The 288,358-nt window shown below is 37.1% G+C and overlaps 1 protein-coding gene across 7 annotated transcripts; it reads right to left on the reverse strand.

The window, feature by feature from the left end:
• Positions 1-2,091: 2,091 nt before the first annotated feature.
• CDH11 (cadherin 11) lies at positions 2,092-236,438 on the reverse strand. Of its 7 annotated transcripts, none has more exons than XM_051629468.1 (13): positions 236,417-236,438; positions 39,960-40,086; positions 22,375-22,769; positions 20,821-21,115; positions 19,944-20,063; positions 19,316-19,483; positions 15,857-16,044; positions 14,094-14,347; positions 12,970-13,106; positions 12,670-12,791; positions 11,760-11,877; positions 5,826-6,077; positions 2,092-5,020 (listed from the first exon to the last, which is right to left on the reverse strand). In XM_051629468.1, the coding sequence occupies exons 3-13, from the start codon at positions 22,600-22,602 to the stop codon at positions 4,524-4,526; spliced, it is 2,379 nt and encodes a 792-aa protein (XP_051485428.1). In that variant the 5' UTR covers positions 22,603-22,769; positions 39,960-40,086; positions 236,417-236,438; the 3' UTR covers positions 2,092-4,523. The 7 variants fall into 7 exon arrangements, 6 of the variants coding, with proteins under 6 accessions (XP_051485428.1, XP_051485426.1, XP_051485427.1 ...); XM_051629466.1 differs by lacking the exon at positions 236,417-236,438 and adding an exon at positions 78,106-78,408; XM_051629467.1 differs by lacking the exon at positions 236,417-236,438 and adding an exon at positions 77,711-77,747.
• Positions 236,439-288,358: the final 51,920 nt, after the last annotated feature.

Genomic DNA, 288,358 nt, shown 5'->3' on the forward strand with positions numbered 1-288,358 from the left:
TCAGGCTGCAGCAGGGAGAATAGTCTCCTGGAAGGCAGGCCATCTTTGAGAGCAGGGGAACAATGAGACTTCCTAAAGACACGCTGCCAAGTCCAGAGGAGTTTATTACTCCCTGAAAAACTGCCCCTTACCACTCAGGGAACTGAGCACAACATGAGAAGCTGGAAAGCCCGTTTTGTAATTGTGGAAGTGGAAGCATCATAGCTCCAAAACAACAAAAATCCACCCCTCTGCCCCCTTCAGACGACCATATATCACATAGAACAATATAGCAGGGCTTCATATTTATAAAGCTGCTCTGTGGGAGGAGTGGTATGTCTGCAAGGCCTTCTGGGGGCAGGGCTGGAAGAAATTTGCCTTGGCAGCCAAAGCCGTGAGTCATGGATTCATGAAATGATTTAGGTTGGAAAAGTAAACCACAACAACAAAATAAACCACTCACTTGCAGCAGGGCCTGGAGAACAGCATATGGATTTGGTCAATTTAAATAAACATGCTTTTCACTTGTTTAAAAAAACAACAACAACCAACCAAAAAAACACAAACAAAAAAAACCAACCCAAAACAATCAGACACCTCAGGCCAAAGCAGTCACACAGTCTAAGTCTCTGTCATTAACCACCAAAAATGCTAGACGCTTCTTAAATTTCAGGAGCTAGCTTTAAAAAAAAAAAATATTAGGATAAGGATGTTTTTATCTTTCTAGTTTTTAAACTTTTATGTTTTTATTTATTTTAAAAGACCAAGCCTGTAATTGAGAGGCTGAAAAAAACAAAACAAAACAACAACCTAGTCCTAGCAAAGAGAAGTCTCAATAAACCAAAAGAATTCCCAGCTTTTAAGTCCCAGAAAGATAAGGTTGACTCCTTGTGAGCCTGATTTAAAAAAAAAAATAATTTTTTTTTTTTTTTTTTTTTCTTCTCCCTGTAAGCTTATCAGCAACAACATGGTAACATTTAGCATTTTATTTTGTCAGTCAACAATATGGAGCCAAGAAAACATGCAAATAATTTAAAAGGTTTTCTTAGCTGTGGGCATATCAATTTTTTAAGGCGTGATCTCACACAAGGCCACATATATGTTGGTGGCAAGCTGGCAAGCTTATGCCCCTTGACACAGTATCAAGACCTGCCTGACATAATGGCAAGCACATGACAGACAATCTTTAAAAAAAAAAAAAAAAAAAAATCCCAAACCCTCCCCTTCCGTATCAGTGTAAGTTTTGAGAGTTCCCTTAGCAACCAGCACTGAACTTGCATACCTAATTGCTTCTTGCTGGTGATGAGAGAAGTTGTGTACCAATGTGTTGTGGTGCTCATGAGACAGGAGGCATGGTGTTCTTCTGGGGCTAAGCAGCTAGACAAGGAGCTGCATATTTTTTGCTAAGAGAGTGTGTGTCTGTCAGAGTGAGTGAGTGAGTGTGTGTGTGTGTGCGCGCGCACGTGTCCATGTCCGCCCCTCCATGATGTCTCAAGCAGGACTTAAAAAAGGGGGGGAGTGGGAAATCAAACCATTGTCTGGACTTGCTACTGTCCCTTTCCTTCCCTGGCTTAGTCATGGCGCTCCTCCTTTTAATTAGGTTTTGTCTTCAAACCCAACACAGTTATAATTAATCCTTCCATTGCCTTCTATGGCTGTGAGGCTCAGGCCTTCCCTCAGCTCGGCTGGGAAGTATGTGAGAGAGAGAGACTACACTGAAGTAACTACGCAGGTAAATCCCTTCCCAGGTTGTTCAGGTCCTTGAGAGCCCTGTGACCAACCACAGCCCCAGCCCACAGTCTTCTCTGATTCCTGTTGGGGACTAATCCAGTAGTGCTGCATGGGGCTGGTTTTTACATTCTCAGATTATAAACCTGAGACTCCAGCGACTGCTGCTGTGAAGTTTAACACAAATAAATGTCCTGTTGTTATGCCAAAACACACTGTTTGTTGGGGGTGCTGCAGATGATATGTAATGAGTATAATTCCCAGCATTTCAGAGGTAGTGTTGGCTGAGATTAGCAAGACTAACTTAATAAAGCACTACGATAATTGCATATTCACTGGGAAGGGGAAAAATAATCAAATGAAAAAGGACAAAACCAGCAGGGAAAGAAAATTTATTTCCAAGCATCTACGAGAGTGCTACAAACAATAGAGACTAAAACTCAAAGCACTTAAAACTATTAAAAAATGTAGTTGACAATGTCCTTCTAAAAAATTAAACATAAAAATGTAGAAAATGCAGTTAATTCTAAAACTTGCTCAATAGTGAAATAAGTCCAGATAGCATCAATGAGGATGGAGTCCTACAAATGACTTTTTTTAAACTTTATTTCCATTTGTTAATTTGTAAATTGATACTCATTAATTTTTTTTTTTAATGTTTATTTAAATTTATAATGGAGAAATGTGCAAATCTAGCAAAATATTCTTTGGATTATAAACAGAGAAAAATCAACGACCAAAGAAATTTGAACTGAGTTAATAATAAAATATAGAATTATATAGAATGGATACAGCTATAATAAAGTGAAATATTACAATAAACATTGTAGAGCAAATCTGCTTATTTAGCAAACCCTGCCTTATAAAACATAAGGATATCATGGGACAAGTGAATATGTTACGATTATAGAGCTGAAACATCATTCATAATTTCAACGATCTAAATTTTAATCTAACTATATATAGGGAAGTCTTCAGAAAAGCAACACACCAACAAATCAGATTTCCTCTCAGATCAAGCAGTTTGGTACCTGACTGCAAATGAAGGACAGGGTCTGTAAAATGAGCAGTAGAAAAATGTGTAACATTTCTGTTTATTGCCTCTTCCCATATTGCAGCTGCTGATCTCTGCCCCTAAACAGCAAACTATATTAAATTTAGCAGAAGTACAGCTGTACACAGATGCTGAAAATGTTGATGAGTGGAACATCTTCCAATCCCTTGCTCATTCTGAACTAATATAAAGAAAAAGTTATAGATCATTTTTTGATTAAAAATATACATTACAAAGAACAACTCTGAAAGCACTCTGTATTTCTGTCATCATGAATTAAAATGTCTTCCTATCAGCAGACGATGCTATTCTACTGCAGTAAACAGGGAAATAAAAAAAATCAAAAGGAAAAAAAAAAAGAAGAGGAAAAAAAAAAAAAGTAGGAAAAAAAAAAAAAGTGCCAGAATCTTAATTACTACTCAGGTAAGGTAATTGTCAGGTAGAAGAGTCTTCAGGGAACTTACAGCTAAACTGGGTCAGATTTAAGTCTCTAGAACCCGCAGACACTTAGCACAGATATGGAAATTCACAAGCCTGGAGTAAATTGTAAGAACAGAGTACTCCTGTCCACTTATAAAGTAATTTCTGAAACCTCCGGAATTTCTAAGATATATGATAAATGCATATTACATGGGAAATATTGAAAAGTATTACACTTAATTCAGAAAACACAGTAGTATTATATGAAGATTATTACTGTGTTCTGGGAGCAGCCACAAGCTGTTGATAGAGAGGGTACAAAATGTTCACCAGACATTACATTATTTTTTTTTAATCTAAAAAACATTTGTAAAATGTACTTGATTTTTAAATAATCACTTAACAAGGCAACAAACCAACTACAAACACATAATAAATAAGGCTATTAAAAGGTCACAATTGTAGTAAATTAGTCAGAACTATAAATGGGACATTAGAAACACTATGTTTTTCCTTATATGCTTAATAACCAGAACAAGAATTAAAAAAGAATCAGTTTATTTCAAAGTCTGCTTCTTATATTGAAGCACATATTAAAGCAACAGTACAATGTTCATAAAATATAAGTGTGATGCTGTAACATTTCTTACATGTCAGAATACTGATACTTGTATGTATACTAAAATAAGAATTTTAAAATTGTACAAATAGATACATTAAAAATGACATAGAAATAGGGCGCCTCCCACTGCAACAAGACAGAGTTTTTATATCTGGCACGTATTAGTTCAAGATGAAAGTATAAGCAAAAAGATTTACAAGAATCAGCAGTAACAAGTTTGATGCTCAAGAGACATAATAATTGTACATTGTACTGTACATACATCATATGGGTTTAAGCTGGCTGAATATTATATATTTCAAGTTTAAAAATGCACTACCATATAGAGTGTCCATAGTTTAAGGCGAAATTACAGCTCAGAACTGTTATCTTTTCTAATTTGTGGAAGCTTCTTTGACATAAAAGATTTAGATGTTCATAATACATAAAAGTTCTCCCTTATTTTGTAGGTTTGCTTTTAGCATTTTCCTTCATTTAAATATTTTATTAAGTGGGTTTTTTCCTCTAGTGAAGCTGGCAGTCAACTTCTACATATGCCTTTTGTAGGAAAAGGTACATCACAGTATTTACCACTTTTATGTCCTTTTTTATCAAAGGAATCCTCTCTGTCAAACTTAAATGAGATTTTTCTTGATTTTTAAAAAAATACCTGCTTACATTTCTTCTGGTTTCTTCAGAACATTGGGGACAGTTCTTAAGGCCAAATCTTAAACTTTATTGTTAAGAATCATCATCGAAAGTGTCTTTGGAGCCATACAAGTCTGCAAGTTTCTTAAACCGAGGTCCCCAGTTTTGTAGATAGTCGTAGTCCAAATCAGAATCTGTTGTCGCTGACTCTAACGAGCTAAGTGAACCAGCCACTGAGCCTCTTCCTTCGTAGCCATAGATCTGAATAGAGTCATAAGGAGGAGCAGTTGGATCATTATCAGCCTCTTGTATTCTTGTGTTGATGAAATCATCAACGTCAACACTATTAGGAGCTGGCCGCAGCCCTGGCCTTGGCATATACTGATACTCAGGTTTTATGTCTTTACGAGGAATAAATCCATTGATGCCATCAGGGTTCTGCAAAGTAGCTATGTCAAAAGCTTCAGTGTCTTCCTCTCCTCCACCTTCATCATCGTAAGTAATAATGTTCTCTCGGACATCTTCCTCTTCAAAGACAATCAGAGGTTCTTTTTTCTGTCTTTTCAGTGTTACAAACAACACTACAATGACTAGAGAAAAAAAAGCAAGTTAGACTGCACTCTTGAACAGCAGCTGCCTTATAAATGGATTATTGCATTCACTGAAACTCCAGCTTCAGTTCCTCGTGTATATTTGCTGACATCTGCACTTTTAGCATACCTAGCTAGGACAGGATTGAACATACTGATTTGAGGTTTTCTGTTTGGGCTGAATGCCATTGCTCTTTCTAATGGCTCACTATTGCAAGACTAATTGAAGAAAATCATTTGTGAGCCTCCAGTGCTGCATGAACACTGTGGCAATCACGTGTGTGTCTGCAACAAAACGAAAATGGAAATGGAAAGAAAAGAAAGACTAAAAAATTACTATGGTCAAATTAAAACATTTTATATAAATATTTTCAAATGATCAGGAAATGCTTTACAGCACTTTCTTAAAAGCAGGTCTTGTGAGCCATTCATTTGTCTTCAACACAAGAGGAGTTAGAAGGAAATAGCTGACAGGAGCCATTAATCCTGGCTGACCTTAATAAGGAACCTGTCATCCAAGGAAGATCACAAAACTTTAAACTGTATGTCACGACCTCCTTTAAACAGTGTCCCTCATTAACTGATATTGGGCTGCAAAAGGACATTCTTTGAGCACACCTAGACTAATTCCCTGGTATTTGCTATTGCAGTCATCATATACTGCATTTCGGCCAGGCCAATTAGTACCTTTTATAAAAATAAAAGCTAAAAGATAAGATTCATTTATCCATCTTGGAGTCGAAATCAAGGTTAATTTTTTAGCACAATCAAGTGTAGATGAGTAACAAGTAAATAACTTTTTTACCTAATAAAATCACAATGCAAGCTAGAATGGCAATTAAAGCTCCAGTGCTTAATCCAGCATTGAGGACGTAGGCTTCGGCATTACAGGACAGTAAGGAGCCGTTGCTGTCACAGCCACAGACCCGGATGGTGAGGGTGTTGGTGCTGCTCAGAGGGGGGAGTCCACCATCACTTATTACAATAGGAAGAAGATACAAATCTTGCTTTTGGCGACTAAATCCTTCACGTCTAACAAGAACACTTGCTGTATTATCTGTTGAAAGAAAAGAGAGAGTCATCATACTGTTTCCACTAAGTCATCATCTTAGTAAGTACTGAAAAAAATGTGCTTGCTACATTGGCTCTGAACTTTCAGATGCCTCAGCATTATTTGTACAACAAATTAGTACAATGTACTGCCTTCCTAATGACCCAAGAGCAATTAAAGAATTATGTGTCATTCAGACAGTACCACACTCAATTTTAATTATTTTAGGGTGATGAGGGTAACACAAAAATATCTCTGCTAGTACCTCTTTTTAGCACCCCACTAACTTTCTGGGAAATTCACAATACTTCGTCAGCTACCAGAATGACTGCACCTTGGCATTGCTGTTTGAGCTGGTTCTAGTCCCCTTCTGGTATTGAAACCTTCAGTGGAGGTGAAAAAACCCAGACACCCTTGATTTATGGTTCTTGATCTCAGATCTATAGGAATAGAAGGCAGAAATCTGTACCAAAATGGCCTGTGGCAATGAGACTCCCACCAAAATGAAAAGCCACCGCTTGCTGTGTACTAGCAGATTTGAGCCTGACATGAAGGCCTGGGATGGGACAGCCAGTGCTTCCTGCTCCCAGCCACACCAGACAAAGGCTAGGGAACACAAACAGCATTTCTTTATTGTGCTCCTACTTCTCAGTTCTCAGACTGAACCAAAGTTTATAAAATTGTAAACATCCTGAAGTAAATAAAATGAAACAATCTTATCTGTGGTTTTCAGACCTTCAAAACTAGTTTAGGATAAGGATTTACTTCACACCACCCTCTTCCGTTTTACTATGATTTTTATTTTTCACGAGATAACAGAAAGAAAAAAAAATACAAAAGAATGGTTCTTTTATCTACTAAGGGAGGGCTATTCACCTCCAACATACCATTTTACTATTACCTCAGGGTCCTGCAGAAGATTAATCATTTTCCTTTTGGAATAGTCAGCATAAATTCCAGAATTTAATAATGCAAATAATAAAACCTCTCCTAATGATCTAATCACTGCTATTTCCATGAAAATTTTGAATAAATTATACCAAAAGAGAAGTATTCTTCCCTTATACTAACTACCCTTGCAGGCAGTACCCCTAATGCAGGACAAGATCTGAGACTGTCCCCAAATTCGGTGGGCACAGGTCGATTTATGGGATGAGAAGGATGTTACGGCCCAGCTTATCTGACTCTCCTACTACTAGTAACTTCTGTAGATCACAGAACAAAGGATGAAATTTGTTTAGGACTGTCCTGGATAGGATCTGTTCGTTACACGTCACACTAATTCACCTCCCCAGGTGTCCACCTCTCCTGTCATGTCCACCACATTTGATGCCCACTGTGGTTACCTCAGCTTGATAAAACAGTGGTGTTTCTGACACTGAAGTCTCACAGAAATAACATCTGGATAGAAAATAGCTTGTTAATGTCTCTTTTACGTGATGGTCATACTTGCTAAGGATAGAGAAGCTCATAAGTATCTGATTATTTATTAGCAGGCTTTTTTCTAAGGTGCCCTTCCTCTATTTCAGTCTTTTTAACCTCCTAGATGTTTACATGCAACATTTGCCCAGCTAGGCTTTGTAGCACATTTATTTTTAAAGGAACTTAGTGATACCAATGTCTGTGTGATAGGTGTCTTATTTTAGAACTTGAAGTTAATGGGCTCGTAAAAATTTGATGTAAATAAAAATGTAACATCTAATACCTATTAACCTATCAACTAATACTTGAACTAATTTATATTGATGTAGAATAAAACTATTCCACAGGGTTCTCTAAAATGCATTTAATAATTCATTTCCTCTATACAAGAACAAAGATCTGTGCTATGAAATGAAAGATCACAACAGGACAGATTATTCTTGTGGCAAAAAAATCTGAAATTTAATAGTTTGTTTCGTCTGCTCACTATGCCTTTTTAAATTATATTATACTGTGTCATATTGTATTTTTCTTGAATTTTGGCAGCTTAAATAATATTCCTAATTACAGTTGAGAAAAGGATGGCAAATTACTCAACTATTACACAGACTGGTCAATTCCACTGCATTCTCTTACATTACACTAAGGCTTAATTTGATCCAAGAGTTGATTTATGTGGTTTAACTTGAAGAGATTTCTAGTTTAATATAATTTTTTTAAAAATAAAAAATCCAATCAACATGTGGCTAAAATTTAAAAAAGACTAACATAGATCAACCCTAAAGGTCATTTTAAAAACTTTTTTTCTGTTTACACTGACTTATCGCATTTAGACAAAATATTATATCCATAAGAGGGACCCCCCCCTTTTACCTAGATAAAAGATAACACATAATCCTAGCTGATATTCTCATCCTTGCTTTTTCATTATTTTCAAGCCTCAGGAGCATAACTATAATCCAGGTATAATGACATTTTTTAAGCCAAGAAACAGAAGTTAAATGTCATCACCAGTTTAAAACTATTACTTAACACATAGGGGAGTTACTTGACTGACAGCCTTAATGAACACTGTGGGGGTTAACACAAGACAGAAGGAAGGAAGAAGAGAGCCATCTCAGCACCATTCAGAAAGACACATGTGCACTCATTTTCCCAGTTACTTTTTGTCTGGGATATCCAATATCCAAAAAGGGTTGCAAGGAACTATTACGTATACTCTGCATGAAATCTTCACAATTAGAAGTTAAAATTGCATTACTTTAAGGTGACCTTTACCATGATCTTCCTGACCTTTGATTTTTGTCTTTTTCTCTGGTGATTTTACCGATGGTTTTCCAATTCCTCCTGTCCACACAGGCAAATGTAGCTTTGTTTTTGGGGGACTTGTTAACATATATTGTGTAAGGAGGCTTCTACATTAAAGAAGGTGACTGCAGTATGAACATTATCACATATCAGAATGTGAGTGCTGATCCAGCAAGAAAGCTAAACAAGTTTAGGGCTCCAGCTGTCTAAAATCTTTACCAGGCAGTGGCAATTTTTGTGGATGATCATATCAAAAATCCCATCATTTTATTGTTCATATGTTTCAAAATGTCTTGATTAAAAGCTCTGAAATCGAGAGCCAGAGGACGTGTTTATATTAAAAAAGTGGATTTTAGTCAGTAACTTTAGTGGGCTCACAAATCTAATTTCAGTCTTTGTAGAGCACTGTCTTGTGTAGTAGAGACCACGAGTTCCCCTCGGTCCTGCCCTGCCCCTGTACACTGCAGTGGCCCCACAGGCCTCCACAAACCGGGGGAGCCCAAGGGAAGGGCATTTTAGCCTAGGACAGGAGTAAAAGCAGAAATCCATCTGCTAAAAACCCATCTCTCTGCTGGGAAGTGTCATGAGCCTCTGCTGTTCTTTAGAAGTTCTGACTTCAATGGGAGTAAAACTGAACACAGCCTGGGCAAACACAGGGCTGACTGTTGATGTGGGATAATGTGAGTAAACAGCGCAAAAGTAATTTGGTGTTTTATCCCAGCATGTGCTGAGCCCCTATCTGGTGTTTGCTATGGAAGACAGTCTCAGCTGAAAAACTTGGTAACACAGTAGGCTATTAATAGGATGTAGAAAGTGATTACGTTTTTTGGATTACTGCAGTATGTGATTACTTTTAGGAGTTAGTATAAAGAAACTCTATTAAACAATAATTATAGGACTGTATTCACTTTAAAGTTCTGTAATAGACCCAAACATTGGAGTTTTCACTAACTATTCTCCACAGTTAGTAAAGCCATTTTTCTTTACAACTAGCAATTCCCTCAAAAAGCAGTGGCATGCTATATAGACTACTCAAATTTACAACTGAAAAGAGAAATTTTAAATGATCGCGTAAATTGTTTGACTTGAAAATGGTAACAGTCTCTCATTAAAGTTTATATATATATGTATATATATATGGAAATACATAGAATTTTAACTTTCTTACTTTGCTCTATACTGTAACTTATTTAAAAAAACAAACAGAAATAGTTCACATCACTGCACTAAGGATTGCACAAAAATGAGGGAAAGACAGAATGGAAATGGATGGATTTCATTACACTATTCATTTCTTAAACATGAAATTATACAGGAAGATTCAATCCTTTAATACCATCTTGTTGAATAACCTTTTGCAGTATTGTCAGGTACAGTCACTACATTAAACTGACATAATAATTTCCATTACAAAACATTTTTATCTGGGTCAAATTTGTCATTAAAAAAAGAATGGATTTGCTGCATATGGAAATGAAGTATTAATGGCATTGGCTGGTGTCAGGAACCATAATACCATTTGCCTGCAGCTGTATCAGAGAATCTAAATTCTGACCTATGCTTCTTCTGTTAGATTATAAAATCTAATCCATTTTCAGTTTGATATGGTGACCGTAAAATATATTCTAAATAGAAACTTAGCCTCAAGGTCTCAAGCAAAGAATACCTTTTTATTTACTTCTCTAAAAATATATTCATATATTTTTCAAAAACTGTGTTTTACTGCTTTAAAGAGAATAAATATATCTGCTCTCCACCGAATCCTTTATTAATTGCTTATGTATGTACAAGTGTCAAGCACCAGGCAACAGTATTACTTTGATCCTTCAAGAATAACAGAAATTTTGTTTGGGAACTCTGACGATAATTACCCTCACTTCAGATGTGACAGAGATACAAAGTATGCCACGACATAACACTTGAGAAAAAGAAGTTGTTACTGAAATAACGGATCTGGAGTACGTTGCCTTTGGTACTTATGGCATCCAGAACAAATACTTTGGATTCATTATTTAGACCAGTTCAACCAAGTTCTAAATTTCAGAAACCAGTCAATTTTCCTTCAAACATTAAAGCTTGCTAAGGTAAACTGGTTTCTTAGAAGCCAAAACAGTTTTTTCCCTGTTCAGGAAAATTAACAAATGAACATTTAATCATATTGATTATAATTAAATAAATAGAATATATAGGATGAATCTGTCTTTATTCTGTTTACTTCCCTCTGGCTTTCTCAAAGTGTGGCAAGTCAGGTTCACCGATGCTATTATATTAGATGATCAAATAAGTTTTGACATTCATTCATTTTGCCTACAACTTTCTTACATCTTAACATCAATCTGAATGCAAGACTATGCTATATTTCAAGAAGATAAAGTTGTCAAGGGGATCAGGATACCCATATCCTGATATACACTCAATCTAGGTACCTTTCACAACAGAAATCTCCATATGTATTTCCTACGAAAGGTTAGAGTGGCAGTGATTTGATTCCATTAGGAATCTAGTCCATGTATCTTGTGATCCGTAATTAAAAAAACTACCAAGCAGGAAAGGTGAGCAAATACAAGCAACCTAACAATTTTCCCACCTCAACTACTAGTTTAGCAAGTAGTTTTCTCTAAATCCAGCAGATCTACCAATTACATTTAGTGAATGTTTCTGTCAGTGTTTTTTACCCTCTTTCTGGGAGGCAAAATAGCAGTGTTTTTTTTCATGTAGGGTATTATTATGTAATTTTAAATATGTATTCAAGAAAATTATAGTGGGTTAAAAAACTATATGATTCCAAGAACATCCTTGTATTTCAACTGCAGTTTTTCTGCTTTTCTCCTCTAAGTCTCTGCAAAACAGGCACTCTATCAAAGTTAATGAAAATGCTGTTGTGTAACATTATGTTGGTCATTAGTCTTCCTTTGTCATTTCTTTGGACACTACTATGGAGGGAATCTTCATACAAACCTCTGTTGTCTCTGAGTGTAAAATTTCGATTTTGAATAATTTCAGGTGGTAAACTGAAGATAAATCTTGGTCCATTGGCCGAGTCATCTTTGTCATCAGCACTAATTGTAATAAATTGCTGTAAAAGAAAAGTACTCTGTAAACAAACAGCTCCATCTCTGGTTACATCACATATAGACAGCATTCTGAGTAATCCCTTGAATTTTGAAATAGCAGAAACCCCCCAGACACCTCAACAAATCTAGGCAATTATAAATACTGAGCAGACTCAAAACTTACCAGACAATCTTTATTTGCGATTACATTTAACTAACTAATTTTAGAAGGAAAAGTATACACTATATATGCATTCTTATATATAAATATGTGTTAATGATAACTTAGTAGACTAAATAAAATTATGCAGAAAATTTGGCAGCTCAGGAGGAGTTAGCAAAACGTCCTTTCCAAAGTGCTACACTAACTCCAAAAGTGCACATACTGTGTAGAGCCATAATCCTGTATGATACTAACTCCTCTTTCTCACATACAGTTTAGGGATAAATCTGTAGGCTGAACCCTCCAAGCACTGTACTGTGATTCTTCCTGTAAGATGCTGAGTGTTTCTCTAACATCCAAAACAGGCTCACATCTGGGAAAGCTGCTCCCAAATAGCTTTGTGGCCCATGTGATGGTGAATACGCACAATCAACAGCAGTCATATTCAATGCACAAAGCCCCACATCTATAACTGTTGATAGAAATAAAAAATAAAAGCACAGGAAAGTGCCTTTCTGTGTGCTCTGGGCATTCTGGCCAAAATTGCCAACTATACATTCATTTACTACCAGTCATTTGAGCTGCCAACACCAAACTGGGCTAACACCCTGAAGAAATCCATGTGCAGGGAAGGTGGTGGGTATGGACATACCTGGTTACTTTGAGCATTCTCACAGACAAATGCTTCATAGGCTGCTGCAAATTTTGGAGCATTGTCATTGACATCAACGACCTTAATTGCAACTGGAACTTTGGCTTCCTGGTGTTGTTTGTCTATGGGTGTAAGCAAAACCAAAATGAAACAGAAGCAGGAAACACCCTCAAAACAAATAAAATCCCAGCTGTATCCAGGTAAAACCAAAATAGGCTATTGCAGCTTATCAAACTGAGACAATTAGAAGACTATAGAATTTATACCATTGATTACAAAATATCTCAGTGAAATACTTACGGACTTCAACTGCAAAGACAGAGATATTATGCCAAGCCATTTCTTCTCTATCCAAAGCTTTTATTGTCTTGATATTGCCATCTTCTGCATTAATAATAAAATATCTTTCAAGGTCAGTGTGACGATCAATTGAATATCTAAAGAAAATTGAAAGTCAGTAATTAGATAAAAGAAGAACTTAGTAGTTTTTTGCATTCACATTTTTTGTGTATTGTTATTATTTTTAAATAATCGTAACAAGTACACTTATTGTTATCCTGAAGATAATTGCCACAGGGATGATATGCAGTTCTTTTAAAAGGAGATTCATGTGGTTGGTTTCTACATTTAGAAAAAAAATTATGTTAGAATGTTTGTAGTAAGTGAAAATTATTGTTCTTTGAAGTCTCTGTGTTAAAGCCCCACATCGTTTTTTATTTTCTTCTAAAAATGATAAAAATATCGACTGAGATATTTATGTTTTCTTCTGTTTCACATTAATTATTAAGATCTTTTAAGTCATCTGATCTTTGGATTACGCAGAATATTAACTGATGATACCAGCTTATTAAATGTTGTCCATTATCTACACATTTGCATAGCTTTATACAGCTGTTTTTACAATCTTTACCTTGCAATTCTTCTGAAATTATAACTATATCCACAAAACAGAGGATTTAATTTACACTGAAACATTACAAACAAAAATAAATTAATGGAAGACTACCCAATATTACTGTAGAGAGTAGGTGTGTGTATGTGCTTGTCGTTAGTAACTGACACTTAACAATTACCCAACATAATCTCTAATCTACTGTGTAGACTTGTATCTTTTGAGAAGAAAATATGCTGTGATAAGAGCATAGGATATTTTACGGAAAATATAACTTAGAGTCTAACAGAGATGACCTTCAGTATATTTTAGGTATACATAGCTGTGATACGCTTTCTTAGTGATACAGGCTTTGAGAAACTAGTAGTTCATGGAATAAGACATAAAACAATGCTGAATGATTAAAGATATTAATATTCTGGCTGAATTTAGAGTATTACTATGCTAGATCTATCACACTATCTTAATAACTTGCATCACAATTCTAAAAGCAAATGCTTAGAAAGAAAGAGCCTGCTCTAGTGAAGTGTACCTTATAGCACTGTTTGCAGCATCAGGGTCTTTGGCATGTACTTTTCCAACCACAGTACCAGATGCTGCATTTTCTTGTACTTCAAAAATATAACTTGGCTTTAAAAATACAGGTGGTTCATCAGCATCTTCCACTGATATCTTCACTGTGACTGTGTCCTTGAATGGCCCATTGCTGATGAACTTAGGATCAATATGTACATTGGCTGCCTCTACCTTCAGACTGTAGGACTTTTTGGTTTCAAAATCTAAGAGCTGTGAGAAACAAGGAGACAAGAATGCATCCCACAGTTAGGAAAGCTAGAGTGTAAAAGCAGTAAGCAGTTCCCTGTTATTCAATGACATAGAACAAATGTGAGCATCTGTCAACAAGCTTGGACTGAAATGTGAGTATTTAAAAACATAGAGACTCAAATGGAAGGAGCTACATTCTATGTATGGAGCAGCATAGGATGGCACTTAAAAAAACACAACAGTCTTTGCTTGCTGTATTACTCAGGAAATAATCTTTAGTGGGAAAATTAACCTTTTCTTCATGCAGCCTTAGAGGCAGCACAAAGCAGCGATGGCTGGGAAGGGGGTTCCCACAAAATGCCAGACTTGATCTATCCCCAAGATGGAGGGTGTTCCTTTAGAGATATGAATGTGGCTTGCATTGCTACTAGGTGCACCATGACATTGGACAAAGAGAAGTTAAAATATTTAAGTAGTGGGGGAAATAGGAAGATGGTTTGCAGTGCTTTCATTTCTGTAGTCCTTTCCATCCAAAGATCTCACAGCACTTTACAAAGGGGAGGTGAAATAATGCCCCATGAGATAAGTCCTCTTGGGAGCCCGACCAAAGTCAAAGCACAGCTGCACTGTCATTGACATGAAATGGCTGCAGTGTTGAAGTAGTGGTAGCCTCACAACAATCAGACTTCTAAACACCTGAGAAGCAGGTGCCAACCACAATTCACAAAATATGCTAACACCATAGACTGAATGGTGTGCCAGTTAACTCACATTCTGAAATACACTCCCACCTCTAGAACAGATAAAGTAATTGAACCACAGCATAGTTTTACCAGAGGAGACCTCTGGGTCTCTTCCTGAGAGACTGCCCCAGTGCACAGGGCAGGGCTAACTTTGAAGTTCAGTTGCTCAGGCCATCTGCTTGGAGTTTTGAGTATCTCCAAGAAAGATGAATAGCTATAAAGACACAAAGGGCAAAATAATAATGCTTAAATAAGGAATATAATTTATAATTTGTAATTTCAATGTCATCCAGTAACACTTTTAAATATCACATTGATGGATTGCATATGAAATCACCTCGGTATTGTGCTGCTTTTCACATAGCCTGTGACTCCTTCAGAACAATATTGTGGACAATGCACAGCTGAATAATTCAAACTATAGGGCGTGAGGCTGTCCAGACCCAACATAAAGCAACAGTGAATGTCTGCTACTTATCAGCACTAGGCAAAACTTCATTACCAATGAAGCTGATGGCATTGATTGTATTTTACCGTGACTTTTTATTATGAATTCATTTAGTTTGTGCAATTAATCCACTGTACAGTATTTATGTAACTCTTCTTGGTTATTTTCTTCCATTCCAATTCAGCTAATGGGGAAATGGAATATTAAGAGTTAATCACAGCTTTAGAAACAAATTAACTGAAATTGCATTTACTGATATTTTAGCTTAGGTGGTAATGCATCATTACCAAATATTCTGTCAGCAACAAATAATACTACACATTAGTAGGTGTTACTCACTTTCTTAAGCTTCACAACACCTTCTTGAGTCTCATAATCTGTTGTAATTTCAAACATATCCATGCCATCTCCATCAATGATGCTGTAAGCTACTAAGCCATTTTCCCCAATGTCTGGATCTTTGGCCTTCACTCTTCCTACTTCTTCTCCTGGGACAGCTGCTTCTGACACTGACATCTGGTACACACCTGGTGGCAGAAAAAAAAGTCATTTGCCTTAAGTATGCAGTCTGCTCTCCAGTTGTATAGTTATTCATTGAACTTGTTCCAAATAAACACAGTAATTTTTTATATTTTTAAAATCCCCTGAAGGACCATTATGTTATAAAAGAGCTCTGAGAACCAAGTCCTCTGTGAAATCTTAAAACACATTGCTAATCTATATAAAATTACTTCCTCACTGATGTTTTACACAACATCTGTGTATCTCTCTGTTCAGGGTGGGGTTAAAAAGACAACCAATCATTTTGAATGCAGAAACTGTTGTAACATCAAGGTTATCACTCGTATCAGAAATGTTGTTACAAAAATGGAAGGAAAATTCTCTTTCATATGACTCATAGCATGGCCTTCAACCATCTAGAATCCAGAAGCATTTCTGCTCATTCATTCAAGAGCCACAAATTATATACAACAAATTGGATAAGACCTCTCTGCTGTACTGGCAGAACAATTAATCTGCTGCTTTCTGTGGCTTAAATTTGGAGTGTGAACATATAGTAGCAATGATTATCAGGATTTAACGCAGCAGAGAATACATGCCAATTTGTACAGGGTTCCACACCATACAAATAATGGCTTTTCCTCATCAAACTCCATCAGGAAGACCACCCCCAAACATCCCACAGCAGTGTTGCCATACAGGTTTTTCCTTGTGCCTTCAGGGACACCAGAGGAGAGCAATATGTTCCTGGATAAATCTTTCTCCAACAGTTGTCCTTTAGGCTGCATTGATTCCAGGACCTTCCCAACCCACTCCAGAGTTCAGATAACATAACTTGATCCTAAATATACAGATCTGTATCAGCATTTTCTGGCACTTCATCAGCATTAATAAACTGGAGGGGAAAAAAAGGCATGAGAAAATAAAATAACCTAATTTATCCTCTCCTTCCGTAATTGTTCTCTGTTGCTACATGAGCACCCTAGGAACATCAGGAGATTTACACCAGGCAGGGACTGGCTCATTACCCATAAAAACAATTGGCACTTGTAATTGAAATAGGTAATTAACTCCAGTCAGAAAGAAGGCAAAATTTAAGCACATAACTCATTAAGGGTCTGAGCAATGAACAAAAAAACCAAACCAGCCAACCAAAAAAAACCACCAACACATAAAGAAAAAACATCAAACAAACAAATGAAAAGAAGTATGAAAAAATCCATTACATAGATATCTATATGAACAGGTCAAATTCTGGATTCGATTTATAAAGTATTCCAAATTAAGGTTAGTTGGGGTGAATGATTACTGAAAGAGGGTAAATTTATATTAGATACTAGAAATAAATTCTTCACTATGAGGGTGGTGAGACACTGGAACAGGTTGCCTGGGGAAGCTGTGGGTGCCCCATCCTTGGAAGTGTTCAAGGCCAGGTTGCATGGGGCTAGGAGCAACCTGGTCTAGTGGGAGGTGTCCCTGCCCATGCAGGGGGTTTGGATCTAGATGATATTTAAGGTCCTTTCCAACCTAAACCATTCTGTGATTCTACAATTAAGTGGAGTAACTGCTGTTTGGCATTTCTGATAATTTTAAATGTTCTCTCAAAACACCCAGTAAGGTGGCCTTTATTTGCAGAAAATAATCCATTATTTGATGAAGTTACTCAACAAAATACCACATACTGGGGTCCAGTGTTATGATTTGGAGTCAAAAGGTATGTTTGTGAGGTATATAAAACCTGAAATTTTTAGGATTTAATACCTTCCTATTAGAATGGTGGAAAGTGCTGACAGATTTTTTACATGTAGGAACTGGCTATCTCATTTAAACTCTTGTGAGACAGTCCAGGAAGTTGTGACACCGGAAGAAGAGCTGTTAGGGAGAGGGTCATGTCCAGCATGTATCAGTGTCATAGTGGTTGCTCAGAGGAGAAACAGCTTGGTTAGGATGGTGCATACACTGCACTCCAAATAACCCCCCACGCAGAGATGCAGAACAGATGTGTAGGTCCATTAATGTACTTCCACCCATCTGTGAAGACTGAATCTGTTAATGTCAGCTCTAATTAATTTTATATGCAAAAAACAAATAGCACAGGTATTAAAAATTACTTTTTGACCATCGACTATATATTTCAACCATCAATTTAACAATGTAACTGTACTAAATTTGGTTTATATTGCAATGGTAAATATTTATACTTGAGGAGTATCCAGTATTAACTTTTATCCTTATGAACATTCACCATTCACTGAGAATGTTTATAGAAGTAAAGGATGAAGTATCAACAATTAAAATGAAAGGCTCTGTGAAATAAATGTTGCTCACTCACTTGAAGGTTTGCCAAAGACCTGAAAGGGCATAATCAGGATCTGATTAGTAGATTATGCAATCCTTTCATCAAGAGACAAGAAAAGCAAGAGACTTGAAACCTGAGAAATACAGCTGTAAGAACATAAGTATTTCTCCTTTCCTTTGCTCAACTTCATCAAAAGAACAAAGTGGATTTTTTAATTGAAAATTACTATCATAATTATGTTTGCAAATAGCTATGGACTTGGAGCACTGAAAGGTGTGACATGAGGCCATTTGGAGACTTCTTTCAAACATTGTAAATGTAACTGGAGAGCTTTCTGCTGCATACACACTATGTGACAACTGCAGATTGCAACTCTCCCACCACAGCAGACTCTGCTCCTACACAATACATGAGGGGATTTTTGTGTTAACCTCCTCCCTACTTCCCTGCAATGACCTCTTAAATGTCTTGTGGTCTGAGCAGAGTAGTAAACACAGCTTGCTTTTTAAAGTGTGTTTTACATCCACACTATAATTATGACAATGGGAAAGGAAGTAAACCAGCTTATTCCAGCACTGGTGCAGGAGACAGCAACATTTTCTAGAATTTTTGACTGATTGGTTTTAACACACAAGAGACCCCCCTGGAAATGGGCCTTCTTTCTCCATTAAAAGAGAAGTCCAGACTGTGTTTTCCTGATGATATCATAGGTAGATTTATAATATAACATGGTTCAGAAGTTTCAAAAATGTAACTGTAGGTTTAGGAATCTTCATAATCCAATCTTGAACTTAAAAAAAAGTCTCCCTTTGCTACACAAAACAAATAATCAGGATACTAAAGCTCTATATGTTACTAGCAAAAAATGTGTAAATAATATGTATTCTCATGTGCTGTAACAATCCAGCAGTTACTGCTTTTTGAAGTTTTGGATATGGCTGATACTACACAAATATGGGTACTGAGTAGTAAATATGACTAAGGATTCCGTTACTTACTCTGTGGGAACTTTGGTGGGTTGTCGTTAACATCTGTGAGTGTAATTGTCACTTTGGTTGTCCCTGAAAGGCCTCCCATGTGTCCTCCCATATCTTTTGCCTGTATTACAACATGATACTCTTCCTTAGCTTCTCTGTCCATATTCGGAAGGGCAGTTCGGATAATTCCTATAAATACAAAGAAAATATGGCACATACAAATTTTCACAGCTTCACATCACCAAAAAAATAGCTACTGCATTTTTAGTTTGCATTAGAATACTGCAATATTTGCAGCGATGGTGCACATTGTTTGTTCTACACTTTGCATTGTGCTACGCAGGAACAGTAGCCTAAATATTCAACATACCTGGACACAGAACAACCCTGGAGAATGGCGGTTCAGCACAGAAACTGCCATTTCTATCATACCATATTATACCACAAAAGAAATAGTATCATCTTTCTGCTGTGCACCCAAGAGACAAACCTGCAAAAGTGCTTAGCTAGAATCGAGAGAATGAAGGAAGCTTTGCTCAAACACATTAGTAGATATACCCAACTGTACTGCCTCGGTCAATATGTTTAGTTCTTCATTGTAATGCATTCTAGTTATGAGGTCCTACTCAAATAAAATGCTCAATAATACCTGTTTGAGCTTCCACTGAGAAGTACGGCTGACCTTCAAGAATACTGTAAACCAATTTGGCACTGTTCCCATAGGTAGGATCATCAGCATCTGAAGCCGTTACCTGAATAACTGATGTACCTAAAAATGGAAAGCAAACACAGAGGGAATACAGTCAGAGCAAACATGTCTGTAAGAAACGTGCAGACATGCTGTCAGTCATACGGCATAACTACTTCTTAACTTTTTTATTACCAGGTTTGGTAAATGAAAAAATTTACTTGGCAATTTATATATGACAAAATAGACCCATACAATCCAAAAGGATTTGTCACCAGCTGTGATGTGGATTAATGTTCTAAACAGTGAAGATATAAAAGTCACTCTGTACCATTGTGGCTTTTTTCCTTAGTAGTTTGTTATATTGCTTTGTCTTTCGATAGCCAAACAACAGTTTTCTTTTTCATTTTTCCTCAGCAAGTTTCAGAGAAATAATTCCTGCAGAAATCTCTAAGCTAGACACAAGCTCAAACAGGACATGAAAAAGGAATAGGCAGTAACTCCTTAGCTTTATTACACAGCTCTGCCAAAGGTATGATCTTGATGTTTACCCCAGAGGATTCACACTCCATAAATTCCAGGGGAACCTCACATTCCTCCTAGGAGGAAATAATCCTGTTCTAGGAGCCGTCTAGAGACATTTCAACCATCAGTTAGTAGCTGTGCAGGGTTTGATTTGGTCAGCAAATTAAATATATTGACTGAGTCACTGGCTGAGCATGAAGTAAGTGTTACTTCCTAAATTTCTAGACGATAAGAATTAAATAAAGCCAACACATACTGACAATGCAACATCTTCTAAAAGGCCAGGAACTTAAGTGCATTTATGAGTACTTACCTACATTTGATCTCTCTGGCACATTGGCATGGTAGTTTTCATGAAGAAACTCAGGTGGGTTGTCATTTATATCTTGAACTTTAACAATGAATTCAGAAGGCGGTTCCAAAGGTCTGTTAGTGTTCCTGTCTACAGCTTGTGCCGTCAGAGTGTACTGAGCTCTCTCCTCCCGGTCCAGTGTCTTTGTTGCATGGATGTTCCCTGATTTGTCATCGATAACAAAAATAATTCCGGCTCCTTCACCTGAGAGAATGTATTTAATATTTCCATCTCCAGAATCAATATCTGAATGAAGCTAAAAAAATGAGAAAAAGACATACCTTAACAAGGTGGTATACATTTCATGTATGTGTTTACAAAACAAAGTAAGTTAATGAAATCACTATCATGTCATAGTTTTCAAAACTCTTGTCTTGTATCAGGCAGTAATCCCTGCTTGGGTCCACGCTGTGAGCAATGTGCCCTGCATTTAGAGAAGCTGCCTTCACAGACTTGAATGTCACCACATGGAGGGTGCTGCTGAGACCCAAGCTTTAAGATTGAAGGAAGAGAGTGCATGAGAAGATAGTTTTAACAGGGTCTTTATTCAAATGAAGTTGGAAGTGTCATTTTTATAAAGATTTTGTACACTTCATACTAATCATATTCTACTAGGTTGCATGAAAAAGCTGTTAAGTGACAAATGAGATGTAACAAATGAGCCAGTCAGTGATTGCCAACTAGTTTTTAATTATGACCTCTTTATTATAAAATAAGTAACAAATGCTTACTACATATTCTTACTTTGACAACCAATAAAACCTTCTGTTTGATGTATGAGGGAAATGTTGAACAAAGTTACAGATTTACTGATTTTATATTGACATCTATGAATTGCACAGTACTAAGCATCTTTTAAACCAGAATAGCTAGAATGGTATTTGCTGTCTTTGATCCTGTTCTCCACTCTTTTGTGCTGGTGTGAAGTCAGCACAGTTCTGCTGACCATTTATAAACTGACAAAAAATACTGTTTTGTTTATGTACTTACATTCTGATAGTATTAGACAGTAAGAATTAAGACATCAGTCCAGGATGTGCACACAGACTCCTTCTATACATCCCCCATATAGTTAATTTTACTGATGGCTTGAAAATGAAAGGATGGAGAGATATTATTGAACAGTACACTTCCTGAGCTGCTGGTTTAGCCACTAAATTTTTAATTACAATTTTAAAGACCCAAGAATGATACTACATATTCTTGAGACATACTGTTGCTCTGGTGGTTGCTCTGGTTCTTTCAGTGGTGTTCAATAACAGCTTGTACACTTTCATTTAAAGACTGCTGAGGTCAGTGGAAAAATTCGTATTCACTTAGGTAGTATTTTGCTTAGTATTTTCTTGAGCTACAATAAAATGGTTAAGTCTAGGTGATTAAGTAGCTGCTGAAGAAGCAGCTAATAAAACAGAAAATTAAGGGCAAGGAAAAAAGCAATAATATACATAATAAATAATATAAATAATATAAATTAATAATTAATAATCAATGGATGAAAAAGAAGTTCTTTCTTACCCTTCCTACTAGTACAGGATCTGGTCCTGTGTACTCTTCTATAACAAAGAACTGATTCCACACCCAGCCTCTTTTTGAGCGATGCAGAACTTGTCCTTCTTTTCCTTTTTCGTGGTGACCATGAAGCGATGGCCTTGCGTGGTTCAGTTTTTCTGTAGTTATGGCATGGCTGTAATACAACATGCCCAGGCAGATAAGGGCAGCATGTAAACAATTGTCCTCCTTCATTTTTGGTTATTTTGTAGGCACAGGAGTATCCAAGAATCTACCCCTTCCACCTTGGAAATCAAAAAGTTTGGGCTGCTAAAAAGTGTCAGATAAAATGTTCTGCACATAGGATGCCACCACACATTAAACTCATCACTTTAATGGTCTGCAGCTTCCCAACTTAATTCCTGAAAGAAAGTAAAATGGAGAACGTTTTCAGTTCCTTTATGTCTTTGAGGTGCAATCATTTCTTTATTAAGCAAAATAAAACTTGGAAAATTTCAAGATACAAAGCTGATTAAAATATATTAATAATAAGAAATACTGAGTAATGATTATATTTGGTGTTTTGTTACATGTAACTGCCACCTTGTAAAATCTCCAGACTCGCTGCTTAGGACACTCATTTGGAAGCTGAAAGATAGAGAATCATATTCCTCATGATCCTTCCAAATGGATTTAGCCCAAGATGCAAGCTAACTGGAGAAACACCTAATTTATATCTAAGCCCTCTTTGGAGCTTAGATATAAGCCTTGGCCATAAGTTAAGCCATAGGATTAGATAGAAGATAGATACCAAGATACTTGCTTATCAACAATGAAATATTTCTAGACATGCCCGGAAAAAGGCTTTTTTATTACCAAAAGATTTTCATGCTGAAAATAACTACCTAGGTTTTTCTAGACAGGAGCTTTGGCTGACAGAACTCTGAGGACATTACATTTTGGGTGCAGACCCTTGAAGAAGTAGCACTTCTACCTCACTCTCAGGGTCAATCATCACAGCAGAGAAGCAGCATTGATTCCCAATCCTGCTGCCTTTGTGCTGCTGTCGATAAAAGTCATAAAGCAATAAAACCATACTCAGATACTTTTGATAATAACAATTGATTTAGCTATTTATTCCTGCTTTCCCTGTGATTAAAATTAGCAGAATTATATAGATTTCTTACTTTCGAATACTTCTTAAAACACTAGGTCAGAATTAATATTTGAATCAGAAATTGCATAATACAGTGAAACTTGCTTAAGATCTGAATCGCCAGCAGCTAACAATCCATCATAAAGGCCACTTTGACGTATCCCTGGGGGTTTCCAATATATTCTTTCCATCTTTACAGAACAGCCAATTTTTACACAAGGTCCCTACAATGTTTATTTCAACTTTAAGTGTCATTCACATTATGCTTCCGCAAGATACTAATAAAACTCTCAATGTTATTTTCATACAGGTATGTGTATAAATTTATGCTACCATCTTCATTAAAAACAGAATGATTGTTTAATGAGAAATAAAGAGATCTTACACATAGTATTTGTAGCAGACAAAATGTGAATATAGGGAAAATGTTCAACCTACATCACATTCTATAACTCCAGCAACAGATACGCTCAGTAGCACCAAACCAACTCATCTTGGGATGATTTTCCTCAAATCTTGAGCAGTCATGTTCACTATCCACATCCCTTTGCACAGTTACATAAAAATAAACACTGTAACATTGACAGAGAAGGCTTATACATAAGCAATTAATAAATAAGGAATTAAATATTTGTTTTTAATTCCTCAAAAAAGGTAAATGTTTATTTTTAATTTATTGAAAACTGAAATTATCTCTATTACAATACCACAATGGCTCCTGCCTAATGAATTAAATGAAGGTCACACATATAGAACCAACCATAAACTGGCTTTCCTGAGCATCCATATTAAATACAACCTTTGGTGTATCTATTTAATTTTTTCTATTATTATATAATGTCACAGTACAGATGACTTGTACTAGCATAGAAGACATTAAAAAGAAAACAATCTATTGTTTTTGTCAGGAAAATGCTTTTATTCTGACACGTGTGTGAAGTGTGGAGCACTTGGTCTGTTTTAGAGCTTACTTTCCATCTCCATTTTGTTGAGGGGTACAAATAAGGCAGGACTTGATGGACCTGAAAACTGAGATTTAACACTAGTTATTATAGTAGCTTTATATGATGATAGTTACCTCTAAAAGTAGACTTCCACCCCCCATTTTGTATAGAAATAATAAAATTTAAGCCTCTAGTATGCAGTATCTATTTACCAAGCTTTCCTATAATTTCACTTTATTAAACCATAGTAAATTTTTTTAAATACAAGCCACCAAATTCAGTACTCATCCCACAAATAGGAAATGAGTTACTCTGTCCTGCTCAGAAAACACCTCTGGATTTACTTCCTTGTGGCAGGCGTAAATTTAATGCCACAGTGAGCAGGCTCTGAGGTTACCCCTTCTGGCTGCTTTGTCAGACACATACTGATGTAACCAAATTCTGTGTATTAAGGCCAGTTCAGTCTGCATCATAATTGCATTCAGTTAATCAGTGATACTGCTGTTACAGATGCAGTTTGCCATGGAGTGTCCTTTGAGGCAAATACTTTTCAATACCATGCCCAGTATAGCTAACGGCTGTAGGGATCTATGGCGTAGTGCTCGTCTGCAGCAGTGAGGGATGCTGGGGCTCCCTCAGCTGTTAAACGGGGCCTGCATGCTCCAAACAGAAATGAAATAGGAAGGCACACCGAGACAGTTTGCATTTTTAAACCCACTGTGAAAAAAAACCACAACAACAAACAAACAAAAAACAAAAACCCAAAACAAAACAAAAAAACCCACCAAAAAAGCCCCAAACAAAACCACTGAACTGCTTACATTAATAGATTTTGGATGCATTTGAAAATTACACTCACTGATAACTATTCTTCATTAACATCACATGATGATCTCAACAATGAAAATAAGTAAACAAATACGACCATTATTCCCAGACTTCTCAATACTGTTATGTAAATCAGTAAACACTTTACAAACATGCTTAACAATAATGGAAGAGCAAAGCTGATACATATGCTGCTTATTATCAGATACTCAAGTGTGAAGTGCTGGAAACGAAACATTAATCACACATCTATGCTTAATTTGCTAATAAGGATTTAAAGCAAAAATAGTTTACTACCTTTTGCTTTATTCTCTGCACATACCTGTACAGAAAGGAAGCAATAAGGCTACAAGTCTTCAAGGTAAAGAAAACTATTATCACTCATCCACTGCTTGAGCTAAAAAAAAAATCACTATGGCTGTTTATGGTAATTGCTTCTGGTGTGAGTTATAATGCCAAAGGACTCCATGCTAGTACTACCAATTTGGCTTTTTAGTAAGTGACCTCCAGCTAGCCAGGCCACAATTAAAGCTCGAGCTGCAGGCAGTACTGTCTCTCTGGCCGTGTTCTGCCTCTCACACCTTCTCCCTTCCTGAAGTTCATACTCTGTTCAGTTACACAGCAGTTGCCACAGCAGTTGGCCCTCTGACTCTTACTGGCATAAGAAAAGAATAAATCAACAGGGTTCTGCTGAAGTCTATGAAATTATATTCAAAACAGCTACACTTTGTTCTTTATAAACTACTTTCTCCTAAAAGGCAAGGTGCAGAAGATGCTCTTAAATTAAAACTAAAATAAATGTCAATAAAAACCTAAGCAGTATTATTAACAAGAAACTAGTCCTTTTTTAAAATCTTTTTTTTCTCTTTTTTTTTTTTTTCGTAACAATCTGCTTAAAACCTTTCAAACTTGTTAATGTTCACTTAGCTGCTGTAAACCTACAGTTTCCAACTTCTTCAAGCCGAATATATGGAAAAAACCAGCTAAACAATTTATAAAGCAATTCATTTTCTCTTGTGGAAAAATACCTCACAATCCCATAACCATGGAATCCAGATATAAGGACAGCAATTGCTGCAGCTGACTGGACTGCTGCTTTGGTGAGTGTCTGCAAATTCTCTGCAGGCAGCACTTTTATTCAGACACTGCTCACTGCCACACAGCCAGGGAACCTTCAGAATCATTTGCTGCAAATGGTTCTAGTCTCTTTTAAAAAGTCACAATCTCACACCCTCAACATTACTGTTATTTCTGCACACAGATTTCATTCCTCATCTACAGCAAAGCAAATCTCAGTGGGCAGTTGACCAAACAGCACCATCCCAATTTTTTCCATTGTTGATTGGAATTGCACAACATATAATTCTAAAATCCTAGATTTTCCTAAGAAATCTGTAAAAAAATATGCTTTCCACTACCTTAAACATAGTGGACGCCAAGTATGAAATAAGATGGGCTTTTTCTCCAAAGTAATAATTGCATTTACATATTTTAACTTCATACAAGCAAATTTCAGTAATTTTGGTATCAAATAATAGCTCTATCAGGGATAAAGAGAAAACAAGAGTTACCCACCCATCACACAAGATCAAATCACATCAGAGAGGCACATGGACACCATGAGATTCCCAAATACCACCCATGAAAGTTGATCAGTTGAGGTATTTAGGACTCAGAAATGTTAAAACGATATCTAGTCCACACTCTGAAAAACAGCATCCACAGTGTGATGCATCCGCAAAGATCTCCCTAACTAGCTGTGAGAACATGCTGTCAGGGCACTTTGAGCTACATAGATAATATGCCTATGTTTGGATTTGCAGTTGCTACTTAATTCTGGAAATGCAAAGCTAATACATTTCAATTTCAACATAAGAAAAGTTTGTTCTCCTACCGTTAGAAAATAAAATCCATCAATATTCCTAATGGAAAGATGCTATTCAACTAATTAAGAACAACCTACCATAAACCTGAAAAATAATACACCCATGTCCACAGACTGTGGCTTGGAGTAGAGCCAGGATCTTGACTGCTCCACAACACCTCAACTCCACTCGTCTTGCTCACCCTCACACTGCAAGACCGCAAAGTGCTGAGCCTCAGTGTGCAGCACAGCAGTGGGGAGGTGTTCTGGGGTGAAGCCTCCCTCTAACAGGCTAACCTGAAAAGTCAAGTCTGCTCTACAAAACTTCACACACAAATCCGACGAGTGTTTATAGATGACTAATAGACAAAAATAAAGATCCATCAAAGATTATTTTAACGACAAGACCAGTCACGGAAGTGAACTCTAGCCAATTTTAAATTTCTTTCATTATATTTATAGCAAAAATAATCCCAAACATTTATGCTGACTTCCTGTGCACTATTAAATGACCATATGCCAAATTATAACAGACTAAACAATTTTTCTGATTTGTCTAGGCTGTAACTTCTGGATGACACATTAAAATCACCATTGTTCTCAGAAATACACTTGGCAGAAAGCAGTCAAGAGCACAGTGTTGCAATATAATAATGGATGATTATGTTCTGAAATGTTTTGCAGAAGTATCAAGTAAATATAGCAAACTCCCAGTCCAAAGGAGATTTTAGCTGTAATTACAATTAGCTGAAAACATGAATGATTTATTTCGCAATAATTTTATCATCAGACAAAGAAATGAATAGTTTTTGAATGACAAAATAAATATATTGCTCCATCCTTATGCCCAAAACTCAGGCCCTCTTTTAATGATCCAATTTTAATGAACTAATATGATCCAGTATTTATAACAAAAGTATTGAGTCCAGAAAAGGATTTTTTTCATATTTAAAGATACTTGGGAAAAAGAATTCTCCTAGTTATTCCACAGAATAATGAGAATTTCACAATCTCCCAGTTCATGTTCTGCTGCTTTGAATGGGAGCACGATGCAATTGTAAAGGGCTATAATCTGAGGTTGCAGTTCTTCAGAGCTAAGTGTGTGTATGTATATATATAATTTCATATATGTGTGCAAACAGTCACAATTCTAGGGGTATCTTACTACAGAGGGACTCTAGGTCATGGCAAGAGTTGTATGTACTGAATACACAGATAAAATCTTTACAGAACTGGTGATTTTCATCTTTAGGAATAGAAGTTATCTTAAAATTCTACAAAATAAATTTTGCAGAATCCTATTCTGAGTTCTGTAGAATTCTATGAAAGGAAATCTTAATCCTTTGCATTTTTAAATTGTGTTTTATAACACTATATTGGATTACTGAAATGTTTAAAGCCAATAATCCTCAGCTTCTGCAAAGAATAGTTTTTGTAAGATAACTATATTTTCCTGTAGCAGCTTTGAGACTTAGTATTAGAAAGCCATAGACAAAACCATAAAATGATGGCTCTTTGAAAATAGAAGTAATTCTGCAAGAAAGAGGAAGAAAAATAATCTCCTGACCAATATAATGTGATACATCCTTCAGTATCTACCTCTGAAACCATCATGGAAGAAACTTATTTTCACCAGGCTTTGATTTAATTTGTACTCATTCAAGAAGAGTGAAATTGCCATTTGGTGTATCTCATACAAAGCAGTAGAAAGTAGGATGACAACTTAGTACGTTATGAAGTGAATGACATAGAAGTAAGTCTGAGAGAGTGATATTAAAAGGCTTGGGAAATGAAAAATGGCTGTAAACACAGTTTTACATTTACTTGTTGCCCTGGGGAGATCCATTTAAGATAAATGTGACAGAGGCTGTCTGGTTTTAAGCATAAACTCCACAGGAAAACAACCAGCATAAGAAAGGTAGTTGTATTAAAGAACATAGTGATTGATAGAGTCGTTTGAAGTAATGACTAAACTCTTGGTAGAGTTTACTTTAATAGTAATTGTGTTCTTGTGCATCTCAGACAAACTGGAATTCTCCTCATTTCCTGAATACTGAAAGGCCAATATAGCTGCCCATGCTAGTTTCAATATAGTCTGTTATTATGTAAGATGCTATAAATGACATCCTGAGGAGGAAATAAATGACAACTAAAAGCAACTTACTTTCAACCACTAATGCTGTACTTGCATGCTAAGGCAACGATAAAAATGTTTCTAAGAATTTATACTTATGAATGGCTAGTAACACTTGTGCTGTGATTGATAGTCTCTTTTGATTTATACAAAAAATTAGACAGTCAAGATTAAAGAGTGATCACTGAAAACCTATAAAAAACTAATGACATGTCTATTCAGCTACCAAATCAGAAGGAATTCTAACAAGCAATCCATTTCTGTTCTGATCCATAATCTCTTGCTGAAGGGCTGACAGCCTCCATGCAATCAAAAATCTAAACTGAATCTGTGGTACTGTACTTACAGCTTCATTTCCAGAGGCAGCTTCAGCAGTAAAATGAAATGCTGAACTATTACAGCATCTTGTGTGGTCTTTAGATGAGCAATGTGTTCCTCTACAAAGCATTATTCCACTTTGAATATAATTCTCCTAGACTACTCAATCTCCTGATCCTCTTCAATTTTTCTCCCTCAAGTAGGAAAGTTTCTGGGAAAAGACTGCCACTTTGGAAGCATATGCAAACCACCCTGACAGCAGTTTTAAGTCTAGCAACCATTGTGACTCTCATTTAGAGAGGTTCACATAATTAGATTCTCTGTAACTCTTATCTTTATAAAACTTGACAAGTTAGTGAATTACTAAGAGTCTCTTTGTTTTTCAAATACATTTACTGGAGAAAGAAAGGTGAGAGCTAAATTTCTAATCAAAGAGCCATATGCTTTTCTCAGCTTTCTTGGAGCTGCGGAGGGAAAAGCTCAGATCCTTCAGCTATGCATATTTAAGGTTCTTTTTGGTAGTTTGCTTAACTGTTCCAGTTTAGTGAAATTTCATCCATAAAGAGAATAAAAGCCACTCTGAGATTTTTCTCAATGAAAAATTAATCAATAATTTTTTCATAGGCAGAGATTGTCTGTGAAGAGCTCTATTTTGGCTCAACAGCATGAGATAGTAACATCGGAATATTCAAACACGTTCCCAATATAACATCAATAGCTCTAATAAGGGAGACCGTCACTGCTAAAGGGAGGGTACAGCTGAAAGGCCCAAAACTGCAAATTTAAATAATTATTTACCATCCATTAAATCACAAGATTTAATTCAAACAATATTTGCATAAGTATCTTCTGAGATGTCTTGTTGTAAGCAATCATCATAGAATATTTCCATTTCACTAAAGAACAAGTACAAAGAAAACATCACCTTCATTAGATACAACCTTCCCTTTGGCTTCCTGGGCAGCCTGAACTGCTTTGAACACAAATCAGAACTATCTGTATTTTCAGTGTTCTGAAGCTGTAAAGACCAAGACATAATTCCTAATATTATGAAACAAATAAAAAAATGCAATAAGAAGTGCTAAGGCGATGCAATCAGATGGTAAGCATATAAATAGCACAAAAAAGACAGGCTTCTCAGCTTGCAATTAAAATTTGTTTTCCATGCAAATGATATATTTGCAAAAAAGGGCAAATGATTCAGCATATTTTGCATGAACACAATTCATTTGGAGTTAAACCTGTTCATTACGTATTTCTAACTGATCATATGAAACACTAATACATCCCAGAGATTATGGCTTGGCATTATTTCTGACATGTAACTACAGATGCCTGTGACAAAACACTTCATTTCTATCCTTCTGATACAAACTTCTGATACAAAGCAATAGTTTTAAGGCAGTGCCTTGTGACAGCTGGAACAATATTTGGTGCCATGATATCAGGCAGAAGAGGCAACTTGAACTTAATAGTTGTTCTTGCATAAAAGCCCTAGTTTCAGAAACTGATGATGCACAGAAGCTGGTCATGGGAAGTTGGCAAAAATGAGATTTTGTTTAATTAGTGTTGTTCATAGCTGAAGCTATAGAATCAGCTGTAACTAGATAGGTTCTGGAAGTGCATTATATGTTTTGGAGACACAAATACCTAGTGCCACCATTTCTCTGCTGTCAAGGGCAAGTCTTGACCTTAAGAGTGCAACAATCAGGACTTCTGGCATGTATATGCATCTGAAACCACTGGACTTAGATTTCTGCACCTTAGATTGCCAATGCGTTTTTTAACCAACAGACAGTATAAAAGTACTTGAGTGCGAATGAACACGTGTCCAGTCAGGTAAAACTTTAGCTTCTAAGTAACAGGTAGCTTTCTCCCTAATGAAGACCAGGAAAGTGTTACTTAATAATGAGCTTGTGAAATAGAGGGGAAAACCTAACACTCTGTAGAACTGCTAGGTTGAGAACTGTATAATTTTTGGATGGAATCACCTTAATATGAGGCAAGCACAGAAGAAAGAATTTATACTCATTGGTGAAAAACAGAGGCCAATCACAATAATATAAAAAAATTAGCCTACTTGTATGTGTGTGTGTATATATATATATACATCGATATATACATATAGATAAAAAAGACTGAAAGCTTTCATCAGAAGAATAGTATTAGGCATTTTTTTCACATTAAACATACCCTTATATTCAGCATATTTTCTACCAAAATACACTTTTCGAAAAGTTGCCAGGGTGATGATACTATTTCAATCCAACCAATTTCCTTTCAAGTCTCCCATAATGGTAATTAAATATATTACTTTTTGACTAATTATGTTTTTTTTCTGGAAAAGGAACTATTAAAGAGAGATGAGAGAGTCTGTTACCAAACAATCTTTCTAAGTACACTGGTACTTGTTAAGTGTATTAGGAGGAGGATGGAATACTAAGAAACTTTGGACCTTTTAAGTTTTTGTAAAGGAAACATGAACTTGACAGTTGAAATGAGAAACAAACTAAAATGACTGCTGACAGTCCTGGGAGCCTATACAGAAAGAAAATGGAAGTTGGGTCAATGGAAAGCTTTTAAAGACCGTATCTGTTAAGCCCAAGAGAGCTAGTGTGAACTAGAAGCTCAAATCACCATGTTAGATGCAAGCAGCTAGTAGCTAAGATGAAGGTGACTGAAAGCTCAAGACTAATGGGCAAGTGAATTGCCTGAAATGGCATTCTCCATGTGAGCACAAATACATCACATGTTTGCAAGAGCATGAAGCTGTGGAGACCAGGTTACTATAGTTCTATGAAGAAGTTTCTGTGTATGACAGTTCAGCAGATCAAATACCTCTGATCTCTGTGAATTTTATCATCTCTGATAGAGAGAAACAAGGTTTTCACAGTTCCAAGTAATTTCCAAATATGTAACTTTAAATGTAATGTTAACTTTTTTTAAATTTCACTACAGATTCCCCTATTATTGGTGGAAATCTGCAATATGCCTCCTAAGCAACGTGTAGCATCCCAGCATCAGAACAGGCTGCTGTAACTCTCTACTTTGTTCTCTGGTCTAGTCCAGCATCCCAGATTCCACAGAATTCAAATACAATACTGATGGTTGCTGGTTTTGTTCATGTTACAAAGCATTTGGAGTTTTTAATTTAAAGGCCTATGCAAAACTGCAGTGGCTATGATTTTCTTTGTGTATAATGCCAAACATTTCCATCTTCCTTTTTCCTTTAAATCACTTTGGTAAATAATACAAGGTTGCATGAGACTAACCCATACGGATTAATATTTTAATTTCTTTGTGATGTGTTTACAAGATCATATCCAAAGATAGTGATATAGTGCTCTTCTACAATGCTAACCCATGGATTTTCTTGCCACTTCAAAGACCAAAAGACAGTGTTTTCAAGTCAAAAAATTGCAAGAGTAAGCAAAAGGAAAAAGGAATTACTTGGTAGCATTTGTACTTCACCTACAATAAAAAATAACTTCATGGAAATGCAGTGGTCAAAGAGAATAAAGCATCAGACAGGCACCAGCTGGAGAAACTGGATCTGGGGATTCATCCAAGAACTGGGAACATCTTTCCTAACACACAGACACATTTCTTGTTCAAATGTAATGGCTGTCAGGGTAAACATTGCCGAAAAAAACGTAACATGATTTATGTTTTTTTTAAACTCTTTGTGCAAATCTTGCAGACCCCTTCTGGCTTAAGCTTCAGTGAGCTTAGAATAAGGCCCACAGAATGATAAATATATATATTCTGAGCAGGAGGAGCTCTGTACGAAGGTGCTAGGCAGGCACTGACACATGCTGTGCTATCTGGAAGCACAGCCGTAACTAAACCCAACTAGGATACGTGACACGAATGACTGTGTAAGATACGACTGCTAATACGAATGTTCACTGAAGGCCTATTGAATACTGGGGTCTCATTAAACACTGTAAAAAATAATTTTCCCTGTAAAACATGAACTTGTCAAAACTTCAGGGCTTTGTAAGCCAGTAAAACAGTGGTACCACTGCTGGCAACATGCCAAAGGCTGTGTGTGAAGCTTGAGAGTGCGGGCCTCACAACCCACCAGGAGCTGCTAGGTGTGGTAGGGACTTGATTTGGCCTAAGGGCCAGGTGACTATTGTCTAATTAGTTTTGGCTTTTTGTTTAGCTTTGGATGACTGTGTTGTAATACAGTTGGCTTATATATAAATATTTGTAATGAATAGATAACAACAGCAATTCACTTATCTGTACAGAACAAACTGGAGACAGGCATGGGATTACATGAGGAGATTTGAAAGTCCAGGTACCAGACAACAGTGGAGGCCTCAGGACTGTAAACTGCTCATCAGGGGCCAGCTACTGGCCCCTGAACACATACAACCTTGGAAGCTGGAAAAAAAACAGTTCTAGAAATGAGAAAAGAGAACAAAGGACAATATATTGAATATATGTAAACCACAACATTCACAGTAAAACTAATTAAGAAACTGCAAAGTGTGGATATGTGGAGCATGTTAGCAAACATAAAAATTACTCCAGGTGGATTCTTAGAGTGAGGAGGAATAAGAAACCATCAATGTATTGCTCTGGGATGCAAAGGCCCTCCATCCCCATTCCCACCCAAAGACATCTGCCTGAAAGGCAACTAGTGTCAGTGTGACACCAGAGAAAAGGTAGATGCTAGAAAGCTTGTGTGCATCACGTAACACAACTTGTATAAAAGCTCAGCATAGGTAAACTAATAATTCTTCGGTTAGACTGTTAAGACTTCAGGTTAACAGTATGTTCTTGTCTCTACATACAAGTTTTGTTCCTTTGGCCTAAATGAGCTCCATAAGCTGTAGCACAATAAACCGATGGAGACTTCAAGCTACCTACTCTGAAAACTGGATGCAATGCACTGGTAACTGTTCACAGGCAAAGTAGTTCAGTGGAACAAAAGACAATGTAGACAACCGTGTGTGAGCTCCTGCTAAAGAGCCTGTGCTGAAAGGAGGAAACAGCATGTGGAGAGCAGAAGTGACCTGGATAATGACTGGGCCAACAGAGCACCAACCTCTGCTTAGGAGAGTTAGTTCTGACAGTTATTTGAAAAGCCATGACCACTCTATTATTTGCTGGGATTTTTTCTCACTAAAACATTTAATTGATCTTTGTTAAATGAAAGCACTTTCTAAGCAAATCATCCCTACAGATCTACAAGGAGAAAAAGCAGCAATCCGTTTTATGTGACGTTTCTGGAATACAGAACTATTGCATTATTCTGCTTATCCTGCAAGCAGCAAAGTAGCAGTAACCACTGGGCTTTACTGTGAACCAGCACAACACAGTCTTTGTTGAGCTTTCCCTGGAGTCAGTCATTGTGATTCACTGAAAGATGTTTCCCTGTGGTGGGGCTGTTTTCTCCTGTCTTACGCAGGACAGAGAAGGAGCAAAGATGGAAGCAGTACCGTTGGACTTGTAAACAGAAGAGCGTAGCAGTGAAGTTTGCAGCTAGTACCAAGTCTTGAAATGAACAGCTCATTGTGAGTGCTAAATGTTTGGGCAAACACATTCCCTTTAGAAATTATGAGAAATATGCTTCTCTCCAACATGCTGCAACTCCTACATGTTGCCTGCAGTGAAAGTATAAAAACAGCTCAGGAGGTCGAGGAAGAGTCTTTTCGTTGGTTGGTTATTTTTGTTTCAGTGCAGCCTTGGTTCACAAAATATAGCTTATAGCATGAAACTGAGCCAAGGTAGCTGGGAGGCCTCTCTGAGTGACCAGACTTTTGAGGTTACATAATCTGTTTTTCTATTCTGGGGAGAGAGAAGGGAGAATGGGAGGCAAAGTACTTTTGTAAAAGTAGGTATAAACCTGTAAAAACACAAGAGGATCAGATCCCAGAACCATGACTTAAAATATTTTCAGTTTTTTAGGCTGTTGTTTCTGAAAGAAGATCATGTTCATAAACAGAACCAGAGAAAACCCTGGAGGGTCAGTCCTTTATTTGACTCCAAATATTATATTGGCTCAGACTGCCCCTTTTCTGGCCTCTCCTGTTATCCTGTTGAATTCATTAGAAGGTTATGGCTACTGGCCAAAATAAATGGTTAAGGCATCTCAGATCTCATATTCTCTAAAATATCTTCTGAGACAGGAATTTATAGCACTACTATAATAAAACTCAGACTTCAACATTAAAGTATAAGTCTGTGTATTTGCCATATATACCAGAATCACACAGAAAATTGGAACCATGAAACCCTGAGGAAATCAGGAAAATATGCAGTAACATCTAGAAAGAGGCCATTAGGACTTGGTTACACCTTTAAGAACAGCCTTAAGCAAGAGATAAATTACATATGATGCCACAAGTTGTGGCAGTGGAACTAAAAGAAATGCCAAATCACAAATATTTCACTTTTGGCACAATGAAGTACAGCAATTTTAGACTGCTCTAGAGCAGTTACTACCTCAGGTAAGAAAAGACAGGACTGAGTCCTGGCTCCACCCTTGCTCTGCCCCTCTGTGCCTCTGCCCATGTCCAAGGTGGTTATTTTTTCCTTTGATGTAGCTATTCAGTGTGTTCTACTCTATTGTCTTTTCTATTACCTTTGCTATGCATTCAAAGCACGATGAAATATGTGCTTTCCATCCCCAAAGAGTACATATCAATAATCTTTTGCAGGAATTACAAATATTGCTTTTAAAGACAAGGAACTGTATAGCTTTTTCCTGTAAAGGAATGGAAGTACAGACTTTGCCTAAAATCTTGGAACAGACTTTCATTTATGAGACAGGGGAATAATTTTTATTCCACTAGATGAATTCAGTGGGCTGCCACAGGCCAGTCATAATCTGTTATTGTTTCCCTGCAACCTTGTACTATTAATTTTTATTTTTAATGAACTGTCCAGTCTAGTCTAGCTATGGGAACTATGATGGAGCTGCAATATAAATGGTTTATGTCGTTCCTTTGTCAAAAGGCTCTCCCCTACAGCACTAGAATGTAATTGAAAAGCCATTTTGAAATAAAGTAACTGAATGGTTGCACATGCATGTTGCCAGGAATAGAGTGGGAAAATCCTTTGCCTTACATTACATTTTACCAATCACACGCTGTATGACCTTCTTAGTGTTTATACAGATTAGTAAAGTCACTTAAATTCCATATGTTTGCATGGCTGTATCAGCAGGTATACCTGAAAGATACTGAAGCCATTTTTAAGAAGCTTTCATTCAACTGTGACTAAAAATGCAGTAATTGGTTTGGTTAAATAACCCAAAAGAATCAAATACACTAGATTTTGTTCTATTTATAGCATACAGAATATGCCCACATTTGAGAGAGCAAACTAGCTTCTGGGTAGAATCCAAGAAAGTTTTTGTTGCATAGGAAATTTTGAATGGCTGAGTACACAGTAATCTTTTTTATATAGAATGTATATGTACAAGATGCAGTTTAGTTTTCTCTTATTTCTTCTAGCCCTGGATGTGTGCATGTCTTAGAGGTATATTTTAATAAATGCTGCTATGTTGTTGTTGTTGTCGTTGTTGTTATTATTATTATTGCCTAAAGGCAACTATAGAGAGCATTTATAGTTAAAGCTGACAACAGTTTTCTCAAAAAATTTCTATCAAAATTGTTTCTGAAAGACTTTGATTTAGCTTTTGGCTCAGACTTCTCACCTTTAAAAGAACTATGGAAATTTTCTCAGAAATTATTTTTTTCAGAACACATATTTCACAATTATTCACCAAATATTTTAAGTTGTATAATTACTCTTCTTCAGTGTGTGTACCAGAATCTATGTCTTATATTTATTCAATAATATTTCCAAAGGTGTTTTATCACGAGCAAGTCTTCAAGAGCACCAACAAAGCAGAGATAATAAAATCAGGCTCCATCTTGTTAAACTGCGATGTGAAATGAGACTGACACAAGCAGATTGCTCTTCTTAACACTTCACTCTCAGGCCTTACTTTAAGAACAACCAAATAATTTAAAGTACGTGGCAGAGAAATCAAAGATACTGCCCTCATCTGTGAGACTATTTTATTTAGCCTACTAATATCCATCCAAAAATATAGGCAATAAGCTAATCCTGCACATATACTTGGTGCTTGTTCTGCAGACTGAAGTTGAGATTTCAAAAATTCAGGTCTTAAAACCTGTATAAATGGCTACTTGTATAGAAGTGAAGTGAGACGTGTAATACAGGTTAAAGTAGGCAATTGGAGATGGAACACTTTCTGTTCAGATATGTAGGCCTCATTAAATGTGCTAGCACTGTAGTAAGACAGGGTGATTCTAGGTAACTGAAAATTAATCTTCTTTCCACGTGGCATTTGTGCAGAAACAAGAAGATCCAGTAATTTCTTTCCAAGATCTGCTTTCTATGTTAGGAATACTGTTTTTTCCCATTATAGTTTAGGCTTACTATGTGATAATTAAAACTAATAATAAAAAGGATGTTATAGATGAAAGAGGCAAAGCATACACTAAACAACACTGATTCATATCATATATCCAGTAAGTGAATCTAAGTTTCTCATCCTATATGAGAGGAATTTTTAAATATAGCAGCATTCTTTTTTAGGATCCCATGTACCCTTTATTCACATACATTTTTCAGAGTAATATAGTTAAGAAGAAATGTATCTGTTCAGCCTACTTGCAAAAAAAGAAATCTCTAGTCAGGATATTCCCTATGAATGAAGCTACTTGGCCATCTTCTGTGAGACTGAGCAGCCAAGCCTATGATATAGCTCCAAATCAGCTCAGGGGTGCCTTTCTGTCTGCCCTGTTGTTCTCTGTTCCATTAACAATAGTTAAACCTGAATATTTACCTTCTCAACTCTTTGATTATCTAGACACTGTAACAGGAAATTTGCATTCCTGAACAGGCACAGCTGGAAAAAAATTAAGAAAAAAAGAACCTTCAAAGGAAGATAAGAGAATTTAAGAAGCATATGGATGCTCAGGTTTACATGATAATCAACAAAAGCAGTGCTTGTTCCTCCTCTTCTGCAGGGAGGCACTTCACACTCCAAGCAGAGGGAGTCCCACAGTCACTCTGCAGGAAGCTTTCTTTCAGAAACGACTTGCTTGAACTTGGAAACGTCAAAAAGTCTATGAAAACAGTTACACAGTTTCTCAGGTAAGACATGAAAAACACTGGAGTAGGGACTCAGTTTGTTAAATTCACTTAGCTTGTACACTAGTGAGAGTGATAGGAGTTTTCCTTTAAGGTTATTCCTCACAGCCCTTTAATTTATAAAAAAATTAAATCTACTTGGAAGTGTAGCTCCAAAGTCAAGAACAACAGTAGAAAGAGGCCTCAACTAAACTTTACAGTGAGATTTAAGAAAACGCCAGAAGATGCAAAGTGAAACAGTGGTGAGAAAATTCACATGACTGTGCATGGAGGGGAGACTCAGAGACACTGAACACAAAACTTAAGGTATTTCTGCTGTATCTTCTTGATAACCATATATGAATTTCACACACAAACACAGAATGTTAGGGTTTGGGAGAAGTCTTCAGTCACACCAAACACTTTAACTTCATGCTACTGAAAAGCTGTATTTGAACAAGAACTGAACGTTGTTTGCAAAATTTGGCCCTTGTGTTTAGTGAATGACAAGAGTCTGAGCTGCAGCTCTTCCTGAAGAGCAAAGGAGCCTACACATTTCCCACCTAAGTTAAACTGTTGAGTTGTGATACTGTTGGTATCACAGTCAAATACACTCTGTTTCAGCCTGACAGTAATTGCTGCAGTCTACCTTAACAAGTGGTGGATACCAAACACACATATCCTATATAGATGCTCACAAGGATGTTTCAGTAGAAAGCTGGGCTGCCAGACGTAAGATTATTATTATTCAAGGACGTTTCCACAGAAATTAAGCATCTGTCAGGCAGGACTTGAGTGCACTGAATATAAAAACTGTGAATGAGTCAGCTAGACAAAGAGCTTTAATATCCTGACTTTGTACTCTTTATCCCAGACAATTCAGATGGGACCATGCCTTTGATTCTGTATAAATTATAGTATTTACATATTTACAAATTTTTATGTATTACATTTAATCTGTTTCTGTGTGAATTTTTAAAAAGGCATGAATACTCCTGTAAGTGAACATTTCTGTCCTCTATGGAATCACTATTTTCAGTAATAGCACAACTGAAAGTCACAGAGAATATGAAAAATTAAAGTCACCAGAGCGAAAGATAGGACTGGTTTTAGGTCTAGGGTTTCCCATACTGCTCTATTTCCACAGCTTCTCTGAAGCTTAAGAGTCACCACTAAATTCCTTCTATAAGCCAAGTCTGACCAGTAAACCACTCAGAAGATCATAGCTTTGGATATACTACTTACCTTCACCCACTGGAAACTTGTTGCCAATTTATGTAGCATATTCCACACATTTGAAATTACAATGAGACAATGAAGACAATGCAGATGTAAGTTTCCTGCTGCCACTTGTCCAGTACTTCAGCTCTGGCTGCAAAGAATGAAAAAGTTCATTTGAAATCCAATGAAATATTGGTACCGTAACAAAGAAAACTAAAATCTAGCCTAAAAAACTGTCACAGTAGCCGAAAAAGAGTTTAATGGCAAGCAATTAAATAATGCTTATAATTCCAAGGAGAAAATTAATAAATAGCTTTTGCCTTAATAAACTTATTATTGCAAGACTGTTCCTATAACTAAAATACTGGAGGCCACATTAAAATTCCTTCACATCTTCTCCGTTATCTCCTGAAAAAACAAAGAGTTCTATGGAAAAATCTGTTCTGGGAATATGATCCATTACAAGACACACTGTAGGGAAAAAAGTAACAGCTGCAGATACCATTAGACAACATGATGTGCTTTGTACATTTTTAAGTGCTCTAAAGGCCTATCAGAAAATCAGTATTTTTACCATTATGACAGAGGAGGGAGTAGATTATTTTAGTAAGTAGAACTACCACTACAGTAGGGAAAAGGTATCTAGGATAAGACATTATAAGGTAGAAAATGAGCAAGGGAGGCCTCTGCCTTTAAGAAGTTGTTTCAGTGGTAATTAATTAATTAAGTAATTAACTGAGATAGTCTGTTTAAAGTGTGCAGAAACAAAAAGAAACCAGCTGAATCATTATGAGGTAAGACTTTTGCTGAATTTAAATTAGTAAATAAAGAATGCTCAGAGTTTCACAGAGCAGTCTCTCATCATCCTGTGCATTTCTGAGATGTTCCCATACAAGTAAAAAATGTAGTTAATATGACTGAATGGAAAATAATACTCAGTGTGATTTATTGTTAAGTACTGATGGAGGCACTGTGTTTCTGATGCTCATTTGACACTATGACAGACTCTTAAGTGGGTACTTAAGTAGGATTCAGCCAAGGCTAGGTTATCAGTATTTTAAAATATATTAATTGAGAATTTTGCAAAACAACATCTGCAAATTGGGTGGTTCTTCTAAATCAGTAATTTAGTGCAGTATTTAACTGTTAAAGCTGTCTCATCTAGATCAATCCTCCATGTTATGCCCACTTTCAGTCCCATTACAGCAATCAAGTTTTATTTGCAAAAAATAGTTCAGCAGCACATGCCAAATTTGAAAGTTGCTGGTAAAAGTGTTGAGGAGAAATGGAAAGGCATTGACTGAATATTATATATTCAATATTGCAATTATACACGGACAATTTTCACACCTACTCCATCAAAGGAAGAAATAAAATCAGGTGGCTTCTATAGCCAGTTGTGACTGCAGATCTGTTGACTCATTATTTTAAAAAATGGTGATACATGTTCAATAAAAAACACATCCCTAGAAAGTGAATTTTGCTAAGGTAGGCACCATGAAATAAGGTAGGTTTTCTGTGATGACTGACTCACTAATATATAAAGCACTTGTTTTATAGAAATACTCTATAGATGCAACATATTGATGCAATTTGCTAGTCAAGTACTTTCAGCATTTTAAAATATGTTCATTTTCCAAGCAATTTTTTTTCATTGAGGACCCTTTTGAACTAATTTACAATATATATGAATGAAGACTGAAACTGAATACATTTCCTCCTTGTGATAATTTGTTCAATATCTTTACAGATGCCAACACCCTTACAGATGACTTTGCAGCTCAAGATTACTTTTTGCCCAAGACATTTGAAGTTTCTTAGATAAGTCTTTCTCAAAATATCCTCTTACATATCCCTATGGTTAATTGTTTTCAAGACCTCCTTCTACTTTTAAAAGCAGCAAGTCGCTGATAATGGATACTACTAATCCTCAACCTGAAATGCTACATTATTAAGCTTTTTTCTGTACATATATCTGACCATGGAACAGTGAAGTGGCCATATACATAATAATTTGTCAAGTAAAGGCTCTTTTTCCAGTTACACTGCATTTAAACAGACATCAGAGGTTACAAATTAATACTTTTTGTAGCACTGATCATTATTTGAAGCAAATAAATCCTCATAATAACATCAAGCAAGGAAAGTCTTCCAGATATCAGTTTTTATGAAAAATATGATTTAACGCTGCTGAATTATTTCCATCACTACTATAGCACAGAAATAGTTTAGCTGATTAATTGATACATAGGTATCAGGTATTACTTTTACCACATAATATGTTTTTATTTTCTTATTTTCTGCTGCAGTTCAGTAAGGCTTCAATAGTGAGGTTCTGCCAACTATAACAACAGGGAGAAAAGCCAAAAGAAAAACAATTGCTGTATTTACAGAAGGATATTTTGAAGTCCAATTACAATTACAAGAAAAATCCAAAAAGCATCCATTAAACAGTTCCAATGATCCAAACAGATCTGACACCGCGGCACTGAAACTGAATCTCCTTACACGATTTTTTTTTTTTTTTATTGTAAAATAAGCCGTGGCTTCAGAGTCGGTTTATACAAAGTGACAAACAATTCTGAAATGTTGCTAGTTAGAGGGGGGAAAGACCCCCTCAAAACCATTGTCACTATGGTAATTATTTCACAATGCCTGATGTTAAATGGGCAGTCCTGTGGCCTAAGAAGCAGCTGAATTCTGCATTGTCCTTGCATGATAAAAAGATTTGAAAGTCTGAAAAGCAGAGGAACGGAATCTCACAGCTTCTTAGACTTCGCTCTGAAAGAGCCATTGTAACATCATCATAAATCCTGAGCTCCCCAGGCACTTGACAACTAAAGCAGTGGACAATAGAATTCTTGTGTTGAACAAAACACGCCTTGTCTGCCAAAGGGCTTATCTGCTTCATTTACAAATGTCTTTCATTGTACCAAAATAATTCCCTATTAGAAGAAGTATTAGGAACAGAACTAAATAAATATTCACAGCTTCGTAGTCTGTTTGGCAAAACAAGTAAACTAATACAATCAAGGAGCATGCAAAATACGAGATTTAAATCAAGGAAACCCAAACAACGCCAAACCTCTATTTTCCTCTCTTCATTTTCCCCTTTCCTGATTGCAGGGAATTACACTAAATACACATATATCTCTATAAAGAAGACCTTCATATATTACACTCACTAAAGAAGATGAAAAATATAAGAATTCTGGAAACATTTCAGATTGGAGCAAAACTGTATCCAATGTGTTTTTAAAGGTAAATATTTTCAGAAGAGCAATTACAGAAATAAACTTGGGAACATATCTGAGAGTTTAATGTAATAGAGACAAAATACTTACAAATCATAAAAAGATTTATACTGTTGATTTATAACTACATATGCTTAGGTCCTTGTTCCTGAGAGATACCAAAGCATTAGGAATCAATTTCTGAAATGAAATGTTCACCAGACTATGGCAACTTTTTCCAAGTCCAAGGAAAATTCTGGCAGCTAGCACAGAAATGAGTGAAACTAAAATATTCCAAATATTATATAAATGTAACTTCAAGAAGTATTTCCAACGTAGTCAGAATTCCACTGCATCAGGTTTTCAAATAAACAGTTGTTTGATTACAATTTACTAGAAAAGTGGAAACACTTTATACCTTAGACTATTGTTAAGGAAAAAGCCTACCAATCTAAAGTATTGCACAATAAAACAATACTACCCTAATCAAAGTGCCAGAAAATCTGTACAGCTGAACTGAAACCTAAAGAAGCTGAAATTCCTTGACTGAATTACTGATCATAAACTACTTATTCAAATCCAATATGGAAATGATGTTTTCACACAGCCCAGGCAAATGGGCTGAGTGACTCAATAGCTTTTTTCCCCCCTAATTATTACAAGGCTATAAAACACACAGGTATTTCTAGTCTGCATATTAAATGGATATTCAAGCAGGAAAATTAAAAATTCAGAATGCATGCAATAAACATCAATTCTGACAATATGCAAAAAAGTGTCTAACAACATTTGAAATAAAAACAACACAGGAGAATGTACTAATCAATATAAAAATCAGAGGAAAGAGGCCTGAATCTAGACCTTCCACATGCCAACTCAGTATCTCTATTGTTTGGGTGCACCATTTTTTCTCTCAACACCTCTCCTCAGTGAATAACAGTTCTAAAGATATAGGTATAAGATGTAACTTAAACTTGACTTCTTGTATGCCATTTTTTGCTGGTTGCTAATCTATGCTATGCTATGCACAGAATAGCAATAGAAACTCCCCTCCCTCTTGAAGCTATATAGATATAAATTTGCATAAAGTTATTATGGTCATTTAGGCAATTTGCAATTTCTATTTAACAAAATCTGTTTTCTGCCAGCTTTCATAGTTTTATTCTAGCTCCTACTACATGACACACAATCACACCATATTTTTACATAGTCAGCAGCCTCTGTTTAGGTATAAAAAAATGGATCTGCACTGAAGTTTAAAATCTTAGTGCAAAATCAGCATTTAACTCTGCTAGAGAATATATATCGGGGTGTCTTGACTAGGAGAATAGTGTCCTTGGCTATATATAAATTGCTCCTGCAAGGTATTATCTTAGCATCTAAATAAGCTTATGCTTGGGATGACCTTCCAGGAGAATCTTTTGTACTACAGGCAGCTAAGTCAAGTAATGTGAATCCCCACATGCAGCAACCAATATAGCATCCTAAAATAATTGAGGTGGAAAGGGTCCTCCAGAGGTCATCTGGTCCAACTCCACCACTGAAAGACGCACCAGTTTCAAAGTCACTTTAGGTTATTAAGGTTGCCAACTCATTCCTGTTAACAGCTGAAATTAGCAGCATGACCAAGGTGTCTCTGTGTGGACACTAAAGCTTTTAGGGCTTACCATCTTATGCTGAAAGATGGTCACATGGAAAGTTACAGAACAAAACAGGCTGTTTCTCTTTCTTATGAACTATTCTGGAAATATTTTCCCTTGGTGTTCCCATCCCTTCACCATGCTTTTGAGTGGTGACCAACATTCAGCAGTTTGCAATGCCACAAGCAGGGAATTGGTGAGCCTGACTGTGTCCAAACACTGCATGGAAAAGTAGTCAGCTGTCCTGAATACTCATCTGTTAGACATGAAGGCCATGGACGGTGTCAGAAATTGACAAATCAAAATGCAGAACTGCTGTATGCTCTCAAGAGAGACAAAAATACTTCTTAATATTTTGCAGAATATTAACAGAGTGCAGACCAAAGCCCAAATCCCATCTGTCCGAGGCCAAATTAAATAGCAGGAAGGAAAAAGGTTCATGTGGGCTCACAAGGAACAAATTACCCCCCCTTAAAAAAAAAACTCCTTACAGACCACATGTGTGCCCAAGCCCTGTGCTCACCCAATGCAATATGACTTTATCAGGTTTTTCTTGCTTTTGGGTCACAAAAGCCTGAAGGTAGATGATAGGCCCTTGAGGATAAAGTCTGTATTAATTAGCTTCATGCTGCTCCAGTCCCATCCTATCCAGGTACTAAGGATAAAAGTGGGTTGGGAGGCCTGAAGGCAGATATGTTCTGTCATTTTAAATATCAGAAATCAAGTCCTCCATTTCAATGTTTCCAACTTCTCAGAGTTTCTTCTAAAAACTGAATTTGGAAGAAGAGGATCCATAGCAAGTAGATACAAACTTTTTATACAGACATGCCTATATAGATACATATGCATATAAATAAATCTTAATTAAAGTATTTTATACATTTTTTTAATGTGTAAACAAATCCTTGTATACCACACTATAGAATTTTAACTCCCTGCATTTGGAAAAAGGCTTTGTTTGTCCTCTAAAAGCTTGACTTTTTATATTTGCTAACAGATAAATGTATTTGAACCAGCACCAGTAATGTTCATACATATTCTCTCATGCACAAACATATTATACATACAAAGCATATAAAAACCATTACTACCATTGCAAGAGCCATAAAGAATTTCTCTAAAGCCTTCTAAGTCCTGCCGGAAGTCAGCAGATAGTCAAGAGACTATTTGAGTGGGATCATGAAAACATTTTTATGGCAAATTTCCCCTGCAGATTTTTTTTTTGTTTGTTCCCTCCCCTTGCCATTTTCATATTCATATTCTTTGGGGCTTTTCTTCCACTAAACACAAATGGCCAGATCCTTCCTCTAAAGCAAAGCTATAGCAAAGACTGTGTTCAATATTTTGGTGGTCTATTTATCTTATCTTTCTCTGCTGCCAATTTCAGTAGGCTGTTCTCTGTTTCTTTCCTCCGGCTTTTTTCTGCTCTGTTTTATCAATCTCCTCTAGTGACCTGAAAAGAAAACCTAAAAATTGAGAGCCACTGAAGTATATGCTGAGTGCTCCCATTAGTCAAGCTGTAGGGGACACAGCACAGAAAAAAAAAAAATGCAACTAACCTTTCAAAAAATCTTTATACAAATGTTCTACAAGATCATCCTGCTGGTTCCAGGTCCACTGGAGACACCCAAGAAAGAATAATTCTGAGACTTCAGAGATACCAGAAAGAAGAATAGCTCAGAATTTGTCCAAGTGAGTCAAGAGAAGTGGAGTTCTTTGGTCTTGGCAACATTTTTTCCTACCTTCTTCCTTTTATCAATAAAGAGGAGTTGTTCAAAGTCACCACAGAGATCTGATGTTTCTGAATTTTTGTGTGCCACATTCAGCTCACTGAATATCTCTGTCATTCCAGGAAGACAGATGATTCATTCCGGGAAGCCTACTGCAAACCCAGCAATGACTCTTCAAACATTCATAAAGTTTTTAAAAAAAGTTTAATTCAGTATTATTTCTGGTCCAAATACACCTCTTTTCCTGTTCCCCTCCACCCTCTTCCCAAACTCCCATGGATCATAGCTTGTCTAGATCTAGGGAAGATAAAAGGAAGCAATGGATAGCATAGTCATTTTAGGTCAACCAAAAGGCATTCAAGCCTCTGTCTTTCCTAGTTGACTTCTCCTCATTTCCTTTTGTGTTTTCTCAAAGGACATTGCACAGTTGGCTTCTGAATCAAGGACAAGGCAATGTCAAACACATTAATTTGTCCATGAAATGTTCTGTATGTGTTGACAAAAGGAAGCTTAGAGAATGAAGACAGGCAAGCTAAACATGACTGATTCCAAAAACAAGTCCCTTTAAAAAATACATCACAGTTTTCAGGACTGTATTATACTGACCAAACTGATGCTTTGATACCATCCTCAACAGTATATAATTTTTAAGAAATGTTAATTAAAGATACAGCAAACTATCAATGACTAAGTACAGAACTTGGAAGATGTGCAAGCATTAAGAGCATTTAATGATGCCTGGTGTGCTGTTTCTACTCATAACTAGCACAGTTTTCTGCAATTTCAGCAATGTTTATAGCAAGGATGATACGATTTCCCACCACCCATCATTGAAGGATATTCCACTCTAGAAATGACAATATACTTCTATTTTTTATGAAGTTATTTTTTTACTTGGTAACATGCCTACCTATCTGTCCTTGAGAGCTGAAACATACAGATCTGTGTTTCAGCTGCATCATGTAAAGTGCTCGTAACATTGAAGTTCACAGCCAAAATTAACCAGAATATTCAATGGTATTAATATTTAACATTTGTCTGCTATTCATTATGCCTTCCAAATACCACAGAGACTTTAATTTTCTGTAGTGTAATTATTATAAGCTATGAGCAAGTGCATTATGAGGTTTCTTCAAAACACAGATTATGAAATAGAAATATGCATAACCAAATAACAACAGAGCAAGTGCTCTGCATATTCAGGAGAAGTGGCATAATCAGGAAGAAATTACTACTGATATCAGTGGGAATTTTGAGTGAGGGAGATAGTCCTAGGTGCTACGAAGGCATTTGCTTTAAATAACAATAAATGAGCTCCAGAGTACTAGAGCACTAGCAATCATCTAGTAAACTCATATTCAACCAATCAAGAAGATATATTTATGAAATAATAAGGATGATAAACAAGTAAAAAAAAAAGCAGCCCAAACAAACAAATACCCCCTAGTTGATTGAAAGCTGAGAACCTATCTTCACTAATTTAAATTCTTTCAGAAATACAGCTACTCTCAGTTTCAGTGGCTTTCTTTTGGGACTCAACCAGGAGCGTCCAGTGTTAATATTTCTAGACAAAGAGAAAGACTGCATATGGAAATAAGCTAATGCCTAATAAAAATCAAAGGTAACTTTATAATAATGAAAGAAGTCACTCTGCCAACTGTGCAGAAATGTGCATGGAAAGGTCTACTTGCCAAAAGCTTACCTAAAAACATGTAAGTGGAATAATTTCCATACAACTTTTTTCCTGTCCAACTGAATTGGACAAGGATGGAAGACTATTCCAGGCCAGAACTTCAATCGCCTGGGTGGCCTTGGGCAGATTTGCTGGGACTATCTACACAGTATATTGCTGGCAGATGTGAGCTTTTTCTGCCCAAGTTCCAAGCTGAGTTGGAGCTGACTAAATGTGGTTAGGGCAGCACACTGTGCCCAACCCACCAAGTCCTACTGCAAACCAAGGCATGTGAGCTTGTGATCAGACCTGCTAATTCAGATTTGGCACCGGGATAAACATGTTTGTGTAGCTCTGGTGGGCTGAGATTCCATCTGCCAACAATAGACACTGTCAACATGCCCTCTGCTTCTCTGTTCTATCACTAAACTGGAGATAAGAATTAACGCCTCTATCTGAAAATCATATTGTGAAGGTGTTACTTTATTCTCACAGTGAACGTTAAGATGCTCTAAAACTAGAATCATATAGCCATGTATTTATTATTTAAGGGAGTAAACCTTTTTCTGTACGTATACTATGGAACTGAGCCAAAATAAGGCCATGTATGTATTTAATGTTCAATTTGGTGAGCTCTCCATTTGGATAACATCAATAGATACGTCTTTGGTATTATCTTCAGGTTCACAAGACTTACAAACATTTGACAACTCAACATATTTAAACAAACCTGTTATTTTACTTTCAGAAAGTGTCGACCTAAGTGAGCTATACAGAAACAAGTCACCTAATAAGTTTGTTAAAGACTGTGGACATCTTTGCTTCAACACTTTGCTGATTCTCCTGTCAGCATTCACAGAAACTGTAATTATAATGTAGTCCTTTTTAACAGGCAGCATTTTGCATAAGTTATGGCTGAACACTTTAGAAAATTCACTTAAGAAGTTTCAAATGACAATAAGCTTCCCCACTCCCTTCTTAAAAGGAAATCTATTTATTCATTCTGTAAATCTCATGCAAAATGTTCATTGTTTTTACATTATTGTTTACTTATTACTGTAACTGCTGGGCACAGAAAGTGAGGATAAGGAATAAGCCACAAAAACTCCACAAAACATTGGATTTTTCCTTTTATATTTTGTATTTTATGCTTTTATTTTTCAGGGCACAAGAGTGTCCCCAACCACATTTAAGAAAATAAACCTCAACCATCCCCCACATCAAGACACTGTAATTTTGTGAGCGGTTACATGAATTATCTTCCAAAATACTTTGTGAAGAAATACCTCGTAGTATTGAGAAATACACAACACAATGCTGTTACTCAGGAGGTCAAGATTTCATGGTTTAAAACACTGCACATCCACAAATATGGTAAAATAGACTGAAACTAAAATGACAAAAAGTTTCAAGTTTTGGAGCAAAATCCTGTGCTGCATCAAACAGATAAACTTAGGTAACAGCAAGGGAAGCCCACACATCTGCACTGCATCAGGGCAAAACGCCCTTTCAAACTGCACTGGAGGGTTTCCCCACACACTGGGTCCAGAGCGCTGTGTCACTGAGTCAAGGCACAGTCACCAGCTCCTCCGTATATGATAATCTGCTTGTTTACCCAAGTTTGCATGGTGCAGGCCTGGCCTTTACACCGCCTGGAAACTCATAAACCTGCAAAGCTGTACTTTATGCTACACAGATGTTAGTAAGTACCTTTGAAACAGGAATTAAAATTGCATATTATCAGAAATATGAAACACAGAGAATTGGAAGTGGAATTGTTGAGCTGTAATTTTCTCTATGGAATTCTTTGTGCCCTGAGTTTACAGAACTAAAGTTGCCTCATTCCAGCACAGAAATATTTAAATCAATTTAAAATAATGATTGCAGGAAAGGATACTTACAGGGAAGAAAAAAATCATTCCAAAGAATTCCACTGAAAGTCTTACATTCTTATACAATTAAATCACACTGACTTTGAAAAAACTTGTGATCCTGTGCATTTGAAGACCTGCCCTCATAACAGCAAACTCAAACCTCAGAGTTAAATGCCATAAACCCACATGTGCAATGAAACTTAAGTGCAACTGTTCAGTGCCTTTCAGCAGAAGTAATTTATTTTAATTTTCAAAATCAGAGCCAGCATTAGGTTTATGCTCTAAAGACTATACTTTCCCAGAAACCATCCAGGTGGGGAGGTGATTGCTATCTGAGCTCTTCCATGTACAGGGTGAATGACTATCTAAAGGTACTTCGGGGATATGCCAAACCCAGGGGCAGTCTGAAGGGACACCATCTTGCACGTACCTGCATCTACCGATCTGCCACCTCTAGCAGCAGACGCCTGCTCTCCCAGGGCAGCTGGAAGGCGGTACAGGACCCCAGGCTTGCTAAACTCAGCTCTGAGTAGAACAGAGCAAGTGAAACAGAAAAGCAAGTTTAGCTGTCTTGGAGGGAAAAATAAGGGAGCCCTAAGAATGAAGCCAGCAAGCTTTGAAGAGCCAGCAGGCTCCCATGTTAGCCATATGCCTTCATATGTCTGTTCTGTGGGAGTGTTACAGCTCCTGCTGTTCCATTTTTCGCTTTTTAAAGAAAATGTTACAAGGCCACAAGGACTCACAAACATTTGTTGACATTTCTTCTGGGTCAGCCTTAGGAGGCCTGCAAGAATTTAAACATATGGCAGTATTTAGTTGCATGAAGGAATGGGTGGTTGCAGAGAAAAGCAGTATTCAGTTGCTAAACAGTTTAATCCACCATAAAGGTTTTCAGTTTTTTGGCCAAAATCCAAACTTGTTTCATTATATTTTTCACATTATATTTTTAAAGCCACATCAGCTTATCGGTTGAACTGGTATTATGAAATATGTTACAATACTTTCTACTATGCCCCACACAAATATTACCTTGATCTGGGCTTCCCGATTCGACAGATTTGATGTGTGTTTACATTTGAAAAGGATGAAAAGAAACCGATGGACTACTGAAATGAAGGTTATTTCCCAAACTGTTTCTTCAAAGCACTCAGGATCATTGCCATTGAACCATAAGATTGCTTGAATCGTGTTCTCAACATGTCTCAGTAGCAGTATATATGCATTTGCAAAGCAGACTAATGGAGTATCCAAGGCTCTATCTTGTTATTCAGATGATTTTGTTCTAAGACAGTTGCTAGTAAACACACAATAACTCACTTGCTGGCATTCTTTTTATCTTACTGTTAAAAAAAATATGTATTGCACACAAGAGATCTAAGCTGAGGTTTGTCTCAAGCCATGAAGAAAGGGTACCACAACGATAAACTTACTCAGAAACACACTGGGAACACGGTTGATACAGCTCTACTGGCTGAGCTGCAGCAGCAGGTGTGGAACACAGGAACCTACCTCACAGTAAAGATAAAAGCCTTGGGCAGAAATCTTTTGTTCAATGCTTATTTCCTGCAATATTAAAGCCCTTCAATATTACAGCATGGTAAGAAAGGAGCTGCTGCTGCTCTTTTCACTTGTATGATACTAAATAGGCAGCAGTCTTGTCTATTAAGTGTGTAGCATAGTATTAAAAATGAATAATTTAAGCAGTTGAAATGGAAGGTCTTGCATGGAAAACAAGGATGCAAGAGTCAATCTCTGTTAAAAAAAAATAATAATTTTTTCAAAACTAGACAGCAGACATGGTTTTTAAAAGCTGGACCTGATCCAGAAATTATGCTTTTCCTAAAAAGTTCTGTGAACTAATAGCTAATCTAAGATATTAACTAATATGAACCAGAAGTTGTCAAACAAGCTACCAGTTCTTGTAGGCAGTCACAGGCCTCAGGAGTGCTCGTATGTGTCCTTGTGTCGCCTCCTCCCCTGCCTGGCCGAGCCCTGCCCTGCAGCAGGCAGGGGCAGGAGGGCAGGGCAGGGCTGCCTGGGGGCACGGCAGCTACTGTGGGGAAGCACATGCCCCAGCAGACACCTCAGTAACAGCTAAACACGAAGACTGAGGCGACCGTGGACTTTGGCAGGATTCTGTGTAAGCAAGCATGTGCAGAACTGTGAAACAACGCTCCTGTTTAGCAGACCCTTCTGGTTTTTGAACAATAATTTTAAGCATAAAATGAAAAGGTGAAAACGATTTTAAGATACTATCCATCTCAGTCATTCACAGATTAAAGATATTTTTAAAAAATTGAAAGGAAAAGCAAAGTTAACTGATTTTAACAAGTATATTGCACACACACACACACAAAATTATCTTGATTAGGAAGTTTAAAAGATGTAGATAGTACACTTGTTGTATGCACTGCCTTGGGAGCTTTCTAGCTGGCAGCAGGCAGGGTTAGGTGCATTATCTTCATTTTAGCCAGCCGATGAGAGCCGCTTATATGTGTTATTTTTACCCAATTATAGACTGGAAAAGCACCAAACATTCCAGAATTTAAAATTACTCGGGGAAATTTTGTCATTACAAATTGTGTGGACATATAAATGATGTGAATAAAATTTCAAGGTCAAGTTACCTTTATCAAACTTCCATTCAACAAAACGATCATGCAAATTTGGTTAGAGAGAGAATTATCCAAAACGTTGCAGACTTTGCAGTCCTTGGGAAACAGAGCACATTACATCTCATAAAGCATTGCCAAAGAAGTTTTTATAATTTTGCTAAAATTAATTTGAAAGTTACCCACCTACATTTAACGTTTATCCAAAATTACCTTTTATTGTAAACTGTTCAGTAATAAAATGCATTAAGCACTCTGCTATGAAGCGAAGGTAAAAACTGAGTTTTGAATTCTAGTTATCAGCAATGAGCACGATCAGACAAACCAAGTTCTATGTGGAAGAACCAGTAACTTCAGAGGAAACAGTAAACCAGACAAATACTCATTGTTAGTCACTGCATGCCAAATCCTGATGGCTTAGGGATAGGAAGATTTGTGCTCAAAACCTGAATTTGGCCATGATGGAAGGTATGGAAGACATGTTGCATGGCATGAAGAAACTAGTGTTCTCGATGGAAATCAGCTGCAAAGTTTTTAGTCAAATTTCCATTTGCTGCAATAAATAAAAATATGTATTTGAAAACAAATAGTCCATCACTGTAGTGCCCAACCTTGAAGCTAAATTCAAAGCTTAAGAATACGTGAGCCTGGCAGAACAAGAGATATATCAGCAGCATGAGAAAAACGACAAAACTATGAATAAAGGGGACTGTATGACTCACTCAAATGTCAGTAGAAAATTGGCATCAGAGAGCTTGTAACTATTGTATTCAGAGAGTGGCAGGAAGACTTAACTGCAAACTTTTTGTTGCCTTCAAGGGCAAAACTGTAAAGCAACTAAGGCTGGGTATTGTAGAGAAATTTTATAATGAAATTTTTATACAAGCACATAGCATTAAATTTCCATTCTTGCCAACAATAAGAAGACAAGACACACAAGTCCATTTTCATCTTTAAGCAAGACAAAAAATGGAAGTATTTATAAATATAAGTACCCCAATGTGTGTGTGGGGGGGAAGGCATGTTAGATTCTTGATTTTACAGATCAATTACATTATTTGAGAAAATGGATCGGTTCTGGATCTGGACAGGATATAAACAAATGTCAAACAGTATGTAGAATGGAACAGCCAGGCTGTATTGAGTGGAGAGATCCTACAGGAGTGAGAGTTTCTTGTAGCATGCCAGTGGTATGCCCAAGGTTTTCCCAAATGTTTAGGTTCAGAGCAGTGTGCAGTGCATTGCCTGGGTGGGGAGGCTGCTGCAGGGAGCCAGGGAAACTGCTCTGCTCTGGCACCAATGTCTGCCTCCTGCTGTGCTGCAGAACCGGGGCTACTCACCGAGAGTTTCACTACTACAGGTCTTGGTCTTACAAAGATGAGCACTTGTGCTTTGGACTCTTAGATACAACTTTAGCTATCAGTTGTATTGAGAAGAACCTAATTCCGATTACCTGTAAGCAGAGATTTTTTCTGTATTAAGCTACTTAGCCCTAGGTAATTAATTCCTCTTTTACATGATAAGAAATAGAAGATACTCTGATACACACATGAGCAATTATAAAAGATATGCTAATATTGTCAATATATCTATAAATATTCATTTTATAGTAAATTATTTTTTTAAAAGCAGATTCACATGCTTTCAGATTCTATTTCTGCAGATTTCAGATTTCTTTTTCTCCCTGTATTCAGATTATCTAGCATGTTTGCTGAAGCAGCAGACTTTCACCTTGCAATTGCTAATATTAATGTCAGAAACTCAACTCAAAGAACTACATTTATCCATTTAGGAAACTGAAGGTTATCATGTTACTTGTACAACCCATCAACACAGTTCAAAATGCATCAAAGAGCTCTCAAAAATTACCAGAATACAATACAATTATGCTAACAATGAATGTAAGTGACCTTGTGCCAAGCTGTCTACTGAGATGAGGAAAGCTGAGGATATACACAAGTGTTTGCTGGATATTTTCGTCAAATTAACTAATTTTCAATTAATATATTAGTATGTAACTACAGCATGAACACACTGCAAATGGAAAAGCAACATGATCTTCGCTTAATGAAATGTTTGCTGCACATTAACTAGTCTATTGAAAAATATTTTTAAACCTCAACTATATATATACACAATGTTTCTATATTAAATTGATTAATAATGCTTTATTAAAAGACACAATTCTAGAATAAACAAATCAAAATTAAGTTGATGAGCTTTAATGTTTTTCTTCATAGACTTGATGTACCTCCAGTTGAAATCAATACAAGCCCGTTAAATAAATGCTCTTGGCAGCTACTCATTTGTGCTTTAACATATTAGCCATTCCTTTGATGAAATAAATATTTAGTAATGACTTTTTTCACTTATAAAACACTGTAACTGTTTCTGAAATTCACCAAATACATAACTGTCTTCTGCAAAAACATGTAGACAAAAAAAATTGACTATCATGTTCATAATTACAACACATCAACATATTTTCCACTCCTACACTTCCATATTATTCTTTGGTCAATACTGGTACTCTTTTGGCTGGCTGGCATGAGACAGTGCTTCAGCACTTGGGAGAGCCTACATCCAGCAAAGCAAAGGCAGCGTTTGCTCTTACTGCTTTGTTTTCTTAACATACCCCATTCAGCTGAACGTGCTTCCATCCTCTGCCATCAATATGACCAGGAGGAAGCCAGACTGACAGACAGAGCTGTACTGTATCTAGTCATCTCGTTCATTTATATGAAGGATTATGAAACATAAAACAACCTGGCTAACATCAGATTGCTGTAAAGGTTCCTTAGCTGTGTGTTTTCATTTCAGTCCTTTGTAATAAACATCCCAAGATTTATTTTTTTAAGACAGACACGGGGGGGCACAATATGTGCTGACTTCTGTTTCAACCTTTAATACCATGGCTGATAGATGTTGTGAGCCAGATACTGTGGAGATATATATTAAGAAATGTCATATTAAAAAAACCCAAACAAACTGTAAAGCTCTGTTGTATCTGAGATTAAATGTTACATCCATTTGTTTAATTTTAACTTGTAGATCCTGAAGAAAGGAAAATACATTACCATAATTTTATGGCAAGTTAGGAGCTTATCTTAGGATAAGCCATAATAATCACAGTAAGAATTCCTCATTATCTGTCTGTCCAGTTGAATGCCCAATATTTCTGTTGTCAAATCTAAACAAACTGCAGCCCAATTTTCAGCAATAATTAGCTAAAATTAACAAACATGGTGGCTACCTCAATCAAAAACATTACAGGTTCTGCAATTCCCATCACTTGGGCTGAAATACAGATTTGGTCAAGGTAATTTCCATCCATATGAAGTCTAATAAAATATACCACCATTTTTTATTTTTTTTATCCAACAATATAAATGGTTTTGCTGCACTGAAACAACAAACATTATGAGAGCTATTCAGACATCTGATTTATATTCAAAATTTAGTCCCACAAAAGTAGGAAAAAGTAGATAAACCAAGCACAAGTTCAAGTCACTACTACAGTTCTAAGAGATCAAGCCATCCTGTTGTATTATGACCAGTACTTCTCTGTAATCCTGGCAAGACACCAGCAGAAGCTCAGTTTGATGCTCTTATTAGGATCATCTCTGCAGTATTTAGCAAGCATTGCATCCTCCTTCCTTCCATTTAGTACAATCCCAAATGAATTGCTTATGGTCCAAAAGTCAATTCTTACTGCTCTTGGGGAGGAAGAACTCTAATTCAGTAAATTGATGCTAACCTTTTTACTGTCTTGCATTAAATACTAGCATGTTCTCAGTAACAGTTTCAGTTCAAATTTTTCTCAATTAGCTTTTGGCTGAAGATAAAATATCTTGTAACTGCTATCTGTTTAACAAGAGCTAAGGATTACCCAGCCTCAGCTGGAATGCAGGCAAGATTAAGTTGATTGTGTCTTTAAGAGAACATTTTTTTATGGATGGCCAAAATGCTATTGCTAGGATCTCACTGGCAGTATGTTACCCTCCTTCCATCCCAAGCAAAGCTAGTTTTATGTGCTTTAAAATTTACATATTCTTTTAAGTTGTCATTTTCACAACCTCAGGTATCTTTTTAGCATCCACATTTGTCATTCTTTCCTTGTTTTGGCCTAACTCACTGTTATTCCTAAATCCCTGTCATGAGCCAATACCAGGGGAGCAATCCAAAAGAAAAGAACATCTTTTTCTTAATTCACAAGATTTTTTGTATATAGAAAAAAATCTAGTGTCAACTGATTCTCTGTGATTTGTACTAAATTCCCATAGTATAAACTCACAGATGCATTGCACACAAACCAATAATGGTGAGGAGGAAATAAACACAAAAGACCTCCATATAAAAAAAATGCTCCTAATATTTGCATCTCACATGACTTGCATCTCTTCTCTACTTGAACATCTTCCTTAACGTCTCATTTCTGCTCAGCAGCTCTAGCACATCTTAACCTAAGACAATGGTAACCCAAGAGGTCTCTGACCTAAAGGGACACTAGCCAGCAGATTTTGAAAGAAAGAGAACTTGGCATTGATAGCTTCTCAGTTATCAGCAATAATGAAGTGCTTTTTGCACAGCAGAAAAATGCTAGAGAGCCACGTGGGCTGCAGTAATATTAGCCTTCTTGGTGGGCAAGAAGAAAAAGAGCTGTACCAATTTAGCAGTTTTATCCTCATGTAACTGCTACTGATGGATCCAAAGACTGATCTGTAACAAAGGCGTGTGAAAATTATTTTACTTGTTTCTTTGTCCTGCCTCTCCTCAAACAATCATATCTTCAGACACAGAACACACCCCAGGTCTGGAGTAAATATGTTTTGAACTTAAAAGCTTATACACAGAAGAATGGAAAACAGTACTTAACTGTAAATATTAAGGATTGTATCGTACTGCATGTGACTGACACATCTGTTCCACCAGCAATCTATTGCTGACATTTCCACGCTAAGAAGTGCTTGATTTTGCTAATATCATGTTGATACATATCGTTGACTATAACCCCTCCTGCAGGTTCTGAACTGAAGGCCACTGTTGGCCATATTCGGTTGCATCCAGGCTATGTTACAGCCATGGGTTTTTAGTCTCCAGAACAAGGCTTTTGTATAAGAAAACTCTTCAGACATTTTGGATTACTTTGATTGGAAATTATTCCTGGTTTGACAGTAGGACCTACTTCCCTAAAGGCTCTTGATTTCTAAAACCATGTGCCAACCTATTTTAAGAGATGGGCAGAGCCACCTGGGAAAGTGCAAGGAGACAAATGACCTGGATAAAGGCCATAAAACTAGTCATTAAAAGAATCCAAAATGGTAGGAGGAGAACTCGCATTTTTTACTAACATCCCTCTAGATTAGAAAATGTGGCATTGATGGCCATGGATCAATCTTTGTTATCGGTTACTACACAACCTAAACCAGCTTTTTCACTGACATCTTTTTCTGTTGGTGATTTCAGTGTTTCTTTAACACTTTAGGTTCTTTCTTTAAAATTGTGACTTCTCCTCACTAGCCAAACACTAATTACAAATACACAAAAGATAAATTATTTCAGACATCTAACCTGTAAAGGCTACCTCTGTATGCGGTAGCTCCGTGAACCAATCTAGAGGATTTTCCCGTTCTCATCATGCTAAACAGAAACAGCTACTACTCATGTTATACAGAAGACTCTCCCACTAACTATACGTACTTTTCCATGTATCCACATGACTTTCAGAATACCCATATATTCTGCCCTATACAGAAACAAGAGGCAGACAAAGAAAGAAATCTGGAAATCAGTTTCAGTTGAATCCAATTGACATGATGTGGAAGCTAGCAATTCACCTTAAGTTCTATCTTCATGTTATCAAAAGAAAGATTTGCTAATGACTTTGAAAACGTAGATGAGTCATTTGCTAAGAATACTAAGGGATGGAATTAATTTTCCTCTGAATTAACAATTCCAGATTTTCTTTTTAATTCTAGGAAATAATTATCTAAAATGATAGCAACTCTGTCACTTCATGATATTTACCTATTTTAGCATCTGAGAAACAGTAACTTCAAGGTAGCAAATGCACTTTCTTTTCTACATAAAGAATTGCAACTATTTGGTCTATGAGTGAAATAGATGCTTGGTAACATTATTCTAAAAGAAGCTGGAGAAAATAACAGTTCAAGAATAAGGGAAAAATTGAGTGAAATTCTATACAATAATATCTGGAGAAAATAGTTGGAAGAAACTTTTTGCCTGTATGGATCTAATGATCTTTCTTTTAAGAACCTTAACAGTACTTTGGGAGTCTATTACAGCCAGACTTAACTCATTCCTCATTAGCTCCTGGAGGACAGTTCACTGCAGAAGTAAAATATTGACATTTCCTCCATTTTAAAATTAAGGAAAAAAAATAATCAGAACTCAATTAGTACTACTGGACTTCTTGAAGGGGGGGGGGGGGGGGGGGGGGGGGGCAGGGGAGAACCATTGGGAAAGATCAAATTAAATCCAGAGAACATCTTGTGATCTGATATACTGTGAAGAATTTTCTCAGAATTTATTTTTCAATGGACTGTGTGTTTCAATAGAGGTCAGTTAATCAAATATATGTCCCTTGGTTTTCTTAAGCTTTGTGAAAATACAACAAATATGAGATATTTAATTTCAAAGAGCACAAGAGTCATTTTATGCAGAAAAAACCTGCAAATAGATATCATGTCTAAGCTGAAAGATGTCAAATAAATCTGAAAAGGATAATTGTAACTAACAATTGCACTCATTTTTTTATTAACAGAATCTTTTAAGAAAAGTCTTGATATTCCCATACTAAAAGATGTATTCCAATACTATTTCTTCCAACTGACTTTAGAAGCAACAACTCACACCAGGATATTATTGGGGGTAAATGATTTGACTATGGCAGTTCTAAAGAACCAAACTGATTTAGTGGGTTCAGTCCAGGTTTAGGTAAATAAAGCTTGTACAGCTGAATGAGTTGGAAGGACTGCAGCAGCTTTATCTTGATCATTCAACAAGAGAAACTAGTCTGACAACCATTTAGGCTCAGTGCCATGTAAATATTCTGGCATAAGTAATTCAATCCTCTTCACTCAGCTTCCTTGCAGCAATCTATGGCCTCTTGAAAAGACTTCTAATGCTGTTTGCTTTTCAAGATGATAAGACACATATGATCTGCCTGTTTTAGTGTTTTGCAGATCGTTTAGTACTCCCAACATTTTTAAGGACATAATTATGCTTGAAATAATTAGAATCACAACTCAAAAAAACCTCAACAACAACAAACCACTAAAAAACCCAAACTGAAACACAGAAATAATCCAAAAGAAAAAAAAAAAAGTGGCGGGAAGAGAGATCCCTGTAGTAACTGTGCTCAGAAATTTGAACTGAGTTTAGTAATCCACTGTATGTGGCACTCTCAATACTTCGACCTGGTGCATTACAGTTTAGCAGTAAAAATCTCGCTGAGTTCAAGAATGTGGAAAGGGAATCTGTGGCATTAGTATATTTTAAAATGGGCAATTGAGAGATGTAAGTCAGAAGAAGGATTCAGGCACTGAAAAGATGAAAGACTAAGCAATATGGGGGTGAAAAGTCAAGAATAAGAATTAATTTTATCTGTCTTCTTTAATGCAAGAGGAACAGAAAGAAATTTTATTTGACAGAGTACATATGGAGCAAAGAAGATCCATGTTCTTCCCAGCCCTGGCACTGCTTACTTTATCTTTTATTTCAGCTCTCATGATGGAGCCCATAAACACAGCTTGCTACAGAAGAAAATGTAATATGAAACAAATTTTAAGTACAACACCTTTGTGATCTTTCCCTTTGCCTACATTTAAGCATATTTATCCATCCTCAAAAGTACCGATGCCTTCTTATAAATGTGTACTAAGATTCTTTGATATCCAAGAATATATGAAGTTGCTTACCATCCCCTATCATAATGTATACCCTGCCCAAAATTCATTGACAAGACCTCAAAAAAGAGAGACCAAGAACCTGATGTTGGTAATACCCCTGGTGTTAGTCATATTTGGAGTCAAGGGTCCCTTTCCCCACAATCACCTAGAAATCATAGTTTTCACAGATGGATTCATTGGAAATTTCTCAGAGGAGCACTGATGCATGTCCTATATTCAGTGACATAAAGCTGAGAGATAATTACCCTGTAAGCTTGGAGTCAGTGCAGTGTAAAAAAGGTGCCAAAAAATCCAATGCTGTCATTAACTGCTGCTGACTGCTTGTCATCTTGGAGTGGAGGACAGCCCATCAGCCTGCACAGGTAGATGGGGAGATGAGAACATACCTATACACAGCAGGATATTTATAAAATCTAATCATGCAGGAAAAAAATACAGGAATAGCCTCACAAAGAGTTGTAGCACTCACTTCAGATACATGACATTTCATTTTCCCCCTAGAGCCAGCAATGTCATGTTGCTGATCTTTCCCCGATTTAAAACTAAATTTCCGAAAACCTATTGAATCCTGAATTCTTGTTACATCCCTGAATTTTGTCTATTTGCAGTTGATCTATTTCCTTTGAAAGATGTGAACAGTCATATTTTTAACTGTTTTAAAGCACCCTGTAAATATGTAGATATAGCCTGTAGATTCAGGTTGGGTGGACTGTCCAGTGGATAAGGACTGGCTGGATGGTTGCATCCAGAGGATAGTGATCGATGTCCAGATGGAAAATAGTGACAAGTGGTGTCCCTCAGTGGTCTGTACTGGGACCAGTGTTGTTTAATATCTTCATTAAAGATATTGACAGTGGCCTTGAGAGCACCTTCAGCAAGTTTGCTGATGACAACAAGCTGGGTGGTGCAGTCGATATGCCAGAGGGACAAGATGCCATCCAGAGGGACTTGGACAAGCTAGAGAAGTGGGCCCAGGTGAACCTCATGAGGTTCACCAAGGCCAAGTGCAGGGTCCTGCACCAGGCCAGGGCAACCAGAGATAAGAATACAGGCTGGGGGAAGAAATGCTAGAGAGCAGCCCTGTGGGAAAAGACCTGGGGGTACTAGTGGATCACAGCTGGACATGAGCCACCAAAGTGCAACTGCAGCCCAGAAGGCCAACCAAGTGCTGGGCTGCATCAAAAGAAGCATGGCCAGCAGATCAAGCCAGGTGATTAAGCCCCTCTACTCTGCCCTGGTGAGACCTCACCTGGAGTACTGCATTCAGCTCTGGAGCCTTTAGAAGTCCCTTCCAACCCAAGGCATTCTATGATTCTATGATATTAGCACTTAAAACAAAGGGTTTCTGCTCTTGCTTCTGTGTTATTATGCAAATAAGCAAAGAAATTGCCTCTATTCAGATGGTGTTGTACTACTAAAGGAGAAGAGCAGCACCAGACGACACCAGCCACCTCAGGCAGGCAAAGCAGAAGTACTTTAGAAAGGTGCACCCACTCAAAAGCACAATAATATATTTGCAGCATAGAGGTTTCAACGCATGCTATAATAAACTTAAGACATGCAATATGAGGCCAAAATCATAAAAGTATAATAAGCCATAAGAAGAGAGCTTGAGAAATGAAAAGGTCCTGGAATAGGAACATGTTTGTTATATAAAAGCCCCAGATGATACTACAAAAATATCGTATGCCATGGCAGAAGAAGAAAAGTACAAGTTCAAAAACAATCCAGGGAGTCTGACCTGAGCCTGCCCAAGTCCTGCCCAAACTGCAACATCTAAGAGAAGGGTGAACCGTTCCCCTGTTTTCCTGCCTGGATGCCAAACTGTCCCTCAGGAAGTTAGAAAGGAAGTGCTGCTGGTGCTATTGTCTTTTCATTACCATAATCTTAGGTATTTCTCTAATTGGACTACCCTTCTCAAACAAAGCTGATAGTGAAAATGTATTTTGGTTGCAGAAAAATGTTCCTGTGTGTTTTCAACATCACAGTATTTCCAATAATTATCTTAATGTTCTATTTCAACTTTAATTACGTTTTATTTTATTTCACTGGCTGGCCAAATTCTGTAATCATTTAAAGAGACAACTTGCTAAACTTCTAAAACATTTTAACTTAACTGATTTCTCTTTCACCTCACATATTGCATTGTAAAACATTTTTCTGATTCATGAAGAGTGCAACAACCACAGATTTCAGCTGAAGTCTGATCTACATGACAGCTGCTGAAGCTATAGGCATGAAAAACTATTTATCAAATTGAATGATGAAGGATATAAACGATAGCACCTTCAGTAGTAGGTGCATTGCTGAACATCGTAGCAGCAGAGCTGGTCAAGATATATTACTTTGACTATTGTATTTTATTCTTGTGGCAACAGCAGATTGAGTGTACTTCTTTTTAGACTGCAGCAGGTCTTACTATCCTCAAAAGCTCAGAGCAGCAGGACTAAGCCAGCTCTGAGGTGCTACTGCAAAAAGTGACATTTCCCAAGCTGAACTAGGTAGTTTAGTTCATCCGTGTTAGATGTAAACTTAAGAACTTCACTTTGTGCAATTAACTTCCAGGTGCAATTTCCCAGGAGGGCACATCCTCAGACAGTATGAACAGGCATCGCACCTAACTCTTGATACATTTCCTCCACCTTTCCCATTTTCTTTTTGGGCTTTCAGGAACATCCATTCTCACCTGCACAGGCAAGCAGGCGGACTCCCCCCAGATGGCCAGGAGGAGCTCTAATAAAGAAGAGCTTTGGTGACACTTCCAACTGGCGATTTTTCAGCTGATGTTACATTATAAAGATGATAAAAAAAAAAATATATATATATTTCTATATTTTAGTCTGAGCATCCTTACTTGGCCAGTAAAAGGGTAAGGGAAATTGTTTGATGTGTGCCACATATAAAACTCAGAAAAGATCTAAATGATCTTATGCTGTCGTAGCTCTGTCACACTCTGTAGAGGACTGAGGTATCTAAACCAATGGATGCATTACATACCTCAATTAGATAATATTTTTAGGTGCTACAAATGTTATAAAAATCCTCTAATTTTTATCAATTTACTAAAATGGAATAATCTGCTGTCAAAAATATCTTTTCAAGCACTTTTATTTTCATAAAACAAAGGCTGGCCTTAGCAGGCAACAACCAATGATGGAGATTAACATTTACAGCATCTTAATTTCTTAATTACTTTTTAGTCCCTTAGTTTTGAAAATTTTCATAGAAGAAACTCTATATAGCAATTGCCACTAAACAAACAAAAAGGTACCCTTCCATTCAATTTGCAAATATTTGCCTTTGGTCTAGAGAAATAGCACTGCAGTGGTTTTAAACCAGCTTTCTCAGAAATCAGGAAACAGAGTCCAGTTTACAATGCCTTCCCTTAGTACTTCTCATCTTTCAGTATCACATTTTATCCACTTACCTATTTTTATAAAGATACTCCTCTCTAATAAATGTTCTGTGGAACTTAAAGGCTTGTATAATTGAATTAACAGGTTTACAGAAAATAAGTTATAGCCAACATTGCAAAAGTGGGGGTGGGGAAAGATGGAATATTTCAGCAAGATGCAGCCTATTATGTAAATTTGTCTCTGCATGCCATACATAATGAATAAACCTTGTGCTCTTAACACTTTGATTATAGCCTATACAGACAATGCAAATTAAAATTCCTGCTGCTCTATAAACGCAATGAGAGGAAATTATGTAAATTTTAACACATTAGATTGATTTGGTTGAAATGAAACCTGTTCCACTTGATGTTTTAGGGCAAGAGCCACAATTACAATGATTGAGAAAGTGCACTGTTAATGAAGTGTGTTATTGCTAATCAATTCCTCCTCCTCTGGTAACAGCACAGGCATGTGCACTGTCACTACATCATTCACTGGCAAACGTAACCACTCACACCACCACATCATTAATATGGCAGAAATTAAGGCCTTCATAAGCTCATGTATATGTTCCTGTTTAACATTAGAGATTTCACATTAAAACTATGACAGACATTCAGGAAGGGCACATGTTCTCATAGGTTTATACACACATGTAAAACTTTCTGGCAATACTGCCTGGCTAGCTATAATACTGCTGCAGATTTGGTGTGATCATATACCCATGAACCAACCATGTAACTTCACTTTGAGCAAAATACTATCTGATTGACTGGCTGATCTCTTGGAAAATATGGAATGAGATTATCAGATGGTATTAATTTGAACATGTTTGGTTAATTAAAATGAAAACCAAGGTCTTTCAAGCTTAGAAGAAAGTTTTCTGTCCAAGTTTAAGAAGCTGAAAAATCGGTCTCAGTCATTTCAAAAGTTTCACACAAACAAAATATTCTTCCAACAACAGAGTCACCTGGGAATTATGGTAGGAATTTGGAATGTCTTTATAACTGAGTATAGCTGATTTCATTCTGTAACCTTATTGTAAGGGACTGCAGTGCACACAGCTGATAGAGCTGTTTTACAGTTAGCTGATGTTTACATGGAATTTAAACAGGAGCGTGTCTCTCCAAGCATCATGTCACCATTTTAAACAAAATACTTTGTGGATCTCTTCACCAGCATTAAATGAATTGCAATAGACTGCATTGTTATCTTGTCTTAATTATGTACCGTATTGGTATATGAGATAATTAATTAGATTATTTATCAGAATTTTGCATTTTGCAGCCCTATTGTTCTGTTAAAATTTCCATGGCCTTTTTTAAAGAAAAAATTTAATTTGCAAAAGAATCTGCAGTATTAGACATTTCTAGCACTTATTACTTCACAGGTAAATATGAGAAGGTGGGATAAGCCAACCCATTTTATTTCGTTTTTACTTAAATAACTTTTATGTTATTCTCAGAAACATTTGTCACCACATGCAGTGACTGCAGTTTTTTCCTGTCTCTACTGACTTGTCTCCCACTAATCTATTTCTGTTCCTGCTAAGATATAAGGAAGCACTCTGCACAGACATCTCACTGGCTGCAACAGCAGTTTGACACTCGGAATTGTTGCAGGTCCTGAACATAACACATACAAAACCAGGACAACACAGACAATGAGAGAGCTTTTATATAGAAATGACATAGCAGATAAACACACCAACACACTAAGACTGGCACTTAACATAAGAAATTCTAGTATGTTATGTTTGGTCCATGAACAGGGAAAGAGGATGGTTGGGCTCCAGCTGTGAAAGGAAATCTGGCAAACCAAACAAAGCAAATACAAAAATAACACAAAAAGAAAATATATTAAAAAAATCCTTAGAAATAAAGTAACACTTATATTTGCAGGCTGAGAGTCTATTCTTGTATCAGCATGCACATCTCTGCTATATTTAGGATTTTAAAAATTACAACCATTTTTTGCTTCATTAATCCTGAACTAACGTGACTGCCACCAATGGTGAGAAGCGAAGTGAGTGCTTGGGGCTGAGCACTGTTCCTTCAGACCATGGGCTTCTCTCACCATCCTAAATTTCTTCTGACTTTTGGCTGGGGCTGGTGGAGGAATCAGCTATGAACTCTCTCCTCTGCATTAGTGTACACAGTCTAACAGCACACTCTGCTAATCACAACATGGTCAAAGAGACACTTGGAGCTTGGTAAACAGAGATTTGCAAAACAAAATATGAAAAACTATGTAAAATGGAGAAACAGGAAAAACAATGTCAACTAAGTGAACTTACAGGAGTAGGAGCTAAGCATTTCAAGTTTTCGAGATTTGGTACAGATGTTTAGTTATATAAAATAAACACAAAGAATTCCAGTGGTAAATATCTCACTCTACAGCAGTCAGCTTAATTTCCAGCTCACAAAGATCCTAGAAAACTGAATCTCTCCACACTAGCTTTTGCTTGAATTCATTGACTTCAGACTGCTTTGTTATAAAGAAAAAACTCTCTTTGATGTTGGAATATTAGAAGGAGTAAAACAATAAATTTTCCATATTCTAATATCCAAGCATCCTGAGCTTGTTCAAGGAGCCCTTGATTCATGATGACAAATAATTAAATTACCTGAGCTTTGATCAAGCAGTTGCTGCAGTACCTTTTTGATGTAGAATGTGGCTGTTTGAAGCTCCAGACAGATAACTAGCCCATATGTTTTTTAACCATTTTGCCACTAGTAGAAGATTCTATGCAATGTTCTGGAATTTCAAAGTGAGCAGCACAATACCATTTGGGGATGCTGCTCCAATAGCATAATAGGTACAATAGCATACTTATACCACAGACTTGGTGGGATGTTTACTGAAAGGCTGAAACTCCCCCTTCTAAACAAGCTTAAATTATTATTCACTCAAGTTAACTTGCCTTGATATGATGCTTTGGAAGCTGCTCTTTAGATGACGTGTCACTGAGACACATAAAAATACTTCTGAGAAGTACACATGGGTTTGCCTTTGCAATACAAGAGTTTTCATGGTGTTCCTTGCTTTCCAGCTATCTCCCTCAAAAGAAACATGAGTGGGCACACACTCATCTAGTCATTTGAAAGAATGCTCTTAAAATAAGAAAAACAGATGGATTTAAGCCTTTCATTCTTCCCCCTCCTCAAATGCAAGAACCCAGATGAAGTCATCTTTGCTATTAACAAGTCAAAGTCCTAGCCATGCAGCTGTCTGCAAAACAGAACAAAACCTAGAAGTCAATATAGATCTTCTCAGCTAATTTGTAATTCTGAATATAATTACTGAAATAATTCCTCTCCATAAATGAGGAATTATGCTTCTCTTCATTTATCCTAGGATTCATTCAGGACATGAGGAGGTTACTAAAAGGGCATAGTTAGAAGGCATAATTAACATACAGGGATCTCTTACTCAGTTCCCTAAACAGCTTCAGCAATATAACCATATATGTGTATATACACTCCTAATTTCAGCAACAGCTCCACAGATTATGGAAATTACCTCACCAGGCTACTGAAAAGTGGAAAAAACAGGTTTGTGACAGGACTTTTTCTGGTATCATTCCTGGTAGAAAGGCACCTGTCCTACAAGGCACAGCTGTGGAAAGGATTTATGTCATTCAGACTGACATCTCAATTCATAAGGATACAGGCTCAAGAATGCATAATGAATATGCCTGGCTCACTACAGATAACAGACAAATTATTTTGGGGCATGAGGATGTAGACAGAAATTAATGTATTTACATTCAAAATGCCTCATATGTTATTAAAAAGTTGGCATGTCTCTAATTTGTTGGAAAATAAAACTTGAGGCCTTTTATAAACCTGAAGGGGAAATGCATATAATCAATCTGTAAGAATGAAAAAAGAAGTGAATGTGTATACAAGCTTATGTTTTCTTTCCTTTAAGTCACAGGAGCTGCATATATAACTAACATGTGAAACAAGAAACCATCATATCTGAGTGACTGAAAATATTCCTTGTAACACTACTGAAAAGCATGAAAAGAGAAGCTGCTGATCTCAAACTCAAGGAGCAATTAGCATTCATTAACTCAAAGTAAGAAACTGCCCAAGGCATTTATGGGTTAAGGATATTCTACTTCTAAGCACGTGGCCACAGTTAAAACACAAGCTTTTCTGCAGTTTATTTTGAAGGATTTCAGTTCTAGTAAAAATGGATTTCATTTCCAGATGGGGTGTACCTCTAGGCAAAAACATTCTTCTTCTCTCCTCCAGTAGGCAAAATTATTGAAACCAATGCAGAGGTCTTTTGTACACATTATTAATTTCATTTACATTACTTTCTTTCTTAATAAAGCATGAGTGAACTTCCGTAACTTTTTTGCAAAAAATAGACGTGAAAAGTCCCATTTTTTTGTTGCTCTTACATGACAGTTTTCATGAAATACTTTCTAGTCATTCATTTTTGAAAGAAAATACCATAAAGGCATACGCAAATTTGTTCCAGACTGCATATGGTGATAGTCAGAAACAGAATTTAACATATATGAGAACAAAATACGGATTTGCACCCAGTTCACTCATAATCTCATACCTGTAGACAATCTGCTTCAAGTCTGTTGCAGAGGATGGCCTACGGAATCTTATGAAGGCAGTAGTTACAGCTAGTATACTTTCTGACCTCTAGCTCATCATAGAAAAAAGCAAGGTCATGACAGCAAGCAACTGTCAAATCCTAGTAAGTATCAGAGCTGGCACTTTCTCCATGTACTTGATTATTGCAGCCAAATGAATTTCTTGTTCAATTTGATGGGATAATTACACAAATATTAGTGTAATTTCTTACATATGATGGCGAATTGATAGCATTCCTAATGTTAGTAGGAATAAAAGCTGGCTTGGCCCTGAAATACACACCTCCATGTAAACTCGGTTTAAAAACATGAGTTAATTTAACTAGTGAAACCATTTACATTTCCATATCAAGGATATTGTTCAACAATACTAATGTCAATTGAATAACACCATGGACTCCAATAGTTTCTCTGTTTTAGATCAAGTTGACCAGACAGAATTTTAACCAATAAGGTGTAAACATCAGATAAATAGTTTAAACTCCTTTGCTCATAGAAACCATTTAAAAAGTCTGCTAACAACAATAACAAAATTTTGAGCATATATTAAATAAGGTGGATATTTCTCTAGCCTTCTACATGTACAGACTGAAAGTCACAATAAGGTGGCATTCAATGTCAACTCAATGCCATTCCAATAATAAAATTAGACCTTTGTAATTTGACTTTTGATTTTCACCATGCTTTGAATATTCCTTTAAAACCCAGGCCAGCAGTCACCAATTGTTGATGCTACATGATTACAGCACATCATGGCAGCATGGAGTACATCTTTGTTTTTCCTTTTTTAATAGAGTTCATTGTGTCCTAGTTACATATAACATTTGTATATTGTACAAAAATATTCTAGTGAGGCAGTAGGGCGGGTTTCCATTTCCTTTTCCATGAGATTGCTTGAGTATTGCTCATTTTATACCAATGTCACCTTCTTTAAATGTTGAGTTTTCTATATATTTACTTCATAACAAAGAAAGTCAATTGAATGTGCTGAGAATTAGTTTGCATCATATCTAACTGCCAGTACTTATTCAAATACAAAGTAAGACTTCTGCTTACGGATCCGAAAAACTAAGTAATGTGCAGCAGGTAACTGGACATGACCACTACAAGACTGTAGGGAGGGGTAGGATTACACTGCAGCCTAGGAATGGGAAGCCTTTGTTTAATCCAGGTAGATGTAATAGCCAAAGTAGAAGGCATGTGTTGGATTAGCCTGACACAACCAAGCAGAGAAGAATGTCTCCACTTTTGAGGATAAGTGGTGATGGCTGAGTAAAGCAGAAATATGAAAATAAAAAAGAGGGCTAGAAGAGTCCACTTTACGTGACAAAACTGAGGTTATGGGAGGACAGAGCAAAGTTTGCACTGAAAAGCGAGAAACTCTTGATGGTGAAAAGTTCACTGAATACTAGATTTTGTGCTGTAGAGGGGGAACAGAAGCTGATAAAATTAGGCACAAGAAAGACCATCTGAACATAAGCAAGTTCAATGAACTCAAGATGGTGATGCAGAAACCTGAGAAAAAGGACTATGACTAGGACAGGTTCAATCTTACCAATGTCATATAGACAGCAACCTTAAATATTGTATGTCTTTTATTTTAACCCAAATCATGCAGATACTCCAATGAGCTCTGAAGTCTCCAAATCAACTTTGTACAAATTGAAATTGGGAATCATTGAAGAAGGGATCAACTTAAACTAGCTTCCCTACAAGGGTATAGCCAAAGACTGCACCATAGAAAACCACATACTAGAGATCTCTAAGAAGATTGTTAAACATGACTAGATATTAATAGTTTAAGAACATAACTTTCATATAAATATTGCAAAATTAACAATTTTAAGGACAGAACTATAATGACCCAGCTAAGTCTGACCTACAGTCACTTGCATTGTTACCTAATCAGCTATTTTGTATGTAAATGAGAAATCGTTTGTATGTAAATGCCAATGTCTGCTATGGTTTCATCTTGCTTTAGAAAAAGACACGTTATGTAAATTGTCACCACGCTAAAAAGAACTGAAATGCACGTTAATCAGCTCTATTCTCTGAGCTATACTAGCTATAACTGGAATGGTAACAAATAAAAAGGCAACAATCAGTGATGGACAAAGTTTTCTATTTGAATCAGAGCCCCAAGTAAAATAATTATTCAACTGCTTTTCAAAATTTTGGAACCACTTATGTCTGGAGAAATTGGGTTTGAAACTGAATGGAGAGTAACTTTCACTAATGTGAAATACTGACAATCTTAACTAGAATTTCAATTGCAAGAAAAACTATGCTGAAGGAGAATGGGAAGGAGACATCTTTAAAAATATCTGTTCACTGTGTGCACTGGATAAATGTTTGAGTGACTCTTCAGTTACATTAGTTTGATAATCTCTGTAGTTAAATAATGATGATTACACGCAATAAGAAACTGGAGGCTGTGATCACTGCACTGTACATAACTGAAGTAACCTGGCAGCATTCGACTGCTTTAATACTGGTCATTCCTTGGAAAAAGCTTAAAATCAATTATTTCTGCCTTGACCAGAGAGTACCCTGTAGTGAAGAAATGCTCTACAATCTAGTCTCGAATGGTGATCTAAAATTAATGGAGTGATACTTAGAAATACCTAACTACAAAGATCATGTGGATCAAAGGGTCATGTGGAAAGGCAGGACTGCCTGTCAAGGGCAGTGCTCTGAAAAGGCCAAGATTTAATCCTAACATTTCAAGAATGTTTTCTAGTAATAAGGAGACCTTTTGCTTATTTATTGTGTAAATGCTGTTAAAAGTCCTGTACTTAACGCAGGATTTCTCTCAGAGAAAATTAAATTATTATTTCAAAAAATTAAACATTTGAAATGTAAATTTTCTCAAAGAATTTAAGGGCTACATTTTTTACCTGTTGCTTCAATTAAAATTTTTCAGTAACAAAAATTTTAACTATATAAATGAAAATACACATAAATGTGATTAAGTACATATAAGATATAGGTAAGTACATTATGTTATGACTCTAAAAAGGTCTTGAGAATCCTTGTATGGGGACTGGCATAGTTACAGGTATTCTGCTCTGGTAATGAAAATATATTTATTTTTGGTTCAAATGCCAGAAACCTTTGCACAAACTATTTCTTTTGTTTGCCTTACAATGTCTACTTACCAAAAAAATAATTTAAAAAAAAAATAGTTTATAGAAGATGAAAGGAATAACGCGGTTATTCATTTGACAGCCAAGATCTTCAAGATAATGACTTTAAATCAAGAAGGGACAGACCATTTAAATTTATTACTTAATGCCGACACACACATATATTAATAAAACACCATTAATAGAAATAGGGTTTAGTCTCCTGATTCAAATAGAGCTATCATTTCTGGTTTATACTGAACTAATGACTTATCCTTGGCAGAATAGTATGTATGCATTTATTTAACTATTTAACTTAACCACTGAGACCAATTAATATGTTTCTGAAGTTTTATTTTATTTAAAAATATATATCAGCAGCCTCACTGGGCTAAAAATTATGTTGAACCAGAGCTTCTATGGCACCAGTTTAACCTTAGATGTAACACTTTCACATGGAGTATCTGTTGATTGCACTGTATAAAATGAAGAGCACTGAAGCGCAGTGCAGAAGCAGCAGCTCTTCACTGGGACTGACATCAAGTTAAGGAACTTTTTAGCTTACCAAGCTAACACAGACTGTGATTAGGAGCTAATATGAAAAGAAACAGTGGCTGCAAGAAGGTACACCATAAATTTAATCTCTATCCCACTTGGTAGTGTGAGCATAGAAGCAAGGAACAAACCTGAGCACATTCATCTAAGTCACTCTGTTTTCAAGCTATGAAACTTTCAAGCTGGTAGGGCAAGAAACCTTGCAGGAGGTTGCACTGTGCAAAGATAAGGAAGCTAAATACTTGTTCCTGTGAAGCTCACAAACATGGAAATGCTGCGAGTTGCCTTTCACAGGATTACTGAATTTAATTACTCCTGCTCATCACTCCAGTCTTTGCTTATGTGGGCCTGTGTCCCCACAGTGTCATTGGGAGTTCATTGAAACAGTGTCAGACTGCACAGTTAAATGAAAGCTTAAGGGTAATTACTGTCTAGATAGATACTTCCTACAGCTTATATTCCTGTATCAAAGTTCTGGTTAATTTTGCCTACTTTATAATACTAGACGATCCACAATTGCACTTCATTAGTTTATCTATTATGTGGCTACAGTCTATCTGTTGATGAACTATTAAATCATCATTATAATAATGAACTGCATTTGGAAACCTATTGCTGCATTCTCCACCAATAACTCTGGAAAAACCTGGCTTCTCTTTTACATTCAGTTTACTTGGTTGTTTTCCTTTAATCCATTTACATTGATTTCTACTACTCCAACTCTGCCTGCCCTTGAGGGATCTTACTCATTGCCAAACTTTGGAGAAAAAAACACAAAAACCCCATAGAATTTGCTTAAACCAGCATTTAAAATTGAAGAGCTAAATTGTGGTTCATGGAACCAGCAAAGCCCAGTGGGACTGGGTTGCCTGAAAGCCACTGCACCACCCAAGCAGTGATGGAAGAAGGCCTCAAGCCTTTGTCAGGCAAAATTAACGATAATGTGACCTTCCCCAAGGGCACTGCTCAGCAGCAGGGCTGCCTGCTCCAGATATTTGTCTCTGAATGCCTGCTGCTTTGCAAGGTACGTGTCCCAGCCATGAGTAATATTCTCTGGAAAGCCTTGAACATGACTGGCTGCTCTAACTTTTCAACCCATCTTGAGTGCATCCGAGAGCTTAAGGGATGTTCCCTCCTTGGACCATGGAGGATGTGGAGTTAATGGGTCTTGGACTGCTGTTTGTAATGCAGTGCTCCTCAGCAAAGCAGGGCTCATTTTCCAGTGCAATAATTATTAACTCTGTCTGCAAGAGTTGTTACTCTAAGGTAATTCTTAATTAATATCCTAAGTCAGGTGATTGACAGAAAACTGTACAGTTATTAGGGCACTGTTTTGTCCATTTTTGGCATCAAAGTTGTAGACAACAATTTCTATTAGACTAACTGGCTTCTCTGGTTGCCTATCTGCCTGAGTGGATACAATACAATATTATAAAATTATGGACTTTGTTACCTATAGTGTATATATATTATACACAGAAATTTGATTGGTCTATGAATCAAATCAAAGATCTGTGCCGCTCAGCATGCTGCCTGTAGCAATACCCCAAAGCAGATGTCTAGGGAAGAATAGAAGAACAGGGCACATGGAAATGAGACTCCTTCCAAGGCTGCAATCATTTAAAATTTATACTGTCATGTACCCTTTTTTGGTCAGCATTTGCAATGACGGGTTGCAACAATTTGTTTTATATTTGAAGGTGCTACAGGGCCTACAGAAACAACTTGGACCAACCTACTTTTCTGGGTTCTTCAGTTGTAAGCTCCACTGACCTAGATGTGTGTAAGTAAAATTAGATCAACTTGGCCTAAAATGTCTTTTTGCAATCAAGGATGTCTTTAAAAGATCTCTCAGGCATGATATTGTTGAAAGAAATACTTTTTGTTTTGCCATATCAGATTTACTGTCTATGAAGTTTTTATCTTGGCAAAGCAGGAACTGACACTGTCCTTATAAAAGGAAAAGATAGCAAACCCCGTAAAAACCGCTGCCGCCGAGAGGAACGAGCTGTTTATTTTACACCTAGACTCCAGCTGTGGCACTCTTCAAACAATCTGAAGTTACACGATTCCAAAACTTTGTAGTGACTGCCAAGGCGGTAATACGACGCCGAAGGTAACGCGATCCACCGACTAGAAAGATGTTAATCCTGACAAACTGCCTGAGCATTAGCCCGAACCACAGCGAGATTGAATCCTGTCTCCCCAGAGAGGGCCAGCAATGCCGGTGGTAACAAAACGGCTTTTCATAGCGCCCTGAAAGCGGCCGGGCTGGCGCGGCGAGCAGGCAGCGAAGAGCATCAGTGCCCTCTAGTGCCCGCCCGCACGGCCTCGGCTGAGCCCGAGACCCCCGGGCTGAGCCCGAGACCCCCGGGCTGAGCCCAGCGCGGCCGCGGAGCCCCGCCGCTACAGCCGTGTCCCCATGGTCATTCCTCGGGCCGCCTTCGACGGACCTGCGGAGCCACAGCAGAGCTCAGCATCGGGAGAATGGCTTCCACAAATTCCGGCTCCTTGAGTAAAATCTATCCTCTGGGAGTATCGTGTGCAAATTTGCTACTCTTCGGTAATATTTAAATGACTTTCAAGTCTTTACTTACGCAGGAAAAGAAAATGAATGGGTTTCATAATTCGGCATACACAGGCTTGCACTTAAATGAATCAATAATTTCACAGCCTAAGAGTATCCTAGTCTTCAGTATCAAAATCCAAACACAGGACTACATTTTCTCCTAAAATACTATAAAAGAGTTTTAGAAGAATATGACTATAATGTTGCTTAACTGATAAGAGATAATTATAAAAAAACCAAAATGACAATACTTAAGTGTAAAGTGCTCTTAATTCATATGGACAAGCTGTCTGATCCAAACCACATTTAAATCAATGGCCATCTTTCCATTTATTTTCCTAAGCTTTGGGTTGGCCCCAACAAAGGGACAATGAAAACAGGAAAAAAAAAAAAAAAGGGAGAGGGGGGGAAGGCATAGCATAGGAAATTATACCCAGATTTTTAGCTTAAAATGCTAGTAAAAAACTCAGACACAAAGTCTAGAAAGTACATTGCTAAACTGTTTCAAATTAATTGATTCCAGATGAGGCATCTGTTTCTCACACACTGAAGATATTTCGCTAAATATCCAGCTTCCAGCTCACAAAACGGATCTAAAAAAACGGTTTAGGGGGTCCACAAAATGAGGAGATGTTAGTTTTAAGTTTGAAATTACTTCAAATTTCTGTGACATCTGAGCTGGAAAAAACTTTTAAGAACACTGCGGAAATCTCAGCAATAAAACGTTTCTCAAGTTATGCTTTGTTTAGTCGCAGCATTTGCAGGAAACAAAAAATGCAGTCCTGGTCTACTGGAACTCTGAACTTCACATATGTTTCTTACACTGCATTAAATTAAATACGTCAAATGTCAGGATAGCTGAATTGAAGCTGAAACATATTTTAAAGCGTTTTATCAGATAAATCACAGAAATAATTCTGTTCTTTATAGTTTTTCCATATTGTTATGCAAAAGAAAAATCAATTTGGCTGTCCTATCTCTCAATCCACTGTTTCCATACATATTTATTTCCTTCTGAAACTGCTGATGATAAATCACAATGACTTATCTCATCTCATGACATTCCCTATTGTAGCAACATTTCTAGTAATGAAGTAATCCAGTTCTTAGTGGTTTTTTTTGGAGAGACAACGCTTAAAATTTTAGCAAAGTTAAAACTGATATAGAAAAGTCTATAAATAGTATTCTCTGATACTCTAGTGCAAGGCTGAGGTGAAAAAAAGACAAAGTATCTTACTCTAGGGCCTAAGAAAAAGAGATCTCAGGAGAAATGTGTCTTTCAGGTATTTTTTCCTAAAGAATTACAAATTCTTATAGTGATCTTGTTCTTATTTCTGTAACTTTGTTTTCTTGCTCTCCTTCAAGAGGAAGAAGAACTGCTTTAGAAGCACAGTCAGAAACTTCTGTTTTCTGGAGTGTAGCAGACTAAGAAATAGGCTAGAAAAAATGTTTTCTCTGTTAAGGTATTAAGCTCAAACCAGACCTTCTGCTCTCAGTTTCCCTACTGTTCTTGCTGCCCATCTCAGCAACATGAACTGCGCCACTCTGCTATGAAAATGCTGTTCATAAGTAAACATCTGCAATTCCACTTCCACATACTTCTATATATCTCTCCATGTCAAATCATCCAAAGCATTGAGCACAATCATCGCTTTGTGTTCCAAATCTCAGTGGGCAGACCTGACTGAGGCAGATGTCAGATTAATTATTGCAGAACTTCTACATGGAAAGCAAATTTATTTATTGGTATGTGTTATCCAGGGCAGAAAAAGAGAACAAAGTATTTACCTGGAGAATCACACAGACTTTGAAAACATTGAAGCAAGCAAGCATAAGAGCAAGGGAGGGGGAAAAGAGATGGACATTCACTAGCGTCTGAGTGCATGCTTCCCTGCTTCTGAATCTGTTAGTGATTTCCTCATTCAACAGTTTAATTATTAAATAAATAAAAACGTTTAATTTCTTAACAGAGGGGTGCAGAGTCTGTGAAATTCTTACTGCATCACCATCACAAATCAACAGGAAGAAAGTCTTTCCCAGTGAGTTACTAGTCATTGGAATGTGAAAAAGAAATGAGCATTCTCCTTATGAAGGGCCAATTTCTGAATAAGTGACCTCATTTGCTAAAGAGGTTCCTTTGTCACAGATATCCTAGTAGGTAAATACTGTGTTACACGGCCACACTGTTCTCTGTAGCAGTGGTACAAAGAAGATCTCCTGGCACACAGTGGTTCTCTCCTCACCAAATGAATATTTAAAAGCATAGACAATAAAGAGGGACTTCTATAGAAGGTAAAGGCATTTATATCATGATGTCAGACTGCTATATGTGCTCCCAAAGGACTGCACAGGAAGCACTTTTATTCTAAAAGTTAATGGTATTTATGGAGATGTGCAGTCTGATCTATTTTACCTTTCTTAGGGATGTGCTTATGCCTGTATCACCCAAGAGCCTAATGCTTTTTGGACTAGCCCGTATTAAAGACAGATACCATTTTGGTACCTTGTGAACAGCAATGCATTTGTAAGCAAGCTTGCTTTTTTTTTTTTTTTTTTCTTTTTTCTTTTTTTTTTTTTTCTTTTTTTTTTAAGAAAGATATACATCAAAGTCTTCCCCTTTTCTATGCCGGATAGAGTATCCTTCATTTCATGCACTCATAATTTCTGCATATCTATTTCATGCCTGGGAGCTACAGCGCAAGTAAAACATTTTCAGTTCGGGGCTTTCCATATCTGCATATCCAGAGGAACATTTTAAAACAGATAAATTCTCGCCCTCCCCCCTCCGCGAGCAAAAGCTGAAGAAAAATAATACCGTTGGCCACAGTGGTTCCCTTCTGCCTTTGGACAGACTGTCTCGCCCCTTCGGGGACCCCGCCGGCCGCCTCCGCGCCGAGCTGCGGCAGAACCGCGCACGTCGCCCGGCGCTGCGCGGCCCCGGCCCCGCTCCCGGCGCCCTCTCCGCCGCACACCTGCCTGTCCCCGCCACACGCCCCAGCCCCGCTGCTGCTGGCAAGTTTCTGCTGCGGCCGCACGCATCCTCTCGCTCGGTGCTACAGCAGACGACCATTCTTCTCCCTTTCCCCTCTGCCAAGCCGCCCCCTCGCCCGGCAGCAGCGCCCTGCTCGCACAAGACAACTCCGGCGGCGCCCGCGGATCCCCCCGGCTTTCCGAGACTCCCCGAGGCAGGCGGCTGCGGCCGCAGCTTACCTGCGGGTCCCGCAGGGCTGGTTGCTTTCCTTGGCCACCTCCGGAGGAGGGAGAGGAGTCAAGTCCCATTCACAACTAGACACTGAGCAGACACGGCAGCATCTTCAGCCTATTACACTCCACTGGCAGCGGCTGCTGAATGAGGCTCCGAGCTAGTGGCAGGAATTAGAAAGAGGGAGGGAGGGGAAAGGGGAGAGGAAAGGGGAGAGGGAGGGAGAGGGAGCAAGGGGGAGTGAAGCAAGATTAGAGGAAGGGAAAAGCTGGAGGCTGTTGCTTCTTCGCTGTTTTCTTCTCCCTTCCCCCCAACCCAAGAGGAAAGCAGACCCCAGAGTCTGCCCTCCTGCAGGGCCCCGCGTCCCGAGTGCCCTCTGATGTCTGTAGGGGAGAAGTTGGGGTTGGAAGGGCAAAGGGAGAGGAGTGAGGTGTCCAGGGCATTCTCTGCTTCTGCCCAGCCAGCCCCGAGGATGGGTAGGGTACACTGTCCCCACCCCGCAGTTCGGCTCTGAACCCCCTCGGCCACACAGGCACCCACATGCACGTCTGCGGGGGGCTCTGGGACACCCATCCTGCTGTGCTGACAGGCTGCCGGGAGGGATCCCTGTCCCTTCCCTGTTGCCACTCCTCTGCAGGCAGCCCAGGACCACCCCACGACATCGCCGCGTGTGGGCTGAAACCCACACCAGAGCCCTGGGCACGGCCAGTCATAGCCACTGCCACTGGAGGTCTCCTGCATGGGGGCTACTCCCTACCTCCTCACACAGATAAATCGTCTGAGCTGGACAAACAGCAGAAGCATTTAAGGCTGAATTCAGTCATGTTTCCTGTCACAATCAGACATTTGTATAGGAAAACAACGAAAAAGCTCCCCAAGCATTTATCCGTGTGGAAAACCTTGGTCTGTTGTAGCTCACAGCCAGAGGCCAAGGCCAGGCCTCTCAGCCCAGGCAGGATGCCCTAACCCTATCCTTCACAAACAGACCAGGGGCTGCCACTTTCTCTATCTCTGTTTCCTTACCTAAAGTGAAAACTTCAAGCACAATTCTGAGCTGAGGATGAGCCCTATGAGCCCTGAGCCAATGTGCCCATCCAAACCCAGAGGCAGCACACAGTGCCCACCTGGCATGCCCACACAGGCACACGTGAGCCCGCAAGTCACTTCTCACCCGTCAGCTTTCCTCATAGTGGCCAAGGCCTGCAAGCTCTGATGTGGCTGTCAGCATTATCAGTGCCATCTGGGTAGCTGCACAGCAGAGCAAGGAAGGATACAACTAACAGCCCCTCAAGAATAAGGATTGCATTCACTGTTGGAAATAGCTAGGTACCTCTTTGTGAAGATAATTTGCCCATTCTTAGGCAACCCATTTCACTGTTCTTCCCCCACACCACACAGCTGCACTCACACTGCTCTGTGACCACACCACTTGGCCTCAAAGAACAAGGCTTTTATATTCTGTGGTTAATTAGCTCTGCCAATAACTCCAGGCAAAGGGAAAAAAAAATTGGCACAAAAGTTGCCACTCTACAAACAAAGAATTTGGAAAGAGGAAGGCTGATAAACAATGCATCCTAAGGAGGCCAAGGGACACTGAAAGTAGCACAGTGAAGCAGCAAGTCCTGTCTGATGTCAGCCCCAGGAAAAGGGCAGGAGCCTCCTGGCCACAAAACTGGGGTCTTGGAGAATTAAGGCTAAAATTTGCCTCAGAGAGCTGTTGAGAGTTCACAATTCAACTCACAAACACACCAGGAAAAGGTCTTCATGTACCCTGAGGCGGGAGAGCTCTGAGGTGAACGCAGGGCAAGGCGGCTTGCAGCGCCGACACAGCAGCGCGGCCCAGGCCACAGCACCAGCTGAGAGAGCACGGAGCAGGTGAGAAAGACAGGGAGCCACCCAGGTGTGGGGAGCCCAGAGCTTGGGACAGACAGGAAAACAGTGAACAAACCCTGAAACACCCTGGGCTGAACTGAAAGCGTGAGGTAACCAGAGAGCTAATTTATTGGTATTGAGGTACTAAGGGCTTCATTTTGATAGGAATAGAGCTGTAGTGCTGAAGAAAGCTAGTTTTAGAACTAGTTTTTCATTACAAAATTCAATGAGTAATAAATTGCCATTGAGAAATAAAACATATAAAGGATTGTTTGAAAATGTTTTTGGGGAGATGTAGGTGAGGAAGGAGGGTGATGCACATTAATTTGTAACAGCTTTGTCAAGAAATAGCTTTTGGACAGGATACGATAGGAAGGGAAATATGTTGCAAAATAGTTCCATATAGTCTCAGTCCAAACCTATTGCCTTTAAAAGACACCATCAGTCTCCTGTGATGATAGTATGAGAATTACCATTTGTTTTCTTTATGGATACACTGTTGTAAGTACTACTTAGTGCAGCTCTGCCAAAATTGCCACTAAATTGAAGCTCAGAGCTGGGCAGTTGGCCGAGGATTTTTTCCCTTTCACCCTTCTCTTACTAGCTTTAGCAGCACAGTGGAGGAGATGACTTCTGTAATTCTCCTTTTAAACTGCTGAGATCAGATTATTATTATTTTAAATATAAAGGAAATGTGAAAGCAATTTCAATCTAATTAAGCATATACAATAGGTACCCATAATACTCTCTAGTCAAAAAGCATATTGATCAATAATGAAAGGTTTCATTAATTCCATTCAAGCAGGGATGTTAACAAATGAGCATACCAACATCTGATCTGGTGAGTGTCTTGTTTCCTCCGTTCCTTCTGCATTGAAATCTTGGTGTAGACTAATCAGATTCTGCTATTATTTTTCTTTCATTTGTTCATCTTTCTAGAGGATCTGTAGATAGATGGTCCTTGTCTGCAAACAAAATTTAAGCAAAACTACTGCAATCCATGTTTGCACCTCTAGCTAAGTCTCAAGTCTGATTACATTAATAACCACCATGGAATTAATTCCACCTAGCTTAAGCCATTCTAAAATTGAGTATCTAATAGGCTACAGTAAAACTTAATTTAATGACAATAAAAATAAATCATTCTAACTGGGAGAGATCACTAGCTGGAGAAGCCTCTCCAAACACCAAAGGGTTCTTAACAACTTGCTTATACTAGAAAGCTACCTACAACCATCTACAAGCCAGATGAGATGAGTCCTACTTTTTATGTTAGATACAGAAAATAAGAACCAAAACCAGTATGACATTCAGTGTGCTTCTTTTAGCCACTACAGTTTACATTCAGCCAGTTGCAAACAGCTCCATCATTTCAGGAGAGCTATTGCACAAGAAATGACAGTGAGTCACATAAAAAAAAGAATCGTGCAGGGAGGAAAGGTACCCCAGAACATCTGCAGAACTGAATTTCAAACAGTGTTCATGTGTGCATTCGCAGTACGTTAGATGAGAGATTTTTGTAGCTTGCCCAAGTCAAACCTTGTTATTCCCACCATACACACAGTCAAGGAAAAGAGAAATTGCTACTGCCAATTTCTTCCTTTGCAGACTTTCTATGGGTTGGTGACTGCATCTACAAAGGCTTAGGCTAGATGGTAACCTTATGTTGAAGGCAATGTAAATTCAATGTGGACAGTATCACATTAATTAGTGGGAAATCTTTCTAAATACAGTTGCCACCTCTCTTCACAAAAAGTTAGATGCAAACCTAAAAAGCAGGCCTTGGCTATCCTGCTGCCATGGAAGTCAGGGCAGAGCAGCAGGGGAGTACAGTGAGGTCTGGAGTTAGCATTTCCAGCTGTTTGAAACCTGGTTTCAGAATGAAATTAGTGTCAGACATAAATAAAGGAAGTTTATACATATTTTAAACAATGCTTGTTTTTGCATATCCATATATTTAGTTTAAGAACATTTGTGATGATAAATCTGTGTGAAAACTAAAAAAAGTTTCTTTATCTACTGTGGGCCAACTGAACCTGAAGTTTGTTAAAATTCTCCTCATTGCTTAGCAAGTTAATCCATTTATCATTTGAAAGTAAGCTGGCTGACTTGTTTTCTAAGCATTCAAAGGGGTACACCACTTCTGTTAATTGAATCATTGTTCTAGGAAACATCACCGCTGAGTTAATGAAATAAACATAAGCAGGTACACTGTAAGTTTAAGCTGGACATTTGCATTAGGGTGTGTGAAAAAACTCAAACTGTGAACTTTAAAAGCTGAACTCCAAAAAGCCTTTTGCAATTAAAAAAAAACTTATCAATGTCTCATTTACTTAATAGCTTGGAGATGCTTACACAGTAAGTAAGAAAGAAGAAACTTCTTTCCATCTTTTGACCCTGTTTTCTCGAGGCCCTTTTCCCACTTTGCTTTCAAAAGACTTTCTTCCTTCTCAGCTACCTTCAACTGACCTACAATTTCCTTCACTTTTCTTCTCACCTGGAAAGTATTAGAGATTTAAGACACATAAACAGCATATTGCTGTCCACAGGAGCTGGGAATTTAGGAAGCACCAAGAGAGATAGTGAAAGAGAAGAAGTGGTTTATAATAAAGAATATTCTACGTAGTCTGAATGAAGTTTTTGTCCAAAACACTCTTCCATTTCAGTGTTCTTCTGCTAATGAAACAAAGGAAATTTTTATATATATATATGAAAATGTGAAGGGTAAGCAGAAAAAAAAAATAATAAAATCTGACTCCAAAGAAAGGAAAACTAAAGCTACAATACCAGCACAGTGAGAAGACAAATGTGCAAAAAGAGTATAACTTAACAAAAGTGAGCATCTTGCCACAAGGAAACAAGGCTTTCATAAATGAAGAACGGACAGCTCAAAGCAGCTGGTATGCAAAGCTGTTTTTTTCCAATAACAAATGTCTTCCATGTAGAAGAGTAAGAATATAATGTGTTTACTTGAGAAAGGTTAAAACAAAGGTAAAAACATTCTGCACAAAGCAACTGATAGAGAAAGTATCTCTACAAAATTAGCAATGCAAAAATGTTCCTTTGGCTGTATCGTTTGGTTTTACTTGAAGCACTGAAACCTGGAGACAAAAGGAAATTTTGAAGCTGGAAGAGGATTGCAATAAAAACCAAACTGAACTATAGAAATACTACAATCTTATCAACAGGGTAATGTAGGGTTGGGGGTGTGTGTGTGGATATTTTTTAAATTTCAGATGTGCACAAAGAGCTGCTTATAAGTGCACTAGATACACTGATAAATCATCAGCTTGAATCACCTCATCTAAGTGGTGCCCAGGGTGGTATTTTCAAACACCTGTGATGTGCCTGGTATATCAAGTAGGAACCCATATTTTGTGCTTGGTTATCTCCTTTCCCTGTTTACTACAAAAAAAAAAAAAGTCTCACTCCTATATCGGAGTGAAGCAAAGCTTTTCTCATTAATCTGGCATTTAACATTTTAACTTGTCTTCCTGATGAAGACAAAAATCCTCATCTTGAGTCAAACCCAAGTGGCCACAGAATAAGCACCTGCCTACCCACAAAAGACAACAAAATTGAGTTCAATTTCATTTGGGCTGCAGGAAAATAGGAGTCTATTTTTTCTCCATTTTTCAGAGACCTTTTAACGCTAGGTCTGTTTTTATTAAGACTTTGATGAGAAGGCTACCTTGTTTTATAGAATCTAAGGAAGTGGTCTGGCATGTACCGAGTACAGACAATTAGACTTTACTATCACTGAGCTCTGAGACCATCTTACCCTGATAAAGACTGCAGATTCTTTTGGGACTATATTATTCGGTTTTAAAAACTGCTGTGATAAATAAGGATTCAGCAGCATTTTGACCATTATCCCATTTTCTCAGTTCTGCTGTGATGTACTGAAGACTAGTCAGGTTTTAATGTTCTGAAGGGTTCTCTCAAGTCTGGGAAATGTCCAGAAGCTCTGAGGCAGCCTTCTGGTTGCCTTGGGTTACAGACTTGACCCAAGCAAGGATCAGACCCTGCCTGTGTGTTTTCTACAATATTGAAATAGAGTATCAGAGAATAGTATTCATACAGACATTAACTGAAAAATGCTGTATGCAAAGGGTTTGCTGACCAATGTAGATTCACAACTATAGACTCTACTCATACTTCCAACCTAGTACCCCAAAATTACAGTGCAGAAGAATTCAGGGGCAAAAAAGGCCTAAATGGCGAGTCAGACCGCCCTCTTAAACTTTTTAACGTATCAATGTCTTTTGCTAATGGGTCTTTAGAATTACACATCAGAAAACTACATTTCTCATTTAGACAAGGTATTCTTCAGTTAAGAGCTAAAGACTAATTTACTTCTGACACTGTGCATTAAACGAAAGAATCGAACTTCTATGTATGTGTGTATGCAACACATCTGTGTGAACAGCACTGTCTGCATATGCTGCATCAAGCAGGATGAGGCCTCCAAATATATTCCTCAAATGTATTCAAATTATATCTTATATAATTTATTTTATTAGAAAACAAGTTTGAAAAAAAAAAACAGTGCTTCTTACTAAAGAGCATGCGTGGCTTGTATGCACATCATTTGATACTAAGATATAGTACAGTTAAATAGCCAATAATAATTGTCTTTTAATTCTGTTTCTGAGTGTCACTTATTTTGCAGTGCACAATTAATGATTATGCTTCTTCCAAAACAGAAGAAAAAATACATTGTTTCACAATTTTGCATTTTTTTCCATTTTCCTGTGTTTTGTTTTAAGAATACACATTTGATTTGTTAGAATGCACTTCTGCTCTGCTATGAATACTCTTTTTTGTATATTGGTTATATCTATCATCAGTTTGCAAATAACCCAAACTGTGCCCAAGAAGATTTAAAGGAGAATGATGTTCCTGTAATCTCAGCTGCTAACCCTTCTGTACTGATGAACACCAGGCAGTCATGCTTATCTAGCACAAAGATCTTTCTTCATTTAATAGCCACAGCTTGAGATAGTCAGTCTTGCCCACCATGCACCTCAAGTATTTCAGATTGTTATTTGTGATTTTTGTGTATGTCTCCATGCTATTGCAGGTACTATGAGTTGGTAGCTACTTATTTATCCATACAAGGCCATAATCAAAGGTATTTTTACATCAGTATATGAATAACCACATTGCACATATCCAGGACATCAATCACTACCACGAATGCAAGAGTTCAGTAAACAATTATAAACTGAGCTGTTGCAGATAGACTAGCAAAATAATGACAAAATTATAAACCTTTAGCCATAAATTCTACTTTAAGCCATACATACTACTGAACCAAGTTACGTGCTATCACTGCATTAACATCTATCTGCTACTGGAAAAAACACCAAGGGACTTCTCTCTAATGAGCTGGAGTAGAAAAGTTATAAAAAGAAATATAGGTTTGCTTGACTATTTAAAGTTCACAAGATTATATGTCTTTAATATTTCTGGCTTGTCAGATGAGTCATAACTAAAAACATTAGATGATTCACACAATAATCCATCACAGAACATGAAAACAATCTCAGTCAATAAACTTGTTGAAAAAATAAACGGTGCTGCTTTACTATAAATCTGCCATGTGGTTTAAAACTTTATTGATCACTAAGTAAAAGGGATTTTTTTAAATCCTATGTATCATAAGGCATAATTTTGTTTGAGTTCAGATAATTATTTAAAGAGTCTGGTGATATTTTTTTCTGTATTTCCCAATAACATAGACCAAATATCACATAGCACTTTGAGTTCCACGTACAAGTAGCTCAAGGGATAGAAACCATACTCAGAGAGGTGATGAGAGGTAGGGTTAAAAATGATAGGTTTTCCTTCAGGAAGCTCAGATATTTATCTTACATTTGTGTCTAGCTAGATAATCCATCAAGCTTCTATGAACAAAAAAAAAAATCTGTCCTTTGTGCATCTATTAGAAAACAGTACAAACATCAAGGTTCTATGTCTGAAGGAATACGAGATGGGAGACTTCAACAGGGCATGTTCAATGAAGACAGAAGTTGGGGAAGGTTTCACAATGACTTCCATGAGCTTCAGATCAGGCCCTGTAGCTTTGCAGCCTCACCCATGGGAAAGGGCTAAATAAGCTCCTTGTATCCTTTGACCAACCAGTAAGTGCTCATGAGAAGACAAATGTTGGACATCCTTCAACTGCACAGCTCAGCACACAGATCCACTGTCAAACAGGCACTACAAATACAGTACCAACATTATAGGAATAATGTCACAGCAACAACCGTGTAAACGAATATAAACAATTCTTACGTGACTTCCATTTTGGATGCCAGTTTAATTTTCTGTATTTCCCTATTTAAAAAGTAAATTTTCCATCCCCACTGTATTTTACAACACCCGTGAGAAATACAGCTTTTTATAATGCATTTATCTTGCTTGGTCATTTGATGCCTTTGGTTATTTCTTCTGCGTATCGGGTGATTTTTTTTGTTTTGTTTTGTTTTTAAGTAAAAACCCCCACAAATCTTCTGTTGATTCAATAGCTGAGACGTTACTGTTTGCCTTCATTTTTCAAAATCAGAAGGTAGATTAACACAGATGCTTAATGCATCAAACAATGTCAGGTTTTTTCCAAGTGAAATATTGTAGTTGCTAACAAATTGTGGAAAACATGCTCAAACTATGCTGCCACACTGTCAAATACAAATATAAGAAAAACATATTCCATCTGAAATTCCAATACACCATCCCCATTAATTTAGCCAACAAAGGAAGCAAACCTGCATATTTAAAAAAGAAACTAATGTGGATTTCCACATGCACTAGGCCTCTCCAGCCTATTTTCAGGTTATACAACACAAAGAAATGCTTCACATAAGCATTTCATACAATTTAACACATCTGAATGGCTCTTTCCTAGGAGTATTGAAGAAAATTACATATGTTCTGGATCTGCAGAGCCCTTAATCCATGGAAAATGCTTTCATTTCCATAAGATCTACTCAGAGGAAGCCTCATCTTTCTCCATTTTCCACTGCTGCCATCTAGGAATGTGCAAGTAGCCCTCACTAAACTGTTCAGCATCTAGATGAACTCATTTCCATGGAAAGCAGCATCCGCAACCCTCTCCTGTATAGTAACCTCTAGGAGGTTCTCTGAAGTTCCTTTCTGCTTTTAGGGGTGTATTGATTACTCTGACTCTCCTTAGCTTTCCTAAGTATCTTCTTGAAAAGAGGTTGTCTTCTGAGGCATTTCAGAAAGAGGTGGTTATTCTCTTCCATTGCTGCCTATTCTGTATTCCACACCAGGCACTGAGACTTGTCCTGCATGGATCAGGATATGGGTCTAAAATGTTAAGTGCATACATGCCAGATGTTAAAGTGAACCAGTTAATAGTTTTCTCAGATTTTGAAACTCAGTCACTTTAATGGAGTCTCACCTAACCTTCTGCAAATAAAGTCATGGACTTGCCTCTTACAACTTAATTTTTATGGTGCAATCCATAAAATACATGGTACTATATTATAGGCCTAGGTCCTTCCCTTTCCAGTTTGATAATGCAGTTTGGCATTGTTTTGAAGTTTTCATTGGATTGCACTGCTTGTGGTAGATCATAGCACTTGTTAATTTTGACCCAGGACTACCAGAAACAGAGAATTTGATAACAGTATTGATAAATAACACCCTTATATCCCCAAAGGTTGTAGACATGCTCATGCATTTAAAAAAAGACTGGATCCATGGCCCTTTTAGCCTTTTAATTGTAATACTAAAATCTATAGTAGCGATGGCTACAAGTGTCCAGCAAAACCAAGATTAATAAGTACACCCAAATGTTTGAAGTTCCTGATCATGCAGAGAAGAGGGATTTTTTTTCTCTTTTATTGGAATGATTTAGACAATTAGTACTGTTCATGTACCATTTCATTATCTGTTCTCTTGAGAAGTTAACAGACAAAGACTATAGGAGAATTGCAAAATAAAGGGGTAAATAGATGAGATAAAGAAGCTAGCGAATATAATTTATTAATTATTAATGTAATTAAGTCTTCAGATCAACCTCAAATAAAGCAAATAAACCTTTTGGCTAGTAAAGATGAAGAAGGAAGAATACACCACTCAGAAACTTTTACACTTGCTATTCAAATGAGTTAAAACCTAAGGATTCTATGCCAGACTTTGTTCAAGTGTCATAAATCCAAAATAACACCATTGGCTTACTTAGATTTACATTAACTTGAGGAGAGTTACTTTGAATTTACATCACTGTAAGATCAGGATCAAACCACTGAGAGGATATTAAAAGGAGATTAAACATGATCTTAAACGGTGATATCCCAGGAGATCCAAGGATTTTCAATTTGCAAGATTTTACAACTGTCTGAGAGTTGGATAAATTTCAAATGCAGTTGCTGATAAGAGCATTTGCAGCTGCCAAAAGAACCTGTTTTAAGGACCTGGAAGTTGGCAGAGAAAGTGAACATCGTGGCATATTGTACCAGAGGAAGCAAAGCTGCAAGCAAGCAGAAGGGAACTCCAAGGGCATTTATGAGAGGACATGTACATTACTGGGGTCATTTTACTGTGGTTTTTGGATAGGTTTGAGCTGTTCTTCTAGCCACTCATTCAGTAAAACTTTGAGTATATGTTTACATCACAGATATATGTATTTCAGTATCAAGGTCCATGTTCAACTACCTAATTCCTGTTCATGATAGGCTCATACTGGAATCAAGTCAGAATACATTTAAATATCTTGGTCTGAGTTACTTTGCTTTTTCCTGGGCACAAGACTAATATTCCGCACTTCCATGTCTGAATACTGATTCCAATGATACTGCCTCATATTGCTTTCCTCTATTCATTAAACAGTATTCTTATAGATTTAATGCAAATAATTCTTTTTGTCTGGAGCTGGGTGCTCTCAGAACTTTGTAGCTGTTATTTGCAGGTTACTCTAGGAGCATCAGTGAGATGAGTGCAACAATCTAATCTGCAATTCTTCAGGAAGAAAATTAACTTCTCATCTGGCATAACAAGACACAATATCCATCTTCTGACATTTTGAAAGTCATAGGCTCAATTGATAAATTTTCCTGAATAAAGGAAAACCTCAGAGAACTGATTAACAGTTAATTCTGTTTTGATGCCGAACTATAGGCAAGAGATTCTGGGAAAAGATTAATGCTGTGTTCCCAAACCATGTGTGCAATTTTGAGTATTACATGTCCTTTCTATTAGCTTATATATGCATGTACAAAGTAACTAGTCATGATGTTGAGCAGATATATGTACTCAGATTTCTTAGTACAACTACAATGATTCTGCACACCACAGTATTGAATAAAACCACAAAAAGTAGACATACACCATTTTCTGCACCTTTAGCCCTCAAAAATCAAGCACCGTAAATCATCCCCTTCAGGGATGTGCTGCAGTAACTGAAATATGCAGATTTTAAAGGGCTAATCTGAAGAAGTCTCCAAATTCTACTGCCCTTAAATTTGGCTGAGAAAAAGCCTTAAAGAAAGCATTCTCCGGAAACAAAGTTGTCACTGGGAAATATAAACTGGTATTTTTCATTCATTGTAATTAAAAAACCAAAACAACAACAACAAAAGTGTATACCATGTACAGAAGCATGTCCCACGTGACATTCCTAAGTAGTTCATTAACTAAAATTATTTCTGTAGCAAAGTATTGCTAGTCTGGGCAGCTTGAAGTTGCATCCATGGCCTCCACGTAGTTCACCTCTCTGTCCTAAATCAAATAGCCCTTGTGGCACTCAGTTTCTCACCTTCCAACCATTTTGTACTTCAGCTTTTGTAAAACTCCAATCAAAATCCCAATTAACAAAAAGAGTATTTTTTTCAGCATAAAATATTCACTGCCTTGTTTAATTTGGGCCCTAATTTGCATGTCTTCTTACCAGCTACAGTTTAGAATGTTCATTTCCATATTAGATTTACTTGAAGTTTCATCTGTTATTAGTCAAAATATTAAACTGAAGTTTTAACAACAAACTATTGGTAAATTGATATTAAATCCAGTGTCCAGGCTTGCATATTTTTTTCATATATTTTAAACAAAATGTATGAAACAGTTGTTTATAAATGTAAAGCAAAATTAAATGTAGGTAAACTTAATTTTTCAAATCTAAATGTTTAAAACCTACTTGCAACATCCTCTTTTAGTGGAATATAGCATTTAGTTCATCTGGGAAAGTATTTTGTGAGTTTCATTGCAATGAGGAAAAAAATGTTTAAATTGTTTCATTCAGCTAACAAAGCAGATAAAATCAGTTCTCTACTCAGTTTAAATAACTTTTATGGGAACACCTATAAGCATTTATGTCAAGTAATATGATAATGATGTGCACAGAAATATTCTGCTGAACTTTCAAATTATGAAGTTCACTGGTTTGATAATAAAGTACTTCTATAACTTTGTTCTCCAGGAGCTTATGGATGGGTTCTCATGATAATGTATCCAATATAAGTATCTTTTTTATAATTTACATACCCCCAGAAAAAACAGCAATAAAAGGTGAAAAGGCAGCAGTTAAAATGTGTAAAAACAAGCATTTATAATGATATCATGAAGTCTGAGCACAAATGTCAATTTATTCATGGTGCAGATTTCATGACATCTGATGATTGATGAAGATAGTTAAGTGAAGTTCTATTAGAAGCAGTGCCATGTTCAAGAGAACGAAGATATCACACATGCATTTTCTGGGTGCAATTAACAGGTTAGCCTCATTGACCATGAAAATAATGTATTGTAATCAAAGTCCTTAAAAACACATCTTTGAAAACCTGTTTATCTAAATAGGAAAGAGAGAGGATTAGTTAATCCATTGTTATTAACTGTTACATAACCAGAAAACCATGGAAATACATAAAAAAAGGAGGAAAATATGTTTATTAAGAGTTGCTCATAATTACGTAATATAGTTGTTACACAGCATTGTATTATCATGCAATTGTATGTAATCTTCATAAGGTGTACTCAGAAAAATAAAATAATAAAAAAATACCCATATGTGAAAAATAGGCCTTTGCCCTGATGACAAGACAGGAATGCAAGAGGCAGGAAAGCCATTAAATACACTGGTGACCTGTGCTTTGTGCTACCAGCTCAAATTGGGGGAAAAAATAAAATGCTTTCTGATGTTGCCTAAGGTCTGTGAAGAGTAAGTTAAAATAAAATGTTGTCTAAAGAATCTCCAGACTTGCCAATATAGTAAAAACATGCATACTGCCTTCTCAACAAAATACCATAACTTCATTAAACAGAAATGCTAAAAATCTGTCTCCATAACAAAGCAATTATAATGAGACTTGTCATTCATCTCCTTGACAAGGCTGTCGTGAGGCATGATTCATTATGTCTGCAAAGCGCTTTGAAATCCTGAGATGAAAGATGCCAAAGACATGCAAAGTATTATCATCACAATACCAAGCAGAATTATCATTGTCATCAAACAAGTTGCCTTAGGAAAGGGCACTTTTACACATGAAATAATTTGTGATTTTAACAGCTCACTTACTCCAACACAAAGCTTCTGTTACTATTAGATCCAAACCTGGATCCAGGGAGTGAAACTATCAAGACAATATTCTTGCATTCCCAGCCCCAAGATGTCATTGCTATACAGAGAATTGCATCTGAATCACATCTTAGCAGAGTGCAGGAACATTTATTCTGTGTCTGTCAATTCAGCACCTACCTTTTTGAGCAGCAACTCAGGAGCACTTCCAGGACACTGTTCATATTGTCTCTTTCAATTTAATGCAAGTGCTGTTCTAAATAATATCGCAGAGAATGTGTGCTAAAGTAAAAATACATGCAGATGCATAACATAAATATGTGAAAATAACACTTTTTTGGTAAAAATGACCCTTTTCCTCTGTATTTTAACATCCTCTCCAATTCTGCAAGTATTTAAACTTCACAAATACACTGAATTCCTCAAAAATATCTTCAGTATTAACTGAAAATTCAGGATTTTTTTGCCATTCTATGGAACAACAAACTCACTTTGAGATTTATCTCATTCCAATAATGGGGCTGTGCTGCTTATGTTGAAGGAGAGATTCTAGTTCCATATATCAACACCAATTCATCCGCTGTGACACAGCAGCAGAATTGCTAGTCAGTGTCTGCATATGCAAATTTGCTCCCCACCAGTGACAGAGCTCTTACAAACCCCTTTGCGAGGCAGACCTGTGCCTGAGTTACGGCTTTTGCCACTGATGTTTCTTAGTGATTAAATATTAATGGTTCTTTACAAAGTTCAGATATACCATGCTGCTAATATGTCACTTTTGCTCACTTATCTAAAAGTAAGCAAATGACATCAAAGTTTAAAAGGTTACATTTTTTTATTGATCTTAAGCCATGATCTGTCAGGTATTACTTGTTTTCCACAGGTGCTGGTTTTGGCAATGCTCCTCAGCTGAACAGCAATGAAATTAAATTCCTGTTTTGGTTCATTAGAATATTCAGTAAGTTAATACATTTATAAATCATAATTAACTACTCCTTTCCGTTTTGCATCTCTCCTGAATTGTTCTGCGTTTGTTACTGTTTTGGGGCAGAGAGAAATTATGTCTAAGATTTTGGGCCTCTCCTGAATAAAAGTAACTTTTCTTGATTGCAGTTGAAATATTTTTTTCTGCCTGGGCAGGACCAAGCTCTCATTGTTCTTCTCCAGTTAAACCTAAACCAGTCTACTGACTTCAGCAGTGCTGTCCAGTCTTCACATATTGGGCCTGTCTCAACTTACACCTACAGCTGTTAAATTCTGGTATTAATTGAAAAAAACTGTTCTGAAGTCAACAGGGTCATGCCAGTTTTCATGAAGAAAATATTCTGCCCATTATTTCTGACATCATACAATTATAGAAAAGCTCTATCAGACTTATTGTTTTTATCAAGAAACAGTTTATTCAAAGCAAGCATATTGTATTGTACGACACTTTAGTAAAGGCTTAAAAAGCCAAGGGAGTATAAAGAGTAGATTACTGTATTACTTACAACATGGGGGTGGAATAGTTTCATTTTAATGTAAATTCCTCTAAGGAATGATGGGTTCATTTTGCCTTGGTAATGTTCAACGTAACAGTAATTCTTTGTGGAAGCATCATATCAGATATACAGAAAAGGCTTCCATTAGAGAGCACAGTGGAAACTAACATGCTTGTTACTTTTAATAGAATAATAGTTCGATTAGTTTGGGAGCAGCTTCTTTTTACTTCTGCTTTTTTTTCTGATGGCTTGGAAAGGAATTATCAGCATTCTCAGCTCAGCATAGAATGGTTTGGGGTAATTGAAGGACACATATGCCATGTACAAAGGGTGAAAAGTAGATGACACTGCTATTCATTCTGACCCTGACCAGACATCAGAGCAAATTGGACATACATGGTCATAATTCAGAGAAATGATTAGCATGGTGCTAATCCTGTCTGCTGAACAGTGATCATGGTGCTAATCCTGCAGACTGAGGAAATCTAGGATTCTGCTGCTGGAGTAGTTTCGTTACATATCTCCACCCCGTAGACATACATCTGTCTACCATAATCTGGCCTCGATCTGTTTGTTTACTAAAGTGTCTTGTTACAGAATAGCATCTGACTAGAGCTTTCTAAAACATGATTACCAAAGACGACACAAAAAGTAAAAAACTTCTAAAATCAACCTATGCTCTCCCTTCCTCATACCAGGACAAGTAAGGGAACAGATAAATCATCAAGCTCTTCAGCCATACAGGCTATATTCCCCATCTACACCAGTGTAGAACAGATAGAACATATTCTATGGCTCAGAAGTCAGAGGAGACCAAACCACCTAAATGTTGGGAAGCTCTGACTGAGGTGCCTACCTGACAACTGCTTATAGTTCCCACCTTCTATAAGCAGGAAAAGGTACAGAAGGAAACTACATATGGCTGCTTCTGTTCAAAGCACAGACTGCCTGAAAGGATCCAGTATGAATATAACATTGAAATGACCTACAAAAATCATAAACACTTGAGGTTTGAATCACTAGACAGAAAAAAACCAACTAGGTAAAGACATCAAATGCAGTAAAAAAACAGTGAGGATAATAGCTACAAGGCAGTGTACAAAGGTGAAAGAAAAGAGATATTGCAAAAATCCTAAAATACAAAGGTGCTAATTGCCATTCATCGTTAAAGTATGCAGTTTTCCAAAGCACTGTAACTAGCCATACTCATCCTGTTAGTACGGAAGAACACCATTTCAGACAGAACACTTCAAACAAAAAGCCAAAAAGCCCCCAATCCATATATGACAAAAACAACCAGAATATTCTAAGTAAACTGAACTAAAACTCACTTGATTTGTTAAAACAGAAGATGAGAACCTAGTAGACTGTCTTTAATCATTACACCATCCTTTGTTCGTAATGTCTTAGCATTTGTTATCATTTAGCTCAACCATCTGGAGATACCAAAAATATCATTTTAGGAGTCCCTGGGCTTATTCCTTTGTAAAGCTTGTCATAGTTTTGCTTAAACTATCACTTAGGGAAAAAAAAAAGAAAAAGAAAAAGAAAAAAGCTTGGTTTTTAACTAACTCTTCTATTTACTGTTAAAGTAAACATAACAGAATGCACTTCTTGATTTTTAGGTATCATGTCCACTTAGTCAACAGAAATTGGCAGGAAAATACAGTCTCAGCTGCAGAAGGTTCAAGTCAAGGAAATATGAAGCAAATGGAAGCCTTGGAGCTCCTTCTGTGCACTTAGATCCCTGAGTGGCTGAAATAACTTCCTAGCCTCAGAAAACACTAGTCAGAGTTCATTGGGGCTCCTTGGGGAACCTTTTCAGAACCAGACTCTGCACTGCAGCCCTGTCACTGTGCAGTAGGAGTGCCTATACCCAACCATGCTTTTGCAAAGCATTCACACAGTTCAGCATTTTCTGATGGCAGAATTAGAGCTGTTTCCCTACACTGACATTTTGAATGTGGTAAAGGTCCGTTAAGATTATGTTTAAAGTAAAACACTCCAAAAGATCAAGAACAGTAGAATTAATGGCCTACAGTAGTAAATCCTAAATCATGTCTATGCTTTTCTTCTAAGTAGATAAAAAAAAAGGATGTGATGCAGAAATAAACATAATTTCTTCTAATGTTTTCGGGTTTTTTTCTCAGTGTTTCAAAGATTTGGAGATAAGTCATTTTTCTTGATTCTTACACAGCCATTACTTTTTTTGCTTCTAAACTTTACTGTGCACTGCACAACAGGTGTGGTACATCTGACTCTGTCTTGTCTTTTGTGACCTGATCTACATGTCTCAGGGATGCTGAAGGAACTTGTGTCCACCTTGAAACATTCATCCCATATCAGCTGAAATATTTATTCCAACTTTAGTTACCTATCCTTGGTTACAAAATTTCATTTTTCTTCAGTTCTTTTGTTAGAGGCCATGGTCAGACCTATGGAACTAGAAAAGCTGCACCATGGCCAGTTTCCCCCTCTCAGTTTTCTTGTATATGATGATTCCTTTATTAGCATGAGGATAAGCAGCACATGCCCCATGAGTCATGATTAAAACTTTCTACATCATCTTAAGGTGTTGTAGTTATAAAAGTCTTGGCATTTACAGATTCCCGAGAAGAAGCCAAAGACATCCTCAAACTTTAACAGCACTAAGGAATTTATATGGACTAAAATATCCACCAGAACATACTAAAACATCCAGTGAAGAAATGTTCAGTGTAGACATTCTTATTAGAACCTCCTGTTAGTCTAATTCCATCTGTGACCTGCCGATATTGACTTGGTCACTACAACAGAGCAATATCTACTAATCTGCTCCAAAACCATCTATATGTTACACGTCTTGGACTACTGCTAGAGTAAACAGTGCTTCCATCTGGGAAAATTCACTGGGGAAAACAGCAATGGAAATTTTATGAAAAAAAATGTAATGCTGCATCTATTTGAAAAGCATTTTGTTATGCCTTGAATGAAGAATACAACATAAAAATAAATTGGATTCTACTTTGCAGATGCACAACTGTCTGGCTGCTACAAGAGAGAAAATACTATTCCAGTACCAGGAGACAATTATGGATGATGATAGGACACCTTGTAAAGTCTCCCGGGGAAAAAATAATTGATCCAGGCTATTGATAATTCTATTATATATTTCTGTCTCTTTCTCTGCTTCTTTTTCTTCTTTATTTCTACTTTACTACTACTCTTATTTAACATTCTGCTAACCATTTAAGTAACCACTGAACAGCAGTAACAATTGTATTAAATCAACAGTGTGGTGTATAATTTTCTTGCTTTTGCTTTAATGTCAGGTTTTCTTCTTTTTAACATCACTTTCTTACTGTTTCCAGTGTAAGAATTTATTTTCTATTCTTTGCAGTCCTTTCAATTGTTACTGCAACTGCACTTATTCCTTTTCAAAACCTAAAAAATGCTTCAGTAACAGCAACTAAGACGATTAGCTTAATTTCATTTTCCTGCCAATTACTTATTTTGGATTGGTGCAGAACACTAGGCCAGGTTGTATGACAACTGTTTGTTCCACTGTAACTTCTAACATTTAAATATGAAGGATTTAAAAGTCCTTGGAATTCTCACTTCTAAGGTGACAGGAAGGTACTAGAATACTGGTGCTGATGTAGCCCTGTCACTAAGGGGAAGAAGTACAAGCTTAAAGAAAAAAAATCGTACCTACTTTTCAGTTTTGTTATAGTGCTACTTATCCCATTGCATTGCCTTTTACCAGGGAGTTTTATTATTTCAGTTCTTCAGAGTATAAACATAATCTTAACAAAATTAATAACTATTAAGTGTTACGGCTTCTAAGAAAGTACTAGCAAAATTGTTGTGAAGCATTAAAAATATTAAAATTAACATTTAAAATATACAGAGCATATAAATTAAACTGTGAAATTAAATAAGAATCTTTCTGCTGACTCTTCATTTTAAGAGTTTCCCTCTCAGAAATACTATTAGAAAATTCATTTAACCTGACTATGCATGCCAAAAATGTTGTGGACACCAGATGATGAGATAGCACAAAGAGATGACTTAGGAAACATTATTCTAACTAGACCCCTTCCATAAGGACACTGAAACATGCAAGCAAGACTAGAATCTAGAGGTTTGATTTGTAGCTAGATCTGCACCAACAAACTGTTACTTTGTCTCAGTAATGTCACAGTGACAATGGAAACTTTCAGTGACAAATGGAGGACCAAGCACTATTTTTTACAGAAAAATAGTATTAAATTCTTCGATACAGACAGCAAACTTAGCTGAGGAATCCAAAACATACCTGACATAAAACACACTCAAGTCAGACAAATCCAAACTGGACATATATTTGTAACAGGTAATTGACCACAGTAATAATTAAGGAAGGATGGTGCCTTCATCTTTTCCCATTTAGATGCTTTTTTTGTTAAAATGCTATTGCCTTATTCACATCATGGGGCCCAGTACGGTAAAGTCAAAGGGCAAGATTTATTGCATACAAAAGGTCAAACTGGATAATCTAATGGTTCCATCCCATCCTGAAATCAAGAACACTTTTTGATTACTTGCTATCCAAGCTCTATAGGCATTCATGTCTTCATAAATGCCTGTGCTACAAAAGGAATTCCCATCATAGTGCTACTTTACTAGTTGATGTCATTCTTCACACTGATTTTTTTTTTTCTTTTAATGCAGATGAAACAGGACAGCATCAGGCAGTCAAAGCCTGTTCACACACACACACAAAAAATGCTGCTCACATGAGAAGTTTAGATTACAAATTTTATGTTTCTGAAAAATACCCCATTTTTACTTTTTCAATCCAAAGAACAAAAAAATGTACCAGCATGCATTCAATATATGTTCTAGAAAGAACAAAACTAGGATTTAAGTGGCATCTACAGAAATATCTAAGACTTGTGACTTGCCAAGATTAGTTAATATGGCACAGAAGGAAGTAGAAGAGGTAAAATACATAATTTTGAGGAAAAAGCAACAAACAAGCCATCACCAAACCAGCAAATCTAACTTTGAAATATCCAGTGAATAGCTTTGTATAGCAGACAAATACATCAAACAATTTATGGGTCCTTCCCTTTGTTTTATGACTGGAAAATGGACAGAAAGGAGTATGAAAAGGGCAGTACTCCCTGCATAAATATATGGGATAGACATTCACCAATACTATCTTTATGGGAAAAAAAAAAAAAAAAAAAAAAAATCTGTGTTTTCACAATATTTTTCAGTCTTTTTATAGATCTCCATCCAAGCACATGCTGAAAGAATGTCAGTTTGAGGGAAATAAAAATGTGTTCTGGATTAGAATTGCACATAATGAAGAAAGAATTCCAGTCAAAATAAAGTCAAGCTCACATTACTTTCTTGGGTTGAAGAACCAGATACCTTGTTTCCCCTATTTTTTAACTTACGAATTTGAAAAATATTTCCTTGTTAGGGTATAATCATGAACATGTGTGAGAAAGATCCAAACTGATGATACTCTTACAAAGCAATGAAAGAAACAGACTTTCAGAGATAGGATACTGATTTTATAACGTACATACATAATTGCGACTATGAAGGTGAAAGCATAAATTGCTATGAACATCTGCATTCAATCCACTTTAAAAAAAGTAAACACGACTGTTCTAAAAATCCATATTCAATCTGAAAAATATTTAAGTCACAATGCTGCAGAAAAAACTCTGCCCTAAAAATATATCTAGAGTGGCTAAATACGTGTATATATATATAATACCTTGCTTTAAAAATACCAACAACCACCAAACAAAAAAAAACAAACAAAAAAAAATCAAACACACCAGAAAATCTCTGTTGGATCTATGGTTTGACAGAAACATAATTTAAAGAACCTATAACTCTTCCACTTTAATAGTTAATTTGCATGTTTTTCACCAATCACATAGTTTGTTGTTCTATCTAAAAGTCAGTAATGAGAAATCTCCCAGAGCACACAGACTCTGCATTTGTGTTGGGTACCAAATCCAAATAACCTCTGATGTTTTTTAGGAAGGTTTCATTTTACAAGTGTTCAGAAGAACCTCTACTGAGAAATATGGATGTCAGGAACAGGTGAGAGAAAGTTTCTTTCCACAAAGTACCTGGCATCCTGAGTAGAGCAGGAGAAATAACATCATGTAAGTGAAACGGAAGACAAGAAACCAGTATCAACTCATTTCTGTTCATGTTCACCTACATCCCCTATATATCACCCTGTATTCTATGGCTCAGTGTCAGCATTCAGAAGCTTCTAGGGGGAGCTGGGGTCACAGCACAAAGATGTGCAAGCACATGCCTTCTAGCAGACATGCTTGCTCCAAAATATTATTCAATTTCTTATCTGCAACAGAAAGAAAGTCCCATACTGGCCCTTCTTCTCTTTCTTTCATGCATTTATTAGCTAATACAAGAAATAATTTTAGTCTCTCTTCTCTTCATTCTTTGAGAACAAACTTGGATGTTTTAAAGAAGTAAAGCAGATGTGATCAACATACAAATATTGAGAAACTTGGATTTAACTTACTACATTGAGGACAGGATTTTCCACTCTTTCGTTTTTTAGGGGATGTGTATGAGATATGGCACAAAACCACAGTCACGCATCAGTTAAAACTAAAAAGAAGAAAAAAGGGGGCTTCAAAACAGTTGATACAAAGAATGCTGATACTTTGCTTCTCTCCTTGGCCCAAATATTTGTGGAAATTTTCTGAACATAGATAAGATTCTGTTATGGTACAATTGGAAGTCATTAAATCTGAGCTAGTTTACTTCAGGCAGAAGATGTGCCCTTATAAGACAAACTTGAAATATCATATAAAAATGAACACAGTATGAAGGATGAACACAATCCCAAATGTAACTATACTGATTTAAAAACAAACAACAGTTCTGTTAGAAATTGGCAGCATTCCCAATAATAATATTTAAACAAGGAAAGACAGAATACAATATGCACAGGCATTCTCCAACTATTTTTAAATGACATATTACTGTATACTTCATAAGAAAAGTTCAAACAGATTTGTCAAATAACTCAAGGTCTAGCTATTCAAATGTTCACTGCAGAGAACAATTGCCTCTTTTTTTGAGAGCTGACTTTCTGTATTATTCTTAAAAATGTGCTTAGAAGCTTCCACCTGAGGGCTACCATCTTGATACCAGCAGGAACATCATGCAAATTTTCATGCACAGTTTCTTGTGACAGAAAGGGCTTTAAATAACCTATTTAATGTACTATTATAACCTGACTTGCACATTCAGCAGGCTGTGGACCAGATGATTCCTGTCTGCCCATCTTCAGATATTTTGCTCTTCAGGGAGCAAATTTTGCTTTCCCTAGAACAAAACGTCTGCTCTGGCGAAAACTCTCTGAAATACTACACAAGGACCTTGAAGCTGTCCTGGGAAGCTGCTAAAGACTGAAAACAGTTTGTCCCAATGAAAACTTCACCAGCACAAGGTCTGTGAGATGTAACTGCTTGACATCATTTGAGCCCTGATTCATGGCATAATTACAAATTTTTAGGCCGACACGTATTTATAGGAGCTGTCTGATACTTAAAGATGTACAAGAGTAACAGCTCTGCACACTGGGCTCTTCAAAGATTTATCAGCAAATAACGATGTGAAACCCATCAGTGCAGACCCATGGATGAGATTAGATATGTTTTTAGGTCGCAAGCTAAAAGCTTGCTAATGCTTATAGGCATTCCTTGTCTAGGAATGTTTGTTAATTTGAACTCCCCTCCCTTGCTGTGTTTCTTTAATCTCCCAACCAGCTGTCTCCCATAAAAAGATATTTCTGTTTTTAGTTACAAATCTGTTTAGAGACAAAACTTGCTCATAAATACACAACTGCATCCATGGTCTTCTTTTTGCTGACAGTAGAAAACCAAGTCCAGATGAAAAATATTAAACTTCATTTAGGAACAGAAAATGCATTCTACTTGCTCAAAGAATGGCACATGTGTTATTGACACTCTGGGTTTTAGTTCTAGCCTGACACTGTGAAAGAACTCACTGCAACAGCTGTTTATGTCACTTTTTCAGATTGAGAGTTCATAAGATGGGATAAATTAAAGCTCTCCCAGTGCCTGGTAGTATTTTTACCTGCAAAACACCCAAACATATGAAATGGACTCAGTGTAAACAACATCCCCAAACCCCACAACTTTTGCTTCTCTAATAACAGCAAAACAGTGGGTAAATTCTAACTTGTTTTCCTTTCCCCTGATTTGTAGATCTGAATTAAATAAACTGCACCTATTTCTTAATCATATGTTACAGTTACATTAATCCAGAGTTCAACGTTACTGGGAACAATGGTTTTGAGTGCAATTAAGAACTGTGAGCCAGAACCTCTAGGTTAAAACACACACACTTTTAGTTTTTTTTATGCATTAAGGGTTTAAGAGTTCTTCAGTTTACTTCTTTCCATACCACATTCCTCTTAGGGTAACTGCTATCTTCTAAAAAGTTATGGTTTCCACTAAAATGATTATCAGATATTTTATTAAAGATGAATTGAAATACTTCACCTTGTAATTCAAGCTAAGTGTAAAAGAGTATTATATTTCAGATGCTGGCTTTTACTGCTGCAGAAAGTAGCACTTCAGTGATACGCATGCAACATTCTGCAAAATGCTTCTACCCATCATCCTTCATACCTATGGGAAAACATATACTGCCCCAAATCTATCCTTCCTCCATTTGTCTTCTGTTAATTGAGGCTGTGGAAACTCATTTTGCCACTGTTCTTCAGAATTTAGCCAAGCATATTTTTGTCTACATAATATTGCTTTATTTCCCAGTATATGTTCATTATTAGAAGATCATGTGGGAAACTGATTAAAATATAGGTGCATGAATTATATTAAAATTAAATTTTACTGGCCTCAAAAAATCAAGATTTTATAGACAATGTGCCAAAGCTCTGTGTTATAGTGTAAAGTATAAATATTTACAACGGAGTTTATATTTTGGTAGTTAAATGCTGTGGGATGTATTCATTTTCCCAAGCAAATTCACATCTGAAGATACTCTGCAGTCTGTCAGTTAGTTATTCCACATTGTTATTTTATCTAAAATGCCTTCTGTAGGAGGCTTGTACCATTTAGATCCTGAAGTGATAGGTGCCATATAAATACCTGAGATAGATAAAAGTGACTGACAGGAGCTAAAAGGAAGCAGCAAACTATTTCAGGATAAAGAAATACTTCCTTGGTCTTCACCTCGGGAATATGCTTTTCAGACACAGAAACTGTCCCTTGCTTCTGCTAGGACTCGATCATCAGATTTTCTACCACAGCTGTGTTTCTACCTGTTTGCTTCTGTGCAACAGGTACAAAGTTGCAAGTGTCAAAGCCAGGAACGATCAAGGAACCTCGGCTCTGAGTAGATGTAAAATTATCTGAACTTGCAAGGTTTGGGACAAACAGCAATCTCCTCACAGTCTAGCTGCATACACAAGCCATGTGATAACCCTGGGATTCCAGCCTCTGAGAAGCCTTTGCAAGTACCTGGAGGCCTACAGAAAGCCAAACTGAAATTCTGTAGCAACAAAAGAAATTACATGGGCTACTACCATCCATCTAGTCATGCTGTGCTCATACTTAAAGCAGAGCAGAACCATATAACTCTCAGTCCCTGCACAATCATAACAGGATTGCTCAGTGCAGAATGCACCATTTAATACTAAAAAAAAAAAAAAAGTCAGAAACCCAACAAAATGAAGACTTGTCCAAAACTTACTTTAAAATAAATTATAACAATAGTAGGTAACAAAATGGAGCTCCTACGTGCCCCATGTATAAATTAATTAATTAACTTGTTATAGGGGGAATAAATATCACATAGCAGCCTTTGTGGCACAGTTGAAAAATGATCTAACAAATATGACGCCTCTAGAGGAATGAGCTAGCAGTTTAACAAGACAGGTTAATACCCTACTTACATCCAAAAGATATTCACAATACTCCCTTGAAACTGCTGTGACTTGAGACCGAAAGCTTTAACCAATAAAAACCATTAAACCTAGGCAATAAAACAATGCCAACCACAACAGATCAGATGACTACAGATCAATACACAGTATTTCCTTTAGAAATCATGTCGTAAGTTTTTCAGTCTGAAAATACTTTTTCCTGCTTTAAAAATGAAGAGGAAAAAACAACAACATTTGATTTGGTCTAAGTTTCAGAATTAAAATCAGAGGGCAACAAATAGAAGAGATTCATGGTGTAATAACTCTCAAAAAGTTAAAAACAAAACATGGATAATTCACAACATTTGTTCTTCTAAGTATATTTTTGTAGGCTCAATGGATCCATCTACTCATCCACAGCTACCCTTAGCTTTTAAGAAGACATATTTTGAGTAACAATCTAACAGATATTCTGTAGAAGTTCTTAAACTTTTATCTAAGATATAGTAAGAAAGATTAATATTAATCTTAATTAATTAGTATTAACAAACACTGGAACAGGCTGCCCAGAGAGGTTGTGGAGTCTCCTTCGCTGGAGACATTCAGAACCCGCCTGGACACGTTCCTGCGTGATGTGCTCTAGGGGATCCTGCTCTGGCAGGGGGGTTGGACTAGATGATCTTCCAAGGTCCCTTCTAACCCCTAAGATTCTGTGATTCTGTGAATAAGAGCTGGTGTCCAGCAACTCCTTTCCAAGATTGAGGCACTATATTAAAAGAATCACCAGACCAGTACTGTGATACCCACGAAGGCAAAAATGCCTTGACAGGAAGTAAAATTTGCCCCAGGAAGGATGGTTTCACATCACTGTGCTCTCCGCACAAGGCAGAGGACCAAGTCAAAACCTTCTCAGCATATGAACTCCTCCGCATCTGTGAGTTGAGGAGAGATGAGATTTTTTTTATCCTTCATCACTGTGGTGACTTTTATGTTTTCCAGTATGTTACTTAACATACTCATAAAGTATTCCTTATATAGATTTATATAATTGGGTTGGAAGGGACCTTAAAGATCTTCCACTTCTAATCCTGCTGCAGTGGGCACAGACACTTTCCACTAGACCAGGCTGCTCAAAGCCACATCCAGCCTGGCCTTGAACACTTCCAAGGGAGTTGAAGCCTTACATTTATATACTTCTTAAGTATCAGGTAATATTCTGCAACACAGGAGACAGAACACAAGACAGAGGTCAAAGAATATCCACAGAAGGTTAACTAAAGACTTCTACTTCTTCCTTGTACATTTTCTTTCAAAACCCCTTCCCCTTCTCACCCTTTTGCAACGCCTCGTATAAAAGCAAAGCCTTCTAACTTGCCTCTCTACATACAAAGAAAATTGAGGATGATGAACTTGCCACACAAATCCTCTGTACCAAACCTCAGGAGGGCTTCTGAGCTGGCTTCCCAACCATGCAGCCTACATCTGCATCTTTAGGTAAAATGCACACACTGCCTTTTACTTCCTGACAATCACTCTGTTGTTCAGTTTTCCCTTCTGTAAAAGGAGGATGATCTGTACTTACCTCTGAAAGCTATTGCAAAGCTTCATGAAGTCTAACAGAGATGGGAAGATAACACAGATCCCTGGACTCTCCAGACCTGTGATTTTCCAGTTCTACAATCCTTCCTGCCCATGTTATTGCTAATGGCATGGGGGTGTTATACCTATACAGTCAGTACATTTATCTTACCCAAACACTTGCGTCCAGCCAGGCAACACCACATTTTATTTCTTTATGAAAAAGAACAAAAAATGATATAAAACCATGAAGAAACCTTAACTCTTAACTGAATGACCCATTTGACATCAAATTACTCTGATACTTCAATTCCTTGTGCCTTAACAGGGTAGCAGCTTTACCTCTTTCAGTGTTAAAGGCCCTGGGAAGTTAGATCGGCAATCAAAGTAATAGAAAAAGCAATACAGAATGTATATAAACTGAGCTCAACATCCTTACATGTTTTCTCAGCATGTTGGCTGTTACAAGATCAGGCACCTGGATAGTAAATTACTGGAGTTTGATTTGTGTAACAGGTATTCTGTGTGCAGTTACCAAATTAGTAGAAACAATCCGAAAATTCCCCATAGTTACTGGCATCCATGTTCTGTTTTTAAATGTCATTGCAAGTTTACTTGGGAAGGAACTTTGAAGGGCAGTTTTCCAGAAACAGCTTAAATACATTTTCATGGGTCAATTTCTGAAGAATATTATAGTTTCTATTCTGAATTGTTTGACCTTCATGTTATGAAAACCAAAGTCATGCAAAGCCTTTTTTATATAAACTGAAATTAGGAAAATGTCACTTCTTACATTGGTAAGAAAGGCTCAGAAGCACGCACATTTGTACATACACACTCCATTTCAACTCCTAGCCAATTTCCTATTTCAGTAAATAGAGAAAAAGGGAAGATTTATGGCAAGAATAGTTTCCATTTCTTTCTCCATTATTTGATTTTTTTTCTCCCTGTTATCCACATATTGGAGAGAACATATTCAAATAGAGTAACCATAAAAAGTTAAAACTTTATCAAACGTAGGAACAAATCTTCTGGACTTCCTACTTGCTTCTTTTCTTTGTAAATAATATATGGATTTTTGTGGTTGATTTTGTTTTTTGGGGGGGAGGGAAGTGAATGTGTGGGTGTGTGTGAGGAGCTTGGAGGGGTATTAGAGTACTCATTTTGGGCAAGCAGGATGAGGAATTTCTCCTGATGAGAAAAAGCATCAGGTTAGGAATAAAACGAGTCACAGGAGCAAACATCCTCCTTCATGCTAAGTTACTTCCTTGAAAAATCTGAACAACTTCTTCCATGATTCAAAGTCAATACATGCATGAACACAATGACGAATTGACCTTAATGAGCAACATAAGGCTTGCACTGCTTTTTCCTGTCACTAACGAGTACCGCAAACTCTTCATGCTTTAACATTCTTCCCCTCCCTCTTTCTCTGCTTATCTTGCACTGTAACTAAAGGTCACCTTTGTTAAAGACTGCTTCTGCCTATTTCTAGACAGAAAATCAGAAGCCAGCTAACACATTAAAAAATGTTACTAGTACCGGTTGTTCTAGAATTACAGTTGTGGGGAGGTCAAACAAAATGGCTTGGAAAGGGAGCGTGAGCCCAGAAACAATATTGCAGGAACCAAAGGCGAAGACAGGAAGCTACTTCCTAAAGGCACAAGTACCCCACAGTGATTGCTTTCCTAGAAAAGCCTGATTTTGCACATATGACATTATCATTACTACATGTCAAATGATGCATAACTACAGCTCCCAGTCTTTTTTTTTTTATTTACATATATATTTTAAATGTTTATTGATTTGTAAAGGCCGCACAACGCAAAACCATACTGACCTTGGAAAGGCTGGGAAGGCAGTAGTTCTAACATTTTTACAAAATGACCTCCAATAGCTATAAAGAGCATTACATCAGTGACATTATACACCTTGGGAGAGCCTGTGCAGCACACAAACACTTTTCCAACTCTTGAGCACTCTTGGGATACAATATCAAACTCACTAAACCAGGATTGCAGTGTTCAGATGCTGAGAGTTTGGAAGGGATGAGAAAATTATACATCTAGGGAGAAGAAAAAAAAGCATTTTGTGGCAAAGAGGAAAAGGGAGGGTGAAGGAAGAACTGTTGCTTCTTATAAGGCAGTTTTTGTTTCAGTTGGCTAGATTAATGGCACAACCTCAGATACGGGTGTTCAAAAGCCCTCAAAATGCACACACAGACACTTTCAAAAATTAGGAGTGAAAAATGCAGAACATTGCAAACAAGTGCTGGTAAGACTTTTGTGTCCTGAATTATCTCATATACTGTCAAAAAAGTATTTATTGAGAGATAAAAGGGAGTTTTAAAATAGATTATTGAAACTACTTTTGCAGCCTGTGCCCATAATCCCAAGTTCCACAGTGAGTGCCAAGACTGAGGGCTCAGAGGGAGAGAAAAAATGGAAACTAATAAATTCAGCTTTCTTTTGTAAGGCTCCCCCCCAGCCTCATGCTGATAAAACCTTTATGCCACTCCATCGTGTATTCTCTCTCTCCCTCAATTTTAATTTGAGTTTTCCCACATCGTATGTAGCATATGCAGAATACATGATGGTGCTTGGTATAAAGGTTTCATTAGCACTCATCTGGGATGCAGCATAACTCCCTTATGATTTCACAACATGGAAGTGAGGGAGCCATTCCAAATACCTCCTGCTGAAACATTTATAATACAACAAGCTATCACCCACTTTCTCTTTCACTCCACACCCACCCTCCACCCCCACACACCGCCTACCCCATTAAACCTCAATTTTTATTTAGTTTCTTAGACCTGAACAAGCAGACCACTGCCATCTGCATGCCCCTCCAGTCCCTGTGTCTAGCTGTACATTAATTATTTTAAATCCTCTCTTTGTGTGGGGTTTTGGTGGTGGATTGTAACAAAATTACTAGCATGAAAAACAAACAAACAAAAAAACCCCCAACTTGATAAAAACCCCACCCTTCTTTAAATGCCCTTTCAAATTTTACTTTTTCCATAGAAATACTGTGGAAAGCTATTTTAAGAATTCAGTTAGCATTATATCTTTAAATACAATATAAACTCTGAGGAATCTCTCTATTAGAAAAAGTTCCAAAAAAAGCTGAAAAACTTCACATTTTAGCAAGATGCCATTATGTGCCTTTATTTTGCTAGCCATGGAAACTAGAAGGAAATGTGTTTTTATTTTAGCTAATTCGTAAGTAAAACTCTCAGCAACATGTCTTTGAATGTATCTGTCATTTTAAAGTTAGGTACTATACATAGTCTCTAATTGTACTGGGGAAAACTGTGTTGGTATGAAAAGCTATTAGGAAGAGTAAGAAACTTTTGGGTGGAATGCAGTGTTAATGAGAGCTCATTACTTTACTGCAATTTTTGACATACTGCATGTTTTTCTTACAGTCCCAGCTCCCCAAGCAAAGTAAGTTTTACTGCTATAAAAAGTTAACATAAAAATATGCCTCCCCTCTGTCTCTAACAACAAAAAAGAGCAGAATAAAAGGAAAAATAATTTAGATAGCTGTTAGTTGAAACTATCCTAATTACTTAGCATAAAGCCATTTACAAATGCCAAATAAGTATGGTTAGCAAAATAAAGAATATTTCATATCTGCCAACAAAGAAAATAGCCAGGAACTGCCCATCGGGGAAGATGAATCTGCCACTCCCTGGGACCATGCTGCAACCCTTCTGTCATCACTTTGCCAACCAAAGCTACACAATCCTTTTTTTCAGTGTTTACTTCTGAGCTTTAACTACTGCAGGAAACAAGACCATTTCTTCTGCTGATTTCAAAACTAACAGTGATTTGAGAATGTAAGGTATTTTTATTAGTTCTAGACAGTTTCTTAATGGCATGATTTATGGAGGTTATTTTCAAATCTTAGAAAAATGTATACAGACTTCTGTGTACAGATACGTGGGCCCTGAGTACCTTTTTAGTTACTGTAAGAAGACAGGCCTTTCATACAGATCCAGTTATAGTTGAAGCATCTTGAAAAGTGTGAGTTTTCCTTATTCTTCTTAATTTTTCCAATATTAAATAGCACTGGAGCAAACCACGTTTCTGTTTCATTCGAATGTCTGACTGAACTTGCCATATAATAATGAGGCAAAATTGTAAACAGAATGAAAATAATTCCAACATGAAATTTCCTAATCTACATTGGTGTCTATTCTGAGCCCTATAGTAAATAAATAAAAAAAACAGTCCCAAACAACAAAGGTAGAGTCCCTTCTAGGACACATGTCCCTTCTAGATTATGCTTCTCTCTTTACTTTCAAATATTCATACCAGTTGCACAGGCAATGATGCATTACCACCACAGATTACAGATAATTAGACTCTTTTTAGAAGGATACACATCCTTTCTGCATCTGCTGGATGACTAAAAGAAATTATCTGATTCTTACAGCAGTAGCATCACAGTGACACAGTCAAGACTGTATCAATCCAATAAAAATTCTATTCTTCTTTGTCTTACAGCTGGACAAGAAATGAGATCAGATCAGAATCCCAGTTTAAAATGGTATTTTTCTGTCTGTATCCTTTAGCATATTTTAGTCCTTTTTCCCCAGAAAGTCCATTTCTTTTTTCTTTCAATACACAATTTAAGGCATTCTTGTGTGCATAATGCCAGCATAAGTTTGTTTTGAAAACTTAAATTCACCACTCTGTACATTCCAAATTTAGTCTCATTACTGTTAGCAGTAATATAGCTGCTGTATACAGACAATGTGCAACACCGATAAATCCCAGCCCAGATACATATCCACTTCTCTGCTGTACAGAAGTAAAGACGGTGACAGAAACAAATACAGCATCACATCCTTACGTGGCATCATAAAGGGGGCCACAGAATTTCCTGCACCCTCTTTGTACCCCATGCAATGCATTTATAAGGGCCATACAGCTCAGAAAAAGCTGTAAAATTTATTCCAGTTTGTATAGGGTCTAACACAAGAGGAGTCTAATTGTAATTGGCCTTTTTGCACACTACCTAAACCCGAAAAAGAATGGCAATAATAGCAAATCATACTTGTTCCCATCAGCTTTTATTCCTATTAATTATTTCTTGTGCCCTTCACTGTGAATATAAAAAAAATATTTTTGTTAGTAAATGAAATGTTTGGCTTGTATTATAAATCTTTAGGAGGGGAGCTCTGGTTGACATTTCCAAAATTGAAATTCCTTAATTCTCTGGGACTTGGGTGATGATACAACTCAATGTCTCCTCTGGACATAGAAATCCACTTAGATACAGGAATTGCTAATACAACTAAGAAAAACCAAGTCACCAAATCAAAACTAAGAGAAGTCTGCACAAAATCCTTTTGATAAATCAGTTCTCAAAATGTATAACAAGAACTGATTTCTTAAGACATTCTTTAAAATGATGTCACTGGGTTGGCATCGTGCTGTTTCTTTCAATGACTCCTAAAGGTCTGAAGAGACACCACACATTTCACCACCTGTGTTCCAAATGCAAGGCACACTCCTGTCCAATATAAACAGAGACAGTTTGTATATAAAAGAAATCAAATGACAAACCCTACCAAAACAAAATGCTCCACTGCACACACCATTCTCCCTCAGGGAGAGAATCAGAGAACAAACATACGAGACAGATGTAAGTCATGTTGCTTAATGCGCTCCTGGAAGGCAGTCGTAAAAAGCCTGTTTTAAAAACAGAGTAATTTCCTGTTCCTACTCCTTTTTTTCTACACCACAACAATAACAACTCATTTTCAAATTGAGCATAAAGTTTAGCACAATTACACCAGGCTCATCCCATCTCAGAAAAGTAAGAACTCAGGGCTTCCTAAAAGAGTTGAAAAAATTCATGGCAGCCAAACCCATGAAAAGCTGCAAGAGGTAAACAAGGTCTAGTGGTACCAGAAGGGGGAAATGGGGTGCCTGCAATTCCTCACATATTATATTCTGTTAAAGGAAGATAAATTAATTTGAATGAATGATTTTGATTGTTTCTGCACAAACATAGCATAGCTCTTATTTGCATAGTCTTAAGTATATGCTAGCACACATTTACTTTAATAAACTGTAGTTTTTAGAACAATTTTGGTGGTTTTTTTCCACTAATGAGCAGAAATGACAGTAAAAGAAGTGACTAATTTCATTTCAAGCCCATTTGATTAAATTATAATTTATACTGATATAAGTATCAACTAGTTTCACCCATGGCTAATATATTTTTTAAATATCTTATGTGTACCTTGAGTAACTATGAAAGCCATTCACTACCTCTACATATCTTCTTTCACAAATAATCAAATTCTATCTTGGCAACAATATGGTAAATATAAAAATCTTGGACCTTTTTTTAGACTTCTAGGTAGATTTATAGACCTCCAGGTATGGCTAAGGGTTGAATCTCTATTCCATCCATTCATCACAAGTCAATTCAATTTTGAGAACATTTACCCAACATGGGCTGAAAAATCAGGTGCGAGTTGCCACACTGAATGGCTGCAGTGAGGTATAGTCATGCTCTGCCCTCATTCTTGGCACAAGTTACCTGCATTTAGCTCCCAAGCTCAGCATTAACAATAAAGCCTTATGTTAAGAGGAGTTTTTAGAGGAACTCCTATGTACTGATGCATGTTACAGAATTTCTGCCTAAAAAGGGAAAGCATGAATAGAAAAAAACAAAACAAAACACCCTAGAATAAAAACAATATGTACATCAGCAAAGATTCTGTTGCTAATTTAACTGACACTATGCATTTCTGTATGCCAGCCTCCAAAATACTGCTTGCAAACATATGTGATTATTGAAAGTATCACATGGGAGCCAGAAACCATCATACATGGCACTATGTTTGGGGCAATGGTGGGGTAAAAAGAAAATACAGGCCATGAAGACCCCTTGTATTTTAGCAGCTCTATTAGCATCAACTATTTCTCTAGGGTGTGGGTTGCACAATCACTGGACCTGATCCAGAAAATTGTACATTCACTCAAACTGCATTAGTCAATAGCAGCTCTAGTGAACATTAACATGCTGTGTAACATGCAACATAACTGTTGTGATCTACTACCAGAGCCAGTATTATTATGTATGTCTGTACAAAAAGCTTAAAGCACATTAGTCTTACCTAATTTGTCTTACATACAGGCATGGCACTGTTAAACAGTTATTGACTCAGGGATTAAAAGTCAGCTGGACATGAATGTAGATTTTTTTTTTTCCACAAAGCGCTCAGTTTTTTCTAAATAAATTAACATGCTTTTATTTCCTTCAGAGAAGTAGCCACAGAAATGGGTGTAAAACGCTGGCACGGCTCTGAAAGCATAAATCGACCACACTTCATGAAAGGAGGGTTTTAAGATGTAGGTTACTGTTGTATTGGTATTGTTCAGGGCTTTGTCATAAACCTGCATTTCTGCTTTCCCTATCACTGTTCTCTGAGTAACCTGGATTTTGTCTAAAACAGATGATTTGCAGATTGCATCCCTTTCTCTCTTACACATCTATTCTGTCCTCAGAAAAAAAAACAACAAACAACACAAAAACAAAACTTCCCTTTCTTATTATACTCATCAAATAAATACAATTATTCACTGGAGCCACAGATCTGTATTTAAATATAACCAGTAGAAAACTGCTATTTTTTTTCACTGGAAGATGTTGATTTCTTGGGATGTAGGATGATTTGATTCCAGATTACTTCTAGAACAGTTACTGGGAGCTGACTATTGGACCTAATTGTTCTGTTCTCCTCAAGTGGTTAACAAGATGAGATTTCTTCAGCCAAATGTGTCACAGCCTTCCATCTTGCTCAGCTGCTAAGGAGGAAAATCTCAGGCCATGTAAAAGAGACAGCATGGAGCATAAATTACAACTGGCTCTGCAAGACCCAAATCCAAGTTTTTATCAGAAATCAATCCTGAAAACCTAATTATCTGACTAGAAAACACAATAAAACGTAAGAAGAAATAATTTTAACATTTCCAGAGGGACCTCACTTTAACTTCATAGTCACTAGGAGGACTACTGACACAATGGCTGCTTTGGAGAAGGCCTTTGCAATGAGACCTCATTAAAATGGACAGACAGACCCAATTGTCTGTCATTACTATCAGTGATCATGTCACCAACTGAAAGTGTTAGTTACAGCACCATCAAAAAGGTAAAGACATCCTTAATCTGTCAATTATAATACAGAAAATCTCTCAAGCTGCAGTTCTTAAAACTTGCCAGTCTCTATCTTAGACCTAACGTCTTTTAGTTCACGTTAGGTATCTACCAAACACAAAGACTACTAAAAGTAGAGTCCTACCCTCATTACAGCAGATCTTTGCAGTTTGTATTCAGTTCAGAAAATGTCAGAGACCCTCAATCCCACTAAAAGTTAGAGTACAAAATGCTCAACACCTTGCCTAACCAGGCCATTTGCCATCTAAATGACTGCTTACCCGAGAAGCAGCTTAGCAACATGTGACTGGATACTGTGCATACCTTTCAAAGACTATTTTAAGCTCACAAAACTCCACAGCCTTAGCAAGCTCTGCCTCTAGGTAATTCAAACCATTTTACCAGGCTGGGGTATTTATATTGGTTTTATAAATATCTTAAGAGATTGAAAAATGTCTTCCACTAGCTAGAGATTTACTGAATATGCTATGATGGTATACAGTACACTTAGGCCCAGCTTAAAATTAAAGGGGTATAATTGGTCTCTTGTCCATACTTAAGGTAAAAAAAGTGCCTAGGTTTTAGGAATAACAGAGCTCCAACCACTCACACTGAATTTACAAAGTGCTGAACAATTTTGAAAACGAGGACAAATATTTTTTTCAGCCTAAATACAAACAAGACTCTAGCCTGAGGCTGCAGTTCTCCACTTCCCTATATTTGTATTTTACTTCTCTTCTGTTTTCATACACAACAAGAAGAATCTTCTCTTTCTGGTCTCCATTCTGTTCTTTGGCAATTCTCTCCATAGTGGAAAGTGATGATGAGTATGTGTCAGCCTCCCAAAGCCATGAAGTCAAGTCAAAATTTGTAACTACACAAAGGGAGTTCATCCTTCCCTACCTGAAATGTAGGTAGGATTTTGTTGTAAGAGCTGTGATAAAAGCAGGGTCCTTGTATTAAATATCCATATCCAACAGTTACAGCTCAAATGTTATTACTTAATACACCACTGAGAAGCACATCCTATTCCCCCTGCCCCTATGTTTGTTTACTGCTAGAAGAAAATATTAATATCTGCAATAAAGAATCAGTAATATTATAGTTATATTTTCTTTCTGTATTTAAAGTAACACCATTCACCAAGCAGTCTGATTGGCTTCTTCAAGTCTTCCGAAACGAGAGTTCTAGAAATCTAAGTTTTCAATTAATAATTTCAGCTGAACAGGCACAATAACTAAGAACTCTACAGCTTTTTAAGCTTGCCTGACCATAATTACTTTATAATTGTTAAACATAAAGATTCATCTACATGGCAGATGAATCTGCAGCATTCCTATGTTTCACAAACTGTCAACATCTTTTATACAAACTCCTAAGGACCTTTAAATGCACAGCTTGAGGGGAAAAGATACAGCCCTCCAAGCTGCCTGTGTGCATAGTAGATTCACTTCTGCTTTCAAAAAAAGGACAAAAATCAGACCAGAAATATCCTTTTGCCACATTTTCAGAGCATAAATCTTTGTCTTATGGTACTTATCAGAATTGTCCTTAGTTATCAATTTCTGTAAAATATCTCCACAAACAAAAGAACATAGTTATTCACTTATATTTTCCTAAGAGATACAGAATATCATGGACATGTCACTGTGCTACATTATTGTCACCACTGTAGGGCACAGAAGCCCTTGGCAATAGGCAGGACCTTATCCTTCTAATAGTGGTTAGAAAAGGCACCCTATTTCTCATAACATTTGCAATGGTATATAGTCCCATTGCTTTTACATTTCCTTCAGCAGCTGATGTTGCATCTTGAAAGGCCAACTTTTTGTGTTTGCTTACATAAACTTCATGTTCCTATTCAAACTGAATTAAGAATGCAAAAGATTACACACGCATCTTGCTGGTTAGATAAATATAGGTCGTAATTTCTTCAGATAAGTTTCCTTAACAGCATTGAGCAGAACAACAAGAGTACCCAGCAATGCAATAGCAAATGGAAAGTACATTGGACTGAAATGAAAGGACACTTTAGATGACAGAATAATTAAACCAAACTGTTTCATATCTGAAAATGCAGCAACTTCACATCAAACTGATTGGAATTTCAAAGTTCTGGCCCACAAAATTGTAAGTTTTCAGCTCCTCCCCAAGTGGGATAAGAAGGCTAAATATCAAATAATTATGGAATGAAATATTAAGAATGAAATGCCAATTCTAGCATGGAATCAGATATTCTAAAAATTCCTAACATAAGGGGCAATCTGTTGAACTCCAGGAGTCTGGATTAGGCTCCTGTTACAGACCTTTAAATGTGGTTTTTTGAGTTATACTTTTGTATCAAGTATCACTCTGGCAACAAAGTCAGTTAGGCAAATCATGGGAGTGTCCCAGGATAAGTATGAATCTTGAAGTGTGAAGAGTTTAAAAAGAAACATGAATGTTATACAGCCCTTAAGCAAAGTTGTAGTTGCATGCTTTTTTCACTACAGCTCAAGATATGTATAATTACCTCTAAACATTTCTAAATTTAAAGTGACGAGCATTGTCAAATACAGACTTCCAAGCATAAATTACTCTCTTAAAAAAATTAGATAAAATTTACCATTATAATGAATTGTCCCTAATTACAATAAGAACATTATAGATATTATGTTTGGGAAATCATTAGAACTATTCAGACAGGTTTACCTTGCTACAAAATTGAGGTTATAAAATACTCAATAATATTCCTAATATTTTGAGGACTTGGGGAAATTAACATACGATTGTGTTTAATACAGTAATAAAAAATAGTGTTTATAAGAAGCCAAGTATATGTGTAAACCTACATTAATTCCCATTGAACTATATATTTAACAACTAAATAGTTATGGGTTGAAGTTATGTGGTCCACAATTCTAAAGATTTTTAAATCCGTGAGGGTTTTAAACACCCTTGCTGCTTAATACAGATGTTAATCTCCACCTGGGTCTTTAGATTGCAATTAAAAAAATACTGATCTAATAACTATTACATTGAAGTCAATAATATTTAAGTGGGATTTATGTTTAAAATGCCAGGTAGGATTTTGAGGGGTGGAGAAGGGAGAAAAGTTATACAATGACAGCTGAAAATATTAAAGCTAGGGACAAGTGAACTTCACCAAGCTCAGAGTTTGAGTTCAGGTGTGATAAGCATTCAGAAGTCCAGGGGCTTATCTGGGCTTATAAGAAATACCTAGATCTCTGGGTCTGCAAAACTGAGCCGTAAATCTTGCAGGAGATCTCAGTTTCTGGTTAGAAACACTTCACAGACAGATTATTTCACTGTATTTTAGCATTTTAATTATCACTGTCATCAGGACTTGGTAAGCATATAAAGTGAAAAGAAAAAGGAGAAAACCATTTTTAGAATTTCCATAAAGATTCCTCAATCAAAGTTCAAGTTTTCTATAAAAATAAACACACCTTCAATATTGGGATTGGATCTGAGATGAAATGCAGGGGTTTGTTTGCTTTTTTAGCTCCATTTATGAACTGGACCTTGTAAAACTAATCAACCATGAAAACAGATATTAATTTTAGAACTCACCTAGCATTGTTCTAGAATCTACTGAAAATGCCATCAATAAAGCAAACATGTCCAGTGTAAAGGTAGCTTGTCAACAGGATGATTGAGTTCTGCACTCTTAAACTGGTTATTTTAGCTCACATAAGATCTTATTGACATGGATTCACCTGAAACGATACCCTCAGACATACTCATGAGGTTTGGCAAGATCTCAAGCCAAGAAAAACTATTGAGCCACATATTTCCAAAGGTCAATACTACTTGTTTCCTTCAAAAGGGAAGACAGTGATGAGAGAGAACTTGTTGAAAATTGTGTCCTGGAGATATCACATACAGTATCCAATAAGACAGGTTTTTTATTTAGCATGTCCAGTATTTTCATAAGAAATTTTAGTTGCAATTGCTTATACTTCAGTTTGTTACTGAAGGCATTTGTCAAGGATGAAAATCAACAGGGTTTCTAAAATCATTCCACCTTCTTTTTATGCACATTGCCTTTGAAACCCCTCAAAAATTCTGCTTAGAGCCACTAGTGTAACATTTCCTGCTTCATCAGACTGCATGAGTAAGATGGACCTGACTTCTCACTATCTGCCAGCATTGCCTGCTGCAAGACTTTTCTGTCTAGAGAGATACTGATACTACTGCAAGATGGAAAACCTCACCATTGCTATCACTCGTTTTGAAGTTCTTCCATCAGACACTACTGCTATTTCCTTTCTTCTACAAGCTCTTCACTAGGCTTCACAGTGAACAACTGTGCAAAGCTTTGTCCATATCTTGCCTTTCCCATCTACTATTTTCTCCCCACAGGAAAGAAGTATAAACACTGTGGGTTCACGGTGAGATTTCACTTATCAGCTGCTTCAATATTCACTGAAGCCAATAGAAATTTCCATTGACTTCAGCACACTTTGATTTCTTCTATCCTCAACATAACAAAGTTTTACAGGGAATTTTGGAAGACTCTTTTTGTTATTAGTGTTTTTAAAGAGACAGAAAAGACTGAAGTGTTACCAATAATTCTCAAGTTTGGCATATTTTGCAATCCATGATGCAGTCTGTTATCTACAAATAGAAACATGACTGCAAAACTGCATCTCACCCACCACTAACTTTAATTGGCTTCATGCAAGTATCTCCAGGTGTCTGAACAAGTATTACACAGACTGGATGAATCTCAGGAATTATAGTACCTACCCCAGGCCTCGGACAGTGGAAGGTCTGGGGGAAGGGACCTGTCCGCTCATTGCATTCCTAACACTCCCAATAAGAAAATAATTTTCTTACCACCACATACCACCACCAACTCTTGGGATTATAGAGATGAGAAGCAAAATGAAACACTTTTTAAACAGAAGGGGATACTTTTAGTGACCAGCACTGCGAAGAGCATTTTGGTAGTTAGTACCCCATTGACCAAGTCCAAAATACAAAATACACATGTGATTTCAGACAACAGCACCAATTAACTACACTCAGAAAATTCTGACACTTCCACTTTGGAATACATGAAAAAACACTGAACTGTCTCTGCATTCATATGTGTTTAAATTAAACACATTCATGTGTTTAAATGTTCCCTCTTTCACCTATTTTCTGCCAATGAACCTAAGCTAGGACTCTGAGGTCATTCTGGCATGCAAAGATAATGAACATAAAATTATCATTACTCATTTGAAGGAAGACAAATGATTGCAGAGAACCCTGATTTTCATAGGAATTCAAAAGGAACAGAATATGAGCTAAAATGTCCAAATCTGAGTTACTTATGTATAATTCTATTCAATTTTCAAGATACAAAGGATATAATCAGCTAAGAAAACAGAGTATTTTATGCATGGGAAATATGAAGATTTGCAAACAGCACATTGTTATCAGCTGTAGATTGCTTTTTTTTAATTGAAGAAAGTTCTTACAGAGATGTTAGGATGACATTAGACATTTGCTTTCCCAGTCATAGCCACTTGGTGTTTTCCCCTATGTGAGCAGAGAATATTTTTATTTTTATATATAAATATAGACACACACATATATACACATATGCAGATATATTTGTATATATACATAAATATATAATTATACTTATGAATATATACATGGAAATAAATGCAACATATAAAAATTTCACTTGAAAGCCCCAGCACTGAAAACCAGAAGTTCTCTGTTGAACTGAAGCGAGACAGAGTGAGTAGGCACAATACAGACTCCCTTTTAGTATTCCAGTAAAGGCTGACCTGTAGACACTTTTCTGTATGAGTGGGAGGTAAATCTGCTTCTATGTTAACTTAATCTTTGGCCTTTCTCAAACAGATACTGTGATTGCTTCACTTTGCTGCATTTTTTTACATTTAATATCTTCACAGGAAGAATACTGTTCTAGAAGGACCAAGCCTAAACCACCAAATAGATTTCACACTGGAATGGACCACCAATTAGATGGAAACTCCAGTCCCAGGGGCACAACTTTAGTGCTTTATTCATTCTTCTATATCTATTATTTATCAGTAAGAGAGACTGAAGAAGAGATGGAGAGAAAGCAAGATCTTGCAGTTTAATGCAAAGTCTTAATCTTTCAGATATCAAAGTCTAAAATAAGCTGAAACGAGTGACTGAAATGTGGTCAGTCATTTCACTACAGCCCTCACTGGACAGCAGTGTGACATCAGACTGCTTTTCCCTCCAGGGATCACTGAATTGGAGGAACATGAAAAATGTATTAGTCCCTTCCCAGTGGAGCACAGTTACAAGGACACAGTCTGGACCCACTGAAAAAACAGTATTAGCAAAACATAACTTTAAAAGACTTTGTTAGACAAAATTAATCTTGTTTTTACCTTGTCTTAAGAAAGATCTTGTGAAAGAATAAACAGAAACAGGTTAGTTTAAAAGCTTCCTCAACTGGACGGATAAGCGGGTCAGAGAGGAAGCAACAGACAGGAAGATGCAGAGCTTTCAAGCATACTTGCTGACACAAGTTGCTCCTGGGGAGATTCTGATTGGACACAAGAGGTAAATTTTTCACCATGAGGACAATCAAACATTGAAATAGTCTCCCAAGGGAAGTGATAGATTCCCTCACATTGGAGAGTTTTAACTCTCACCTTGGACAGGGTGCTGAGCCACCTCATGTAAACTATAGCAGTACCTAGAAAGGTTGAACCAGATAATCCTTGAGGTCCCTTCCAACCTGGCATTCTATGATTCCATGAGGAAGAGTACAAAGCAGGTACAGAACTGATGACAGTTTTCTATTAGTATTCAAAGCTGTTTTGAAGGACTAAAATTCAAATAAAGAATCCAGGGTCACTTTACCTGCATCTATTCCTTCTGCTCTGCTACAGAAACAGATTGAATATTACACTAACTGGAAATGTGAAATTATTTCACTAGCTGGAGAGAAACTTTCTGGAACTGTTCCCCTGGTAACTAATCAACTGTACTCCCGTGATGGCCACAAAGTATCCTTCAGATATCCGGGATATTTGTGCTCTTTATGAACATCCTGAATTATACATGGAAGCAAATGGAAACACATCACAGTTCTCCAGCTGGTACAGTACATTCACATCAAAGTAATACTACCATACATATTGGCAGCCTTATATGCATCAAGTGAACTTCAAGTAGATTTCCATGTAGACTGCAGGAAGGTAATTGGACTTGGCCCAACTAAACCACAGATCCACATGCAGAAGCTAAGATTTAATGGAGGAACTTGTAATTACCTAGCTGCATGCAAATTATAGCACATTTCCCCCCAGGTCATTATTGCTGGCTATCTAATCTCAGCCACAGGGCAGATCTATAAATTCTGCAGTTCCCTAGTCTCTCTCTGAGAGAGGCTTCTAACCTTTTTTTCTCTTCCCTTAGCATAGATTCTCTTCAAGTAAATCTAGTCCAACAGTCAGACTTTCAGAGTTATCACAAACTATAACATGCAAACATCTCTGGATCTGAAATTAATTCCTACTCCTACCCAACACTTTATCAGCTCATTCCATCCATTCCCAAAGGTGTTTATTACCCTCCCCATCTGGCTCTGGAAACAGAAAACAAACTGATTCATCTCCAAAAAAACCAAGTTTTTAGTAATTTCTCAGCATCAGAAGGAATCCTGCAAACCAAGGTCTTTATGGATGTGGATGACAGGAATATGAATTTGTTACTCAAAGAAAAACCTGTATCTATACTGCCTAGCTGCACAGAACCTGATCCCTATATTATACAATCCCTACTGGGGGCAGTAGGAATAACAGAAAACCAGACAGTTACTGTGTTTTAATACACTACAATCTATATCTTTAATTTGATGAAACAATTAATGTACCCTATTATGTTTCTATTCTTTCTTTGAATGAACAGTTACTCTGCATCTTACACTTTCCACAAGTCCCTAGGAGAGTTTGTGGCTTCATTTTAACAGCTGTCCCTTCCTCCTAGGCTTTAGTATTCAGACTTCAGAATTCTCTATTTGGAGTAATGTCTTCAAATGTAAAAGCCTTGTTCCTCAGCTGCATGAACAAGTCTGCTTTTTATCAGTTCTCTTGTGACTTAATCAAAATCACTATATCAATTCTAAAAGGATAACCAACTGCCACTTTTTCTGTCCTGCTACCTCTGCAGGCTGTGGCTGCCTATAAGGTGAAGCATCATAGCAGAACACATGACACCTTCTGGTTCCCTGCAAGAAAACTTCATACTTCAAACCACTTTTCTGAATCTGGTGGCAGCCATTTAAACCTTTACCTAAAGGCTAATCTGGCCTCAGATAAATGATTTCCAGCCTGATTGAATGTATACTCCCTTTTGCTCTTTGTAGCGTGGGGGTGAATTGAAGCCTGAACCACCAGAGTCAAGAAAAGGCAAAGATGCTTGGGACAGACAATGTTTTCCCCGAGTTTTGTAAAAGAATGTTACTTGTTTTCTTCAGAACAGATCCAGAAGACATATTCCTTGAGCCCTGTAACATCAAGTCAACTAACGAGCAGTTTAGCACATAAATATGTGGCTATGAAAAAATAGAGTAATTGTCACATATTTGGTCCCTTGGCTTTCAAAAAAATTAAATCACTGTTGTTATTACAAATTGCAGTGTTGTATTTACAATGGGATATTGATCTCAATTTTCTCTCCTTCATGTTGAAATAATGCAATTGCTTACTTCACTATGGGAAATCAGGGGACTTTAAATCCTTTTGAAGAATAGCTGTGAAACCTTCAGTTTTACATAGTATTAATCAGGCCTGAAGTCAAGTGACAGAAAACCAATAGTGGTGTTTTGAAGTGAGGTGGGAAAAACTGAGTGTCTTATCAGATTCTCTGCTGGAACATTAGTGATACATTTGTCCGCAGATTCTGGAGAGAAGCAGAGTATTTGGTAAAAAAGCCACAGAGAATGCACACAAAGAAAACACTATTTCCCTCGGGCTTCATCCACAGTAGATGCATGCAGAGGGGTAGGAGGGCGAACACTGTCCACTGCATCACTTACAAAGAAGAGTCATTTTTCTGCTCACAGTTTCATAGGAAATAATACAGAAGGATGACCACTCTTCTCTGTGAGACCATATAAGAAATCAGCAGAAGGGAGCCTGTCTCAAGAAAAGTGTGGCTGTGGAAATTTCACCTGGAAGGAAAGCAGGGTGAGGAGATCTTTCACTGAATCACACATCCATGTGGCTTCAAAGACTTTGGTCCTATAATTACAGCAGAGTCTGTCCATTGCATGCCCCGTCATGGTCCATATCTGCCCAGCTGCTCAGAGCTCGACAGGCAAAACAAACCTATAAAGATGCACAGTTATATTCTTATCACCTAGCCTGGTGAGGTTTTCTTTCAGAAGATAGCAAATGTACCAAATTTATTACTGCCATTAGTATTTTCACATTGCATTAGCAAACAGTGCTTGCAAACAGCAGAAAAGTACATGGAATTCATTAAAACCTTCTGGGCTGGGAATACCAGGAAGTAGAAATAAGAATAGATCCTGCAAGGAGGGGAGCTGAATTTGCTGAGGCCCAGAGAAATATCAAACAGGGGTAGAAGAAGAGCTCAGTTTTTTAAAGAGACATTCAGCTATACTCAAGATCACAACTAGCCTTTGAATTATCAAACCAGCAACAAAACTTCAAAAACATTGTCTTATGATATGTAGCAGCTGCGATAGAGGTTTTTCATGCCCTTTAACTAGTTTTCTGGAGGAAAGAATGAGCATATGTGATCCGATAGTGTAGTAAGAGAGCCACAGCATCATCAATAGCTGGCAGTGCAGAACAGTTTTCATTATTCATTTAAACTGGTCTGAAAATCTTTTAAAAGCATATTCCATTCTTATAGAGCCAGCTGTGAAGATAGCTATTTGGTCAACTTCTTCCCACACATCCTTGGACCCATTCCTGCCTCCTTCAGTTTTTACAGTCTTAAGAGTTTTGCAGATTGTTATCACATCTATTAAGCTATACAACACAGAACTGCAGGCAAGAAAAACACTGACTGAGCTGACCTTACTGGGGTTACATATGGCCTCTTGAATGACACAAAAACCACAGAGAGTCAGGAGAGTCAAGAAGTTAAAGGGAACAGTTTAGATAACCATGAACTGCTTACTGAAAAGAGTCTTGTAAGATAGGGTCATTAATTTCATGGGCCTGAGGAAAGAGCAGAATCAGTGATAAAGTCAAGAAGCAAGTACTAGAGTTTATGAATAACACATTATTTTTGGTTCAAACACAGCAGCTAAACAACAGGCATATTGTATAATTGTCTTATAGACTTACTTGCTAACCCATACTAGATTTATACATGGATTTAAAACAAAATATGATAACAAAATAAAGAAACAAAACTCTGTACGACAGAAAATTCCTGATAACACTAATGAGAATTTCTGAGATTAAGGCTTTGCTATCCTTTCAGTCCTGCAAGCCCAAATGGCAGAGAACCTGAACTTGGTGAAACTGAGCACAGCTTCTTCTCTGCAGCAGAAAATCATAACAAATAGGGCTGGAAGGGAACCCACTAGGTCAGTTAGCACATCCTCGCAGCCCTGGCAGGATCAACAGTATCTACATAATTCCTAGCAGACATTTGCCTAATTCTCTGAAAACTATTAGTGATGGAGGTTACCAAAGCCTAAGGCAGTCTACCCCAGTACTTCACCCTCTTTGCCATTTAAGTTTCTTTCCTAACATCTAGTCTAGCTCTTCTGTGCTGCAATTCAGAAATGCCTATTGCCATTATTATTATTATTATTATTATTATTATTATTATTATTATTATTATTATTACTATTATTAAGCAAGCAGCTTCCTCCTGTCCTCATTGCAAGTACCTTTAATAAACAAGAAAGCTGTGAATATCCTCTGCACAATGCAGGAGGAGATACTGTGTGACAATACTGATGCCACCTGCTCATGTGTTTGGGGACAGGCAGAAGAAACCTGTTTCAGCAAAAACTTGCTGCTATTGAATTTTGTATTTTTCCAAGCATGGGGAGACGGTATGAAATTCCGCAACAGAACAGACTATGTGCTCATCGATTCCTCCCAAAACAGTAAGACTAAAACCTAACAGAAGAAACTTAACCAAGCATTAAGACAGAATATATAAATAAGGGTACTGGTTGTTCCTTTTGTAGATTTTTTTTCTGTGTTCAAAAAATAGGAAAGTAATTTTTGAATTTTAAAGTAAGGGGCAGGACTGTGCTTTGGGGAGAAGGTGTTTTTTTTGTATCTGTATATATGTAGATATTAGGGATATTTTCTTCAGGATCTGTATACTCTGTGTGAACTACAAGTCTCAAGTCTGCAGTCTCAAGGCTTATAGCTGTTTTGCAATTCCTGTGCCAGGGAGTTTGCTAAGAAATCTGACAGTGATTTTCGTAAGTAGATACCAAGCCCTTCAATAGTCTGTTTGTTTCTTCCTATGTTCAGAAGCCTGGGTACATGATGTGGATGTGGGTCAGCCTTGAAGCAGGATTTTCACCTTGTGTACAGCCATTTCATACAATTTGCTGCATTTCTGCCCCCTATTTAATAACCCATGTAATTAAGAAATGTACAGAAAGAGGAGTCTCTTGGGTTTAGAATTAGCGAGAGCTGACTGCTTTGTTCATCTGAATCAAGCTGAAAGCAACTGTTAGGGGAGATCTTCATATAACACTCAGAGGATCAGAGGGTATAATTCTTTAAAAACAAAATCTTGAGAGTGCTGGAAAAAAGAATTTTCATCCTGACTAAAATAACAAGCCTTCAAATTCAGCATTGTGCTGCTATGAATAGTTAGCTGAACATCAGCATGTTAACTCCCTCAGCACATTCACGCCTTATTGTAGAATCAAATACCTTTGCAAAGAGAACACAGACACTCAAGTGCACAATATTAATTCTAACATCATAATATTACAATCCAATCAGTATTTTACTAAACAAGCCTAATCTTTTAACATTACTGAAACCCTGCAGGGCTAGGACAAGTTTTTCTCTACAAAAAGGGCATCTGAATACCACATTTTTAAAGTCTTCTATATTTTTTAAAAGAATTGTGTTCATTGTAACACTCATGTTAGCTTTATTTTTCTGCCATATACTAAGCTGCATTTTTTACTTGTGTTTCCATTAAAAAAATGGAATATTCTTACATTATAAGGTTGACTCCCACTTGTTGCAATCTAGATGATGGCCCCATTTTCATATTGATCCTTTTTTTAAAATTGGATATGCAATACTTCAGCAAAATCTTAACCATGATTTTCATTCCCACTGCAAGCCACATGGAGTCTTCAGTCTCAGAATAAAGAAAATGGAATTAACAAAAAAATTGGCTTCTAAAAATAACTACATCCTTCTGCATCTAAATGTGCTGATAATTTCCAGCCACATTCAACCTGCAAAGGTTATAATTATCAAGCACATCAGATAGGTTAGGGTTAAGCCACTTTATGGAGTGAGGAAAGAGGCCCAGCTGTGACTTGCTCCTCTATTGGATAATTAAGATCAGAATAAGAGGTGGGATGATCCTCAGCATCTTCCCATTCCTTTTCTCTCCTATCTGTCTGAAAAAGCTTCCAATTAAACACTGAAAAAAATTGGCAATGTCAACTATGAACTTTTGGATTGTTTCCTACTTTCTCTCTATGCTGTCTCTCTTTAGCTCTGTTCTCTCCAACAATAGATGCATACTATCCTGCCTCCCCATAATTTTTTGCCATTTTCACTCCCACCTTCCAATCTTAATCTCTTTCCTCCTGCTTGCCAGGAGAAAAAAACAGAGGTTTTGAGAGCAAAATGAACTTCATGTAGCCTGTTCATCAGATCTTTGCCTTGGATTTTTTGTTTTTTGGTATGACAAAAATTATCTTCAGTTCATGCCCCCTCATGCACACACATATATATTTCACAGCCTCACTGCTCTTGACCACAGGAGATCCTCTGACTTCCACAACGTCTCCTGCCTTTCTGCCTCTTCCACATTTCATACATCTCTTTAATAATATTTTAACCATTCTCTGCCCTAGCTTTTGCATCTAATATCAGAGTCAGTCCTCACATAAAACAGAACACATGGAGCATGGAAGAGAAAGAAAGTCCTACTCTCCAGATTTTGCACTGCCTTGAAGTGCAGGACCCGTTCCAGCCAAATGTGCTACTTTTTATCTTCTAAACTGTGAATCAGGGCAGTTCACTGAATGATTTGTCTGCACTGGTACAGTATGCCTGTGCCAACTATGCAGTTCTGAGATGGAAGGGTTTTACTAAGGAGAGGATGCTGCACAGTCAGAAAGCAGGACCTGGAGATGCAGAAGTTAAGAGGGAAGATGCAAGCGTGTACAAGAGAGCAGAGACAAAGAGGTATGAACGCAAGCTCCTGCTACCAGAAGGTAGTAGGTGGTTCCTAAAGGAGGAAGGAACAGAGAAAATTCAGCTAGCTCAGTCCCTGAAGATGGAGGGGAGCAAGAAGGCAGAACAGCACAAAAAATGTTGCTGTAGGTGCTATGGAGAGTTAATGGAAAGCTGGAATTGTGCCACAGAAACAGGAAACACTTGGGAAGAAGAAAAGCATCATCCTTTGCTTTTGTCATGGATTGTATTGACGATTCTGTTACAGACTTGGGGGTTTCAGCTTTTAGGGTGCAGGTGTTTTTCACACTTTTCTCTGTATCTGTACCACTAAGACACAGGGTTTTCTTTTCAAACGTTATTTCCGGGGCCTGGGGTTTTAAAAAACACACCTTACATTGCAAGCAATAAAAGTCACCTAAGAGAAAAATAAAATCATGGGAGCTGGCTGCAGGCCAGTACCATATGTTGACAGCACTATAGCAGCAATGCAGAGAAATGCTCTGGGAATTTGTCACCATGCATTCTTTGTTACAACTGCCTCGAAGCTTAAATCCAATTCCTTTGGATGTAAAGGCCACTTTTGTTAACGGTATTTAATACCGGTTTTATGACACAGAAGTGATATAACTGACCGGCAGTACTAGTCCTTGACACGAACCCCAACTTTCCTATGGAATTGTTTTGCTAGCTACATACTATTTTTTTTATATAGCTGATGCAGCAGTCCTCAACAACAGTGATCACAGTAATTTTCAATGTATCTGAAAATACTGTAGAGCTTGCCCTTACTGCCCTGTGCTTCCCAGATCCATTTGAAGAATTGTTACTTCAGGGGAGCATGGGTCATTTCAGTTGCCTCCCAGTGAAGTATCTGGCCTTAAATGTTTTACCAAAAGACATCCCAGACATTGATCTTTCTTGCTGCACTGGACCAGTCTGAGCAGTAACTCATGCTGTGACTGAGCATGAGCTGTGTATGTGAAGCTAAATAGAAGTTTTCACATTTCAGCAAGTTTGTGCAGGTTTCAGCAGTTTCTCTGCTGAAGCTGGCAAGGAATCCTATGGTGTTTGTAAAGTTTCAGTTTTGCTACAAAATTAAAATTAGCATTTTAGCACACACCAAAATCCAACAATTAGGCTTAAATTGAAATTCTACAGTATTCCCTACAACTAAGGTTTTCAAAACAAAGGAAAGCAATATTATGCTAAATACCAACTCTGCCCTCTCTCATGCAATATCCAGTTTTCAATCATGCCTTTATTCTAATGGTTTTGCACACATTTCTTGCAACTGTCATGTAAAGGCTTACACTGGAAACAAAGTTGGCCAATTCTCTATAATTCCAAAGGTATTCAGAAACACTGGTACTAACTAAATGTATTTTTAGCTGATAACACAGTTAATTTCACTACAATTGATCAGAGAATGAAATAACACAGACATAAATGTACACACAGAGTTCACTATTAATGTTGCAACACCAAATGCCATTTAGATTACCATGTAATTTTGAATACATGTCCATTGTGTCTATACACAGACGACACATAAAGATATATTTACAATCACCCAGTTTCACAACATTTTCCCTGCAAGGCCCCTGCCATATTGTACCATAGTGCAACAGGCAGCGTTTACTTAATGAACAGTTTGTTATTCAATATTTTGTTTTCTCATCACTGCTCAATACATGACCTAAATCTTATTTACTGCTCCACATTTAAACCTTGCTCTGCAGACAATTATTTTTGAGCCACTGACTGTGCCTATCAGTACAGTATTTAGCATCCACTATGGAAACTTCCAGTCTGTGCAGTTAAAATTTTAGATAAATCTTAAGCAACGAAAGACAATTAATGGAAAGCACCACTTTAACAGCAGACAGTGCTAGTGGGGCACTTCTAAAATGTGAACTCTTGAATCACATGAATGAACTATTTCATATTCAGGAACCTGAATACCTAAAGGAATATACACACTTCAAAGACAAAAAACAAACAAACAAACAAAAATCTCCTATAGTTTTGCATTGATTCAACACTACACAGATTAGGAGAAATTAAATACTGATCTCTTCTATGTGAACCCATGACCACACTATTATATTTCAAAGAAAACCAGAAATTGCCATACAAGTATCTGCACACAGGCAGGAATGCAACAGAGGAGAACAAAAGGCAGGATCCAAGGAGGAGAGGGAACACAGAGTGCCTGCACATGCTATAAAACACAGCTTTTACTGCAGAGCAGCTCTGCATGCCTGTGCTGGGAGGGCTCAGCATCCCAGGAATGTCCTTTAGCCTTCCGTATTTCTGCAGGAAGACAACTAAAATTTTCTGTGCTAGATTAACTAGGCAACTGAGAGAAAAAGAACTCCGAAGTATTAGTATTCCTAAGGACACCCATAACAAACAGCAGCCACCCATCTCCTCCCAGTAAAAAAACCAAAATACAGCAGTAGTAGCTCATGTAACATCTCAGTACCCAAACTGTAGCACTACTATCAACATTTCACACAGGCAAACTGTTCTGTCTGTGCTAAAAAAAAAATAAAAAATAGAGAAGTCAAATTCAACTCTCTCAGCACAGTTTCCCTGGCTAGAAAACTGTTTTTTGGGTTATTTTACAAGACAGGTTGGAGCACTTCTGCTTTACTCAAAGTTATATTCCAACGCTCCACAGACTCTTTTTTCAGTCACAGAGTATTTCCAGACTGCTAGAGAGCTTTAGAGCTTGACATGTTGAAATACTCATTGTGTTTGGGCTTCTAGAGGCTGAGACCATGCAGTGCAAGCCTACTAAACCTTTTACAATGATTTTAAAGTGCAGAATCAACTGCAGGAAACAAGATAAATAATTAGATGTCTATTTCATATCAGTTCATATATGAGTGAATCCACTGGCTCATCTACACAGACAAGGTACCAAATAAAATTTAGCTGCTTACCTATCACTATTGTGAGGGTCAGAATCTTTCCAGAGCAAGGGCAAAAAAACATGCTGCAATATATTTTAATGACAATGACCTCTTATAGGGAATTTTCTGAACAGAAGCAGAAAAAAGAAACTACAATTTTTGAAGCACAAGAAAGGCTTCTGAAAATACAGATAATTTGTATATTAATCAAACACAACAGACTTCTACAAACTTTAGCATAAAACATAAAAAGCTCTAAAAAAGAAGTTTCTAAAAAGCTTTGGAGCTTCCTGTGGCTATATATAGTCCAATAGGAATAACTTAATCTACTGTTTGGAGAGGATATTGGTTCATCTTAGAAACAGTATTTGCAGAAGAATTTGTGGAAATGCATACGGTAAACTAATCCACATGAAAGCAGGGATAGCATATGAGAGGATGTTTTCACAATAAATATTGGAAAGAAAGTGTACTGATTGCTTCTGATGCTGTAAAGAGGAGATCTTAAACCTAGTTCCATAACCAGCAAAGATAACGGATGGAAAAGTTGCGCAAATTACAGCAGCTCTGGATTGGCTTTGTAAAAATCTTCCAAAGGGCCAGAAATGGGCTGCATCAGATGAACCTAGATTCAGGCATCTATATTTGGATGGCCAGAGGCCAGCAGTAGCTTCATCTAGGTATGGGAAAACACGCAGAAAAACAGCATGAATGAGAGCACAGTGTACAGCCCCGCTCTGCTCTTTCTCTACATAACTTGCTTGGAAGGTGCAAGACTATTGTATTTATTTATGCTTGCTGTATGCCTTGGGGCAAAAGGTGACACCATCTGCTTCTGTTTAGGTTCCACATTTATGCTGAGGTTTTTGCTCCCTTCTGATCATGACTCACATAGTAATTGTCTGATACTTTTTCTCTTCACTGTCACTTACAGGGGGATAGGAAGAACCTTGCTTTCCCTTGAAAAGTCAGTCAGCCAGCTACCACTATGGACTGCCAGTTCAGAGCACCTTTCAAGATGTACTTCATACTCGTTAAATATAGATAAATATAACAACAGCAAATTATGCTGTCAGAAATATGTCTTCTCTTTCAAGTTAATGCATTCAGTTAATTCAGCATCTGCTCTATAAATGTAACTTCCTTTTTCCACATAATCCTAACAAAACATCAGTATTTCCATATGATGATGAATACCACTGTAGGGAACTTTGTAAGAAAGGAGTTTTCTACATTATAGGATGACATAAAACAAAGGGCACTTGATAGTACAAAGGGCCAGCTAAAGAATAGATCTTAAGAACTGCATTCCCCTGAGCAGGGGATCTAGAAAGTCAGCACTGCTCAAATTTGAAACTTCTTGTCTTTAAGACTGTGAAGTATTTATATTTTGTCTTTGGACGGTATACATCCTTCTTTCCTCTGCATAAATCTTACAGTCAGTCTGATGCGTAACATGGAGAGAAGTCTTAGATGATGCACCAGTTTGCTTTCCTCTCAGATAGATTAAAAGGTTTACAGAGGGGAGGTGTGAGAACACTGCTTATGGAACAAAGAAGCAAAGAAAGGAAAACACTTCCAGAGTGAAAATTAAAAGAGAAATGCTGTTGTAACTGGCAAATAAGAAATAATTAGGCAGACAAAAAGGCCAAGAAATCAAAGGTCTGTTTCTACCAGAAAATTGTGACGATATAAACCAGACCAACCAGATGTGATGCACAAAGAAGACAGCAGATCTAACACGTCAAGGTTCACCCATCAGGAAAAGGCAAGTACCAGCCTTACTTTGCCCGAATTATTTTCCTTGCAAAGCACAATCATTTTTCTGATCATTTAAGTCCTTTTCTCTTCCTGTTTCTAGCTCCCTCTTCAAAAGATGCTAGCATTTCATTTCCCCAGCAGTCTGGAAATATTTCATCGTACTACAGCAGGGTTCTCCAGGAACAAGGAATACGTGTGCCTTCCTCTTTTTCTTTTCTTTTTTTTTTCCTTCACATTGAGGAAAGCCCTGAAGCCATGTTCTCATTAAATCTTTATGGCTTTTTTAAAATAAGAAGCTATTGTCCCATATACTTCCTTAATTATGCACCAATCAAAAAGTTTATAAGATGAGCTTTGCCAGTGACAACTCGGAAGCAAGTGAAAAGAAAGAAACCTAACTTAGGAATTACTGCTTATGCTTTTTTCCCTGTAATGCAGGAACCTATGTAAGCCTGAGGATGGCTTCATTCAGGAAAGGGACTAGAGGCTCTTGAAGGAAAAAAGTTCTACCTCATAATCTAATTATTATCAAATTTATATTCTTATTTAGAGGACATATATGCTATAATTTACTGTCTCAGGTAGGTTTCGTGATCCTTATAAAACAAACATAATCAAAACAAAGTTTTGAAACCCACTTTTTTTTTCCCAAGTGTCCATTTTGAGACGTGGAGGTCAAGCATCAGAAGTGACTTTAGAAATAAAGTAGCTACAGTAGTCAAATTCTGACACGTGCTATGTAATATTTAGTTAGCTATATCATGACACATGCTACATATATGAATTGCTTTGACTTCAGTGACACCTCACAATGTAAAAGCCAAGCAAAGGTATTTCTAAAATAACAGTAATAGCATGATCAGGACATTTTCTATGTCTCATTCCAAAATAAGTCTGCATTGATTCATACGCAAGATGGGGCACGAAGCAAAGATTGTCTGGGGATTCATTGCTGTTCTAAAGCTAGATGATATTAGGAATAAATTAACATAATTATTTAAAGTTACTTTTTCATTAAAACATTGACACTCAATATCACTTTTTGTGCATTTTAACCAATTTAAACAATGCCTGGAGGCACTGCATGAAGGGTTATCATTGACTACAGCAATGCTGAACACAGACACTTGTGATATGTTCCAGCATGAAAAAGAAGTGGCAAAAATGTGTGCAGCAGTTCTGGATATGTAATCAAGCACAGTGAGAAGAACCACTGATCTTTGGTTCAGCTGCTAATCCAAGCTCTGGCTGTCTCTGTCCTCAGTCATGTAACTCATCCAGCAGTCACTGTGACAGATGTTCTGCATGGGTAATCCTTCATTCTTCTAATCCCAACTGAGGGTTAGAACTGATGGACACCAGACACACATAAATAAAGGACTAAAAAATACGTAAGTTCGGGCTTCAATAAACAATATTAAATAAACACATTAATAACAATACAGGCATTAGAGTAAGATTAGCTGGTGACACAAATAACATTTATTTGCACTACAGGGTGAGATTCCAATGACATAACTAGAAAGTGCACAGACATGTTTTTAAATCAAAAAACCTTTACACAAAGCAGAAAATAAAATAAATTTTTAAAAAATGACAAGGAAAGTGATTATATTTTTATCTTTTAAACTGCATAGCAATAAATGTAACAGCTCTGGTAAGCTATAGGTGTGAAATAAATGGGGATGATCAAATCAATGTTTCTTTTCAAAAGTTCACAAGTAACTTTTTCTAGTATGAAACCTGAACAGAGAAAGGGAACTCTTTGGTTATACAAAATGTCACAGTGCCAAACTAAAATCAGGTGCCATTTCCCTTTGTTGAGCAGAATTAACATTTCAGAAATGTCCCAACGGAAACAGATTATCTACCTTCTATTTTCTCTATGTGCAGCCACTACGTTTACATCTGTACTTTGCTTAAAATGGTCTATATTTGTCCTCTTAATGTTCAACTAAACACAGTTGACTGTGACTTTACAGTCAAGGCCTCAGTTACAGCTGGAAGCATCAGGCAGGTCTGATTTTTATCAAGTTTGGTCCCAAAAAATAAATTATCCAAAGGGGTTCCAGCATCTAAAATCTATTCCAGTGACATACAGGACACTGAAACATGGTTTTATCTGATATTTCTGTTCATAGACTGCAAAGAAAATAAAAAGAGTAATTTATGGGTGGACTGGAACAAAGAGCTGGGAAATGGTTGGTGCAGCAGGAATATAACATATGTGATGGATACAGAGATGCCAACTGGGTGGAAGGGCCTGATGGAGCCGTATGTTCTGAGAACTACTTAGTTTTTCTGCTTGAAATGAAAGACACAGATGGATTATTTTTACTGTAGGGATTAACCATTGTGCAGGTAAATATCCAAAAACATCAAAACATGAAAATTCACCATCAATTGTGACGTGTTCTGTTGCAGCAGCACTGAAAAAAAAAGCAGTTGGTCATGTTGATCTAGGAAAGGAAAGACAGGAGAGTAACACTGGGAAGTAATTACTGTATCTTTTTTGCACTTTCTGTTCCTAATTTTGATTAGCAGCTGCCATGTTACGTGTTCATATGCAACAGATAAAGAATTCCATATTAAAAGGCCTAGGGCAGGGTTTCAATGTCAGATTTCTGAGCAAAGCTTTTCACTGTTTTTCATCAAGGCACAGTCTGAGTCTGTGGGTGAAACCTGACCACTGACTCCATAAAAAGTACACATAAAGTTCTTAATTGCTTTACAGCTCATTCTTCAACCTCAACTTTTTTCCATTGTTTTCCAAGGCAGAAAAAGAGACAAAAAGAGCATAGTGCTAAAATATCAACTACTCTATGCTTGGCACACCTTATGTTCTGACAAGTCAGGAAGATGACTGAGAGACAGTGAAAGTTCCCAGTTTGAACTGAATATTCCATGCATTCTGTACAGAGCAAAGACTTTTTCTTTCAGTGGTCCCACAAAGAATAATGAAAATGAGCTCTGGTTAATAAAGTGTTTGGATACTGCACAAGCAGAGTAGAGTAAACTTTACCTAGCCACAAGTCAACTGGAATCATCTTTCATACCAAGAAATTGTTTTTATTGGCATATTTCAAATTTTCATCATGGAAATGTATTCTGACATTTTATTCTTTGGCCACAGGGCATCCTCACAGAATTTGGCTATGGCAGTTACTACCTGTGCATTTTTTAAAAAAAACAACGTAGATAAAAAATGGGAGTAAAAGTTCTTTCCAGTTTCTCAGGAATACTGTAGAAAGGAGATGTACCAGACTCTCAACTGTCAGTGATGAAGACTTGCACATCTGAGATTGAAAAAGTTCTGCCATATTCTGATTTGAAGTCTAGCACATCCCTAAGAACATGCATCTGTAAGGAAAACAGGACCTCAAAGTTTCCTCAGTTTTTGAAATCTGACGGCAAATTATTTCTCATCCAACAAACAAAAAACACCTTCCCTTTGCCATGGAGTGGCATAACCTGCCTTCTGATTTGACAGTCAGAACTATGTCCAAGAATAATCCTCATTACACATAGATTGAATTTTCCACAAACTGCCAAAACCTGTCAGAAAAGAAACATTCTAATGCACCCACCATAACTGGGGAAAAAAGATAGTGGACTGCTTACACAGGAAAAAAAAAAAGTAGAAATCTAGTAGCAAAATCTTTGCTGAACTGCAGTTACTGGAGGGATTAAGAGAACTAGTCTCTGCTGAAGTATGAACCAGTATCATGGTATTTTTCTTGTCAGAAACTATAATGCTAAGAGGGAAGTCTCTGAATTTCAGCAATGTAACAAAAATTGATACAATTTCAGCTCTGTACAGCACTGTACACACCATCTTTGCCAATTATCCTTTTGTGCCTCCAAGAACAATGCTTAAAACCAACACAAAATTTTCAGATAGTGGCTTTGAAAGACAATCTAATGAGGGTTTTTTTTACATATAACAGTGATCTGCTTATTTGTGATCAAGTTCAAATTGGCATAGAAGGGAACAGGGTGGCTCTCTGCAGCAATGCTGTGTGGAGGGGAACTGCTTTTGTAGAAGTGTAGATTTCTGTAATATTTGCATTCAAAAGAAACCACATAACTTACTACTAAGTTACTCATCCTATGTTCTCCAGGTCTTAATAGAAGAAGGAAAAACATATATAATGAAAAAGAAACTGAATGCTTTTATAGAAGGTCTGAGAGTTCAGATTGGAGAACAGCAAAACTCCTTTAATCTGTGGCATGATTCCGCCTTGTTCTCATCTTCACTGCTCTCCTGTTAACTGAATACATAGTGAAAAGCAAACTGTGGTCCCTAACTAGCTGTGCTACTGCTTTCTGTAAGATGCTAGCTTTTTATATGGTTTTTCACTCACCCTGTACAAAGGTTATGGGCACAGCAGAAACAGCAGCAAAATACAGCCTACTCTAAATCTAGGATGCTTGATTAGCTTCCAGAGACCTTTGAACATAGAGCTTCCATGGTGTTTTGATTTTTCCCTCTGCAATTTTATTACTAACCTTCGCTTCTGATCCCACAAGCTCATGACAATCTAAACTTTAAAAACAAGCAGAACTAAAAAACCTCTAAATGAGTCCAGCATTTCACATGGCTAGATTGTCAGGAACAATCCTTAAATAAGCACTTAAAAGTAAACCTTATAATCTAATTTTCCCCCCTTATTTGTTAAGCAGTAACACTAATGATTTGATTGTGAAACACTTATGCATATGAATGAGGTTTTATATAAGGTCTGATTTTCATTTAAAAAATAAACCTAATTTTAGTAACTTCAGAGCTAGAAATGGGGTTTTTACTCAGTGGCAAGTGGAGCAGGAACAGTGCAATTGGTACGTGCCATTGAACAGCATTACACTGCCATGTGCTAAGAAACCACAAAGAAATATGCATTATCTGCCTGAAAAAAATATAATTGAGGAAAGATCAAGGTAAAAGTGGGAGTTCAGAGGTTACTGAGAAAAGATGTTCCAAAGTAACTGGTTCCAGAGAAAGAAAGGTTTCAGAAGAAAAGGGCAGGCAGCCTATAGCATGCATAGGGGAAGGTCAAGACTGGAACAATACAACCACTTGAGGACTTGAGACAGTGTGTAAAAGTGCTGTGAAAATATGTCCAATAGCAACAAGAGGAAGTTCTTCTGTAAACATAAAAAGTACTAACGTGGTTTACATTAGTACACAAGTTGAATCCTCATCTCATTGACAACTGACATTGAGTTACTTTAGGGGAAAGAGATATGGGCCTCATACATATCTGTGTATTTAAAAAATTGGGATTTTAATTGGGTTCCAGTGTATATATATTATTAGAAGAGTCTTGATTCCAATAACCTGCACTTTTTACTTTCCTCATTAAGGTCCAGTAGAAACAGTTTATTACTGGGTTTCTAATAAACAAGTTCAAACAAACAACTGAATATTTTTCACAGTTTTTTGTTTGTTGTTTTTTTTTTAAATTAACAATGTATGAACAGAAGTCAAACACCCCTACATTGTTAGAAATTGCAGATCTCAATACTTAATGAGGCTAGATTAATAGTACATGTACCATTTCAGGCATTTAACTTTCTGTGTCTTCAGAAAGAATTAAGTTCTATTTAATTTCAAATTAAGTAATTCCTGCCAGCAGTACATGGTAGTAAAGCAATGTATAGTCTCTTGATAAAGACTGAAGCATTTGCTCACTGTTATCTATGTCTTTAGTCCTCTAATTGCCCCATGCTGCAGTGGTTAGCCTTCCCATTTTTCCTTCAGAAGTGGCCATCACTGCAAATATCTGCACAACCATCTGTTTATTTAATATGCTTAATCAAGTATGGCTGAGCTATTTCAAAAACACAACCTTTATTTATTCCACTGCAACTCCCTGTTTAAAAAAACCCTCTGCTTTAATTTTCAGAACAGGCTTGTTGCAATATCCTTCTCATAGGCAAAAAAATACCATTGGGCTCAACACTTAATTACTGCTATATTGCCTTCTGATTTGCTTCTGTGTATCCCTATAGATGTGATTCTCAGCCAGTCTCATATTACTTTTACACCTTGATTCATGTTCTAAGTCCAGGAAGTTACTTAAATGATTGCCTAGCCATAAGTACACAAGCACTCCCACTGGTGAGTGAAACAGCAATGTATTTCCTTTATTTACATTTTCCTCTAAGTCCATCACAGTGTTGGTTGATCAGCTCTGATCAATGCTAAGGTGTCAGTTTAGATGCAAACCCTTTAAAAAGCTGCACTTTGGGGCTTAAAAATAATCAGGAGATCTCCAACGAACATAGCTACTGAGCTTGAAAGCATCATCCTTAGGCTGAATGTTTGACCCTCCATTCACATCCCTGCAGCAGAACTTCAGCAGCCTTTCGCACTCAAATACTCCTAAATACCGCAATTCCAGAAATTGACTCCTTAATAATTTGATTGTCATCTCCAGCTTTTAAAGTTTTCCTGCTTCCTTGTGTGCTGCAAGTTAGGTTGCCATGTGAACTATAGAGACTCTAGGGACCATCCTTTCCCTTCAAAGAAAATCCTCCAAAACCAGAAATCCCATAAAAAAGTATTTTCATCTAGTACTTCAAGGGACACCTGCAAAACTTTATTTCCTTTCCTCCGTTCTCCATAGACTTTAATTAATCACTTATCAGGTCATGAGCCTGGAGAACATTACAAGAAGAATTTTTCAGGTGTGGCATTTTTAACTCCTCTGTGCTTTCAGTGCAAGTCTTTACTGACACCACTTTGCCCTAGAGCTGAACACATTTGACTCTACTTAGGTGAAAACCTATCATGCCTAAGCAGTGTTGAAGTATTTCTGAATAATGATTTTTGGAAAGCAAGTTCTGTAAGTTCACTTGTCTACTTCTTTGAAGATGGAATCACAGATATTAGTTTGGTACAGTAAGGTCTCACTGATATGAAAACATAGAAAAGAGATTAGAAGTGGTTACTGAGAACCTCAGCTAGATTTCTCCTTTCCATTTTACTAGTACCTGCATTAAAGAGGATTTGGCCACAGAGCAATGCAGAAATTCTATTATAAATAGGCACCTTCGAAAGCATGTAGAGAGAATTAGTCATCTAAAAGCTCACATTTTGGCATGGGGAGAGTTTAAATGTTATACTGATTTCCCAAGTGTCTAAAAAGTAGATCAAGTAACACTAAAATGAAATTGTCAAACTGGAAAATTATTTTGGCTGAGATAATCTTTATACTGAAGAAATCAATATGGCAGATGATTTCTAAGTGCAGCCCAACTCTGATGTGCAATACCCCCTTAGCAATTCTTCCCTGCTGTCACACACACATTTCTCCCCCTTTTTCAAAGATGCTTGCAATCAGCCAATAAAGTGATATTCATTAGGGTCTGGTGAGCATTTGAGATGGCAACATTTATGGTAACTGAACCAAAGTAAACCAAAGAACAGACGCAGAACATTTTCCTCCTGACTGTATCATCTTGATCTTCATCCTATCTTAAATTAAATTTCTACTGATGTTCATCACAAGCTGTAGAAAGAGCCCTCTCTGAAATGCGTGTTGCTCCTCTGCTCCTGTATGCTTCATGTTCACTTGGTCCAAACAGTACAAGAAGTAAAAATACTAGAGACTACTGTAAAACAAACCTGAACTCTGAATACTTAACTCCATTAGGATAACCTTCTGGAGGGTTCTCCATTTGGACCAATGCACTACTCAGACAGACTCTCCACTGTCAAACACCAGTTAAATCATCTGCTCCAGAAGACAGAAAGCACATTGTACCACAGTGAGAGAGATCTCGGCTGTATGGGAAAGCTTGCAACCCAGGGAGTCACATGAGCTACCTGTAGCCTGCAGAGAAGCACAGCAAGACATGATTTGCCCTTTCTGCTCTGGGTTTTAATGGTTATCTCTAAGATGTAAGCATTTTCTTCACTCTACTGTACCACTGGGTACACTGAAAAAGTAAGAATATATTTTTCTTCATATCTCATTATACAATGGTACCACATCAATGCAATGTCCTGGAATTTGACCAGCTGCACATATGAATGTTCCACTAGTGGATTTCCATGTTTCTGTGTCCTTCCTGGTAGCTGCAATTTGGGAGATGCATTTGGTCCCTCACCACATGAAAACAGGATTACAATTTCAGGATGAAGACTAGCATCTTATCATTAAGCAAATACATGAAGGCTGACATGCCTAAAGTTATAACATCTGTACTAAATAGACAATGGGCACCACAAGAGGAAACTGTCCCCTTAAATCTAACAGTTGCTCCACACTTCACTTCTCATAAAATCTCACATGATAATTAGTGATGTTTCAAGTTATTGAAGCACTTCCTAGTCTCCCATTCTGCCTCAAGAGGGAATGACAATCTGAGTCACAGGATTAGAGAGAAAAAATCCCAACTCTTCATTTCAACCTTCTTCCTTCCACGTCAGAACACATGCACATGCTGAACTGGAGACTCCACTGCTTTGTTCTAACTAGTTATATGTTATTCCAACAACAAGAAAATCCTTCATAGCATGATAGTCCATCTGTTGGGAAATTTTCAATTGGACTGCACAGCAAACAAAGAAACTTACAGTCTGCCCTGTTGCTTTAATCCTCTTTGAATTCTTGGTGAGCTACTTAGGAGAAAGGTCTGGTTGCTTGGTTTTGGTTTATGTTTTTTTATATATATTTTCTATATATATTGCACTGCACGAAATACTCTCCTATTGCTTTAAAGATCACCTTCTTGTTAACTTTTAAATGCTAGCAGAAAACAGTTATGGTGGCCCCGATTCTCAACTTGGTGCCCACTTTGCCAGGGCCAAGCCCATCTGAGTGCTTTTTCAACTCTGTTCTGCTTTTCTGCAGATCAGACTATAGTCACGTCATCTTCTCTGTGTCACTGAACATGGCTTGATCCCTGGGGAAATAGCAGGCTTTAGACTTCTGTAACCTACAAACAATATAGATGGTCATCACAATATACAGCACAGAAAGGAGACAGAGCAGAGTTTTCACTACCAGATACGCATTTTTTTTACTTTGCTACAATTTTCCACCTGTGCTGCTCTCATGGACCCTCCCTATAAAATCAGCAGATGAAAAAGCAGTTTCCTTTCCTCCTCCCATCCAGCCCCCAAAATCTGTGTCAGAAAATCAGGAGAAGTGGATGAGACAGGATGGGGGTGCAGCCGCAAGATGCTGAGAAATCAGAGGGTTTACTATGGAATGTGGTACACCAGCCAAGCTCTGTGGCAGTGGTTCAGAAAAGCAATTACAAACATTCCTAACTTCATCCCTCCTCAGGAAACTACTTAATAAGGCACTTCTCTTTAAAAAATATACTATGCACTGAGATGTATGTTTCCTGAATCAGGGACTGCAGCTTGAGATAAGATCCGTGTGGAATAATGGGTCTCTCACCAGGTCTATAGAACAAAAAGTTATTCTGGAAAGTTAAAATACTCAAAATTATTTAACTTTTTTCCTGGCAAAGGAACACAAGAACTGTGATACCAAAACACTAAAATAGGTAGCCTGTACAAATGCTTCTCAAACAGTCTTCAAAAAATTGTGAAAAATAAGCAGTCTGGTGTCAGCCTGCTCTTTGGTCTGTGCTAGACTGCATGTACCAGACAAGGTGGCCTCAAGCCTTTCTCCCTTTATTACAGCCTCACTCTGAGGCCCATCTCAATCAAATCAGAACTATTTGTATCTTAATGCCTGAAAGCAGCTCCTGAAATTGCCTGCAAAATCTGTACTAAGAGTGAGGCTGCAGTGTTGCACTGAGAGCCATTCTTGAGTGAAGTGCCAGGGTGATGTGCCCATGAAACTGAGCTGCTTGAAAAAACATCATCACACCAGATCTGAGCCTCTTTACATCTTTACACTTTATACAAAGGTAACTACATTTCACATATTTCAGCTTGCAGCTCCATTAAACTACATTTTATTGTGACCACATCTGTAAAGGACATGATGGATCGTAGCCATATTCATTAATTTTCTATTAATTGCAGATTTAGCAGCAGAATTCCAAAGAGCTTCAAAACAGTCAACATGATATCATCTGTGTGCCCACCTGACATTTTCAGAGTGCTAGGATTTTTGATGTTCTTGGAAATATCAACATTCTACTTGGCCTAGGTATAGGCATAAGCAGTCCTAGACATTCACACAGACACTAAATTGATGAGGAGTAAGGAGGCAGAGAGAGGCTTCTCTGCACCAAATATATGAGAGGAATGGTGAGAAAAGCAAGGGAAAAGTACTGAGACACATGGTCTCAAACAGCAGGTAAAGGCTGTATAAGAACTGATGAGTTTGTCAGTCCTCTAGTCCATTGGCCACCTCTAAAGAGGTCCAGTACCAACAGCCCACTGAGGTAGGCTCAGTGAGCTGTTCTCTCTGACTTATTTTAATTCCTCCTTTCATGTAAACAGTCCCTCTCCTTTATCCAACAAATCTTCTGTCATTTCCAATACAAGCAGAAGCACACATTCATCATGAGAAATAGCATAACAATGCTTATATCAGTTATCAGCAAACTCCTACCAAAAACAAGGATATGAAACAGCAAATAAGGAAACAGCACTCAGAGGGCCAGACTTCTAAAGGGTCTAGGGACCTAACTCCCACCGAAATAAGGTTAGGATAAGGAATCCAGGCACTTCTGAAAGACCTCTGACCCTCATTTTCAGCTGCGTAAAGCAAAACATCTTGTAATAGTAGCTTATTCACTGCACTGCATCTAAACACACCATAAATCAGTGTCTTTTGGTAACTGAGGATTTTGGCAAAGGCTGATCCTGCTCCCTCAAATACAAACACTGTTCCTCCTTTGAATATAATGTGTATACAAAACTAGGAACAAAACTGAATAGGCAAAGTATACAGGAAAGCCATTCAAGAAGTTGCAGACACTACTGCTGTCTGTGTGGATGAGGTGGGATGTTTAAGCCAAAGAAAATCTGTGTAGGAGTATAGCAAAAATGAAAAAAAAAAGAAAAGAAACAAAAATTAAATAAATAAAAAAATAGGAACAAATGCAGCTCAGTGAACAGTCACAGACAATGGAAGACAACTCAGCTAAAAATCCAAAACTCTTGAAAAGAACGTAATGGTTTCATCAGACAGGGTTGTACATCCACAAAATGCAGAATTGTAAAACAAGACAAATAAAAATAAACATGCACTTTATGGTGGGCTTTTGCTTTTAACTGTGAAACAGAACTTCCGATCTGTCTTCTGCTCTGACACATTTCGAGAACAAGCAAATAAAAGGAGGAAAGCGGAAGTCAAAATGAGAAAGAAAGCTGACTTCAGCCTGCAAGCTGAGCACTACAAGAGACGGATGTGGTGTGGGCATGAAGTCAAATTGCAGCAGAATAATGAGACAGGAATTTCTATGGATATAAAAAAGAAGACAGAAGTGGGGGTGGAAAAAGAAAAAATGAAATTTTACAGAACAGTTAAGACAATGACTGAGATGAGATATTCCTGTAAAAGAAATTTTTAAACCCTAATAGCCTTTTATATATTTATAAAGTAAGCAGCAGAAGAGCGAAGCAGGAAAGTCCCAGTGTTGCAAAAGGGAATATTCACACAGCTCAAATTAGCTCTGTGTTTTCCAACACTACTGTTTTCAGGGGAATTAACACGTTTCCTACTGAGAAAGACAAAAACAAGACAGTCCATTTATCTGAAGGAGTTTACTCATCTTATCACAGTATCTGCGCAGATCAAAGCCTCCAGAAACTACCAGAACTACCACCAAAAGCTGCGGAATGTCTGAAAACATTCCCATCTGTAAACTGAACAGTAAAAATAGCAGTCATAGCAGCACTGCCTTTCCAGTGCTCTGCTGCAGTGCTGACACAGTGGCAATTTATCCAGTTGCCTGAATTAGGGTGATACTCTTACAATTAAAAAATAATGAACTATATGGTCCATTATAGTCCATATAGTCCAAGACTGAGTCTGTACCTCCTGCTTAATGCTGTGCTAAAAAATATGTGGAGATACATAAAATACCTGATCCTCCTTGTCACTAGTGCTTTTCAATCTGTTCTAATGAACCGCATCTTGCTTGACAACATTCAGCTGGAAGGGATTCCACAGCTTTTTATTTTCCACATACAATTAATATATACCTAATACAAATGCTTACAAAATCATCTGGATTTTCAAGGAGTCCTAGGAGCCTTAAAGTCAATTTTTAGAATGCCATGCAGGATTTTCAATCATATAAGGACTTCTAAAAACATTACTATGACTTCAACACTACGTCCATTAAAATTATCAAATTAAACTTCATCTTAAACAAAAATGCCCATAGGCTCACCTCCAACAAATGACTAAAGAAGGTTTAGTTTACTCAATTAGCTATGTGTTTGAGAGACTAAAGCAGCTATCAACATTGTAAATTACTCATAATGAACTGCAGTCTGGGAGGTTTGACTATTTTGAATGTATCTGCAAAGTAAACTCCAACTCCTAGTATTTAAGTATTACTTTAACTAAAAAGGAATAGCAATAGTTAATTAACTTCTCATATTCTTTGAAATCTGCAACCCCATGGATTAAACTTGCAAAATGCTAGGCATCTCCTACTCCGAGTGTAGTCAGGATAGAATCCCAGAAGACCATTAGGTAAATTTGAAGCAATCTTACATAATTAATGGAAAAATCTCGTGACTTTTGGACAGCAGGTGGGTTTATGAAAAGGATCTCAGAACACCACTAGAAATCATTTGAAAGATTACAAGTGCCATAATCTGCTGTAACATTCCTTTTTTAACTCCTGTGTGCTGAAATTCTAACCAGGGAATTAGATGGAGGTATGTCTTTATGTCTTTTAAATTGTCATTTGATTAAAAGTAAACAGCTGCATCATCAGATACAATACAGTGCTCATGCTGGGAAGTCACGAATGTAAACTGCATGTTATTAAACCTGCTAGAAGCTGTTAAAAAGTGGAATGCTGCTGGCACACCTTTTAGAGCAGATAATAAAATACACATCATGTGGGCACCTTAAATGAGTAATTTTTTTAAAAAAGATTTATTTTTCAATCATTCTATAAACAAGAATAAATCAAAACCAATTCATTATTGCACCCCACTGAGATAAAGCAAATGAGAATGACGTTTCAAAGTTAATTGGTTCTGAACTACTTATATCTGGGAAAATAATATTGAATGACAGAACTTTTGCATAAGATCTGTGTTTTTTCTAGAGCCATCATACTTGTAACTTATAAGGCATAAAATATTTTTAATAGGTTAGCACAACTACATGCAAATGCTAGGAAATATATTACTCTTGATATGAAATCGGGTTAATATTTGTTCTTATTCTATTGCAGAAATAAAATGCAGAGACATGAACAAAAGCAAAATGTAAGTGGTATAAATGTGGCTGGTGACAAAAATCAAAGCTTTGATCTACTACAATTGAAATGGTTTTATCTAGGTTATTTTGCTTATGCTCATGTGTACTGTACGAGCCTAGGTAGCAGAGCATGCATTTACGTACCACCTTTGAAGCAAAGCTTGTATTCATTGACCTGGATCAATGCCAAACATTGATCCAAAACACAGAGAATATGATGAGTGTTCTTCAGATAAGTTACAGACTGAGGGGGCACGCTGGGGTGCAGTTGGGCTCCTCAACCACACTGTGCCACACGCTGCTCCTGCTCTTCTGCCCTGCTCAGCACCCTGTACTGGGAGGAGCCTGCTCAGCTTTCCCTGGGCACTAACAGGCCACCAAGGCCCTGCCTAGAACACTCATGGGCACTGGAAAGGTGAACCTGCCACCTCAGATGCTCAAATAAAGGTTCCCTGCTCCCCTCTGAGCATTACCCTGGCTGCTGAGTTGCCCTATTTCAGCAGGGTTGTGGCTGGAAAGCTTTGCCCAGCAAGGGTAAAGGCTGACAGCAACTGGCCCACAGAGAGCAATTGGCAGGGCTGTAACGAACACATCTAGTGCTCCAAAACACAGAAAGTACCTTGGACTCTTTGTTTGCTTAATATGAGCAGACAGTGAATGGCAGAGAAAATAAGGATAATTCTGCTGATATCTTTCTCTAAATTGTGTCACCTGCATTGCAATGAGCTGCAGACATTCGTGGCAGCTCTTCCGGACAGCCCTGAGATTGTGCCTGTCTGCTCTGTCTCTGGTGGCAGAGACAGGTTTCTTGCCTTCCTCCTTATGCTAATTAGAAGCATGCACACTCTGCTGACCAGACTATAATTGAATACAAATTCTGCCTACATCCCTTCTATCAATCCCTGCATGCTCTCTTTCTCTCTCTTTTCCTTCTATCCCCAGTCACAAGATGCTTCAGGCAAAAGGCAAGAGCAGTGTAATAAAGTGACATCTCGAAAAGAACAGCTTTTTTTTTTTTTTTTTTCCCAAGGCCCCTGGCTATCTCAGTTTCATTACATGTCTCAGGAGGGGGCATCACTCCCTGACAACTAACATCTGGCCCAAGAGACCTCCTAATTTAAAACAACAAACTAATTATTGTAGCTTTTATCTTTATTTATTTTTTCCTGAAAGGAATATGTCAGCTATTTTTCATTTGAACTACGAATGCTCTAGGTTTTTCCCTCGTAAGTATGCTTAACTTTCTTCTAAAGGGAGGAAATCCACATTTTATCAATCAGTTTCAATTACCTATTGTATTTCATTTTGTGGTTTTGAATTATGAGTTGGAAGAATGTCTTGATTAAAGACCTTACAAACATCTAGATATCAGAGCAACCAATCTTTCTGCCCACATGACATGTTGTATGGAACACTGTGAACTGACATTATGTTAGATTTTGCTTATTATGATTTATTTTTCAAGTTGGAACTATCATTCTCTTTATTAGAATGTTATTTAAGCAATAAGGAGCGAGAGGCACTTATTTAAAGAGTGGGTTTATATATATATATATATTTTTTTTTTTCCCTAGATAGCAGCTTGATAGACATTTTCCTCAGGAATTACCCATCCAACCCACAAAACACCAGGTGGGCGCAGCTTTGGATTGCCCCAAGAAAAATGCTTTAAACAAAATTTAAAACATACTCTCTTTAAGAAGGAAAAAACCCAAACAACACTAAAAAACCCAAACCTAAAAATTGCCTTTTAATGTAAGGATAAAAACCATAAAACATGAGTTTTACAAGAAAGAGGAAAAATTGTTCTCAATTAAAGTAAAACATCGATACCACCTGATAAAAATGGGCAGTATAGGAAAAGAACAGGGAGAGAAGAAAACTAAACATTGGGTTTCTAAACCTAGTGGGAAAAGAAAAGTGAGAGAGATCCAGCCTTTTCTGCTCCTGACTATTGTCACCAGAACAGTTATTGATCAACTCCACAACCATGGCTTTTCATGAACTAGTTTGGGGTAAGCAAAGAGGATGCCAGCCAGTCACCATCATTAGGGCTGATTTATTTATTCTCACATACCAAAGTTCCTGCCCTTTGATGTAGACCAGAGCTGTTTCTATAAGCAAATTCTTAAAGGGAGACAGAACTAGTAAATACCAGGCCTCAGACCGCCTGGCTCAGTTAAGGTTGAAAGGATGTACCAGAATTCTCAGGAAGCAGTTGTATTTTACTATACACACTACTTCTGTAACACAGAGCAGGCTTCTTTCCTCCACAGTCTTGTAATTGACAATATGAGTTTTTCAAGTAGAAGGAAATTACGTTTTAAAGCTATTTTTAATCTAGGTATGTTGTTCTAAGTAAAAGTAAATTAAAAAATCACTTTTGTTTACCTTCATATTTTCACTGCAGAAATTATAATGAAAGTTCCATTACTAAACTATTTTTTAAAACTACTGAGCTTATTGAAAGTGAGTGAGCTCCTAGGCTTGTGCTTTGCAGAAGACCAATAAAGAAGACCATTTAAGTTTAAACTTAAGTCTTAAAAAAAGTCTTTTAAAAGTCTTTAAAAATATTAATATTCTTTTTCTTTATGAAGAGTAATTTTATCACTGCATTTTTATTAAAATGTATGGGGACATTGCCTCAGGCAATTTTACATTCCCTAATTAGTTTGTTTTCAGTTCTCATACACCAACAGCACAGGGCTGAATTACCAATTGCAGCCCGACTTTTATCCAATATTTCTGCATCCTTTTATCAGAACACGCTACACCAAGAAGCCAGGATGGGGTGAAAAATTTTGGCAGATCACTCCATCAATCACTCTGGGGCCAGGCTGAAGGGGTGATTTACTGCAAAATAATTTTGGATATGATGGGGGAGATAAAGAAAGTTATTTTAGGCCCAGGAAATTCAGCTAGGGAGAATTCAACAGCAATCGGGGGGTCGCCACATGGAATCCAGATGACAGTAATTTAGTCAAGGCTTTCAGACTCCCTGTAACTTCCATTTAGTGCTACTGCATGGAGTACTGGTTAATACCAGATAACACAAGGGTTGGCGATGCCTCTACATTCACTATCTCCCTACCTTTTATGCTCATTGTAGAGAGTGGATTTTAACACAGACATAAGAGTTAATGTGGCCTTACTGTTATTTATTGTAACATGGTAGTGAGGAATTTCATTGTTCTGAGCCCCTTAGGGACCTAGCAAGTCTCTGTCCCAGCCTGTAGTTTAAGTATCTTTTTTTTTATATACTAGCTAATTCTGTAGTGACAAGGGCATAGCCCTCTCTTATCATCTTTTAGAACTTCAGGTAGACCTTGAATCCCAGGGAAAGCAGCTCTGTGCTCCTGCCAGGGAATGATCCAGCACACTAGTGCACCTCAAAATTCCAGTTCTGCTGGGTCTGATTTCTAAGCACCCCGGGGACTATTTAGGACAAGTGAACCAGATTTCCCTCATGTATATTTGAAGTCTGAGTTGAACTGAAAGGCAAAGTGAGAAAAGACATAATGCAGTTGTTTACTTAATATGTTTGAGTGCAGGAAGTTACTTTATCATGTCCTAGATGGTGACACTGAATTCCCCTGAGCTCCCAGCACGTTTGCCTTGCCTTTCGTCTGTGTGATTTGGATATAAACTAATATAATGAATATAAGCTGACACTTAAAACACACCCAGTTATCTGGCACACACCAAAATGATCTTTGACATTTTTTTTCTCATGGGGTTTGCTTTTGGATCCTAATAGCATGACCTTGATGCAGTTCCAACAAAATAGATTTAAAATACTTAATGAGGTAAGTTTAAATGGATCATTACTATAACTGCAAGGGTACAATTAAGCATCCTCTGCCACTTGTTTTAGAACTGTAACATGGCTGTTTAAACCAGCTCTGAGCTTTGAAATAGACTGAGATTCATATTGTTTATTTTATGCATATAGTTTAAATATTAAAGGGCAGGTAGTATGAATAATATTTAAAATACATAAAATCAGAAAATTTATCTAACTGGAGCATTTGCACTCAAAACTAAGAGATGCCACTGTGAAAATCCAGTAGGGCCAGGGCTGCTGTTTATTTTTACTTGAAAGAAGCACAGACACTGGAGTTGCAAAAAGTCCTATGGTACAGAGAGAAAGGCAAAAATAACTGCTGAATATTCAGAGAAACCCATTTCCCTTTTTACTATAATTTCCTGGGGTCACATTCTGCAAGGTGCTTAGCAACCACTCTTTTGGATGACATTTAATCCCCATTTCCAAGCCTTATTAAATAGCTCTAAATAAAAACCACAACACACAGCAATTAATTATTTAATCAATGTGGTTATCAGTAAATATAACACAAAAGCTTCATTAAATGGCATCCTTAGTTTTGCATATGCTTTAAAAGGAGGTAAGAAACACTAGTTGGCATTTGAGAATAGTGTTACTTCCAGATATATGTAAACTAAGCAAGAAATAGACCACAAAGAAATGAAAAGAGGAAGCAACAGCAAGAAAATGAGAGAAAAAAGTCTACAACACAGAAATCTATCACTTCATGCAGGTCCTTAATTCCCACACTTTCAGTTCACTACTATACACAAGTCTACACAATTCATATAACATAGTACGTGATACTTCTTTTAGAACATACTAAAAGATAGTTGAGAACCACAGCAAGGAGGAGAAACAGCGAAGTAAGATATTAATTATCAAGGTTCTAACACTTCTTTCTATGGGTTTAAGATGTTTTCCACAACTATTTTGAGAGATCCACAACAGGACTGCATGTACTTAGTGGGTACGTAGGCAATACTACAGCATGAGGAGGCTAACAGCCTCAAAGGGGCACTGAGATGATGGAGAACAGAATGAAATGACAATCCAAGAACAAAAAGCTGTTTTGGTGGTCTCCCTGTAGACAGGATAGTCAGGGGACATTTGCAAGAAAGGAATTTATGACTAATGACCCTGACTAACATCTCAACCATTCTTGCCTTGCCTACAGAAAAACATCAGCATTGCTTTATCTCTCATAATTCCTTATTCACGTGAGCAAAATTCAATCTTGGGAGTAATCCTGTGGTTCCCAAGAAGTACTTGCTCAGTACAAATCTTTGTATGGTAGGACCCTAAGTTGCAGAGAAATTCTCTCCATCATTTCAAATGGAGGCTCCACTGCAGTCCCTTCATGGGACTCTGCCCTGTTGGGAGAAAAGCACCTCATCCCACTAAAATGAGCAGACTGCTTTGTGGTCAGCATTCCACTGCACGTTTAAACAACCTCCCCTCATTCTCTAAGGAGCCTCTAAAAATAACCTCTTGATTGACAAATGGGGAAATAATTTTGAACTGTATCTGATGTGGAAAATCAGTGTTTGAAATTGTGTCATTCAAGAGATTACGGCTATTTAGGTGTTGTTACTAGCATAAGGGTACCTTAAAGTGAAATGTGGGAAGATGATTAAACAATAAGCTAAGTTAGGTCCTATGGACTCAGAACAGCCTAGAAAAGTGGGTTATTTAAATTTGTTTTGAAAGTTTCATCTTAAGGAACTTTTACACTTTTTTTTTTTTAATTTCTGCTTGTCTGAGTATATAATGGTCGTCACCTTCACAAATTCTGATCTAAAATGGACAGTGGCAGGAGACTGTACATATCACCATTGGAAAACTCCTGGTAAGGCAGATCTGAACTGCTCTTCTTTCCCTCCCCTCCTCACCCTTTACTCCCTCCTTGAAATTCTGATATTTGGGATCTATGATACTTAATTTCAGTCCTGGCTGAAAACAGTGAGACATGGGGGCTTTTTTTCCTTCCCCCCCCCCCCCCTTTCTCTGAGATCCCTGTTTCTTATGCTATTTGGTGTCCATTTACTAGCCCTCTTTCACCTGCCCTTGAATCTCCATCTTTTGTGGTTCCATTTGTTTTTTCAAAGCAGCTATGAACTCTGGCTACCAGGATATCGTACAACACTTGATGCCATTAAGTTTTGGCCTAAAATCTTTATTCAACTCAGCAAAAAAAAAGGTGCACAAGTTTCATGGTCATTCCTAAATAAATTTTGGATTTGGGGAATTCTTGTCTGCATGTGGTTTTCAGGAATGTCTAGGCATGTATACAGTCAAAATACCCCAACAAAGTAGGTGACAACACAAAAAAGTATTTTTAGTTCAAAATTCCTTCAATTTCTCACTGACCTAAAATTATGTAAAAACCTTTTAAATCAGTCCACTAGAACAAAATAATGAAAAGGCTATCTTTCAGGTAGAAATGAGGCCAACTAAATAGTAACCTGTCAGATATACAATTCACCCTCTCTGGCTGACAATCACCCTTAAGAACACTAAACATAAGTTGATGGCAGAATCGGGATCATACCTGAAATACCCGCTTTTCTGTTGAAGAATGACAGACATAGTACCAATTAGAAGCTGAAAAGAAAGGAAGCCTGTGATTACTATAAATCACTGTGGGTTCACCCAAATCCCATGTGCTTATCCACTCGCATATGTTTTTAGAGATAAAGTTGCTGCAAAGCACAATACTGACTCTTTTTGTCACTGACTTATAGCTGCAAATAGGAAGCCAAACACTGAGTTTCTTCCTTGTTCTTTGCAATAGCATACTGCAATTTGCAAAAGGTTTTTTGTTACTTGGACTTAAAAATGTTAATCTCCCAAATCATTATGATCTTAAAGACACATGTAATTTATCTCAGCATGTAAAAGAGCAAAAGCTCAGATCACATGGAACTTCTCAGGATATAGGTTCTTTCAAATGTACAGCTAAAAGATACCAGGGTGATTTACTGCACTTGATTCTTTCTTTCTTGGGTGAAAATCAACCAAGCAAGCATACACTATGTTTAACATACATAGATAACATAGTTTTAGATATTGAAAACATAAAAATACATTTTTTTTCTAGCTAAAAATATATAAAATAAATTATTGCTTTCAGGCCCTGAGAATTATCTCATTCCTTCCCTTATCCAAACAGGTGGACACTTCCTGGTATAGAAGCTGCCCTCCTGTATGATACACTACCCACCTGAGTACTCTACAGATGTCACCACCATAAACGTGACCTGAAGAAATCATCAGTGCCATAAGCATTTTGAGTTGATATTCCAAGAGTAAATGAGAATTATATTTATGTATATTAATTACTTATATGATTATATATGGATGTATATTATATGAATGATATGAATTTATATTAAGGTATGTTATTAAATATATGAGTGTAATTCTATGAATTACAACAGTTACACAGACTCTCCTCCATTAGGATCTAGCCAAGCCTACCCACAACCCAATTAGGACAATTTCATCACAGATAAAAAATGTGGCTTGCTTAGCTCTTTGTCCATTCATGTTCAGAATAGTTATGAATACAAGATCAGGGTGGTTTTTTTTCTTTCACTTGAGAGAGTAGCACACTCTCAATTTTTTGCTGCTCTCTGCACAGGCTTCCATTCTAGCAGAACTTTATCTGTTTTACCTATTGCTCTGACTGTGCAGTTGAATTTTACTAGCTCTTAATCAACTTCCTCATTAAATATAGCATATGCATTATAACTTGGGACATCTTCATATATTTTTCCATAGTTTTTTACTTGCTATTTCACAACTCTGCTCAAAAGTCAACATTTATTTTCCTATACTTCACCACAACCTTTCTTACCTTAGCTTCTTATTACTGTTTCTAAATTCCGTTTCCTCCTGTTTTGAAGCCAGTCTCAAAGAAGCACATATTTTCAACAGACACTATTGCCTGGCTCTAAAACTGCATATGCTAGAAGAACAACTGAAACAAACAAACAAAGCCAACCACCCCAAAAAAGGATATATTAAAAAATAGGTTGGCCTGGCATCAACACAAGATGAGCTCAACTGTAGCCTCCCTGCAACTATCCATAGAAACTGCTGTTTATTCTCACCCCTCACAGATCTGCCTGAATAAAGATGCTTACTTTGCCATGTTTATTGTCACTGAATTACACTTCACTTTCTATATAGCCATATTAATTTCTGCATGGCATGAATCAGGTTACAGAACCAGTCTTTTACTTTTTATCTTTGTAGGAAAGGCTTGCAAGATTTCATCATCTCTAAACTACTATGTTCACTCCAGGTAGTAGGACAGTAGATAAAAGCCTAAGACAGGCCACATTGCTCAGCGGTTGGCTCATCTTGTTGGGTATGGGTGCCTTGGTACTTCTACATGGTGCTCAGTTCTGATAACCACACTTGTTAAGAACAATGACCAAGCATAGAGGCTTCAGAGGAGAGGTACAAGAATGGTTAAAAGACCCCAGAGCAGTAAAGTCAAGGCTAAAGCCCGATTTACTCAGAGGCTGTAAGCACATGAAAAACAGAAACCTACTAAACAACAGTTCTTCTAGTAAGTATATATAGCAAGAACATTTCAAATTAAGAAATACATAGATGTGTACTTGACCACTGGAACAATTCATCAAGAGCCATAGTGGATCACTGCATGGGCAGAGAATTTTTGTTACTTTAGCCATTATAAGAAACAGTTTAAGAAAAAAAACCCTGCTGTTTTTAAGACCTTTGTATCAAAGACAACATAACCATATGCAGAAAATAATGGAACAGACAAGCCTACCAGTAACAGCTTAAATTGAATCCACTGAGAAAAAAACTCAACAGCTATTAAAATGATGCAGTTCTTCAGCTATCCCATAGGGCAGACTCAGATTTAATGTGGATACCTGACCTAATGTACTGTACAGTTATGCTAGGTTTAAATAAAGTTGCTTTCTCTCTTCATAAGATGCTGTATTGGAAGAGCTAAATGAAGGAACCTTGCACACAAATCATGGGTTTCTGAGGACATAATAGTAACCAGGAAAAAAAAAAAAAGCACCATTGATTTGTCACATCATAAGAAACTCTGTGCGTGCATTAACATACATCACCAATGTCCACCACCTGTTGCATTCTAATAAGCCCAAAACCTGCTATGAAAATAACTAGGCTTTGTTGATAGTTTGGCCTAAAGTATTAATCAAACAGTTTCATGTACTTGTGAAGCTGGCTCCCATGGGTCAGTACTGCATGCATGATGGAAACTTTCAACTATAAGCCACTTGATTCTGAACTAAAAAAAAACAAAGGTATGAAAGTATTCACAGGTTGCATATTAAGCTCATGCTAAAGTACTTCAGCAGGTGTTAAAATGAGAAATTCACAGATTTCCATAAGTGTGTTCAACCATTACTTGTATAAACTATTATTCCAGTTGTGTGGACCCACTTAATGTAAATGTACCTTCAAGAAGCCAGCTAAATATGTAATTGGTGTTCTGCACATACAATTACTGTGATATGTACACTGAAGAAGCTCTCTAATATACAGACAGTTAATAGAAATTATAGGAGCAAATATTGTGCATCAAGGTTTAAAATAAGAATCCCATTTTAGAAATCCAAATGCCAATATGACTGTTCAGATGCAATACAGGTTTATAACCGTGATACTCAACTTAAAAATGGAACTCACAGTACTATCTAAAATAAAGGAATAAAATAGCCTCGTACTCTTATCCATATTCCTTGTTTTCATTTTTATTCTGCTCATTTTTGCAGCACCATTTCATGTTGGCTTTTTTTCCATGCACATAGCCATGTTAATATCTTCATGGATTTGTTTGTAATAACCTTTAAATCCTTTCCTTGTCATTATGCTGCATAGATGTTCTGTTGTATATACACTCTTTACTTTGGTTCATTGCCTACGTATCGATTATTTCACATTTGTCTATGTTAAACACTGAACAGCATTTTCCACTTCCTAGTGCAGCTATTTAAAAATATCCAAATTCATCTGAATAAAGTTGGTTGCTTTTCTATTTGTTACTCATTATACATTTAATTTTGACAGCATTAGCAAACCCTCAAAGTCAGACAGAGAATTTGGTATATGTCAGAGAAGTGATCACAAAACCAACTTCCTGATTGAATACTATAATTTTCAATAGTAACATTCACCAAACGCTAATGCTGAAACTGCTGAGATCTCTATTCTGACCTTAAGACACCTCACATCCTGTAAGAAGTGAGACTAAGAGGTATTAATAAGAAGTAATAGTATGGGGGCTAAAATCAAAACAAACAAACAAAAAAGAAGCAGCTTAAAAACTTTGAAAAACCCATTACAGATATAGATATCAGTTCTCCAGCCTCCATAATTATTTCATAATTTTCTTCTACTCTCCACCCTTCCTCCTCTATAAATATTCAAATGCCCATCTTAAAGAACTGCTATTCTAAGTAACATAATCATTACAAAGTAATGCATTTACCTTGAACATAGTAATAGTGAAAAAACACAGTGAAATTAGAAATCACTCATCTAGGAACACTGGCAATCATCACATTGTAGCCAGAAGTATTAAGCCATTACAAATTTAGTCACTGTGACAAAGATATAGAAAACCAGAAAAGAGATAAAGAGAAAAAAAAGTAATGAGACAATGCAGGTAGATCTGGCGTTTATCATTTGCCCTCCTCTGTTCTTATTTCAGGGTGCTGGCTGCTATTTCACCATGCAGTATGCCCCAGCTTCCCACATTAATAGAAAAAAACCCCAACAAACAAAACATTTTATAACATTTCCACTCTTGGTTTAGCTTTCTGAATGCTCTCTATTGCACCTTCAGCTCTCAGGAAAAATTTATCCAGCCATCCAGTATCATCTGGACCATTTAGGTACTTAATACTTGGATTATGGGCTGACCATTGATTTTGAGCTTCAGCACACTACGCACTGTGCCAATGCACTAATAGGGCTCAGAGTCTGACAACACACAGGGAAGAACTGACTAAATTCCACTCTGCTAGTATAGAACACCAGCTCCAAAGCAAGAATAATTCATAGTTTATTTAGATTGCCAGTCAGAGTGTTTAGTGGGAACAGAGGTAGGAGAAAGAAATATTTTGTAAGCAACACAGAAAAACAGTACCTTACATTTCACAGCTAATGAACACTCACTCTTAGAGGTTATATGACAGTTGGGTGAGTTTTCTTATAGGGAAAATTAAAAACAAACAAACAATTCTGCACTCAAAAATATATTCCCACTGTGAATTACATTCACCTGTTAACACTCGAGAGAAATAATTTCATTTTTTCAATTAATCTGACCTTTATCAAGAGCTAACACAGAAGAAACACTCACAGAACTAAGCACTTTGGAGTCAGAGAAGCACTGCAGACTGTACAGTGTACTACAGAATGGATGTTTAAAAGATATTGTATACACTGTGGAACTGCTGCCTGCTTACAAGGGTGTACACATTTCTTGACTGAACTGTTCACCAGAAACTTTGTGCCCAAAAGCAAGTAAGATGCCTGCATGCGTCAAGAAGTGCTGAGGAACCCCTCCCCTGGTAGAATGTTCTTCAGTCATACTTTCTAAGCAGGACACATTTAAGTCTCAGCCCAAATTTTTTTCTTCCCTCTGGTAAGGAACTGAATTACCAAAAAAAGCCTGCCCAGAAGCAAGGCCTGCTGTCACTCACACAATGGAGCCCTGGCTGAGGACCCAGACTTTGAATCATTTGCAAAAAACCATCTTCACTCAAAATCCCTACCTACGTACCTACATGGACGAGAATGTCAATAAAGGGATTTTTAAATTCCTTCCTAATGACAGTCAAAAATGAAAAGGTGAGGGCTAAGTCTAAAGGGTGATCACTTTCACTAGCTAGAACCACAGTCTCAATAGATTTGGAAAGTACTGGGTTGAGAGGTATGAAAACTAAAGGAAGCTCCAGGCTCAGAAGGAAGGAACGATGGATCACTGGACCATCAAAAACTCAGAATTGCCTCAAGCTAAAATACAGCCTACAGTGTGTTCTGAGAGCAGGCCAATTGCTCTGAGAACAGAGGGACCAGTCCTGAGAAAAGGAGAAAGACTAGATACTGATTTAGCTGTAATTGACCCAACTTTGTACTAACTCTCAGTTCGTTTTCACTTAGCTATTTTCAAGTAAATCTTACGTTCCCTTGCCCCAGCATCACCACAATGCATTTTTCTCTGGTCTGCTGACGTGCAGCAACATGGACATCTAACTTCAGCCATGGAAATGTTCACTTTGTATTTGAAAATCCTATTTTATTCCAAAAATGCCACAAAGGTCTAAGTGCAATTTTCACATAACCCTAGATGTATTACATTGGCAAAGACAAAAATGGTTGAGTTTAATTGGGCTGCTTTCCTTAGGGCTATTTTCTTTAAAAAAGGGCAGTTTCAGTCATCCTGTACTGATTTAGGAATATCAGCTTTCAGTACCAACAATTTTCAAAAATTATGAGAACACAAAGTCTACTCAAAGTCTACTTCATCAAGGGTGCCTATTCACAAGTAACAGATCTTCCTTCCTCTTATAGGCTGAAATTACGAATCTGAAAACCAATTTTAAAAAGCAAAATTGGAAAATGAGAAATTCCACTAGAAATTCAGAATATTTCTTTTTCTTCATTAATTCTCGACTGCAACCCATGTAACTTATAGCAAAAAAAGAGAATGCTTAGTAGAGAAGCAGAGATGTATTGGAATCAGGCGTCTGCATCTGTGAGAAAGCTATTAAGCAACAGGTCATGCTGCATGCTTTTTGTGAGTTTATTGCCTTCCATTCAATTTTACATTAAATTTACTTTGCCATAAATTGAGACTACAGGATTTCGCAGGATCAACCCCTAACAGAAAATGTATGAAAGCATGTGCAAATGCTGTCAGTGCCATAGTTGCCAAGTCTTTTTGGCTAGAAAGCCTAAATTGCCTCATAAGTTCTGCTATTCCCAGCCAAAAAAAAAGCGTGTATTGCCTTACATTTTCCTTTCCACATTCCTCATAGACATTTACAGTTATATAAACACATAATGAATAGAGAAAACACTAAGATATTTCAACAGAATTTTCTTTAGCTTGTCAAAAATGCCATTTTCTCCCTTTTTCCTCACATTAACATTAATTGGAACTGAGTAAAAATCCTCACATTAATAGCAATAAAAGTAGCACTAGTACATTAGATTTAATTAGCATCTAAACTAAAAATTCTACACCCTGCAAGCAATTTCTACCCAGGAAACAGTTTGTTTAACAACTAAATGCATCCAGCTCTGATGTGGCACAGGGCAGCTTTTCCAGATGAACAAGAATAAAGGGGAGAAGACACAGATTCAACCAGAGGGGCAAAGATCAGGTAAGCAGGTCACACTAAGACCAACTAGGACAGCAGGGCAAACATTGACCTCCTTATGAAAGCAGCCTGCCCTATGAATAAAATCAAAACATTTACCAAAGATAGTTGAAATCATGTTTACTGTATAGATTCATAAATCTGAAATGTAGAGCTGCACAGACACCATTCGATCCTGGTAACATCATAATAAATCAAAAGACCAGCAACTTGAAAGTCTTTTATGCTGCTTAGAATAACCCAAAGACTTATCCACAGCATTTGTTTTTTCTGGCCTCCTTTATTTTTCCATCTTGTAGAATGTGTGTTGTCATCTATATTTAACAGCAAATGCAAAACACAGTCTTACAGATCAGAAAGGCTAAAGTTTCTTCTTCTTCTTCTGTTCCCTCCAATCCCTCCACCCCCTCCCTGGCTCTTGTTTTCTCATCTCCATGCTGTTTCATTTATCCTTACTTCCTCAGTCCCTGCAGTTCCCTGTTGTTCCTCTTTCTTGTCTTTCAGCTCCACTTCATCTCATTTCAGCTCTTGTGTTCTGATCTCCTATTTTCAAAAATACCACACAAGAAGGTACTAAAAAAACCAAAAGCTCTTCGGAAATCTGCTCTTCTGTCAAGTACCTAACTGGACATTGTGCTACTTTTATTCAAGATTTTTTTTAGGACAAATCCAAGCAGCTTTCCTTTCTCTTCCAATGTGAACTTGTTAAATATAAAAATTGCTGAACTTACAAAGCATTATTACTCTTTTTAAAAGAATACGTACGTTTGTAGCTCTGCTGATGGAAGAAGATTAGCTAAATCAAAATAACACCACTTCAACAGCGACTCTTCACCCTTTCAGTTAAGCTATGCCCATTATTCACATCCTTTTTTTTTTTTTCCCCCCCATTGTAGGAGTACAGAGCTTATTTCAACTCCTGGTCCTCTTGGTCAAAACTGAACAGGCAGGTTTTTCTAGATCACAGTTCAAGTCAGATCTGAGGCAAATAACTCTTTAAACAATGTTCTGGCTGATTTATGCTCTTGGTTTAACTTAACCTCCCATTCTAACTCTTGATGAATGATCTCAGAATCACCTCTTTGGATGACTTGGTAAGAAAAGAGGATAAGGATCCCATCATAAAGGATTTCATATTGATTTGGTATTCAGTTGTCTGAAAGAAAAATGAGCACATTTGCATGCCTGGCTTAGAAATGGCACATGTCAGTTAAGGAAACTGGCCACTTTCACATACAAATGCCCAATTTGTGCATGCAGTCATAGTAACTGGATAGTTAACTTGCTTGAAAAACCTAGCTTAGCTTGTTCTTCACCTAAAAGCACATCTGAGTATAAAGTTTTAATGATTCTTTTTCAATTAAGTTTAAAGATTATTTTTTTTAAGTGGCTGCTTCCAAGGATACATAAACAATTCTGTGCATTGTCACTGATTAGCATGACAGAAGTACCAACCTCCAAAGCCACATTAAACTACTGTGATCTAAAAAAAACTTTATTTCCCATTATTTTTTTATTACCCCAAATAATGGACCTTGAGGGGGTCAAAGCAGTGCAAAAGGAGAGAGGACTGAAGCTATGTTTCAAAAAATTCAAGTACCTACAAACATTGAGGAAAAATCCTAATAGTCTGCCCCAAGCTTTTTTAAGAGAGCTTGTGCATGCGATAACGAATGTCACGTATATTATAATTTAAAAAGGCACTAAACAGAAATAAAGAGCAAAACATAGTTTCAGAGTATTTTTAAATGAACATCAAAGGTTTCTTAAAAACATTGTACAGAATAATGTTTTGGACTGTTTTTAACTCACCACCCTGAAGTAAAGGTTGTTTTTTCTGAGGAGGGGGTGCAGGGAGAAAGGACGTTAAGGAACATCAACAGCTGTAGAGCTGGCAGTATATACTGCAGCTCCTTGTGTACTGTCAGCTCGCTATGACAACTGATATCTTGGATGACGATGAACTGTGTTTCCTCACTGACACTGTCAGACAGCAAGGACTCGAGTTTGCACAGACTTCTGCCACTATTTGAGACTGGTAAGACTAAAACTGTTGTGATTTTGTTTTGATGGGAGCTACTGTACAAGTGCACTGCATTGTCTCCAGGGCAGGGCTATGCCTTCCTGGGTACAATGGGGGAGGAGAGGAGAATGCATTGTGGTACAGAGACAGTGTTTTTCTAAAACTGAACTCAGCAGCACTGAAGAGCTGGGGATTATATTTATGTAATAATTTTTAATGCATGGCATTAGAATTGCATATTGTCCAGTGAAATTTCAAAGCAGCCAGGTGAATAGGATAAACAGATGAAGAAAAGCATGGGTAATACAAAATATATGTAAATGTGGATGTATATTAGCTTAGGAGAACACAGAATGAGAACATCTGAGTGTAACAAGAAAGGAAGGTCCTATTGACTGTGCACACAGCAGAGATCCTCCAGCTAGTTTGAGCAATACCAGCCAACCCAGGAATGTGGTTCTCCTGGCTCTGGACATCCTGCAGTCCCAGCTGGCTGCCTTTGCATTGCACAGCCCATTAACTCACAGTCTTGATACCTGAGTCTTGACAATGGACATATATCATAATGCCATATTGTGTCTTACCAAAGCACAGCAAGCAAATGGGGGAAGGAAGCACTAACGCTACCTAAGTGCTGGTTAATCTGTCACTAACAGTTGCTCTTCTCTGTTCTCAAAGAACCATATACAAAAGTTTGTGAAATCACTAAAACAACTTCAAGAAAGGCAATATATCTTTGAATAAATTAATGATTACATATACTGCAAAATGCAGAGAAAGCTTCTTGGGACTGATAGGATTGGGACAATTCCTGTTGCTTTCATGTTTCTCATTCCTTTAGCTATACTGTATGATCTTTCCCTTATTTATCTTTTTCAAAATGGAAAGAAATATAGGACTAGAGAGGATTTTCCGAGTAACCAAGTGTAATCTCTGGCCACCTATGAGAGCAATAACAAAGAACCATTTTAATTCCCATTTAGTTCTTCAGGTTAGGCACTGGCTCTTCTTTCTGAGGAATTCTCTGCAACTCAAAAATACACACAAATGCCAAAAAAGCTAGAGCTGATTAAAAAAAAAAAAAAAAAAAAAAAAGGAAGGAGAGAAATAATACAGATGGTTCGGGCTGCCCACTCCAAACACATCTTGACCTATGCCACTTGCTTATAGATCACTACAAATTTCTTATCTCTGTCTTTATGGCTAATAGCCTGGGATGAAAAACTGTCACGTTCAGGCATAAAGACAACAAGCAATCCTACAGAGGAAATAAGCAGTCATCTCCATAGCTTCTCCTTCAAACTTTCCTGTGTCAGCTCTGTCAGTTTTTTAGGTTTTTCTGTTCCTACATGTGAACCCACTTACAGCTGCTTAAGGGTCAGATGCTGTGACCCAGTCCAGCTTTGTGGGAGCTCCTCCTGAGTGAAGAACTATCAGAAAGGCAGTGCTGTATGTCAGCTTAAGCTGATAACTTGTGATAATAACCCATTCAAATGAACAAGACATAAAGCTGTCTGAAGTTTCCTTTGCCGCTTATTGAATAAATAAATTATAATTAGATGAGAAGCATTCTTGCAGACCTCAGTCACTAAAACCAGGGCACTTGTAACAGGCTGGTTAAATGCTGTCTCTCTCTAGAAGACTAGGCAAAGAAACAATAAAAACTATTTCTGCTATCAATATTAGAAATAGTGCTGCTTGTTCAGGTGGGTGTAGCTGAGATGTATGGTTTTGTTCCAACATGTGTTAGGTTTTTCTCCTGCTCATTATTTATGACAGGGGTTTTTATGTAGACCTGAAACTACTCACTATAACAGGAGATGTTCTAGATACGACTGCCCCAACTAAGGACCATTACAGTGTCAGTAACATTTCTCTGTATACTTTACAGTTATCTTTTTTTCTGGTTATTGATTAGCTCCCAATACTACATCAGTGCTTAAGAAAACCAACTCTACACTGGATCTGTATGGGTAGATTTTTTGCTTGCCAAATGGTCTGCAGTTGTCAGAGAAGCATGTTGATTTCAGAAGAACTGAGAAACTGGCTCTGGCAAGCTGTGGTAAAAATACAGTTTTCTCCATGTTGATTTTTCAGTTTTTAATGTGTATTCAGAATACATCCTCAATGCTATTCTATGCTCTATGGACGTGATATATGATTATAGAGCTGTGACTAACAAATGATGTATGAAATAAAAATCCCTGAACAATGCATTGGGAATACAGAGTCTGTAAGCTACCACATGCACTGGTAGCTGCTGTTTCTCGCACTTGGAAATAAGAAGGGAGCCGACTGCGTTTCAGTAAGGATCCAAACACCAACTATATTAAAAACCTTTCAGAACATACAAACGTCCTCTTTAATGTGCATTATGCATTGTAAGATAAGGCTGAACAAGGGAGTCATTTGGGATCTTTGTTCAACTTCAGAACACAGGATGCTGAGTATCTATTCTAATTCCCTGTAAAGGGCCGAGAGCCGGTGGCTCAATGCCAGCCCTGCTCCCAGGCCAAGCCCAGCCCCTCCATCTTGTACCAGCATTTTTGCCCATTTGCAGCAGCAATCAAATCCAAATAACAATGCTTTACATACATCTAGTATAAGCCTAAAATACAGGGCAGTAAGAAATTAATTTCCCTATGACTGCTGCCATGTAACTGCAAGTTTTCCAACTTAAGCTGTCGGGGGGTGGAAAAAAGGAGGGAGGGTAGGGCAGGAGGAGCAAAAAGAAAACAATCCCTTGTCTCCAGAGCTCTGTCTTCCCAAAGAATGAAGCTGGCATAGCAAAGCTTCCTCTTTAGCTACCAAAATAACAGCCTCACCAGTCAGCATCCAACTTGTTTCTCCCAACCACAGGAAAGAAAATACTGAGCTTCTAAAATTTTTCACCAGATTTCAGTTGTAGCAATCAGATGAGACTTAATTGGAGCTGCCTTTGCAAGTTTTTCCTTTCTTGGAAAGTTCCCTAGAAGTTGCTCTCCTGAGACTCATACAACTTTCCTCTCATGCACTGTCAGCCAAACACTGCCCAGACTTTGTGACTGTGCTGTTAAAGTTTACCTGCCTTTGCATTATCTCTGTGTTTCTTTTGGTTTATACATTTCTTTCTACTGTGGAAACTTCTATTTGCTTCTTTAAGCTTGTAACACCTGTGGAAATGTTGGAATATTTTCATTTCTGTGAAACAAGCTGATCTTCCTGCCTCTGCCTCCCACAACCCCCAAATGTGAAAGGCTTCTATCTTTCACCTCCCTTTGCACACCCATCCAGCAGCACCCAGCATGGCCAAATCTGTATCAACAGCCCTGTGATGATAACAGGCCCCTTGGCAGCCTAGGTGGGTGAAGTGCAAGCGAGGTGACAAGCTGGGTGCAAGGTCAGTCAGGGAGCTTCAGGTGCTGGCCAGGGAGCAGGGCCAGAGATGTCCTGAGCCAGTGGCTGCATGGGGCAGGGAAGGACTCACAGTGCCCTGACAGCTACAATGGTGCATTTCCTTCATGTCAGCAAAGAAAGAAAATGCTAAAAATAAGCATCTCCTAATAAGAACAGACTTTAGTTGTTCTATCACCATTGTTCAATGGATGTGATTCTGAAGTATAAACCAATATAAAAACTACTAGATATACTTACTGTATAGACAAGAAATTGCTTTTGTCTAAGTGGGGCTGGAGGGGGATAACCAAATTCACAGTGCTGCTGCACTGTTTTTTATATACTGGTGGAAACATGGCTGGGAGTTCATCAGTGATAAAAATACCAAACTTCATTAAGAGCTGTGAATGAAGAAATTGTGTATAATTGTTCACAAAAAAACCCCACAACACCAAAAGCTAGAACCAGCAGATAGCATTGGAGAGGACTCTGAAAAAGGATTAAATCAGGGGTCAAACCAGTGTGTGGATATTAAGCCAGATCCTCTAATAATCTGTTGTGTATTGACCCCACCATAATCCTTCACTTGGTCCTGCTGGAAGAGCAGTTTATTGTGTATATCCTCTTTAGCAAGGCTGCCTGCTGGAGCGACTGCATCAGTTTACATACACTACCCCAAGTTAGATAGCATCAGAAATGCAGTGTCATTATTATTGTTATTCTTCTTTTAATGAAAACTACTCAGGATGCTATTAATAATTAGAACAATAGAATCATACCAGAGTCCTCCCAGCAGCTCTGTACTGGGATCACTGCAGTAGTGGCCCAGCAGGGCACTGTGCAAAACAAGTCCAATACAGAGCAAGGGAAGTCACAGTGTGAGCTCTGCTGTACCGCCCACATTTACGGACTGCTCCTGATGCATCCACCCAAATCACTGAGTAGATAAAAAGCATCCAAGTACTTCAACAGACCACTGCAGTCTTGAACAGACTCAAAGTTTTTGCCTGCAGACTGGCAGGGAAGAACAAAACAATTTCAAAGCTTTTGTCTTCTGCTAATGGCATTCACCGAGCTCTCGCATAGCTCAGCAAGGGACCAAGATTCTCAGCTTTCTTTCTCTGCAAGACATCATTAATTCAAAATCAGAGCAGACAATATTAATTCTGTGGTGCCATACAAAGGGAATGTGGCTAACCCTTTTCTTTACAGGGAAATCTCTGCTCTCTTCCTACTTTTGTGCTTCAGTAACTCCAAGTCCTTGTAGCTGTTCTCTTTGAGTTTCTGTAAAAGGTTTACATCTTCTCTCTGAACTCCACCTGAATTTCTCACATCCACTGCCTCTTACAGTAAAGCACATATTGTGCAGTGGCACTGTGTGGAATACATTTCTAATTCTGTCTTCAGATGAATAGTGCTAAGCTGATGAGAACTTCGTAGACATCGGCAGCTTCCACTGACGTCAACTGGCATTGCAAGTTTGCAGTCAATTCAGTCCACGACAACTAAAAGCACCCTTGGGCCACTGATTTCTAATCTTCCTCTCTTACCATTTTCCTTCTCAAGTTGCACAATGCATTCTGCATTAAGAGCACACTAACCCCATATGGTAATGCAACTCATATTACATATGCCAATGGGAAAAATTAGTTTTTTAAACATTTGTCCGTTACAAATTGTGACATTATAATGATAAATTACAAATACTTGTAAAAGGATTGATGAAAGATAGTAATCGTTATTTAATTATTTTAATATAAATCAGAATTAGGCTTCCAAATTCTGATGAGTTATGGAATAACAGCCATTAGTTTCTCCATTAGGAAGCTATTACTGCATGCCATTGTTGCATTCTAATTCCCTAAAAGCTCTAGTCCAGTGTCTGTACTCATGCAGATAGAGCAGGGGTATGTGAAAGAGCAGCCCAGTAGTCTGAATAGTAAATTAACACCCAGTGATGGGCATCTGTGTTTATTGACAATAGCCTGCAATGTGAAAAATCAAAACCTGAAATTCTTCCTTCAGTAGTATCAGGCTGTACACTACTGAAAACTCCCAAATGAAACAATCCATTAAAATAAAGATCAAGTAATTTGAGCAGGAAACTTGACTTTTTAATTTCCGAGCAAGTTGTGCATACAATACAAAGACCGCATACATAAGAAGCACAATGACATTCACAACCCAGAATTTATATAGCAAATATGATGTTACTGAGATGAGAAGGAAAATGATAATTCACTAGGATGTTTAAACAGCAATAGAACAATATACATTTTTGATGAAACTTCATGAAACAGCTTGGCATTAAGACCAAAAACCACCATTCAGTGGAACGATAAAGAAATTTTTAAAAAACAGAGAACTAATTCAAAATATGCATGGGGTTTGGAAACATGGCTTTGTGATGGCTATGATGTATGAGTGTCAGCCTCAGAAAAGAAATACCAAAGTAGTAACGGGAGCTGAGGCTTCAGATTTCCTAGTATGTCCATTTTAGTTACAAAAGATTTTTATGCTTCATTTCAGTCATTATTTAAACATTGTTATTTCTGCAAACATGCCACACTGAGATAAGGTTTCCTGCTGTACCACATAAAAATGCAGATTGGTGCAGAATGTTGGAAAGTGCCTTTATTGAGGTAACTCTTTATTAAGCTGTAGAGGAATTGAAATTGCACATTCTTAAAGAAAAGGAGGCAGAAGGAGAAGAGGGAGAGATTTGCTACATTCTCTTTAATCATGGGATTTGCACAACATCAGTACAGTTATGATCTAAATAAAGTTTATAGAGTCATCAGAATATTATACTGTAACTGCTTCATTTAATCTAATGGTTTCCTTTTAGGTAATTTTCATGCATTTTAATGTATTTAATGATCACCTTCCCTTGGCTGATTTACTACCTCTGAAACCATACTGTACTTTATCTGTGAGATCTGGGATTACAGACAATGATATGAGAGAAAGACCTAGAAAGTTTAGTAAAGATGCTATTTTGCATTTTAAATTCCCATTAATCATGCTATTTAATAATGCAGAAAAGCTTGAATATAATTTCAACCTGTAAAAAAACAACACTCAAGAAATGTATGGAGAATGAACTTGACCTAGATTTTGGCTTATTTCACTCTAACTGAAACTGGTAACATTTCAGACCCTGACAGCACATTAAAATAAGCAGAAACTGCAATTCTATATTCAACATCTGGTAAATATCAACCCTTGTTAAGCTGACTCTCTGTTGCCACAGCAGGCTAAAAAGAAGCCCATTCTCTGAATGGGCTTTGGCTCACCTAGACCAGGGAGCACGTTCTAGGTGTGATAAGAAGCAGTGCACGGATTATCATGGCACTGTTAGCCCGCTGCCTCTGAGCTGCTGCTCAGCACAAACACATCTCTATTATACGAGCATAAGCAGTGCAGCTTTCTCACAACAGGCTGGAAGTACCTTGGAGGCTCAGCAAGGAGAAAACATCTTGCTCAGCAAAGATTCTCCTTCCAGCCCCTGGCGTCAGGCAATTCTGGTTTGTCCCAACCCAGCAGAGCAGTATCCCCTAACCACTAAACACCAACCATTTCTCCAAAACTGTTTTACCACTATAATACACAAAAGTGTTGTCTGAATACACAAAGTGAGGGAAAAGCATTGCACCAGACATTTTGAAACTAATTAGAATGCAGAGCTGCTATGACTGCATGTGCAAATAAAGGTAATTACAAACGCAAATGACTAATTACCTTCACCTGCTTGTGCAGTTACCCACTTCTTGTTGGGCAGTTGAAATAATTATGTGTGCAAATTAGACACACAGCTGGATGCACACTTTACACTTGTAATTATGCACTGAAAGTTGGGAGGGGTTCTGAAGGGTTTTTCAGTTATGATTTTATGTATTTAAAAAATACAACCCACGATTAATAGTAGACACATTTTGTATAGACACTACAGGAAAGAAAAAATGTTGCTAAAATTATGAATGAAAAAAAGGAGAAAAACCCACAAAACTTGGAAGGCATGGATTTAGCTAATAGCAAACAATGAGACTGTGACATTCACGCCATAAAATGTATGATAATGAGAAAACCCAAAATGTCATAGATAAATTTTTACAGTCTACTATAGGACTAGAGATCTGAACAATATAGGGCTAAAACTACAGCATGAAGGTTCAAATATACTTAGGTGGGTGATACGGGGACCAAGAGCAAAAGAAAAAAAAATGTCTGCCATATGGTAACATATGCAGTCAAAGGTTTGCTGGCTTGGTTTGGGTTTACATGTGTAAAAAGGGCACTGGATTTAGCAGCAACTGAAAACATTGTTCAGCTTTGAATTCATAGAGAAAGTCCTTCTAGATGCCCTCTCCACTGCTTGTACAAACATTGCAGTAGTTCCTGCAAGTGCTTCTCTTTATTCTTAAACCCTTCTGGATTTGTAGTTCTCATATGCTAATTCCTTGTTATTTTAAGTCCAGCTAATCACTCAGCATGTGTGTGCCACAAATATTTACAGCATACCAAGTACAAAAACAAAAATTCTTCAAGGCACATACAAAGTTCATGGAGAGGTTTTGATTATAACTGGAAATATGCAATCTGGATAATTTCTGGATTTTCAGTAACAAACCAGCCCTCTTGTTGAAATAGCAAAAATGTTTCTTCTAGTTACTGATGATATTCAGTCCCTCTCAGAAACAGTAGCTTCAGCACATTAATATTTCAATAAACTGTGCTTCAGAGAAGGAACTTAAATGGAAAAAAATAGTATTAAAACTTTTTCTGTATTGCAAATCCTAGCATCAGCATATGGATGACAGTGGAAGTCAGAATCTCATAGTATCACCTCTAGGAGCCTCTGAACAGAAAAGGGAATTAAAACATAGGACAGCATACACCCTACAAATGCCTAAATTGCAGAGAAAAAGAACAAGAGAGTGCAGAGACCTAACACAGCCCTTGAGCCCACAGCAGCAGAGCTCCTGTCCATCCCTACGACATCCCATTGATAAACCAGGAATGTTTTGCCATCAACAGCCTCAAACACCACTAGGTATCTTAGCAGCTTCTTTAAATTAGTATTTTGTGCCTTGGTGAGAGTGCTGTATTAGATACACATATTTTAAAACAGGCTTGCAAGCTGGGATTTTGCTCAGCTCTACTGTCTGCTTCATATTCTCTCTCAAACGTGCCCACCCACTATCAAATATAATTCAGCTCCCTTGGAGATAAGGGGTACTGCACAAAATGGCCAAGGGCTGGCAGCACGGGTATGCTTGTTACTGTTTGCACGCGAGCTATCAGAGCACTGCTACAGATCTCAGAGCTTTGTGAAGCACAGAGAAGCTACAGTGCAAGTCAGATACTAGCTACAGCAGCTCACTTGTTTTGGAGATCATCTCCAATGAAAAAAACAGTACATTTTGCAAGGATGTTTTATTATTCCTTTCTCACAAGGAAATTTTAATTTTTGCAGTAATTTTCAAAACTCAGTACAAACAAACTAAACTTGATCTATTTTTATCTTAATTCAAATAGAACATAACATTTTGATAAAATAATTCTGGGTGATTAGACCTTCGGTAAACAAGCTTATTGGTAAATTAGTTATGAAAACAGATGTAATGTTCTGGGTGAAAATATTTTAATTCTTTAAAAAATAATTTAACTCACTATCTGAGAACTGGTTAGGTTGAAAAATTTTGTCACCAGAACAGATTTATTCTGCCTTTACAAATTCCTAATAAGGCTGCTTTTCATAATGATTAATTATAATTATCTATTAAAAGTTTAATCATTTACCTGAGTATTTCTTGTCAGATACCACAAGTAAGAAAGAGTATTTCTTGCAGTGAAGGTCTCCTAACTCTCTCTTAACTGGCTACAGGAAAAACAGAGCAATTAATCTTGGAAATACTAAAAATCTTTAAACAACACAAGTGTTAAATATAAAAGAATGGACAAGATTCCATCACATCGCGCAAACAGTAACAATTAGAGAATGAAAAGGAAAGGAACATTCTCTAACACAAAATCCAAAATAGGTCCTTCATATAAGTCTGTAGACAGGTAGAGGAATCCACAACTTAAAATCCCTCTACTTAGGAGAGGAACCCATGCCAGCATGTCTCCCATGCCTTGACCTCATTCCTGCACCCACAACACATTCTGTTGTGCTGCAGCCCTTAACTAACCTAAGAACTGTATTAACAGAGCAAAGAGGAGTGCACACCTGGGAACTGTTGTTTTGTTCCCAATAAAACCATCACTTCTGCTCACAAACGATGACAGTGAAACTGTTCTCTGTTAGGAACAAGGACAACAAAAAAACTAATTAAAAATTAATTTATCATTATTTTAATTCATCACATTCAGACATTCATCTCTTCAAAGCAGATGTGATAATGTGATAGTACAAGTGGTACCAGGCTAGTTATATGACATTTAGGAATACAGGACAGGATTTATTTCACACAGCGCAGTGTCTCTTTCTGGTTTTGTTAACCCCAAGCAGGGCTGTTTTGGTTGCAAATATATCTCAAAAATGTGTTCCACATTCTTCCTCTCCTTCCCAAAAGACTTTTTTTTTTTTTCCTTTTTTTTTTTCTTTTAAATGATAACACATTTTGCTGTTGGAAACGGGTTTGTTCTAATAGTGAAACAAGAGATGTATCCTCATGGAATAAACCATGTTTTTAGTGTTTACTTTCAGTCTTTGAAAGGTCTGGAGAGCTATTTGATCGCTGCACTTCCCTGAGTTTTGCAGTAGGTTTTTTGGGTTTTTTTGTTGTTGTTGGTTTTGTTTTGGTTTGATTTTTTTGGGGGGTGTTTTTTTCAAAAACTGCATAGGAGCTGTAAGTAGGAGATGTCTGATTTATGGCAAGTAATTTTCAAAGACAGCACTCCTCTACTTGGAGTGGTAACTCCCTGAGTGACTGTTCCAAGAACAACAACAGGAATACAGGCTCATACCTCTCCAACATCAATTCTAAGGTTCTTAATTGTACGTGTTTTGTTATTTTACATGTGATGTGCTGGACACACTCTTCTCTACAGTTTCTATAAATCAAAACCATACTGAAATTGCTAGCAGTATAGCATCAGAATTTGCAAGTGATCTAGTGGGATCAGATTATAAATAGAGCTGATCAAAGCATTCAGATGAAGTATTTTTACAAGCTATAGGACAATAAAACTGAAGGCTTAAGTTTAGATCATCAGAAATATATAGGGGAGATACGTAGTACAGTAATGCTTTAAAAATACCAAATTACATCTAAAGTGGGAAAAGATATTGTCTTAACAGAAAAAAATATCCTTCCTACTTGAAAGACTTTAACAGATTAGATGCACTTAGGCATTTTGTTTGCTTGAAAATTGGGCTAATCAGCAGTCATTTGCTTATCAAATAAAAATTCTTTCAGAATGGTGAAGTGTTCAAATTCTACTCTTAAACTGACTGACGAATGCTAGAAAAGCAAGTCAGAGAGATGCGAGATTGCCTGCATGTATCTCAGAGGAAAAAAAAAAAAAAAAAAAGGAACAGTTAATAGTCCTTGCAGTATATGACTACATCTGTGATAGTCTCAAAAGGGATAAGCACACAATTTTAAATGCTAAACTAAAATGAAGTATGCTTAGTTTAATCCAAAATTTGAATATGGTCATATTTTGGAGCATATTTTGAGGTGGATACAAATTAATTTAAAAGACAGCAAGACCAGAATAACTCTTTTGAAACTTTTTCAACAAGAAGAACAGAGGGATTATGTTCCATTCTTTACCCTTAGAAAATGTTAACAGGTAGGTTAGATGATTTAACAAATACTGTTTTAATGAGACATCAATTTAATGCTTGCTGCTGCTAAGGTCATATATGTTCTGTGTGTCTACTGCTTCGATTTCTTACCCAACAATATGCCTTATCTTTAATGAAGCAGCTACATGAAATGGTCTATTTTTTCTTTCATAATTGTTCTCAACCATGGAAGACCCATGGTACTTAATCTCTACTTAGCATTTTTTGGAAGCAAAAAAAACCTGCTAGACTGGAGGACAAACTATATCCTCAACTATGTTAATGTAAACCAGAAAAAACAAACAACCCAAACCAACCCAGAAAGGAGATTCTGAATTCTGTTAATTCAGTCAGATAAAGAAATATGGTCATGCTAGTGAATTACATTCCAGGGGAACCAAAATAACATCAAGAGCAGGAAGAATTCATCCCTGTCTGATTTATCATCTTAAAAATCTCATCTTTCCCATACTTAGCAGCTACACAGGAGGGCTTCTATTCAGGAAGAAAAAAAGTGTGAGCCCATCTACAACGGAGAGGATGAGACTAAGATTCTGGCAAACTCAGGTGAAAAGAAGAGGCCTAGGAAAAAGTATCTCCTTGACCTCAGCATAGTTTGGATCAGGTCCAGGTATGGCAAAGAAAACAAGAATGGCACAGCCAGTTGCACAGTAAATTCATCTCTGTTTCCTGCCAGAGACTGATTAATTCTAATTGCTATGTGAAAATAAGAAAGTTTTCTGTCTTTCCACTTTTTAGTATGAAAAAGACTCAGTATAGCCCTCAAAGGCTCTAAGAAAGTCCTCACTATGAGAGTTTGGAGTCTTGCAGTATGGAACATTACAGTAAAAAACACCCTGCAGTAACAAAATGCTAACCATCCAACCATATGCTAGATTTGCTCTTTTATATTTCTTCCTCTCTCAAATATTCCTTTTAAAAGATTACATATATTCCATCTTTTTATAATTCAGTGACTGTCCAGACATTCTGTTAAATCTATTTCTCCAAATGGTTCTAGAAATCCCTTCATTATATCAATTTGTGTTCCATAGTACTTTTCTGATATCCTAACTGAAAGCAACCTTTCAAGGATTCCTTCACTTTTTAGAAAGAAACACTGCCCAACTTTAGCCTTTTCCCACATTTTTCCTAGGAACTATGACAAGCAGAGGTTTCCTTTTACTGAAGAGCATTTGTCAGAACAGAATGATAGTTTGCAAAATAGGCGATTAAACTGAAGAATTAAACTAAAAAAATATAATCTATCACTCAAACTTAAGAAGGAGAACAGAAGAAGTAGCACAAATCATTCCAGCACTACTAAACCAGAACTTTACTTCCAGGGGTTGAACCGCTTTCTTATATGAGAGACTGCATGCCTTCTTCCCCATTTCTGCATCATACCCCTAACATACTGTGCTCTTTAAGAGCATATCAAGGATATACAAATGTAAATAAGTGTCTTCAGAGACTTGCAGAAACTGGCAATGGTACAATTTTGCCACATGATTATGAATTTGCAAGGGCTTAGGGTCTCACCCAAAGCCACACTGTTGGGCAGTATTATCATGCAGACAGAGTCTTAGAGGGCTCTTTAATCTCATTTTCTTGAGAAGTAAAGGCACAGGTTACTATACTACACTGCTTTTTTGAAAACACAGACTGGTTCTGCCACTGCTTTATCCCATTACCATTTAATTTCGCCAAAGCTCTAATTTAGTTCTAAGCCTATCCTAATTTTATGCTTATTGCTTTATTTCTTCATACTGATGTCACTTTTCCACATTCCTTCCTATTCAGCAAAGAGGAGCACACCAGCTCCTCTTTTTTTTTTTTTTTTTTTTTTTTTTTTTTAGTCTATGTATAATATGTAGCCCCTTAATGAGCATAACTGCTGAATATTTGGAAAAATTACAATGTCGGCCCGAGTGATCTTAGATGGCTGCAATTACACTTTTTTTATCAGGATAAAGCATATGCACTCGGTACATATCTGGGTTAAAGAATCCTTTAGCTGTTGAAAGGCTACTCATGATGGAGTATCAGTAGAGCTCTCTCCAGGCAACATGGGCTGTGTGAGAAGACCGAAGTAGTTAGCTCTGTGTTCACGTGTAATCAATTATTTTATTGCTACAAATACATCAGTCACAGACTTCTTTATCCAGTTACTTGCATTGCATTGTACTGGAAGTTTACCTTCCTGCAATGGTGCTTTTATAAAAACGCTCTTGTAGAATAGTAAAGGTATGTTGTCACTACAATGTATTGCCTTGCTTTTCACAATAACCCTTAATCAAGGGAGGCCCTAAAACTACTGTTCATGACTGCAGGCTTAAGCAACATACTGGAGCCTCACTCTGTAACCTTGATGTTGCTGTGCCTTAAAAAAGAAGCTCCACTGAAATAATTACTGGAAGTGCTGGGGTACCAGTGGGCTCACCGATTCCACCACTGTGCTCTTTGTTAGTAAGGGATCAATTACAAGACTAACAAATCCTTTACAACAATGCCTTAACCCATCAAAAAGTCTGTTTTGTTTTAGTGTAATTCAAGTTGCAATAGCTAATGTGGAGGTATATTAACAGGAAGACTCCAGGCTTCTTTACATCAGGATAATTGAAACATCTCACTATTAATTAGGAAGTCAAATTACTTTTCTGCAAGGTGACCAAACAATGCAATCTGTCAAGACAGCAATATGTGCATGCCAATCTCTGGCCCAAAATCAAAGTTGGTAAGACCACAGCCACATCATTGAACATCTTACATTGTTTTTCTGACTCTTCCCACCTTTGTCCAAACTAAAATGTCAAAAGATATGAAGAGAGTTTAAACAATATCACAGAACAAAATTCTGGGTAACATTTAATTAAAACTGCAGTTTATCATAGCTGTGCTTGATGAATTAATCTCAGCTTTTAGTGTAAATATGAGTCTATAGCATGGGTGGCTCCAAGATAAAAGCATCGTATAATCCAAAATTACATAATCTGATTAAGAGTAAGCAATGCTTCAAGATGAAAACTCTGTAGCAGCATTCCCAGGTTAGAATATGACAAGGATGGAATGCAAAGGGAAAACTAATCTTATGTCAGGGTCAGGAGATTTTGGGTTTTTATCTGTTTAAACACAATTCCTTTTAGATAGTATATCTATTTTGTAATATTGAAAGCTGCCCTTAGAAACTGAGAAAAATAACTGAACAGATTGATGAAGAGAACTGGAAATACTCAAAGCAATCCCAAGAGACTGCTAGATATCAAATAATTTGTGGTAGTGCAATAAGCATCCATTAACATAAAAGATGTGTACACATTCATCCTCTCAATTTTCAGAGAGGCATCCTCTTTGAATTGCAGTTCAGAATACTTTGAACTCTATGTATTCTTCATTATTTCAGAATATTAACCATGTCTATTTTTAAAATACATCAAAACAGTTCCTAAATATAAAATAACATTATATTCAGACTACCAGTCTTAACAAAATACTCATCCAAAATTATTACTGTTGGATCTGCAGAAACAGCAATAGCATAAATGATAAATCTAATGCTACTCCAGGTTTTTTTGCTCTACCAACATTGATTTTTATTTCTTCTTCAGAAGTCACTAGAATTTTCATCAAAATGTATCGTAGATTTATACCACAGTAATAATATTATTGGTAGATGCCTCCCAAATATATTTTTAATGACTTAGTGTGACTTGTATGACATGTATTGTAAAAGAGGCTTATTAAAAAAAGCCATATTTATTAATCTGGTTTTCAGTGCAGAGTATAAAGCGATTTGTCAAGAAACATTTGCAATATCAGCGGTGCAGAAAAACTGCAGTGCTATTTGCTGAGCTAGTTCTCTGACCAAGGCAAGGATATGGCTATGATTTTTCAACCATGTTGACTATGACCATCTCAAACTTTGCTTCTTTGCTCCCTCTTCAGCATAAAACAGTGGCTTTTTTCCGCATTGGTTACCAGCACTGTTAATGTTTTAATCTGAAAAAAAGGGTGAGAACTTGGTACATGAGCTTTGCAACCTATTTTAAAAAAAAACTTAAAAGTTGCCCCATCAGAATCTAAGTGCTAAAGTGTTTTTTGAAAGTCTGTGTGAAGTATAGAACCAAATTAGACCATTTGATAGAGGTTTAGATCAAAGAATACAGCTAGCATCTGTGTTTCAATCTGCAATACACTAATTGAAAAAAATAGGCATATTTCATTGTATAATCCCCTGAACAAACTAGAAGATCAAGCTAAATAAAGATTTAAAACCACTCAGTGCCTTCATAGCGTACAGATGTCATATACATTTGAAAGGGGATACACAGGAAAGAATAACATATTGAACTCTTAAAATCTAGGAGTCTTAATTCATCTCTAGAATAAATCCAGGCTCTAGTTCACCATGCCCATATGTTAACCAATATTTTGAGTATTACTGACAGGTCTTGAAACAAATCTGCTATCCACAAACAAGTAAAACTGATTACTGTTTGCACCAGCACTAGCAGTACTGCATTCCTTTATTAACTGACTGGAGAAATATTCCTTCAAAGCCTGTTTGCAATTGTCTTTTGAGACTGAATCTCTTCCTCTCCATACAAATACAGACACACAGCACCACTTCTCTCAGCCCTCTGATGTAGACAGACTGGCTTTGTTTCCATTATCACAAAAATACCTTGACACATGATACACGCTAGCTAAAATCTGAATTAACAACTCATGATAAGATGCTATGTGAAAAACACACACAAGCCATACTCAGCATTTCTCTGAAAAAAAGCACTGTTGTTGTTTTTAATTTATGCTCACTAATTAAATGCTGAATTGCTTTGTACATTAACCACTCATGGTTAGACCAAGCTTTTGAAAAGAGCCAAACCTTTGGTTTCATTTAATAGATAATCACATTGCAGGGCAGTGGAGAAAAACTTAAACTTTAAAAAAGAGTACCAGTAGTAGTCCATATGAGGTAAGAACAATTTGATTTCTTTTTAAGGAGGGAAGCTGACTCTGATTTTCCACAGCCTGAGAACACTAGGATGAAGGAGGCAAAAAAGTAATTAATACGAAAAAAAACCCCAAACAAGCAACAAAACAGGGAAGGACTGCAAATTAATTTATCAGTGTAGGCAAGAGAAGTCACACTGCAGGAACAGAGAACAACAGATACTGAAACAAAGACAGCAAAAGAGGTAGGATAATACTGAAGGTAATAACAGATTGTGGAATAAAGACAAATGTCTTGAGGGCTTGTAACAATAAAGTAATTTTTGAAGACATTTTATAATGCTACAAAACTTAACATAAGGAAAAATACAGAAGCTATAAAAGCAAGATAAATTGTAACAGAGAGGATAAAGATGAAACAACATAAAGATCAAAGAACATGATGCTTCAAGCAATAGACGGCAATGTCAAAGATTTTCCAGGCTCTGAATAAGTAAGAAAAAAAGTTAAAGCTTGTCTCTGAACTGACCTGTACTATCTATTTTTCTTTGTATGAGTTTACAGCTATTGAAAATTGGATTACAAGACAACTCTTTGGTTTCCTACAGTTTTAAGATATGAGCAGCTGAAGCCAACTCAGAAAGCCTCCTGAAATCTATGACTACAGTAGGATGTAGTACGACTCACAGGGAGCAGATGTCTCAAGCAAATAAATCAGTTGTTGCAAGTATCTAACTTTGACAGACCATTCCACTATATGAACCAAAGCATCACAGCAATGACCCTCAGGAGATTCCTGTTCAAAATCATATTTCTGGTCTGAGCTACACTACTGATGTAGGCACACCTTGCAACAGCTACATATATGAGCTTATGGCCACCGAAGAGGCAAAGAAGGCCATTTTATTCAGCTGAGTCTATTGCATATTTTTGTCTCTATGGACACTCTCTTATTCAGTGCAATACAGAGATATGTGGAGTTACAAAACATACCATTCTAGCTAATTATGTTAATTCATAACGCATAACAGATTTCTTTTTTTAAAAGGGCAAAACTTTTCGACTGACAGGACTCAGTGACAGCTGTCCATCTCCTCATTCAAAGTAGAAGTGCTCCCTTCTTCTGCAACACCATCTTTCAGAAAGAAGACTTCATTATCATGCTTTCAAAAGGTTATCGGGATCTTAAATTCACCTTTAGTTTTACAGAAGATGTAACACAGAATTCCCTTTATACAGAAAGAGAAAGGACCCAGACAAAGCGCCCTGGCATTAAGATAAAAATCAGTTTGTACAATAACTGCCTCAGAGTACATGCTTCTGAAAGAATATTTTATTGAAAAGTGTTTCAGCCTACTGTACAAACACTGTTGCTTTCAAGAGCTACAAAACAAAGGGTTAAGAAGGCGCATTAGTGTATGCCTAGTAGTTTATGAACAGCAAGCAAGATGTCTTTTTATACACTTGGGCTAAACTTCTGCAAGAAAATCCCTGGTATTTATTCAGCATCTCAATGATGCTATGCATAAGTCAACAACAAATCTTACCATGATGTGGTAAACTGTCAATTTACTTTACTATTAGGTTTGTGTTGCAGACTAAATGCAAACACATTACATATAACAATGTCCTTGCTGTTACCATATGCAATACATATATCAGGAAAAAAGGCTCTTGATCCTCATTTTCTGATATGGAAAACATCCTTTGTTTTGAATTTCACATATTCAACAGAAAGGCATCACTAGGCAACGCAGAGAATAATACCTTTCTGGCAGAATTTCAAGTGGTTTTAAACAAATACTCTGGAAAGGACCCTCTAAAGGGCCGGAAGTACATAGTGCCTCAAACCTCCCTTTCTCCTTTCATATAGCAATCATGTCTCCCTTTCTAGATTTGTCAAAATCCTATACATTCTATAAGTTCACGCTCACATGCATTTGACAAGACTTAAAACTATACTGCAGTCAAAAAATAATTTTTAAAAAGTGTTCTTTTCTCCCATACACCAAGAACAGCAGGAATCTTCTTACATCTTTCAGATATGTATCTTTCCACAACCATTAAGTTATCTGTTAGACATAGGAGGAAACTAGGATCAGCCTTCAAGATATGACATGATACTTGGCCATATATGATGTCAGTGCTGGCCTGATGATTAATCACACCTGGGTTAGGCTCAATTTCTCTTAAAAGGCACATCAGAGACTTTATCAGTTTTAATAATGTTCACAGACACTTTGTATTGGTATAACAAAGCTGCTGTATCTGGTATGCGACCTGAATTTGAATGGCTTTGTCTGAAAGAAAGGAATGGAGGCACAAATGCTATCCTTATCATAAATGAAGTTTAAAAATATGTAAAGATGACCAAAAAAAACCAAACCAACAACCACAAATAACCTTGAAACTTCCGTATATTGAAGATATCTTCTTGTTTTAATATTGGAGATTTAGCATAGAGGAACACTACGCAGAGACACAGAACCCAGACTGGATCGTTAGCACATGATAAAAAGTATTAGTTTTAAACTCTGAATTTCAAATGGATAGAGCAGTGATTTTTTTCAGACATGTGCCAAGTGAACCAACTGCATCCCAAGATACTTGTTTTTTCTATAGAGCACTCATTTTCCCCCACAATAATTCCTGCATAAGCCTTCTCTCTCCTAGTATCAGTCACAACGCTGCAGTACTACATTTTGTACAATAAAAAAATAATCAGTGCATTGAAAACTTTTAGATCATGTGTTAATTGTATTATTTTGATGAATCAATATACTAACATATATGACTAAGTGCTGCTCTGATTAGCCCTTATACTTTAGTAAAAGGGGAGGGGAGGGGGGGGGAAGGCAAAACAATACAGATCTTCAGCCACAGCTCAAACTTTTATATGAAATTATCTGGAGGATTAGCATATCAAGCTGATTTCTTTGTGAAGTTTCAGCCTTGTGCTGCAGAGAACTGCATTTCTATTAATATAAAAATTAGGGGTTTTCAATAACACTCAGGACACAGAGTAAGCCGGTATGTTTGTGGTATCAGCGGATTTCACTTGCAGTTGTGTAAAAGATTTCAGAACTGATCTGATATGCTTCATCATCTCCTTCAGCACCTCTTCCCAGAGTTTTTTTAAAAACAATATACTCAGTAACACAAGATGTGCCCTTCCACCAACAGTGGAGGCCCAAGGTTAGTTTTCTTTGCTCTCCCTACTGCCAGGCTATTCAGTGACTGCTCATATTTTATAATCCACAACCTCAACATTCTGGAATGTTGTAAAAACCATGTTAATTAAGTTGCAGTCAGCTGATCTTTTTTTTTCAAAAACACATTTAGAAACATTTCTTTAAACAACAGCAATTCAAAACACTTCAGGTACTCAGGTACACAGGTTTTGACTACAGATGTTTGTGTCTGAGCTTCTGGCCTTCTCCATCTCACTGAGGGTGGATTCCAAATTCCTTTATCTTCAAATACACTAAAATCAATATTTTGTTGCAAAAATTTACAGTGGTTCTCAGAAAAGGTCAAACTTTTTTATTTAATTATTATTTATGGCTACTGGCAGAAGTACTTGATGAGAAACTGACTTTGTATTCAGAAAAAGCCTATTCACCAGATAATACAGAATTCAACTGGAAGAAGTTTATCAGAAACCAGCCTTCTAGGAGAAGCTGTTGTACTACTGACTTGATGGAGAGCAATACCATCACAGTGGCACTGATTCATTTTAAATGTCACTGCTTTAAAATGTCATCAGTTGAGAGAGCCTCTGGATGGACTCTCTGCTAGTGTAAATCAGCTTAGCTTGGTTGACTTCAGTAGAACTGCAGTGATCTAAACCAATTCAAAATCTAGTCCTTTGTGCTGAGCCTTCATTCTCAACAGGGGGGGAGGGCGGGAAAGAGCAAGCACTGCACAGCCCAGTAAGTTTTTTGCAGATTGTCATACTACTTATTATCTGTGAGTGCAGTTCTACTGCTGTTAGCAACAATGAGAACGACAGTACAAACCAGAGTCGTGACTTTCTTGCACCATGTTAAAAGCCTCACTCAAAGAGGAGTTTGATGACACACCAGTGAAATCCCTCTGGGTGGCATAGACTAGCAATCGTTAACACCAATGCATCTCCAGTCATTGCTAATAACAAGTAAAAACCTGCTGGAGCAGACAAGGCCAAAATGGGCCTTTAATCAGGACTGCTGTCAGGTCTGTATCACTGGAGGCTCCCATGGTACCCAACTCTGTAAAAGATAACATAATGAATTTTTGATGTGAACTGTACTGAAGAAGTGGAAGTCGTGTTAAGAATATTCCCTTTAACTGATGGATTCTTCCAGCATCCCCTGCTGTAACCTTTATTCATGGTACAGCCGAACTATTACACCTGAAAGCCAGTGGACTTTTAAAGGAGACGTATGTTCAAGACAAGAAGATTTAAATAAGCCCACTGGAAAAACAAGATCCATTAACACCTCAAAACAGCATCAACTAATTGCAACCTGCAGACAAAGAACAACAAAAGCGGAAAATAAATTAAGGTTGGCTCAGAAACTAACAATATTTTGACAGCTTCCCATTTATCATCTGAGCCTTGTGCTTCAAAACTTCACTGGTCCAGTGGGGTTTTGTTATTTATACATAGAGAAAAGTCAAATAGACTGCTATTATATTCTTATAAATTATGGTTCATATTTATTTGTCCGAATGAAGTTCCTTTCTTCACCTTTACGTAAATAATGTTACACAATTGAAAGGCACTTTCTATGTATAAAAATTTAAAGGAGTGATCTACTCCCAGAAAATCCCACCAAATAGCACTACACTTCTAAATGCAAGAGTGACTAGAATGTCACATCCATTTTTCTGCAAAATACCAGCGTTTTCCAGATGATTATTCTAAATTAAACCACAAAAAAGCATGTTTAAAATGACATGAAATTGGGAATCCAAATCCTTAATCCCACATTAAGGTCCCTAGTTTAGATTACTGAATACCATCAGTGTTAAACTTCCTGACAGATATAGAAATTAAAGTTCCCAAGTACATTAAATCCATGTACCAGGTTGTTTTTCAAAGACACCCATTACGTGACTCACATCATTTTGCACTGACAACAGCCATAGGATTTAGCTTAGCTTTTCAGCCCTTCCATAACCTCTTTTCTCCAAAAGACAGAGTGGGGAATGCCTTTCCAGACCTTGTCAAGTCAACTTTCCTCGCCCAGACACAGTAATGTTCCCATCTGCCCTGCTTTCAGGAACTGGCTCTGTGGCCTTTTACCTACACAAATTACTAGCTATAACCTACAGTAAGCCAAGCTGAATGTGGCATTTTAAATACCTTTTCTAATTAACCTATTTGCATGCATTTCAGTAATTATGCGGCTTTGCATGCCTAAGAAGAAATATCCCACTGTGCAATGCCAACAGTCAATATAGCACAGTAATCAGTGACACAGGAGATGATATTTAGGGAGAGCACAGAAACTTGGCCATTACCTGGGGCTGCTCCACTCATACTCCCCAGCACCTACAAGCCCTGGATGAAGGTGTCAGGGGGAACATTCCTGCTCACTGCTGATACTATCTGCTTTGAATCTTGCCCATGATTTCACCTAATCTCTTTCCAAAACTGATGTTTCTGTTAATCTCCCTCCTATGGCTTCATCAAGTACTCCCAGATCTCTTACTGTGAAGGCTGCTCTTTTTTCACCCTAGCTTCTGCTTCTGTGACTTTGCAAAGGTCAGTCATACTCTCCCCCCCCTCAGCCTTCCCCCCTCAAAACTGAGAAGTCACAGTCTTTCCAGCTTCTCTTTGTACAGGGAAAGATTCTAATCCTTGACCATTTTACTTGCCCTTCTCTGCTCTTTCTTAGCTTCACTATATCCTTCAGGAGATGTGGAGATCAGAACTGCACGCAGCACTCAGAATGAGAGCAAACTGAAGTCTTATATGCTAGAATGATAATGCCTTCTATCTTGCTCTTACAGTACCTTTCTCAGGATGCTTGACATTTTGTTGGCCTTTTTTTGGCTATCGCTGCACAGAGAACTGAGGATTTAAGGAAACTGACAATGACTCCAAGATCACTTTCCTGAACTGCAACAGTTACTAATTCAGGATTCTGTTAGCCCAGTTTGGATTAATCTTTCGTATAGTACCATCATCTACACTAAAGCTTCTTTGCCACATCTTTTTCAAGTGACGTTGTTAGTTTTGGAAATCTTCCTGAAGTTTCTCACCATCAGCATAACATTTAACTACCTGAAAGAGCTTAATTGTTTGTAGGTGACAATTTCCCCACAGACGGTACACACCCCTTCTTCAGGTCATTCATGAAGATGCTGATTAAAATGTGTTCTTAGCACTGTATCCCTGGGAACAGGTTTTCATTTATGATACCTCCAAAACTGACAAGAGTACACAGCTTTTCTTTTACAACCAGACAGAGTTTATTCTTGCTATAAATCCTCTACCATTGCCTCTCACCCAAGCAATGTACAACCAATTAAACCTTAAATTGGCCACTGCACACCTCATCACAGTGTCCATGCACCAGTAAGGAAACTCCATCAGAACTGTACGTATCTATGATGTGTTTCACATTTGGTTCCATTAGCCTCAGTAGCAGACACCAAACACTTGTCTGAGAAGGCAGGATACCCATTGATAGCCAAGTATTCCCTCTGAGATCCTCAGGAAATTATCCCAGGCAGAGCACAATGTCACTGTATCAAAACTAATTCTAAGGCCTAAGGTAGCTCACACAGTCAGAAGACAGACACACACACAGAGCGATGAAGTCCATTCACTTTTATTAAAAATAATAATAATAAAAAAATACTATCTACTTTCCTGTTTCCAGCCCAAAACACCGAAAATTGAGTCCTCTCACATTTTTATTAACAAACCACAAGATTTTTTTTTTTCCTTTTTAAAAATGTATCACATGCCAAAGCAGCTACTTCAGGTATATCTAGCATACAGTGTGTATAGTAGGGACATATGCCAAGAATATGGAAGACGAACATTGGAAAACCTTTGATAAAATGCCTGTGGTATACATAAGGCATCAGAGGGAACTTTGACTCCAGCAGCATTTGTTTCTTAGCAGCTATGCATGAAGTGCAGCAATCCAAAGGGATTTCAGCTCCTTTTACAGAGCCCAAGCCTACAAGAAATTGGGAAAAGAGGGTGGGAGCGGAAGGAGAGAGAAATGCAACAGCAATATACCGTGCTGATAGTTTTGCTGCACTGCAGACCAATGCATGAAGAGTTAAAACACTCTCTTTTCTCTAAACACTTGGCAGGACAAAGACTAAAAGGCTGAGAGCTGGCAAGACCACACTTCATTCCCAAAACTAGGAATGGAAAAAAGATATTTTTAAAATTATTATTCTTGCATCAAAAAAACATTTTACTGTTCATAATTTTGACTTTTACAAAATAACCTCTAGTTTGACCTCATTTCTGAAAAAAAAAAATATATTGTTTTCTTTATTGTGAGGATTTCTGATCAAAATTTTTGAAACTAATGACTGAAATGCACGACAGACTGTATAGTATTTATCAGTTACCATTGATTGTTCTGAATAATCTGAAAAAATGATATTCATAACAGTTATTTTCATTTGTATATTATTTACACTACCAAAATTGGGAGCACCGTAAAGGCTTAATGCGCTCTCTATAACCATAGTGCAAACAGTCTCACTTCTTAACTTGGGTTTGCTACATTTCAGTACTCTGAAACTTGAGTAACACTGTAGAGATGTCTGCAGTGTGCAAGAAATCACCAGGCAGAACTTCATTTTGTCATGTCTGAAAGTAAAATAGCAATAAAAAGAAATCCTGCTAACAAGGTGGTGCTTTGATATGGACATCTCCCCTCCAGTCTGACTATCCATTACTGCACTGGTTTTACAGCAAGCAAGCTATGCCTTCTAAGACTTTCAATGACAGCCTGCCCCTGCCAGTTCTAATTCTGTGGGACAGGGTTATGGATATACACTATTGTGAGTTTCTCTCAGGAGGTTACAGTGTGTTGATCTCAGGTCACTCAGCAAAGTAAGACCAAAGAAAGCAGCTTGAAGGCAACAGTTTGTGCTCATAACTTATTCTACATCAATCCAAACCATGACCCAAGATTATGAGAGCTTATCCCATAGGACAGCAACTGCAACAATATACTCACAACTTCACTATTAAGAATCAAAACACAAAATGGTTGAGTTATAGTACTAAGTGGCTAAGCCTGAATGATCTTGTATAGAATATAACAACAGAAAATAAAGAGCTGAACTGGTTAGAAGAGAACAAAGAGCAATTAAATATAAAACTTTTTTAGCATATTACTAATTTCACATTTCCTAATTATAATACTAGAAAACATAACAAGCATAACATAACAAGTATTTAATGGGAACTTAATCAATTCAGATAAGAGAAGCCTCCAAGTTAACTTCATAACATCCTTCCAGTACTTAAAGGGGGCCTGCAGGAAAGACGGGGAGGGATTCTTTATCAGGGAATGTAGTGACAGGACAAGGGGTAGTGGTTTTAAACAGGGAGTCAATTTTGTTTAGATATTAGAAAGAAATTCTCTACTGTGAGGGTGGTGAGACAGTAGAAGGGGTTGCCAAGCAAAGTTGTGGATGACCCTTCCCTGGAAGTATTCAAGGCCAGGTTGGATGGGGCTTTGAGCAACTAGGTCTAGTGGTAGGTGTTTTTTTGTTTGTTTGTTTTTTAAATGTCAACATACAGATAAATTGCAATTTAATTTTGCACATGTAAACCCGTATTAAAGCAGTTTGACACAGACAAAATATGTATTGGAGAAAAGCTTAGTTTTAAGAATCTGTTTGAGCACAACTACAGGGCTGAACAAAACAATCACAGCCACATTAACACCCTCTATGTGTCATCAGGCCTAACATGCCTTTGTCCAAAAAGCACCAGTGGGATTCAGGTAAAATACTCAAGTGGGAAATAGACATCATGGAGCATGAAGGCAAGAAGAAATGTTTTTATGAGAGCAATATTACTGGCAAAAGCATGCAATAATGTGGTTGAGGATGTATTAGCAAACACACAGTGTATCTGGTGGCATATGTCAGTAAGACACCACTGAAGAAAAAAAATATTTTTCTAAGTAGTAATAAGGCACTCCATAGCATGGCAAATTGAAAATACTTTTTATCATGTGACATCAAGCATATGGTACATTGCTGGCTGGTGAATGACAAACTTTGAAAGGTTATTATTATCCTAATGAGAAAAACCTGACATAAAGGAATTAATTAGCTTTTAATGTATTTAGAATTAAGAAATAGCAGAGACTACAGATGGTGGTTTCTAAGGAGTGGGGGGAACACAGTCTTTTTTTTCTGCATCTTGATTCCTCATTTTCTAGGATGGCGAAACAGGGGAAGTTACACAATTCCTCCAATTCTTATTTGCTATCAGAAAAAAATGCAGTAGATCTACTGGATTAAAGTGATAATCCTGGTGGGGCATTAGGATATTTGTAAGGATAAGGCACTCATTCAATAAAAATTATGCCTGGTTCATTCCCTTTGACAGCAGTACACAGCATTTGCATAAATGTGATTGTCCAAGCCCTCAGTACATTTTAGACATGGATAAACCATGCTTCTGAAAGATGTACCAATACTATACTGAAAAATTGTATGATTTTTTTAAACTTTAGATAATTTGAGCATAAAAAAAATAATTATGACAATCTACAGATGGGTAGTATTTTTAGTATATTCTCTATAATCAGCATTATCACCTACAGTACAGCCCACAGCTGACTCTCATGGTGTCTCCAGACACATCATGCTGTATTTGAAACACATACAGGCTTACTGACACCTTTCCTAATGCATCTGAAGTACAATCAAGACTGAGAACAGTATATTAGATGGCTGAGTAAACTCTCCAACAAAGCACAGAGATTAGCAGATTTATTAGAAAAAACCCTAAAAACCAGTATAAGACTAAGCACAGTAAAAGAGACTGTGCAAGCACTGACAAGTGACTGTTCACTCTGTAGATGGATAGAGACATAGGACATAAAAGGACAAATTCAACTATCCAATTGTGCAAGCATAAAGTCAGCATTTTCTGTAGCACTAACTGCAAATACACAATCACAAAAGAAAAAAACAAACCACAACCCTATTTTTTTCTCCTTACTAGTCTGCAGCTTCAAAATCAATTATGTTTTTACAGCAAACAGCAAGGAAAGTTTTGGAATTGTTTTTAACCTTGGAAGGTTGAAGGTTAGGTACAAGGCTTCATAACTACAACTTCCCCAAAACTTAAATTTGCCATCACAAAGAGCTCAGCTTTGCCTTGGTTCCATTTCTGACTAAAATACCTCATGACAGGTTTATAGTATTAATTTCCTCTTCTACTGCACTCCTTATAAATGTTTTCTTTACAGCACAAATCACATTCCCAGCACTAGATAAGTAAAGACTTATATAGATCACTTTACTGGATTTTGTGTCACAAGCATTCTGTAACAGATTAGTGTTCTCTATTGATTATTCACGGCAGGCCTTAATGACCTGAGCCATTCTAATAGCCAGAGAAATGAAATGGTGATAAAAGGTAACGAACTTTAATTTAAATTATTTTTAGGACACTTACTATTATGGTCATAGGAATTTCTAAGGGATAGTGCTGATTTTCAAAAGGTTTGGCTTTTTTTGGTTTTAGTAATATGGTTTCAGACAGACACATAGATGAGCCTAAGGTCTATTTGTTTTTCAGAATGACTTTTTCTCCTGGGTTCATAAATAAGAGGTACTAGTTTTGTGGATCTGGGAAAAAAAAATTCTGCAGAGTCTGAAATCAGGCCACCCTACCTACAGCTTTTTTCAGCCTGTGCTACAGCCCACATAGTTGATTCAAAGACCATGAAACTAAACAGCACCATCACTCACCCTTGTCATCAGCACCAATGCTCAAATATAAATCCATCCTCTGCAGGAAGCCCTAGGCAGCTGTGACAGGGGAGGTTGGGTGCACAAAGCCACAAATCCCATCTTCTCCTATGACATATAGCACCCAGCAGGTGAGTGAGACCCATGGACTCAAGGTAGGAGTCAGGACCCTCAGGCCAAATATTCAACTAGATCACCAGCAGATCTGCTATTTCCAGGACATCTACACTTTGTGTCTACTCAATGCTCTCTTTGTCTGACTCCACATGTTCTTCAAACATTCAGCCCCAGTGCACTGGCACAACTGCAGAAGTCTCCAACACACTGAAGACCACACATGGAATTCAAAGCAGTTCTTGAGCCCTAAGTATTTTATTTGTAATTGTTTCTACTGATGTAAAAACATGTGACTTTTGGATTAAAACCATGGACTGGATAATAATCTATGTAAACTGAGATTGTGGCTGTACCAATAAAAAAGGGTGTTTTACTGCCTTTGCATGAAGCAGACCCAGTCCCTTCTCAGTGACCTTGGTCTACCACTTGGAGCCAACCAGGAAATCATAATTAGGTGGAAAGAATTTGTTTAGCCTGTTCTTTCAACTCCCTGAAAATGTCAAGGAAGAGACTCTGTGAAGTATATAATTTAGTGCTGCATTTGCAAATTGTTGTTGCTCTTTTTCCTTCCCCTCCTCCCACACCCTTTTCCTCTCCTTTATTTTTTTGCAATTTCTAGTGGATTTCTGAGATGGGGACCTGAGTCTCCACTGGTGACCTCATCAAAGAATCCCACACTGTTCCCAGAAGAGAGATGCCAGTTCAGTACTTGTTCCCCTGCCAGCACAGCCAGCAGACAGCTCTGCTCTCATTGCTGCCTTGGTGCTGCTCTTTGAAACAGGTCATTAGGAATTCCATGACCCATAAGCCAACATACATGATCTCCATGACCTTTTTGCTTTTTCCCCAGACAAACTGCAAGACTGGCATCTTCATCTAGACCTAGCTTTTCCACATGGCAAACTAAGCTCCATTTATTCAGACTTTCAGAGGATAAAGCAGGCATACCACCCTCATGCTATTATATGAAAGGAACCTTACAAAAATATGAAAATAAAATGCTCCATTAAAAAAATAATTTAATTGCAACTCAGACCTTTTCCTTGTTTCAAAATGGGCCGAAGATGATAATTTATACTTTGCCTACTGCTCTGCTGAACTGAAAACTTTTATTAATTACAAGTTTGTATTTTAAATTTATCACAACAGATTTGCAGATCTAAATGAATGCTTAAATTATGAAAGAAATTAGTGCTCAAGATGATCCTAGGACAACTGTAAAATATATATAAAAACATGTAAAATGTTCTCTGATTCTTTGTAAAAACTGTGGAGTTCATAAGATGCAGGTCTACATTGAATTCTAAATGGAAATGCACGTATCTATGTACACACACACAAGATATTTATATCTCATATTTATTCTTAATCAGACTGAACCTTAAGAAATTAAATTAACTTTTAAATAACTCTTTATTCTAACTGGATAGTCTCAAACTATTTATAGCACATTCTGTCCCCAAACAGCTTTTACTCATGTCTTTGCCAAAGACAACACCACCAAGACTCAGGATATGGTAAGGTAGTGGAAAAGAGTAGTTTGGAGCAGATTAGCTTTACAGAAGTATTTTTCATCATGGAAATATAAAACAATCATTAAATTAAACCCTCAACAGTTTCAGAGCAGAGAGGAAGGACTGAAATCTGCTTTCTGTCTCAGAACTACAATTCTCATTTATTTCAGGGATGACACAGCTGCAGCCAAGCATCACTGTGAGTCCAGTAGACAAAACAAATCAGTAGAGAAAATAAATCAATTTCTGGACACATTCATCTTCTATAAAAGGGTCTCTCACCCAATCTGCCTCACAGCTCTACAAGCCAGGGAATCTCTCACAGAGATAGAATCAGAGCATTTTGGGACATGGCACTGAAAAAAATCAGGGAATTCTGCTGAATAGGGGGGACAGTTAAAGGCCTTAAATCTGTTTTCATAGAAGTCATTGGGTGGCTTCAAATGGTTAGGTCTCTTTGTAGAGCAGATACACAATAAATGTTTGTGCATGCAGTAAAAAAAACCCCAACAACCCCCCTAAAAATCCCACAAAGAAACAACCAACGCAGCCTGGTCTTGAGAAGGCAAGCTTATTCAGTTTCTTCCACGGGGGCTATGCCTTTCTTGTGAACACTTTCTTTGCCAAGATCTGAAGGTCAGCACCACAGACTGCCACAAGAAGACACACAACCTGTCAGCCTGCACATTGTGCAATACCAACATCAACTTTAGTGGCATAGATAATTTTAATTTGGAAACGAGGGCATTAGAACAGGTAGTTACATCCCCCCAAACTTTGTAACACACAGATCAAGGTAACACACAGATCAAGGTATCACACACAAAAAAATTCCCAAGAAAATCTGAAGTGGTTGATTTGTATCAACTAACTTGCCAAATTTGCAGGCATTTTTTGAGCTCGTGAGTATTTGCACCCAGAATTCAATTCTGGCACACAACAGCCAGTGGAATAAAAATATTTTAAGGCAAGTCTAAAATTTATCTTTCAAAACAGGTCTACAACAAACAATTTATTTTCACCTTAGGTTTCAGCTGCCGCTGAAAACTTTTAGGAATAGCTTTATTTCCATTTTAAAATTATTATAAATATGAGCAAAGCAAAATATGTGTGGGTGTGCCCCTGAACAGTTAAATACCTAGCAATCATTAGTGAAGTTTAATATCCTAATTAGATTTGTAAGTCTCAGCACACATTTGAACAACTAAACTTTTGCTCCTTCATCTGCCATGAAAACCTTGGCTCTTGAATCTGGAGCATGACAGTGGGGGTAGAATTAGAAGTAGAGACTGGCACAAATAAAAATGCCCAAAAATGTGAAGGTTGAAGTCTTGATCCTTCTCTGCCTCATTCCTGTGTTACAAAGCAATTCCACTCCACCAGAAGCCTCAACAGATCAGCAAACACCAAAGAGCAGCATCTCTTGCATCACCCAGATGAATTTCAAATATTAACTGCTTTAATTTATTTTCAGTTTACAATAACAGACTGTCAGGACACATTTGATTGTCCGATGTTCTGTCAGTGGCATATTGACATGGCTATCCACAGATCTCCCCCTTGCCAGGGATGACCACATGTGAATAAGTGTCATGGGAACTTCCAAAGCTGAATCGATATGCATGTTTTGGCTACACTGAGTGCTGCTTCAAAGCTACAGAAGATTCTACTGTATTGCAAGGCCAGCAACAGTTTTCAGTCTTGCCATATTCAGAAAATAAAGATAACTTGTCATAAAGAATAATTTGACTGATGCACATATACAACAAAATAAATGCCCACACTCACAGAAATAATACAGGAAAAGTCAAATGAATTCAGTTTCTATTAATTGATATTGATAATGGGTTTTTACTGTTTACAATAATTACTTTTGCTTTTAAAAAACCCCAAAGAAATAGTTCCCTAAAACACTCATTTCCTAGTATCCTCCTTAAATATATTCCTCTAGCTTCATGATTACCTAACAAGACAAAGAACTATTGATCTTGTATGCTTGGTTGAGTTATAGATTATGATAAACTGAAGAAAAATTCTGCTTCTGAGACATTTAGCTTTATCCTGGAAAACATTTCACACAGCAAACATATTGATTCATCTTGTAATAAAGGATAAACTTGATTTCTCTTTCTTCCTCTTTCTTTCTCTTTCTTTCCCTTCCTTCCTTCCTCTTTCTTTCTCTTTCTTTCCCTTCCTTCCTTCCTCTTTCTTTCTTTCTCTCTTTCTTTCCCTTCCTTCCTTCCTCTTTCTTTCTCTTTCTCTCTCTTTCTTTCCCTTCCTTCCTTCCTCTTTCTTTCTCTCTCTCTTTCTTTCCCTTCCTTCCTTCCTCTTTCTTTCTCTTTCTCTCTCTTTCTTTCCCTTCCTTCCTTCCTCTTTCTTTCTCTTTCTCTCTCTTTCTTTCCCTTCCTTCCTTCCTCTTTCTTTCTCTTTCTCTCTCTTTCTTTCCCTTCCTTCCTTCCTCTTTCTTTCTCTTTCTCTCTCTTTCTTTCCCTTCCTTCCTTCCTCTTTCTTTCTCTTTCTCTCTCTTTCTTTCCCTTCCTTCCTTCCTCTTTCTTTCTCTTTCTTTCCCTTCCTTCCTTCCTCTTTCTTTCTCTTTCTTTCCCTTCCTTCCTTCCTCTTTCTTTCTCTTTCTTTCCCTTCCTTCCTTCCTCTTTCTCTCTCTTTCTTTCCCTTCCTTCCTTCCTCTTTCTCTCTCTTTCTTTCCCTTCCTTCCTTCCTCTTTCTCTCTCTTTCTTTCCCTTCCTTTCTTTCTCTTTCTCTCTCTTTCTTTCCCTTCCTTCCTTCCTCTTTCTTTCTCTTTCTCTCTCTTTCTTTCCCTTCCTTCCTCTTTCTTTCTCTTTCTCTCTCTTTCTTTCCCTTCCTTCCTTCCTCTTTCTTTCTCTTTCTCTCTCTTTCTTTCCCTTCCTTCCTTCCTCTTTCTCTCTCTTTCTCTCTCTTTCTTTCCCTTCCTTCCTTCCTCTTTCTCTCTCTTTCTTTCCCTTCCTTCCTTCCTCTTTCTTTCTCTTTCTCTCTCTTTCTTTCCCTTCCTTCCTTCCTCTTTCTTTCTCTTTCTCTCTCTTTCTTTCCCTTCCTTCCTTCCTCTTTCTTTCTCTTTCTCTCTCTTTCTTTCCCTTCCTTCCTTCCTCTTTCTCTCTCTTTCTCTCTCTTTCTTTCCCTTCCTTCCTTCCTCTTTCTTTCTCTTTCTCTCTCTTTCTTTCCCTTCCTTCCTTCCTCTTTCTTTCTCTTTCTCTCTCTTTCTTTCCCTTCCTTCCTTCCTCTTTCTTTCTCTTTCTCTCTCTTTCTTTCCCTTCCTTCCTCTTTCTTTCTCTTTCTCTCTCTTTCTTTCCCTTCCTTCCTCTTTCTTTCTCTTTCTCTCTCTTTCTTTCCCTTCCTTCCTCTTTCTTTCTCTTTCTCTCTCTTTCTTTCCCTTCCTTCCTCTTTCTTTCTCTTTCTCTCTCTTTCTTTCCCTTCCTTCCTCTTTCTTTCTCTTTCTCTCTCTTTCTTTCCCTTCCTTCCTTCCTCTTTCTTTCTCTTTCTCTCTCTTTCTTTCCCTTCCTTCCTTCCTTCCTCTTTCTTTCTCTTTCTCTCTCTTTCTTTCCCTTCCTTCCTTCCTCTTTCTTTCTCTTTCTCTCTCTTTCTTTCCCTTCCTTCCTTCCTCTTTCTTTCTCTTTCTCTCTCTTTCTTTCCCTTCCTTCCTTCCTCTTTCTTTCTCTTTCTCTCTCTTTCTTTCCCTTCCTTCCTTCCTCTTTCTTTCTCTTTCTCTCTCTTTCTTTCCCTTCCTTCCTTCCTCTTTCTTTCTCTTTCTCTCTCTTTCTTTCCCTTCCTTCCTTCCTCTTTCTTTCTTTCTCTCTTTCTTTCCCTTCCTTCCTTCCTCTTTCTTTCTCTTTCTCTCTCTTTCTTTCCCTTCCTTCCTTCCTCTTTCTTTCTCTTTCTCTCTCTTTCTTTCCCTTCCTTCCTTCCTCTTTCTTTCTCTTTCTCTCTCTTTCTTTCCCTTCCTTCCTTCCTCTTTCTTTCTCTTTCTCTCTCTTTCTTTCCCTTCCTTCCTTCCTCTTTCTTTCTTTCTCTCTTTCTTTCCCTTCCTTCCTTCCTCTTTCTTTCTTTCTCTCTTTCTTTCCCTTCCTTCCTTCCTCTTTCTTTCTCTTTCTCTCTCTTTCTTTCCCTTCCTTCCTTCCTCTTTCTTTCTCTTTCTCTCTCTTTCTTTCCCTTCCTTCCTTCCTCTTTCTTTCTCTTTCTCTCTCTTTCTTTCCCTTCCTTCCTTCCTCTTTCTTTCTCTTTCTCTCTCTTTCTTTCCCTTCCTTCCTTCCTCTTTCTTTCTCTTTCTTTCCCTTCCTTCCTTCCTTTTTTTTTCTTTCACAGGACAATATCCCAATCTCTTGGACTCCCTAGTAGCACAGTTCAGTTGAAAAATACTTTATCTAAGGACTTCAGCCCTTCTTTATCCATAATTTAAAAATACATACAACCAGGAATTAATTTTCACTTAACAAACACCAAAAACACCCAAACCAAAACATACAAAAAACCCACATCTACCTCATGACCTTCCAAAAAAATTATTTAGATTCAGGATTACTATAGATCCCATTTTCCCTGCAGTCACTACATTATCTGAAGCATGAAGTCTCACCTGGTCACCACCGCAGGCAATAACTCTTTCACAGATTAAGTTACCCACTTCATCCTACATTTAGATTTCAAAATTTCTTCTCCTAATCTAATATTCTACACTATGAGAAAACCTATGTAGATTTCATCTTAGGTTCTCAAAATCAATAACATATATACTTGAAACACACAAAAAAATTAATCATGTTTTATTTCAGAGTCATTATTTCCTGGATATGATATTCCTGAACATCAGAACATATATTTTTATATATATATAAAAAATAATAATAAAAGATGAAGTTACTTGATTTTAGCCTCTGAAGCCTTCAAACACTAAAACCCAAAAAGTTCAGTGACGAGAAGATAATGAGGAGCATATGCAAGTTGCTACAAGTTGGATACACACACATCAACTCAGGCATGGCTGAAGGGCTAATTCATCTTGCATGGCTAGCAAATATGTTCTTTTGTTTAACAACTTCCAATAGAAAATATATCATATTACTAATATATACTACTCAGTGTCCTGGACTATTCATCTTTAACCTCTGATGTTTTCATTGAATCTCCAGCCTCACAACAAAATCACTCTGCTTTCAACTATTCATTTTAACCTTTGTTTTATAATCTATGCTCTACTGCTCTGTCTCATCTTTTCCTGTCAACTGAACAAGAGCCTTACATTGCAGCCTTCACTTTTATTCCAGCGATGACAATGAAGATTCTGTTATTGGACAAGCCTCTAGGAAAACTAAGGAGACATTCAAGATGTGTTCAGAGAAGTACCATGAACTAAGCTGTACTTTGCAAGGAAGAGGAAGTTACACACATCCCTTTCACCTGCTAATTAGGGAAAAAAAAAAAAAAAAAAAGTGCGATGATGAATTAGAGCAGTTGTATACTCATTAGGAGCCAGCAGTGAACTGACAACCCAATGGAAATCAACAGCAAAATTTCAATTGGGTCATGAATTTATCACAAATCTTTGCACCTTCACAATTCTAAGTAAATTAGATCTGTTTATAGAAAATTTGAAGGAATTAAGTGCCCAAAATCTGACATTACCAACAGGGAATAGGGCACTGAAGTAACAAGACAGCATAGTCTCAGCTCAATACGCTGAGTATCCAACCTCAAGAGCACTTAGGGTCTCATAATTTGATTTGCACCTGAGCAAGTAGCAACAGTACTTTAGCCAGGCAGATCTAGCCAGGTCTCCATTGCTGCTCTGGGCTGCAGCAGCAATCTTTATACATTCCAGCTGTGCTTGGGAGATCCTGCCTCCACAGAGCAGCTCGGCCACCTCCAGAGACACACAGACATGTTTCCAACAGCAGTTCAACCTTCTGTGGAGAGCAGCAGGGGAGCTCTGCACAGCTACTTCTCAACTACTTCATGACTTTTTCACTGTCCTTACACACACAGGTGAATGTTTTCCTTAACAAAACCTCCCTACAATGATAAAATAGCTGAAATTATTTAGGGATGTTCCTCTTTCCAAATTACTTCTCATGTAATGTTATTTTAAGATACTGTATTTTGCGTAGTAAAGGAAAGTTTCCAGTATAGATGATAGTACCTCTGAAAGGTGAAGAAAATGTATTTTCTCATAGGGGATAACAAGTCTCAGGGTGATTCTGTGCATTACTTCTTAAGCTGTTTTTGAAACATCTGAACACTTCTGAATTCCACACACACCTGTTCAAAATTTGCCAGAAAAAAAGTGTAGACTTTTAACATCCCCATATTCAAATATGGCCACAGAAAAGTTATTTTTGTATGTTTAAAAGCACATACTGATTAATCTTAAGAAGTATCAGTCTTGGTATGTAAGACTTTTTCTTGTGCCAACTGTTTTCTATTCTGCCAGAAGTGTGCTGTTGTTCTTTAAAGAAACACTTCCTAAAATCTTCTTCCTTTAATTAAAAAATGAAAAGCTTTTTTCAGGGATGTGAGCTCAAAATATATTAAAAATGTCACATTGAATCTTACAACAATAGATATAGTTATCAGCAGTTTGATGTATGTTGCGTATTCCTGAGAAGGTCTGAAGCACTTCAGGGACATAAGGAATCTACAAATGGGACTGTGTGTCAGGAATGCTTAAGGGTTAATATAGATGAAATGTCAGGTGTTGACTGCAGTTGGCATATGGAACCTGATTTCATAGGATTGCAGTGTTCCCCAAGTACTTCAAAAGCAGCTGAAACTATAGCAATTTTGTAATTTTCTTAAATTTGAGGACAGCTGCTTACATCACTGTTACTAAGCCTACAGCACGTCGCACATACTATTTCATTTGACCACGTTCAGACGTTTCATAATCTTTATTAACTTTTCCCTGCCTGAATGTTTACTCAGCTCCTTTCATTATGCTGTATAATAAAGTCTTTGCAAGAGTTGGGTAATGTTATTTTACAGTATTTTCTCTCATCCCATTCAATTGTCAACAGTCAAATCATGACTTGACATAAATTAAACTAGTCAAATTGTTCATTGACAATTCCATTTCTTCAGCTAAATAAACCAAAATGTTTAAAATACCATAGGAGTTCTGTATTTTTAGGCAGTGATATTTTGGAAAAAAGAAAGGCCTGTTGTCAGCACAGTTAAAAAACAGTGTCTGAACTACCCTGTATGGTCAGTGCAGGTGCAGAGACAGAGGCACACGGGCATGAAAGACTCATTGGACGCCAAACAGCTTAAAATTTCAGCAAATGCCACATCTGTCTTCTATACAAGGTCTTGCTGGAGAAAAAGGAGAATTAAATGTATATGGATATTGGAATAGCTAAATTACCTAATAGACAGAAGCATATTTTCCCTCTACCATGTTTTAGAACCATCAGATTTATTCAGTCCCACCAATTTGTTCAATGTCACCAACAGCACTCACAGAAGGCAACAACCTCTGTGAATTATACATTGCAGGGGCTGATGAGGGGCAAGTTGAAAGTCTGTGGGTAAGAATTAAAGGGCAGGGTGGTATGGGTGATACAGTTGTGGGGGTCTACTACAGACCTCCTGACCAAGATGAGGAAGTTGATGAGGCTTTCTACAGGCAGCTGAAAGCAGCCTCACAATTACAGTCCTTGGTCCTCATGGGAGATTTTAACTACCCCAATATCTGCTGGAAGACTTACACAGCCAGCCTTTCAGTCTAGGAGGTTCCTCCAGTGCATTGACAACAACTTCTTAATGCAAATGGTATATAAGCCGACTAGAAGAGGAGCGCTGCTGGATCTTGTGCTCACCAACAAGGAGGGCCTTGTTGAAGCAGCGGTGGTCAATGGCAGCCTTGGCTGCAGTGACCACGAGATGGTGGAGTTCAGGATCCTGTGTGGGAGGAACAGAATACCCAGCAGGACCAGAACCCTGGACTTCCACAGAGCAAACTTCGGCCTCCTCAATCAATTGTTAAGGGAAGTCCCATGGGACAGAGTGCTAGAAGGTAAAGGGGCTCAAGATAGCTGGTCAACATTCAAGGACCACTTCTTGCAAGCACAGGATCAGTGTGTCCCAATGGGTAGAAAATCTAGTAAGGGAGCTAGGAGACCAGTGTGGTTAAAAAAGGAACTGCTGGGCAAACTCAAATGGAAAAGGAAAATCTATAGATCATGGAAGGAGGGGCTGGTTACTTGGGAGGAATATAGGACTGTTGTCAGAGAATGTAGGGAGGCAACTAGGAAAGCTAAGGCCTCCTTGGAACTTAACCTTGCAAGTCGGGTTAAGGACAATAGAAAGGGCTTTTTCAAATACATAGCCAACAAAACTAATACCAGAGGCAATATAGGCCCACTGCTGAATGAGGTGGGAGCCCTGGTGACAGAGGATTTAAAGAAGGCAGAGGTGCTGAATGCCTTCTTTGCCTCTGTCTTTACTCCTGCAGGCTTTCCCCATGAGCCCCAGTCTCATATAGCCCCAGTAGAAGTCAAGATAAAGGAGGAGTTTGCCCAGGTAGATGAGGATTGGGTTAGGGATCAGTTGAGTAGTCTGGACATACATAAATCGATGGGTCCGGATGAAATGCATCCAAGGGTGCTGAGGGAGCTGGCGGAGGTCATTGCTAGTCCACTCTCCATCATCTTCGGTAAGTCATGGGGAACAGGAGAGGTGCCTGAGGACTGGAGGATACCAAATGTCACTCCAGTCTACAAGAAGGGCAAGAAGGAGGACCCGGGTAACTATAGACCGGTCAGCCTCACCTCCATCCCTGGAAAGGTGATGGAACAACTTGTCCTTGGCACTATCTCTAGACATATCAAGGACATGGGGGTCATCAAGAGCAGTCAACATGGTTTTACCAAGGGTAAGTCATGTTTGACTAACCTCATAGCCTTCTATGAGGAAATTACGAGGTGGATAGATGATGGTAGAGCGGTGGATGTGGTCTATCTTGATTTCAGTAAAGCATTTGACACCGTCTCCCACAGCATCCTTGTAGATAAGTTGATCAAGTATGGGGTTGATGATCAGGCAGTGAGGTGGATCAAGAACTGGTTGAAAGGAAGAAGTCAGAGAGTTGTAGTCAATGGGGCAGAATCTAGTTGGAGGCCTGTGACTAGTGGAGTCCCTCAGGGGTCGGTACTGGGACCGGTGTTGTTCAACATCCTCATCAACGACCTGGATGAGGGTACAGAATGTACCCTCAGCAAGTTTGCTGATGACACCAAGCTGGGAGGAGTGGCTGACACACCAGAAGGCTGTGCTGCCATTCAGAGAGACCTAGACAGGCTGGAGACTTGGGCGGGGAAAAACCTGATGAAGTTCAACAAGGGCAAGTGTAGAGTTTTGCATTTGGGGAAGAAAAATGCCACGTAGCAGTACAGGTTGGGGGCTGACCTGCTGGAGAGCAGTGTAAGAGAAAGGGACCTGGGGGTCCTGGTAGACAGGAGGATGACCATGAGCCAGCAGTGTGCCCTTGTGGCTAAGAAGGCCAATGGCATCCTGGGGTGCATTAGAAAGGGGGTGGTTAGTAGGTCAAGAGAGGTTCTTCTCCCCATCTATTCTGCATTGGTGAGGCCGCATCTGGAGTATTGTGTCCAGTTCTGGGCCCCTCAGTTCAAGAAGGACAGGGAACTGCTTGAAAGAGTCCAGCGCAGAGCCACAAGGATGATTAAGGGAGTGGAACATCTCCCTTATGAGGAAAGGCTGAGGGAGCTGGGTCTCTTTAGTTTGGAGAAAAGGAGACTGAGGGGTGACCTCATTAATGTTTACAAATACGTAAGGGGTGAGTGTCAGGAAGATGGAGTTAGGCTTTTCTCAGTGATGACCAGTGATAGGACAAGGAGTAATGGATACAAATTGGAGCATAGGAGGTTTAAGGTGAATATCAGAAAATTTTTTTTTACTGTGAGAGTGACAGAGCACTGGAACAGGCTGCCCAGAGAGGTTGTGGAGTCTCCTTCGCTGGAGACATTCAAAACCCGCCTGGACGCCTTCCTGTGTGATATACTCTAGGTGACCCTGCTCTGGCAGGGGGGTTGGACTAGATGATCTTTCGAGGTCCCTTCCAACTCCTAGGATTCTATGATGATTCTATGATGATTGCATTCAGAAGGGAAAATGATGACAAGTCATGCAGAGACGCACACAAAAAACTGAATAAAAAAGAAAGGCTACCAAAATCACAAATCACTGTCAGCTAGGAAAGGCTTCAAGAATGGTTCTAGATATACCAGATAAACTTCTTTTAATTATACTTGCAAGTTGTCATAATTTTGTGTGTTATGTCTCTGGAATCGATGTACCTGCCACACAGCATTAAGAGCTACATTCTCAGAGGGAATATCACAATGCTAAGCACTGTATCACCTAATTCTTCAGTGAATCCACAGCATCTGGTTGGATGGCCAGGCTGCTGAACAAACAACAGGAAAACAGACATCTAAGAATAAAATCTTAGTAATTGCATCTGTGCAGGCCCAGTAAATATAATAAATCTAAAATAAATAAATGCATCCTAAGCTATGCTTTCCAATGACTTCAAGGCTATTTCAGGAATTCATTTATGCACTGAAGGCATCACACAGGAATGAAGAAAAAGATCTTATCCTTATCTTCTGTGGGACCAATCCATTAAGCAGAATCTGAGAAAGTTTCCTAGACCAGATAATCCCAGGGATGCTCATTTTGTAGTCCTGAATGGGATTTAGGCACTTCAGTCTCACTTTGTCAACACTTTGGAAGTGCTAGCTATGAACAGTAGCAAAGCTTTTACACCTAGACAACTTTCTTGGCAGAAAACACAGACTCCTCCAGAAAGCAAATGGAAGGACACACAAGGGAAAGACTTGCTCAGGATTCGTAACTTGGCCTCAGATACCTAAAAGAGAAACTGTGCTGTGCAATGAAGAAAGCTGCAAAAAGAACTGAGCAAATTAAACTAAGCTAATCTCCATGCTGGGTCAACTAGACTATGACCAATGTTCAAGTTAGCCAATTTCAAGCTGACTCAGAAATCTCTGTTCTACTGTAGCTGCACTAACAGCTCCCAGAGGCTGCTAGATTTTGTAGCCTCAAACACAGAATACATAAGCAATAAAAAGTCTAAGTAAACTAGAAGGAATAGTATAGACAGAACCTATTTTATATACTTTAAACTTAAATGCTTCCTTTCAAGCTGGTCCTTTAAAACATCCACAGACCTTCAAAAATAGCTGTCTTGAATTTGAGCAGCATAAGCAATGCACTGAGAATCCATTCTTTAAGCTGTATCAGAAGTTAAGGTTAGAAACATCAAGGAATACAAAATTATTGATTCTGAATTAATTTAACTCAAGGAATATGTGGCATTTAGCTAGATTTTTCTTTTAATTTACTTTCAAAGATGGGCTTAAAAAGGACTGAGATGCACAGGTGGAGAAAATTCATTTGTGGATTTACAAATAATTTTTTTAACAAAACAGCATGTTAGAAAGTAGTTTTCACAACAATACTCACTGAGGTAGTTACCATGTGAACTACAGCCTCTAGCCTCTTCTCAGAAGTGAGGAAAGTCTGAAAGTTTTCAAACCTTTGGCCTAAACGTGACAAGTATTGCAACATTTCTTGCTTCCTGTTCAACAAAATCTCAACGGAAAATAAACAGTAGAAAAGATAAGCTATTAAGTTGGGCTCCTGATGCTGCTAGCCCTTTCATGGGGTCTTTTATCTGTTAACCTTCCATAAATGTCAGTCTGAAAAGACGAGTTTCAACTACATCCCAGTGCCAAAAATTCCCATACTTGTTCTGTTAGACCGTAAGTTTCAAACACAACTACATTACTCCAGCCAAGAACCGAGAAATGCAGGAATAATGAGTAGTACTGTGCTGCAGCTTCATTTCCCACAATAATATTTCAGGTTGCAAGTTGCTTTGTCTTTGTAGGTGTAATATCTTAATTACTGAAATGGCATGAGGAAGTTTTCACTCAGCAACAAAAGGAAAATGTGTCACTATGAATAACAAAAGCGAGTTCATTCTTCTACTGTCTCTCAAAATTTTCATTATTTTCATCTACCTCAGCTACAAAAAACTTAATAAAACTCCTATAAAATAAAAAATTTGCACATGCATTATGATAGACCTACTGCAGTAACTGTTTTATTATAACTGCAATTTATAAGTTAAGCTGAAATGCAGAGAGTCTAAGAACACTTTCATTATTTATTACAAAGTAAAGATGGTTTTAATGAACTTAGTTCCCCACACTTGTTACTGTTATCTGCTCTCAGAAATAGTCTGCCTGACTCATCAGTAAGAATTTGCTAGTGTCTGTGGACTACAGTAAAATAATCATCACTACAATTAAGCATCTACCCTATGTCTTCAGCAATCAAGGCAATTTTCTTCTTTCAGGAACAGCAAAAACTACTCATGCTAAAGGCTTTTATGGTGTCCATAGAAGTAAAGTAGCATAGGGAACAACCGAACCACATTCTGCATGTATACAGGTCTACATGCCCCGATTTGTAAATTCAGAGAAAGAAGAGAACATCAGGTAAGAAAGTGGTTATTTCTCCAAAGCAGCAGCAGGAATTAGATATACCTTCTCCTTATCTTTGAATATTGATGTAGTAGACATTTTAAACCCCAGTTTTAAGTAAGAAGTGACACAAAGCAAGAAAATTTCAGAACTGTAGTGGTTTTCCTTCCTCTTTTGATAAGAGCACACAAATAAGCTTTCTCTAGCATACTTAACAGAACACTAGTATCAGAGTCCATTCTGAGTTGAAGTATATAAAATGAAACAATATTCAAGAAACTCTAATTATTAGAGGAGTATATGTCTGAGGGGCAGCAAGAATTTTTGTCTCTGGCTCTCCTCCCTCTTCCCCTTATAATTCTCTTAAAGGATCAAGATACTAGAAAAGGTCACTTGATTTCAGGGCTGATTTATCCATGTGGTTTAACTTCAATTCCTTGAGGAGTCGGTCAACCCCAAAACAACACAATTCTTGTTTAAATAAATAGATAAATAAATGGAGGCCATTGATGTATCAACCTGGATTTCTAACACTGCCATTACCTCCTTCAAAACACTGAGGAAGTTAGCAAGACTATGTAGGGAATTACACCAATTTGAAATGGAGATTTAATACCCAACTGTTACCCTGGCCTACTACAGAGTTAATAGTAGGTGTATATGACACTGTGCTATTGAATATCTTACAGGTAAAATAAAGATGTCTTGAAGTTTCCTGAGCTCTTACTCCTCAGAACCTTACAGCTTTCATCACAGTTTGAAGATTTTGTTTATTTCATGTGGATATCACCTGCTCTAAGTTGTTCTCAGAAAAAAAATTGTTCCCCAGGAAATCATTCCTTGGGTAGCAATTTACCCTAATAACAGTTCTACTTTGCACATTCTTTTTGCTGATCAGGTTTTACTGTGCTGCTTGAGTGCTACGGAACGAAGAGTAGCAGAGGTCACCTTGAACATTGAGAAGGGTCTGAAATTGACTTTGTTTTTTATTACAATGTGGCAGGAGCTGACCTCATGTCCAGCACTGTGCAGAGTGTAATTTTTAAATATGGTGTTGAATTTGTTCTTGCTATGGGATTCCAGTGCTTTGTAGGAATCAATGGCATTTGGAAATGACAGACCTGTGTTAGCACAAAAGCAAGCCAGCTTGGTTTTATAACACAGATAGTAATAGTCTATTACTGCTGCTTATACAACCAGATCCTGGTCTAGATGCCTTAAACCACTAGCTTATCCCGAGGATATAAATTACTAATAAAAAAGATTTGAAAATTATTTTTAGCCTGTTAACTATAACTAACTACAGTAATAACAGTGATCTCAGTTTAATATCAGTAAAAATCTTACATGATGTTACTCAATGGTAGCTTTTTTTTTTTGTTTAAATACTCACTTTGTTGTTATATTGTAGTGAGGAAAAATATAATCACTATCACAACATTCTAAAGTTATGTTCTTCATTTGATTTTAGACAGAAAAAAACCCCTGATTTATGCATGTATAACTGGCCACCAACAATCTTGAAAAACACAACAAAGCAGAAGGATGAATTTTCCCCATCCTCCAAGACTTCAGTGCTGAACTATTTCATATGTCTGGCTGTGTGCTTGTATTTGACAATGTGAAGAATCTGTACTGCTCCCACACACAGACAGCAAAACAAAGGCATAGATTAAATACAGAAATCTCAGCTTTGTTTTGGTTAACTGGAATCTGACACACTGCCAGCAACACCCACCTATTCACAGGCAGATACCATGTGGGACCTCCTAGTGCGGAATTCAAATTGCTCACAAGGCCTGAAGCACACCAGCGGTTCCCAAAGCATTCTTGCTATCGTCTTGTATTAGTCAAAAGTTATTGTCACCTTACTAAAATCACTATTTACTGGACACAAAGTCATACCCTAACATTTTACAACTATTCCAAAAAAGTTTACCACTGAAAACTAATTTTTGTAAAAGATGATGAAGCAAGTAGTCTGACAAGCAGGCAAATCAGGAGAGAGAAGATAAGATTAATCTTTATAAGAAGAGATTATGAAAGAAGTGAACATAGTGCTTAACTTAGCAATGCTGAGATGTCTGTAGATAGGCAGACAAACAACAGTTTGAGGCCAGGAGTCTTTTTTTCATACAGTCAGATAAGTATCCATGTATTTGTTCAATATCCTAAATAAATGTAAATGTGGAGAACGGCCTGTAAATATAGATAATTGTCTGCCTCCTCAGAAATACTAGCAGCTTGCTTTATATATCCCACATGCCATTGGTTCTTGAGGGATAACAAAGGAGAAAGAGGAAACAGCAGCTTCTCAGCTCCTTTGAGAGCTCATATAGCGAAGACACTGGAGTATTAATTGGATACAATTATACCCAGATGATCTAGCAGTTACATTTTGCAGGCTTTCTCAAAGCTACACCATTGTAGTTAGTGGCAGTTATTGCCAGAATTTTGACATATTTAAAAAACTTCTGGCAGACATAGGCAGAACCAAAATAATTCTTTATCATACAGCCTCAGATTTAGTATCTCAGGCTTAATAGCTTAGACTTAATATAGCCTTTGCATTTTAAGGTCTCTCAGATTCAAAAGAGCTACAAATTAAGAGTTAAGTAGGAATCTTACTGTTGTCTTTAGGCGTGTCAGTTCTCACTTGGTTCCACAAATACGTATTTGTGATTTTTTACTTTGTGTCAGAAATTTGATACAGTAGTTATTCAATTAGCAAGTTGCTCTTTTCTTTCACATCAGCCATTGCGTAGATAACAGACTGTAATGCATTTAATCAAATGGTTCGTGAAAATGGCCAAGCAGAATGTTTCTATACAGTTGACTGAGCAAAGAAGTGGAAAGGCAGGAGGAAAATGATTTATTAAGTTGGACTTTATATACAGAAATAATCACCATAATACATACATGCATCAAGCTAAGTGCTGTTCTTCTGAATTTGTCTTCCTACAGAATGACCTCCTCCACATCATCCCCCATAATATTTCCAGGTCAACTTTGAACCATTTTATCAGGGCTGTACAATTGGTAGCTGAGTGCAGTTAGTTAATATCCCTAGGATTTCTCAGCATTACTGTCACCAAATGTCTAAAACTAATAGTGACCATCCATTTATTACATTAAAAATATTTTAAATTTTTTTAATGGAAAAAAATATTCCACCTGGTTTCTGTTCATACTCTAAAGAAGAGCTGTGAGATGACACCTTGGCTCACAAGTTATGTCCTGCCATATTCCTTACGCTTTATACAAGAAAGTGCCATTTCTCCAAGCTGACCTCTGGGTATAAAGCACTCTACACAGCTCTGGAACAAAAGAATAACCTTTTCACAACTACTTGCCCGCAAAATATTTGAAATAGCAGCTATTGGCTATAAGAAAGTCTTAATCCCTCTTGGTGTAGCAGTTTCCAGATTACCTCTCCCTCTTCCATCAGCTGCTGAAATTGCCTCTGTCTGGCACGCTCATATAAAACCTCAAAAACTAGAACAATCTCATGTCCTCCTCTTCAACTTCCCAGCCACAGCCATGCCTCTGTACAATTAAACCACAAACTATGCAGTAATTACAGTAAGTTAACTCCTCACAGACACAAAAAGCCCAAGTTGTGGCTGAAGCCACATCCTTAATTCACCAGGGGCATTGATGGGTATTAAAAAATATCAATAGTCCTAAACAGCTTTAAAGAGCTGTCTTATGCTTGTCAGATGCTCAGCCAATATTCCTTTACATTTGCAAAGGCAACCCTGAAATTTTCACTGCTCCTCCACCACTGAAACCTGAGTACAAGAAAGGGTTTCTTTTCCCACTGCTCATCCAGGAAGGCACTGTAGCTTTTATCTTCTAAAGTTAGCTGCCATTTAGGAGAGCAGGAAAAGCAAGGGACAGGCCCAACTTCCACTTGTTAACTCTAGATATGTATGCTTTGTCCCCACAAGGACTTCCAAGCGATTTTTTTTATCAAACAAAAACACCAAAAAGCCAAACAAACAACAACAAAAAAACCCACCCAAAACACAAAAATCCCACAAACAAACAGAAAACCCCAAGCAACATTTAAACAGAACCCAAAACTTAAGATTGCCTCTAAAGAGTCTCTCCCAGGATACCAAGGACATTCTAGTCTCTTGGACCATAAAATGCAACTATTCTTTTAAGCAACACAACAGAAGAAATCACTGCAGAAAGGTCAGGATCAGCTGTGAAAGTGAAAATGGAGCTGGCAAGGTCAGTTAGCACGTAGGCAGTGGTAATTTCAACAATGATCACAGTGAACTGATGCAGCCTTTTACAAGTGATGCATGATGCAGAAAAGGTACTTGCTTCTTCCCATTACTATACAACATACCCAAGTTACCACATTAGGGTTTGCATTAAACAACATGCCTAAGCTAGAAAGGACCCCTGACGTTAACTTGTTTGGCAGGCAATGACATTTTCCATCTGCTAGCAAACACCACCTGCTTGTCTTGTTAGGAAGCACCACTAATCGTAATGTCAGAATGGTCACCTAGAAGGGTATATTTTGGGGAACAGGCCTTCATTTTAATTCCTGTCATCCTCACAAACTTTAAGAGGGTTGGTTTTTTTTATATCTTACGTGGTTACACAGGTCATTCCTCCAATGCTGACTACTTACATTAAGGTAGGAGAAATAGATGTCACCAGACTGGGTGACTGTGTACTTCACAGAGTGTCTTCTCCAGGCATCTTACTGCTCTACTTGTTTTGTATGCACAATTATTGTTCTTAAATAGAGCCACTTCAGGGTGCAATAATCCCATTCTCTAATTTATGTGTAAAGAATACAGTTGCACAGATAATGTAGCAACTCAATGAATTAAGATCAGTATTTTTCCCACCCTGTCTCTGAATACTACTTTAGTGCAAGAACCTTTTGTACTTAGCATCTCCAAACAATATATGAGATATGTACAACTAATGTCATGCTAAGAAGAACGTGAAGCTTTGAAATAAAAAACCAGCCACCATTTGTGTAAAGTGCAGCTTTCATGCAGCTTGAATTAAAAGATTTATATCATTGTTTTCCATTTCAAAAGCACAGAACTGGCTCTTATTAAACAATGTTATAAGCTTCTCTGGTAGAAATGCTATGGTAAGAAAAAATGAACACTAAAGAAACTCACATGGTCAGTAAACACTGACACTATGTTTCATTTATTCTTCATCCTGCATACATTTTTTAAAATCTTATTCTTGAACCCATTTTGCTTCCATTTTACATATTTGAGTTTCATATTGAAATTTTAAAGAAAAAACAACCTGCCAGTTAAATGAGAATTTATGAGAAGTGCAGGGCCTCACCCAGGCTACACGTACTTGAAATAGTGCTTAAGCAGGAAAGAAGCTCCAGGATTGCAAAAGGATTGCTGATAAGTCTACACTTAGACATGAACATAAATGTATTACTGAACAAGTACCATATTTACTTTTAGAGTTTTTAATTGTTCCATTTTTAAAAGTTTTACCACAGCACTGAGAATTTGGTTCCTCCCTTTTGCAAGAGGTTATAGGTTTTATGACTCACCATAACTTTATATTCAGTGGTGCCAAGATATGCTCCACATCGGTTTTCTTTCATTTTTCTTTCTCAAACACTACACACAACGACAACACTATAAATATGTGACATGACTAAATGATAAAACAGCAGCTTCCTGCTGAAATTTTAAAGCGCGATAGACATTGTTTTATCTGAGGAAGCCATTTAGATACCAGCTGTTTCCACTGAAAAGATGTGGCAGCCATCAGCAGAAATAAGAAATGCTCTCTCTGTACACATTGAAATGAGTTTTATCTTCCTTTCCATTCTGTTTTGTGTTCCTGCTAGTGAAAAAGACAAAATTAATTTCACATTCATATTTCCTTGCAAGCACAAACACTGAATGAGAGGAATCTGTATCTTTGCACCCATATACACACTTTGGTAAGATCAAAACCAGGAGCTACAAAGCATATTACTTCAGCGCAGTAATAAACTGATGAACAGTCTTGGATCTGGAATTGAAGGGAAAAGGAGAAACTTGTGTGCATCTCCCAAAATTAATTTTCAGTATTTGTTTCTAGGTAGTATTTATGTTTTATATTCCAATTAGAAGACAATAACGTGGTGTGTGTCAGACACCACTGAAAATAAAATCACAGAATAAATATGAATAGTTTAGTGACATCTGAAAATAATCTTTCTTGCACTGTATCTTTGAATTAAGATTAGTACTAATCACTACAGTCACATTTTAGAAAGCAGCATACAGTTATTCAAATATTTCAGCTTGAAAAATATTATAGACTATATATATATCAATAAACTTTTCATATGGCTGTACCTATTCAGAATATAATCACAATTATTATGACAAAAGATATGTTGTGCTTTGCATCCAAAATAGAGGTTATGAAGTCGACAGAACTAACGTCTCTCCCCAGAGTTGGCATAAAAATTATTATATCCTATTAAAGATTTTGCTTCTTTTGCTACAGGCAATCAATTTCAAAAATTTGATTAAAAAAAGCATTGCATTAGTGTGATAGTCTCAAGCTGCTTCTTATTAACATTTTACTGTAGCATACTTTAATGACAGCCAGTATCAGCTCTCATTATTCTAAATAAAAGAGTATAGTAATTTTCTTCTTAATGACTGAAGTGAAATGCGTCCATAGGGACATGTTAGTTTACTCTCTCTTACAATGTAATATTGTCATTATTAATACTTCCTGAAGACAACTTGTAGACTGAAGTAATATTTGCAGAGCCACCAGATTTTTATTTTTAAATAGGTATAGTCTCAGTCACATGCAGAATAGATTCCTTTCAAAAACAGCAATTCATACAATACACATGTAGTTACTTGAAATGTTTTAGTGCAGCAATAAAACAATTCACATTATCATCCTGTGAAAAAAGACCACAGGAAAAAGCAGCAAATTAACATATTTGTGAAGCAGGTAACTGCCACAAAACTCAGGCAAAAGAGAGATTATGTGGTTTGTCCACTGCTATGTTAAACAGCATGTCAAATATAAAAGGACTATAACAAAAGTAGCTCAGTCTATAAACTGAATGAAGACAGAAACTTCCCACTTTACACAGTGCTGAAGGCAATGAAATCCTGAAAAAAAATAGCCTTCCACTGTATGTATGCTCTTAAATACAAGTTGTTTTTCTACACTTTCTAAACAATGCAAGAAAAATACCTATTACCTCAGGGTATTAGCCAAAGATCTGGTTTTACAATACAATTAGAGCAATCTAGCAAAGGAGCTGTCCCGATTACACCAAATGTCCAGCCAAAAATTTCATCCTTCTTTGCAATGCTTATTCTCTCTAAACCAGGTCACTAAGAGGCAGACGTCACTTACACCCTAATGGTTAACTGGCCACATTTACTTTTCAAAGGCACTTTAGAGCCAAAGGATGCAGAGATATGCTTGGGGGCACTTGGGAGTGTTTAAGGGAGGCTGGCACTAAGCCCAATTGATTTCCAATCTGGACAGATACCTGCCCAATACCTCTGCATCCAAAATAAATCCCACCTTGTACCTATTTCTATCTTTGGTATGTGACTAGCACTAAAAATTCCTTCACTGTACATTCTCATGAAATCAATGGTTGCTCAGGACTTTGGAACACATCAGTTAAAATAATACATTCTAAAACTTAAGAGACTTTGGGATCAGGCCCTCTGTTTAATTATTATCCCTTGTTCTGAGTCACTCAGAAGCTGGTTATTTACAGGATGGCTACTGGTACAGTCATTAGCTTCTTACAAGGATTATACATACTGGCAGAAACAAATAAATGGCTAACAGCATACAAATTTCAAAAGCCACTGTCTCAGCCAGTTGCCTCTCATTCTGCTCAGTGTCCTCCTATATTATAGTTCTTGGTCAGCCAAGATGGCTCACATAAAGCATCACCTACAAAAGCCATCTTGGAAGGTAGCTTTTGTAGTCTTCAGCTCTCTTTCCCCATTTACCCACTTCATTTGCTGCTTTCATTTCTCATAATTAACATGCATAAAGTTTGTAATTCTCTCTAGATCACACAAGCTTCAAAGAAGCTGTTAGCAGGACCTCCTATAACAATTTCTTCCCTCAAGTCAGCATGTTTGTATCAAATCACATCCTTCTAGGGTTCATGAGTCTTTTTGCTAGTTTTTACATTAAACAAAACCTTTGTGTTCCCCGAGTAAACAAGTTTCAGTTTTGAGAGAGAGAAAAAAGAGGAACCTACAAGACAGGGCTCCCTTGCTTCATGTTATGCCTCCACCAGCAAGCATCAGCCATCAAACTGTACCACTATAAAATACAAAATTCCCTTTGAGTTTTAAGAAATATCCACAATTACAAGGTAGAAAGCTGTTGCAATTAAGGGGACTATAAGTGTTTACACCAAAGGATCCTAGACTCAGGCCGTATCCCAATCACATAAATCAATGAGACTTACACAAAATTTAAATGGAAGCAGTAACAAGGCATTGCATCTTTGAAGACCAGCACACTAAATAGCTTTGCATTTTTCAGGTTTATTTTTATTTTAGAGTCATGTCCACCAAATAACCAGCTAGACATTTGGAAATCAGTAAGTGTGGCAGAAATCATGGCTGAATTCTGAGATTTTTAACTGCTTTTACTGTGCCTGAAATGAGACTCTCATTTGGTTTTAATAAATACTAACTGAAAGTAATTTAATACAAATTGATTGTTAAGGGGATACATTTTGCAGTTTATCAAGTCTATAGAAATGCAGTATAATTAACTAAAAACTGCATAGGCGACAATGTAATTATGATCTCTACAACTTTAAACTTCCAAGCAATATTTAAACAGTTAATTACAATTTTGTAAGACAGTGTTATATTACATGTCTATCATGTTAATTGCTAAAAAATGCTAATCAATATTTGTGAAGTAATCCAATTGAGTAATCTAATATCTAGCATATCTGAAGCTAAATAAATATAGCTTCATAAATCTGACTTACAAGCTATATAAGTATCAAGATATTAATTTAAGATAATTTAATAATCAATCACATATTAAAAGATTGCATGTTATTTATTACAGACACAGGGCAACTTGAAAGCAACCAGATTAAGGTTTTATTGTTTTATAATTTTTCAACATGCTGTGCAAACACAAATCTTACCTACTCTCTCTAACATACTAATTCTGAGTACATTGAGTAAAAACATGTCTTTTGTCCAGTTTGCTATGCTGGATGTGCAGTCACAAACGCAGATAATCTTTTGTGTCACCTTTCAAAACAGGTTAACTGCTGAAGCACAGAACTGATATTGCTTAAAATTAGTAGACACAGGACCTGCTGATATCAAGGGAATTCTCGGTGTCCTGGACCTCCTGGCACTTTACATCTTAACATGACATCCCTTTTCAGGTCCCACTCCTGTTCCTCCTTGCCACCAGGGAGCTCCAAGATACACAAAGGAATCTTCCTAACACAGCAGAAGACTGCAAATCTACTTTCAAAAATTCTGCTTTTCTCCTCTGTGCTGTTAAATCTTCACTAAGGAAGAGAAACCATCCTTTGTCGTTTCCTTGTTTGCTATAAAGATATGTTCTGAGATGGTAATTTATGAGTGCAAAAAAGCTTTATCCTAAGTGAGATATCAACTTGTATTTACTAATAAGTACTGGTAGCTGTTACTGACTGCTATTTCAACACACTTCCAATGAACCATGATTAAATTGTTGAACACACTTTCTCTCATTGCTAAATTCTGTGTTTGTAACACTCTGAATACAACTAAAATAACCTTTTTATACTACTACCCCAATTAGGTATTTACTCATTATACCTACATCAGCTCTAGACTGAAAATTCACCAGGACAGACTATCTCATAAGCTACACGTTTGCAGTACTCAGCATAGTGTCAATATTTTCAGAAAGCTATGGCTTCTAAATAGCATTGCACAACTCAGTTTTAATGGGTTTGACAAAGCAGTGCATCAGCACAAGAGGGAGTCAGGAGATATTTTGCTAGATCAATTATTAAATAAATACATTGCACAGGAGAAATAAAGAGCTGCATGGATAAAGATAGTAGCACAGCAAGAGGTGTAGTTTTATTTCTGGATTTCAGTTTCACAGTCTAGCTACATTCACCATTCATATACTTCTCTTGCGATTCAGTCCACAAGTACAGACATTCATGTTATCACAGCCTCTTCATGTAAATAACAAATAAAATTGAAGGGTCAAAGTGCACACAATGGTAAGCATGACAAAGGTGGCCCCAAGTTTCCTTATTTTAATTTTATTTAAAGGGGAAATAGGAAATAAAAATTAAACCTTTCTAGCCCTTAGGCTCATTCCAGATGCAAGACAGTAAATTGATTACTGTAACATCTGGGCTTACTGATTCCCTTATTATAATTTACTTTTAAATTGTCCTCTAATGGATAAGACGTTAAAAAAAATCTCAACAAAAACAAGGAGGGTGGGAAATGAAACAGAAAGGAAAAATGCATCAAGGTGCAGTATTTAACACTGTCAACAGTATGAGGCATTTCAAAGTCTGTGTTGCCCAGGCTGCATCAGAACAATGGCTTTTTCTTTGACAGGCTTTTCTAAAAACTGTGTGACAGTTTTCACTGTAAGCAACACTGAAGGACAGGAACTTGATTCCATCATTTCATGGTTGTCAGCTCTACAGACAGGAAGGTATATTTTAGGACAACATACTTTTCAGCAGCTGCTTGCATTAATAAGAACACACTGCCATCATTAGTCATTTAACCCACATAATGTGACAACAACATTTATTATAGAAGGTAGGAGATTTGTGACAGTAGCAAGAATTCAGAATTGTTCTTCATATAATTTGCATGTGTTGAGTGTTTCAAGGAGACAACGTATTTGAACATCAATAACATTTGTCTTTTTCCTACCCCAATTTAGTGGATAAAGAAGTGCTGAGATAGGATAGTTTTCCAAAGCTTCAAAACCTTGTGAGAAGCCACCATTGGGTCAAATACCCCACTGTGAATCCTGCAGTCTTGCAGTGGGTGGCTCATGATGCTGTGTCCCTTAAAAAGCAAAGCCAAAAAGGGCACTGTTTTAAGCACACACACACACAAAATCATAACCAGTGATCATACAGATTTAACTTATTTTATCTATGACATGAGGACATTTGTGATACTAAATGAACTCTCCCTCATTCCACCCTTACAAAGTCCATTCTGCAGCAGGTACTACCCAGCCTTCCTCAAGTGCCTCACAGTGATAACTGGCTTACAGCAAGCTTGCAGGTGTAGCCGTGCCCCCTAGGATTTCTCTTCCCCTGGCATATCCGTATAGAAGAGGAATGACTCAACCTTAAATGCACAGTCTCAATTCTATGACATCAAATACATGAAAATGCTGTTTGGGTTGATCCTGAACATTAGAACCCTGCAGCTGAAAGAAGTTTTGATGAAGAAAGCCTTGAGTAAGAGCTGAATGCTGCAGAATTAAGGCAGCAATTAAAGTTTATAGATTTGTCAGTATTTACCTTGCAACTTCACAGCATCCATCATGACTCTATGACAGCTTGATAAATACAGACCAAGCACTTGGAGATTCTTGGATTTGACAGGCACCAAGTAAAGCAATAAAGAAAGCAAAATTTAATACACTTAGATTTCTGGCACTTTCCAGACTCCTACCAAACTAAATGTTATGAAGATGGTGCAGTATTGCACAGAGAGACTTTAGGTTGGGTCTCAGAAACAGAATCTCCTTTTAAAATCCATAGTTCTCTTGCATATAATGCTTGCACACAGGAAATTTACATTTGTTTCTCTAAGTTGGATAGGTAACCATCTAATTGAAATTACTGTCTAAAAAACCCATAACCAAATAAAAAAAACCACCCTAAAACCCACCAAGGTTACTCTGAATGCACATAATAGGTTAACAATGATAAAAATCTTTAAGTCCACATCTTTATTGTCCCAGCCTGACATTGCTTCCCCACACCATTTAATTTGGTAAGAGAAAACTTTTAAAGGCATAAATTATAATAGAATTAATATGCTTCCTTTAGGAATCAATTGCTATCTAAATCCCAGTTGTACCTGTAAGCATCAATTAGTGCCAAAACTGGTAAGTTTATGTTACATCTCATATACAATTCAAAAGATAGCTATAAGTCCAACAATATGTGCTACATGGCTTTCAGTTTGTTTCCCAACCAGTTAAGCCAGAGATGCTTCAGGCCTACCAGAAATTTCTCAACATCTGATACATAATGAAAATGTTTAATGCAGCATAAACACTCCTCTTTTCTTCCCTGCCTGCATTCCTTCAGTAAAGTGATAACCAAATCACTGTGTTATTGTGTTGAGATGAACAAGGACTGGTTCCAACCAATTTATATTTAAGAGATCTTGAAACCAGCTCCAGAGACTTCCTACCTGAAAACAGAGAAGCAGCACAGTTCAGCAAAAGGACACCAGGTGATGGTGCAGGAGTTCACAGCATTTTGAAGTAATACAAACCATAATCACTACAACATTTGGAACTCTAGAATTTCCTCTCCAGACTTCTGATGTCCAGATTATACACATTCCATCTAACTGCAATGCCAAAGTTACAGTCCCAGGTGGTCTCCTCCTTTACTCAACTGTATAGCAAAGAAGCAGTAGCTAATGAGAGAGAAATACCTTGTTTCCAAGCCTCAGGAATTCTCCAAAGGGCACATAACATAATCCTACATACATTTTTGCACATAAAGTACCACTGTGAATAGCTGCATTTATAGAAAATTTGAAACTCTTTATTCAGTGCACAGCATAAAAAAGCTGAACTTTCTAATTTATTTCTTATTTTCTTAATGGCTTTTTATTGCACAATAATTTCCATCCTAAGTGTTTCATAAGATAAGAGACCTCTAGCTACAGAGCTTAATAAAATATTACACTGCCACTAAAAGACAAGCAGCATGAGTTTTGTCAATATCAGTATCAATGTAATTTACAATTCGGATTTCACACTTTGTCCCTCAAAACAATGTACTTGAAGCAGACAATTAAGAGCACCTCAGCAGAAATTCCTCAGAAACATGTACATACAAAACACTGTACCACTATTGAAGAGTGTCTCTCTGATATAACAGATACACATAACTTATTAAACTAACACTTCATACCCCTTTTGCAACTTTAGCCCACTCAGGAACTACACCAGCACATTACAAATGAAAGAAAATCTACTGGTCAGAGCTCCAAACAGCATTATCAGAGACTGGGCTTCAGTCCTGTGGATATGTGTGATGATTACTTCTCACTGTTTTTAGGACATCAGGACCTAAGCAAACTGATGGATACATTCTCCATGATGCCCTAGCAGTTCAATTTCAGAGGCTTGACTAGGATTAGGCTCCTGTGCCGCAGAATGGAGCACAGTTGCCTTCTAGAGGAAAGCCCTTCTCATCTTCTTTGGAATGCTTCCAAACGAAGGCCTGCAAGACCAGGATGACTTTCAAAATATCACATGCCATGTGACTTAAAAATAGCTTGCCAAGGGGTTTCATGCCTATGACCATTACAAATGAAAAGGTAATTTCAAAAATTCAAGATTGTACTGCCTTACATATTGTCTTATTTTAAGAAGGTGTAAGAAGAAACATTATGGAAACAGCTATATAAATAGTTCATTTAATAAAAACGTAAAATAAGATTAACAGAACAGGCTTAGAAACCTTGAAATATTTATTTTAAATTAAAGGAATAAAGACCTCAAGGTAAAATTTGTTACTAAACTTGTACCTCCAGTACTGTAGGGCTGTTGTACTTTATTATTTATTGAAAGTACAGTTCATTTAAGAGCAATGCTTTAACCTACTCTAGCATACCCACTGCTACTTTTTCTTTATTGTTAGGCACTTTTAATTGTTGTCATCCTGGTCTGGATTCAAACCACCACTTTACAGAAGAAATGTTCTATATTTCATGGCTAGTATTTTCCAGCCTTAATTCTTTCCCCAAATATATTTGTCTCTTTCCATTCATACTTGGTTCAGCATCACAGCATCTGACAATGAAAGCCTGACTGAAGATGATGAAGCAAAAAAAAAAAAAAAAGTCTAAATAACCATTATACACTATTAATTCATGCAAAAACAAAGGAAGAAGATGGAAGTGTTATTTTTAACTTCACCTGCAAAACAGAAAAAAATACTGATGATCTGAGCCCTCGATTTACGGACAAAACATAAAAAACCCTGCTTCACAACATCAGCAAACCTAAGTGGTCTGTTAATTGTACTTTCAATAATGAACCAAACAGTGAAATTGTATTTGTATAATTCTGCCTCTGAAAAGAGGCTGGTGCTTTCAGGAAATACATGTTGAATATGTGAAGTTGTTTTTATGAATTCATTTTTAATAACACTATCTAAACATGGAAATCAACCATGCTTCCTGCTAAACCCTTATCCAAAGGAGAGATTGATATCTGCCTTCAAATATCAAAGTTTCATTGAAGATTAAAAAAAAAAACAAAGGACTGATCAGATAATTCTAGGAAACAGATGAGGTAGATTCTACCCAACAGATAAATGTACCTTATGAAAATTTCTAAAAAGTAAAATTTTACTATTTTTGTCCCTCAAAATATATTGTGGATAGATACAAGTAAGCAGTAAGATACAATAATGTGTGTCACAAACAAATATGCCAGACTTGTAATAAAATGCAATTAATGTCAACTAATGGGTACACATTCATTAGAATAGACTAGTTCTTAATATCTTAATTTTCTAAACCTTACCAACCTATTCAGATATGCAACTGTAAAAACTTGTTATGCAACAAAGCCTTAAGGTCAACATAGCATTTAGCTGAAAGCCTCTGCAGCCCTGCAAATGCAGGAGCAAGGTGCTGACAAACTCAGGCTTGGAAATCACTTTTGTGGCATATCTCCTCACCAGTTTGAGTCGATTTCTAAGAGAAGTGGGTAAGCAAGGAAAGAGAGAAGTGCAATCAGCAATCCCAGACAAGGAAAAGATTTGAATCAGAACTTCAGGATCAGCAAGAGACAGAACTAACGTTGCAACTTAGAGGCTATGTTTCTCAGATGGTAATGAGAGGTCTTACAGGCTACAGAAGTTTGAAGGCTGAGTCAAAAATAACCTGAAGCTTGCCATTAGCTGCATTGCCATACACTGCTGGCCATCAAAACCGGGGTTTGTGGAGTGGCTTTTAAAAAACTGCACAGTAGAGAGACCAAATTAGCATGAGAATTGTTTCCCCGGAACTACACTGCAAGTAATTACACTCTTTACTCTAGATGCAATGCAAGCACAAAGACTGTAGCAGAAAATGGACAGAAGGTTTAAATATTTATAGCAGCAGTATCATGTGTATATATATATATATATCATGATAGTCAAGTTAACAGTGGATTTCTAATTAGAAATGATGTTTTCTTTAGAAGCATTTATTAGCCACAGGAAATTAAAAGTAATTATGAGTGGGTAAAGAAAAATTAAATATAATGTCAAAACCCACAAATAACCACCAGTGACAAAGGTCCCAAATTCCTTTCAGCAAAAGCAGAAATCCAGTGGGTTTTGGGAGACAAATGCCTCAGATACACTTTTTTTATACTTGTCATTTATATATGATAAAAGGACACAACAAATCCCACCGCTCAGAAGCTCAAGGCTGCGCTGTTTCCATTAATTTTGCACCTGATACAACACCTGGCACAACCCCAGGCACAGAAGGAAGGAAGAGCTAAAATCTCATCTGGTGCAAAGCTACAGACTTCTGTCAGCTCTATTAAAGTCTTGACAGTCTATACCAGCTGAAACACTGGACTGCACTCCAAGAAAGCTGTAATTCAGATTTATGAGAAGACATTTCATATCCAATATAATTGATTACCTACTGTAATGTGAACAGAACCTAATTTGTACTAATGAACCCTCTGCATAATACAGCAAAGCATTTAATAATATGGAGACCACAAAATGCCAAGCCAGATGTCATTGATGGTGATAACAATTTTCCCAGATGGCTGTGTTTCCTCTTGCCTTTTGCTGCCTTCAAGTTTAAGAAGATGGCATTTAGCTTGGGAGCTAGCTCTGATATTCTATGTCGATTAGTTCGGTGCGATCACAGTCTGTGTGCTATACCAAGACACTATCCTATTACAGTTATAGTATGGAAACGCTTGTCTGCTCTAGCAAATTTTGATAAATGTAATATCAGATTTAAAAGAATACAACCGTACATGGAGAATCTAATCAAGATTGAAGCTAAAACATCTCTTCAGGACTTTTACAGAAGAAAAATTAGATTAAAACACTTTGAATTTTAGAACATTCAGTTATGGAATTGGTTTGGAAATGAAGCAACATATACAGGTTATACTAATAAAAATATGCCAGGGGCTGTGAGGGAGTGGCGGTCAGGGAGGTGTGTGGGGACACCACCTGGGTACTTTAAAAATTATTCCATCCATTAAAAAAGTAAGAAAGTAGGGATTCTTTCATGTGAAACAGTAACCAGCATGAAGGCTGGCCATGAATTGTGTAAAATCGTTATAGGAATACTCCTTTCTATCCTATTTGTTAAAATTAAAAAGCCCTTTTGTAAATGTCAGGTTGTACTGTATAAGGGGACAGAACTGCTCAAACTATAAAATGAAAATCTGAAATTCAGCTTTATATGCCAGAAAGCAAACCTAGATTTGAGTCAGAGCCTGTAACAGAGAGAAGCACAGTTATTTTGGTGGATTCATTACCAAACACATTTAACAGACTAAATCAATTATTTTTACAGAAGACAGTCTGCACACATTCTTTCCTGCACATGCAATCAATCCTAGTGAAAATTACAAAGTAGATTGTAAATAGATCTTGTCCTGATTTTGCAGACTTCACCAAATTATAAAACTAGAATGTAAAAGAAAAACTGTAGGACTGGGTGGCAGATGAGGCATTGCTATTAGTGAAGAAAAGACAAGTATTTAAATTGAGAAGGCAGCTTGATGTTTTCTATGCAAGCTGAATAGGAGAACATAAAGGAAAATAAAAAAAGCTATCAGACAAGATAAATAGGAATACATCAACAGGAACTGTACAGAATTAGAATGTCACAGCAAGAGAAGCAAAGTCTTTAGAAGAATATACTAAAATTTTAACTTTGCATTATAATGTCATCTTCAAAACAGATGGCAAAATGCCACTAGAACAGGAAGATGTCAAGAAATAATAGTGTCAGCAGCTATATAAAGAGCTAAAAGATGCTTCAGACTACCTTGTATTTGTAAGACCATGCTCCTCAAAGTCTAAAAATAATTTCATCTTTGCAAGCAAAATAAGCAAAGACACTGCAAACTCTTGCCTAGCCCACCAGTCACTTTCAAAAACAGAATCTGGGTTCAGGATCAACCCAGATTCAGAAACCCAGGCGAGTGTTTTTAATATGTTCTAAAGAAGCAGTACTGTTGTAGCTCATTATAAACTATATACGGTTCAATACATGCTAAGGGTTGCTTATTAAATTTGTCATGACTAATTAGAAATTGAGAGGAAGAGGTAGTAGGGACTGATTTGGGAAAACATGCTCTAAATGTGAAGGCCATCATCAATGTTAATAAATCCTGTGTGACCTCCAATTAGTTGAAAACTAACTACAATGTGGGTCTAATAGCTCATAAGGATTCAGACTGTTTTATAAAAGACAGTTTATACAGCACAGTAAGTCTCAAAACATTAAAATGCCTTCCTTACATTCCTAGGTAAGCCCTGAATGTTTATTTTGCAAGCGATAGCTCTTGGTACCACATACAGTGGAATTCACTTAACATTAAATGGGGAGAAGAAAGAAACAAGATATGACAAATGAGGAAGGGGAAATGCAATATTAAGCAGCTATATATACTAAAGGAGTTCTGATTATTTAGACTGCATTTTGTGGAAAGACAGACTTTGAAGAACTTGAGGCAGGAAAGAGAGAAAAGATGGAGAAGGGACAAAGGGAGAGCACCTAAAGTCAACCTGCCTGGCATGTCAAGGTTGTACAGATGCCAGGTTAACCTAAAAGGTTGATTCGGGGAAGACTTGGAAATAATAATGAACAATCTTCTCAATTCTTTAACCAGGGTATGTTTCATGCTCAGAAATTTCCTCTGAAATCCTACATAGCACAGAAGAAATAGTCAGACACTCAAAAGTGCATGCATTTTTTGTTTTACACATATTCCTCGTAATTTTGTTTCCAACTTTGTACAATCAAGAGCGTATCCCAGAGCTGCTCAGAAATACTAATATTAAGGTCTGAGCTGTCTTTAAAATTAACTAAATCTATAGTATCACAAATCTCAAAGAAAAACTGCTTTCTATTAAGCTGCACATTCAACAAGTCCCTTAATTCTCAAGCTTTTACTGCATTAATGGTTTTATAAAGTGGAACACATCTTCAACTGACTGTCCAGATGCACCAAAGATCAGTGTCTCAGGCTGGGGATGTACAGTGAAGTGCAACCCACAGCATCAGTCAAAGCTATTTAAAACTTAAGTCCGATAGGAAAAAAAAAAGCTGCATTACTGGAAAATGCAGTAAGAAAAAAAAAATCAGATCAATAGCACAACACATTCATTTTAGTTATTAATGTTCTGCATTTGTATTATTTTTTAAATTTATGTATGTACTTGTATTTAAACCAGCTCTGAATAAATCCTTAATTCCCAGTTGTCTTAAGAAGGATGGATGCCTCAAACTGCAGGGGAATCTGCCAGAATGAGGGTAGAAGTAGTATTTTGATGACTTAAGCAAATAGTATGTTCTGATAAATTACATAGTTCAACTCTCCAACTTAACCATTTTTCCATTTATGATACGGGGTTTGTTAGATCATTGGGTAATAAAATACAGATTGTTGACTAGATCAGTTTTCATAAGGATATAGCACATGGAGGACATATATTTCAATTTGTTCCCAAAGGCTGTAAAAGGAGCCATAAAGCAATCAGAAAGCAGGTAAAGAATGACTTTTATGGCAGAATAAATGGATGCTAATTAGGCAACAAAACAAGAGGCATAAGTAGCTGGAAACCTTTGTTTCCTTGTGACATCAAGCCTTTAGATCTGAAAATCCTGCTGACAATATTGAAGACTTTGGGTAACTCCTAGCAGAGGCACTTTTCCAAAGCCAATGTGTTACATCTTGGCTATTTAAACCAAACATTACATCCACTAATGACTTATCAAGGCAATAAATACTAGGAGGGATACTGGGGAAGGAAGCTCCACTCCCTACACAATTCTCATATTCAAAATGGAAATTCATGTCAGCCGGCAATATAGAAAACTGAAGGCACCTCAGTATCAAAACCCTTTAAGTCCAAGCACAGAGCCACGTTTCTAGCTATCTTTGTGAATCTCAGAAAGCTTCTTGTATCTCTTCTACCCGTTCACTTCTTTCCTCATGCCTGGCCCACTGCCTGTATAATCAGTGGAGTACCACACTGTGGCACAAGAAACAAAACAGGGTTATTTCTGCCATGACCACATTCCCACTCATTCTCCATCTCAGTAGCTGGCTGCCTGGACCATTCTCAACCTCAGCCCGTTCTCATGTCTGATCTGGGTATTTGCAGAAATGTTCATCTTCAGAGCTACGTATCTGGTCATCAACAACCTGACTTCTATCTATCAACACTTCTGCCTTTCATTTTTTTGGTAAATGCTAATACTAAAGCAAAACCAGGTCCTTTGAGTTCAAGATCTTTAAATGTGAACTACCTGTTTAAAGCAAAGTTTCCATAGCACATAGAAAATGAGAGCACATGACATTTCTAACAGTCTTTAGAAAAAAAAAAACACCAGAAAAAAAGTCAAGTCACTTGAGTAGATATTTAGAGTTCAGTCATGAACTAGAAAGAATTCAGAGACATTTAGACCCTTTGCAAAAGAGCTGGTCTAGGAATTGCTGTATAATAAATATAGCACTCCAGCAGTACGGAGTCTTTGCCTAATATCTGTACTAAATGTATTCATAGCGAATTCATATTCATCTGCACTAAATGTATTCATAACAAGTCCCATTTGTTCTTGTGCTAACACTTTATCTTGGTTTATCTAGATCTTTCCTCCCTCCAGCGAGGAGCAGGCAGCAGGATCTGCTAGTCTGATATGACTTGAGTCTAAGACAACAGGGCCTTCAGGAATGATGTAGTGGCAGATAGGCTCTCATGAGCTATTCCATGTTTTATACCCTCTGGACTTTCCTATAACCCAGAGTCTCAGTTCCCTATTACCTCAATTATGATTAATTGAATACATTCTTCTATGGGTAAACCCATAGATGTTTTACTATATGACTCACTTCAAGATTTGTTCTAAACTTCTGCAAACTGCTGCAGGCAGTTTTGGGCCACAAGTTTGAATTAGATGTTATGCTTGTTTTTTTCTGTTTATGTTCTACTACACTCAATAGTTGCACTGAAAACCTTTCCCACCAAAGCATGCATGGAAGCAAATTTCTGCATCAGCTCTTTCAGAGGGATTCTTCCACTCAGCAGATAAATCCAGTTCCTGAGTTTCACTGCTATCTTAGAGAATTTTACCACAACTAATAAGCCTTAAAGTCTAAAGTTATATTCATGTTTAAAATGAAAATGAACTTATCACGGCATCCTTCCTTATTAAGTCTTTATTTCATTTTTTGAAGGGAGGTAAGAAAAAAGGTAACCGAGTATTTTTAACAGTCAAGGTCACAAAGGTGAAAAGCACAGAGACCCTTCATCTTGTAATTCAGCCAAAATGTGATACAGTATATTTAAGGTGGTGTAGCTGGACATAGAAGGCATTCTAGGGAACAATAGCTTTGAAAAAGTAATTTTCACTATTATTTTACAATATAATCTAAGACATTTTTTTGTGTTGATGCCTTCAACACCACAGAACATGTCTTGCATATAATTGCATCCAACTCCCCCTCACCTTTTTTGTAGTAATGGGCAATAATTTCTCCTACATGATTTGTATGGGTTTATTCTGCCTCTGAAATCTGTAGCAAACAAACCAAATTAGAAATCCTTGCATTGTTATCATCAAGGCACTGGGAAATTGAACCTTAAAGAATGTTTTCATCAATATAGGATTGACCTCTTGCTATTCTGCCACCAAGTCAGACACTGAAGTCACTACAGCTGAAGAAACTGAGAATGTGGTTTCCTCTACAAAAGCAAAAAAAGCACATCCTGGCAGAACTGTCATGGGTGCACGACAGTGGCTATCTTTTGCACTATGACCTCATCTACCAAGCCACAAATTTGGCAAAGAATTTCTATGAAATTATTTCATATTGGAATCTCTAGTTGTGTCGCCTGCTTACATATAATTCATTATTGCTACTGACCATGCTAAGACTCTACAAAACCACAAGCTTCACATTCTCAGTGTGATACCTTTGTATGTTACCTTTATGAATGACCATGTAATTTCAGAGCAGATGAATTTGAAAACTTTTCAGTTGAGAAAACACACTAAGAGCTTGGAAGAAGGACCCATGTGAGGAAATCACAAGGAAGGACAAAATAAACTGGTACAAGACCACAGATGTCAGCAACAGGAGAGCTGCTGATTTAAACAGAGTGATTCTTAGAAGGATGAGCAGTAGAAAGTTCAGACCAGAACACATGCATATTTATAATTTCTCCTCCAACGCCAAGATGAGAATTATAGTTAAGCTTTCTTTTACTTTTTTGAGGAACTTATTTTTTCATTGAAAACTGAAAATGTAAAATGGAGTTGTAGGAAGACTGTGCCTAGCATATGGTATTTATTCATCCTACCTTTTGACATTGTAAACTTAATTATATCACTGTATAATCTTGTCTATTGTCATTGTCTATTAGTGTTTCTTCTCTCAGCAAAAGAATTGCATGAATTGTCTTCATGAATTTATGCTGACTAGCCCATAAGGAGATACAGGTGCTCCTTGCTCCACTCTAAATTATCCATGGTGCTGCATTAATGCATCTTAATCCTGCTGATGCTTCCAGTCTTTCCTAGGAGCACACAGAGATTTCAATGCTCTCCCTGCACATTTGGTCTAATCCTTTTTAAACATCACAATTATTTTAATTTCTCAGATGACTAATTGAATAAATCCTGGCCCTTCTGCTACCTGTTGTGTAGCATGTCCAGAAAGAAGAGGAGTTTACAAAAGATTTCACAAGGAAATATGCTTTTGAAAAGACTCACTCCTTGATGGACAATCATAATCTCAAAAAATACTAGCCAGTTACCAGCTAACACATACTCAGCTGGAATGTAACAGAATTTGACATTACAGTAGCTTCTCAGAAGACAATGTCCAGACTCTGAATGTGACAACACACAGTAGAAATGACCAGTGAGAACTGAATTTCATGAACAGAACAATTGCTCCAAACAGTGACCTAGTTTTATCATCTATATCCAAGTTGTTTTGCACAGTATATCCATATCTATGACAATTATTTCCATTAAAATTTAGATCTATTTGAGATTCTCTAGACAGAATTCTGATCAACTTGTTCTATCTTTGAGGCTTGCCTTGCTCCAGCCAGCAGGTTGGCCTACAACATTCAAAGGCACCTTACAATGAGAATTACTCTTATATAGCAGATAAAATAAATAAAATTCACTATGTTTCTACTTCTATAAATAAAACATTGATAAGATATAGATCAATCTTACTTATAATATCAGTGTTAAAAAGGCCTCAGAGCCAATCACTGTTGAATATTGTGACCTGAACAACATCAATCCAACTATTATAATCACCATAGAAACTGTTTCTGAGTAAAGGGTATTTATTTCACTTTGCTTATACTCTACCTGAGTACTAAAGGAACGTGAGTGTGAAAACAAAACGGATTCTACACAAGTTTCATTTACATGTTTTTTTTTCATGGTTCTATGCTGGATAAATCTAGCATTAAAACAGAGGTAGGAAAGCTCATGCACTCATGAAGTAAAGCACAGGGAATTACTTTTGACTAGCTCACAGCCATCCCAGAGAAAGTAATTCACAAACTGAGTTTTTAATCCACTGTCCATCATCTCTATTCTTGAAGTTTGAATGTGTCATAAGAAACAACATAATACACAATCACTGACTTGTAGATCATTCCACCCCCAGCCCTTCATAAATCATTGCTGATAATAAGTAGTGAAAGATACTTAGAAAACACAGATTATAGTATTGATCCTTCTCTCACATTGGTTCCCAAATGACTCTCTCCTCTATCTAATCTTTCTATTTGAAATGTGCTTAAATCCACTTCTCTATGTTCCTTTGGTGACTTCACTGAAAGGCCAGTAAGAGTAAAAATCCCTGTTATTTCAATAAAACCCCAGTAATATTTTTTCAAAACATTTGCATTGAATGTGACTGCTTTACACAGAAAAATCAGTGAACATCAATGTCATCTAAGAAAATCAGCAATACCACTGCTGTAGCACCCCTGTAATATACATATAGCACCCCTACCAGACACCAAGTGTCTGAACAGCAACTGCAAAAATTAGTTCACTTCTTTCCAGCTATTTTCCAGAGTTCTTCCCACTTGTAGTAAACCTGTCTGCATATTGTGATTGAAAAGGAAAACACTTGTATTCCTCTGATAAATTACTTATAATAAAAATATGTACACACACATATATAAGTTAAGATAACAGCAAGAACATAGCACCTGAAATTAGATCAGATTAGCAAAAAAAGGTTTTGAAGAACGCTGTTAAAATGCAGTATTAGAGGTAAATGAAATAAATTACTGGCTCTGGCTAGCCTTTACTTCTGAATCCCAATACAAGGCAGTTGAATCACTGACTGCAATAGGAAATGTATTGTTTAAACTAGCAACAGTGTTAAAGAAATAGTGTCAGAAAACACCAAACCTCTAAGAACCATCAAAGGTTAGTAAAAAATTATTTTTTGCAGGCTACATAAGATGGTCAAGTGCAGACTACAAACAGAAAGAAATACATATAAAAAAAAGATAAAGTGAAAAGTCAACATTGTTTAGTAAAAAGAAAGAGGGAATAAATCCATTTAGGTTTTATCATTAAGGGAAGATGATAATGAGATATTGAATAACCTGTACTAGGATATTTGCTGTTTAATATGCTAATGTATGAACAGTAAAAGAGTATAAAATAACCTGACAGAGCCTGTAAACAAATGTTTCTGCTTCGCATATTAAAATTATAACATTATTTAAATTTTGTGTGTTAGGTTTTTAAAAATTATGACTGTCATTTCACTGAAGATCTGCAAGAAGAAACATGACTTCACAATAAAATGACGAGTGAAAAATAATCTAAGCAAACACAGACTCATTGTTTTGTGAAGAACCAACTTCTAATTTTGCATCAAAAGTGACGAACCTTTGACACCTTCCGGAAAAAAACTTATCAAGAGTCATCATCTTGCAATTTTAGTAGCTGTCAAGATGTCATACATTATATTAGGAATTAGTAGAAAAGTAATAGGGGATAAAACATGCAGTTTCATTAGGCTTCTAACCATGGTGTACCCACAATTCCAACACTGCATGTTGCTAAGGCCATTGCCACTCAGAAAATTCAGTGCAGAAGAGCAGAGAACAGAAGAATGCAGATAAATTATTTTGATCAGAGAAAGGGAATAGATTTAATGCAAAGAAAACTCCATGTAGTAATTCCAGAAACTAAGTGGCTGAGAAGAAATATGATAGGGGTCTATAACACAATGACTAGCACAGAGATAGTGAATAGGCAATGATTTTGTATTATTTGTCATCAGTCAAGACATAAGTGCTATAAAATGAAATTACGAATAAGCAGTTCAAAACAACCAAGAAGAAGGACTTTTTCTTCACAACTTGTAATTAAATCATACAGCTCATTACCCTGGCATGATGCTTCTGCCAAGAATTTAATTTTTTTCAAAAGGAATTAGATCAACTTCTGGAGGGAATGTCTACCCTCAAAACACTAGAAGCAACTACTCCATATATAATACCAGAGATGAAAAAGGCCCAATCTGCAGATACATCTACAGACATCATCTGCTGTTGTCCACAGTGGAGATAGGATGCTGTGCTACACCAGGGTTAACCCATTGACACATCTTCTATGGTCTCCTCAAGTAAACCTATAATTACACGACAGGCCCTTAAGTCTCTTATCTTATAAAAAGCAGCATAGGAAAAGTGAGCCCTGTAGATTGATTTCTAGGACTCTTAAAGTTACATACACAGAAAAAGGTATTTTTGCTCAGTATTGTCCAAAAAATACGTCACCAAGGCACTAGGATATAGAACTTTCTTGAACAGATTTAAGATTACTTCAAATTCACAAGCAGTTTGAGATGTAACCTCAAATATTCTTTAAATTTAAACTTTAATTAATTTAATTTAAATTAAGTACCTTTGTACTAAATACCTTAAATGTAATAGGATGTTTGTGGCAACCTGAACGAAATATTGTAAAAACTAAAAATGGGTTGCAAAGGCATGAAAAATCCATATATTCTCATTTCATGTCGCTGTACATAAAAACATACATTTTCACTGCTTTTTCAATTCGTGTAGAAAAATTGAAAAAATCTTCATCTGTAGAAACTAGCTAATACTTGAGGAATACAATGCTCCAACACTTTGATTACTGAGACTTCTATGACTCCATCCTCCATGAAGGCAAAACAGAGTTCCTCACTCACTGTTACCACATTAAGCTTCATAAGAGAGAACTCTCCCAAAAGACTCTCTCAACTTGGAGTGGCACTGTTCCTTTTCTGATCAGCAGTACAGAAATGGACCATCTACACACTTATATATGAAAACCCGACTACTAGTACAAGACCATAAAATAATCTGCTACGGTTATAGACCAAAAGCCTAGACTGCAGAGCTATTCATCTCAAAACAAATCCAGCGCAGGATTAAACTGATGGTTCTATAATCAATAATATTTCACTCAGTTTTAGCTCCTGCTGCCACTGCTGCACCAATAACCTCTTCCCAAAACATCAGCTGCAGGACTATTGTGCACCTAATGATGCAATATTGAATCACAAAGGCTGTCAGCCTCTACCATTTGAATGAAAAGAAAAAAGAAATGTGATAGAAAAGGAAACAAGTGTTTACATCATTGAGGTCTCTGGGTCTCTGCAGAACTTTTCTTTAGAGGCTTTTATTAAAATGACCCATTCATTGCTAGCAAGTATTGGAAGCTCAGGAAATGCAGATTAATTCTGGAAATTCATTGCCTCATATTTTTGTTCTGTTTTCTCTTCCTTTCTCCCACATTTCTAGTGAACTCTTTGGTGTTTCTGCCAATGACAAAAAGATTAAAGCAAACTAGGGCGCAAATTTTCCAAACCCACTTTGATACAAGAAAAAGTAAGTACCCCCCGAAAGAGAAATCTATCAGATTGATTCATTAACGTTCTTACTTATTAACTGACTGATTGTTCCAACAAATAGAAGATTTATACCCTCGTCATGCAGCGACACTCCCTGCAGTCAGCCTGCTGTCAAGGAAACCCACCAAGATTAGGAAATACGCATAAAGTATATTTAACATGCACCCAAGAATAAGACTGAGATTAACAGAAAAATAACAGTATCACTGATTCGCAATACATTCTTTGATTCTGTAGTGTCTAAGACTCTACAACCACTCTTTAACATCCTTACTATGTTAGCTCAACATTACCAATATATTAAATTCACACATGGTAAATTCAACATGGAGTGTTAAGAAAGAAAAGTCCATAGCAAGTCTAATCAGGCATTTAAAAAATTATTTAAATGTGCATTTATGATCAAATAATGCAGTATAAAACAAATATTTAAAACTTATCTTAAAACAGCTACACTGATAAGCATAATTTGGAATTCTTTAATGATTTCACCTCAATTAGCCTTTAACTAAATAGCTCATTAAAAACTGATTTGAATATTGCTCAAGAATAAATCCTTGCTCAGCTGTTACAATAGAATGGGGAGTCAATGAAGGTAAGGTGAAGCACATTTTGGAACAGTCTGAAAGTAATTTTGTTACATGGTAAAAATCCCTCACATTAGGTTCTTACGACACCCAATAAAAGATAAACTGAACATGTGAGAGATAAACACTGGAAAACATACAAGTTGTTTTTTTTAATTCTGTTCAGAAGGAAAATATAACTAGTAACAAACTAATTGATCTTGAATGTGTGTCAGCTGTCTTCAAAACAGCTTCAAAACAATGGCTAACTTTAACTATTCTTTTCAAGGGGAAACATCACCTTACAAATTCCCATATATGCAAATATAGATGCATGGAGACATTTGAAAGAGCAAGCACATGTTCAAAGGTGATTGAAAATCACTGTGTAACTGAATGTGACTGGAGCAATGATGAAATAGCCCTCGTGCCTTAAGGATATGGGAAGGAAAGTTTAGTGCAGAGGTACAGTATTATTTTATTAAGCTAATTGATCAAACCACTGGAAAAATTCCTCTAATTGCCAACATGTCACTTTGGTTGATTTAATAAAGATTTTTTTTTCCTCTCTGACCTTCACACTTCAAACACAGCTCAAGGCTTTAAACTGTGTGAGGTCAGGTTAACATGAAACTTGGGTTAGCTTTAAGCGGGATAGAATCAAGACTCAGAGAGAGGAATACAAAAAGGTAAGGCTAGGCTGGAGGCAGGGAAGATAAAGAGTAAAAACACACCTTCATATGCTACTTTCATAAATGTACACCATGGAAGCCTTCCCCACACCCCTTCCACCCCTGAAAAGGAAACCAATGAAGAGAGAAGATTATGTCATATTGGCAGGGCCTTAAGTTGAGAATGATGTTTTGTTGTATTACCTGGAAGAAGTTACTGAACAGTTGGACTTGAAATTGTCTGTATCTTAACCCATGTTGTCTCATTCATGTATGTTGCGAAGTGTACAGAGCCAACAAAATCATTCTGCATCCACAGAAAAACAGCTTAGGAGCAGGTTTTGCCTGTAAGCTCCTGCATAGTGGCTTTAGGCAGGGTCTTTACTTCCCACTGTAGTCCTATGCTCCTACAAAAAGGTCAGGAAGAGTCTAGCCTCAAAACAAGACAGCAATTCAAATTCTTCACATGAATGAAGTAGCAGCATTATTAGCATATAAATCCAATACAATGCAAGAGTAAACACTAATAATATTGTTGCAAATATTAATAATTTAAATCCAATAGAACAAGCATCTCAAGAAGACATACATATGTTATGAACACTGCTAACTCAGATGAGTAAAACTACATCTTAATTATTTTATTTTGTTCCAACAATGATGAATACATATGGATAGACACTCAGCAACTTATTAATATGGAAAAAAGTGGTGACATTCCAGGTCCTCTAAGTGATCAATAACTTTTAACCAATACGTGCACTTTCTTCTTTGTATCTAAGAATTCACAAGGGCTCTCAGAAGCACTCAGACTAGAGAAACAAATGCAGTATAGTAGCCATCAAAGACTGCTAAGCACAAGCATATCATCTCTGACTCAGAAAATCTATGGATCCTCACAAAAAAAACACTGAGAAAGTGCTAATGTATTACCATTACACTGCTCCCTACATCTGTCCTGATGACTGTGGACAGATATGCTGGTCTGACACAGACCAGTGATTTCAATTTCCTATTTGGAATAGAAACAAATGCTAAACACTGTATTTGAGCAGAGACAAGTAGGACTCCAGCTCAGTGCTTGAGCAGAACTGTCTGGACTGTATGCTGTTCCCATGACAGACACACACAGGTCTCTAGTTACCTCATTCCACAAATGGTGAGGTAAAAAGCCTTCTAGGAATAACCTTCCTTCTCTTCTTCTCAAGGCCAAGATTGGCATCAACAATATATCACATTGTTCACAAAATTCACCTTCTCTTTCCTTTCCTCCTCTCTTCTCCCTGTCTGCTGCATTCAGGGAACATCCAAGCACATGCAAAAGTGCTTGCAGGCAGCACCATTTCACAGCAATTGAACCTCTATGCTACAACAATCTTGCAGATTTCACTTTTCACCCCTGAGGCATTCATTACTTTAAAATACTTTGTATATATTTGATATTTTCCTCTTTTAAAAAAGACCTTCAGGTAGATATGTCAGCAACTTACATTGGAAATAGGAAAGCAAGTGGATTGATAACATTAGAAAATTACCTGCTGTCTGGATAGGCTTGACATAAAAGATGTAAAGCTCAGAAAGCAATTCACAGTACTTGATCATGAGACTGAGCTCAGTCATTCAGATATAGCCACAGATTTCTTTACCTTCTGATCACTTCACAAATCACATTACCATAAGGCACTGAACTTCCATTGACAATGAAACGTCTTATGAAAAGTAACACAAAGCACAGGCCAGTCAAACTGATTCTAATGCATATATTACTTTTCCCAGTAATAAAAACTTCAGACTACTGCCCTTCTCTGAGTGCACTTCAGACAGAGGAGGTAGTTACTTGACTAAAAAACACCACTATTCACTATAATGAACATCTTCATAATTATTTACATGTTGAATTAGTTATTTTTATCAGTTTTTCATTCTACTTGCAATTCTGCAGACAGCTGTACTGATAGCAAATTCATGCTGAGACGGTTTTTAACAGACACACCTTGCTTCCCTAAAATTCCCACTCACAACAAAAGGCTAAAGAGATTGGGGAAAAAAAAAATAAAAGTCACAGCATGGGAATGACTAAGATAAAAATGGAGAAGCAAAGGAATATTCTTGATGCTTTTATGCCATAGAACAATACACAGTAATCTTACTTCGGAACCTTAACAGTGAATGAGCAAGATCACAAAGTATCTGATAAAGCAGAGAGAGATACAGATCAATAACCAGACACTAAGAGATAATCTATATTAACCTTAGGAACAGAGACAAAAGCTCCATCTACAACTCTCCAAACACAAACCTACAGGGAAAAACAGAAAACACAGCAAGTTTCAATACTTTTAAATTTACCATATCTTTCCTTAATAAAACTCTATAAATTATTTTTTATTTATCACTTTGTTTGTTTCTTCTTCACTGCTTACATAGTGTGACCATTTGACTCCACCCCTCCCCAAAATTATCTTTTACTGAGTTTTGTCCATGAGGATTTTGGATACTTTAAATTTGCATTCAGGTGTTTTAAATCCTGAACAGAAACAGCAGCATCTGCAAGGGAAGATGCTTTCATGACTGCATTTCACTTCAATCTGTTTCGTGAATTTGCCCAGACTAGAAGGTGGCACGGGATGGGGGGGGTGGTTTGGGATAGGAGATTGTAGCTGTAAGGTTTAAGGTTGGAAATAACAGGCAGGGGAAAAAAAAAAACACAAGCCGGGGGGGGGGGGGGGGGGGGTGGGGGCAGAGTGGGGGGGTGGGAAACTGTTTCAGGTCAGAGTAGAATTTGTGAAGTTGCCCCAACACACTATGGGGACACATGCTTTTGGGCAGAATTGCTGTTCTTATTGTAATTTCCCCTCTTAAGCGTTCAATATGCAGAAAAACACCCCCTATACTAAATCTGTTTGCTTTATGTAGCTACATCATTATGTTTCTGGATTAATGAACAGCCTATATCTATTTAGCAGTACAAATTGACGCATGCCTTGGACACTCCTTTGTTAGTAAACCAACTCTGCTTCAAAGGAAAAGTTAACAAGTAGCAGTAAGTCTTAAGTAGGAGTTGTGCCCATCATTAAGAAAAAGTAGTGAGCATTTTAGGAGACATGACTGGTAACTCACTAAAGGTTATGAGTTCTCCTGTGCTTTATGATAATACACTACAGGTACAGCTCAAGAAGTGACCTAAGTGACACAAGATATAATTTGATGGATAGAGGAGAATGCACAAATAGTGTGCTCCAAAGTTGTAAGTCTCCTATTACAGGGGACATAGCACATAATCTCCCTATTATCAACACTTAAAAAAAAAGGCAAAAAAAAAAGCACAGCCTTCTATTAATGTCCGTTAAGGGCAAGATGCAAGAAGTTGAGGCTTCACTATTCCAATACTATTTTAAAAATATCTAGAGAAATTTTATATGTACTTCTAGGAGAGGGGACTTACTTTTCAAAATGCTGATAAAAGTGAATTGAATTCCCCTGATCAATTGTGAGGAATGACTATACTGACTCATGCCATTTCTTCAACCATTTCAGAATCAAAACCAAACTGTGGCCCACTAGTGGCTCTAAGGTGATGCTGGAAGAGCAATTTCATCTTCCATTTCATTCTCATTTTTCATCTTATCACACATACATACACTGAAAATACATAACATTATATACCTACATAACAGGGAAAATAAAGGACGACATTCAAGCATTTCTGGCTGAATTTATTAGTCAAAGTGCTTAAATTCCCTGCTGATATAATCTTTTACAAATATTGCTCATCTAGGGTTTTTGCTTTCCAACTTAATGTAATTCAGAAGAAATACGAAAAAGCATCTATGATTCCTGATGATAACCCAAAATAAATGGGACCCATATAACCTGAAGTATAAAGTTGTCTCCTTCTGTGTCAGTGAAATGTCATTGGCATATGTGGAAGCATGTTACTCTTATTTGAGCTCAGAATGTAGTCACACGTTTCTTTTTAGAGCAGCGCAAGTAAGCCTGTTTTTTATGAAGCTTGTATATACAAGGCTGTTGCCATTTTGTGAAGCCAAAAATCAATACAGTCTGGAACAGACTTGAACATTCTCTAGTTATTGAGGTTTTAAACCTCTCCTCTCTTCTAATTCTTTTGAAATTGCTCCCACTTGCACCACAAGATTCTTCATGACACAAAAAATTATATTCCTTTTCCCCAAAGTTCTGTTTAGTAGTAAACACCTCCAACAGTTCTTCAGTTTTGAAGAAAATATAGTGCCTGACACATCTTGGTTAAAATATATCATGATCAAAGATAAGTCCTCATCATGAAAAAAACAGTTCTTTGTAAGATGCTTAGGAGGATAAAACTTTTTGTGTGACAGATGGCACAATAAAACAAAGTAACGTTGTAGGAAACAAGCAAATACAGCAGTCTTTTATTCTTCTAGTCACTGATGATAAATGGAGGAAGAAAAGGGAAATAATTTATATGCATTGATCTTGACACATCAGCTTTGGTGCATGCAACACTTTAAGCACTCAAAATTAAAATAAATAAATAAATTCAAACCCAGTCTTATCAGGTCTGTATCAAATGGATTTGTCAATGCTTAGTTGAGTTATATTATAAATTACTGTTGCATATTAACTTGTCTCTTGAGATTTACTTGTGTATCTGCAAGCCTCAAGCAGTGAAATACTGTACCCTCAGTGTCACTCAACTTCCTGGCATAACAATGCTGCTTCTCCTACACTCCAGTGTTCCCAACTTTTACTGGCTAATACTACATTGACATCATTTTTCATATCAACACAGTAAGGCTACTGAGACTACAGACAAGGAGATGTAGTGGAGCCATCATTACCTGAACACAGCCTTGAAGGATTCTCTGTTCCTTGTCCCCATCCCACCACCAAAGTCCCATTCTCTGTTGGTCCCTTCTCTCACCTCCAGCAGGGTCTGACGCTCAGAGGAGCAAGAGTTGCCATGCTTGGCCAGACACCTTTTGCATTTTCAAAATCTGACTATAAAAAGTATTGGACTGAGTAAGTCAAAAGAGATTAAAACAAAATGTGTGTTCAGTAGGCAGGCAGATTGCATGGAACTGGTCATTAAACGAAGCCAGGTCATGCATTCTGTCAGACTTCAGCTATTCAGTTCTGCTTTCTTGACAAGCAAGTGAAAGCTTTACACATAAATTTACCAAGTCGATTCCTAATGCACAAAATACTAGTAACACAAATATTAGCCAAGTTTACAGAGGTTGTAATATCTGTATGCTACACAGGAAAAAAACGTAATATTATTTTCCTAAACTACATATTTTAAACCCTCTTTAATGTATCTTAAGAATAGAAAAGAAGTTCCCAGTGACAGCATCAAAAGCATGACTCCAGTGCAATACATCAACAATGCTTGCACCTGCCATTTTCAAGCCTAACTTCTTGTTTGCCTGTCTTTCAGTTTTGAAGAATAAAATATGATAGCATTCTTACATCTCGGTTCCTGTAACAGAAGCATTGGCCTTGCCCCTGTTTTACAGGAAGATTCAACACACACCATCAGACAAAACGTATCATGAGCTTTCTCGTACATATATCATCACAAAAATGTGGCACCTTAGGAATATTCAACATAGCCCATGAGAGGAAAATGCTCAGTCTGAACACCAAAAAAATTACAAAAATATTAAGGGTTTTGCCATTATAGCAATGGTCCACACAGAAATACCAAAGAAGAAACATGTTGCTTGATTGACACATACAAATCACCATCTCCAGGATGGAAGGAAGAAAAAACCCTAGAAGCCCTACCATATCTCACCCCAATCCCTACCCTAGGGACTGCTGAAGCTAACACTTGTACTGAATAATTCCTCACAAAAGGAGTTCTTCCTCCAGTCAGATGAAACCTTTGAAGGTATAAATGGAAACAAGCAAGAGAATCTGACCCTAACCCAAGATATATGGTTTATTACCCCTACAGAATTAGAGATATTTCCATTAGTTGAGTATACATTATTTTATTTGCACTCTGTGTTTCATGACGTAAACACAGAGTGACTTATCTGCTCACAAAATGGTACTTTTCTTCTCTGTGTTCAGTACCTTTGTGCATACAAAATTCTTTCAGGAGGATTACTTAAAGAATGGGGGAAGAGACAGGGTGTCTATGGTTAGAGGAACTTGCCCCACCTAGAATCACACATTTCAGACTGTTCCACCAGAGTATATCAATCTATGAAGTGTCTAATACATCCTACAACAGCACAATCAGCTTTAACTGGAGATCTAGAACAGATCCACATGAGAAGGCTGAAGGAACACTCTTGGTTACTAACACATTCAGTTCTTGGTAATCTCATGAAAAGCAATGCTGAACCAAAGTTCAGATCTCACAATATTTGCACCTTTTGCAATAATGAAAAATATGCTTTTAGAGACAGCTCTACCAGAAATTGTAGCATATTAAAGTATAAATACTAGCAATACCCTAAAACGCCACAAAAAAAAGCAGAAGAGAGATGGTGTTAATTTTCAGTCCTACAGACTACACCTTTTTAATTAACCTTTCTAGGATCAATTGTATGCATTTATCTCTCGAAGCATCTTCTCAATCCTAGCCCAAGAACATGAACAGTGAAATTGTCAGGGAGAAGGAACACACAATTGAGATCATGAATTGCATTAGTTTTCCTACAAGACACCTAAAATAATGTCATCCACAGATGAGCAACACATAAACAGAACCAAGCACTCCTCTGACTTGACAAAAAAATTAACAAGTCTCTATGCTGAGATTCAGATCATCAGTTACAGTGTAAGTAATACAACACCTCTAAATCATGTCCAAAAATCTGCTGATCCACTACTGAAACACACATATGTGAACTGAAATACAGCCTGTATTTATCTACCATTTAGGATAGGAAAAGAGAAATTTGTCAATCTGAAGGGCAAATTTTTAAAGAAGAATTTAACAAGAATAATTATTCTGTTTCTTCTAAGACTCTGGAAATTATGAATACACAAGACTGCCTGCCTTAAAAAAAAAAAAAAGCAAAACAAAAACAACCATCCACACAAAAACAATCCCCTTTTGTCTTACTATACAATTCACCTTTAAAATATAAAAAGTGCATTTTCCATTTTTCTTAAGTTGGACAGCTTTTTTCCCCACCCCTCATTGAGATCTTTCCTGTACTTTGAATGCCTTCAAATGCAGATTTGGTCAATTTCTCATTTTCAGTGATTTACACATATTTCACTTCCTGATGTGCATTATTCCTGGCATTCATCTAAGGTAAGGCTGGGCAAATATACAATAGATTCCCTTTTTTCAAATATTGCTAGTGAATAACTGAAGGATTAGATTTCTGGTTCTGTAATGACATAATTTTAAAAATCTATTTGGATTTTCAGACCCCATGCTTAGGGAATGGTCTTACTTGCTAGGAAACAGATGTTGAAAGAAAATATTAGCAAATCACAAACTTTATTAATATTAATGGTGCAAGTACACAGTGACTGCAGTCCTCATGTACAGCTAAACTACATTTTTCACTGAATTCTATAGATCAGAAAATAAACAACAGTTTGCACTCTTAAGCCACAGTTAGAGCAGCCTCTGTCCTCCCAAAGTTTTACAAGATCCTGCAAAGCAGGGATCAATGGACTATTAAATTTTTTTCAGAAGCCCCTCTTCTGAATTTATCTCATAAATTGGCCTAATACAGTCTCAAGAACTATTCCACCAGCATAGTCGTATTTCCTTGTCCTGTGTAAGAACTTCCAGTACACACTTATCCCAACATAAGCAAAGAGTAAAGCAGAACACGCCTTGGTCAACTCTTATTTGCGAAGCACATGAAGTGGCCTTCATCAGTGCCATAAGCACATCATAGACTTCATCCAGCATTTACAATTTCAGAGCAAGACTTTCTTAGATTTGTACCTCTTTTGAAGAAAGCATCAACTTCAATTTAGCAAAAGGAAACAATCTTCATAAAATTAACTGAAATAACAGAACCTTTACTATCCAGTGATGTGATTTTCAAAATCCTACCTTTATCATCACCAGTCTTCCAAACTAGGCAAAACATTCCAATCCTCAAAGCAGGGTGCTTCAAATCCTCTTCCATCCAGTGAAAACCACACATGCAACTCCTAGAAAAATTTTAAAGGAAAATACAGTTCAGAGAAATTATAGTTTATAACACTTTCTGACATTCCATGTAGGAAAACGCAAGAGACCTCTCCTCAAATCAGGGACAATCTTACGAAAGTACAGATAGTTTCCTTGAAATACAAACTACATGAATTCACATTCACCTGCAGGACCACAATTCCGATTTCAAATATAATAACTACTATGCAAAACTACCTTTGCCATTAGTTTGAAAGACAACAAGACCTAGTTTATTTTTTTTTAATCAAAACATAATGTGACACAAACAAGGTTTAATAAACAAGCAAATTTCTGAAACATTGCAAAATATAACATTGGTTTCCAGAGAAGTGTTATAGCCTAATAACTCACAGAAACAGGAGAAAATGTACTACATTCTCTGACAGGTAATTTAGGATTTGAAAGGGACTGTTGACATAATTCTTACGATAGCGCTATCTCCAGGTTTTTAAAATGGAACTTGATAAATACAGTAAAACTTCCTGTGATGTGATACAATAGCAAGATAGCAGGACCACAGAACTCATAACTTCCAAATACTCTAGTCTCTCATTCTATGTTTTCATTTATCATCTTTAACTGATCACCCTAGATAACCTAGAAAAATGCTTCTCTGGCAAGAAAGAAAGAACAAACCAACAAAAGTAACCTATCAGTTGGAAGAAACTGTATTTTGGGTATCTGTTTTGATCTCACATATTAATATCATCAGCTTTTGAACTACCAGTGGTAGGCAGTCACAGATTATAGGAAAAAGCTCCTTATAATTTGGAATGCACTCATTTACCTATGAAGATTTAGACAAAATATTGCTATTTATTCTAAACCTTGAGAAACTTTTAAGTACTTTGAATTTAGTTATGAGGCCAAACTTGAGGAATAATTTTTTTAAAAATGCAAAATTCACAGGTCTCTATGCATCACACAAATTGCAAAATAGTTTGTAATTACACATCTATGATGGGAACCAAAATAACCATGCACGCAAGAAATCTGAAAGGCAAAAAGCACTTTTGATAGAACCAATCCTAACTAACTAAAATAAGCACAGAAAATTTGCACACAAAATAATCAGCAAACAAATGTACAGAGATTAAAACAGGTAAGAAGAAAAAGGTTTTATTTTCAGCTATATATTAATAAATTACTGTATTACAGAAATATCCAATGCTATTACTAACCAACAATGAAAGAAACAACAACTGAAAGAAAGAACACATAAGGACTATAACTAAGGACAACATGTTGTACTCCCACAGACTGCACAGGTAACTGCAGCAGTTCTTCAGTGGGGAGGGAAGGCTTTTTTAACTGTTGGGGGAGGCAACACCAAGTTCAACCCTTTTGGGAGGAAGCTGAGCAGAGACAATGCAGCTCTGCTGTAGGATCTGCAAGCAGGCTGTGGAACAGCTGCATTCAACCTGTGACTCAACCAGCTGGGTCTTATGGCCATGATGGGGAGGGGGAGAAAACCACAACAACCTCCTCCCACCAAAAAGACCCCCCAAAAAACACACCACAAAACACCCCAAACCCACCCAAGGAACAAAGCAAAAACAGATTTAAAAAAGTAGCTTAATTTTTACTGCCAAAGTTGTCATCTCAGTGTTTAAAGCAGACAAGTCTCCAAATACAACAAAATGGTGCAATAACTTCTAAAACTCGCCAAGTGCAAGAAAACATCTTTCAGGCTAAAGTCAGTAATGACAAACACATGAAGCAAAACTTTGTAAAGCAACACAGTGATTAAATCTGAGTACTGTGCTTAGCCTTCCAGATAACTCCAGTGCCAGACAGTGTGGCTGGTATCCTTGTGGCTGTAGGCTTTGAAAATTATTCCCTTTGAAGAGGATTTCTACTCTACATCTACCAATAAAGATTATTCCTTTTTTCTTCTCTTGCTCCTACTGCAGTGGAATATCCCTGCCAGAGTAATGCATGACCATATACCTGCACAGTTACTTTGCAAAAGGAGTTTTAGAGCATGTAGCTTTATACTAAATTTATACAAACAGATAAGTTAGTGATACAATAATGTATGTTTGCAAGAAAGATTTGAAAATGAAATAGTATATTTTTAAAAAAACCCAACATATTTTTTGGTTCTCTTACAAGATGGCGGGCCAAAGTATCAAACAATGGATCAGTATTCAGAGGTAGCAAAATTAAACTTGAAGTTCTTCTAAGTTGAAGAGCAATAAAATCTGACAGCTTTGGGTGTTTTGTTGTAGTATCTTTATTGTCATTTAGTTAAAAAATCTTGCAAAAAAATTCTTCCAGGAGTTAAGAACTAGAGCTCTTCTAACTTCTTTATTTCTCTCTAGTCTATTAATATGACCCAGAAGTTCCAGCAGGAACCAACTCTTAACAGCCTCTACCTAATGAAAGTAATGATTGAACTTAAATAGAACTTCCCATGTTTCTGTCAAATCTTCAAAAATGCCTGGAAGTTTACGTTATAAGACACTCTGAATTGCACAGTGTTTTCGAGAACACTTAGGCTTAAGTACAAAAGGGATATTTGATAAAAAATAAAATGTAAAAATAAAATAAAAATAATTTTAAAAAATCTGTCTTTCAGTCCAGGCATTTTTCTGTGCATTGGAACCCTGAGAAGCCTTAGAAAGATCATACACATCCCAACACAGAGAAAAATCACTGTGTGACTCTTCAAAAGAATAGTCTTTTTTTTTCTTGGCAGCAGTCTATGTTCATAAACAGGACAAAAGTTATTGAGGGACTGAAAAATGGTATTTGATAAGGATTCAAACACTCAATATGTGACATAGCTTAAGCAATGACAGACAAATGAATGGTGATCTAAAAAAAGGCACAGTATTAACAAAAGTTAGAGAAATGTTACATTGTCAAAGATGAAAATATAAAAAATGAGATGTATGAATTATTTAGGTAAATGAACAGTTACTAAAAAGATAAAAAAAAATCATTGAATTCTAGAAATATTTCTATTCTTTTAGCAATTTTATTTTTACTCTACTTGACTGCACTTCGTGTGACACAAAGACCATTACTTGCTGCGAATAACACAAGATTGAGTGAACAGTCCAAAATTGTACTATGCAATATTGAATTTGTGAGAGAAAACTTCCTCTTTTTTTTTTCCTCTGTCTCTAACTTTTTGGTGTTTTTTTCCTCTATATTTTTGGTGTATGAGAGCATGTGTGTATATATATAAAAATTCATTGATACGTAATGACTAAACAGAACTCTTTACAACCTGTTCACAATTAAAAGGCACAGCCTGGAATAAGCTGACCTGTATCTTACAAGTCCATTAACATATACCTCCTTCATTAAAGATGAAACCATTTATGACAAGGCTAAACAGAAAATCTGTCCAAGTCTGTCAGATGACACTATTTAAGAATGTGGTAATAATCTTGTTGAAATACTGCAGCAACTTCAGATGAGTTCTACTGTGAGACTAAAAATGTGCAGAAATTTGATAAGATGCAAGGGCTATAATAATGATTAAACTGAAATGTACTGTTTGACAAGTGCTACTGTAGCAATTGATCCAACTGCAGCTATACTCTGTATTTACAAATTATGCAACAGGCTGTTTACTATGTATATATGCTTGGAAAAATGCCCAAATCATCAAGACCAAATGTTCTGCTTGTGTAAATTTGTGTAACTTCATGAATCTCTATTTGAACCTATCACTACAAACCATTTTTGTTTCCTCAGTAAATTAGCCAAAAAAGTACAGGCTTCAAAGGATGTGGATGGCTTGTTCACTTCTTAGTGAGAGTGAACAATATGCAGTCCCTTGGCTATAAAAAGGAGTGATAAAGCACATGTGCGTGTGGGACAGTTCTCCATTAAAGAGATTCTTTGTTTTGTGACAATTACATGATTAATGGTCACAGAACTGTGATATGGGTCACTAACAGTGATTCAGGGCATTTTAAATCAATAAGAAAGTTGTTCACACTTCTAGCACCAAAGTGTAAAGCAGGGCTGTTTTTCAAAAGCTCTTTTCTAAGCTAGAGTGCATCAGAACAACCCCTGGAGCTGACTAGGCTGTTCATAGCAGAACTGTACAATTTAAACCAATTCAACTAGGGTTACAGTCTATTGGCAGATTTGCATACTATAGCATAACAGAAATAACTGCAAGTTTCAGCAGAAGTCATGCACAATTTCCTTTAACCCTACAATTCCACAAACAAGTCATAAGATTTTGCAACAAATGGATGACACTTTAAAGATTAGCGTTTCTCTTAACTGTTACCTGATCCCGTACACTGTGTATTAATTACTTCAAGATTCAAATTATTATTAACCTCCATTTGGACATCACCTGATAATTTATTCTCCTCTGCTTAAAAATAAAGTCCAGTTGTAACTGCAATGTGGAAACTGCAATGAAGAAAAACACTGCTAAACAATAACCTGAAAACATTTTTCCAGCAAGTTCTTAAATTTTGCTAACAAGTTTTCTAGTGGGGTGCAGAGAGACGTTATTGGTCATTCACGCCACAAGGCTCTCAGTTCTAAATTCTTGAGTTTTCCAAAGTATTAATGTAAGGCAAGACTCTGCAGTGATTTCACCTGGCAATCTATCTGCCGGCTGAATGATAAACCAGACTCAGCAAGTCTTGACTACCTGTGCTCTCCAGTCTTCAGTGGGGCATGTGCAGACGGAGATGCAGACACAGCAAAGAATGCCATTCAGCACAGGCCCCAGGATTGATGAGAAAGCAAGGAAATGGCAGAGGTCTTGGTTTTACTCAGCATCTTTCTGCACCTGAATCTTGAAGGGGAAATGCCAAAGATTCCAGAATAGCATGAAATGTGTAAAAAGCACTACTTCATCAGCGACCTCAATTGTAAGAGATTTGGTCTGCAGATCAGAGGGCAAGTCTGGAAATCTATCTGCCACGTTTCTGTCAACCACCAGAAAACAGGGCAATATGTAGCAACAGTTTGTGGTTTTACCCCAGATACAGGGTTCCTGACTTTATAACTGAAATGTAGTTTTGCTAGGGAACAAGAGGGACTTCTAGTATGAAAGAAGTCACAGAACAATTATTTAAGTCCCTGATTACATTTATAACCCACAAGTTGGCTTTGCTCTGAGGAGCATAACTGCCTCTAGTTCAGAAAACTCTTTCGATCTGGACTATGAAGTCAGACAACCAGGTTTCTGACTGGCTCAGCTGTATAAGCTCCTAATCAGGCTGCTAGCTTTGAATTATAGCTGGTTTAACTACTCCTTTTATATCCTGTGGCCAACTTTGTGAAGGGCTGTTTTATTAAAGCATTCACTGGATTGCAGATGGTAATAGCACTTTTCTTGCAGCACCTTTTCACATCCTCCTCCTGAGATGCTTCTGAGCTAGTAAATATGAAACAAAGGAGGAGTCCTGCTGTTGATTAAATATCTGGAATTTAACTAGCAGAAAGTTTGCACATCTGTTTCTTTGTCTTCATTCTTGCTGCTTGTACTACTGCAGAGATGATGCACTGCATGAGTCACATTGTAACTTCTAATATTAACAGCCTGATTTCCCACATTCATTGTTTTCTTCTCTAGAAGCATGAATTACAAAAGGTTCTCCTTCCCCTTCACTTTTGAAAGCAATTAAAACCAAACTATTTAACAAACCACTCACTAACTGCCAAGAAGTGTTCAAATTAGATTTTTTATTTTCATGCCCTTCTGGCTTTTGATTTGTAACAGAACCAATTGGCTTTTGGATCTCTCATCAAAAAGACGTTTCTGCTAACATTTTAATGCATTGAAAACAGTAATGTAAGAAAATATATAATGGTTTATGGTACAGTTTTAACAAGCTAGAATAATTTCTAAAGATGTATTCTTGCACCAGGTATTGTTTGGATTTAATTCAAATGTCAATTTACTAAACTCTCAAAAGATGGATGGAGGTTTGCTAATATCATTCTTCTCTCATTATTCAAAATATATGTTGATGCAGAGCAAAGGAAACAAAGAAAAGAGAATGGAAGGGGGGGAGGGAAATCACTAGCTCTCTGTTTCTTAATAGTCTGGATAAGATGGATTTGTATGTTTTGGCTTTCAGTAGCAGAAATAGAATTGCTATATAAATGTCAGTTTGAGCAGAAAGATCCAACAACTCACTCCCCCAACTCCCACCACTTACTTCTGATTACTGCCAGACAGAGAAATTACTCCTTCCAAATACCACTTTCAGAATGGTGTCATTGTAAATGGCAGAAAGGGGCTTACTTTTCCAATGGAAAAGCTGATATCTTGCAACAGCTGTTTATAGTTAACTACAGCCATAGTAAAAGCCTTTAAAGTCTGTTCCTTGTTTAGTCTTGTACCTATGGGAAAAGCTTTTTGGGAGATTAACCCTTTGTCATCTGTTAGGATAGCATTAGGCAATTGAATCAAAAGCTAAAATGGGCTTCCTGTTTGACATGGTGCAGTGCTCTAACCAAACCTTGTGAATAAAACTTGAGTTCTGTTGGCCTTATTCAGCAGCTAAAACTAATGAAAGGTTAGAATTTCCAGAGCTAAGTCAGCAGAAGCCTATCCAAAACTATTTGCACAACCCTAAATAATACACTGTAGAGCATATTGATAACAAAGCACAGGAACTAGAGGAAGAAAAAAAAGAAATGAGTGAGTTCTTTCAGGTCATTTTCCCTTCTCACCCACTCACCCCTACACACATGCCTGTAAAATAAAAGACTGCCTTTTCAGGTTTTCATTGTCTTTGATTTCAAACTATTCCTTGTAGACCAATAACAATAGTTATTTAGGATTGTTTGAGAAAAATTGAAGATTTTTTTTTGCCAGAATTACTTCTATCCTGTTGTTTCTTATGAATCTCAACAGAGAATAATATCACTAGTCAAACTACTCTATGCCATTTGGCTGAACTATACAGACATAGAGAAGGAGGCAAAGGCTTACTGTAATCAAAATGTTCTGCCACTAATGGGACACAACCAAGGGAAGTGGGAAAGAAGAAAAGTTTACCTGCATGCTGCTGTATCTGCAAGGAAGCTATAGTTTAAATGACAGTATGAACACTTCAGTACCACCTAATTACCACTATAACATGTTCTCTGTTTTGCAGCATGGCTGAGCACAATTATGACACAAGGCTTCTATGTGACCCTAATTCAAGGTTGGAAGGCACAGTATTCCTTTTAGTATTTCAAACGCGTGCAAGTTGTTCTGTGAAATATTCAGTGTGCCTAACTGCAACCTCTAGCAGCCTACAGCAGCTTTCAGGAAGACTCATGACACTTGATGAATCTGCTTCCAGCATAACCTCTACAACTATACAGATGGGAAGGAAGAAGGTTTAGCAGGATTTAGTTGTTCCTGTGCTATCTCTTTCCATATTCATAAGTTACACTCTTCAAATGAAGTATTTTTATCAAAGAGACATTGAGTGGTACAGTATGCCTTAAAATTTAGGTACAGTCCTGTTACTGCAATAATTTACAAATTATTTTGAACCCACAGTTAAAAGCAAGCAGCAAGTTATATTTGTTAAGCTTCCAGACTCTTGATACGACAAATAAGGATAACTGATTAAGTCTAGCAGACTTTTTTTTCATTCTTTAATTATAATATTCAAACAATTTTTAACATTCTTCAGTACTCCCTCCCATCCTCTGCACTACAGCTGTCAGGAAGAGACACAGATCTATCTGATTACATAAGAGCAAGTTATAGGTTATAATTTCTTCTTTTTCTCTAGTCCCTAGAAGAGCATTGTAATACAGTTAAGTAGGTTTACTAGTCAACACTACACCACTGTTTTTAGGTTCATATTTGTCTTAGGCCATTTTGCATTGCTTATTCTTCCTGAGAATTATTTAACAGGTCAGCAAATTGCTCTGAACACTATAAGTCCTCTCTTTATTGTTTGAAAGTTTTATTTTATAGCCTGGGATTTGACAAGAACAAAATTCTTGGGTTATAAGTTTTTTAGAAGTAGCAAAGCTGCAATCAGGCAGTCTGCATATACCCATCACACCACAGTGGTGAGAGCACAGGGGATGTTAGATTCCATGTAGTAGACTGCCGAGCTGACGTGAACCACAGCATCCCAGCCATCTGCTCAACAAGTATGTTATACTTTGGTTGCCAAAATAATTCTAAGTGGGATATGTAATGCTTCTAAAAGAGTATAATAAAAAAAAGAGTGCTGAGCTCTTTCCCTTGCCAGTGTCTTCAGTTGTACCCAAGCACACTTTAAGCTCAACCCCCAAATTTTAAAATTACCTTTTTTACTATTTACCCAGTTAAACAATGCACAGTCTCTAGGGAAGAAAAAAACAAACAAACCAGAACAAACATGCACATTTGAGTGTACCTCTATGCAGGAAGAGAAAGTCACATTCCTACTGGGAGTTGAAACAATACCCAAAAACTGGCCTCAGTTGTCCAGTGTGGGTATTACTAATGCAGAACTCTGGTCTACACAGAGAAATGTGTACACAGGCACATATTGTGTTAACAAAGGATTTTTGAGTTTATACCTCATCGTTGAAAACATGGCAGAAACACCATCTCTTTTTAAAGTAGCAATCTCTTCAGCCTAAAACACAGCTATGGTGAAAGAAAAACTATCTAGGGCAATTACAGAGTTATGAGCCATAGCCTCTCAAACAGGCTTTCCTTACTTCTGTTGCTTTTTTCTTGGGTTGCCCCAGTTCAAGAGGTTAATTTTTGTTCTGTTCTCTTGATTTGGCATCAACTGAAATTCTTCTATATAAAGGAATTAAGGGCTGTCTTTAAATAGTGCAAAACTGAAGACAGTGATTTCTTATCCGAGAATAAATCCCAACCAACACTTACACAACTGAGTGTAGAGAACACCACAAATAAGCCAAGATTATGCGAGAAAATGGAATTTCAAAGCTATGGGTAGAAGGCATAGCAGTCTTTTTCTGTAAAATAATGATTTAGATATAAGTTTTTTTTCTGAGTACAATGAGAGAGATTTGAAGTATTGGCCTTCAGCATGACAAAGAGCTGAAATACATCATAAACCCAGAGTATAACCAATTGAATTGTTCCCAGAAGTTTTTTTCCAGACAATAATACTAAGGCTGCAAGACAAAGGTTTTCCTTTGGTTTTACTTAAAGTAGCTAGGCTGATGTCAGGTTGCCCAGATGGCAGGCTCAACTACTAATTCATTTTCACAGGGTTTCATACACTAAGAACACATATACCCAATTAATTGCAGGACTGAATTATCCTGTGAAGTCAAAAAAAAAAAAGCTATCTGCTGACTTCACTCAGTTTTACAGATGATCCTTCAATTCCACTGCTGTTGCATAATTAATATTGTATACAAAGCAGGAAATATTTTCAGTTTAGAAATGCCACTTTTCTCAAAACTACATAATTTTTTAACTTTTACATAGAAGAAAAACCCCAACAAATCACTGCAAGATTCACTTAAAAGAACAAGATAGACATCGTAAAACCTTCCCCTTACCTTGAAGCTATAATAATGTTTCATTTCAAACATGACATTAATTCTTAGAAAACATTCTGCACTGCGGTTAATTAAATTAGACTTCAACTTCTTGCACTGTAAATATGCCAAATAGGCATGCTGTCTTTTATTTCACATACACAAACCAGTGCAGCCCAGCTTCTCCAACCTCTATAGAACAGGCATGCTAAATAGAAAAAAGTTGCTACATTCTGAAGAATCTGATTACAACCTTCACAGACAGCACAGGTTACATGCTATCACCTGGAAGACAAAGTTTAGAGCCAGCTTGAAAACTGAGAAGTGTGTGCCTAAGCTTATTCCTTCATAGTGAAGGAATTTTAAATTGAAGCCAGCATACAGGAGCAGAGGATCAAGGCTATTAACTAGATGAGAAAAACATTAAGACTGTTTTGTTGTGTTTTTTTCTATTTAAGTAACCTAGGTCACTTATTTGTTTGGAGTTACAAACACAGAGGCTACATTTTTTTTTTTCATTGTTGCACTACTGAAAGTCCAAGGCAGCATTACTGACATCAACACAGAGTTAAACTACATTTACACTAATACATCAGTAAGAATAAAGTAGCTGAAAAGGTTTGCTGATTAACTGCCTCACTACTCACTCACTCATCTTTTTTGTTTCTCTTTAATCACGGGGTGATGTGAATTGGAAAAATGTAGATTGCATAATTCTCTACCACACAGAAAGAGCTTGGAGAGTCTGAAACATTTTTAAGACACAAAAGATTTTTGTGACGTTTAAATCAGATAGCATTTGAATCCAAGATGACAGAGTACCTCAACTGGAACAAATACATTAATTATTGATTACATTTGGCCTTAGAGACTGGTAAAAACTTATGGCAACATCGTAAGACAATCACAACTTTCCCTTATTTACATACAAGGAGTTAAGCATGTTATTCTCTAACCTTTGAAGAAATATTTTGCACTAAATTTCAAGGTGCAAGGAGGAAAGTTATCAGTTACAAAGAGCAACAAAAAAAATGGTACAAAGGATCACCCTACTGTGATTAACTGTTAAATGTTTTCAGTGCTATAAGAGAGTCTAATGCACAAAGATGGAGGGAGAATATTTGAGGTAGGTCAGAAGAGGAAAAGATGGTTACTGGTACATTTTCTGCCCCAAGCTGTAATCTGGCATCTCACTGAGACAGTTTTCATAGTCCTGCGTATGTAACAATTACAGGAAATCCATTCATCACACTACAGTTTTATGCTGGACACAAAGCCCTGGCCCACTGGAGTTAAACGAGCCTTGCTATGGATATAACTTGATCCAGAATGTCCAGATTTTGGGAGCTGACATTTTGATCAGTATTTTAAGAACTTAATCAGCTCCTCACATGTAGCTCTGTTCTTTCACAGCACATGTAGGCATGTGTGTTACAGGTGATCAATAACGGCCTTGCTACCACTTTTCTGCACGAGAGTGTAACACTGATTCAGGCTAAAAGAGAACAGGGAACAGTTACAACTCACTTGCAACTGTGCATTAGTCCAAGTGGTATTTGCAAAGAAAAGGAAACACAATAGAATATTTCAGTTGGAATGGACCTACAATGATCATCTAAGTCCAACTGCCTTACCACTTCAGGGCTGACCAGCAGCTAAAGCATGTTACCAAGGGCATTGTCCAAATGCCTCTTAAAAACTCACAGGCATGGTGCATTGACTGCCTCTCTAAGAAGCCTCTTCTGGTGTTTTATCTTCCTCCCAGTAAAGAAATGTTTCCTAATGTCCAGTCTAAACCTCACCTGGCTCAGCTTTGAACCATTCCCTCAACTCCTATCACTGGATACCAGGGTGAAGAGACCAGCATCTCCCTCTCTGTTTCTCCCTCCTCAGCAAGCTGCAGAGTGCAATCAAGCCACCCCTCAGCCTCCTTTCACAGAAGCACAGAATTGTCAGAGTTGGAAGGGACCTCTGGAGATCATCTAGTCCAGCTCTCCTGCTAAAATAGGATTGCCCAGAGCAATCTCCAGAGAAGGGGACTCCACAACCTCCCTGGGCAGCCTGTTCCAGTGTTTTGTCACCCTAATAGTAGTTCCTTCTCATATTTAAGTGGAACTTCCTTCCAGCTTGTGCCTGTTGCCCATTGTCCTGTCACTTTCCTCCATACTAGACAAGCCCAAAGTCTTTAGCTGCCCCTCAGAGAACATTCCTCCAAGCCCTTTCACTAGCTTCGTTATCCTTCCCTGGACACATTCAGGGACCTTCACATGCTTCTTAAATTGTGGGGTCCACAACTGCACACAGCATTCTAGGTGAGATGACACCAATACTGAATAATAATGATGTCACAACACTTTTAAAAGGGAAAGAGTTCTTTCAGTTGCAATAGATGGCTATTAAAGCTTGCATTTTCATGGCCAGTTTAATCACTTGTCTCCTTTGTCTCATATTTCTGTGTGGGAAAGAACTGCATATTCTATTACAAAGAGTGGGAAAGATCAATAGAGTTTGAAAAATCCTAAAAGTTTCACTTTGTATATTATACTGTGCAAGAATTTTACTGAGATTTATCTGAGTTTTGAAAATATTGTCCAACTCTTTTAGCCGGCTTTCATCTCCATATAGCAACCTCTATTCATGGATAATCTGAAAATTTTATTGATTATGCACTTTCACAATGCTCACATAAAAGCTGCTATAACAAAAGAAATACTTTGAATAGAAAAAGCAACAGCACTTAGTAAACAAACATACTGAAACCTAGCAGTCATCTTGTTTAAGATGAAGAAAGCACCAGGCATGGTGGCAAGAGTTTAGTTCTCATGTGTGCTCCCTCCCCATATACCAATGACAATTATAATCTAAACCATCTTTGTTATCAAAATGTCATAATGTTTTAGAAAGGCTTTTTTAGCTGCTCATTGGTTCTGCCCACACATACTCTATATTTCTAACATTTATGACACCACAGCATCTTTCAAGCAGGCCATGCCTAGTTTGCAAACTCCAGCCCACTGCTGGGTGTGCTACCTTTCACTGACTGAACAAGAAGTCATTTTTTCCCTTACCAAGCCAGACTTCTAAGAGAATTCATTTAAATTACTATGTAAAATATAATCAGATTGGTACTTACAGAAATATGATTTTGCTTTCAGGATCTCTTTCCATTATGCTAATTCCAAACTAAGGTCCATGAACATTGTTAGACCACACTTTTTTATTTCTGTAATGCTGGGCAGTAGGGCATTAAAGAAAGTGTCAGTTAATACTATGAATGTGGTGAAGTCACAAAACTAAAAAAGCACTTTTAATAATGTTATAAGGATCAAATGCTGGTCATGACTATAGAACCCAAGCAGTTATTAGAGCAGCATCAAGCCATTCACCACAGCTTTACTTTTTTGTCTCTCCACCATTGTGTTGTTTTGTTTTGGTTTTTGTTTTAATTTTTCTGTTTTTTAATGAACCTGAAATTTCTTACTAAGCTTGGATTATGTAAAGAAACTGAGTTTGGTTATACTCTGGGCCTTTGAGTAAGCTACAAATTACTAAAAAACAGGCTTTGAGATAACGTTACCACCAAAAAAAAAAAAACACAAAAAAACCCCCACAATTTCCCTTTTTCAAATTCTCTCAAACAGAAACTTAGCCCATTTCTTCTTAAAATAAAACATTTACTTAAGTTTCTAATCTATATCAGACAGTGACATAAGATAATTCTTTAAGAACACATTTTGTCTCATTCAGGGCTAATTTCAGAATTAGAGGCCTAAATTAGCAACTACAACACCAGAGTTGCAGTTGTTCAGTACATTACATTTACACAATAGTTGCTAATCTAAAGCAAAAAATATACACTGGGTAAACAGCTTCAGTGGAGGAATGTCCACTAATGCTTCTAGCTTCACTGAATCACCATAAACTAGGACAGACAGGTTGATGTAAGAAATGTGACTATATATAAGAAGTGCCTGTTTTCCTCATTAGACACAGTTTTGTGTAATCTTGAAAAATGTGAAAATAACCTAATGAATTGTGATGTATTCTTCTGGGATTTAACTATTCAGAAGTGGTAAAATATCAATTAATATTTTCAGAGCTGATTGTGTGTGCTGGCCCTTTGTTCCCCTCTGCTAGCCTAAGGCAATCCAAAGGCAAGAAAAATTTCCCAAGTTAGGAAGAAGGATGGAGGATATTAATAATAAGGTCAAGATTAGAAAAATTAGAATAGGAGGACAATGTTGCACAGAGAGCTTGCAATTAAAAAGTGCCACACCTATTATCACCATTATTTGTTGAACAGAACAAGGTACTGCTCAAATTATGTTACAGAATTTTGATTTGTTGTGTGTGATGGTGAATTGCAAAGGGGTACAGAAAAATATAATTCTCTTAAAAGGAATCAAGAAAGGGAAAGATACAGATTGGTTTGTGGCATCTCAAGAATTTATCTTGGATACAGCAACATACTTAAACAGAGTGGCACTAACTGTATCCCAATGTGACATGAAGTGAGGAACTTTGAAAAAATAGGAAAATAGTCAACTCTACTTCCAGCTTGACTGCAATGTTTTCTAAACAAAAGTAGTAGAAGGAGGTGATAAATCCATTGCTAAGTTCCAGATTTCAGAGCATCTTAGTACATGTAACAAAGGATTTTGACTGCCAGAACAGAGATCTAGTCCAGAAATTTCATAGCTGCCTAACACCTCCTTATCAGAGAGTGCTCCAGCATGGTCTTAACTACACACCCTCCCTTTCAGCTGGACCATTCACCAGCATAATGGAACTCACAGTACTTCTAGAGTCTGATGCACACAACACACAGGTGATCATCCTGACCAAGAACAGTATTCCAATTTCAGTGCATCAGAAATACCAGAGAGATAATGTATGTCACTGTCACCCTACCAGCCAGAGCTAATCCCACCTGCTTTTCTTACATCCAACAGAGAAAGCCCTTAATAAAGGGGGTAAAAAGCCCCAAACAAAATGTTTTTAAAAATACAAGAATGAACAAAAAACAGGAGAAATAGGGAACCACCAGGCTCATCAGTACTATATATCTAAAACTCATACACTGTGTTGTATTTTGAATATTTATAGAACCATAAAATTTAAATTTATGAATGACTCTGCAACTGCTGTAGAAGACCATACCCCATGCACTGCAAACTGCTCTTTCTCGCTGGAAAGAACATTATGTTACCATACTAAGCCCAAAGAGGTGGGTGTAAGGAGCATTACAGCCTGACCCCAGCAGCACACTGTCTCCTGATACCCACGGTCTTATCTGGCACCTGCCTTCTCTTTGAGATAATTCTATTTTACACATCTGATTTTGATAAGAGTAAATGAGTGCTCAAATATTTTGAAAAAAATAAATTATATACAAGCATGTTTTGGCCCGGCTTCTGCATCTTTCAGGCATGCTTTCCCTAGTGCATCTGAAGAGACCAGCACTTTTAGGCAAGGCATTAAAACTACTTTCCCCTTCCCCTCTCTATATGACAGAGATATCACAATCTCTAATGACTCTCTCAGAGTATAATCCAGGTAATCTCAGTGACACAGCAAATATACAAGTTTTCAGAAACTACAGCAAGACAAAAAGAGATCAGCTTGTTTCATTTATATCCACTGAGCATGACCAACAGGAAACTAGTCACACTAAATCATTAATAAAACAGCACACATGTTCCCTACAAAGCAACTGGAAATAATGTGTTCCAAAGTTGCACCTACAGTCTAAAATACATATTTATGAAGGAAAGTTAAGAAAATAAAACCCCATCAGTTTTTAAATGTTTTTATACCAACTATTTATGTCATTAACCTCTGATAATTTATAACAAACTGTGATATTATTAACACAGTGAGTCAGTAATTGTGTCACTACATTTTCAACCCTATGCTTGCAATCTTCTCTGACTTCAGCAAGAGATATGATTAATGGAGCTTTTGCACAGACAGTGACACATACACTTTATCTTTCAGTAAATATTAAGTTTGGTTGATCACAGTAGATGTTAAATTGTCTTTTGCATTCATTGCAGAGAACCAGGATGGCCATACTTGGAAAGTTATTTCATAGTAAAATGGGAAAGGATAATAAGAATCAAATGCTTGCCAAGATCTTTTAAAATTAGCATTCTCTTCATATATCTGTTTTCTGTCAAAACAAAACTTCATTCAAAAACAAAACTAGCTCTCTTCACTGTAGAAATAACGTTCACAATGCAAATCAATTCACTTTTCCAACCTTGCAAACAAAAGCTTCCAGAAGCAACAAAAACAGTGAGAATCTTATTACCAACTGCCCTGCTTTTTGCAGCGAGCTGGAGGATTCATCTACTAAAACTCTACATAGCTGCAACAAAACCACTGGGAACAACAGAGCCAACACTGAGCACTTCTGAAAGCCAAGGTGGCACCAGTTTTCAATCTTAAATCATTCAATGTTTACTATTAATACAAAAGTTAAGAGATTCAAAGCTTCTCAACATTTCACTGTCTCAGCAAGAAAGGTAAAGAGATTCAGATAATTTATAAAAAATAAAAAAAGCTAAAAAAATATTGAGGTTTCCTTACTACGGTATTCTCTTGCGGTTCCTTCAGAAGCTGAGTTCTGTTTCTTCTGAATCTCAGTCAGCTGAGAGACAGATCTGTTTTTCACAAAGACATAATTACTTTTTTATTATGGGAGTATTTTATATTGTTATGAAATTTTCCAGATTCATTGCTCAATGAAAAAATGCACTATTTTAAAATGAAAAGTCTTATTTATCACATTAAATTAGTAAGCCTGCCATGAGCCAACTTACAGCAGTGCTTTATGCACAGCAATCCTGCAAAACAAGTACTTAATAGATTAATGTATTAGAGTAAATTTAGAAAATATCATTATACTTTGGTGCAGAATAATGAATCAAATCCATCAATACCATTAAATATACTGTTAATGTGGAGAAGAAAGGCATGCAAATACATGCTCTAATACTACGATATTTACTAGTGGACTAGAGGTTTAAAATCCAAACTGTGACTTAGTTGAGCCCCCGAACAATGAGCAAAGTGTTCTTACAGGTCAAAAACTGCTCAGGTTTATTCATTTTACTAAGCACTGTAGTAAAAATCTTCCTCACACTGAGCTAAGATCCAAGAAGCATAGCAGCAAACAGAAAGGAAACAGCAAAGCACCAATGGACTACACACTCTAGTGCAGGTGCAGGAGCTGTGAGCCGAGGTTTTTTAAGTGTTTCTCAAGAAAAAAGACTCATTCTCTATTAAAAGCTGCTTTGGTGAAGATCTTGGGCATTTTGCAACACCATAATGAAGTTCCTGTCTCCCCAAAGCCCCTGGTATTTTGTTACCTTGTTATGTGCCTACTTTTGGCACCAAGGACATGAGGGGACTGCCTTAATTATTCCCCAGACACTCAGGACTAGGATGTCCACCTAATATATTTTATTTTAAACCACAAAAATGTGCTGCTATGGGATTTTTGTTTTACAAAAAGTTCAAAAAGCAAAGCAATATTAACCTTCGTACTTCCCAAATATTGTAACTTGACATAGAATATCCATCAGATATTTTTCTCCTTCAAATATTCACTGCAGTCATACTTTTCATCCAACTTCAGAAAATACTATATGTGTGTGTGGATGATATTTTTATATAATAACCACAATAACTGTCCTTATACAAAAAACAATAAATTTGCTGTGTAGAGGTAAAATAATGTCAGAAGTTTGATACAGGGGAATGTTTATTTCTGTCTTTTACACAGGGCATAGCGATAACAATAGCCCACATTTCCTATGAAGAATTATAACTTCCTTTAATACAATCCAGCTCTAGTTTTTAAAAGGAAACTGTATTAGCTGTTAACCTCCAGGTCATTTTACATACATAGAATCCATAAGCTGTTTTCTAAAATAATAAAACCATGCTTGAGTAGGTTGTGTACTCAACATATCAATGCTATGATATACAATCACTGCTAGTTAAAAAAAGAGTCTTTATTTGATCCCACTATTAATTGCCTAATTTTAAATATTTAGTATTTGACTTTAGGGTAACAAAAAACAAAACCTAAAAGATCATTTGTCAGTTATTTTGAGTAAAATCTACTTACTGCATGAAAAAGACTTTTCTTTTTTCCTAAATGTTTCCCTTTCAGGTATCATATGCAGAAAGCTTGCAAAAAGGCACAGTATGTGAATTATCTTGAAAAGAGGCTGTCATCTTAGGTTTATGGAAATGGAATAAATCTCAAGCTTAAACAGAACTAGAATAATGACTTCCTTTATATTCTTTCAGCATAGGCTTAACAGCAAACACAAATCATCTGGGTGATATTTAAAAATCCAGCTGAAATAAAGGGGTATATGCTCATCATATAGTTGAGAGGCTTGTATGGTTCTTTCAAATATGATTAAGCAAGTTCAACAAGTAAGAAAAAAAGCCAGTTAAATAAACACAACTTTCTCTCCAAGTAATACTTTATCAACTAGACTATGTACACCATATATTAAAATTGCTATGTTTATGTGCACAAGGATTGATGTGATCACAATTTAGCAAAGGCACCAGACTTGTAGCAGAGCCACAGCAAATAGGATTCCAGAATAGTTTGAGGACTTAACAGTTATTAAAGATGCCCCCTTCTTCATAGGGAACACCGTATTAGGCACTTAATAAAGCACCAACATGAATCCAAACAGTAGGAACCATGTTTTATGGATGTCAATGACAGAACTACACTTCTCTTAGTGGGAGTCATGATTGCACCCAGGAGCCATCTGCACAAAGACTCTTATGACAGAACACATCTGTCCTACGACAAAGGACTATCCCTTTTATGAGGTGCCAGTCCTTGACAGAACTAAAAATCTTCAAAACAGGCTGAGTACTGAGAAAGTGGCAGCAATAAGGATCAGTGTGTTGTGCTTCTTTTCCAAAAAAACTTGTTACTGCAGTGTAGAAAGCACAAAAATTACAGAATAAAATATTTCTTTTGACTACTGCTGCTAGGAACAAAACTTTATCTTCAGGAAACTAAAAAGCTGCCAGATGCAAAAATATACATAATAAGATGTCTGCCAGCCAGTGATGCCTCCCTGGCCCTCAGGGCTGATCACAGCCTGTGGTCAGGCATTCAAACCAAGCACGTGGGACAAAACGGAGACAACACAAATTCTCTCACCAATGTACCTTTTGTAGTCATGCAGGAGGGACTTTTGGTCCCTGCAAAACTGGAGACGTAGCTTCTAAAATAAACCTAAATACTATGTCTGCTGCTGTTGAAAATATAAAAGAATTGTCAAATACCTGCTAAACTGCTTGTGTGCAACAGTTCATAATCCCATATTAAGAGCTTAATAAAAATCACTCATCTCAAAGTAATGTTTGGTACCACAGTCTCTTTCTGATATAGATATAACCAAAGTTCCTCGGTAAACTTAAAAGCTATGCCACCCTCAAGGTATCGCACAGCAATGGGATTGTACATACAGCACCGATTCATAAAAATGCTATTTAAAAAATATTTTCAAGTGAACACTTACTGCCACTTTAAAGATTATACATGGAAGTGTTCTCACTCAGCGATTTCCCATGCACTGAGAGAATTTTCATTGCTTGAGGTGATTTCCACTTTGAAGAACTTTTAAATCACAGAGGAGCTGTCCCTGACAAAGATTTTTACATCTTTGGGTAACTGCTTTCCCTTTGAGAGCTTTCTTGTTATTGTGTAATTTCCCTTTTGAAGATTTGCATATTGATGAAGAAATGCCTTTGAAGATTTTCACATTGTTGGGTTGGGACTAACCCTTTGAAAAATGCTCACATCAAGGAAGATCTACCTTCAGAATAGTGTGTATCAACAGGGTATCACCCTTCTCAGAAATAGCTTCATTGCTGTCTTAATTTAGTGAGATAGCCTGTCTTTTCTTAATGCACACTGTCTCACTTTGTAAAGCTCTTAGAAAATACCTTACAAAAAATTTAGTTCTTTGTCTTCAGAAGTTCTAACGTGAATTACCAAATAGGAAACTGAGTTGATAAAAATGTTACAAATTTTTACATGCTAAACAAGGAACCTGTCTCATTCATGTAACAGTGCACTGCAGGATGAGAGGAAATGTCTCCTGCAAGAAAGACACAGTGCCAACTACCTGTTGGTGTTAGATGGGCTACTAACTGGATCATTTGTAGTCTGGTCCCTCAGGACACCCGCACTGAAACACACATCTGATATCAGAAAGTCGTATTTTCAAAGCTTTCTAAAAAGTCTGGATGTTTTCATTAACAGAAATTAGGTGCTTGCAGACATTAGATGTGCTTGATAACGAGAATCTACAAGGGTTTATCTGTGCCTCCACATCTCCTGAAGTAGCAAAGAGCACTGCAATGTAAGAGGAAAAACTTCTCCCATTAGATCTATTGGGCTAATGCCAGAAATTCTTGCTAAAAGTTGCTGCATTTCTATAATCTTCAAGGCCAAAAAAGTATCGAGAGATAAAATGATGAAAGCTGACGTGCAAATGAGCAAGTCTACCTCCACGATTTATCAAAATGTTACTCCAAATTCTGCCACTGTTTTGTTTTTTTTTTTGAGTGGGGAAAATGAACAAAAGCCCAGTAGTGCAGGAGTGTGGAGGCAAGACAATGTTGGAGGGGGAATAACTTAATTAACAGAAGTGCTTGGAAAAGTTTTGTCTGTTGATTCAGTAGAGGATGAGGATTATGATGTCAACTGCAGCAAATATCCTAGGCAGGCTCCTTCAGAGTGATTTTCAATAAATCACCATCAGGTGTAAATTAATTGCTATGAAAAATAACATTTTCATATGCATGGCTATGAGATCACTTTGTTCCTGTAAGTAGGAGCGCTGTAGTCAGGAATAATTTCCTGAAGGCCTCTGAAGGCTTCCTATTGCAATACAAAGGAAATCATTGTTACAGAGCAAGGGAGGGCAAGATAAGTTAGAGAAATGAGAAATAATGATTTCCATTCATTAGCAGGAAGCTGTTAAAGGTTTGTGGTGATTAATCATATTAAGTAACTATTGACCAGCCACAATTAAAAAAATATTTGTGTCCTGTTCTACAAAGCTGTAAGTAGATAATTCATCTATTCCCATATAACTGGTTTTGCTTATTTTTATGCAGTATATTTGACCCTTAATCCTAAAATCTGAACTTTAGTACTACCTTCCCTAAGTGCACATACATTTAATTACCATTATTTGAAGACACCCACCCCCATCCTGAAATTAAAATTGTCCCTTTGAACAGAGATGAACCTATGTGAAATTTTAGCCTCTTTTTTTCCCCCAGCACCTTGATCTATCAGCTACCACCATTTCTCCTCCAGATATTTCTGAATAATTAAACCAGAAACATCAAATAACAGTTTCAACTGGTCTTCCACCCAAGCTATGATCTCTACATAATTTCTAACAAAAAATCAAGGGGGAGGCAGAGGACAGAAGAAAACGAAAACCCAGCTAACACGCAAAACAAAAAGAGGTGGGAGCCAGCAAGAAAGACTTCTTATGACCTATTTCAGATGAAAAAGAAAAGTGCTCTTGTACTTGCTCCCCAACGAAACCTAAACATTCCTTCTCCTCATTCCCCAAATTCAAACTACTATCCTTAGTGCAGCAACATTTTACTGACATCATTGTTCACAGCAGTTCTGTTTACTTCAGACCAAACCAATCCTTCCAGAAACAGCTTACACTTCTATAAACTTAAGCTGTATTGTGTATAACATGCTGACCTCTGAGGATAACAAGTACATCTCATCTCCCAACAGATAAAGCACTACAGACATTTCTAGCATCAAGTACTAAAGCCTCAAAAATGTACTAAGTTTATAACTTAAACATTAGTTCAGGATTTAAACTGCAATCATGTGGAAAGAAACTGCCCCCTCACAAAAGATCACAATGAGATCTTACGGCTCTTAATTGCTATTAGTGGCCTTCAAGGCAGAATGCATCACTTGCATCAGATGCCAGAAAGCCTGCAAGCAAGTGAAACTAAGCTTCACTCCTGCAAGGTTTGTAATGGTATACGTTTGGGTTTTTTTTAAGACTTTAGTAAAACTTTCAACACTATTTCCACAACATTCTCCTGGAAAAACTGGCTACTCATTCCTTAGACTGGTGTACTCTTCATTGGGTAAAAAAACTGGCTGGCTGGCCATGGGGAAGGGGAGGATTGGATCATAGATTAGAAGACACGTCTTCACTGAAAGGGTTGTCAAATAGTGGAACAGGCTAACCAGGGAGGTGCTTGAATCACCATCCCTGGAGGTGTTTAAAAAAGTGTAGATGTGGTGCTTAGGGTCATGGTTTAGCATTGGACTTGGTAGAGTTAGATTAATGGTTGGACTTAATGATCTTAAAGGTCTTATCCAATCAGAAAAGTTCTGTGTTTCTGTGGGTGGGCTGCCCTTAGATGTCACCAGGACATACAAACCTCCTCCTAATGTGCAAATTCTTGAATAAATGTCAAATTCCCAAAGAAATGTCCTCACTGAACCTTTATCACCATGAGTCCTTGATACAGACAAACTGAACAGACTAACCCTACTTACAGTATCACCCTCCGTGCAGTGAAAGCAAGCAACTTGCTTTAGTTATATTATGGGTCAGCAACAACTCTTATAATTTCTTATTCATATCCCAACAGTTCACGTACATTGTAGATTTCTTTCTTTTTAAAGTACAACTTCACAACACCCTTGATACTTTCAAACATCTTAGTATATACTCGTATGACAAAAGTTGTTGTGGATGCTCTGCATCAGCTCTGTTTTGGTTTAGGTATTTCGAATTAATGAAATCCTGGAAACAGCTTCATTATTTTTATCCCAGATACATCTGGACATCAGAAAAAATCTGCACGTGTTTTTCTTAGTTTGGAGGAAAACCTTTTCCAGGAATTCGTCTTAGGGCCACAGTGAAACTTATGCAGGGAAAAATTACAGAGAATCACTATGAGCAAACTGCTCCACTGCCAGAAACAAGAAAATCTGAGGTTTCTCAGGTTTTTGTCTGTCCTGGAACAAACTGAAGTGGGAGTATATAACATCATATATTATAAATGTATGCATTTGGCAACAAAATTTTGACAAGCTTCAAGCAAACACATTTTTCATGAAACTGAAATAATTTTTGGCTCTCTTATTTGACTAAAGAAACCCAAACAAACTGCATGAAAGGCTTTATTTCCGACAGATGGTGCAGCCAGAGAGCTGAAATCAACACTGCAAGACCTGGCCCTTAGTTCACAGACACAAAAAAAATAAACTAGAAAAGAAATCTCTTTGCTTATAAATATATTGTTTTCACCTTGTGTCCCTGTCCTTACCCTTTAGAAAATATAAGGCCATGCAAGTAATTAAGTATTTACATACCCACGTCCTCTCTGAAAATTATATAAATAACAGAGAATTCCAGGTTTACCCACATATTTGCTTTTTACAGAGCTTACATACCAGTAAGAAATGAAAATATTAGAAGTGAAATTAGTTTTGAGCTGACAACTCATACAAATTATGGGACTTCAATTTTGTTAGGCGGAGAAAGCTACTTAACCTTTCAGCTCTCCTATTCTGAGACAGAATCATCCTGAAAAGACAGCCATAGCAATGAATTGTCTCTTTCATTGTAAAGAAGGTTATTTACATTACTTGGGACGGGGGCACAGTTTAACAAACTATTACAGAATGGTATCTCTGATTTTAAACTAAATGTCAAGCACAGTTACACAGAGGTGAAGTACCCTCAGCCGTCTGGCAAAAGCGTAACATAGTGCAGGCAAAACGTAAGGAGATAAGATAGAAAAAACCCCAAACAACCAGAAAACCTGAACTACAGAAGGAAAGATCCCAGAATAGACAGACAGGCACTGCAACTCCAATCTATGCCGAGGCCCTGCCATGAGGCGGCCGGGTCGTCTCCCAGGGGCCTCACACCGGCACAAAAGGGAGAGCAGGTGTGAGTTTGCGTGAGAAAGGGAAGATTTATAAATGTAAGCAAGAACCTTCAAATTTGTGTTACTGAACAATTAATCTAAAACCCCCGAGAAGTTAATGGGCATATAACTCACCTAATTTACCCAGTCAGTTCCAACACCTAAACATTTTTGCAAGACCCGTGGTGGGGCTGCAGGGGCCTCTGTGAGGAGAGGCTGCAGCTGCCCCGTGTAGCTGCGGCTGGTTCCAGCCGGTTCCGCAACCGCCTCACCTCCGGCCACAGCCGAGCCTCTCAGCACCTCTGGAGAAATACACTTCACAATGGCAAAACACTGCATGGCAGCGAGGAAAAATCCCAAGGAACAACCCTAAAACCACGCAGATGGGAGAGGACAGCCACCAGCCATGCTACCCAGCAGACAGCTCTGACAGACCTGACGGACATCGCTGGACTCCACTGCAGCGCCTTATGAACAGCCACCTCATCTTGTCACCAAACACAGCCCTTACATCACTACCAAAAACCCTACTTCAGATACCACCACTGGGCAGTGGGAATGGGTTATTTTGGCTGTGCGATCATAGCATTCAGACCTTCCAACCTTTCTTAGTTCTTTTTGTATATATGTGCCAGTAAGTGATCAAAAAACTTTAAATAACATTAATATTACATTCTAGTGATGGTCTAGCTCTATGACTTATGCTGTCTGAGGATGTCACAAAATATATTTTATATAAAGTTAACAGAAAACAATACTAAAAGAAAGGTAAAAACCTAATGTCACGCTCCAGTCTTGTTTCAGTGGGTGAAATGGAGGATTTAATCAGCCTACCAAATAAAAAAAACTAAGTTTCATGTGGTCGTGACTGATCTACACCAAATTTCATAGTCTTAAGAGTCAACAGAGCAGTTTAGCTTTTGAACTATATGGCTTTTAGTGTTTCTGTTAATTTAGGCCTTTTTGCTATGAAAACTAAAACACCTGTCATTTTTAACTTAGGAAGTTATTACAGAGTTCAGCTAACAACAGAACATTGCATACCATTAAAATAATTAGTAACCAATTTTCTCAAAAGGCTGAATATTTTAAGAACATGACAATAGGTCCTTTAATCTTCATAAAATCTTTCAGGATCCAATATCGACAATTTAATTTCCAAAAGCCACAGATGACAACCTGCTGCCTGAGAAATTACTGCTAATGCCATGAGAACGCTCATCTAGATGCTTATCTGTTGCTTATTCAACCACTATAGTTTCTAATTGGAGTCAAGTACTTCCAAATATATTTACACTCAGCCTGAGTTAGTTATCCAGCTAATAACTCTTATAATGCTCATTCCACTTTTTTAGCCACAAACCGAGAAACACCAGATTGCATTGCTAAGCATCTCTTCATTTGGCAGTGTTTTCTGTTCACATCACACGAGGCTATTCTTATTTCTGTGGTTGTGTTGCCACTGACTTGATTCTAATCACTTTTGATCCCTTTACCGACAGTAATATAGAACCTTAACTGTGTTACAGGTATTTAAGCAGTACCTTTGTCTTACTCTGCTTTATATACAATGGCTTACATTTGGAGCCATAAATTATATCCCATATAAAGTTATTGTACAATATAACCTTATCTAATTCTATGAACTGCATATATTAGATTTATAAAGCATATTTCTGGCCCTTATAATTTAAGGCTATTTTCCTAGCATTCTTATGCTTTTAGAAAACACTTAAAACCAGAAACTTTTCTACAGACATCTAATGAAACTGAAAAACCAGAAGGGACCCTGTTGACTTTCAGTGAGGTTTGGATGCATCATGGTGCAACCACCAGTACAGAATGGAGATAGCATGGATAATCTTTGGGGACTTGTATAAAATTAGTATGATATTCTATGTAAGTAAGTGGCAGACAGTTATCTTACCCAAGACTGAAAAGAGAGCTAAAGTCAACAGAAGGTTGACTTCCTACTCACCAGAAGGTTTATCTTCCCACTGTACATCAAGAAGGACAAGTCTTGGAATAGACCCCAAACACTTTCTGAGAATCATTTAACTGAATAACTACTTCTGACACAGTGAGACCTAAACTATTTAGAGATAGGAGCAAGACTAAATAAAGATATTTGTACCTGCCATCCATATGTAAAAGCATTATTTTAAAACTGTAGTCAGAATATTTAAATCAGGCTAATAGATATGAAAGCCAACCTATCTTCATTCTGAAATATTGCCAGGCAACCTTTCTGAGCATCTTTTAATATCTTACCATATTCTTTCTCTTGGTGAGCAGGGAATCATGGCTGTAGGAAAACCTTGTTGCATCAGGTAACACCAGGAGGCCAGTATGAAGGGGAACATGAGGCCTGACACAAATATTTCAAGTTCAAAATACTTTAAAATTGTTCTTGAATGAATTGGGATAAATTTAACAAAGAAAATTCAGCCAGCTCCCATTAGCATCCTTCATGCAGTCTGTTTGCTTCATAGCACTATGCATTGTAAAGGAATATGAAATCAATGCTCCACTGTTTAACAGGGAGAGCCATGCTACTGGATTTGCTTTTTTTCAGATTAACAATAAAATTGCTATTTAAAGATGCTAAAAAGAACACCAGTTCTCTTTACTCCACTTTATTGTTCTTTCATTTCTAAATTCTTCTGTAGTGTTGCTCTTCAGCTGATCAGCCCCTGAACACAATAACAGCTTGCAGGAAATATCTCCCCTTGCTCATTCTCTCCACCACAAGTGGTTGAAGAACACCCTGCTCTGAAAAACTGAGATGTTGAAAGACTGCCACATAAATCCAAATTTTATACTTTTTTTTTTTAGGTCAATATAATGGTTTTTCTTGAAGCAAACAGAACCCAGCTGGTCAGACTTTTCCCTTTTAAAGTTAATACCATTCAGCTACAATCTCCCTAATAACATCTAGTCATAGCAATGACTTCTAGATATTTATATACTTAATCCTACTTTATCCAACAGGCTTGGTAGCTAGCATAATTTTGCAGGGAAATGCAGGCCTCTTCTTAAAGACACACTGTGGTAAACAGGATCAATAGCTTTTAATTTCTTACAGGACTCAGTGACAGGGTATGTTGCAGTCGGACATCACCTATTTGTGAAGCAATGACTGAAACTGTGATGACGCTGGGTATGTTAATAATCCTGTCACTAAAGTACATATCCACTGCACAGCCAAAATGGAACCTAAATATGTGTCATGTTAGTCCTGCATCCGATTTTTTTTCTTGATAGATGAGGTAAAAGTAGTAAAATGAGACTTGAAAATGAGAAATTTCAGAGGATAGCAAAAAAGCAGCAGTTGTTGACACTAAAAAAGCCTAAATGTATAGCAAGGGAAATTCTTTTTTTTTTTTTTTCCTATAAAACCAGAATGAATTAAAGCTTTTAGTAAAGCTTTTCTGAACTCAAAAGGTTAAATGTAACATTTTATAGGTTATTACATAACTGTGCATTTGAGACTGCAGTGCAGAGATTGGTCTAAAGGTAGAAGAAAGTAATTTTGTTGTATGAAGATGTTCACAAGGGGTGTTTTCCCCTCATATTAAGTAATTGTAAAACCACTTGCCACATGTGTAAGAAAAACTTTACAATATTTAGAAATAGCATCCTTGGGGCAGAATAAACAGTAAAGAGAGAAAAATCTCTTGACTTAAGAATGGGAAAACTTTGAAGCATATGCTTTGATTTGTTAAGGGCATGCTAAGTGTTGCTCACAACATAAAGGCACAGAAGAGAGCTTCCTAGAAAATAGAAGGATTCGACAATGAAATTAAGTGGGGATCTATTATGTTGGTAACTTTTTTCAATGTACTTCAAGATTAAGACCAGAGTGGGAAGGAACTTGTGTTTAAAAGCTTCCCCCCCCAAAGATAAACTACACAAACTTGAAAACAGCTTAAAACTGTGCTCAGGGGGTTGGGGGAAGTAGTACAGTTCTTAGAAGCTAGGACATCAAACACTCAAAAATTGCTACTAGTGCCAAAATAAATTTTAAAATGATATTATTATTGACCCATTGGTCAATTAAAACCTCTTTACTATGCATTTTCTGCCTGAAAAGCTACTTGGGAATCACAGCATATTTAGAAACTAACAATTAGCAATGAGGAAGTTTTAAAATGTCTGTAACTGAGTTTTGTTTTAAATTGAAAAGTTATTCATAATGCAGGTTTGTTTCCTTTTTTATTGTTTTTACATTTTATTATAAGGACCCTGTTCCTCGTATCCTGCTCACCACTGTAACACTACCCTGGACAGCACTTCTGCTGGGAAAGTTAAGCTACTGTAAGAACTAATTAGGATTTTCAGGTTGAAAATAAGTCTGTACTACTTTCAGTGGGCAGTTGGCATTTCATCATTTAGGGATGACACATCATTACAGTATTACATCTACAGGTTAAAATTTCAGCATGCTGCTGAAAATTTTAAGTGATATATTGAAAAGCCGCTATTGTTATTTATAATGGCTTTCCAACTACCAAGTGTGGTGGATGGCACCACTTAAATGTCTGCTGGGAGAAAACCTTCTCTAATAATAACAAAGCAAACAACAAACCATAGCTGGTTAGCCAAAATGTAATTGAAGTGTAACCAGAAATGAGACTGGAAGGCACATACTCCTGTACTGACACTCGGAAGTCTGTAAGAGCAAGCTGGAAATTTCTCATTTCTGAATTGTAAGCAAAGAAAAAGCACTTTGTATCATGTAAATAAGGTGTATTCTTCCAGCTCTGTACCTTACTTTTCTTACAGGGTACAAACTTATCTGCCTTACAGCAATTATTTGTAATTTTGTCCTTGGCAAGCTGTCACAGCAAAAGCTGCTGTGCAAGGAATACAAACAACTACTTCTTATAATCGACACACATAGTAAGAGCCCTGCTGGAGGAACATGCTAAGATCAAAGTGTACAAGAACATCTGACTCTGAGAGACAACAGTGAAGTGGTGACCTTGTCAAGGGAAGGAAGGCCAGAGTTTCATTTGCAGACTGAGTGACAATACAGAACACAAGCAAATCAAGAGAAAATATCTACAGAATGCCTAAGGATGGCACTGTAGCTGTGAAGACCACACACAGAGATCAAACTTAGAGAGATTTCTTACACTGGAAGTCATGACCAAACAATGACCTCATCTTTATTCCTAAAATAGACTCTAAATGGGTCCATCTTCAAACATACCAGTTTCACACAGGTACAAAAAAAAACCCCACAAACCTAAACAAAAAAACAAAAAACAAAAGCAAATTCTTCTCTGTTGTCCTCTAGTACTTTGACTCTCTTCACAGAAATGAAAGAAAAAAATAATGATCTGGGGTATCTTTAAGACACCGAATAGCTAATACAATCCCAACTGGGCTGGACATCAGCATCTATTACTTCCATAGAGAGAACAATTTAAACACCTCTATAACAAACCTGTTGAAAGAATACTTCATTTGGTAAGTGCTTCCCTGTCTGAGGGATGCAGTTAGAACAGGCATTAAAAAAACAACACAACAAAACACCAAACAAAAAAAAAACCCAAACAACACTAGTGCTGCAGGACATACAGCAATTTTTTTCCCCTAATTTCTCTCCTTAACATTCTGATCAAATATCTCTCTCTCTTACTAACTACTTAATATTTAAGTATCCTTAATATACAGTAAATGAAGGCAGGTCTATTTTAGTAATAGGATCTTTAGACACTGGAAAAATCACACATTTCATGGAAATTTCAACTGTTTTGATATACTGAGCCAGATAAAAGGATTCTGCCACTTGTTTAAAGAGCAAGTGACAATATTATTTCAAAGTTCTAGAAGAAGTGATAGACAACTGGCAGACTCCAGGAAGTGCACATGCTTGCAGGTAGTGCAGCATTTTGGCACTATACTCCAAGCTGTGGACGAGTCTGCCACCTCACCGACAGCACTCAGCAACTCTAGTAACTATTCAGACCTGCCATCATTGCAGTAACTCGCTGCTCAGAGTGAGTACACATACTCACATACTTAGAGACACTTGCCCTGTGTTTGTACATTCATCACTGATAAATAAGCAATGTGCTGGTTTTGCTATGCTCTGCTTAGGGTTACACCAGCATGGTTGGAAGCGCGTTTTTTTTCATTCAGGTGTTTTGAAACCACAGTTTACACCACTAAGATAAGGGAGCTACTGAAGAAGCCATCTTGCAGATTATAGGTAGCTCAGAGAAATTTCAGATTTCAGACTTGTTGTAGGGTTTGTGCATGTGTGGTTTGAAAGGGGAAATGAAAATCAATAATTTTTGAGCTTTTAAAATTCTATTTACAGAACCCGAGCATCTCAGAATTTGAAAAATCAAATAAGTATTTAAAATATTTATGTTTCAAAGTACAAAAGGAAAGACAAAACAAGAAAAACTGAAATCTCACTGGAAGTCATCTAAGTCAGATTTAAGAAACTGCCATTCAGAAAAAAAATACTATACTGTTGCAAACTAGAGAAACTTTTTTCTTTCTTGAAATAGCATTTGCTAGAGCTAGAACAGCTCTGCAATTGACTCATGACATTTTTGAGAAAGCAGCTACAGCTGAGGCCTTCAGTTCTGCAAATGCAAGTATAATCTGAATCTCAATGCAGCAGGTTTGTCTCACCTAGAGTCCATATTAAGTACTGTGCAGAGCAAGTACTTCTAAGCTCAGTTTGAAAAACATGAATTCATATAATTTCTTCACTTTAAAAAGGGCAAAGACTTTTTTAATTACTCGAAACAGAGTCATTTTTATGTTGCAGCATTCATTGTGAAAGATGGAAATTGAAAATGTAAACGTTTTAGCACACTTACATTGCTCCTCTGAGATGTGAGAAAGAAGATGGTGTTTGTTTTTCAGACAGCTCACAGATGCACTTGTCTATATATTTTTCATAATTTTAATTTTCCTTTTTTAAACAAAGGCAGAATAAAATTCTGCCTAGACTTTCTCACATGCAAATCCACTGACACACGAATAACAAGAAACACAAGAGTACTTACTCCTTTGAGTGGGACATCTTTTCCCATTTGAAAGCTATGGGCAGCTTTTTAGCTCCCACAGAAAGGAGTGGCTTTTCAAAGGGCTTTATTGGAGCACCTAAACTGAATTGGACAGATTTTGAAAATCCTCAGCAGCCAACAGCTCTTGTTTACAATATTTGACAGTTAATGAGTATGGAGATTTTATGAAAATATTTTCAAAATTTACTAGTTCCTTATGTTTGGACCTTTTTATTTTTCCCTCCTTTGCATCTATTTGCCCTTTTAGCTCTTAAGCATCTGAGCTGTTTCTCTTAGCACCATTTTGTCCTTAGAAGCTTTTGTCATGAAACTTCTGTCAGCATGGAGTCATCTATGAGCCAAAAGAGAAGAATTCAGGTTCACATATTGAAGTTTTGTCACGTCTTGATGTTCTTTCACTCTAGTGCATCCTTGACACTTCACAGATATTCACTGGCTTCTCTCCAGAATGATCTCTTGGACCTACCACGTAGCTGAAAAGCTGATAAATTTTTAGATCGTGTTTAGGACCACTAGCCTCAGCAGGCAACATTGACAAAGCAATGTTTCAGTTTTGTTTTACAAGGAAGTAAGTTTCAGCTAGGTTGAGACATTAGTTGGAGCAACAGAACAGACTATGAGAAACAGGACAAGATCGGGATAAAAGACTTTGGGATATTAACAATCTCTTCCTCAATGTTTTGCTGCAATTCTTCATGAGATGCCCAAGCATCAAAGACCTACACCTCTATTTCCATTTTCTTTTTTTTTTTTCCTCCACATATGCTACACGCTCAGTAGCATTTCCAGTTCTACATCGAGTTCTACCAAAGCCTTAGAGGAACATAGCAATGAAAGGAAACACAGAAAACTGAAATCTGTATAATGTAAATTATTGTACATCAAACCAATTAGGAAAAATGAGGAGTAAAGAAAACTTTCAGAGCTGAAAGGACACAGCTTTGTTAATAGAAAAATTCTAACCTGTGGTAGATGGTATGTCATGTGTTAAGATGGGGAACAGGGTGGGTTATGCTCAGTAGGTTGAAACAGATTTCTAACATTACTACTAATGAGCTACACATACTCTTAAGACATGTTCATCAAGTTGCATTTAGACATGACTAAGCACCTAAATGGTATTAAAATGACCTTTATCTCCAAAGCAACTAAGGGAAAATTTTATTTTTATTTTAAATAATAAGAAATTGTCATATGTAAAAGCAGCACCTAATCACAGCCAAATAACATTTAAAATATTCTGTTTAAACCACACTTAACAAAACATCTGCAGCCATTAGTTGAGAATTTAGTTTGAAAATACTTCAGATGTTTTTGTCTTCTACCTACTCCGAAGTGATTCCATTCCAAGGTGTCCTTTGCTTCAAAATTTCTTACTGTGAAAGACACATTTCAGGAAATAAAGGTCTGTAAAAGCCATTTTTAAATTTTCAACAAGCAGAATTTTCAAGAAGTGCCTAAAGTTATACAGAGATTTTTAGAAATACCCTCTTCCCTCCACTTGCCTGTTATAAGGAATGAGGAGAAAAGAGTAAATCCAAAAATCAAAAGCATTATTCATCATATGCAGTATTCAGCTGATTAAGAATGTAAGAAGCCCTAACCATTTCCTGAAACCTTTCAATTTTTGCAGGCTAAATCCAGAATTTCTCTAAGGTTAAAGTAATCCTGCCAAAACATCTTGAGCTGTGTGACTAGAAAAGGAGCTCAGGCCTAAAATTCTGTTGCAACATGTGCTCTGAGTGTTAAGTGTGCAACAGGTAAGGATCCAAGTTCCTCATGATCCCTTTCCTGAAGATCCTTCTGCAAGACTTTTTATTTACTGTGTAACACATTCTTGCCCATACACTTGCAAATGTAACAATAGAAGTAGAAGTTAATTTAAGCTGCTTATTGTGCAATTACTAATACAAGTAAGTTAGAGCTCTAAGTCAGTAGCATGGTGGGTTAAGAGTTTTCCCGGTTTTGTGAATAAAGATTGTTGTTAAAAATGCATACATGAAAGCTAGCTTATATATATATATATGCTTATTCTTTAAAAAAAAATTAAAAAATAAAAGTCACAGCACCCAATGGAAGAGTTACTAAAGATCCCAAGTTTCCAGAATCAGCATTTATACTGCCATACTTAGACACCTCAAAGCAAATGTACATGTTTTCAGATTCTCTTGACTTACAAAAGGCTATGCCTCAAACCTTATAGCCTAAACATGTAGCTTATTCCATGGTAGTTTGATCTCCTGTCTATTGATCCCAACTGTTCCCAAGACCGAGATACAGCATGGATATTGCAATTTCACTCTCCCCTGCCTGGTACTGCATCTGCAGCTTCCAAGAACATTACATGTGACAAACAGTGAACCATATGTTACACAGCTCCTTTGTTTGTCAGAGAAGCATTGTTTCAAAGCAGATACAGGGATTTAAGATGAGAAGCATTAACAAACATTTTACTGTGGCTACCTAGTTATATTAAAAACAGCAAGAAAGATCCAATACAGAAGGATTAAGATGGTCGAATACAACCTGTAGTTCAAATTCTCACTCAGGTAGATCACTAACACAGACTCCTCAAGGAAGTCTATTTAGAGATTCCTATTCAATCTGAAACACCACAAGAGGGAAATGCATGTTGATAAGTGAGCCTAGAATGGTTTAACACTAGAGTTCAGCAGCAGCAAATGCAAAGTGGCCCAGTCAGAGTGGGGCAGCAATACACAGGTTAAGCCTTCTGAATTCCAGCAATGCAGATGATGTGTGCTACCTGGGGACAGCTACAGCACAATGGTACTGACAAGTACTGGCAGTGCACACCTCTCATGATACAATGCTAGGAAAAACTTGGATGTTTTGGACCTTGTTAGAGAAGATGAAATGCTTTTCAGATAGAACACTGTAAATTAACTTTACTGATGTGCAAACTGAGAAATGAATGCTTTTAGAATAATATTTTAGCTTTTCAGAAAAGCTCAGATCTCATGAGGTATTTCAGATCTTATAATAGACAATATTCATCATTTATAAATGCTATTTATACATATTTCCTACCTATTTCATCAAAATCTTTGGAGAAAACATAAGCCAAATATTATAATAAAGAATACATTTGTGCTTATTGTTCCAGAAATGGCAAAAATAAAATTAACTTGATTTCAATGAAAATATGTCTTTGCTCTGGTTAAGAAATAAATAGAACATCAATAATAGTGGCTCAAGAGTGACCTAAGTCTAACAAAAAGAAAAACCCAACAACAAAAACCAACCAAACAAAATGTAAACACCTATTAAGTATATGCTCCTGTGCATACGATTGAGCACATGGGGTGTGTTGGCAGAAAAAAAAAAAAAACAACACAGAAAGCTTTTTAATCCAGGCTTAATTTGGTTTGGACTGGAAGTTTTTTAATTTCTTTTTCTGGCTAAATACAAGGCAATATTTCCAGATTCTAACAAGTACATATTTCAACTTCAAATTAGATAAAATCGTATCAAAATCATACTAAAACTGAAATTATTTTAATGTAGCCACAAAAAAAAAAAATTTCATATAAAAATTTGTATAAATTTTGAAAGATGTCTTTTTTGCCCTTTGTTCTAATCACAGTAAAAATTTAGTCTGCATCCTTCAAAAGAAGGATTTTCAGCATATTTGTGAGCTATAATCAAAAGGTTTCATACTGAAATTCATTAAAATTGTGTATGTTTTGATCAAATGGTTCTTTTTCCAAATAAAATTCTCCAGAATTTCTAAATAAGATTAGGTTGCAAAATTAGCACAACCAGATACTAATTCCCACCTACCCTAGAACAAAGTTTATGGAGAGCTAAAATTAAAAGCAACTAGGATAAAGGAGAAGCTGGTTTTACCTGATAACGACAGAAGGCAACAAAAATTTATGGTAAGCTATTAAATAAAACCTTATTCAGGATACTATAAAAAATGTAATAAGGGTAGCTGCTTTTCATTATTGTAATAACAGCCATCTATTTTCTATACATTAATTTATTTACAGGTACGTTCTCCTATCACCTCACGCAACCTGCTTTAAAATATTAGGTCATCAGTTTATCAATCTCTGTTGAAAAAAAGAAGTTTTATGTCAAAGCTGTTGTGAAATAAGTAGAAACAACAATTTAGTTGTACTTTTTATAAAAAAACTAAGCACATGCTTACGAACAGTGCCACTGGAAATCAACAGGTTTGAAGGCAGGCACGATCCTACACACCTTGCCGTGGGGTAAAACTGCTTGTCTGATACAATGAAGTCTTTGGAGCGTGGCTCTGCTGCTTCCACGGATGCAGCCCTGCACAGATCACACCACCAGCACAAGACACAGTGGAGTCCTTACTCTCAGCTGCTAACAATCATATTCTATGCTTTTTTCCTAGCTTATAAACTGCTCACCCCCTTGAACACAACCCTGGAAAAGCTTTCCAGCTCCAGTCACACGTTTCCAAGCACAGTACTGCTTTTTTTTTTTTTTTTTTTCAAGGGATGCAAAAATGGAAACTTGTTCTTTCATTAGCAATATGCTCCTCTCAAAAATCACCTGTTTTCTTTTAAACTCCTAGTCCCACTTGTTCATCAACAGCTCCAAGTGTCTCAACATCTTATATGCAGAAAAACATAGCTAACAGTACCTAGAAATAAATAAATCATAGTACACTAAAGCTAAGAATTTTTCCCTAAAATGCAACAGAAATCCCTTTGGAGGGAATCAAAGTCTTCTGAGCACTTCTGCTCATTTCCAACCTCTGCAAGTCATGCCAGTAAAATTCCAAAGCAGAGCTTTCTCCAGCTACTCAGTTTAACTTCTCTTAATAAATACAACTTCCTAGACCATGGGAATCTGCAGTTCCCAAGGGAGGAATAAAAAGGGGGATAGTAAGGGAAAGAAAAGTTCAGTTAATAATAATACATTTTTGTAAATCTCATAACCTGGGTTTTATTTGCTAAAAATGGAAAGCTGAAGCTGTCTTTGAGAGAGTTATAAAAACACAGTGTATCATTTTCTCTTGTTCATTAAAGGTTTGAGGGTTTCTTTCCTCCCTTTCCTTTAGGAAAACTGCCCTGCTGCAAAGTGCATTAGAAATAAGGATTGTAATTCAACTGAAGACAGAGTGACCAAAAAAGCTTTCCTAATAATGTTGCTGATTACTTGAACAGTCCTCCAATTTGACAACATAATTATACTGAAAGAGAGGAGAATGTCTGCATTACACTGAAAAGAAAGTGTTTTTTCTGCTTTCGAATTTAGGGACTATGGGCTAGACACATAAACTTCATTTGAACTCCAGAAGGTCAGATAAACTTTCTGAAAACACCAGTTTTTCCCCACCACAAATATCTGTCCTACATGATTCATATTTTATGCTCTTTCCAGGAACTCCTCCTACCAGGAACAAGCTAGCCTCAAAACATAGCAGTGAGTGTGCTATAGTCTCTGTTACTGGTTCTATTTCAATGTCTGCTTCATTCTATTTCTATTTATATTACCCAGAAGTCAGCAAAAAATCATTATGATCCTGAAACATCTGGCAGTGCCAGAGGTGCAGTACAGCTCAATATTGCAGGAACACTTAAGCAGCTTAAATGCAAAGGAAAAAGAAACTACTGCAGCAAGCCCCAGCTGTAAAAGCTAACTCCATAAAAAGCTGCTGTGCTAACAACAGAATGGTGATAATTGCCATCCAGATAGTAAATCACCATCTTCCCAGGTTTATCCTTAAAAATAATTTCAATATTTATTCTTCATCCACCCTTTTAAACCCTGTTTTCCAGATGGGTGACTCAAAGAAGCTGAGAGTCAGTTCCTCCCCTTCCTGATGGCAGTGGAAAAACCCAGCTGGCTTCAGTTTGGTAGCAAACTGGGTTCACCTGGCTATCAAGCATGCTGAGCTGGCTAGTTAGGACCCCACGCTTGAACTGATGCTCCCAAACACTTCCCAGTGTCTGGCTAGATTTGGGTATGAGCACAAGAGAATAATCTTCTTTTGAATACTGTGAAATAAGGGAAATAGAGAATTCATCAAAAGATCAGCTAGAAACAGCAGTTTCCTTGTAGCACTGAGTACTGCTCAGGTCTTAACTGATGGCACTGTGTATTAAACCACAGTAATTGGCTCAGTTACACTCATGAGTTTGAGATTTATCTGGTTTCATGGAGCATTAATTTTCCCTACTTATAGAGAGTATAAAAAGTCCATTTGCTCTGTATTACGTAGGTCTGCTCCACCAAAACACAGATAGTGCGCACAGAAAGCATATAGTGCAAGTATCTCAAGCTCTACAGCTAAGAAAATTCAGCTCAAGTTGCTCTCCATTACACAGTACCCATTATGCATCCCTGTGACACTACATTAAATGCACACATATAAATGTACGGTACATAAATAAAAGATATGCATATATACACATTACTACAATAGAGAACAAAACCAGACATTTCTATTTCTCAAGAAATACCTCCTCAACCAACTTACCTAAAGGAGCTCCTCTTTTTTTCAGCAAATCTCCACAAAAGCACACACCACTTACTCCCTCAGCTTTTAAAAGGAAACACCTGAACCCTTTTAAATCCAAATGAGCCTCCTAACACCAGCACCTGAGCTCCCTCTGATTTGACTTTTAAAGGTGGTGGGGGAAGGGTTATCAATCTTTGCTGATTTCACCTGGATTAAACTCAGTTAAACTTGTAATGCCAAAACATTTCTACGTAGAAGCCTTGAGAAAATTCACACTGAAAGTTCTCTGTAAAGCTGTTACCAGCCCAGATTGTCCAAGTAACTTCTTAGTTTTTGTATAATTCTTAGTTCTTGAGTAATACTCAAAAGATTTCATAAACCAGCAGTGAACCACATATGCTCTCTCTACATTGAAAGTTAACTATATCTTTCACTATCATCACAATCAACGCTGCATCTCTGTATGTACTGAGGGAAAGGAGCAGCCACTCCATGTCCTATCAAAACTAATCCACTTTTAATGGAAAAAAACATGCACACTTTTATGAGATTAAAAGAACAATGGCTTTGTAGCCTTGTGGTTATTGTATTCTGTGAAATGTGAAGCCTGAGTTTCTAACTACATCATAAATATCTTTCTTTGTGATATCAGTGACATCTACCATCAAGCACATCTAGAGCTTTATAGCAATAAGGTGTGGTGGAATCCTGCAAATTGCCTCCCAGCAAAAGGTCTTTCAGCTGCAGTCAGTACTGTCCTTCTCCTTAAACTACTAGCTTTAATTGCTGCACAATAACAAAGCTTCAGGAGGTCTTCCTATAGAATACCCTTCATTGCTGCAGTAGGAAAAAGAATTTAAGGCAAATGTCCTATTCCCCAGAATAAAGTTTATAACCAGTAGGAATTCACATAAAATGTGGCAGGAGTGCCATTTTCTGATGGCATCACTTGTTGTTGGTTTTTTTAAAAAATAAATATCTCTTTTAAATAACAACTATAGATATGTATTTTTACCATACTTCTGCTGCCTGCATCTCCTTTAGATTTATCTTAAATGTTTGCCCAGTTCAGGTGTCTGTGTTCTGAGTGTGGTAACAATTCAGTATCTCTTCCAGGATAATTCTAAAATCCTGTTTTGATTAAATATTTTGAGTACCTATATCCATATATTCAGAGATCTAAAAAGGTCCCTTAACCTTGAGAGATTTTTACCAGCAAGGCCAAGAGTTCAGCCAAAACAGTAGGTGTTAACACCCATTGTTCATCTTAGTATTTCTAAGACATTGATGTTAGAAGTTCAAGTGCCACAAAAAAATGCAACTGAAATCAGTGGGATGGAATCTGCTAATTTTCAGAAGACAGAATTTCAGTTTGCCTGTAACTTCAGAACAGCTAGATTCAGAACAAACAGTTTAAAATAATGCTGAAATTTCAGCATATTTAAAAGGGCAGATTCTACTGTTATTGAGGAACTACAGTTATAACACTGGGCTAGAACTTGTGTAATACTGAGGTAAATACAGGGTACTAAACTGGGCCTTTAAATCACATCTTCTTGGTGTACATCCATGCATTAAAATAACTCTATCACTGCATGTTCATAAAAAAACCCAACAACTTCTTTAAAATGTTAAAAGTACTTCATTTTTTAATTTGCAAGTGTTAGAGTGATCTATTACGACGAACATATAAACCTCGAGTAAGACCAAAAGGCTTGTTTCTCTCATCTGCTCTCCATGCTCCATAGCCTTATCTTACAGATTCCAAGAAAGATGGGAAGCATTAGGAAATGTTTCCAATGCTGTGCAGGTCTTTCTGTACCAGCAGATGTAATACACCCTTGGTGTGCATATATGAAATTTAATCAGCTAAGACAGAGATATACACCAAGAACATATTGTATATACCATATCCTATTCAGAGAAGTGCTGCCAGAACATCTCTTAAATGCAAAATATTTGCTATTGAAGAGCAGATAATTTTACACTCTTCAGCCATTAATCTAGGCAGTTCTCCATATTTTCTGTTCATCAGCTACTTTCTACACAGAAGAGCACCTCATATGCTGTCGCACAGTTTGACACTGACATTTCATTAATCACTATCTTACCAATTTGTTCTCAAAATATTGATCCTGCTAAGTAAGATTCCACATGTACGTTAAATGGCCTTCCTCTGCCCCCAGCCTGGCTTGGCACAACTGCTCCCTTGTCGCCCATCCTCTTGAGCCAACAAAGCAAGGAAACAAAATTTAATAGAAAACTTGATATTTCATTGAGCTCTTTTCAGCAGTGAGAGAATGACAGCCTGGAAAGAAGCTGGAACATCCATTAGGTATTAGGTATTACAAAGGGGTTGTACAATTTATCATGCTGCAGATATCTGGGAGCATTTTTCCACACAATTTTTAAGTTCTTAACTCTAAAACCTACCTATATATTTGATAATGCTTCTTTTACAATAAAATAAAACAATTGAAATTTTGCATGTACATGAACAAATTATCTGAAGTAGTTTCAGAGGAATCTAAAATTTCTTAGTGAAGACCAAATTCTCTGCTTCTGTACTTGGCTCTTTAGGCCTCAAGTTTGTTAACTGCAGAAATCTGCTCAGTTTTCAGTACTTACCACAATGATTTAAAATCAATGGAATGTCTTATGAGACAGAATATGAGGAAATGTTTCCAAGATGAGGGCTTATGACTGCCTGTTTTCAAATAAGAAGCCTTTTCATTCCATTTTTAACTCTTTCAAATATTTAGAAAGTTTTCTGGTAAAGATACATAGCATATGAATACCTGGTAATGCCGCGTGTAATTAAGACTTTATTGGTTCTCATTGAATGAGCTACATAATTCAGGTAGTCATCCATTATATGAAGAGCCTAATTGGATATACTGTCATCAAAACAAAAATAAATAATCCATTTTACTTTAAGGCAACTTGTCTGTGAGCAGCTTACTGTTTAATTGTATTGTTCATTTTCAGTTATTACTTCAATATATTCTAAGCATATGTATTCCTATATAACCTTTTATTTTCCCCGGTAAGTTTTTTTTATTTATAACACAAGAAATGTCATCTGAAGAAACATAGCTCACAGAGTCAAATCCAGATATGATAGTCATCATCATGAATTCCAAATTTGCTTTCTATGAGAGTTCACTGCTGGATAAGAGTCAGAAACTCCACAAAAATCTCCTGCCAATCCATCACGTTGGGAACGTATTCAGAAACTACAGATAAGAAGTAAAAAGCCTTAAGATAGCTGAAACATTCTGTCACCTAAGAACATACTGATGTTAATGTAACACAAACTATGTTTGCCAGAAAGTTAATGTGAACAAGCACTAAAACCATATTTTTTTCAGGTAAATGACCCCATGCAGGTATTCCTGCTGTGAGCACCGTGCCAGGGAGCCTTGCTTGGTGACAGTGGCCCCAGACGGCAAGAACCCAGGGAGAAATCCCTGCAGAGAATCAGAGCCTTTTGTTTCTGCTGTTGGCTTTTTTCTTGTAGTACTGGGAAATAAGGTGCTGGGAATGGCTGGTGGGAGGTGGGAAAGGCAGGATGATGAAGAATCGATGCTTTTATAGTTGTTTTATGTATTCTTTGCTTGCCTCTGAATTGCAAGGGGCTCTGCTGAATGATTACCTTGGTTCTCCTCCAGGACCATTCCTGGGGAGCAATACTGCAAGAGCCACTTAGGCTCAGGATTTCTCAACTTAACTACAGTGCTGCTGGATACTAACGCAGTTGATGACTGCTAATATTGCAATTCTTGTAAAGCCCCATCCCCCAGATTATGAGAAATCTGGTTTCCATTAAAGTACGCCTTCTAATCCTCATGCATTCCTTGCCTGCAGAGCTGCCTCCTCCCTGGCGCTCCCGTCTGTGAAGCCGAGACCAGGAAACTCCTTACATGGGTATAATAAGTTCAAGCCTCATATTTCAGCCTGACCACTGGTGTGTGAATCAGAATCAAACTTTTGAACTGTGTGTTTCTCATTGAGACTCACACCTGTTATTTGTTTAGCTTTGTAAGATATGGACTGAATTCAAATAGTAGGAAAACAGTTCTCCTTTGAAGACTCTGGTGTAATTTATTTAGCTATTTCTGGCCAGTTCCTGAGAAACATGATACATGTCTGAAGGACTTAAATAAGCTTGTTCCAATTTATATTATTTTCCATTATTAAGTATGGCACAAAAAGAGCAGGATTTCCAGCCTATTCTGCTGCCTGCATGTCAGTTAGAAAAAGCTACTTCTGTGCAAAAATAACCAGTCAGTAGAGGCCATCAGCAGCCCTGCCATGGTGAGGTATACAAACTGGGCCTGAAAGGAGGGGGGCTAGAAGTGCTCCCAAAATATCTCATGGAAGATATTAACATCTGTAAATTATGCCTGCTTTTCAATGACAGCAGCCGACTTGGTTGGGGTTCTCTGTCACTGCTAGCCTCACCTAAACCCTTCACAAAAACACATAAGACCACTAAAATTTGAGGGGTCTGAGTTCCCAGCTCAGAGCTATTAATGAAATAGCCTTCTGAACCTCTTAATTCTGTGGGGGAAAAAAAAAAAAAAAAAAAAAAAAAAGGCTGGATAAGAATGAAGATGGTTCCAACTTGGCACAAAGAGGATCCCTGCAGTTTAGCGAGATGCCCCATTGACAAAGGCAGAACTCAGCAAGAAAACCTCTTGTGTTCACATTGCAAGTAGGTCATAGAGGCACATTTTTACTAACTGTGTATTTTAAATGCTTCTCCATTAGCATTTTGGGAGAACTTCTGTACTTTGAAAAGAATTAATCTTTATGAAATTTGTCATCCATAATCAGAGGAAACTCTTTTATAGGCTTAAGATCCTGATACATGGTTACATTTTTGTAGAAGATAAACCGATAAAAACTAAGGAAATTCCTTTTTAAGTCTGCTTATACAAATCTCACTGCCTGCCAAAGCAATTAATCAGTAGTGTCTGAGAAAGGATACAAAATCTAGAGCATCCAGTCATATGCAGAAAGCATATTTTAATTCCTTTTATTGATAATTTTGTTGTGAAATTCACCCTAAGAAAATACTTTATCAGTTGCCTTTTCTATAACTTGGTATCAAATCCACTCAGTATTCTACTTTTTTATTTGCATTTTGTCTGGACCAAGTTGTTTCTAATTTATTGCTGCATACAATTTGCAATAGAATCCTTCAAGTTTCCTCTCCTAACTCAAGACACCTGGTTTTTGTTATTTTAAAGACAGACAAGGACACTAGGGCATTCACTCCACACATTGTAAAAGCAACACTTTAAAAGGGTGGCAGACAAACGCACATAAACAGAAACAAAAAGCCTACTCTGTTCCCAAAACTTACGAGTTTAATAGAGTTGGAAGCATGTTCTGCTTCAACACGTAAGAAGTTTGGATTTTTGTTTTGGATTTCTTTTTGTTTTTCTCCTTGCTCTGTGGTGACATGTAACAGTTTAAGATGGCTAACTCATATGGAGAGAAAAAAAACCACATTTCTGAATTCCCAAGGCCAGTGAGGGGTAATGGCCCTACCAGGAAGCAGCTGGGAGCCATTACTGCCCTGGGCCTGGCACAGCCAGACTATACCTGAAAATTACACATGTGGAACTTGAAAATCCATTCAATTTAGTGGGACTAAATTTACTGCCTCTAAATTCATCTATGATTTTAAGGTGAAAAGTTGAAAGGTTTCAAAGTATTTTAAAGCAAGATTGAGATTGGAAATCTCATTGATTGTATATATTTTACTGATTCATGTTAATGTTACAGAATCAGTTCAAAAGACTGACCTGAGCCTGTAGAAGGAGAGCTCCTTTCCCAGCCCAGAAAGAACTGTTAGGTCAGATGCACAGAAGATGTTTCTTGTCCAATTTTACCCTGTATCTTGTCTATGGTTTAGGACACTCTGTAGCTCATATTTAGCTCATTCTAATTAGCTGGTGTATTAAAATTACTGGTAATTACCTAGCTGGTAATGTGACTCCCAATGCACCACTGTCAGCCATCTTGCAACATAACACAATTCTTTTTGAATTTTAAATATTAACAATGCCAGGGGGCATGCAATATCATTATGGATGTGTGTGCTTTCTGTATGACAACAATAAACAGAGAAGTCTGTCATGGACAGATAGAACATTTTGAAAAATTGGAGACATCCAATTAAAGTGTTATAGATTCTGAAGAATTATTATAACAAAATATTGTGTGGCAATAAATCATACTTTTCTCCCCCACAGCAAATCTACTGAACTTCCATAAGTAATTTGAAACAAACTATTGTATAAGATTCTGAAGTTGCAGAATGGATATTTTCAGCTGTATATTTGTAGTTGGTCACATACTGGTTTTCTGTTACACTATGAACTCATCCCCAGGCTTTTGCACTCCTTTCCTGACTTCAGCCTAGTGCTGCACTGCCTGTTCAACTAAATAATAACAGCAACAAAACCATGTGATTTGGAGGTCCTTTGTTTTCCTGGTTTTAGGACTTCCTAAATGGAATTAATAATCCTAGACTGTAGTTTTCTTTATGAAAAACCTTAGGAAAAACCTCAAAGAAGGAAAGTAATGTAAATTATTGAAACATAAGAGTATACAGGATTTGACAGAGTTTGACCCATTGCTGTAACTGTTTCTCAGCTTGACTGTGGTTTTACCCATCCCTTGCAATGTGCTGAGCTCCCATTATTACAATGTACTGTCATGTTCTGAGAATCTTAATCCAATTTTATGAGCTCTACAGCATCAATATAATACCACTTGTGTTAACTGACCCTTCAGTAGTCAGTAACTACATAAAACATATGGCCATTATTTTCACTGTAGCAATAATCAAAGGAGATAGAAGTCGAAATTCTCATTTAAGCATTTAAGAACTTGAAAGTGTATTTAACTTCAAACTTGATTAGTGGGCCCACTGACTTCAGGTAGTGACTGAATATCAAACTGGATCTAGTTTTAGAAGCCAATTTTCATAATACCGTTCTTTGGAGTGCAACATGTTTGTATTAAAATGACAATTTGGACAATAGCCAAAGCATCAGCTATTCTAAGTGCCATGAAAATGTTCATTTATGCAAATCTATAGCTTCAGTGCTACTATAGCAAGAGTGCAAACAGCTCTAGGGATGCAAATTTATAATAGCAGTCAAGAAATTGTAGAGTACAAGGATTGTACCGCTATTGTATTATTTAGGATGCTTTAACTTTTTTAAGCAAGGAGTGAAACTACCTGCATCCTTGATATGGGTCTGGACTGGTGAAGAGAAGACTTTGAAAAGCAGAGAGATAAAGGTAACTGCTTAAAGACATTTTATGTGACCAAGCCATTTCCTGTGTATCCTAATTTCTGCTCAAGAACACCTGTATTGTGTGAAACTATGTTTAAGACTCTTTTAAAACATGTACTAACAAAGGATTTATGAGTTTTGCTTTTTAAAGTTTTATAAAGTTTAAAAATCTTTTAAATTATAAAATTAGAGGATTTTTTAATGGGTTAGTTAATATGTAAATGTGTGTTTTGTTGCAAAGGTCAAATGGGCTTTTTGGAATTCCCAGTTGGATGTTTGAAAGTTTCAGAGAAGCTTCATATGAACCATAAATTTTCTCAAGAATTTACACAGTATCTGCTCATCAGCTGTTATTTTTTGCCAAAGACCGTAGTGTGCATATGAAGGTTTTATGAAAACAAAACCTCACAGAGAGTTTTGCAATTGTTGTCTGTGTTTGAGACCAGACAGCTGAAGCATAAGGCCTTTGCATTCAGTCACTAAGGCAAATTCCAATCTAAAAACTAGTGCTCAGGCTTCCAATATATGAAGGAGAGGGGGGGTAGAGTGGATAGGGGGTTAAACATGTAGTTAAATAAAAAGTAACAAAAGCAACAAACAACAAAAATCAATAATGACAAAAAAAGGCTGAAGTACTAGAATGTTTAGAAATGTTTGGTGTTCAACAGATTGGCAACTTCAAATGACAAATATTTTCCCTAGAATGATGCGGAATCTGTGTGAGATGACCCATATGGTATATGACATATATGCCTCATGATCTTAATTTAGCCAAGAATGCTATGGAGAATATTTATGCATTTTTCCTAGAGCAGAAAAGTAAACCAGTTATTTTTTGCTACATAAAGTGATAGTTGCTGATGGGTGAGATAACAAAACCGAGCTCTGGCAGCAGAGCTGCACAGTGCAGACATTCTCTTCTACAGACACACATTAGAAAATCTGTTTGTTTTGCAGTTTTCATTTCCCAGAACCAAATATTTCAGAGATGTTTGTGTTGGTTTCTAAATAGCTTACAAAGACCAGGCCTTGAAGGTTTCCAAATGGAACAGCAAAGCTTGTCAGTGATATTGATGTTGGTTTTACTTGTAATTTAATTTTATTTTTTTGTCCTAGAACAACATGTGGACAGAAATACTAGAATGATTTTTTAATCTCTCTTTTGTTGTTGTTGTTTGATACCAGATACTTTCAGCAGTAGAATATAACACAATCCAAAAAAATACCCAGCCTGCTCCAGAAACAGCCAGAACTATCAAAATAATTGCATCCACTGGATGATAAATCTGCCTTTGTTCTAAAATATAAAAGAAATATCAAGTGTTTGATATTCAGAAGCATTAGTTAAACACAATTCAGCCAACCACTTCAAGATATATAACACACTTAACAGTACAAACCTTGATCTCCTAAGGACTAAGAAACTGGATTAGCAATCACATGGGACTCTGAGAGAACAGATTTGTAAATGGTTTTATTTAATAACCACTAATTAGTTATGGCAGTATTAGACAAGCTTTTGCCACTGTCATTTTGTTTCAAACTGGACAAGAGAAGGTTCCAGGCAGACCTCATAGAGGCCTTCCAGTACCTGAAGGGGGCCTACAGGAAAGCTGAGAAGAGGCTTTTTACAAGGGCATGGAGACACACAACAAGGAGTAATGGCTTTAAAATGGAAGAGGGAAGATTCAGGCTTAAACATTAGAAGGCAATTCTTCACTATGAGGGTGGTGAGACACTGGTAGAGGTTGCTCAGGAAAGTTGTGGATGCCTCATCCCTAGAAGTGTTCAAGGCCAGGTTGGATGGGGCTTTAAGCAACCTGGTCTAGTGGGAGCTGTCCCTGCTCATGAAGGGAGGTTGGATCTAGATGATCATTAAGGTCTCTTCCAACCATTCTATGATTCCTGATTTTCATGGCTATGATTCAGCAGAAAAAGCTGAAAGGGTATTAAATAGCATTGTGAGAAACCAAAATGACTTGGTGAGTGTTGTGCGGACTTGTAAAATAATTTCTGAACTATTAGGTACTTCCTACCTAGGGCTGGTAGTGGAAATAGTAGGAAAACATTAATTGGTAAAAACAACCCCACCTTTCTATATAAAGATACTTGTTGCAGTAAAAACTTAAAGAAGAATTTCTGAGTTTCTAACTTAATGCCAAAATAGAGCAGCTACTCCAACTTTCAGTAGTTGAAAAAATAATTTGGTGAGCAACTTCAGGGAAGCAATGATAGATGGCTCAGCTCTCAGCTGGAATCTGCATCCCAAGGAATCACTTTCATCAGCCTGCTTCTGTCTCTAGCACTGTCTGCACTAACATGTGCTAATGTCAGTCAGAGACGCCAAGAAGCAAATCTCTCCCAAGCACTGAATCTTTCACCATTATTATAAATACTAGCTTGTTATTCTTCTGAAAGTGGATAAGGAGACATAAATTTCATTTAGAAATACCTTCCATCATATTGCCTAAAGCCCAAAACATTCCATTATGTTATGAATGTACACTTCATTAAAACTTGATCACTACCTCTGAGTATTTGAGTCAAAACAAGCAATATCTATTATAGCAAAAAAGGAAATTCAAGTAATACTTCTGCGTTTTCATGATGCTGTAAGAGGTGTCCCAACTCCAGTTTTTAAAACATATTGTGGATGGTCCAAAGAACTGTTCTGATGACATCATGCTCCTCCAGCAGTATGAGAAGGAGGAGAAATAGTCTCTTCACATGTATTCCAGGAAGAAAAGCAGCATGCTCACTAGATGTACAAAACCAACCGCGTAAATGTTTTTTCCATATAAATTCTCAGTAGGGAGGGCATAAGTAACTCAAATTCCTGAGTAACTCACTCATGTAAGAGCTGAGTTTTGATGTGTACAGGATGTAACAACTCATGTGCAGGCACAAACCAAAGGTTCATCTGGCCCATGCAGCATCAGCAGGAACAAATACCTGGAGATGTGTATAGTAGCAAGACAACCACCCATACTTTCACAGTATCTAGCAATTTGTGGAAAATTCAAGAAGAGGTGTTTTCTATGTATTTACAAAGTTACAATGGGTTTATCTACCATGACCCTGTCTTGAACCAAGGTAAGTTTTCCAGAACATCCTGTGATTTGAAGCTCTGCACAGCTTAATTACACATGGTATGAACAAGTTGCTTGTTTGCTCTGATATTTTCTTTAGCCACTTTGTTCCTACTTCCTGCTCATAAAAAGCACTGAAAAATCAGTCTCTGCACTGTGCAATCCATGGGACACATTCTCCTTTGCCTCCCCAGTTCCCAGCCATCTCTAGATTGGAGAGCCGTAGCCAACTTAATTGTTCACAGTCCGTAAGCCATCTCATGCTTTTGATCATCCTTGTTGCCTTTTCCTGACCCTTTTCCAATTCTCTGATACAGTTTTTGATGTGGCAGAACCACACACAGCATAAAAGATGCAGATGCATCACAGATGTATCCAGTTGTATTACGAGGCTCCTCTGTTTTGATCTCTATTCCTTTCTTAACATCTAATATCTGGTCTCCTTTTTATCTGTTACTGTAATTTGAGATAACACTTTTCTATAACTAACTTTCTGGCCTGAGCTTTCCTAGAACTACCTTGTAACTGAGTGGTGTTGGTCAATGTTATTCAATCATCCCCTCATATATGACGGTTTTACTGTTGTTCACTAAGAACACAGGGACAATTTAAAGCACATGGAAAAGTTTGAAGTACATTGAAATATAAGAAGAAATACTCCTTCCTATTGTTCCTACATTTGTTAGGGAAAAAAAGGACATTTTTCAGAGTGGACTACTGCACCGTTATTTTTTGGTGGTTTTTTTTGTTTTGGTTTGTTTGTTTGGGTTTTTTTGTTGACCACCGATTTTCAGTTCCTATCCTTGTCAGGACTACTGTTACAGGTTCCATAGCTCTTTCAAGGAGCCTAAAACTAAAGAAACCCAAAACACCCCACCACCACCACCTTTAGATTAGAGTAGCTTCAAAAGTTTAAAAAATTACACACTTGACAAAAAAGCAGCCAGTACTTCCCTGTGTTAACTCCACATCAGCTTTAAGAACAGCCTACTAAGAGTTAGCAAAAAATCCCATGGCCTTTATGAAGGAAGCAAACATCATGCTTTGGAAAGATTACTGTGACTTTTCTTCTGCAAGACTGGCAAATTTGAAATGAATAAGCAATGAATATGTACTGGCTATAATAATATAGCAGTCTTCCAGAAACACAAGTCTAAGAATGCTTTAAAGATATTTCCATTTTTCTTCACTACAGAACTGAGTTTTTAACCTTCGCACTTCACCAGCTCTGAAAGATCTCTCTTGGGATCACATAGAAGAGTTTTCAATAAACTAATGAGAATCCACCTCAAGCACAGCCACATACTGTATAATGAACATCTCATTTTGGCTTTCACAAGAGGTATATTATCAACTACCATGTTGCATTAAAATTAAAATCTACCTTTGTACCTAGTTACTGATTTTTCACAGATTATACTCCTAGAGCAAACACATTGAAATCAACGAATATTAATGTTATGACATGGCTAATCTAATAAGTCCTGTCTGCCAACCTCATTGCTAGGGAATAGTGACATCACGTGGCCTGAACCAAAGGAAGGCTTGGAGATAACTCTGCTGAGGTGTGTTTGGATATATTCCATATGATTGTATCTGATATCTTCCGAGATAAAGTTTATTGCATGAAATATCTCCTATATGGTCAAGCAGGTAAACACATGTCAGTAGAGTTATAGGAAAAGAAAATGGGGAAATATTTTTATAGCAAAATTTATCTAGAAGCAAATTATATCTTGAAATAAAATAATTTTCTTCTGCCAGTGGGCACAATTTTACTTTTGTTAAACAGACAGAAATTAAACATCTATAGCCTATTGTCTCTACTAGCAAACCTTTTCACTGACATTCTCACACATGTGACCAGCAAACAGACAGACTCCATTTGTACTAAAGGGACTAGTATATTTTGCAGCCTTAAATAATGTTATCCAATAGATGAAGATGGAAAATGTAAGGAGTTAGAACCACCTGTGAACAATCTGACATTTTAATTGTTTAAGAGGATTCTAATGAAAGATATTTTCATCAGGTAAATTAGATCAACATACCAAGGACATCTTATGCATGATATTATTGCTTATAACCAAGTTGTAGTTTAACTGACAACCTGGCACTAAATTAGGCAGGTTAAAAAAACAGCAACAACAAAACCAAAACCAAAAAATAACAGCATCTGACAGAAAAGATTATTGCCTGATAAATAGAGGGAAAAAAATATATATTAAAAAAATACGGTTAAAATAAATAAAATAGCCTAGATTCCAGAAGGAGACACTATGTCCTTAACATTGCCCTTTAAAAGCAAATAATTTTAAAGCTAGCAAAGCATAATGTGCATTCTCTTCCTGTCTTCTTGTGTAGCTAAAGCAGTGGAGTCTCCTCCATTTTTAGTATTACGTCACTACTCATAAACATACACTGCAAAGCAGTTGGGTATCGTGCATCCTGTGTGAGCCTGGCTCAGTAAGAGACAGCTGGGAGAAGCTCCACTGGCCTTGTCCTTACCAAGAGAGGAAGCTAAAGGAAGAGCAGCAGCTGGAGCTCTCAGCCCAATGCTGGCAGACTGGCCTGAGGTATCAGTGGGTCCCTTTCTGCGTCATTGTTTTCTGGGGACTCTTCTGGGAGTGAAACAATATAATTCCCTCTCTTACTGAAGGCAAGGGAGAGGAACTCCAGATAAAGTCCTCATTACATTAACAATCTAATTGAAGTAAAAATTTTCATACCAATTTGATGGGCACTAAAGCATAGGACAAAGGAGTGATTTCATTGATATGTGTATAGATATAGTCTGCAACATTTTTACAAAGTACAGTATACAAATTATCCACCCATAGATTTTCAAAAATATGCAAAACAATGAAAAATTAAGGTGTGTTCTTTTATCCAGTTTGTCCTCGTTAATTTTTTTGTACATTATTTTTACTTTTTCCTCTGAGAGAAACAGAAATAAAGCTACTGCAGAGCTGTGACTGTGCTGCCAATTGCGCTGGACTGTCCCAGCATAGGTCTGACATATCAAGAGCAGCAGTTTTAAAGTTCTTGCAAAGATTACAGTATTAAGAGTATAGTGAGTATGGATTAATTTTCTACCATTTTTTATCCTCATTAAACTATTTATTAATCACTCATATTTTCTGCTCTTTAGATCATCTTTTGCAAGAAAAAGTGATCACAATTATAATTAGTAATATCAGTAATAGAAATAGTGGCAATGTGGTGGGTATGCTTTGTAATTCGTGTTATCATGACTAGAATGCACAAGTGCTCTTGTTGTCCAAGAAATCACTATCTGTTACAGAGCAGCACTTTAGTCCACCAAAAAGCATCTAAAATTGACTCTGAAATCACACAGTCTGGACAAGATATCAGAGATATCTAAACAGAACACTGAAGCAAGCAGCAGTGTTTACAGCAGTTGGAACAAGAGCTAACAGTCCTTCTAGCACACTTCCTATATATTTGAGCGATGAGTTAAGAAAATCAGAAGTTTTCTATCATCTCAAGAGTTTTCAGAACTTAAGTCTTCCACCGTACTGACATGAATTATTTTAGATATATGCAAGTACACACTATATAATTATTTACACCAAGTGGTAAAATACACAAGAAATTGATCCACTGTGGATCCAAATCAGCAATTAACTCCTAAGTAAAAAAAAATTTTAAGTGAACAGGAGTGTGCATGCTGCCATAGAAGACATTTTACATTTGCTAAGAAAAAACCTGTACCCTTCAGGCAAATTTACTTAGTTGCACAGAAGGAAAGAAAGTTGATGTCAATTGTATTCACTTGTTTTGGTATCAACTTACTTTGGCAAATGTTATTATTTTATGACATTTGTGTTCCCCACAACCTAACTTGAGAAAAATTACTCCTGCTATTGGCAAACATATCACTGCAAGTATTCAAAGCAACTCTCCTTAACATCTTTGTGAATCTCTTCTGATGAGTAAATTGATTAAAGTTTCTCTATATTCAGACTGCTTTTAACAGGTTCCTATCTAGTTTCAAATTTGCCTGAATATTAGTCATGCACAGAATTTTGGGGGGATAATTAGGCTGATCATTAGCTATTCTACATGATCGGCAGACACAGCTTTGCTTCTCAGACAGTTGTTTCAGCAGTTACTAAATGTGTGTTCTGAATGTTAAGGGATCTAGAAAAGAGCTGCAATTAATGTGGCAGATCTATATTGCAACACCTCACTGGTACCTACTCCATGATCTATCATCAAGATCAGCTAACAGTAACACAGATAAATTATAACTGTATGAATTCTGTGTGTGCAGCATTCAGTGAGCAATCTTACCTCTAACTTTATTGTTTCATCACATGCACTACAGATAAATCTGTCTGATAACCAGACAATTCCTTGTCTTTTTTTTTTTTTTCCAGTGATGTAGCTAGTGTCTAATAATGTTGCCTACCGGT

The sequence above is a fragment of the Apus apus genome, chromosome 11 (assembly GCF_020740795.1).
Source record: "Apus apus isolate bApuApu2 chromosome 11, bApuApu2.pri.cur, whole genome shotgun sequence".
Classification (NCBI taxonomy): domain Eukaryota; kingdom Metazoa; phylum Chordata; class Aves; order Apodiformes; family Apodidae; genus Apus; species Apus apus.

What these genes read in the sequence shown, in the direction of transcription:
- CDH11 (XM_051629468.1), bottom strand. Translation starts at nt 22,602, where the DNA reads ATGAAGGAGGACAATTGTTTACATGCTGCCCTTATCTGCCTGGGCATG. An exon ending in TACACTCAGAGACAACAGAG is followed by an intron (nt 6,078 to 11,759) that starts GTTTGTATGAAG and finishes TTCTTTCAACAG; the next exon opens with ATAATACAGCAAGTGTTCTT. An exon ending in TTGCATTGTGATTTTATTAG is followed by an intron (nt 5,021 to 5,825) that starts GTAAAAAAGTTA and finishes TTTTTTCTCTAG; the next exon opens with TCATTGTAGTGTTGTTTGTA.